This window comes from Podarcis pityusensis, assembly GCF_964106645.2.
Source record: "Podarcis pityusensis genome assembly, chromosome: 5".
Lineage (NCBI taxonomy): Eukaryota > Metazoa > Chordata > Lepidosauria > Squamata > Lacertidae > Podarcis > Podarcis pityusensis.
The window spans coordinates 29,878,853-30,130,987 of record NC_138032.1 but is presented as its reverse complement, the minus strand read 5'-3'; the positions used below and the strand labels follow the sequence as shown (position 1 = coordinate 30,130,987).

General features: G+C 43.7%; 4 protein-coding genes and 1 long non-coding RNA gene across 6 annotated transcripts; 1 reads left to right on the top strand and 4 right to left on the bottom strand.

Annotated features, from left to right (window-relative positions):
• Positions 1-31,763: 31,763 nt before the first annotated feature.
• On the bottom strand, positions 31,764-39,067 carry SCG2 (secretogranin II). Its single transcript, XM_081007243.1, has 2 exons — positions 38,939-39,067; positions 31,764-34,285 (listed from the first exon to the last, which is right to left on the bottom strand). Exon 2 carries the CDS (start codon positions 34,269-34,271, stop codon positions 32,421-32,423), a length of 1,851 nt encoding a protein of 616 aa, XP_080863369.1. The 5' UTR covers positions 34,272-34,285; positions 38,939-39,067; the 3' UTR covers positions 31,764-32,420.
• Positions 39,068-88,326: 49,259 nt separating this feature from the next.
• On the bottom strand, positions 88,327-116,425 carry AP1S3 (adaptor related protein complex 1 subunit sigma 3). Its single transcript, XM_081007018.1, has 5 exons — positions 116,312-116,425; positions 98,175-98,353; positions 95,377-95,485; positions 92,418-92,555; positions 88,327-88,738 (listed from the first exon to the last, which is right to left on the bottom strand). The coding sequence occupies exons 1-5, from the start codon at positions 116,312-116,314 to the stop codon at positions 88,703-88,705; spliced, it is 465 nt and encodes a 154-aa protein (XP_080863144.1). The 5' UTR covers positions 116,315-116,425; the 3' UTR covers positions 88,327-88,702.
• A 14,300-nt stretch (positions 116,426-130,725) lies between these two features.
• Positions 130,726-158,358, bottom strand: WDFY1 (WD repeat and FYVE domain containing 1). Of its 2 annotated transcripts, none has more exons than XM_081006962.1 (12): positions 158,135-158,358; positions 153,082-153,149; positions 151,545-151,618; positions 149,816-149,870; positions 148,007-148,157; positions 143,896-144,008; positions 141,826-141,952; positions 140,956-141,061; positions 138,990-139,091; positions 138,410-138,540; positions 136,473-136,581; positions 130,726-133,557 (listed from the first exon to the last, which is right to left on the bottom strand). In XM_081006962.1, the coding sequence occupies exons 1-12, from the start codon at positions 158,269-158,271 to the stop codon at positions 133,498-133,500; spliced, it is 1,233 nt and encodes a 410-aa protein (XP_080863088.1). In that variant the 5' UTR covers positions 158,272-158,358; the 3' UTR covers positions 130,726-133,497. The 2 variants fall into 2 exon arrangements, with proteins under 2 accessions (XP_080863088.1, XP_080863089.1); XM_081006963.1 differs by having other exon boundaries at positions 153,078-153,149; positions 158,135-158,152.
• Positions 158,359-162,688: 4,330 nt separating this feature from the next.
• SERPINE2 (serpin family E member 2) lies at positions 162,689-193,477 on the bottom strand. Its single transcript, XM_081006965.1, has 9 exons — positions 193,264-193,477; positions 180,499-180,774; positions 178,665-178,892; positions 176,596-176,793; positions 171,756-171,954; positions 171,536-171,636; positions 171,105-171,191; positions 169,931-170,014; positions 162,689-166,250 (listed from the first exon to the last, which is right to left on the bottom strand). Exons 2-9 carry the CDS (start codon positions 180,752-180,754, stop codon positions 166,213-166,215), a joined length of 1,191 nt encoding a protein of 396 aa, XP_080863091.1. The 5' UTR covers positions 180,755-180,774; positions 193,264-193,477; the 3' UTR covers positions 162,689-166,212.
• An 11,186-nt stretch (positions 193,478-204,663) lies between these two features.
• LOC308476718 lies at positions 204,664-207,275 on the top strand. The gene is made up of 2 exons (XR_013986070.1): positions 204,664-205,333; positions 206,653-207,275. It is a non-coding gene; the product is annotated as an uncharacterized lncRNA (long non-coding RNA).
• The last annotated feature ends 44,860 nt before the right edge of the window (positions 207,276-252,135 follow it).

Here is a 252,135-nt window from a genome sequence, read left to right as displayed (position 1 = left end):
CCACCAGCCAGTTTGTTTCTGAAGCATCCCTAGGCAAGAGCTCCTTAAGCTGTTGTCTTGTTACCACAGTCACAATCTGACTGCTAACATTTAATGTCTGGTCTATTCTCAGACATCCTGTTCCCAATTGGCATAGCAGTATATTTGATAATTGAACAGTGCGATCAAGGTGTTGTAATACTAACAGTCCTTGGTGCGATGAAAGATGTTTGGGACCAGGCTATCTCAGAGACTGCCTGCCCCTGTATAGAACTGCAGGATCACTTAGATCATTTGGGAAAATTTTACTCATAGCACTGTACCCCACAGTATATCGAAGGACAAAACCCCCAGAATGCTCTTCCCTTTGGCATATGTGAAATATTGTACACCAGTTGCTTCAGGTGCCTTCTAAAGACACATATTTTTGCTCAGATTTTCCCTGACTCATAAGAATGGACCCTGCTATCACAAAAGTCTTGTTTTCATAATATTATTTTTCTAGTTTTCATGTTGTGTCTCTGTTTTATGATACAGTTCTGTTATTTTTATATTGTATTTTTATATATAACTTAGGGATTTTAAGTTTTTAAGCAGTTTTGAAATGCTTTCAGATAGACAGAGGACTTTGGGTTCTTGTCAAGCTGAGTAAAATCATGTTAATAATATTACCTCAGGTGCAACTCCCTGTTCCAAGAGGTTGGGTCAGGGATGCATTCACTGTGAAGTCATTCACCAATATAGACATTTCATTGCTTTTCTCCTGCTGCAAAAACCTGGTCTAACATAGCAGTGACATGCTAATAAATGCTGATAACACATTTGAAAGACCCAGTGCCCCATGCAGAGATGACAGCATTGACTTTTAATACTCGCTTGTTCCTCTTCCTGCTGTGATTTTTTCTGTTGCTAAGGCAGGTTTCTAGGGCAAAACCATCAAAGTAAGTCAATTGTAAAGAGTAAATGTCCAAAACAAACAACCTTGACATATCAATGGCTTACTCCTTCAAGTAGAAGGATTGTGTGGTACAGAAAGCACTTTAAGATATAACCTTGGGAGGTGATTGGTCTGTCAATTGTGTTTGATTTTTCTGGTCAGCTTACAGTATCAAGAAGTATGTTCCAGGATAAGTGGACGTTGGTAACCACTGAGTTTTGCAAGGATCTGAAAAAGTAAGGTTGTTCTGAAATTTTATAAGCCTCTTCTAAAGGACATAAAATATAATTTGGATTTTCAGACTAGGAGCTCATACTTCTTACAAAAACCATTGGTAGGAGAACTCTTGAACTGCATTTTGATGCTTTGGTTTTCCAGGCAGGATAATCTTGATCTGAGTAGTAGGGCAGGGCTGGGGAAACATTTTCATGCCATGGGCCTGGTATGAAACATTTTGGGGGCCACATGCTGGTGTTTGTTGGGGCGAGATCCAAATGTGAGGAGACAAGTGAATGGTAGGATATGATCCAGCCACAGAAAAATCACACACATCTCTCTCCATCCAGTAAAGTTCAAGGACATGTTCTAGCCAATGCAACCAAGGAAAGTGTGGAGCACAACTGGTGTGAGGTCATGGGCAATGGAGAGTCCTGAGGGTTAGATAGAGGGGTCTAGTGGGATGTATAAGGACCCTGAGCCGAAAGCTCCCAACTTCTGCAATCGGAGATGCCACTAGCAGCTTTTTTTTCCAGGTCAACAGCTTGAGCAGATCAGTTTTCACTGAGATCATGGTGGGGAAGTTACAGTATAGTACTACCTTGCAATAAACTACCTTGCCATGGAGTCTGGAGTTTGACACAGGCAGCTGGGCACATGGACCAGAGTCAGAAGGAATGGCCATGAATGGGTTGGAGGCCAGATATCAGATCAGAAAGATCAGGGGGGAAATAGTCATGGACAAGCTATGACTATGTCCATGACTAGACTAAAGTCATGGACCTAGTTATATATTGGATTAGATAGATGGAGTGAAACCTGGCACCTCTCCATTGTGTTGCAAGGTCAACTGACCACCTTTGGGTTGCATGGCCAGCATTAGCACTCAGGTTGCCCTTTCTCTATGGAGCATTGGTGGCAGAGGAGATAGAGCCACCAAAGAGTGAAGGCCCCAATTCAATTCTCTCTCGATACCTTACCTAAACCTTCTGTCCCTGCATGTGGCAGTCCTGATGAGTCCCCCTTGCTTTGGCCTCAATGGGGCATACCTCTGAGCAGACATATAGAGGATGAATTGCACTGTAAAGAATCATGATCATGTGATTTATACTGTCTCCTAAATATTACTCTCAAACTCATTTTCCCAGACCACCAAAGCCAACGTCTGTTTGCTTTACTCTTCTATTTTTTTGTGATGAGCATTACGATTTACACGAATGACGAATCTTCTTGCTTGCAGCTGAAATAGACCCCATTTGCACATAAAAAGTCATTCTGTACACTGGATCATCTCCTCATCCAGCTGTAGTTTAGTTTATCCTATCTTACTCTGTCATAGACAATTTTGGCAGAAGCATCTGTTTAAGACTTTCCTTTGCTGTCTGATTTATCTTGTATTTTAGGCGGCCTATTGCAGCCTTCTGTCACAAAATATTTACATTGGTTGCACATTTTGCCCACAAGGACTAATGCTGCTCTCTGTGATACTGTGTTCTGCCAAACAATGAGAAGAACAACAATATGCATATACTGTATTGGTCTGAATATAAGCCTCACTTTCCCCCCCAATTCTGACCGTGAAAAGTTGAAGTGTGGCTTATATTTGTGACCTTACAATATGCAGTGCGTAGTCCCCCGTCCTCTGCCCCAAGGCTAGGAAGGGAGAGACACAAACACACTTGTGTAAAAGCTACTTCACTGTGGCATGAACATTCCAATTATGTCAGTAGGGCCAATCACATGTGACTGCTCTAGCTGATTGGTACCCACTCTTTGGCATTGTGCCAAGTGGCTGGAAAACACTGACATGATTAGAATGGATATACATAGAATCAAATCTGTATCATCCAGTCTATGACAAATGACACAGTCCAATAAAATCATACCGGGTTTACAGAGAGCACAGCAATGCCAGATGAAGACATAGAAACTATCCAGTAGGCCCACATTAACTAAAGTGTAGGACAGGCCAGTCTGTTCCTTGATTTGCCACTCCCAGAGTAAGGAACTTCTCAAGTACATATTCCGCTTACGGTGACTGCTTCTGCTTAGCATCACAGGTTTTTGTTTTTTTTTTAATTATATTTTTATTGGTTTACAAATACAAAAAAAGAAAACAAAGTTGTACATTCAAACTTCTTAATTACCTCTTAATTCCATTTTTTTGACTTCCCTCATTTTGTCTGAACTTCCTTCATTTTATAACTTTTAACACAATCCTACCTATTGTTATTTATTCTGGTAGCTTCAATTTCATTGTTTATACTTATTATTAGATTTTCACATCACAGAGCTTCCTTAAAACTTACAAACGTAATCTGGTTATCACTTAGTTTTTGCAAATATTGAATAAACTTCTCCCAATCTTCTGCAAATCTTTGATCTCGTCGATTCCGAATCCTTCCTGTCATTCTGTCCAATTCTGCATAGTCCATCATTTTGGCTCTCCAATCTTCTATCGTAGGCAGCTCCTCTTGTTTCCAATTCTGGGCCATCAATATTCTTGCTGCAGTCACTGCGTATAAAAATAACTTCTTCTCTTTCTTGTTTATCTCATTCCCTGTAATACCTAGTAAAAACGCTTCTGGTTTCTTAGTAAATGTATATTTCAACATTTTCTTCAATTCATTATAAATCATTTCCCAGAAGCATTTTACCTTCTTACACTCCCACCACATATGAAAGAAAGTGCCTTCCTTTTCTTTACATTTCCAACATTTGTTACTTATCTTATACATTTTTGCTAACTTTACGGGGGTTATATACCATCGATACATCATCTTCATAACATTTTCTTTTATAGCAGTACATGCAGTGAATCTTAAACCATCTTTCCAAAGTCTTTCCCATTCCTCCATTTGTATATTATGTAATATATCTTTGGCCCAATCAATCATCACAGATTTTACCTCCTCATCCTTCGTATACCATTCCAGCAATATCTTATACATTTTTGCTAAGATCTTACAATCATTATTTAATATGTCAGTCTGAAATTTGGATTCTTTATCAGCAAAGCCCCTTTCATTTAAATCTTTTCTGAACATCTCATTAATTTGAAAAAAATGCAGCCAGTCATTCACATGATTCTTGACTTCTTCAAATGGTCTCATTTTCCATTTTCCTTCACTTTTACATATTAATTTCTCATATGTTACCCAACCCCCTGTCATATTGACTTTCTTCACGCTCATCGCTTCCAGCGGTGATAACCAATAAGGTGTTTTTTGTTCCAACAGATTTTTGTATCTTTCCCATACTTCAATCAAGGAATTGGTTTCAGAACTCACAGGGTTAAGGAGTTCTGGTTATTGGTTTCAGAACTCACAGGGTTAAGGAGTTCTGGTGACGTCTCTTTCCTGAGGCGTGGTTAGAAACACTTAAGGGAGTGGTTTGACGCTAAGTGTTTCAGTCTGCCTCTGGGACGCTACGCGAGAGGGAGAATGTGTCAGTTCTCGCCAGGTCTGAATTTATGGTGTTATTCTACATGATTAAAGGCAAGAGAAGATAAGGAATGCCTTGTGTCTGCTCTGAATTATTACCCACACTGTTGCAATTGCTTCTCACCGCTGTGTTCGCTCTGCTACCGGCAAGAGAAAGAGGCAGAGGAGGACCTTTGCATCGGCACGGACAGTTTGCAAGCTGCGAATGGGAAGTGTGCCAGGCTCCATGTTTAGCCTCTGTTTACACTCTTGTCCGGCATAATCCAACAGGTTATGGATGCTTGCCAACGCTTTGAAGCATTGCAGGAACGTCCCACGTGTGGGGGAAGCCAGCAAGCTAGCTGAAAAGTTGCTGGGGCCAGCTGGAGCTCTGGAGCTGTGTCTCTGAAGCTGGAAGGAGCTCGCTGGGAGGAGGAGCCGATCTGCCGGAGGCCGGAGGAAGCTGATGCCAGTTGTGAGTAAGCTTACCCCGGGGAGGAGGAGATGGCTCAGTCCCAGGAACATGGCTTTGAGCTTAAGCTGCCATGTGCGAAGTTAACCATTCAAACGTGGTTGGAGTGGAGTTATTTAGCAGAGTTGTCCCTAGTCAGAGCTAAGCTCTGGGAAACAGTCACGCCGATGTCTACATCAGCTGGGGTGGTTGCAAGCCAACGTGAAGCTGAGGAGCGTGTTCTGGCGTTTTTGGCTGAGAACGTGAGTGCTGATTTGAGGCCTATTGTTCTGGATGCAAGGAAGCCTGAGGTCGCTTGGGTAGCTCTCCAGGAAGCGTGTAAAGCTGGGGGCGGAAGCAAGGGCCGGGAGATGGCTGCATCAGAACAGGAAAGGCAAGAGAGCACTGACCACCTTCGTGAAAGCCGGTACACAGCTGGGAAAGGCTGTGGGACCCCTGAGGGGGGCGAAGGGACTATTGCCACTGCTGCTGTTGCTGCCGGTTTAGCAGAGTCTAAAAGCTGCGTGGGTGATGCAACGTGTCTGCGTGAGGAGCTTGGAGAGAGGCAAGCTGCTGGGGGCCCTTTACCCATCACTGGGGGTGCAGGAAAGCGTCCTGGGAGCCCTGGGAGCAGTGGGGGGGCGGTGAGCAGTAAAAGCTCAGAGAAGCCTCTTTTTCCAAAGGCTGCCAAGAGTTGTTTGCGTCGTGAGTCGAAGCCTGGGAAACAGGACAGAGCTAAAGGCTTCAAGGCTAGCCATCTGCTGCAGAGGGAGATAACGGCTGCAGAGTTGTCTGGGAACTCTGAGATAAGTCCAGTCTTCAGAGCAACGCAAGATGTTGCGGTTACGGACGCTGCCAAGGACAGGTGCAGCCAGACGTTTGTTGGCATGGCAACGCTACAGAGCAATACCAGCAGGGACACAGATATAAAGTGGATTGTTGATTCGGGAGCGAGTCATCACCTGATAACGCCATCTGCTGGGGAGCTGCGGAATTGCAGGGCTGTTTCAGCTGGAATGACTGTTACATTAGCTGACGGGACAAAAAGGAATGTTTCTAAAGCTGCAAATGTCTATGTTTCTGTTTTGCAGGCGGAGCTGGAGTGCTTCATTGTACCAGGGATGAAGTGTTGCCTGTTATCGATACCTGCTCTTGCGAAGCAGGGGTACAAAATTTGTTTTGAAAATGATACCTGTTCCATTTTCAGAGGGGGGAGACAACTTGTCAACGTGGAAAGCAAGAACAATCTCTTTGTTCTGGAAACACCTCTGGAGGGTGGGGGGAATGCAGGGAAAGCACAGGCGCAGTGTGCTAGTGTTCCCAGCCATGATTCATGTGTTCATGTATGGCACAAGAGAATGTCTCATGCTTGTTTGAAAGATGTTAAGAGGTTACCCGGCTGCACCAAAGGTTGTAAAATCACGCCATGTGAGGGATCCCTAGTGTGCAGGGCATGCAGCAAGGTTCAAAGGTGCAGGTTTCCCGGGGTAAAGAGGGTAACCACAAAACCTTTTGAATTGGTTCACACAGACCTTACAGGGCCAATGAAGTGTGAGAGTCTGGGTGGGGCCAGGTATCTGCTGACAGTGGCAGATGATTTTTCTCAGAATTTATGGTGTTTCTCTCTCAGATCACAGAGGGAGGCGGCGCAACTCATCCAGGATTGGGTTGCGGAGGTGGAACTAAGGTTTTCCACCAAGGTGCAAGAGTTCAGGAGCGACCGTGGGTCACAGTTCACTGGGTCTGCTCTGAAGGAGTTCTTCAAGGAAAAGGGAATTCGTCACCAGGTGACGGGTGCAAAGTCTCCTCAAGAGAGAGGTGTGGCAGAGCACAGGAGTGAAGCACTGGCTGAAGCTGTCAGGGTTTTGCTGTGTGACTCTGGGCTGCCTCAGAGCTTTTGGAGTGAGGCTTGGAAGTTTGCCAGCTTTGTTTTTAACAGGTCCTACAATCACGATGTAGGTGACACACCGTATTTTCTGTTGCACAAGAGGAAGCCACAGGTGCATTTCTTCCGTTCGTTTGGTTCCAGGGCTTCAGTGCCAATACCAACAGCGCAACGGAAGGAGGGTGGTCCTAGGTACCAGGACATGATCTTCTGTGGGTATGATCCTGCAACAAATGGGTGGAAGTTTGCATACCCAGAGGGTGATCAGACCAAGCTGCTGGTCAGCAAGCATGCTGAGTTCTTTGAGCAAGGTGGTTGGTCACAGCCTAGGGTTGGTTCTGATTTTCTCTCAGAATGCTTGTCCGATTCTGAGGGGGAGGTAAGGGGGGAAGGAAGGGAGGAAGGAGAGGCAGAGGCGGAGCCTGTTGCTGAAGACCAGGTTGCTGATGATGGTCAAGCACAGGGGTGGGTTTCTCCACAGGTTAAGAGAGAACCCAAGAGCGAGCCTTCATCTCCTGTTAGCCAAGTGCAGGAGGCCCGAAGACGCAGCAAGTCAGAGGGGGAGTCCTCTGTGCTGGGAAACACACTTGCTGACCCCAGTGGGTCAGGAGGAGCGCCCGAGGTTGTGCTCCGGCGGTCAACTCGGACCACAAAGGGGATTCCACCGGAGAGGTTTCAGGTCACCAGTGCGTGGGTTGGTTTCGCACAGTGTGATTCTGGGAGTGTGGAAGGGATTCAACAATTGCCTGGGATAGATGCCAGTGGGAGGCAAAAGGCAATGGGAGGTGAGTTGAACTCAAAGAGGTCTGTAAATAGGGGTTCACAGTTTCCCTCAGGATTCGTGACGAGAGGGGGTGTTATTGGTTTCAGAACTCACAGGGTTAAGGAGTTCTGGTGACGTCTCTTTCCTGAGGCGTGGTTAGAAACACTTAAGGGAGTGGTTTGACGCTAAGTGTTTCAGTCTGCCTCTGGGACGCTACGCGAGAGGGAGAATGTGTCAGTTCTCGCCAGGTCTGAATTTATGGTGTTATTCTACATGATTAAAGGCAAGAGAAGATAAGGAATGCCTTGTGTCTGCTCTGAATTATTACCCACACTGTTGCAATTGCTTCTCACCGCTGTGTTCGCTCTGCTACCGGCAAGAGAAAGAGGCAGAGGAGGACCTTTGCATCGGCACGGACAGTTTGCAAGCTGCGAATGGGAAGTGTGCCAGGCTCCATGTTTAGCCTCTGTTTACACTCTTGTCCGGCATAATCCAACACTTCTTATAATATTATTTTCAAAACCTTTGTGGACCCGTTTCTTATGGTACCACAAGTACGCGTGCCACCCAAATCTATTATCAAAACCTTCTAAGTCTAACACATCCGTATCTTGTAATTTTATCCATTCCTTTAACCAACAGAGGCAAGATGCTTCATAATATAATTTCAGGTCTGGCAGGGCGAAGCCTCCTCTTTCTTTTGCATCTGTTAAATTCTTAAATTTTATCCTCGGCTTCTTACCCTGCCAGATATACCTTGAAATTTCTCTTTGCCAGTTTTTAAAAATTGCTGCCCCCTTGATTACTGGAACTGTTTGGAATAGAAATAACATCTTCGGTAGCACATTCATTTTTATCGTTGTAATTCTTCCCCAAAAGGAAAGTTTCATTCTTCCCCATACCTCAAGGTCCCTTTTAATCTTATTCCATGTTGGAACATAATTGTTCTGAAACAAGTCAATACTCCTGGGGGTTAACCAAACCCCTAAATATTTTACTTTCTTAACCACTTCTATCTCAGTTTGCTGCTGTAATCTATTAACTAACCCCTGATCAATATTTTTAGTAATTGCTTTAGTTTTTTTCTTATTCAACATAAATCCTGCCAATTGTCCAAACTTATCAATTTCTTTCAATACTTCCGATACTGTATTCATAGGATCTTCCAAGGTTAATACCAAATCATCTGCAAAAGCTTTAACCTTATATTCTTTTCTGCCCACCTTTACCCCTTTAATTTGCTCATTACTCCTGATTGCCCTTAAAAACACTTCTAAGACTGCGATGAATAACAATGGTGATAACGGACATCCCTGTCTTGTGCCCTTGGTTATCTTTATATTTTCCGTCGTCACATTATAAACTATCAATTTAGCTCTTTGGTCCATGTATATAGCCTTAATACCATTTAAAAACATTTGCCCTATTCCCATCATTTGAAATTTTTTTAACATTAATTCCCAAGAGATATTGTCAAAAGCCTTCTCAGCGTCAACAAATATTAACATAGCCTGTTTGTCATTTTTAACATTCAGATATTCCATCACGTTAATTATATTTCTAATGTTATCCTTCATTTGTCTGCCCGGCAGGAAACCCGCCTGGTCTTTATGTATTAACTCCTTCAAAACTTTCTTCAATCTGTTTGCTAATATGTTTGCAAATAACTTATAATCATAGTTCAAAAGCGAGATCGGTCTGAAATTTTTAACTTGACTTAAATCAGAGTCTTGCTTGGGAATTAAAGTAATGTACGCTTCTTTCCATGTCTCTGGTATTTCTCTATTTGCTAGAATGTTATTCATAACTTCTTTCAAAGGTACAAGTAGGATGTCCCTTAATTCTTTGTAATATCTTACACTCAGTCCATCTGGTCCCGGCGTCTTTCCAGTTTTTCTGAAAATCTTTTATTGCATTTCTTATCTCCTCAAATTCAATCTTCTCATTTAAATTATCTCTTTCATTTGTCGGAATTTTCTGCACCCCTTTCTCTTTTAAATATTCCTCTATTTTTTTTATATTGACCTTTTCTTTTCTCTTGTATAATTGTCGATAAAAGTCCACAAATCCTTTTCTTATACCTTTCGGATCATCAATCTCTTTATTTTCCACTATTATTCTATGTATAGTATTTTGCTCTTTCCGTTTTTTTATCTGCCAAGCAAGCAATTTTCCCGATTTGTTTGCAAATTCAAAATTCCTTTGTCTCATTCTTTTAATATTATATTCCACTTCTTTATTAATTATCATTGCAAATTGTGCTTGTAACGCTTTGATGTTGAGTTTAATTTTTTTGTCACCTGGGCTAGTAACCAATTTCTTCTCATTCTCCATTATCTGCTTTAAAATTTCTTTTTCCCCTTTTTCTCTTAGTTTGTTCTTAATTGAATTCTGTTGAATAAAGAATCCTCTCATTACTGCTTTACTAGCGTCCCAAACTGTAGTTATTTTTGTTCCCTGATTCATATTATTTAAAAAGTAATCCTTCAAGCAGTTTTGTGCTTCTTCTGCAACTTTTTGATCGTCAAAAAGATTTTCATTTAGTCTCCACCGGAAGGATTTTTCTTCATATCCTTTCAATATACATTTTATTGGGTTATGATCTGATAAAACCATTGGTTGAATTTTGATCTTTAAAATTCTTGATGTAAGCTCATTTGTTATCCAAATCTGATCGATTCTTGACATTGATTGGTTTGCCTCTGACTGGTAAGTAAATTGTTTTTCTAAAGGGTGTTTCAATCTCCAAATGTCTATTAAGTTGCAATTCTCTACCATAGAAAAAAAAGACTTTGGTAATTTCTCTTCTTTAGGTTTACCGGCAAATCTTAGTCTGTCCATTTCCATCGACACAACTGCATTCATATCACCCATTATGATAATCTTTTGGTCCATATATTCAAATAATTTTTCTTCTAAATCTTTAAAAAAGTCCATTCTATTTTCATTTGGTGCATATACTCCGACAATTATTAATTTTTCTCCTTGCCATTTAACTTCCACAGCCACAATTCTACCCTCCTCGTCTTTAAAGATTTGTTGAGTTTCTAATTTGTTTTTAATGTATAATACAACTCCTCTCTTTTTAGTTTTGTCTGATGAAATAAATTCATTTCCTAGTTTTTTATTTATTAAAATTTTTTGATGTTTTCTCATTACATGTGTTTTTTGTAAGCAAATAATGTCCAAGTTTTGTTTTTTTAAATAGTGTACATTTTTATTCCTCTTCTTTTTCTCGTTCAAACCTTTAACATTCCAAGACCATAATTTCAACACCATATTGATTTCTTATTAATTTTAAAATATAAGTCTTTAAATTTTATTTCTCCTCCCTTTCTTCTCCCTCCTCTCCCTCTTCCTCTGATTCTTGTGAAGCTCCTCCTCCAGCTCCTGCTTCTGCCACTGCTGCTCCTTCTTCTTCTCTTCCCAGCTCTTTATATCTTCTTAAAAATTTGTCCATGTCGCCCAATCTTGTTATCCTGTGTTTCTTTCCTTTATATGCAAATGAGACTCCTTCTGGGAATTCCCATCTGAACTCAGTTTTGTATTTCCTCAGAGCTTGCACCAGCTGTTGGTATTGGTTCCGTTTTTTTAACAGCCGAAGTGGGACGTCTTTAAAAATAATTATGTTGGATCCATCGATGTTCAATCTTTTCTCCCTATTCTTTTGTAAAATTAAATTTCTCATTTCTCGATCTTTAAATATAACCAAACAGTCTCCTGGAAATTTCTTAGCCTTCGTTGTTCTCACTTCAATTCTGAAAGCATTTTGTATTGTCATTGCAACGTCCTCTTCCTGCATCTCCAACCATATAGCAATTTCTCTTATCAATTTCTCCTTTATCTCTTCTCCTTGGGCTTCTGGCACCAGTCTAAGTCTCAAATTATTCTCCTTCTGTCTCAGTTCATTCATCGCAATAGCATCCCAAAGTTCTTCTTGTGTCTTATTGACTTCAGCTACTTCTGCTTTAATTTTCTCTTCTTGCTTTTTAATCTCCTTGACCTCCGTTTTAACTTTTTTGGCCCCTTCTTCCAGATTCTGCGTCCGTTTTATCATATCTTTCATCTGCCCCTTCATTTCCTTAACTGTTTCATCATTTTTTTCCACTGTAACATCTATCCTTTTGTCCACCAGCTCCAATTTAGTTTCTATATTTTTTTCACTTTTTGGTATCTCTGATTTAAGTTCTGTTTTAAGATCTGCAAACATCTTCATCAGATCTCCTTTAATATCAGGTTCTTGTCTAGAACTCCTCCTTTCTGCTGGTGTCCCTCCATCAGCCTTCTTCTGGGTATAAGACATTTTATAAATTTAATTAAATTAATTTTATGATTTTTAATGCAACGCCGAAGTTGACCACCAGGGAGCAGCGTCTGCTTTAAACCTAATGTCAATGCTGTTAGAACTGTCTTTTTATGTCTGCCCGATAGGGGGTGTTTCAAGCTTATCCAACAAACATTAGTCTAGAGAAATTCAAATAAAAACCAGACCCCAATAAAGTCTCAAAATTTTCCCGCCACTTGTTTGGCCAAATCCGAGGTAATAATTATAGTAATAAATAAAAGAGCATACAGGAAATCCAAGATATAGTCTTAAAATTCATTCAGATCCTTCCAATCCTTAAAATCACGATAGCAAAGAAAAACCAGGAGAAAATACGTCCACAAATCCAAACATCCAAAAAAAACCCCCCAAAAAGAATGAATCCAAAAAAGACCCCTTCCCAAAAATAGGGGGGGGGGGATCCAATCCAAATCTGCGAGGAAGAGAGAAACAGCTACAAATTCCTTCCAGTGTCTCAAAAATAAAATAAATTAAAATGGCATTGTTTTCTTCTGAGAGAGAGTTGAGTTACCGGGGGGGGGGGGTGAACATAAATCCTTTACGTAAACTTTCTCAAATCATTCAAATTATATCCAGTTCCAGACTCCAATCAAAAATTAAAGCTAAATAATATTTCTTCTCCTTATTTTAAACAGTACTACCCAGGTAAGGGTGTAAAAGTAGCTGAAAAAAGCCGCGTTTCAACTCATTGCGCAGTTCATTTAAAATCAAAAGTAAAATGATCAAACTCCAGATCCTTTCTCGGCATCTTAAACAATCACCAGTTCAAATAGAAAGGGAATTAATCCCCTATCCCCTCTATCTTCTTTATCCCTCAAAAATTGTTTTTTATGTAAGTCCCTTAAAAATATAACGCAAAAAAGAAAAATAATACAACAGGATAGTTCCAATCGCCAACAGTCTCCGCTTGTTTTTTACTCACGGTTACGATTCGCCCTGATAATAGTCCTTGTGTGCGCTTCGGAATTCAGACAAAGTTGACCTCCTTTTTACCCTTTGTCTGCTTCGAATTGGGTCCGAATACTCAAAATTTATTCTTTTCGCAGTCCCCAAACGATTTCTTTTGTTTTGGAAAGCCGATCGCTTCAGTGGGCAAGCTCGGAGCTGCGCTCCTAGAGGCTGGCAATGGCGTCCCGCTGCAAGCCCTTCTACCCCGCCGCTCTCGTCTCCTCTTTAAAGAAGATACCTGGCGGCCGAGGTAACCACTATCACGCAGCGTCGGGATCCTTACCCCCTGAATATCCTTTCAGGAGGGTTTGGGGGGGCTAAGGCGCCCTTTTAGCACCCCCTTTTGTCCTCTAGGAGCTGGCCTCCCTCTCCCGAGGAAAAGCCCGCTTGCTGCCACCTCGCGATCCGACCGGAAGTCCTGCTTAGCATCACAGGTTAGGGTTGCCATATTTCAAAAAGTGAAAATCCTGGCACAACTTTTTTGGCAAGTTTTTGAGCAATTTTTGCAGAATCTCCCTTAATAATGAAGTTTTGGAGCTATTTGGGAGGGGGGAATTGCCCCCAAATCAACACTTCTGACATGGGTTGCCATATGCCCAGGTTTTACCAGACAATTTTACTAAGTTTCGGAAATTCCTCCCAGACACTATTTCCGACATATGAATCTTGGATATGTCTGGGAAATCTGGGGTGTATAGCAGCCCTATCACAGGTGTCATATTTCCTTACAACGCAGCATGTTCCTACACCTGGTCAATGCTCAAGACCATTCTGTCAACTGAGTGTTCCAATTATCACTTTATTCAATTGCACATAAGGCAAGGGAGGAATCAAGATAATGAACTATGGGAGATAAACTTTTTTTAAACAGAATTAAATGAGCACATGTCTTTCGTTATGGAAGAGGCAGAATGGAAGGAAAATGCCTTTAGAAACAACTTTATTAACAAATGTGTAAAAGATCACAGCCCACAAACAAAACATAATTCTTAACAATACTTCAGGAACTACATTAACAGATACCTAATTTGGAAAGAGATATCTAGCCAGGATGCTCCCTCTCCCCATTAATTTTTTATTTGCTTTAAAAAATATTGGCAAGCAGAATTAAATACCATCCTGATATTCAGGGCGTTGAATTTGGGGTGGGGGAACAGCATAAAACAATTTTATATAGCTGCACTGATTGATTCGATTAATACATTTGAGAGTCTATTGCAATACTCAGCAAATTGGGCAAAGTCTGAATTAATGCCCTTAGGCAATATCATGCTGTTGAACCAATTTAAGGCCTGGCAGTTTTGTATATGCTCTGAAACGCTAACTAATCTGGGGGCTCTGATCCCGAAGGAAATTGGCAAAATGCTTAAATCAAATTTGATAAAGTAATTTCAGCGGTGTCCCTTGACTCGGATCAGTGGGAGGCCTTGTCCATGAAAATATGAGATTTATTCTTAAGATGAAAATTCTTCCCCAGTTGATCTACATTTAGAGGGGCATCTCTCTTTCTCTCTCAGTTATATATGTGAGATATAATTAATACACCATTCTGTAAATGCATTTGGTGAACATCTCCACTATGAGCAAATTTGTCTACACCCTGACAATTCTCAAGTCCAGTTATTTGGCCTCTCTCTTTTTTTGTTATTAAAGATTTCTTGGTTTACAAAAGTCTGTGCAATGTCTCTTTTTTCAAGTTGGTTTTTCTACAGATCAGTTTCATTTGTTGTGAGACATTAGTGTTACATTAGGAAGAAAAGGGGGAAAGAGGTGGAGGGGAAAATGGTGAGTGGGGTGGGTTGGCAATGCTTCTAGTCTACTTAGTGTAAGTGTGGGGTTTTGTGTCAGAGTCACTTGTGTGGGTTCTCTTCACTATTTGCTTGTATTTCCTTGGTGGTGAGAGAGGTTGGGGGTGGTTAGAGAGTGGTTGGTTGTCTTGGATTGGCTTTAGTGAAATTTGTTTTTGTGTGTGAGTGGCATGTGTGTGTGTGTGTGTGTGTTTTGGATCAGGTTAGCCAGATTGATTCGTATGCTGTTGGCAGGTTCTTGTCTTTGTCATGCTGGAAGGCATTAGGTTTTATGCACATTCAGATTGCACGTATCCATCCCACCAATATAACAGCAGTTCAGGAAACGTGGGGTGTTCTGGCACAGCAATTTTGCTTTCATCCATATACACATGCTGTAATTGGAGAGACTTGAAGGTAGAAGGGCAGATGTTTCTCTCATCGATGACAGGATAAGAATTCTGGATTAACTGGTAGATTCAAGCTGTGAGACAAAAAGATGAGAGATAGAAACACTCAACACTCTTCAGGAATCTAGTTCAGGGGTCGGCAAGGTTTACCTCGCCTGGGCCAGTTCACTCCAGAAGAGATCCCTCTGTGGGCCGGATTGCGTGCGTGTGTGAGCGCGCATGCATGCCCATGATTTCTGGCGTCTGCACCTGCGCAGACATGATTTCCAGTGTCTGCATTTGCGCAGACATGATTTCTGGTGCAGCGGAAGCAAGTTCCCACACTGCACTGTGTTGGTTTAGTGCAGTGTGCGGGGACTCGTTGAGCAGGCTGCTTAGTTTGGGGGTTGCTCGTGGGCCAGTTAAATGACCCCCATGGGCAGCTTGTGGCCCATGGGCCTTAGGTTGCCTACCCCTGATCTAGTTGCTATACACAGCAATGAGCATTAAGAAGCAACCTCATACAAAGCAAACACTGATCTGAACATCAGTTATCCAAATGTGTTGTCCCATAGTAATTTAAAGCCTGTGTACACACCAACCCTGTTTATTTAAATTTTTGGTTTAAGATCAATACAGTGATAATGCATGCACCAATCAAAGGCCACAGTGAGCAAATAGATTCTATTGCCAATGTCCACAGAATGGAAGGTGGCAGGATCCCCAAGGATGGGGAGAGCTGGATTCAGGCACCAGGCCTGTTGGAAGACCCAACTCTACAAAAGTGACATAAGGGCTGGGAACATTAACTCCACTGTGTGGGAACCCCTTGCAGACAACTGCAGTGCTTGGAGACAATCAATCAGGTCAGGTATCCATAGCAGTGGCCAAAGAAGGAAGGCTGCTGGGAGGAGCGAAGAAAGAAGAAACACCATGGTACACTTGCATCAGCACGACAAGACGCCTTCATCTGCCCAGCTGCAACAAAACGTGTCTCTCCCGTATCAGTCTCTACAGCCACAGGAAGTGCTTTAACTCTCCCAACAGTTTGACTTCACCCCTGAAAGTGCAGTCTTCCATTGGCTCCCAAGACAGATGGATACCAACCGGATACCAACCATGCTGATGAAAGGATTAATAGTATCACTATAATAAGGCAGCAATACTGCCTACAACTGCTAGTGTTTTGCTGTGATATTTTTTGATAAAATCATATGTGTGACATTCTATACTGGGATAAAGTAGTGAATACAAAGTGGATTTCCCTCTGTGCAGCTCAGAGTATAGACAACAGGTAGTTGGTGACTCTATAAAAAGAGGTACCTAACGGCAGAAGTTCTTTTTGAATTTGGAATCCAAAGAACACCCAAATGGGGTGAAGACTAAAATGTTGTTAAATATCTCCAATAAATGATGGTGGGATGTTGTTCTTCAGCCTTTCTGGCACATCAGAGTTGTCCTACATGCAATTTTTTATGTGTGTATCTGATATTTCGTAGTTCTTAAGCTGCTGTTAAGAACTGGATTGTAACTGCTGCATTTTGACCTTTACGACTACAGTTAACACCATTGTTTCACTGGTTCCAAAGGTTGTTATCCACTCTGGGCATATTGTGGAAAGGAGGAGTACACTTAAATAAAAGAAAAAGGGAAATATTAAAAAAGCATGCATGTGTGAACAAGGCCTGGGATGAAGAGGAGACATGGAGCAAGGAGAGTCCTTTTCAAAATCATGAACACAACCTATTTGGACTGGAGACTGGACTGGGAGTGGAAGAAGCAAAATGGATGGATGCTAAGGGGGGGCAACTCATGTTGCTATTTCCCAGTTGTTGGTTCCGTCTTTGTTTTCTTTTGTGAATGACTAATGCATCAGTAGCAGCAGCAGCTGCTGTTCCTGACAGGAACTGCAGTCTTGCTAGGACCAGTAAGTCTCCAAGACAACACACTGCACACATCTCTAAATGTCAAGAAATTTTCAAAATCTGGAAGGTGAACTACATGTCAAAGACTTAAGAGTCCTCTCATATTCCTACCAGTGTGCCAGGAAGCAAGGCCTTATATTGTTTTACAATAATTTATGGGATCTGTGTAAATTATAATCAAGCCTGTTCTTTGGAAACCACAGATTCAGTTGGGTCAAGAGTCCCTATAGTCTAACCCAGGGCAATTGCACATTGTGAGTGTTGGGGGGAAAGGGGAACAGTAGACCCACTAACCTACAATGGAGGCCCCTCACAGCAAGAGGGTGTTGCTTCTCTCATAGCCATAGTCTTTGATGCCAACAGAAATCAGGCATGGCTCTGACTCTCAGCTTCCCAGTCGGCAGCTTATCAGCTTCTAGCTCCTAGCTCAATTCTCCCCTCAGACTTTTGTCTTTCTAATTAACAGACAGGTGAGGGAAGGTGGCCCACTTATTTGCTCTCTGGCACAGAGCCACTTCCTTTGTTCCCTTAACAACCCATACTTGGGGGGCCATTACGAAGAAACTTGCCTGGCTATTCCAGCAATTGAATCCTTGCTGGATCCAGGAATTAGAAGGGACTTAGGCATCCAGCTTACCCACCCACCCTAACTCACAACAGAATTGATACTGGCAAAACTGTATATGTTTCTCCTGGGGTTTCCACTGTTTTTGTGTCCCTCCCCCTTTTTAAAAAAGTTTCCTTTTTGCAGATTATAGGCTAAATAACAAAATAACAATTGCAATTATATGAATTAATGATTGGTGTTATTAGTGTCAGCAGGGGAGGTTGTTTCTTCAGTTATCTGGAAGTCATTTATTAGGGAAAATAATATGCTTTTATAATGAAAAGCAAATCCTGTCATACAAACTAAACCTCGCTACGCATTAGCAGTCTGTGTGGGAGAGCAAATAGTGACAATGTGTCAGTGGAGTTTAGATCTTCATAGAGCTACTGACTTTTATTCCTAATTATGGACACACTCGTCATGCATATCAAGATGTGAAATCTGCAATTTAAATGTGAAACATACAAGTGCATTCAGACACCATGGGAAGATGGTTCAATCAAAAGAGAGAAGCATGAGCAATCATTGAAACCTGTGTTCATCTCCCACCTTGAATACACCATTTAGGAGCATTTAGACTGATTGACAGCTTAGGCAAAATGTGAAACTTGATTTCCTTGATCGTCAGAAAATCTGTCCCACCTTGCAAATTGGGATCACCAAAGCGGTTCTGGAGGAAGACAACATTCAGGTTTTCAGCTGCATGTGGCTTCAAGCCATTTAAAACATGAGCCTTTGCAAACCTGCTTAGAAGTCAGCCCAAAGGGAGCTGGCCCAAAGATAAGTCTGTATAGAATTGTAAACATGGACTGGAAATTGGTAGGTGTATAGTGGAGGCTGGTCCATTAAGACAAATGGCTCAGCTCAGTCTGCCCTCAGTGATCACCCACCTCCCTGTCTTCCTGCTTAAGTAGTCTAGGGGTGTAACTCTGTTTGCTTCCTCTTCCTTCGTCTCAGTTTTGCCCTTGCAGAATTCAGCAGGGAGGATGATGGGGTGGGGCATTAGCTAACTGTACCATCACCTTGCGAACAAAGGTCCGTATAGTTAAAGCTATGGTTTTCCCAGTAGTGATATATGGAAGTGAGAGCTGGTCCATAAAGAAGGCCGATCGCCAAAGAATTGATGCTTTTGAATTATGGTGCTGGAGAAGACTCTTGAGAGTCCCATGGGCTGCAAGAAGATCAAACCTATCCATTCTGAAGGAAATCAGCCCTGAGTGCTCACTGGAAGGACAGATCCTGAAGCTGAGGCTCCAATACTTTGGCCACCTCATGAGAAGAGAAGACTCCCTGGAAAAGACCCTGATGTTGGGAAAGATTGAGGGCACAAGGAGAAGGGGATGACAGAGGATGAGATGGTTGGACAGTGTTCTCGAAGCTACCAGCATGAGTCTGACCAAACTGCGGGAGGCAGTGGAAGACAGGAGTGCCTCACGTGCTCTGGTCCACGGGATCACAAAGAGTTGGACACGACTAAACAACTAAACAACAACAACAACAACCTATCAGTAGCTCTGTCTTTGCGAATTATCTGCTCTGGCTCTGCCTACCACTGACTCTTGCTCCACCTATCATGGGCTCTTGCTCCACCTACCACTGGCCTCCCCACCTTCTGCCCTTCCAGCGAAATTGGGCATCAGTCACCAATGAAGGGGCAGCTTTTAGTATCAATGTGGACTCTGTCCTGTGCCGAAAGAAGAGAAATAACTTGGGGAATAACACCTGCTTTGTGTTTAGAAGGTCAAGGGATCGAGCCCTGGCAACTCTGTGATAGTAGGACTGGGAAACAAGCCCTGGGAAACAAGACCCTAGAAAGTCACCGGCAAGCTGAATAGACAATACTACTATTTTGCATTGTCATAGACCAGTCATAGGCAAACTCGGCCCTCCAAGTGTTTTGGGACTACAACTCCCATCATCCCTAGCTAACAGGACCAGTGGTCAGGGATGATGGGAACTGTAGTCTCAAAACATCTGGAGGGCCGAGTTTGCCTATGCCTGTCCTAGACCAATGGTCTTACTTCATAGCTTAATGCAGCAGAATTAGTTTTCCACCCATTTGAATTTAGGGTTCGCTTTGAATATAGCTTAGATATTACACATGCAGATTAGCATGCACATGAAGAGAGGAAAACAAATTGCCAAGTTGGAATGAATTGTTAACTTTTGATCATATATGCAGGGCTATGAAAGCATCCAGGGACTGCCTAGATCAGTGTTTCCCAACCTTGGGCCTCCAGCTGTTTTCGAACTACAATTCCCATCATCCCTGACCACTGGTCTTGCTAGCTGAGGATTATGAGAGTTGTAGTCCAAAAACAGCTGGAGGCCCAAGGTTGGGAAATGCTGGTCTGCTGCATGCCCATGGAGACCTCAAATCACATGAGTTTATACGCACATGTTAGGAAGAATTTGAGAAGCTCCAGTAGCTTGTGGAATGGGCAGTTATGCCAACATATGTGCCTGGTTTTCATTTCCTGACTTTCATTTGTCTCTCTTGTTTTGACATTCACTGACGATGTGGCGCTTGATGGCGATATTTAGGCAGCAGATCAAATTAGAATCTATGAACAGGTGTGGATGCATTAGAGTGCAGCATTGGCCTCACATTTTTAAAAAGGAGCAGATGTGACCAGAGCAAGGTTATTAATACTCATATTAAAATTAAAAAAGGGAAAAGAAAAGAAAACTCTTTGCCCGTGCATCTCAGAAGCAGCATTACTGACAGTGAACAGTTGAGCAGCAGATGTTGCAAAGCCGGAAACACAAGAGAATCAATATTCCCTTTTCAGCTGTTGTTCTCCTAAATGCCAGACACATGGCTTGTTCAGAAATGTGGAGGCCAAGTTGGGAAGGGATTGCTATAAATCCAGAGTGAGGGCAGCGGATCCCAACAGAGATCTTCACTCCCTACTTCTGCCCTGGCAGGGAGGGAGGTGCTATTGGTGGTTTGCCTCAGGTGCCAAAATGTTTTGAGGTGTCCCTGTGAGAAGGGATAATTTTTTTGCTCTGTCCCGAATCTTCCTATATATATGTTCATGGGATGTCACCAGCAAAAGGAGCCTGTTGTTTCTTGACCTCTTTTTACATATTGAAAAAGACTCTCCTCCCTGAAAGAGAGGGGAGTGGTTGTGGGCGGGAGCCCGAACACCGCTCCTAGCAGGGGGCGTTGCCCCCTGCCTCCAGCTCACCTGGCTGGCACTCACGCCCCCCCCGGTGGCCGCCCAACCAGGTGCCATGGGGGGGCGTGTCCAGCAGCCTTTATGCTGCAGTGCCTGCCTCTCCCCGGCCTCATTTCTCTTTGTCGTCCTGAGCGAGTCAGGAGGACACTCTCTCTTCAGTGTTCCTGCCCACGTGGAGCTAACTTGGAAGAGGACTTCTGAGAAAGGGAAGCCTGTAATTCCTCCTTTGCTTTTACCTTACCTTTACTTTAATTCCACCTTTAATTCCCTCTTTACTTTTCTCCAAATACCTCCTAATTGTTCCTAATTTCATTTCTGATCCCGAAGCCTTTACTCTGTGTATGTGTGTGCTGTGCTTCTCCGACTTTAAATCAGTCACTCTGTGTGTGTGTGCTGCTCTTCAGGCCTCAAAACAGACACTCTCTGTGTCTTTGCGGGCAGCATCTCAGCGTGCTTGGAAGGGGGAAAATCTGAGAGCTGCTGGTGTGGGTTCTATGAGTGCTTACTATTTCTGTTTGATTTGCTGGTGCATTTTAAAACTGCCCTATTGCTGTGAATTCCTGTGAGGGCTTTTCCAGCAGTTTATTATTATTCCAAATCCCCCCTTCCCCCTTCGTTACCCCCCCTCCCTACTCTGGAATTTTGTCCCTCCAGAGCTGACATTGTCCTCCCTCCCCCTTTGCTAGCTGGCTTTGTGTCCTTCTCTAGCAGGCTCCGTGGTTTGGCTGGGAGCCCTTCCTCCCCCTCTCCCCACGTGTTGCCTTCTCCCTTTGGTGGTCCCTGTGAGAAGGGATAATTTTTTTGCTCTGTCCCGAATCTTCCTATATATATGTTCATGGGATGTCACCAGCAAAAGGAGCCTGTTGTTTCTTGACCTCTTTTTACATATTGAAAACATTGGTTTGGAAAGCCAAAATCCCATCCTACAGCACTTCTACAGTGTAGAGATACACAGTATTTATATTGTATAACAGGATCTCTCATGAGAAACATTAAGTGCATTTAATCAGACACATTCACAGCTCACGGACCATCTGCATATGAATTATTGAACGTCACTAAAGTTCTCGAGTCGACATCTAAAAGGCATGAGCAAAGCCAGGCTATAAAGCATCACCTTTACAGCATTACAAAGAACAAGACGATCAAATGGTGAGATATAAAAGAGCCTTTTGTCCACGTATGCATCCCTTTCATTCCTTCTTTCACATATACCAGCAAACAAACCCGTTTCCCATTTCCTCTGAGCTAGAATATTAAGCCCAATTCAAAGCATGGTTGAAAAAACCTGAAATTGGTGATATAGTTTCTTGGCTTCAGCTAAATGGGAAGTGTTGAATAATTAGTGGTTTCTGGGTTTAAAAAATAGCATCATTTAGACCTGCTACTACTGTCTTGAGTATTTAAAAACAGTAGATACCATTTACTGCCATGAAGTTTTATAGGTTGGAGTACCTCAGTCAAGCAGATAGGATGAAGTATATTCTCCTGGGCAATCACCACATTCTATAAACTCAATTACAAGCTACTCTGACCTAACTCAAACTCATTTACAAATGGCTGGTTTTACAGCGTTACTGCTAGCAAGCGATTACAGTGCCTTTTTTATTTTTTAAAGGATAAGAAATATGTGTTCCTCATCTTTGAATAACCACTAGACATGCACTTATTTGATGTAGCTATTAAAGACAAAATATTTACAGCACTTAATCACTTCAGTGGGTTTGGTTCTTAAAAACAAAAAGACTAAAAGAACATTAGTGAATCTTACCTCAATGTAACCATCAGAGCAGCTCAATTACACCATGTAGGCCCATTATTCCAGTCTCTACATTTGCTCTCTTGTTTGTGAAGATGCTGAAAGTCATGAAACACAAACAACAAATTCCCTGAAGGGATTTAGTTGTCTGTGGTAAGCAAACAGGTTTTTTGGATGCAAAGTAATCAAAGCTTATATCAGATTTTTTACTTCTAAACCTGTTGTGCTGCTATAACACTAGCTCAGTGGTCCTCTACCTTTTCAGACCCTGGATCCTCTTTTAATCCAAACATGCAACAGGGGGAAGCAGTTCTTAATATTTTACCATATATTTGCGAGGGGGTACTACAAAATTAGCATACTTTGGGAAGTACCCCTAAGTAAGTAACCTGCAAAATTCCAAAAGGATGACAGCAGAGGTACATAGCATTCAGACACCTTTTGAGGTTGCTTGTTTGCTTGATGCTCAGATGACACCAACTTATAAGTCCTTCTGACATCCCTCCCCAAAGCAGAATAATTAGAAGTCAAAAGGATAGTTCTGCTTCTCCTTCCCTGATATGCCTTGGTTGGAAGCTAGAGCTGTCAGACTCACAACCACATCCCTTCCTCTCTAACCCTCTCCTCTCTCTTAAAGTTCCCCTTTCACAGAGAGCTGGGTTGGGAGTTTTAACAATTTTTAACTGACAGACTAACATATTGCAGATATTAATTTTGCACAGTTTGAAGTGACTGGATGCATATAAACTGGCCCCCTTTGGAAATAAAGCATTGTCAAGACCCATAAGTTTAATTAAAACTTTACTTGCAGAACTTTCAAAACTTGTGAATTGGCACCTCCTTCTCCATGATTCCTGCTGGACAGGAGGGCACCTGTCTTTATAAATTCGGAAGAGGGAAAGCTCCTGAAATAACTACGTGTCTGCCTGTTTAGGGAAGTATGGCTGAGGTGCCATTGTAGAAAACTGAAATTCAGGAGTGACTTTTCATTGTGCTCTCAGAGTATCATCCAAAGGATGATGCAACACAGTATAGTGTAGGTTATCCTTATACTGAACGCTTACATGATGATTAATTTGATTATGCTCAATTAGAAAATTATATTAGTTTTTAGGAGTGATCATGGGCTGCACGATTCATGTCCAGCTAGATGCACTGGTGAGTATTAGTAGAAGATGCCTGTGGCTTCTTTGGTGATGAACAGCACATTTACTGGGATTAATGAGAAGCAGAGGTCATGATGCTACAGGAGTTGGTAACTCATTAAAAAAAGAGTATACAATTCTTGTGTGTTCTGCTTATTTGTTCCGCATAAAAGGCATGTTTCTGTCCAAAGATACTTTTCAGGTCAAAATGACCTTTGCAGAGTCTTAGCTGACCTCAAGATATGGAGGTTTCAAGGGCGAAGCATAGAGAAAGAAGGTGTGGAAATAGAAAATGAATAATTTGCTGCTACATGGAACCTTCAATCTCCACAGCTGAGTGAGATTCCAGGGAGCTCCAGGCACTGGGTCTGTGTTTCCTTTTGGACCATGAGACACAGCGAAGACTGGGATGCCATTATGAAATATGGTTTATTTACACATATATGCAACCTGAGCCTGCCATGGATGGGTTCAGTGCATCAGCATTCTGAGAGAGTCCTGCTTTCCGAAATTTAACACAGGCAGAGGCCACACTCCCATTGATCCTCTTGTTGTATGAACAATCCACTTGTTGTTGTTTAGTCGTTTAGTCGTGTCCGACTCTTTGTGACCCCATGGACCAGAGCACACCAGGCACTCCTGTCTTCCACTGCCTCCTGCAGTTTGATCAAGCTCATGTTAGTAGCTTCAAGAACACTGTCCAACCATCTCATCCTCTGTTGTCCCCTTCTCCTTGTGCCCGCCATCTTTCCCAACATCGGGGTCTTTTCCAGGGAGTCTTCTCTTCTCATGAGGTGGCCAAAGTATTGGAGCCTCAGCTTCAGGATCTGTCCTTCCAGTGAACACTCAGGGCTGATTTCCTTAAGAATGGAGAGGTTTGATCTTCTTGCAGTCCATGGGACTCTCAAGAGTCTCCTCCAGCACCATAATTCAAAAGCATCAATTCTTCTTTATGGTCCAGCTCTCACTTCCATACCCCAGCTCTCATGATCCATTACACCAGGCTAAAATCTCAAAGGGCAATTAGTCTGACTACATTACTTTCTAACACATGTTAATTTCAAGGGATTAGTGAGGTGCCTAATAAACAGGTTAGGAAGTGGACTTAATTACACAAAGTGGACTTCACACATACTAATTAAAGGATTAGGAACATCTAGTACACAACTCAAATACACACATGGATCTATCCTAAATACACATGAGTCTGGCTATTCCTGATTTTAATACTCCAAGCCTCAATTAAATTCTAGCATCTAGAAACCTATAGCAGTATCTTTCAGAGAATAGAGGCATGGCAGGAAGACTGGAACAATGGAAAATCTACGCATGGAGAAGTACTCCAATTGTCATTTGAGGCTCAGATGCTTCTTTGTAAACTGTGAAAAAATGTAGAAAGGTGGTAGCTAATCCTCCCCTACCTGGCCTGGTCTCCTTGGCAACGCTTCCCCCAGGTGGGATTGGACAACTGACTGAGGTAGGCGGAGACCTCCAGGTATCACACCTGAGGGAAGGCAAAGCCAAGCCTATGCTGTTGGGGCCACTCCAGATCTAGGGGCTGCACGCGTCCACGCAAAGGGCGCCCCCCGTTTTAAGCGGGGAGCGGTCATTATTACTATTTATTAAATTTGTTAGTCACTTTATCTTGCCCAAGGCAAACCAAAGTGAGTTGCAACCAACCAACCAACCAATCAGTTTCCAAGACAGCAATCAGTGAATGCAGCTATTGTGTATGCGCACACACACACACACACACAACTCATGTACATGTGCAGACGCGCACACGCACACACACACACGGCTTTGATTATAAGGATATTCCTCTATCTAGAACTTGCAGTTCTAGCTTCATTTGTCTGAAAGAGACATTGTAATTATGGGAGATGGCATCCATCAAGTTCCTAACAACAACGACAGCTTTCCTTTGCCTGGGGACTACAAAAACAGGTATATGGTTCCAATGAATACCAGAACAGCTCAGTTGCCTTGCCTGACCCAGCAATGACAGGCACGGGAGGTATAATTCTTCTTTGTCATATTTAAAGGTTTTTGCTGAGACTTTCCCTCTTGGTTCACTTATCTTGCAGTAAAAGAGCCAGTCAAAGCAAAAGAGGGATTCAGTGAAACTGGGGGCCAAGTGTGCTTCTTCAGATAAAGTCTGGCCCATTTAAAGCCCCACGGTAAATCAGGTTCCATTCTGATCTTATTTTTAAAATAGCTTCTGAATGCAATCAAGAAGTGCAGTGACAATAAATCCATATGTGCTATAGGGGTTTTCCCTTAATTTACGAGGTATTCCCAGTGCCAATATGCCAAACCATTACCCACACTAGACTACAGTGTACGTCCTTAAACAAAAACAAAAACAAATCAGAATTGATTCACTGTAACAGTAGCATTCTATTTTTTGTGAAATTTATAATCTAACTTTGTAACCCATTCTGTTCAAAGTTTCCCTTGTGCTTTTTCTTTTAGATGCAACTACAGGGAGTTACTGATTCAATAGCAGCAAAAGACAACGTTAAATTACTCCCCTCACTCCCCGCTTACCATTTTCAATTAGCAACATGGAAAGCAAATTTGCTCGGAAAAATACCATTCTCCCAAAATTGACATCTCCCCACAGCTATATTTCTGTAAAACCAACCAACCAAAAAAACAGCAGCAGTAGCAGCAGCAAACAGTTGAGACAACTAATCAGAAATTTGCCACATAACATGGAGTCCAAGGTACCATCAGGACAGGATTTGGGCACAGAAGTTCTAGGCCCCTGAGTATTTTGAAAGAAGCAAAGTAATTCTAAGTTTCAGATGAGTGCTCCAGCTTGGTGCTAGCAATGCTAGAATTGTTTCTGGATTTCTGAAACTTGATTCAGAGCAGAACACTGGAATATGGTGGCCATTTACACATTGCCAAAAAGGAGGAAGTGCATCACCCCCTCAAAAAACATAGGACTTGGGTTTGCATAAAATTTGCACATACTAATTTATATGCATAGCTGAAAATTTAGAAATAATTGCTATCGCTTAAATAGAAAAACAGTACATTTCATCATAGTGGGAAATACTGTGTGAACAGGTGATCTGTGTTCCTGCTCCCTTTGCTGGGCAAACCTGATGGCAGGTTTAAGGCCCCAGTTCTCCTTATGGTTCTTTATCTCTGAACTAGACTTCGAACCCACAGCCCATCAAATAGAGGACTGCCCTCTGTGAAGAAGGAATGTAAGACAGACAGTAGGACTGAAAGAAGTCCTGTTCAGTTGCAGAACTCCATGACCCAGGAAAATGTGCTGGATAATTTTTTTAGTAATTGGTTGAACTAAAAGATGCTGCACGTAGAGCTGGATTAAAAGTACATCTGCAAAATTAAAGGTGTTTTGTTTATAGCAGGGAACTAAGGTTGGAGTATTACCCAGCTGGTGTCCTTGCACAAGTGTAATGGCTCTTCCTGCAGTGGGAGGTGTCTGCTCATGGAAGAGGGGGGCAATTTTTGACGATTCCTCAGCCAACATTCTTGAACAGATTTTCAAGGGGGGCTGGATGGAAAATTTTGAGGGGTGGAAAGTGGCGGAAAGGTGTGTGTTGTGGTTTGCCCTGCGGCCCCAAAGCTTGCTTGCTTGTTACCCTAGCATGGCTGGTGCACCAATGAGGCAACTTGAGGCAACCTGTCTTGGGCAGCATGCTCCTATCACCCCACCAAGGCATCTATCAGGATCTGTGCTGCTGCTGGTGGAAGCATTGGTAGCATATTTGCCTCAGGCCAGGGGTGCCAACTTGAATAAAATATTGTGGGGTCCCAGGTAAGTCCAGCCCTGCATAATCAACACAATGCGCACACACCATTTGAATGGAAATACCCATCAACCTTCTGGGGGCCCAGCCCCCTCAAATATGTTTATTGTGGGGGGCCAAAAACCCCACAGCCCCTAGGAGTTGGCTCTTATGCCTCGGGCAACAAAAGGTCCTTGGACCAGCCCCGTGTTGGGGGCTACTGGGTGGAAGGGAAAACTCTTCCATGAGTTGATGCCTCTGCTGATACAGCAGCATCAAGAACCTTACTTAGATACCACCCATTTTCTCATATAAATCGATTTCAGAAACTGAAATAGTGTTTGCGTACTTATACTTTCTCAGTATGGCTGGGCTCTGGCTGTTTTCCACAAAATTAATAGGAAAGCCATGCCTGATAGGCGCATTTCAAAGAAGCACAGAATTGAGAGAGATACCACGCTGTTCTGTCCACTGTCCAATGTTAAAGGCAGAAATGAGGTTGAAAGGAAGACCCCATCTGAGAGACCGCCTGTACAGTTTTATCGGGAGTGGAAACAGGTTAACACATCAAAGCCAGTCTCACAGGTTATTCTGGCCCTTCTCGGAGACATCATGAGCAATTACATCATAGCACGGTGGCCAATGAATGATGTAGCCCTGGCTTTGGTGCTTTTCTCCTGCTGCCATGGCAACCTGTTGCTTCAAGGCAGAATCAAAGGATCACAGCAAACGGAGAGAATGCCATGCTAATGAGTTCTGCATTTAAAAAAACCCACACTAATCCTGTTTAAAATGATAGAAACAGAGCCAAACAATTGCACACCAAAGGAGAAATGTGTTTCATTCCCTTTATGTAGTACCAATGCTCTATCCCCAGTGTAAGGCATCATATCCCAGGACTGTACATTTGGGAGACCAGAAAATTCAAGTCAGGCATGCAGCAAGTGTTGCAGTGTGGGTGCTCCTGTTCAGGGTTTCAGCTAGCCAGTCATGCCTTCTTTCAGAATACTTACTTCCTCCCCTTACCCCTCTCCTTTGGTTTTCCAGTCCCACCTCCCAACAGACACTCAGCAGTCTTGGTCCTCACTTAGACATTTTGAGGGTGACATATAGGGTCGCTTTTCCAAATATTCAACCTTAGGGTTTGCTGATGCTCCCCTCTTGGATGTGGGTGGCCCCATTTTTGGTTGCATAAGGAGTGACTCTTGGAGAAAGGGTTCAATGTATAGGATGCAAGGTGCAAAACTCTGGTGTGTGGCTTGACTAACATAGAAGATTTAATGGGCTTATGCCAAGTCACTTTTTGAATACTATCAAGCTTGTAAGTGGTCCAGCTTGTGGTGACCAGCTTGTAAGAGAGACTTGAATGGTCACCACATCCTTGGCCTTTATTTAGAGAGATCCATTGATGAGGGCAAATGATAAGAAATCTGTTTAAACAAGGCTGCATTAAGAAATCGGGACATCTGGTTAGATTTCATTAGGGCAAATGCAGGATTCATTGTCCTTTTTGTTATTTCCTGTTAAATGTGCAGTACTTTATGTTTGACAAGTAAGTACGCAATGGATAAAAACAGAATCTGAGGGGAATTTGTCGTATCTCCCCCCCCCCAACCTGCTACCTCTGAATCCTCAGAGATAAAAGATTATCTTTGCTTCTAAATCAGCCAAGAGATAGCCAGGACATTAACTTCATCGTGTATGTTTAACCAGTTTTGATGACATTTTAATGACATGTTGAGGGCAAGCTAATAATCAACCCAACTCTTCTGCTAAAAGTTTTTTAGGAGTCTGAGCTGAAAAATTTCAAAAATGATGACCAATTGATATTGATTTAGGCAGCAGCACAAACTCTGTAGAAAACATTGTGAAACTGTGTTAGCCAATGAGCATTAAATGATTAATAGTTTAGGTGTGCTGATGTTCTTCTGAGTCAGAGCAGACCCACTGAAATCAATGTCTGAGTGTAACTTTGTGAGCTACAACCCTATGTGGTTACGAGCTATAAAGGGAGAATTGAAAACTTAGGCTGACGGTGCAGTTCTACTCAGAAGTATGCCCTTTAGCAGTGTTTCCCAAACTTGGGTCTCCAGCTGTTTTTGGACTACAACTCCCATCATCCCTAGCTAGCCGGACCAAAGGGATGATGGGATGGGAATTATAGTCCAAAAACAGCTGGAGACTCACATTTGGGAAGTCCTGCCCTATAGAATTCAATGAGCCTTACTCCCAGCATAGCTAGGCATGCTAACAGGAGTTGTATTTCAAAACATTTATTTGCTTGGTTCTTAAAATTACACCTATAGCCCACCTTTCTTCCATCACAAGCTGTCTACACACCATACTTCCCTTGATAGCTGAGGTCTCCTGATGGGGCACTTCTGGTGGTTCCACATGCCTCCCTGACGTTCTTCTGACCTTTATTAGGGGCTAAGCCTTTAATGTGGCAGGCCCTATCCTGTGGAACTCCTTGCAGATGGGTTTGGCACGAGGCATCCCTGCTCATTTTTAGATGTCTTCTAAAAACTGCATTATTCAGGCAGGCAGGCATTTCAAAATTGAGGCTCTCTGCCAACCAGCTTTTGTTTGTTTGGGTTTTTTATTTATTGTAATACTTTGTTTTCTGTCTGCATACCACCTTGTGATATTTTATATGAAAGCGCAGTCTGTAGATACTTAAATAAGTCAACCACATTGAAAGCACACACAAAGGGCAATGAATACCGGGAACTAAAGTTTGTTAAGGGTACTGGGAACTGTCGTTCTTTGAGGGATAAACTACAGTCACCATGATCCTTTAGGGTTGCTTCAAATGTGCTTCAAATGTATTGTGTGTGCATAGCCATGAAGCCCAAAGCACTGCACAAGAGCTTCTTAGTTTCAGCAAGGTGGTGATTTGTGTACTTTCAGACCATTTCCTGGAACCATATCTTGTGAACATCGGGGGGGGGGGCAACAGGTTGTACACTGTACACACTCCTTTCTATTGCATAACATGAAGAGGCATGATGCCTTTGGAAATGGTTGTGGAATGCCCTTCCTTGAGGACTCATGCCTTGAAGACTCATTTGTTCACTTTGCTTTTCTTTAGCAGTGCTCTTGTGCCGTTGATTCCTGAGACTTGGCAGTTCCTTACAAGTATGAATTCTCACACTTTTCCCACTCAGGTGTATTCGACAGGATCTCCCTTGGTTGATCTTCATCTTCTGGGGAGACTGTACCCCAAAAGGCATGCATTAAGAAATGCTTAAACAACAAATGAATACACTTGTGCCCTGATTTTGAAGAAGTCCCCATTGACTTCATTGAAACCTCCACTTTCTCAGCATCCTTGAAAAACTAGTTATTTCTCTTTAAAGAACCAGGACCTTCCCCGCTCCCCGCCCCCTTTCAGTAATGAAAATAACCTATTGAAAACAGAAAACATACTTGGGAGCAAACATGCTTCTTTTAGCATGACTCCATAGCCATCCATTCACAAAACTATAGTGCCTGAATTTAAGTCAAGGAATCAAATGGTCCTAAAGACCCTATTTATATGTTCCATTGATTTATTCCTCCTCCCTCCCCAGTCATACATTATGTGATTCTGATTCAGATATATGTGTGTGCCCAAATGGATAAATGTATCCTCACATCTATTAAAATGGAAAGAGGGCCCAGTGCAGTCATGGAGCCTTCTGAATCAAGGTCAGCGACTACAATCCCAAAGGCCATGTTGCCCAAAGGCTCAAAACTTCTTTAACACGTGAGTGAGCCAGCCAGGAAAGACTCTGCAGATGTTCTTAGATGGGCCCATAGTTCTCTCTTGCATTGATTTTGGGATACTGAACAGCGTATTTAGAGTCTGAGCATTACTCCCAAGGAAAGCAATGGGAAAACTGACTTTAAGTACACTGACCAGTAAAGGTTGTTAATCAATCACATCTCATAGAACTGGATCTTTTTCAATGACCCAACCTCTACTGGGAGAATTTCAAGCTACAGAAATTCCAAAATTTTTACCATCTTATCCAGAGACACTTATCAAACAAACAGTATGCCTTTACCAATTTTGTTTGCAATTGTGTGTACACACTTGGGACATACTTGCAAGCAAAAATGCACATGACTGGGCTACACATTTCTTTTTGGGACCAGCAGAGCACTCTATAGGTAACTCAAAGTAAAACACAGTCTATTGTCCAGAAATAATATTTATTCATCAACCATAAAACACAGAATAGAAAAAGCTTTATAAATAAAACTATATATATTATATATATAATATGCTTTATTTTATTCAGTACTCCACAAAAACATTACACACAATAACAAAATATTTCAATTCATTTAAAAAACCTCATAGAATGCAGTTGTCATTCTGCCATTGTCATGATCTGCCGTGGTCATTGTTTTACATAGTTTCACTTAATTTCATAAATCTGTTTCTTAAAAAAATTGAAGCAATTTGTTACATGACCAAGATTTAGAACATTGAAAGATACCCATAAACAACAGAACAGCTCAGAGGAGTTTACGCAGACTGTTCAATGTCAAATCATGTACCACTGGGACCAGTTGAGACACAGAACTGGGCCACTTTTTGCACCTGCAGGGATCCTCTGGGCATGTTCATTTGCATGAGCAAAACAATGTGTTTGCTGGGAACTCACAGATATCATCTCTAGGAATCTCTGTGACCATGTTCCAAAACTTTTATCAGAGATCACAGAGGTAGCTACAGCTGAGGTCCATGAGCTCCCATTTCAGATGTAACATTACTCACGAAAATGCAGGTGCCAGAATTCCTATGTGCATAAAGCAGCTGTGTGTAATGTCTGAACATGCCTCAAATTGTTAAAGAAAGGTAAATCACAACAGAACTGGGGTAGAAGTCAATACAATGAAGAGAAATAATAAGGAAATAACTACATATTTTCCATTGCCCTTTTAGTAATGTGCTCCCTCCCCCTTTCAGACTTTTCCTGGTTTAGATAGTCTAGAACCTTTGCTAGCATATCCTCATCCATATATGGTCTGTTTTGTGTGTCGTCATTCTCTTGGGCCATGGACAGCCTTTTGCTGAGAGATGTCAACTTGTCTGACTCTTGAGTTCCAAGCTGGTTTAGATGTTCTTTGATAGCCTGCTCAAACTGGTCATCTTCTTGCAAGTCATCCTCAGAGGAAAGTGCAAGTGGAATTTGTTTCATCTGACCTGTATTAACAACCTCGGGATATTTTGCCAGCACCTTGGCTAAGTAGTCTGCCAAGTCTTCTTCCTTTTCATTTAGTGATTCCTGTTCCATTTGTCGTCTTTCCAAATGGTTTAACCAAGCAGCTTTGGGAAACTGGTGCCCTTTAGATCTTCCAGGCATGTAGGAAACTCTTGGCAACTCTTGCTTGAGCTGATTTGCCAGATATGATGGTTTCTGACTCCCTACATTTTCAGTCCCCAAAAGATTGATGATATCTTCCACAGTGAGATCTTCTGGTAGATTATCCGGTATCAAATTAAGTCGCTGCTTTCTGTAACCATTCAAAGAGTTCATTTTATTTTTGAATACATCTGAATTGTCTACATTAATTTCAGGGATGTCATCAACATCTTCTGGGAGTTCAGGCTCTTGCTCTTTTTCACTCTGTTTATCACCAGCTCTCAGCATCTCAATTAAATCCTCAGGTGGGATTTGTAAATTCCTTGAAATTTCTATTAACTGATAAATAGCCTGAGGATCAAGTTGCTTTCCAGAATATCTGGTGGCCCTTTTGTCTTCATTTTGCTTGAATCTTGAGTTGTCATTTCCGGCACTGCTTATCATCTTTTTCAAATAATAATCCATCAGCTGTGAAACATCCTCTGACACTTGATCTTTGTCCTCTCTTTTCATCTCATCCTCCAGGATGCTGGACCTCTTTGCTTCGTCATCCATCTCCTCTTCATTTTTCTCAATTTGTTCCTTACTGTCTCTGATCTCTTCCTGGGTTTGACTTTCCACTTTTTCCTCTATTGGGTTCCAGTCTTCTCCTCCCACCACATCTTCATAGGCAAGGTTATTTCCTTTATAGGCATCATCTTCATCATCAGCATAGAGTTTCTGTTCCTCATCAAACCTCCCCTTTTTTAGGTTACTTGGCCCCATCATCTTCCCCAGCTCCTGAAACACTGATTCTAAGGTAGCTAGACTTTGAGGTGTGTACTGCTCTTCCACGATTTCATTTGTCCGCTTATAAGGGCTGTCTCTTGAATTTTCTTCTAAGTAGACATGTGGTATCTTAGAATGTTTGTGCCGTGTCTCAGGCCAGGTGCGGTCATCGTAATCATCAGTCATTCCATCTTGGAAGATGTTATCTGAACTCATGGGGTAGAATTTACCTTCTTTCAGGGTTCCCTTTGATTCTTTTTCTCCTTGCCTTAGTGCTTCCAACATGGCCTTAGCCCACTGTGACTCATCTTCTGATAAAGATTCTCTTAGATTGTCCGACAGGTAGTTCTGATCTTTGCTTTCCTTTGGCTGCAGAGCAAATGGGACACTTTGATAGGAGCTATCATCTGGGCTTGTTTCTCCATTGCTGGCTTGTTTTCTGAGGTTTTCTAGGTATTCCAGGGCTTTGATCATATCTGGGCTTGGAAGCCTTTGCAAGTTTTTCATCAGGTAGTCTGGATCTTTCTGGATGTTTTGGTAACGTTGAAATGAAGCAGCACTGGCAGAACAGATCAGGGCAGAAAGCAGAGCAAGAGGCAAGACTGTAGCAAGCCTTGAGGTTTTAGCATCGGCCATGTTTGAAATGTTCCCTTAAAATAAAATAAAAAAATGAAAATTAACACACAAAAGTTTGGACATTATCTAAGCTCATAGCAATGAAAAATTGACCTATAATCTCTAGAAAACATCAAGATTTTAGGGATGTATTAAACACAATAGGCCATATTCAATGCTAGCCTGTTCAAAGTAGACCCATTGAAATTAATGGACATAGCTAAGTTAGCTCTATTAATTTCAGTTGGGTATCCTCTGAGTATAACTTAGAATAGAACTTCTGTAGCTAAGCAGCTGTATCCAACACTCTGCGCATGGAGTTCCATTTGCACAATGGGACTTTTTATTCCTCTCCTATGCCCTGTGCCCACATCAAAGTATGTTCTGGGTGGTTCTCCAAGCCACTGGAGAAGATCTTAAGGGTGTGCAAGGGGCTGTGGGAGGAAGAAGGGGAAGTCCCATATGGAGTCTGTTGTGTGTTCAGATGCTGTGGACAAAATCCAGTGCTGACCACTTCTTGTGCAACAGAAATTGTCTTATGCAAGGGGACTTCTAGTTTCCCATCTCCAGCCTACAGCCCTTCATATGCCCCCCATAACCTGCTATGGAGGGTGCCACAAGTCCCTGGAGCAGATTCTGAGGAGTGCAGGAGGCTGCAGTGTGGAAGAGAATTCCTGGGGAATGAGCTATTGCCTTTGTGGATCTCACCCCATAAGTCAATATTCTCCAATCTGATCCCCTCCGGATACTTTGGACCACAACTCCCTTTAGTCCCATCCAGCATGGCCAATGGTCAGGGGTGAAGGGAGGTGTAGTTCAAAGCGTCTGCGGGGGAAAAGGTTGGGGAAAGATTCAGTAAACTAGAGGACACCAACCTTTTTGAGCCCATGGACACATTTGCAAACTGGGGAAACTGTTATAGGCCACTGTAATATACACTACAACCAAGAACACACCATAACTTATTTTCTGTCTACAACAGAATACTTCATTCATGCCAATTCCAGAGGTGGAAGAGATGGTAGAAGGAGACCATGGGCACTTCATAAGCATTTCCCTATAAAGTAGTTATAACTACATTCTAATCATAGATTCTAAGCCTTTGGCAGGGGCTCGGCTATTCTATTTATTGTGCAGCATTTCCAGTAAAGGTACATACAATAACTTTATAGGTTCGCAAGTACCTGACTATCTCAGGCCAGTTTGAAAACTGCCTAATGGTTTGAGGCAGCTTTTTGTTTAGTTGTTTAATCAAAATAGAAATTAGTTCATAAAGTATCTGTATATGAAAATCAGAATTGCATCCATTTGTAGAAATGAGAAGGTTCAGCTGAGGTCCTGACAACTGTTGGTCTTTTTCACCGCATACAGTTTAATAGAGCATTATGTTCTGCTGATTCACTCCATTAAAATGACACAACTTTGCAGAAGAGAACCGACTCAAAATGGACTACTATAGTGGAAGCAATAGAACCAGGATTTCAAAACTGCAGGGTGATTTTTGTTTGAAATATTGCAGTTTATTCCTATTAATGACTCTCTCTCTCTTTTTTTCTTATTTCTTAATGAATTCAAATGGAAGAATTACAGAGAGGAAGCAACGAGGCAGTTAAAATGGTTCTTCTGCAGCAATATCATCAGGGGGCTTGAGAGGCTAAAGCACAGATTGGCAACCTATAAACTAAATGCCATATGTGCCTCTCTAGCTTCTTGGGTATGCCCTTCCCCCTGAAAGCCAAGGGAGGGGGAGGGAGGGAGTGAATGGATGATAAATGAATGGAAGGGTGAGATGTGTGTGAAGCAATGAATGGATGGTGGATGAATGAAGGGGTGTGTGGGAGAGAGGGAGAAAGAGGGAGAAGGTAAGAAAGGAAGAGAGATAAGGTATGTCCCATTCACTTCTTATTTCAGCACCACCTCCTTCTTTCCTTTCCAACAGCCTGTGTGGCCCCCAACCTAGGGAAACCCCCCCCAAAAGGTTTTGTGTAAACCTGGAGGATTATTGCTTTTTGAAAATGTGCTTCCAAGCTAAATTGAACTTTGGAAAATGTTCTCCATAATATTGCACCAGGTACATGCTTTTATTGATGCTTAATTTTTTATATATATATAAAAAAATCTTTGATGGACTATCAGAACAGACCAAAATCCTTTACTGTGTCTTTATGTTTGCAGAATAATCTATACATGTCTGCTCAGAAATCAGTCCCAATGAGTTCAATGAGGCTGCCTTCTAGATAACTGGGTATTGGATAGCAGTCTATAGCTCACTGATTTCCAGTGTCTTGAATGAACATTTTTGCTGGGTTTTGTTGGTGTTCCCAATTTGTTCCCAATTTTGTTGGTGGTAAACAAGAATTTGTCAGTCTGTGCATAGTAAGGTGACACACACACCCATTTACATCATAAGGGCTATAATACAGCGCATATAAATATAACTCTAAGCCTATAACATTATTGATCATGTGTTTTTGCTTATTTGGCATTTTATTCTTCTGTCTATGAAAGTGGGTAGCAAGCAGTAGCGTCCATTGGATGTTGTATAGTAAGGCTGTGGCTGGAGTAGGGGCTGATTTCTAAAACAACAGATTTAGAGCACTCTGACCGCATGAAAATAATGCTGTCTGATCTAGAAGCCCTTCAGCCCAATCCCTGATTTGGGGGAATTCGGTGGTGAAGAGATGAACTGGCAAAGGACATGTTTATCTGTTCCTACTTAATACATTCTATGAAAACACATAAGCAAATTAAGCCCTGAGAATAGGCTTTGCCTATACTGTTCTCAAAGACTTGAAATAGATTTTTCATGCATGCATACTGTGCTGTGTTTAGATCATTTCTCCAGGCTACAAGGGCACTATTCAAGTTCCCTATGCAGTTAAAATCTGGCTGAAGGAAATATAGGATCTCTAATATATTATTTTCTCTCTCTTTCAGGTAACAAACCATCCAAGGTAAATCAAAACTATACCAGACATAAAGCCATAGCTCAGTGCTACAGCATCTGCTGGTGTGTCCAGGCAGGGATGGGATATACTTTTCCATGAAACCCTGGAGGGCAGCTGCCAGTCAGTGCAGACAGTACTGAGATAGATGGACCAATAGCCTGGCTCTGCACGAGGCAACTTCCTATGTCGTTGCTTAATTCATATTTTTCAGTTCATTCATTTCCCCCTTTCCTTTGTACTCTGTAAAATATCCTGTTGATATGCCTGTGATTCATGAGATGGAAAAATCCCTAATGCCTGTACACACCCACTGCTCTGAGTAGAAAATTACAGTGGATTTGTTATGCCAGTCAAAGCTTCTTTTTCCTTCTTCTTCTTTTGCAACACAGTATGAAATAATTTCACATACTGGGGTAATTGAAGTACCACCGTGTTCCACAGAATTGCCCTGTTTCCTCCCAGCTGCACCACAAATGAGAACTTTGAATAACCCCCAAATGCTACCTAATAATTTGTTAATTTTCAAGACTGGACGTAGAGGAAAACAGTGATTGGAAAGCAATTCACAGTGCCCTTAAGAGAATGGGAAATACTTTTATTCTGTTACAGCTGTTTTTCAGTGCAACAGCAGACATACACAGGTGGCTATTAGATAGCAATTTAACCAGAATTTTACCAAGTCATGAGAAGCATCTTAGAACTATTTCTTTTTTTGCTTTCTTTCCAAATATTGAATTCTTATCATTGACTCTGTCTTATCTTGCACTCTGGACCATAAAACTTTGTACTTTAACTGTAAATTACCTTTTTTTTCTAGTTCCCTGATAAAACTTAAACTTTTAAGCTCCAAATAAAAGAAAATCAGAGTATACTTAAAATTAATATTTTTAAGAATTGCATATTTTCTATGCTGCCTCAGGATATAATTTTGTTCCAAATAGAACACATTTTTTAATATAAATAGGAAATGATAGGAAAAGGGTGTTTCAGCTGTTTTTGCATGGCAGCTGTATTTTTTCCCAGTTAACTGCTTCCTGTGAATTGACATTACATTCAGGCACAATGGGATTATTCCCAATTACTGTTTATTTTGAAACCCTGCAGTTTGCTTGTAATTCACATTGCATTTATGGAGTACAAATCTACTGTCACTGAATCAAACCCCCACTTCATTGCTCATTATGAAGATGGTTCAACAGTAGCTTCCCTTAAAGCATTTGAAGAGATCCAGTGAGCCCATCTTAACCATGAACATTTTGCACTTTCACTTTAATCAGAAAGAACCGTGATCTTCGAGAGCAGAAGAGCAAAACCTTATTTGCTGGTGTTTGTAGTTCTCCTTAAATTCACTACTGCTCTTTAGAAGCATATAGCTTCATGCACATGTTGATAATGTACTAAAAGCACGTGAAATTGCCAAAATCACCTTTCTAGGATAGTATAATTGGTTTGCATAGTAATTGTGTAGAATCAACCTTTTCCAGGGCTTTTGGCTGTTATTTGGCTGTTTTAGTATCCATTATCAGGTGCAAAGTAAATGTTCTTAAATTGCCCAGTAAAACCGTGTTTTTGTGCTACTTAAGTGAAGTGCATCAGGTGGCAATTTCAGACGTTTCCTGGCTATGCTATCCCCCTCCCACCCCGCCTGATCCTTGCAGTGGAAACTGTATATGCATAGAGAGTGTGTGCATTTGGTCTCCCATTCTGTTTGTCAATTAAAGAGAAAGTAGGTCTGCTTACCTGTGTGCAGAGACAATTTAAAGCATGGTCTTCGTTATCTGTCCGCGGCAAGTTTATGGACTGTTTTCAGCACCCGGACAGCTCCCTTCGCTTATAGTGTGCATCACCTGACTCTCCACTGCCATACTGACGTCACCCCAGTCGGTCACGGGGGGGGGGAGCGCAGCTGAGCTGTTCAGAAAGAATGCTACAGAATTAGCTTCGTTTGGGGTGTTTTGCACAGGTTTCCATTGTACGTTTACGCCACCTGCCTTCCTCTAAGAAGAACTACATTCCTCTTTGCAGTTTAAGCAGCCAGTGAGATCCTCCTTAGACAAACGAATAATTACACCTGTCGGATAGGTGCCAGTTCATAGACTCCCCTGTAGACTCTTTCTTTGGGATTGAATCGGATTTTACTATTGCTGCTATTTTGAAATCTACGTTTGAGGAAGTGAACCGAAGGCCACGAAAGCTTATAGCACAATAAATTTACTAATCTTTATGGTGCCAGCAGACTCTTATTAGGGGGGGTGTGTGTGAAGGTTTTCAAATGCAGGGTGAACTTATGATGGAGGGATTCCCAGTTAAAAATCATAATGGCACCTTAAATGAGAGATGCAATGTCATCTATAAATTCTATATCCCTAAAGCAAGTGCTGTATTTTTGTCTCTTCTTAGTTTCTTAAAACTGCAGGTGAAAACACAAAGAATAAAAATCTGGTGGTGGTTGATTTAAAAGTGCCTGTGGGAGGAAGGGTGGAATAGAAATTTTAAAAACAAATACAAATCAGTGGGGGCCAGGATATGTGCACGAATAAAAACAAGCTTTCTTCCTTCTGCTTGGGGGCGGCGAGGGCATTCCTGCTCCTATTCTACTCCTGCCCAAGAAAAAAGGAAGGGAGACATTAATTTCAGGGAGGAAAGGGAAAGATCCCTCAGTGGTGTGCAGAGATGATTATGCATTGTCCCCTACCTTCCTCAGGGAGAATTCTGAGTCATTTATTTTTCAGAGAGAGAGATGCCTCAACTATAAAGGGGGAATGCTCAAATATGCCAGGTGTTCTTCAACAGGTACTATTTAACACTTTAGGCTGAAGCTCATACCAGATGAGGTGCCAGTCATACAGTTAGCAAATGGCTCTTGAAAAGTGCATAGCAGGGGTGAGGAAAGCAGTCCAAATTGGGACTGCAATGAAAAAACAAGCACACTCTAAAATAGTTGTACAGTACTAGCAGTGACCTCTGGTCTTGCTGTCTTCCTCATGGGCTAAGACAGGAGCACAGTGCAATATGTATCATCCTGTTTTTTCCTTTCCCAAGAGATTAGAATGCTCTTTATTCTTAATATCTCTTCCATCCGAGGTGGGTTTTATCCAGACCTGAAAATCCACATAGTGCTCCAGAGGGCAGGAGTAGAATTAGTGGGTGAAAATGGCAAGGAAGCAGATTTTGGCTAAGCATTAGGAAATACTTTCTTATGGCAAGAGCTGTTCAACACTGGAATGGGCTGCCCTAGGAACTGCTGGGGGCCTCTTCTCTTACAGTATTTAAGGAGAGGATGGCCAGCCATCTGCTAGGAATTCTGCGCTTGCATCCTGCATGGCAGATCCTGAATTGAGCAGAGCGTTGAAGTACTGTAGATGACCTCCAAAGTCCCTTCCAACTTTGTGGTTCCAAGAAAATCTCTTGCACCAAGTGAGGGAAAATGCCTTTTGTCATTAACAGATGTGCCCAGATTACAGCATTCCATGTACACTCTGACTGACGTGAAAATTATTAAAATGTGCCTGCAACCTGCCTGTTCCATAATGACTTCTTTATTCCCTTTCACTTGCAAAATACATTTTTCTTGACAATTTTGACCTTTTGCAAAATAAAATAAAAAATCAAAAACGTGGCTGAATCTTCCTTCCAATTCAATCAGTGTTAGGAAATTAAATTGATGCTAGACACAGTAAATGTGTACTGCGGACACATTAAACTTTTAAGCTTTTATATGCCAGTCTGTTCTTTACATTATGTGTGAGGTCTCTTCCATCTCAAGAAGGACAGAAGGAAATTGCGATATTCTTTTGCCTTTCCACAAATGGTGGCATGGAATATAGACAGAACCAAGTTCTCCAAGTGGGCTACAAATTAAATGCCTTTGGTGTCTGCCCTGCTCTGCAATTGTTCCAGACGCTGCCAAATGATCTCCAAGAACCTGAAACTGCAGTGAAGCGCAAAGAAACTTGTAGGAGAAAGTAGAATGTGATCCAGTGGAATGTTCTTGGAAAGACATCACATAATAAGGGGAGTTTCTCTTGGTTCAAAATGCTTGGAAAGCACCTCGCATCTCCCAGTTTTGATGGCTGAAAACAGCAGCTTGAATAGTTCCGCTCTAGCAGACTCCCACACAAGAGGGATTGATGGATGTGAGACTCGGGTTGCCTCTGTTGAAATCATCTTTCTTTCCCATCATTTATGGTCATTATGCCTATTTTCTTCTTAAGTCCCTGCCTTGCTGGCTCCTTCACATAAATCAGCTTTGAGTACATTCTGGTCCTCACAGCAGAGACTTCCCTCTCCCAACTCTTGTTTCCTCTTTCATTTCATCTGAGTCCCTTCCCTCTCCACTTGACCCAAGCTTCTCTGCTATCGTGCTGTTTCCTTTCTCTTTTCTGTTCCTGCCTTTGAGCCATCTGGCATTCCTATCGATGAATGAGGCTGCATAAACCATTTGTGGGCATGCCTGATTACTTGGAAATCTGTCTCTTTGTGTGTTCACTGAGATTTAACCCCAATAAAGTGTGCATAGGATTCCAGCTCCAAACTCCAAAGCCAGGGGATCCCCTAAATCCTGTATTAAATAGAAGGAACTGCACTTGCTGCCAGTATGCTACTGAGCCCTCTTCAAGTTGACATATAGGCTGATAAAGCCCTATACATTTCAGGTTTTGAATTATGGTGCTGGAGGAGAATCTATGGTGCTTGAGAGTCCCATGGACTGCAAGAAGATCAAACCTATCCATTCTGAAGGAAATCAGCCCTGTGTGCTCACTGGAAGGACAGATCCTGAAGCTGAGGCTCCAATACTTTGGCCACCTCATGAGAAGAGAAGACTCCCTGGAAAAGTCCCTGATGTTGGGAAAGATGGAGGGCACAAGGAGAAGGGGACGACAGAGGATGAGATGGTTGGACAGTGTTCTTGAAGCTACCAGCATAAGTTTGACCAAACTGCAGGAGGCAGTGGAACACAGGAGTGCCTGGCGTGCTCTGGTCCATGGGGTCACGAAGAGTCGGACACGACTCAACAACTGAACAACAACAACATACATTTCAGGACTCTCCTTCCTTGGAGGTTTTAGGTTGGACGGCCATCTGTCATGGATGCTTTAGCTGGGATTCCTGCATTGCAGGGGGTTGGACTAGATGACCCCGGGTTCCTTCCAGCTCTAAAATTCTATGATTCTATGAATACCTGCTCCCATATAGACCAGTCCAGTTTCATTAAGATGAAGCTCACCATGTGATGATGCAAGGGAGAGCCTTCTTGGTGGTGGCCCCCAAACTTTGGAGCTCTCTTCCCTCTAAGACGAGCATTGAAGGCTAACTAGGGAAAGTGTTCAGTCAGTGGCAGAGCATCTGGTTTGCATGCAGAAGTTACCAGCTTCAATCCTTAGTTCCTCCAGGTAGGACTGGGCAAAGACTCCTTATCTGAAACCCCAGAGAGCTGCTGTCGGGCAGTGTAGACAATACTGAGCTTCCTCTCTTCCTAAGACCTAGCTATTCTCACAGGTCTTTGTGGAGTTTAATGCCACGATGAGTGCTTATTTATTTATTATAATTTTATCTGCACGTGTGTGGGGTTCTTGCTTTGTTTTTAGCTGATTTTCCCATTTGTATTTATTTATTTGCTACATTTGCATCCCACTTTTCCTCCATGAAGCTCATGGTGATGTGCAGCCTTCTCTACCTGCCTCATTTTATGCTGAAGAGGCCAAAGTCCATCTCGGCTGTGAGTCCTGGAAGGCCTGCTCCTTGCCTTGCAAGCCTTTCTCCACCTGGCTGGGAGGGCGGGGCCCGGACTGACTCCAACTACAAAACCTGAGACTACTGAACAGACTCTTGCGCTGTTTAGGGTTTTTCATTGCTGTTATTGATATTATTATATATATATTTTTGTATCGCTTTTTGCTCTTATTATAATTTACATGGAAATGTTTCAGTTTGGTTGTGTACTTTTTGATGTGTTTTATTTATTTTTTATTACTACTTTTGTTATGTTTGTAATTGTGTAAATCTTGTCCTGCTGTAAGCTGCCTTGCGCATGGTTTTTACATACAAGTAAAATGATGATGATGATCTTCACAACAATCCTGTGAGGTAGGTGGGTTGAGGGATGGTGATGGACCCAAGGCCACACAGTGAGCTTCCCAGCTGAACGGCTGGTCTCCCAGTTCCCACACTCTAACCACTACACCACACTGTTTCTGGCTTGCAATTTTAATTGTAATTCTTTCTGCAGCTGAATTTGCAGTGAAGAGGGTGTAAGGAAGGTTTTTTTAAATGTTTATGAAATATTAAAGATAAAGGTAAAGGTACCCCTGACAATTAGGTCCAGTCGTGACCAACTCTGGGGTGGCGGCGCTCATCTCGCTTTATTGGCCAAGGGAGCCGGCATACAGCTTCCGAGTCATGTGGCCAGCATGACTAAGCCGCTTCTGGCGAACCAGAGCAGCGCACGGAAACGCCGTTTACCTTCCCGCTGGAGCAGTTCCTATTTATCTACTTGCACTTTGACGTGCTTTCGAACTGCTAGGTTGGCAGGAGCAGGGACTGAGCAACGGGAGCTCACCCTGTCGCGGGGATTCGAACCGCCGACTTTCTGATCAGCAAGTCCTAGGCTCTGTGGTTTAACCCACAGCGCCACCCGCGTCCCTTATGAAATATTACAGCCATTACAAATGAGTGCATGAGAAGGAAAGTGCTCATGCTAAACATACAAAAATCAATCAAGATACACACAGTGAAGAGTCAGACAGCTGGATAGATAGGGTCATTGTATACAGGTTCTATTAAAAAGGAATTTTCACTTCAGCAGAATCCTTCTGATGATAGAATAAGCTAGTGTCAGCTCACTGAAATTATGTAAATGTAATGGTCAAATTCAGAGGATCTGGCAGTTTGTGAATAGTTAATTTCCTGATTTATGTAACGGATGTTGCCCAAGGTTAGTGCTGCTTAAAAATAAACCAAAAGCTGTGGCTCTTATGAAAGAAAATGCATCTATGTCCCTTGAACGACAGTGAAAAAATAATCTGCAGTTTACTTCAGATACACAGTTTCTTGCAGTGTATATACCACCGCCATCCTTGAGAATGTTCTTTACCAAAAAAAAGAAAAGAAAAGAATAAATAGTCCCAGCTTTTTGATTGATTTAAAACACACACACCCCTCCATTATAACATGTCACTGCAGGCAAGGATGATCTGAAGGCAGTTGGGAAGGTTTTGTGCAATAAATCACTGCTATTTCATTCCATATTTTGCCACTTAATTTCAACACATTTTTTTCCTGCATGAAAGATCAAGCATATTTGGATGCAAATGTTATACCTCTGACCTTCACACACACACAATAAAAAGGCTTTGATATTAATTTATCTGATTCACAGCAGCGAACCAAACGTCCGTCCTTGCACGTTAGACTTGAGTAGCCAAGTGGGAGAGACAACCAGTGTGTAAGTTTAAGGGCAGAAATTCTGTATTACCCCACAAGGTTGGGGGGGTGGGGAATCCAACCAGAATTCAGTGTGGCTCAGTGATCAGATGATGTTCCATGAAACTGTAATTTTATAGGCTGTCAACTACCCTGATTGGTACATTTATAATATTATTATATGCTTTTTAAATAAATAAATAAATGCATTCCAATGTAAGTGTGGAGCACACTGGCAACATCAATAACAACATTTCAAATTCATATGGTACAGTGGAGAATTCACAGTATTTCGTAGAGTTATAGAGTAGTAAGTGATCTTAGATGTCATCTAGTCCAAAACTCCCTTGCAATGCAGAATATAGATACAGCATCCCTGGTAGGAAGCTAGACAGCCTATGCTTAAGTATCGCTAGTGAAAGAGAGCCCACCACTTCCCAATACAGTCTGCTCCACTGTCAAAACAAATCTTACCATTAGGAAATTCATTCCTACTCTTTAGCTGAAACCTGCTTCCTTGCAATTTCCACCCATCTGTCTTGCGCTCCAAAACGACAACAGAGAACAAGTCTGCTGCATTTTATGTGTGACAACCCTTCAGATGTTTGAGGACCACTGTTAAGTCTCCCCTTAACCTTGGTTAGAGCTTGGTGCCGATAACGCCAATATTGCCGATTCGATCCCCAAATGGGACTGCTGCATATTCCTGCATTGCAGGGGGTTGGACTAGATCAGGGGTCAGCAAACTTTTTCAGCAGGGGGCCGGTCCAATGTCCCTCAGACCTTGTGGGGGGCCGGACTATATTTTTTTTTGGTGGGGGGAATGAACAAATTCATATGCTCCACAAATAACCCAGAGATGCATTTTAAATAAAAGGACACATTCTACTCATATAAAAACATGCTGATTCCTGGACCGTCCGCAGGCCGGATTTAGAAGGCGATTGGGCCAGATCCGGCCCCTGGGCCTTAGGTTGCCTACCCATGGACTAGATGTTCCTCAGAGTCCCTTCCAACTCTACAATTCTATGATTCTCTTTTCCACCCTAAATATATCCAGCTCTATCAACCATCCCGCAAAGGATTTAGCTTCCAGACTATTCGTTCTCCTTTGGACAGCCTTTGGAGAGTCATTCGCCTTTGCCCAACAACATCTGGAGGGTCATGGGTTTTCCAGTATTGCTTTGCTAGCAAATACCCTATCACTGCTGTTGGCGTGAAATTACGCTTTTAAAGACTGATTTCCACACTTGCTAGGAAGACATTCTGCTGCAGCAGCAGCACCATGGGGTTGGTGGTTGATGGAAACCACAGGAGGGGAGATTGCTCTTGTGCTCAAATCCTGCTTGTGGGTTTCCCACATGCATCTGGTTGGCCACTGAGAGAGCAGGTTGCTGGAGTAGATGGGCCATTGGCCTGATTTTTTCTTATGTTCTTTAGTGAATGACATCATTTCACTTAAATTGGGGGAAAGGAAAGGTGTGTGGTCAGGAACATCTCTCTGATTTGCCATGGTACACTTCTTGAGCCAGTAGACAATACAGAGCTAGGTAGTAGTTTGCTTGCTTGCTTGGATGTTTATGCCTCCTTGCAGAGCTGGCTGTGGTTGTGTCAAAAGAGTGCCATCTCAGGGACCCTCTCCTATGTCAGTACGAAACCTTCATGCCCTCACCTGGCGGTAGCAGCAAAGGCCTGTGTAGCCACAAATTAAAACTTCTTAGAATAGCCAGGAGTGATGCTGTGCTGGCTGCTCCAAGGCATTGTGGGAAATTTTCATTGGCAGCTTGTGATTGTGAAACACCTGCCACAGGGAGTCTAGAGCAGGCCCCAGACCTCAATGTGGAGATGGCAGGGACTGCACTTGAGTCCTTTTGCATGCACAGCAAACGCACCAGCCTTCTCACCCTTCCAAAAACGGGGGTGGTAAACCTGTGGCCCTCCAGATGTTGTTGGACTTCCATTATTCCCCGACCATTGACCATGCTGGCTGGGGCTAGTGGGATTGGGCCAAAGGTTTAGAACCCCATTCTAAGACAAAACTAGAGGACATGGGTCGGGGGCAGCTCCGTTATTTGTGTAGGTGTTTGATTTGTCCTAAATCATATTTAAATCCACTTATCCTAAAGGACAGATCGTGAAGCTGAGGCTCCAATACTTTGGCCACCTCATGAGAAGAGAAGACTCCCTGGAAAAGACCCTGATGTTGGGAAAGATGGAGGGCACAAGGAGAAGGGGACGACAGAGGACGAGATGGTTGGATCGTGTTCTCGAAGCTACCAGCATGACTTTGACCAAACTGCGGGAGGCAGTGGAAGACAGGAGTGCCTCGCGTGCTCTGGTCCATGGGGTCACGAAGAGTCGGACACGACTAAACAACAACAACAATCCTAAAGCATCTACACTGACTCCCAGTACATTTTAGGGCCCAATTCCAAGTGTTGCTGCTGACCTTTAAAGCCCTAAACAGCTTTGGCCCTGTATACCAGAAGGAGCGTCTCCACCCCCGTCGTTCAGTCTGGACATTGAGGTCTAGTTCCAAGGGTTGGAAGCGTCTCAGAGTGGCTGGGGCAATCCCCCCCCCCATTGTTGTTGTTGTTGTTACCACATATGCTTGCACAGACATATATTAGTGTTAGCAGACCAATCCCTAGCATGAGCTACCGGCATGTTAACATTACCTACAACCAGGTGCCTGAGAAAAAGTTTCCATAGGACTTTCCCTGTCTCAAGCCTCAAGTTTCACTTCTGCATGTACAAACCAAAGTCAGCATGTGACAACATGGTGTTTGTTTTCAGTGTGTGTCATCTTTTATAATTAGGATGTATTTTTAAACCTTCCTTCTCTCCCACCTTCCTCCCTTTATCTAATTTCAGAGAGCTCCTTTGCAGGAACCGTGGCATGCCCTTCCTACCTCGAGGCAGGAAAAAATATACATATCAGTATCTACTTGGCATAGCTGCTATGAGCAAGCTTTAGCAAAGATCAAGAGTCCCCTGGGAACTTGACTGAATCAAGCTGTCATGGTTTCAGTGCAGCTTTGCGTCAGACATCTGAATTTAAAGTCAAAACAGCAGGGAAAGGGATAAGACAATGAGAAATCCTGAGTCATGCTGTACGGAAGATGCAGGGACTTAAGTAAAGCAGCAAACATGAATGAATGGAAATGGCTGGGTGCAATCATTTCTTCAGATCAAAATAGCATTTATATTTAGCTCTCCAGCACACAGACAGAATATTCCAGTATCCTGAATGGCTTGTTTAATTGCTTCTTAAATGTTTAGGGCTGAACTTTAGAAGGGTGCTGTCATGAACTGGTTGAATGCAGGAGAATGGTGGGAGGAGCCAGCTGGGGAACCATCAAGGGAAGAGTCTGGGAAGTGGTGGTGGGACAATGATGGGAGAAGAGGGAAAAGACTGGGAATAGGAAGTGTCAGAAGCTGAAGAGGTAACATGGCTTAGTGAGCAGGGAGAGTCTGTGGCAGATAGAAGTCCAGAATCAGATACAGAAGCTGAAGCAGGAGAGTGGGAGGAGGAAGACCAAGAGGCAGATATTTAGGCTGTGAAGATTCGCAGGTGTCTCCCCCTTCTGTTGCAACTAGGTCCCCTCCCCTCTTGTCTCCCAGAACCAGAAGACTCCTAGCAGACACAGCTTGATCCTTTATCATATCTGAGGTTTTTAAAAATAGGCCCACCTGTTTTTAACATCTGATTTTATTGATGATGTTAATGTATATTTTATCCTTTTTTTCATCACCTGCTTAAAGGTTTCGATGATTAAGAGGTATACAAATTTTGCTAAATAAACGCAATAAATAAAAAGCAAACAGATCTGCATTGCAAGGTATACAGGGAGGGGTGAGGGTGCTGTTCTCCCCTCGCCCCTTAGTCCTTCATGTGTTTTTCTGCTGCTTGAAGTGATATGAAGATGGATTGGAAAAGCCTGACCCTCCAGATGGATGGACAACCAAGCCGCAGATAGTGAACAGCAAAGCAAAAAAAAAAAAAAAAAAAAAAAAGGGAAGGAAAAGTAATTCAAGAAAACAACATAAATCTCAGTACACATGATGACTAAGGGAATGCTGTGTAGGAGTCAATAGTGAGAGAAATTAATGACTGAATCTGATATTGGGCCTTGAAGAAATGTAATATGCATTAGGTCATATTTGACAGTCTCGACTGCTAATTCCAGTGAGATAGATGTGCAGCGTAGAACACATGAGATCTGAAAAAGGCTGTTGACCTTTATCTTGAAAAGCAGAAATAGCTTTTCAGTGATGTTGACCTATCTGGTGGTCCCTTGTCATTTGGAAAGACTTCAGTGTTGCAGGTTTATTTACTGAATGCCACCTGCATTGTCACCTCTCTGCTTGAAAGAGTGGGGGGTGGGGAGCTGTTGGTGGAAATCTCCAAGCAACTTGGAGGTTCTGTTGAATGGAGATCTGATATGGGACAGCAGAAATGCTATGTTTCTAGCTTTCATTCATTGCAGGTTTTTAAGCAGAAGTAGGACGTGGGTGGCGCTATGGGTTAAACCACAGAGCCTAGGACTTGCTGATCAGAAGGTTGGCGGTTCGAATCCCCACGACGGGGTGAGCTCCCGTTGCTTGGTCCCTGCTCCTGCCAACCTAGCAGTTCGAAAGCACGTCAAAGTGCAAGCAGCTAAATAGGTACCGCTCCGGCGGGAAAGTAAACGGCGTTTCCGTGTGCTGCTCTGGTTCGCCAGAAACAGCTTGGTCATGCTGGCCACATGACCCGGAAGCTGTACGCTGGCTCCCTTGGTCAATAAAGCGAGATGAGCGCCGCAACCCCAGAGTCGGTCACAACTGGACCTAATGGTCAGGGGTCCCTTTACCTTTACCTTTACTTTAGGATAGCCATGTGTCATTGATGCTTTAGTTCTATGATTCTATTAATGAAATGTTAAGATTGCATGTGACAATCTAGAAATCTTTATAAGTGCATATTGCTTTTCCATGAAGATTGTTCATGAAACAAGATACTGATACTGTACATCTAAAACCAACCACATATCCAACAGTACAGACATCTATTGCCCAATATATCTTTATATCTCTTGACAAACCCAACCAGCTTGGACCTATTGCTCTTCATAGTGAGGCATTTACATTGAAACCTTGTTCAACAAACATACCAAACCTCCTTTTTGAGATAAGGACAATACCATCAGCATAAAATAATTATAATAACAGGGAGATTTAACAGTGGAAGAAATAAACATTAAAAACCCATTAACTTTATTGTTCACATAACAGATCCAACTAAAGTTTGCCAGAAGGCATTGCTGCCTGACATCTCTGGGTGCTGAAATTTTATTAGTCAATTGACCTCTCAAGCCCACCAAAGCTTTCAAATGTTTCTTGAAATGCAACATTTGACTAGAAACAGGAGTTTGACTAGAAACAGGAGAGCCAGTGTGGTGTAGTGGTTAAGAGCGGTAGTCTCGTAATCTGGGGAACCCGGTTCGCGTCTCCACTCCTCCACATGCAGCTGCTGGGTGTCCTTGGGCCAGTCACACTTCTCTGAAGTCTCTCAGCCCCACTCACCTCACAGAGTGTTTGTTGTGGGGGAGGAAGGGAAAGGAGAATGTTAGCCGCTTTGAGACTCCTTAAAGGGAGTGAAAGGCGGGATATCAAATCCAAACTGTTCTTCTTCTTCTTCTTTTGGTATCAATATCAGATATGATAATTCAAAGCATCTTGCTCTTGTGCAAATCAAATGCTTCAGTCAGGTCTACAAATACAACACATGAACACTCTGCTGATGCAAATGTTGTGCTGACACTATCTATTAGCTTGTGGTGCAAGGAGCCACTGGGTACTTTCCCCCTGTGCCCACCATCCTTATGGCCCCATAAGTTCCTTGCAAGGTATGTTTACACTGCACTGGAGTTTCCCCCAAACAGAAAGGTGCCCCACCAGACTGCAATGCGGGAGGGAATGCACAAAGGAACTCTTGCATTATATTATATTCTGCTGCCATAGGATCAGTGTTTTATCATGCAAATGTAGAAACATGGAAATGAGGCTCCATGGACACATGGGAAACTAGCTAACCTCATGGCCACTGTATACTTCACTCACAGGGCACATTGCTTATGCTTCTGGGACTGCCTCTCCACTGCCAACACCCTCCACTTCCCATCCAACATGCACACAATGCAACACAAGTTCACTCTACATGCATGCAGCATCTTGTATATCAGAGCCCAGCTTTGGTAGGGTATGAGCTCCTGCAAATTGCAGTCAAATCAGGAATGAAAGGAGCTCATCAAATACATTAGTTAAAATTCTCGACTGTTCGTCCTGACCATCATTATCTGGTGAAACACGAAACTAATGAATAGCTTTGCAGCTCTGGCCATGCATATGGATCTTGCAAATGTTTTGCAGCAACTATGCTTTGCAAAACCCTGGGGGAAATGTGATTTTTATATTGTCTTTTCATGGAAGCCTTATAAATTGGCACATTTGATTTACAGAACTTGAAATATTCCATTATTTTTAGATATGGCTCTTTTTGGCCTCCGTTCCAGGTGACAGTCATTTATTTTAATTGACTGGTTAAAGAATCACAAAGGCACAGAGTTACTTGTATCTATTAACTCTGCGTCATTTCAGGCTACCAGGGCTGGTCCACATTCTTCTCTAGATAAACACCTTTAATTCTGGAGTCATGCCATTCTTACTTCATTATTCTCCTCTCTGTCATATTGATCCTGGCCCATAATATTTATCAAGTGAAAATGGCCTGAAAACTAATGAATTGAAGCTATTATTAATGGGAAAGATATGAAACATGCAACCATAAGTTACAATCTCATGCCAGAGCATGGATGGATGGAAGGTTGGATTGGAAAGATTTAGGGGTGAGATCCAAAGAGTTTCTTAAATGAGCAGAAGGCACATATGCTTATATGCATTGGGGGTTATCCTTCAATACTGCTGATTCTCCTTGTAACTGCAACCCCAAGCCATTCTGTCTGGTTCTCTGACTATCCAGAGCAGCTCTTCAGGGGGTACAAGGGGTGGGAAAGCTCCAATCCACAAGCAGAACTCTGCTTCTGCTTCTCTGGATACAGGTTAGGGTTCCTTGGAGGCTGGTCCATTAGGGCACTGCTCCATCAACTCAGCCAACCCCCACCAGCCTGATTTCTTTCTTGCAACCAGGCCAGGGGGCAGCACTGCCTGTCAGTTTCATCCTCCTTAGCCTCAATGTGGTCCATGCAGAACTCAGCAGGAAGGAGGATGGGTGAAACTAGAATCCATTGGCTCTGCCTGCCATTGACTCTGACTCCACCTGCCATTGCTCTCCCCACCTTCCACCCTACCAATCCCAGTGGGTGCCAGCCAGCACTGCTAGAGTTAGTAACCACTCAGTCAGTGATCCAGTGTACCAAGACTTGGTCATTTACATGGGGTTTTGGTCACCAGAGAAGTTAGGCTGGTAAGAATACCAGTGGCTCCTAGCCATGATGGTTGTGGACTATCTTCAGGGCATAGTGCTGCTTATGATCAGTCGATGGGGAGCTGTCAGGCTTCAGGGGCTCTGCTTCCTGTTGGGAAAAAGCACCAAGGCAAAAGCCAGCTCCAGATGGCTGGAATGCAAAACAGGATGTTGTGGTTTTGCAGATGTACTGTTGGAGAAAAGGTGGAGCCTATTCTCTGTACTGAGCACCGGATGTTAGCTCAGTGTGTCATCTGACCTGTGCTGGAAGTACAGGGGAGGAGTGTGTGACTCTTCTGATGGAGTCTGAAGGGAACAGTCACATTTCTATGTACTGTTGAATGACAGGAATAAAACATGTAGAAAGGACTCCTGTCTGTCTCTTCTTCCCCTCCCTGGGAAGGAATGCAGGGAGGGAGGAAGGAGGAGGGTGTGTCCTGCTCACGTTTGAGGAGGATCGCCGGTTTGTTTACCTAGCCTGCCGGGGGTCGCAGACGGACGGTAAACACACAGTATCTCGCTCAATTGCCTCGGGGGAGCCCAGGTACCTCTGCCTGTGAGCTGATGAAGATACTGACATATGGCAGCCTTCGGATGGTTTCGATCCATTGGACATCTGCATGAGAGGCTGGTGGATTGTCCTCCTCTGCTCCAAGGAGGAAGAGAAGCGTCTGAAAGAAGCCAGAGGCTCCACAGACAGCTGGTGGAAAGAAGAGGTGTTTTCCAAGCAACGGAGCTCAAGGTATGCTGCATTTCGGGCTAAAAGTGTGAACGCAGGAAGATTAATTCCCTGGTTCACGGAGCTGCGTTTCAAAGAAAACAAAAGCTCCGGGAGAAGAGGCCTGCAGCTTGGAAGCTCAGCCTGCATGCCACAAATTCTTGTGGTTAAGATAAGAAGTCCTATTGAAATGCATTGTTGCTAAGTAACGGAAAGTTGGAAAGTTACTGGCAAAGGGGCTGGACTGTGAGTGTCAGCCTGGGAAAGCGAAACAAAACCAGAGAATGTTTTGGCTACAAGTTTGGAAGGGACTTTCCATAGCAGCCAGGGTTTAGCTGCCAGGTGCAAAAGTGCGTAAACAACTTGCAGTTTTGCCTGCGTGAGAAAGGAAAAAACAACTGTTGGATTTTACAGTTTGTTTGACAGTGTGAGCTGGAGGCTTGGATTCAAAATGGATGCCAAGAAAGGGGGGAGACTTGCCTAACTTATCTCCCCTGACCAGAGACAGTTATTCATCAGGGTCTGGATGGATAACTACCCCAGAAGGGGTGAGCCAAGATGATGCTGGCCAAGTTCCTAAGAGCTCAACGAAAGCTGAGGAGAGCTTTGACCCCAGAGGGGAGAGTGCAGGAACTGTGGCTGTTGGAACTGTTGGTGTTCCTGAACAAGGTGCAATGAGTGTTGCTGACAGGGGGAGGGAAGAACAGAGTTCAAATCTCCCCACTGATGATGCTACTGGGAAGCATGGAGTAGCATTGAGTGCTGTCCGATGCTACAATTGTGGACAGACTGGGCATCTACAGCGAAACTGTAAGAAGCCGCGCCAGTCAAGAGGAGCAAAGAGCAGCTCTACGAAGCCTGAGGCGTCAGGCAAAAGCCGTACCAAGTGCCAGGTGAAACCTGCAAAGGCTATGATGGCGAAAGGAACCACGCCAGATGTTGGGAACTCGTTCATAATTGACACGGGCGCAACGGTTCACATGTGCCCGCACAGAGGACTATTTTCGACGTTGAGGAAGCAAAGCTTCACTGTGAAACAGCCCAACGGTCAGGAGTTGGAAGCGACCGGAATTGGGACTGTGTATCTTGAGAGTCTGAACTTGACTATAAGTGATGTTTACCTGGTTCCAGAACTGAGATTTAATCTGCTGAGCGTGTCGCAGATTGCAAAGAAAGGACTGAAACTGTCCTATGATGCTAAAAGCTGCAAGATCTACAAAGATAGAGAGCTGTTTCTTACTGCGAAAGAGAAAGATGGACTGTATTTGTTGACTTTTGATCAAAGTGATTACATGAAATGTAATTCTTCTGTTTCTAACGAAATCTCTCTTGCAGGTGTGACCAGTGTGAGCACCAGGAAGGTGACGAAGAAGGTCGACAGAGCATTTCAGCGGGTATATGCTGATGTGATTGGTCCTCTAGAACCATCTAGGGGCAGTGCAAAGTATTACCTTGTGTGTGTGGATTGTTTCACTAATTATTCTTGGGTTTATATGATGGAGAAACCGCAAGAAACTTTAGAAAAGTTTCAGGAGTTTTGTGACAAGGTTAAAAATATGCATGATGCTAACATAGATTGTCTTTTCACAGATGAGAAGCAAATTTTTCTGTTACAGAAGTTTCAGAAGTTCCTGGATGGAAAAGGGATAGACCACAAAGTGGCAGTTTCGCAAGAAGCGTGGAACAGGGGGGTCTGTGTTAGAGTGAACAAAGAATTGCAAAAGGGGATGCATGCGCAATTGCTAAGTTCACATTTGCCACATGAATATTGGGCCGAATCGCTAGCGTCCTATCTTCATGTGTGGTTGAGAAAGGTCTCAACAGAGTTGGGATGTTCTCCTTTTGAGAAGCTGTTCAATAGAAAACCTTCTGTTGCCTATTTTAAGGTTTTCGGGTCTCATGTGAGAACAGAAGCTCCAGGTGGAGTAAAGAATGCCAGAGGCATTTTTGTGGGTTATGAAAAAGGTCTCTACAGAGTAATTTTGTCTGAATCTGGTCAGGTGATTCTCACAAAGTTTCTAGAGAGTGCTCCAGAGCAAGAGCGGGTAGTACAGACATTTCCCACAGGAAACGATTCAGATGATGATGATGATTTTTCTGATGTCACAGATTACAGTGGTACTGATGATGATGACAGTGAGAGCTCAGAGAGTTCAGTTGTAACAGTCATTGAGAGAAAATCTCAAACAATGGATAGACCTTCACAGGTGAAGGAAGAACCACTGATTGCTACTGGTTCTCAACAGAGTCCAGAGGTTGAACCAGTGAGCACAGAGGATCAGAACCTCAAACGCAGGTCTGGGAGAGTTACAAAGGGTGTACCATCAAAGAGGTACTCAAAAGAGTTTGCTAACTTAGCTGTTGCATGTGTTGCTATTGTTAACAACTCAAAGCAGGTTAAAGCAGTGTCTAAGTCAGAGACAAAGACACAACAGAGGGTAGCTAGCCAAGGTAATGCAGAAGCACTCATTCCTTGGAAGCCAGACAACCAGAGAGGTACACTGGTGAAACCAGTGGTGGGGAGTTCCAAGGGTGGAACTGAAACAACAGGGGACTGTTATATGTATAACAACTGTTTGTTCTCTTCTCTGGATCATGTTTTGCCAATTGATGCTTTTGGGGGAGGATGTTGGGAAAAAGCACCAAGGCAAAAGCCAGCTCCAGATGGCTGGAATGCAAAACAGGATGTTGTGGTTTTGCAGATGTACTGTTGGAGAAAAGGTGGAGCCTATTCTCTGTACTGAGCACCGGATGTTAGCTCAGTGTGTCATCTGACCTGTGCTGGAAGTACAGGGGAGGAGTGTGTGACTCTTCTGATGGAGTCTGAAGGGAACAGTCACATTTCTATGTACTGTTGAATGACAGGAATAAAACATGTAGAAAGGACTCCTGTCTGTCTCTTCTTCCCCTCCCTGGGAAGGAATGCAGGGAGGGAGGAAGGAGGAGGGTGTGTCCTGCTCACGTTTGAGGAGGATCGCCGGTTTGTTTACCTAGCCTGCCGGGGGTCGCAGACGGACGGTAAACACACAGTATCTCGCTCAATTGCCTCGGGGGAGCCCAGGTACCTCTGCCTGTGAGCTGATGAAGATACTGACACTTCCTCCCCCCTTGGCCGTAGATAAGCAGTACAAAGAAAAAGCAGTCTCTTACCAGTAACAGAAATGTTTAATGAATGCAGCAAAAGGACAAACGACCCTTCTCAGAGTGCAGGTGCTCCCAATTAAGATTCCTCCCACTTCCCTCTAGTCCCTTCTGTCATCTCATCTCCTAGCCACCTGATCTCTCAACCTTTGATCCTTTTGTGAAGCCACCTTATCTAATCTCCTAGCCTTGGGACTGAGAAGCTGCACAACTTCCAGTGAGAGAGAGTTGGCTAGCTCACTCTCTTCCCGTTGTTCTTCTTCTTCTTGCTGTTCACCTCCCAGTTCTGCCCAACTATTGTCTTCTGAACTGTGCCCCTCAGCAAACCATTGTTCCAAATCAACACTACTCCACTGCTCCTGTGGAGTTTCAGGATCCTGGCCATGAGGGGTAAGTTCCCACCATTCCTCATCAGAGTTGCACTCCTTAGCCTGATCTCTGACAGGAGTGGGGAGAATACTGTGGCACTCATGTCCTGCTTGCAGGTTTCCTAGAGACATCTGGTTGGACACTGTGAAACAAGGACGCTAGACTAGATGGACCTTTGGTGAGATCCAGTAGGGCTCTTTGAAGCTCTAAGTGAAGTTGTTCAGTTTCCCTCAGAAGCCCTCTCTTTTGGCCACCTGCCTCTTTGTGATTCAAAATGTTGCTTGTGTGTGTGTGTGCAAATTATTCCCTTGGAGATTTCTTTAATAAAAATCACCATTATTAAGGAGGAAATTCTCAATGGTAGCACATCATTCAGGCAATAAGACAAAATCCGATGACTGCTCTCTCGTTCAGTTATTGCTCAGCTGACAGGTGATACGTTGACCAGTGAAGATAGCAAGATCTTCACGTTGTGCCCAAAATCACTCTCTGAGGATAAGAAATACTGATAACAGTTCGGATCCACAGCTCTAAATTATATCTCTTTCTGGTGGAAGGTCTGAAATGGTAGGTGCAGCCGATACAATTAGAGAAAATACTGTGATTTCATTCTATATGGTAACGGAAAGTTCTCTGCTTGCCTCTTCCACTTGCCGTTGCAGCACATACCTCATGGTGCTAGTGATCAGTACATTATTATTTTCCATGTGCGCAAAGCTTCTGTGTTAAAAATACTACAGGAACAAATATCTCTACGGTGACTGGATGCAAAGGAAGCATAAGGACTCTTTATATATATGTATAGATGCAGAATAGGGAATTTTCATCAAGTGCTGCACCTTGTTTAATTCCCACTTCTATTAAGGACATGTTCTCCTTTGCGCTTAGTCATGTGAAAGCTCTCCCTTACTAATCTGTTTGGGGTAGGGTGGTGTGCATAGGATAGAGGAGGGCATAGCTTGAAAACACAGCTCAGTAAAAGCGAATCTAAGTGAGGCTGGCTGGAGACTTGAAAGGTAGTTGGCTCTAAAATGGACTGATTTTAGAAGGGGGGAACCAAGGAGAGCACTTAGAGGATTTGATCATTTGCAGGTCACATAGTGCAGGGGTAAGCAACCTAAGGCCCGGGGGCCAGATGCAGCCCAATCGCCTTCTCAATCTGGCCCATGGATGGTCCGGGAATCAGCATGTTTTTACATGAGTAGAATGTGTCCTTTTATTTAAAATGCATCTCAGGGTTATTTGTGGGGCTTGCCTGGTGTTTTTACACGTGTGGAATGTGTGCTTTTGTTTAAAATGAATCTCTGGGTTAGTTGTGGGGCATAGGAATTCGTTCATTTCCCCCCCAAAAAAATATATAGTCCGGCCCACCACATGGTCTGGGGGATCGTGGACCGGCCCACAGCTGAAGAAGGTTGCTGACATAGTGGTTATGTCCAGTGGCATCAATCCTTTAATTGGCATTTATCTGTGGATATGAACATACTATATATAAGAATAAATAGTCCCTATGTCATTTTTCCCCCCCAGGCAAGGCTAAGCCATGAAAGCTAGATTTATTTAAGAAGAGCATCAATATTGCATCTGCACCAGATGCTGTAAACTGCCACACATAGATAAGTAATTCACTTAGATCTTCAGATGAAGTCTCTGAGTAATAGATTTTATGTGTTACTTTCTGATTTAACTGTTAAGCTATACCCAAAGAATTCTGCAGCTACCTCCCAACAGGAAAATGCATAAAATGTATCCCAAGTAAAGATGGTAGTAATTCACATTTACTAACTTGTCAGAAAAATTAGGTTTCTACGCTTCAGCTGAAGAATTTGGTGGCTTTCTGCTTGTCTATCCTGTTTCCAGATTTGATAGGTTTTGTGTGGTTGTGATATCGATGCGCTTACAGGTGTATTAACTGTATCACAGACAGCTCTGAGCATAAATAAAAGCATACACTATGTAACCGCAGTTCCATGAACCAATATCATAAAAGTCAAATATTTTCCCCCAAAGGCAAATAGCCATCACAGTTCTGCTTTCATTTTCATCCAGGCATTGTTATTCAGGTCAGTACCTACTTAGCATCAATAATGGTACTGCATGTTATTCTCCTTAGCTTCTACCTCCGAAATCGTCCTCCTTACCCATCACAGCTCTGGGCAAGGAGGAAGGAATGTTCCTTCCTATTTACTGAGCCTCTAAGGACTTCTAGCAAATGCACTGCTCCATATGGAGAAGAGGTGCCTAGTTTTGGCAGAGGGCTGTTGCGTCAGTGGAAGTGGTTCACAGGTCAGTTCAGGCCATGTTTTCGCTAGTCTATTCACTGGCATCTGAGGAAAAGGCAGCTATAATTTTGGATATTCTCATGTTGGTTTGCTTTTCAAAAATAAAATTCTATTCCAAGCGAATCATTAGACAAACACTCAAGCAAAGTTCTTTTTTTTTTTTATAATGACAAACCTTCTGTTGTATTTGAGGATCTCCTGACACAAAAAATTTGTTTGACTATATTTTTTTCTGATGGAAAAATAGCATATGCCCCTTTTTTCTCTCCAAATGCTGCAATGATTTGCCACCTTTTACCATGCAAAATAAAAATAAAAGTGAAGTACTAAAAAAAATCCTCTTACAAATCTCTGCAGAATGAAAACGTTAAGGAATACTTTTTCAAAATGCAGGAGAAAAACCATATGCAGCTTGCTTTCTTCTCTCCGAATTCCCTCTGTTGCAAATCCTGAGATACTGAAGCATCTGGGATCTCTTACACTTCTGTAGTTAATCTTGAGCTGACAACTATTCATGGTATTGTTTCTGAATACATACCATCTAATGAAGTCTTTCTATACAACATGTCTGAAATGGTGAGGCCTTTTGTAATGCAAGTTCAGAGTTTCTAGGGAGTGGAAACTAGACTAGTAATTTTATGATTGGCAGAAATTCAGACAAGACACAAGTATTGTTACTCGACCACTAGTTCACTTGATCAGATTCTTCCAGATGGGCTGCACCCCTTAAAGGATGGGGGACCTGAGGACTTACAGATGTTGTTGTGTTACAACTCCTATCATCCCTGGCCATTGGCCATGCTGGCTGGAGTCAAAGGGAGTTGGAGACCAAGCCCATTCCCTATTCCTGGCTGAAGTGGAAGGCTGGGGATTGCTTTGAGGTCCAACTTTATCTGTGATGACCAAGTTGCCTGGGAGACCTGTGTTCGAAACCTCACTCAGCCTTGATACTCACTATATGACACTGGGGTAATTTCTACGGTTTTATTTTGGTGAATGAAGTTTGCTGCCTGCAATCCTCTGTCTATCTACCTGAGAGTCAGTTGCATCAGGCTCCTCCCTTAATAGAACAGGGAAAGAAGCCCTAGAATGGTTGACTTAGTACAATAAGCCTGCAACTTATGCAACTGTGTGCATTCAGTTTTAAGCGCATGGCAAAAGAGGCGGGGCAGAAAGCTGGAATTACTCATGAGGGAGGAAGATGGGAACCTAGGCACCATGCAAATGACCTCCTAGGTGCCCCGCAGGTTGAGGTTCCACCAACCTCCATCTCTGCTTTCATTCAGATAAAAATTTCTTTTCCTCAAGCCTATCCTTGATGGCAGTTTTTCCATTAGTTATTCTGGTTCTTGTGTTAATCATTGTTTAAGCATTTTATGTTATGATTTTACATGAGCCACCTTGAGCATTGAGAAATGGATGGTATGGGGCTATCTGGGAAGCACTATGTACCTAGGCTCATTCCATATAATGGCCACTGGAATAAACATGGTACGCCTGCTGTAGCCAATGGTCCATTCACTGGTTTTTATTATTCCCACTAGCAACCAGGCTCACCCAGGTGGTAGACAGAAGGCAATCTTTCTCCTTTTCATGACTAAACAGCAGGCCACAACAGTGTTCTTCCTCAGCTTTTGCCCAAGCAACACAAACAACTTTGCAAACTGACAGCACCTTCAGTGCAGCTATTGCCAAAGCTTGGCAGCTTGCATAGTAGGAAAGCTTTCTGGCAGAAAGCAGCTTTCTCATAAAGCAGAAACACAACACAGCTCATTCACCCTGTTTCTCACCGCAAACAGAATTTGGAAGCCTCGCCGGCTCAGCAAACATGCTTTGGCAATGAGATCCTTGAAAATTAGGTTCACCATTGTGCTCTTGAGCGGAGACCATGGGACCTTATCCAGGATGCCAGAAAAGGCATCATGGGATTTTTGAAATGACCAGCCTGATTCTCATGTAACTTCCTTGAACGATCAATATCCATACTTCAGCAGTGTTTACACCAGCACAATGTTTCCAAGAACAAAGCCTATGTGACACTGACTTTTAGTGAAATTTAGAAGCGGACAGAGTTAGTCTAGTTTCACTGATTATGCCAAGACAAATTATGAACTCATCCGGTTCAGAAGCCACCCTATTATGAACTGCCCCAAAGCCCTCTGAATTTTGCTGTGGCTTATAATGAGGTTTACTGACATTATCAGACCTCTGCTGTTGCTGCTCCCCATTTTCCAACAACAACAACAATCTTACATGTTAGAAGGAGGATAGGATGATTGGCATAGGAGGCAGTTTGCTTGGGAGTGAATAGGCTTGTCACTGCCTCCTTAATAGGAAATAATACTCCTGAGTGTCTGGGTGGTATCCTGCTGCCTTGTGGAATATCTTCAGGATAAGAAAGTGCTAAGGAGTCAGCCCTTCACAAATCTAGAGTGGAGTGCCTAAGACAGTTGGATGGGGCCTTGCACGCCTCCTTCCAGCAATTCCTGCAGCCAAGCTGGGGTCAAATGTATTGCTCTGCTTTCCTTTGGACCACATCAGTGAAGCCAAGAGGGGGTCTTGTCATCGGGGCAGCCCAGGACCTCCCTACACAGTGCCCAGGCTTCCACCCAAGGGAGGTCACATCAGTGATGCTAAAGCAGCCATTTGACTTCACCCCTGGAAGTGTTGCCAACAACACCACACCTCCTGAGTGTACTCCATAGCCCCATTTCCTGATGTTGGAGCATGGGATCTGCAGTGACCTCAGCCTCCAGAAAGACAATACAGTAATACCTTGGGTTACAGATGCTTCGGGTTGCATGATTTCGGACTGCGTACCACGCCGAACCCGGAAGTACCGGAACGGGTTACTTCTGGGTTTCGGCGCTTGTGCATGTGCAGAAATGCTAAATCGCGCTTTGCGCATGTGCAGAAACGCCAAATCATGACCCGTGCGTGCGCAGACGCAGTGCTGTGGGTTGCAAATGCTGTGGGTTGTGAATGTGCTTCCTGCATGGATCATGTTTGCAACCCAAGCGTCCACTGTATTTGAAAACTGTGCCCTCTGCAATGATCCCATATCAATGTGTATCATAAGAATAAGCTCAAAGTGGGCTACAAGACTGTTCTAGTGCAGAAGAGAAATCCTTCCCTTGTTATTATGCTAAAATATGTATTATGCTAAATGGACCATAGGGTGGGGCTACCTTGGAAATTATCTGAAAACTGAAATGAAATCATTAACATGTGGAGAATGATGCATTACCAAAAATGTAGGAATTGCAGGTTGCAACTTGCATATCACTCAGAATATAGCTGCCGCCTCAGTATTTACCAAACCTGGGTCTCCAGCTGTTGTTGAACTACAACTCCCATCATCCCTGACCACTGGTCCTGCTAGCTAGGGGTGATGGGAGTTGTAGTCCAGCCATAGCTGGAGACCCAAGTTTGAGAAACACAGGCTGATGCATGTCATATAATTCTTAAAGCTGCCCTTACACTGCTCTTGTTGCCAGTGCATGTTAGCAGCTGAACCTGCAGCTCATGGCCTAAATGGGGTGGCTGGGTGGCCTCAGGAGATATGTACCCTTAGTTGTGCATCCTCCAGACTAAGAGCATCTCTCCCTTGCTGTAAATGCTGCTTTCCTCACCTTATTCTTCACAGAGTCTGTCAGGAGCTTTCGTGAATATGGGAAAACTGCTCTCCGTCTCGCGCCTCCCTTCTTCCTCCTTCTGCAGAGACCGCTGACAGCATTACAAAACAGCTCAACCTGGAAGTGCACTTTAACTCATCTTGGAGAGCAATTTAGACTGGAGCTGTTCAGATTCCATGTTGGATGACATGCTGCAATCCTCACTAATTAAACGAAGTCAGTCGTTCATTACGGTTAATTTCATATTGCAAGTCAGCAACTGTCACTCTCCATTGCAATATTCATGGCTAATAGTCAGGAGGAAATGAAAAGCAATCCTTTTGCTTTCCCTCCATTAATAAAATTTGGGCTGAGCATGTTGATGCACTGGATGCACATTATGGGCCCAAGTAGGGTTTCCTGCATATATTGGGAGTGTCCTTAGGAGACGTCCCACCCACCTTCTCCTTTCCTAGGTCTTGCACTCCCTCTCCCAAGCCGGAATTAAGATTGCCGGAAGAAATATCAACAACCTCAGATATGCAGATGACACAACCTTGATGGCAGAAAGTGAGGAGGAATTAAAGAACCTTTTAATGAGGGTGAAAGTGGAGAGCGCAAAATATGGTCTGAAGCTCAACATCAAAAAAACTAAGATCGTGGCCACTGGGCCCATCACCTCCTGGCAAATAGAAGCGGAAGAAATGGAGGCAGTGAGAGATTTTACTTTCTTGGGCTCCATTATCACTGCAGATGGTGACAGCAGTCACGAAATTAAAAGACGCCTGCTTCTTGGGAGAAAAGCAATGACAAACCTAGACAGCATCTTAAAAAGCAGAGACAGCCCCTTGCCAACAAAGGTCCGTATAGTAAAAGCTATGGTTTTCCCAGAATGTATGGAAGTGAGAGCTGGACCATAAAGAAGGCTGATCACCGAAGAATTGATACTTTTGAATTATGGTGCTGGAGGAGACTCTTGAGAGTCCCATGGACTGCAAGAAGATCAAACCTATCCATTCTTAAGGAAATCAGCCCTGAGTGCTCACTGGAAGGACAGATCCTGAAGCTGAAACTCCAATACTTTGGCCACCTCATGAGAAGAGAAGACTCCCTGGAAAAGACCCTGATGTTGGGAAAGATGGAGGGCACAAGGAGAAGGGGACAGAGGACGAGATGGTTGGACAGTGTTCTCGAAGCTACCAGCATGAGTTTGACCAAACTGTGGGAGGCAGTGGAAGACAGGAGTGCCTGGCGTGCTCTGGTTCATGGGGTCACAAAGAGTCGGACACGACTAAATGACTAAACAACAACAGGCTCCTATGATGAAAGTAATGGGCCCCGCCTGCTATATAAAGGGCCCCATTACCTTCAGTAGCTTAGGGCCTCATCAAACATAAATCCAGCCCTGCCCTCTCCTACCCATCTGCTGTGGAGCAAAATTGACATTTGTCTGAAGGGAAACCTTGCAGGAGTTGTCCAGGTCAAATTCTCATTCCTGACAGATTAGGAACATGGGAAACTGCTTTATACTGAGTCAGCATATTAGTTCATCCAGCTCAATATTGCTGCCACTTCCTGGCAGCAGCTCAAAGGAGTTTCATGCAGAGGACATTCCCAGTCCCACCTGGAGATGTCAATGATTGAACATGGGACCTTCTGCATGCCAAGCAGATTCTCTACCACCGAGCCACATCCCTTGCTCATACTTTATCTTAAGCTGGTCCCCGAAAAGGACACGGGCAGGTGAGGGGAGTTTTGTTGCCTGAGGCTGTGAGCAGAACTGATTCCTCCTCTGGCCCAATGGCCCCACGGAAGACTACATCCACAGGCAAGAGGAAAATCCACAAGGAGGGAGCCACAGCACAGGTAGTGAGAGCAGATGGCGGGAGAGAGAGAAGGAGGGAAGGTGTTGGGGTGAGGGAAGGAAGGGAGGGAGGGAGGGAGGGAGGGAGGGAGGGAGGGAGGAAGGAAGGAAGGAAGGAAGGAAGGAAGGAAGGAAGGAAGGAAGGAAGGAAGGAAGGAAAGAAGGGAGGGAGGAAGGAAGGAAGGGAGGAAGAAAGGGAGGGAGGGAGGGAGGAAGGAAGGAGAGAACTTGGGGCATTCATTATTTTTTCAGTTGTGGGTTAAGAAAAGCACTGCTGGATCCTATAAATGGCATATCAGGTCCAGCAGCCAGTTCCTATAGGCCATCCACATGGCTACATTTTAATATTTTAATGTTTCAATATTTTAATGTATTTTAATTTTGTTTTTAAGTTGTAATCATTCAACTTGTTTTTATTATTGCTTGTTAGCTGCCCTGAGCCCGGCCTTGGCTGGGGAGGGCGGGGTATAAATAAAAAATATTATTATTATTATTATTATTATTATTATTATTATTATTATTGGAATCCTGCAAAGAAGGACCTGAGAAGAACAGACCCCTCTCCACTTGTGATTTCCAACCACTTCTATTCAGAGACATGCTGACTCCAACAGCCCAGGCAGAACATGGTCATTGTGGCTAGCAGGTACCGATGCTGGTCTTAACATCACAGAAAGGCGCACATCTATGGAATAAGAGCGAATCATCATCGCAAAATTATTCTTCTCATTTCGTGGCTGTTTCCTGCTTATGGCCTCTCTTGAGATGTGCCACTTGAGCTCTTATTCATCAAGAATGCAGTCAAGTATAGCACAATCCGGGCTGCGAGCAAGTTGTTTACTAAAGGAGCTGCTCCTCCTCGATACTCTCCACCAATCTGGGCGCCTTGAGAAATGCCACATTCCCTTACGTAAAAGATGATGCGCCGGAAACACAGCCAGTTGCTAATGAGGCACCTGACTTTGATTCCTCCGCTTTTCATTTCAGAAGGATGGGGTGAGAAATCAAGATCCTGCGTATAATGAGAAATGGCTATAATTTAAATATGAGACAGCAAAAAGTGGTGGATTCCAAAGAGGAATCGAGAGTGGTGGGTAGGAGACGAATGAACAAATTGGGAAATTTCCCCCTATTGTGAAATAGCCTAAGAACATAACCTTGGTGGGCTTTGTGCTCAGTGGTTCCCAATAAGTACTGTTTCTCAAAAGCCAAGCCATGGACACCCTGCAACTAGTGTCCAAATGTCTGAATTTGAACTCCCCCTTGAGCCTGATGTCCAGGCTAAAAGGCCTTCCTGCCCACTTGCCCCCCTCTTACTGCCTGCCAGTGTCAGGAACTGGACTGAAGGGGGAGAGATTGAGGAGGAATGGTGGAAGTCGCCCCCGCTCTTCTCCTGGAGCTTCCAGAGGAGAGGAAGGCAGTATTGAGTTAAAGCAGTGGTTGGAGGATGGTCACAGCTCAGAGACAGGTGAACAGAAGAGTTGGGAGGTGTTGGGAGAAGGGATGGGGGAGACAGAGCAGCCAGCTGGTATGTTATCCCTGGAGAGTATGTCTGACACACACACACGTGCTTACTTTATGATAGAATTGTTGTTTATTGGACCTGTTTCTAGGATTGTGTAATTTTCTGTATATTGTTTTTCTCTGTTTATTTTTATTGGTTTGTTTCCTGCACTAGGATTGAAAACATTAAATGAAGAGCGGGCTGGAAATACTGCAAATAAATAAATAAATCGTGAAAAGTCCAATCTTACGAGAAAGTGGGTTTGGTGTGCAAGGGCTCCAAATCAATATTAATTTCACAACACAAATTTACCACCTGAAAACAGCAACTTTGTAAGCACCCAGAGTCTGAAAAGCACAGGAAGGCACTGCTTGCCTAGGGACCATTCTTTGGCCTTTTCAGGATCAGATGGGAGACCTGTTGATTTACCCAGGTCTTTTAAAACTATTTTTTGTTTACTTTTTAATATTCTCTGGTTTTGTTTGTGAGTTTTGTTATACTACTTTAATTCTCTGCTGCTGAAGTTTTTATGTTGTCATATACTTTTCATGGCTTATAGTTCTTTAAGGCTTATGATATTTTGGTTTCTGTAAGCTGCAAATGGGTTGTGAAGGCGGGCAACAGCAACTCCGCCATGTGGGAATCCCTTGCAGATGACTGCAGTGCCTGGAGACAGGCTGTCAAGTTGTGCATCCATAGCAGTGACCAGAGGAGAAATGACCGCTGGGAGGAGCGCAGAGAAGAAACACCATGGTGCATCTGCAGCAGCACAACTGGGCACCTTCATCTGCCCCACCTGCAACAAAACATGTTTCTCCTGCATCAGTCTCTACAACCACAGCAACCATCCAACAGCTTGACCTCACTCCCAAAGGCACACTCTTCCATTGTCTTCCGAGACAGATGGATGCCCACCAACCTAGCCAATGAGGTGCCCTCTATGTGGCATTCCCCTACAACTCTCATCATCCCTGACCATTGGCCATGCCAGGTGGGGCTGATGGGAGCTGTAGTCCGGCAACATCTGGAAGGCTCCACATTGGCTACACTTCCCCTGCAGATGTTTTGCTTCCAGTGCGTAGCGGGCAGTGGAGCAAAGCAGTGGGAAAATGACTAAGGAGGCAGAGCAAGCTAGTGTAGCCCCTCCCTCATCATGTGATTCTAATTGCAATCCTAATTGTTTGAGGAGGCGAATTTCTGAACAAGACTTGCATGTTTTGAGAATGATGTCATTATTCTGGCACTGACCTGGTTCACATGTAATGGTAAACCATGGTTTGTTTAAGCCACGGTTTGTTTAAAAACTGTGCGTTAACTGGAAGCTGTTCTGCAGATGATCAAACAAACCATGGCTCATTTTTTCAAGGTCTGGTTTCTTCTTTAGCTGCCCTTCCTTCATGCCTTTATAGTTTGGTTTGGGGTGAGATGATTTTTTTAAAAACGGTAGTTAGGAAACCCAGGTGGGGTCCTGGATTTACACATAATATCAAGCCATAGTTAAAACAAACAAAGGTTTATAAGCCAATAACAAACCAGAGCTACAGATCATAGTTTGTTGGCAGTAAACAAACCATAGTTAAGCTACTAGTCAAGGTTCACACAATGCTAAGCCATGTTTTAATAAACCATAGTTGAAGAAACCATGGTTTAGTTTGATGTGAGAACAAGGCTATTAGCTGAAATGGAGGTGAGCATTGATTTAGCCTGCCTTCCATCCAAGTTTCTTCCTCCTAGTCTGGCAGGTTTATTAAGTGCTAGTGTCCAAACATGAAAAGGCATGTACAATTGTTTCAGCCATACTTCCTTCAAGTTGGGAAGGTGAAGGACAGCCTGTTTATCTGAATGCAGTTGAAGTATGTGTGGGGGGAGTATATTGAAGTTCATGCAGTGAAAGAACACCAGGCTCATTTCCTTGCACTTGTGAAGCACTGAGATGAGCTCTGACTCAATGACTAGCTGAAGGAAATGAGTCATTTAAGTTTGAGTGCCCCAAAATGCATTTAGCCACTTTGTTTAAAAGCCCAAGTAACTAGATTCCATTTTGATTAAATTTTCTAAAGAGAGTTAATGAAATAACTCCTGACGATGATAGCTGCAAAGTTCACCTTTAAGAGGGGAGTGACTGGAACTTACCAAAAAGCCATTATTGCTTTTATTTCATTTTGTGTGTGCCTTAAAAGATAACAGCACTCCAGTTTAGTCTATCTCAGATACAGCCATCACCAAATTTTGAAATGTGGCTGGCAATTGAGTAACAAAGTCCCCCAGCTTAGTGGGGAGGGGGAACAGCCAAAGAAGTTTCTAAACACTCCCAGAGGTTAGGCCTACCTCATAATGACTGATTTTGGCGCACCCCCCACCACCAGATCTCCCTCTTTGTTCCCAAAACTTATCTTGTTGAAGGATAGGCAGCCAAAACAAGACAGTTCCTACCCACAGGCTTACAATCTCCACCACACAAGGGGAAAGGGACAGGGTGGGGAGAGGAAAATTGAACTCCAAACTCAGGCACCAATTTCTAAGCATTATGTTCCTATAATGACCAGCCAGCTCAGTTCTGGACAGGAGGTACCTGATGGAGTTGGGCTTTCAGCAGAGCTGATAGAATGAGCCCTGCTTCCTATCTTTCCTGCTGAGGTGGTCTGATGCCCCTCCAGATGACAGTTGAAGGAAATGAAGCCTGATGGAGCCAGTCTGTCACAGCAGAGCTTTATACAGAACTGCCCCATGGCTCTAAGATGCATTCCCCCTCTACATTGGTGTTTGGGCTGCAAATGCATCTCTCTTTTTGTTTGAAGCTGGCCACCTGTTTGTTTTACTGGTGTTTTGTTTGGTTTGTTTTTGTTGTTGCTGTATGGCATTGTTGGCCATTGGCATTGCTTTGCTTCCATTTATTTCTCACTGAGTGCTGGAAAGGTGGCTAATCAATTATTTGCACACAGACAACCGAGAGTTCTAAATTGACTCACAATCTTGGCTGCGCTCTAGTAAATTGTTTTTTTTTTTAAAAAAAGATGGCATTTTAAGCTAAATGAATACCGTGCACACAATCAACACTATGTTTTCTCCCCTCAGCTTTGGAAACGAATCTTAGTTAAAACAGAGCTAAGCAAATAACCGAAGGTTTGCTTGTTTTTAAGGCTTGAGGCAGGAGTGGGGGACCTGTGGCCCTCCATATCTCGTTGGACTCCATCAGCCTCAGCCAACGTGATCAATGGTCAGAGTTGATGGGAGCTGGGATCCAGCAGGCTTGCCAAACCTTGGGAGAAAGCATCTGCACAACCACAGAACCTAACTGGCCAAGCTCTGGGAAGCTTCCTAGCTTTGACCAAAACACCCAAAGGCTTTTTACACCCAGCTATCCTCCAACTGCATCAGTCCCCAGCCAGCACGGCCAAAAGTCAGAGATGACTGGAGTTGTAGTCCAAAACATCTGGAGGGCACCAAGTTAGGGATGACTATGTGAGCTTATGTTTTTAACACCGCTTTGGCTTAGAGTTAGCCAAAACAAAATATTGCCTTATCCATTGTCCATACGATGGTCCATACGATCACTGCCTTCCCACACTTTCCCCTCTCTCATACCAGAGATACTCCAAAAAGGAGAGGGTATGAGGAAAATCTGGCTTGAGGGGAAAGTGTAGGGAGGCAATGATTTAGTGGAGAACATTATATGGACGACAGAGAAATAACAGAGCTACAATAAGCTTGCCATCAGCATTAAACTACTGTGCTGTGTGGATGAACCCATAATAGTTAACAAGAGCCAAGGCTTGGAGACAACATTTACTTTACAAAAGCAAACCTGAGAATCCTACAGAACTGCCACACACTTTTGCTACCCAACCTTGTGAGGTAGATTAGGTGGGTCAAAATGTCTCCCAGTGAGCTTCATGGCTGAGTGGAGGGTTTGAACCTGTGTCTCTCTGGTCCGGGTCTAACACTCTGACCATTACACCACTGTGGCTCTTTACAGATGCTGCAGTTATTTGCTGCATTTACAGAAAAAGGCAGTACTATTGTGGTCTCAAAATAAAAAACAAAGCAAAACAACGAACCAAATCCCATCTGATTCATTGCCGAATCAGATTTCACTACAGTGGTAGAATAGCCACAGTACAGTTGTACCTTGGAAGTTGAATGGAATCTGTTCCAGAAGTCCGTTCAACTTCCAAAGCGTTCAACTTCCAAATCACAGCTTCTGATTGGCTGCAGGAAGCTCCTGCAGCCAATCGGAAGCCATGGAAGCCCCGTCAGACATTTGGCTTCCAAAAGAACATTCGGAAACCGGAACATTCACTTCCGGGTTTAGATTGTTCGGGAGCCAAAACGTCCGAGTTCCCGGGCATTCAACAACCAAGGTGCAACTGTATGTCCTTTGTCATTTCAATCTATTGGACCAGAGATTCAAAATAATAGTGTTGGATGACACCCCAATCTCCAAGCGGTGCGAGATTCCTGGTGCTTACGCAGGGTTCATGTTTCCTTATGGAAATGAGGCACAGTGGAGACTGTAGTGTCTTTAGGAGATATATATATTGTTCATGGCTCATCATTCAAGGTGATCTCCTCATCAGGAAGCTAGCTTGGCTTATATCTGAACACTTGCTGGGTTCAGGAGTTAGAAAGGTGTGGCACCCACAAACTTATAACAATACTCTTCAAATGCCCAGAAGTGGGGAATTACTTGTTCTTTGCTACCCCGGAAGGCAGGACTAGATCTGCAGGGTTAAATGACAGGTAGGTAGATTTTGGTTGATCATAAAGAACAGACTCTTAACGGTACGGGCTCTCTCCAAGCTGAACTAGATGCTCTGATGATTCAGTTGTTGTCTTCTTATGTTCTTTACGTCTGATTTCAGCTAGATAATGCCCTCAGCAGGTTTGTAAAGTACCCCAAAGAAAAAAAATCAATCTTCTATCACATCCATCTTGAAGTATTATGTTTCATCCCGCAGTTGTCTGGCTTTGGTAGACGCCCCACTGAGAGCATAGCATGAGGTCCACAGAACAGGAGGTTAAGGATATAACTTTTTGCACTTGCAAGCTTGAATACATTTTCTTTAGAAATGAATAGATCACATGGAGTGTGGCGCACACCTCACAGATCCTATGGCACATTTTGCAGAACCGAACATTGTTCTTAATCTTTCTCAGAGAGGAATGATGGCTTACCATATATTTTGGTCATGACCAGACCCTTCCTAGTCATCTCAGCTGGGCTTCTTTTATTCCTTTTCAGCCCCAAAGGGCATCACCTGGCTCAGCTCAGAGCCAGTGTGGTGTAGTGGTTAAGAGTGATAGACTCGTAATCTGGGGAACCAGGTTCGCGTCTCCGCTCCTCCACATGCAGCTGCTGGGTGACCTTGGGCTAGTCACACTTCTTTGAAGTCTCTCAGCCCCACTCACCTCACAGAGTGTTTGTTGTGGGGCAGGAAGGGAAAGGAGAATGTTAGCCACTTTGAGACTCCTTTGGGTAGTGATAAAGCGGGATATCAAATCCAAACTCTTCTTCTTCTTCAGCTCTCTGTGGTGTGTTTTTTAAAAAACAAAAACAAAATATCACTTCATTTTAAAACTTTATTTTTTTATTTTTTTAAGGCAGAGAAAGCCTTTAGAATTTCAAATGGATGCATTTGGAAAGGTTGAAAATTGCAGAACCGACTAGAGTGACTGGCTAGAAAATAAGAAATGGTGAATCTTCATAACACTATTACAAAGCAGCAGCTTCTGTTCCACTAAAGCCAATGGCAACACTCCTGTTTACATCATTACAACTGTGCTAATTGGGCAAAGGTGTCTTCTGTCAAAGTCATTGTCAGGGAACTGACATCGGAGCTAGAGGCGGAGGGAAGGCTCTCAAATGATGCTGGAGAAGGGCCCAGCAGGGAGAGAGGCAGCTCCGCAGATGGGGAAGCAAATCAGCGCAACACCAGGGATAAAGGGGGGAAGATGGGGGAATCAGCGAGAGGGCTCCAGGACTCTTCACCGGACACCAGCGGGGAGAGCACGGGTCCTCCGCTACCCACGCCCTCCCTGCGCAGAAGACTTCCGCGCAGAGAGAGTAGGAGGAGACTGGGTGTCAAACAACTTTTATGTTGGAAAAGATTTAAGAAACGCCCACTGACGGATTCTGCTAGCGACTGAGGCAGCCACGAAGTGAAGGGCTGCCCAGACTGAAAGGTTTAACAAGGCAACAAAGCCAGGAGAGGCGGCAACTTACGCACGAGCAACCCATACTCATTACAGGCATGGACCTAGCATCTTTGATAGGACAAGAGCTTTTATAAAATCCAAATTGTGTAACCTGCTTTGCAGAGAGCTCTCATTTGTGTCCCTCTAGGAGCTGTTAATAATGGTGTGAAGAGAAGAGTCCTCTGAAAGATTTCTTCTCCATATTCAGCTTTGCACCTAAATCGAATGAGTTCTTATAATGAAAATAGAAATTTAATTACTTCTTCACACAAGCTTTTCCCCTTGAGCTTTCTCCAAGGCTTCCTTGAATGACTAACACAGCAGAAGCTGCAAACAGCGCTGGCAGTCACTGCTTGCTACCCTGTTAAGAGCGGTGACTCACTGGTACATGACGTCAAACTTCTGAAAAGAAAGGAGCAGAGCTTAAAACAAAACATCATAACCTAAGAACTTCCAACTTCCTGTAACATGTGCACAGAGCCTTGACTTCTTGTTTGGTTTGAAAATTGATTGACAATGGAACATTCCATGACCCGAAGCTCTGACTCACAACCGAGAGTGGCCTCAGGAGTTACGCAGCAGAGTAGATGAATGACTTGCACTTTTGCTTTTCATTCACTGTAATATCTGGAGGGGAGAACACAAGGGAGATACTGATTTAATTTGTATCACTTATCTCTCTCTCGTTTTTTTTTCTGGGGAGCCTAAACTGGATGGATTAAAATGGTTGGCAGTCCATTGGCTCTACTTAATCTAAGTCTCAAGCACTAGACAAGTCAAGTTCAACTTTATTCATTTATTTTGTCCATTTCTAGTCCACAAACATAAACCATGCAACACAATCAAAGCCCAAGATTGATAAAATTTAAAAGTGAAAGCATCATGTAAAAAGTATAAAACAGTCTCACTACAGGTGGGTCACCTCTTGGCTGTCTTGCATCGAACTTCCACAACAGCCTGAGCAAAGAGATTTGTCTTTATCTGTTGCCATAAAAAAAATTAAACATTTTCATTAGTCACTGCACAGAGGGGAGGACATTCTGTAATCATGGTGCCACCACAGAGAAGACCCTGTAGGTAATTATGCCACTGCCAGAAGAAAAATGATTAAGTTCCTTGTGCAATCTTTGAAAATTGTTAATAAACTTAAGCATGGGCTGAATTTTACATCGTGGTTCATAATTTTGCTTATGTGAATACCCTTTTCCCTAAATGGTTGCACTAATTCACATGTCCACCACATATGGTAAGTTGTGCCAGTTACTTTGAACCCTCTCCAGTATGCTGATGAGGATGCTTGGTCTATATAGCTGAGTCTTGTAGGTGTTAGATGCCATCTATGTATTAACTTACAGGCATTTTCTCTAATGCAGGTTGATGTTGATTTTAAAGGGGGGGGGCCTTCATAGATTGCTCCAATCTGCTTCTTTTATTTCTGTAGCTAGGTCCTTTTCCTGAGCATTGTCCAATGCCTAAGTCAATGAGTATTTTGTATAAAACTGATAGTATTTGGGGGTTGTTCAGTCATATTCAGAATCAGTTTTTCAGTGGTGTCAGCTGCTTGAGATTTAACTGTATCACCTGAAAGATTAATAGCCAATTCACATTACATCCCTCCATTCTTTCTGTGATTTGTCCTGCTGTGAGAGAAATGTCATTTTCATAAAAGTGAATCAATCCATACAAGCCTTTTTCTTTCCATTTCATATCCATCAGTTTTCTATCAAGTGTGTAGAAGGAGGAATCAATGGTGATTCAGGTGGTGTTAATTTTGATATCCAGGCTTGCCAGATCTTCAATTCTGCTTTTTGTAAATGGGTTTGTTATCATTTCCAAGATAGTTTTGTTATGAATCAGAAAAGGAATGCCTGGTATTCTGTGTTGCACAGGTCTATCAAATTCCAATTGTTACCATATCTTCTATTGTCCATGGTATATCATACTAATGACATTTTGTAAATGGGCTGCATCATGGTATCTTTGTTTTTTGTTTTTTTAAATGATATTTATTGAAAAAAGAGGTTTTTTAAAATTACAAGGAAAAAAGACAAAACAGAAAAATAAAAAGAAAAAAATAAAACCATCATTTTCAAATTCTCCACTTTCATTACCTTCTTTCTATGACCTCCTCCTCCTCCCTTTTCTTGTATCTTGATTAATAGTTGTCACAGCAAATCCTTTCCATAATTCATAGTATTCTGTCATTACATTACCTTACTCTATTTTCATCTTATCTTATAAAAAACCTTAAAGCTTAAGACTTAAATCTTATTTTTACCAACTTCTCATAACCATTACCTTTTTACCTAATTCTTTAAACATTTTTACAAGAGCCAAGTAATTTCATTTCAACATTTTTCTAACATTCATCAATTTTATAAAACATTCCTAATGATAGAAAAAAGAAATAAGAACAATCCAATCTTCTTCCAGCTTCCCTTCCTCCTGGTCCCGGGTTTGTCAGTCCTTTTTATCCCATTAGTCTGGCACATTAACCTGGTGATCTTATATCCGAGGCCTTCAAGTCTCTTCCATGTCCCTTCCGCAGCTCTTCTTCATATTTTCCTTTCACTCGTGAGAACTCCAGCTTGGTAGTGTTTTTGACCCTTTTCAACAAATCAGCCCCTTTCCCATAGTCCAGATTAGACTCCATGTGGTATTTTAAGACATGTTTCAAATTCCCTCCAAAATTAAGAGCCCCCACAGCTCCAAACATCTGACGGCCCATTGCCAGACTCGGAAAGTCCAAACATCTCTGCATAGGGGGGTCAGTCCAACCCCCCATTTCCAAATCAATCCAAACTTTATCTTTCCAAATCTGGTTTTTTCCAAGTTCATTTGTCAAATCCAAAGGCTCATTTACCTGCAGGGCCAAAAGTTCCTTCCTTTCTGGCGCCCAAGATTCAGCAACATCCTCTTCTCTCAACTGTTCTGTCATGGCACACTCCTGTTTTAGTTCCTAGGTGGGCTCCATATAGTTTCCCACTACCTGTTCAAATGTTCTGGCCGCATTAATCATCAAATCTGTCTTCTGGCTTAACTGATCCAATAGGGCATTTATTTTACAGAAAGCACCCAACAGTGCTTCTGAGAACATTGTCCTACAAGGTCACAAGTCCTTTCCCACGGTTGTAATCTGTGGCAGCTGCAAGCTCCCTAGAATTAGTTACAGTTTCACAGTCCCCCTCTAGGGGGAAAACTTCTGATTGTTCTTTCTTTTAAGGACAATAGCAACAAAGTTTCTTTTTTTAAGATATTTTGTCAATATTTGTTCCTTTAAAATGCGAAAGGAAACAGTGGAATCACAATATTACTCTTCTTTTAACTATCTGTCAAAAACATTTGTCTCTGGTCAATGAGCTTCAAACGTCAATTCTGACACCCCGCTCCAGGATCAGGATGGTGGAAAGTTACTTTACTTTAAACTCACTTCTGCAGGTTTAAACAGTCCAGAAAAGATCCCCCTTCTTCTCCTGCTACCGAAGGGGGGTTCAACGATTTTAAATGGTGAAAACCAATCCTTTGAAAGTGATTTTCTAAGCTCTAGTTTACGTTGTCTTTGCTTTCTTCTGACTACAAGGAAACGGAAGGCTGACTTCCTGTTTAGACCTTCCCGTTTCAGTACCAAATTAAGGTAAATTTTTAAGTCCAATTCCTTTCCAATCGCCAGTTCTTATTTGAAGTCCAATTGTTCAATGTTTAAGTACTCACGGGTGATTATTTTAGATGCCAAATTGTCCCAGGAAAAAGGCAGCGCTCTCCGGCAACGGCTATGCGGCTTCGCTCCACGGAAAAAGCAATTGACTCACAGCACCGCGCCACTTCCCCCTCTTCGCTTCGGAGCCCGTTAGTGGGTTCCTTTGCGGGTTGGGGGGGCGCTAAGGGTGCCCGCCGAGTCCCACGGTCACAGGCTTCATCCGCCTGTGATTTCTAAAAGGGTCCCCGCTTCGCCGCAGCGGAAAAGACCCGTTTCGCGCGGAGCTGGTCCCTCCAGTTCAGAGGGAGTCCGCCATTGCCGATGGCGCCACCCCGGAAGTCCGCATCATGGTATCTTTGCAAATGTGGTAGACCCAGACCCCCTCTCTGGGAATGTTGATACAATACAATTAGTCACAATCTAGGTCTCTTGCCCTGATGAATAATTTTTTGCTATTTCTTTCAGGTCTTTGCTGAAATACATTTAGGTAGAGTTTGAAGATTTCTCAAAGATTTCAAAATAAAACATTACAAAGAAGGGCAACTACAGAATGCACATTTAATGCAGCAAAATTAACCAAAATTTTTCAACTTAGACATCATGTGTGACCACCTTATTAGTGTCATGAGCACAAATCAGCATGAATGTGCAATAATAATAATAATAATAATAATACAACTTCTGTTGGGGCCCCTTTTCTTTGGAACTTTAGCCAAAGGAAGTAGTGAAAACTGGAAGTGAGACTCAAATATGCATTTGTCTGCTACATCTTCCAGCAACTTTTGATGTTGGCTCAGTACGTATTGATATCTCATGGGACTCTTCAGTCTTAAAATAAAACCTGATCAAAAAATCCACCTTCACCTCCCCAATCCTTCTTCTTCTTCTCCTTTTTTTAAAAAGTAATAATTCTAACAGTCCATAGAAAGTTAGGATTCTTTCCTAAGTTTTAGGCTGGTATGCATATATGTGGCCTCTTAAAATGGGGTGGGGCAGTTGGGTAGGAGAATAGCTAAAAATATGCTACGCTGTATGATGCAATGCAGCCTGATAATTAGGGCACTTGTAAGCTAATGCAAGTCCTTGTCAAAATTCCAAAATATATACATTGATGCTGCAGCATTTTATTAAGTTAATGCTGTGCTGCTAATTCTCCAACAATAATAATTCCATGCTAATGGCAGTGCTGTAAAGTAATGACAAGACTAGATGCCCCTCGTAGTGCTTTCCAGCTCTTCAATTTTATGATGCTATGAGTCCTGGTCATAGACTGCACAGTCCATGCAAATGTGTTCATTGGCTATATTGGGACAGATGCAGTGGCCCAAGTCTGTTTCATTTTAGCTTTCATATTTTCTAGGATAATTATTGGGAAAATTAAAAAGCACACACAGAGAGAAAGAGAGGGAGAGAGAGAGAGAGAGAACTGTAAGATGGTCTGGGAACTTTCTTTTCTTTTCCTTACAACTGATGAGGTGATCTGAGAGCTTTCCAATTGATGAGGATGAGTAGCTAGCACACAGGACTCCTGCCACCGTTTATACCTTGAAACAAATGGAACACGCACACACGGAAGTGATGGCATCAGAGGGTGAAATTTTATCCATTCTTCAAGGTGCAAATGGCAGGAGAAGCCCTCTGTGGTAGCCATATAGGGAATCTGGCAGAGCAGTCAATTCCCAAAACAACCACAAGTGAATTGGACCTGCTGAGTTCTATTCAGAACCTGAGTTCAGCAGATTTCATTTCCATTCCTACCTGAGCTGTGTGGTCAGAGCAGTAGGTCAGCAAAAGGATAAAGGCTTTCTAGGAGGAAGGGAAAGATTGCAGAGATCAGATGCCCAGTTGAATATACTTTGTCCAAGAATAATTCCTATGTGGACATAAAATAGATATGGACTGTGCTGGTACTTGGATTTGCAGAACAGCCTATTTTAGCTCAAACCAGCTACAGTCACATCTTTAAAATTAAATGCATGATCACAATAGAATTTATAACCACTAAACCAGGACCAAGGTGTGAATACATTTCATTTTGATTCCACTCCTCTGCAAGTCAATGAAAAAGCTGACAAAACAAAATACTATTGTGTGTGAGTGTGGAGAGACAACGAGAGGGAGGCCAGAGAGGAAAGCATATATTTAAAAAATCAGTACTTGCGAGAAATTCTATTGCTTTATATCTATGACATTCATACCACATCTGCAGTGATATGAAATCAAACGTGTATATGCTGTATTCATGCCTCATTCCTGTTCCTGGCGAAGCAATAAAACCTAGACGGCAGTTCCCTCAGGCAATGCTTCACAAATAGAAAGCTTTCTCCTTTTCTACTCTTAGATATACAGCATAATAGTGGGATGGGATAGAGTGAGCATTGCTTGTTGCCAGAGGTCACCCAAACTGCTTTGTAGAAGGGAGATTTGCTAGATCTTCACAGGAATATACCAAACAACCAATGATTGGCAATGATTGACTGGAAAAGGCACACACAAGTGTCTGTCTGCCCATTACTGCTCACCGTACATGCTTGTCAAACTGTAAACATCCAAATTCAAGACAAAACTGTTTAAATTTTGGGCAAATGGATCATGTCTGAGACAGACTGGAGCAAAGTTAGAGAGGTGGCAGAAAACCACAGGTATCTTCCTAATAAGCTTGTTGGCTTCTGCTTCAGGCAACTGAAAGCACTTTGCTGTGCTACCTTAGGAAGGCAAAAACTGAGGCACAACAATACAGTCACAGGCACCATGTGTCTTATACACTTAAAGTAGTGCATAGTCATATAACAGTCATGGTATCCCCATAGAATCATGGGAGCTGTAGTTTGTGAAGGGTGTGGAAGATCCGTAAAGGTAAAGGGACCCTTGACCATCAGGTCCAGTCGCAGAGGACTCTGGAGTTGCGGCCCTCATCTCATTTTACTGGCCAAGGGAGCCGGCATACAGCTTTCGGGTCATGTGGCCAGCATGACTAAGCCGCTTCTGGCGAACCAGAGCAGCGCACGGAAACACCATTTACCTTCCCGCCAGAGTGGTACCTATTTATCTACTTGCCCTGCGTGCTTTCGAACTGCTAGGTTGGCAGGAGCAGGGACTGAGCAACAGAAGCTCACCCCGTTGCGGGGATTCGAATTGCTGACCTTCTGATCGGCAAGCCCTAGGCTCTGTGGTTTAACCCACAGCGCCATTTGCGTCCCTTAGGAGACTTCTATTCTCCTCATAGAGCTGCAATCATCAGAGTGGTTTAACAATCTATCCCTTTCCCCAGGGAACTCTGGGAATTGTAGTTCTGTGAGAGGAATAGTGGTCTCTTAACAACTCTCAGCACCCTTCACAAACTACAACTCCCAGTATTTTGGGGGGGAAGCCATGGCTTTTTAAAGTGGTATGAAACTGTTTTAAAAGAATAGTGCAGATGGAACCTCAAAACAGTTGTTTTGAATACTGTTTATGGTTTTGAAAAGGAGCCAGAGGCAAAGAGTCAGGGTAGAACTAAGATATCAGAAACACCGGGCTGCCGATTAAAATGGCGGCCTTCTGGTGTCTTGCTCCGCTTGGGGTCTGGAGATTAGCTTTATGATAGGCTGTGGCTGGGATTCAATTCTGACATGGGTGGGTGAGGGTTGAATGGACCAGAAGCAGGCAATGTGGTCACAGGTGTCTGCCTGGAGGCCAGGCAAACAAGGGATTCTAGTCAGCCAACTTTTTGCTCAGAGTTAGACCCACTGAAATTTACGTTCATGACTTACTTAGGTCCATTAATTCCAGATACTCTGAGTGCAAGTTTTAACAGTAACTTTTAATATTTCTTGTAAACCTCGTAGAGGTTTTGTTGCAATCAAGTGGTGTACAAATTCCGTTAAATAAAATAAAATAATATATAAATGTTAGCTGAATACAGCACAAGTCCAGAAAAGCCAGAGGCAGCAAGATGACCTGATGGAAGATGAGCTGGTGGTCAGATATTAGAACAGGCAGGCAGGCAAGGCTAGATGGGGTGAGGACAGAATAATATTATTAATAATAATAATAATAATAATAAATTTTATTTATATCCCGCCCTCCCCAGCCGAAGCCGGGCTCAGGGCGGCTAACAACACTAAAATAGTGCAACATTATAAAAACATTATAAAAATTAATTAAAATCAAAATTAATGGCAACCATAAGCTAAAGTTTTGTAAAGATTGCCAAAGGAGGGAGTCAGGCTGGTGTTAGAAAGATGGTGTTAGGAATGTCAGAAACTCTTTTATACTGAATCAGACGGTTGGTTCATTTAGCCCAGACTGACAATGGTTCTCCAAGGTTTCCCTACCTGGAGATTGAACCTGAGATGTTCCTCATGTAAAGCAGATGTTCCAACTTTGATCCTTGGCCCTCCCCTGTGTTGCTTGCCACCCTGTATTCCAAGTTTCTCAGACTGAAGAAATGGCAGCAAAGATTTTTATATGATTGATGTGCCACCCTGACTTGTCAGGTCACTTGACTGGCTTCAGGCTTTGGGTCCAGAGCTGACAGTCTTACAAGACACCCTTGGCCCACAGAGCATAGCCTGGCTGGCTGGGAGATCTACTATTACTGGGCTCTTTTCCATCCTTTACCTTTTAAACATGCTTAAGCATTTCCTTAGTCAACGTCTCTCTTAATTTTTAAGTGGCAATTTAAAATTCCAATCAACGCCTCACATTACGGTATGTAACGAAAGACGGAAAGATGAAATGCCAATCTGCTTGCATTTAAAAACGTGCATTAATATATTAATAAAGTGTCTTCAAAGCGTTTTTATTCCCATAACAAATTCCACTTCGATCAGGAGATCCGTGCAGGCTCAAAGAAATAAAAAAACTTTTGGTCCCTCGCATTTAAGATGAGACAAACTCGGAGGATTTGTGGGGGTAGGATACTGACATTCATTTCATCAATTTCAACAGAAGGAACTGGTCCAGGTGGAAAGGCGGAGGGAAACTGTGGAGCGAGCGCTTTAGGCAGAAGCTGTTCCAGCAAGCATCAAGGAAGACCGGCAGACTCAAATTGAAGAACGTCTCCCTGATCCCAATAAATTATACATTCCCTCATTAGAAGAAAATACTGTCTAGATGAAAAGGAGCAGAAAACATGACCCCACTAGACATTTCAGCTGTTTGCAGTGAGAGGTGGTTCCTTTAAGGGGAACTGTTCACCCGCCCACATGGGGACTAATTGGCTGCCTTCTCAGCTTGTGAGGGGCTGCATCAGATGACCAGCTGAAATCTAGCAAGAAACCAAAGCCTTAGTTTCAAGAGAAAGCAGGAAATGATTCTTCCTGCCTGCTATCAACTGGATCAAGTTAAGCTTCTTCGGAAGAGATTTGGGGTGCTCCCACTTGCAGCTGATGATCAAGGCCCAGCCCCAAAACCTGCCCTTTAACCAATCATTCATCCTCATCAGGTGAAACCTAAATGGGTGTAAGGTGCAAGGGCCCACCCTCCACCCTCACTGTAGCCAAGTACATCTTCTCCATCACCACTCCCCTACTTTGTGTTGAAAGCCTAACCCCCATCATTTAAAGAGGGGAAATCGGGGCACCCCCACCATCCCTCTTGCTTACCCCCCGCTCCTACCTTTGCCCACTGGTGTCCACCTAGTCTTCCTTCGCCAGCCCTGCAGACCATGGCAGATAGAGGAAGAAGAGTGGCAGAGTCAAGGTAAGGGGTTTCCCCCATTTTTTGGTCTCATGCTCTGGTGTGAGCCAACTGATTTGCGGAGCCCAAAAAATCCCCATCTAGAGCACAGGAGCCGGGGCAGAAGCTGGGGGTCGGAAGCTGAGGCAGCTTCCATCAATCCTGAATGTCCCGCTTAAAACAGGACACTTGGAGAGTATGTGAAAGGGGCTTCTGCGCCCCTTTGACTGAGCATGCTCAGGAAACTCCTCTTCATTGGAAACTCAGATAGTGCAGGACTCCCTGTCACAGAGTACATTCTGCCAGATGGGAGCCTCCTGCAGACCTTTCCACCCAACCTTGCCATGTAGGGGGCAAGATGGGCGTGAACACTCCAATGTCTCCCCACACAATTATTCATTTATTTGAGTCCATTTATGAATCGCTTCCCCAAAAATATCTCAAAGTGATTTAGCCTTGCTGTGACCAGGCTTAGTTTGAATAGAGCCAAGGAGTGGCAAGTTTTTATTATAATATAAGTAAGTCTATCCAGTTATATTATGTGGTGTGGTTGGTCACTATGAGAACAGCAGGAAGGACGAGATGGGCTATTGGCCTGATCCAGCAGGCTCTTCTTATTTATTTAATTCAATTTCTTACCCACCCTTCACCATCAGGTCTCATAAGTTAGTTGTTTAGCATAATTTAATATCCCCCCTACATTTTGCTTATTTTATCTGGGCATGACTGATTATTATTTTATATTGTTTCAGGTATACCCTATAGAGATTTATTTTTATTAAGCGGTTTGTGAACTCCAGGCCATTCGAGGTATATTGCTGCAGCTGAGGAGAGACTTGTGAGAGGGGGCTTTTGATGGAGCAGACTTTCTAAATGTCAGGCACAAGCTTCCAAAGTTCACAAGCCTTCCTTCTGATCAAAAGACAAAGTTGAACCACAATTTACCCAAATTTCTCTCAGAACAAAGTCATGTCTCTTAATGCCCTGGAGAACCTGCCCAAAAATTTTTTTAAAGTGAAAAGGTTGCAGCTCAGTGCAAGAGGACAGTCATACCTCATGTTACGTCCGCTTCATGTTACGTTCTTTCAGGCTACATCTCACGGCGACCTGGAAGTACCAGAAAGGGTTACTTCCAGGTTTTGCCACTCACACATGTGCAGTCGTGCAAAATGACGTCACGCACATGCGCAGAAGCGGCAAATTGCAACCCACACGTGTGCAGACGTGCCGCTGTGGGTTGCGTTTTTTCATGTTGCGAACAGGCCTCCGGAACGGATCCTGTTTGCAACCAGAGGTACCACTGTATTTGCTTTGCGCACTGAAAGTCCCAGGTTCAATTCCTGTCATATATTTATAGAGTTTGAAGGGACGGTGAGGGTTATCTAGTCCAACCCCCTGCAAAGCAGGAATCTTCTGCCCAACATGGGGCTCGAACCCACAACCCTGAGATTAAGAATCTCGTGCTTTACCAATTGCACTAACCAGTCTGGTAGGGCTGGGAAAGTTGTCATGTCTGAAATCCTGGAGAGGTACTGACAGTCAAGGTAAACAATACTGAGCTGGATAGATTGTTGGCCTGACAAGGTAGAAGGTAGTTGTTTGTACGCTGAGAATTGACCATCTTCAGACCATCTTCAGTCATCTAATTTTAAGTCTATATCATTTATGATATTTATATCCAGTCAGTGCAAGACTAGGCAGAAAAACACAACCTGCCCTTAGGCCACTCCAAGTTGTTGTTGCTGTTTATTGAATTTGTATATCACCTTTCATCTAAAGATCCCAGGGCGGTTGTGCTGTGGGGAGAGAAATTCCTACCAGCTACCACTGGTGATTGGCTTTCTGGCTTAAATTTCCTGCTAATTCCCAATTCCCATTGTCTTTTGGAGCCTGTGGTCACATAGCTAACCTTCAGGGCTTTGTCTGACTTCTCCCTCTTACCCTCAAATGCATCCCCTCTGCCTGCCCTGGGGCTGAGAATCCTGCTGCTGCATGTGTAGTTCAATGCAAAACTGAAATGGAAGTTTATGACTGACACTATTTGGGTGGGGACTAGAAAATGTGGCTCCAGAGTTTTGCAGCAATGGCACACAGCTGTGTTCCATATCTCTGCAGCTGCCATTTGATTGTTTGAATGTGTGAAGCCCAATCACTTTCTCACTTAATTCAAACACAAGCGAAAGAAGGCTTGTGGCAACTTATAGCATCTAAAGACTAGCAGATTTACAGTGGCATAATACATCTTTTAGCTGTACAAAGGGGGGGGGGAATAATTCATTGGATTGTGCTCATGCAAATTGGTTGTGTCATAAGCTTTCCTAGTCTAAACTTCACTTCTTCAGATGCAAATAACAAGCAACTGCTGTGTATTTGCTATATATATCACTCCTTTGACTGCATTTACTGGTTTTTTAACCAGTGCCTGCTTCTCTGATAATAGGAGTGGTGCCTGCAACAAAAGTCAGTCTTCAAGGTGCTAGTAGAATCTTGCGTGCATGTGCATTTGTCTTTTCTGAGGCAAATCTCACTGAGTTCAATTCGACTTGCTCCCAGAGAAGCTTGTATGGGATTTCAGTCAGTTACCCCCAGGAAAATAGTTTTCTCTCCCAGGTTGTCTCCCCTTGTTAAGTAGCAGGTTGGTATGATTGGGCAACAAGATCCAAGGCAGGATACATCTCACCTTTTCAGTCATCAAGAAGAGCTTGCAAATTTCCCACAGGCACCTGGTCAGCCGCTATTGAGAAGAGGATCCTGAACCAGATGGGCAATTGGCCTGGTACTGCAAGCTGTCTACTCTTAGCGGCAGTGGCACTTAGGCAGAGGTCTCTGCCATTACCAGCTACCTGATCCTTCTAACTGGAAGCTCCAGGATTAACCTTGAAACATTTCTCATGCAAAGCATTTGGTCCGCCACTGGTCCCTCTTCTAATGGAAGAGATGCAAATTCACAGCTGGATTCTAAGGCAGATGCAAATTGCACTTCTCCAGCTACACCCACAGTGCAGATGAAAGCACATCAGATTGAGCCATCCCATTGTGCATTATCCAATATGGAACAACACCCATTTCTTTCTGTATTGTCTATCTCCATTTGTTTTCGCCAAGTAGACTATGGCAATTTTATGAACTCATGAACTCAAATCTAGGCCGTGCTCCTCTCTCCCTGCTCCTCCTCATTTACCAGGTCTGTATATTTATAATAGATGAAGGGACGAAAGAACCAAACAGATTCTGCCAAATGAATAAAGCATGTTCATATTTTATTCCTATCACAGAATTTTGAGGCACTTTCTAATGCAATTATGCTGCTCTAAGTGCTTGGAAGATTCTGGCATAAGTCGTTGTCTTCTTGTGGGCTGTTTTGCATCCTTCAGAAATGAACCAGGGAATGACTATACGTACTTCTGTCATTATCCGTACATTACCAGTCTCCTCTAAGCCCTGTTTGGTGGAGGCACTTTCTCCTCTTAGCCTGCACCTCATTAGTCATTCTCCATGCCCACAGGTTTCCATGACAGCAGGCAAAGGAACAAAGCAGAATCGAATATGTTCTGCCGTTAGAAAAATGCCAACCTTTATGTTGACTCTGAACTTCCGTCTTTCATTGATATTTCAGGGTGATCTTCTGGCTTGACAAAAATAGAGACCTGTATATTGTTTCTTCATAAGTTACAGGAAAAGCGAATGGACAATTGAACAAATGGACACATCAGACCATGTTTTTATTTTGCCTTTGCTGAGCAACGTTGTACTCTGACGGAAGCGTGAAATTACTGACGATCCCCATGGCTGGAGTCTCAGGAAGCAGCTTTACACCTTGTGAACTGTCTAGTAGGAAGTTATGTTTCAAAATAATACAAAGCACAGCCTTCCCATAGAAAGTGAGGGAACACTTTGTGGAACACAGACAATGGTATTTATTCGTTCTCTCTCTCTCGGAGCCATTGACGCAAAACGGAGGTTTCCATTAAATAAGAAGAGCTCTTTTGGTGTTGCTGACAAAATGATGAGAGGGATATCAAATCCCTCATGTGAACAGCCCCCCCCCCCCCAATGCTGCTGTAGCTAGCAGATACACATGATGGCCTGGTTCACCCACCACATTATTTTAACTATGGTTTATAAAACTATGGTTTAATGTGAAGAAACTGCAGGTGCTTTGTTCCTTCTCTTGCACTGCTGCTGGAAAACTAGACATAATCCGGCTGGTCATGTTGACTGAACCCAGGCTTGTGACCTCTCCCCTCCACGCCCAACTGTGAACCCCAATCCAAGAACAAACCTTCTTTGGAGAGAAGATGGGTCAGGTCATATGCCTGGGTTTGGACAATATGACAAGCTAAACCATGGCAGCACAGCAGCAGTAGAGGAGAAGCCAAGTGCTTGCAGTTTCAGCAGCGTGCACCCACTGCTTGCTCCCATTAAGCCAATTTACTTTAATTGTGGCTTAATGTGATGTCTGAACCAGGTGATGAGGAAATCGAGAACTGTGTGATGTGCTCCCTTCTCCCACCCCAAAGACTTGGTCATGCATTCTATCATAAGAACAACATTTTAGCATGCACATAGATTCAGACTCATGCTTTAAAATTAACAAGAAGCAAATTGAAAATGGGGGTTTGTGTGTGTTAAATTTCTCTTTTCCCCCCTCCCCTGAGTCACAGATAATTGGCATAGGCAATTTCCCCCCTCTTTCTTCTCTTTCTAGAATATGCAATTTTCTTGTCCGAGGAACTGCAATCTCACTCTTACTTTGATGGATCCATTTCAATTTGTTTTACTTTGAACGAGAGACTGGCAAAAGCATGCCACCATGCCAAAGGGAGATGTTGGGGACTTCCTAGATTTCTGGCTAGTTTTCATAGCTATTTGAGATTTGGGCAGTTGAAGGAGGCCAAATTCACAAACCAGTGAGAAGTCCAGGAAGCCCTAAACTCCTTTCTTTTGGCATAAGTCAAATGATGGCAGACCTGTGATCTCATATCTTAAGTGATATGTACTGAAGTTCTCACCCTGGGCCAGCAGGGGGATACTGTAGATAGTTATGCAAATAAGGGATCGAAAGTGACATTCAGTGATTGGATAGTTTTAGAAAACTGTTACAGTTACATTGTACTGGAGCTCTATATAAGCAGGCTGACTGAACCCTTCAGTTCAGTTCTGTTCTGGCCTGTGAATAAACAAGAGCTGTTTGAAGAATCGCTGTGTCGTCTGATATGTTCACCCACAACTTAACATTAAGCCTGTGGTTTTACATTCTCATATGAAGTCAGGGGAAATGTGCACCTGTAAAATTCACCCAAAGGGTAAGTTATGCTTATGGTGCTTATCTAACTAACATAGTTAAGAACGTACGATGCTGTCACTTTTGAAGCAGAGGGGAACGCTCTGACAGGGGCAACTGCAGACCTCTTTTGGAAATGCACCCAGAATATCAGGATGACAGATTCTGGACTTCTGCTCCCAACAACCCACAAAACAAGGGTGTTCCAGCCCACAGTTTTACAGTTCTGAAAAAGAGGAAAAGCTAAAAAGGCGTATTGACATAGTTCCACTAAAAATATCTGCTGCAGTCCTGCTTTTGCTTAATCATTCCTCTGCTGTCAGCGAGTTCAGGCTTCCATCATCCATTTTTACTTTAAACACATGGACTTTGTTTCCAAGTCATGAATAAGCATCTGCACATTTTAACACACCAAATGTTAATCTGTAGTTATTTATAGGGAACTATGCACAGCCCTTTAAAAAAACCACAACAACACAAGAAGTTGGAAGCTTTCCTTTGACATAATACGGAAGAAACAGATGGAAGGGTTTGGGGGTTTGTTTTTTTTCCAAGGGCAGCATTATGCTAAAACTGCAGAAGAGGCTCTCCCGAGAATTTAGATAATAGCGGCAAGAAAAGAAGTGATGCATGAAGTTATATGATGCTTCTGGAAGCTACAAGCAGCGCCCATCATTATTAACATTTGCATTCCATGCTTCCTCCGAGGAGCTCAAGGTGACCCATTAAGGGGTTGGCCCATTTTCCCTCTCACAACAAACCCACAGAGATAGGTTAAGCAGAGAAATAGTGACTGGATCAAAGTTACTCCACAAGCTTCATACTGAAAGCAGATTTGGACCCAGATCTCCCTGATCCAGGAGCCACTACCCACACTGCCTCTCTAGGAACGAGATCATAATTATTCCTCTTTTCCACATTTACGAACACAAGACTGAAAGTGATTTGCCCAAGGCATTGATTGAAATAATAACTGAGAAATAATAACTTGAGCTTTGCGTTCCATGATTTACATCCAACACTCTTTGCACTGAAGCATGCCAGCTTTCAAATCAATTTTGCTTCCCCGTCTCCACCAGGTTGTAAAAAGTTCTGTGGACTGGACCAAGAGGGAGAGAAAAGCAAATGGTAATGGCAACAGCGGTGAGGAAGAGGTGGGTGAACTAAGAGAAGGGGCCTCACTGAGAACATTTTGCCACCTCTGTTCCAGGCAATTAATTGATCATTATTCCACAGAGGGCTCTGACAATTACTATTCTACAACCTTTCCTTCCTCTCTGCTTCCAGAGATTGGGGGGGGGGGGCAGGGGAAAGGAAAAGTTCCATTATTCAAGTGCAAGTCCTCGTGCTAACAGCATGACTTTTTGGGATACAACCCATTATATAGCCCCACGTTAGTTCTATCTTAGTTGTGAAAAATGTTTTTTTGGGGGGGGGGAGGATGTGGCGTATTAACATTCTCATTATAACTCACTACACAGACAAATCAATTAAGCCTGCCAGGGCCGGATTTAGGTTTGATGAGGCCCTAAGCTACTGAATGTAATGGGGTCCTTTATATGTTCAGCTGTCCTTTGTCAACGACAAATTGTCACTGTTTTTTGTGTTGAATATATGGTAATTTATGGACCTAATAGGTATCTAAAGCCATTTGCACATAACAAGATATGTATTTTATCGAAGTAATTGTTGAACTGAAATACAATTAAGAAGAAGTATATTAATAGTGAAATTGGGGGGGGGGGGCTCCCAAGAGAGTGGGGCCCTAAGCTATAGCTTGTTTAGCTTATACGTAAATCCAGCACTGAAGCCTGCTTTCAGAGCAATCCGAAAATGAGATTCCATCAACACTTCAACATTTTTGCAAAATGGTTATTATTAATCCAAGAAAAATGACCACATTCAAAATAAATGTTTTTGGTTGGTTCATTATTATTATTATTTTACAAAATTACACTGAATTGGTCAAAAACTGACCCAAAGTCATATAAATATATCCTTCAAGTGTTCTAGTATCCGTTCCTTGGAAGTGAAAGGCAGGTAGCTAAAAATTGCCGTAAAAACAAACATTCAATCAGGACAGCCAAGAAAGTTTACTATCATGCTCATATAAAATAGAATACATGTTTGTGCTATTATGGCTGACCTTCATCTTGACTATTGCATAGACAGCCCCTTCAGGAGGGTTTGAGGTGGGAGGGTTCATTGTTAAATAAAATCCAGGAGCAGGCAGATTTTTGCATATACCATTGGTATGGAGCCTTGTTTTCTGTTTATGTAGGTTCTAGTTAGAAGGCAGGCTTGCTCATATATTCTTCCATTGTCTGCAACAAAGAACAATTAAGCTATTAACTCAGTTATTAAAATTACGCATAGACGATAATGTGACAGCAAGGAAATTGGTTCAGTATCAAGAGGCGCTTTGTAAATGATGAACATCTAGAGCACTGCAGCTAATTTGCGAAGCTAATTGGAGATCATTAACAGAATTTGTATGAATACTTGCATAAGTAGACTAATTCCCCTCTCCAGCTTAGTTTCCTAGCCAGGTGGGCTGTCCATCAAGCCAAGGGTTCAAAAATCACAGGGAGGTGTATTTGGCCCAGTTAAGTGTTGCTCGATCCATTTACAATAGTCTAACCTAGTTCCATTTTTTTTTCAGCTGCTTGTACTAAAGTCCTAAGTCATTTTTTCCTATATAATAAAAAACATCCAAAACTCCATGCATGTGTGAGATATCTATCTATTTGGGAGGAGTTATATATAAATAAATCCTAAAACCCTAAAGCAGGGGTCCCCAAACTAAGGCCCGCGGGCCAGATAAGACCCAAGGGACCCATTTATCCGGCCCGAGGCGACCCCCGCTGCCACCGCCCGCTTAGCGGCGTGGCGCGGCTTCCCACTTCCGGGTCAGAGGAGCACTGGAAATAGCTTGTGCGCATGTGCATTATTTTTGCATGTGCAAGCATTATTTCTGGTGCACATCTGGGTCAGAGGAGGCCCATGCGCACAAGCTATCTCCGGTGCTTCTCTGACCCGGAAGTGCGCTGGAAATAGCATGTGCGCACGGGTATGGGCACGCACTCCCCCGCCCTCCGCGTGATCGGCACTGGAGACACCAGCCCAAGGCACGGTAAGTTTGCTGACCCCTGCCCTGAAGTGTGTCTGAGACCCATTTTACTGTCCTATGTGCTACATTTACATTGATTCCCACCACACAGGGCTGAATCTCACAGAAGACATTTCCCCCATGAGGCATCCTGAGTTTCTTTGGATACATGCCCTCAGGGATAAATGTGACACACTATCCATAGAGTCATGGATACAGTTCCCACCAACTCCTGGTATCATGTTGGCTGAGGGTTCAAAGATATCCCAGTCCAAGAGACAGGCATTTTGCCCAACCAAAATGATCAAACAGATGCAGCAACCAACCTAAGGAAAGCTTACACAATTTGGGACTTTTGTATAAACATATCCATGGTTTTCCCCCTCCCTTTCTCGTAACACCAGAACTCATGGAGGTCCAATGAATATGACTGCCAGCAGAAAGTACAGTCAAACCTTGGTTGTCAAATGTAATCCATTCCGGAAGACTATTCAACTTCCGAAACGTCTGACAACAGAGGATCAAAGGGCGGTTGTCAAAGTCAATCAAGAAAAAAGAAGAAAACTCCCCGGAAGCCGTTCAGCTTCCAAAAATCATTCAAAAACCAGAACAGTTACTTCTGGGTTTTCGGCATTTGGGAGCTGAAACGTACGGTACGGTAACAGAGGCCTTCAGGAACCAAGGTTTGACTGCACTTCTTCACCCAGGTCATACCTATGCTATGGAATTTGCTCCCAACTAGAGGAAGTGATGAGGGACATGGGTGGCGCTGTGGGTTAAACCACAGAGCCTGGGACTTGCCGATCAGAAGGTCAGCGGTTCGAATCCCCGCCACGGGGTGAGCTCCCGTTGCTCGGTCCCTGCTCCTGCCAACCTAGCAGTTCAAAAGCAAGTCAAAGTGCAAGTAGATAAATAGGTACCGCTCCAGCAGGAAGGTAAACGGTGTTTCCATGTGGTGCTCTGGTTCACCAAAATCGGCTTAGTCATGCTGGCCACATGACCCAGAAGCTGTACGCCGGCTCCCTCGGCCATTAAAACGATGAGCGCCACAACTCCAGATCACGACTGGACCTAATGGTCAGGGGTCCCTTTACCAACTTGGATGGCTTTTTTTAGAAGCATTAGACAAACTCATGGTGGATAAGGGCTATCAGTGGCTACAAAGGTAGCTGGATATGCTCTACTGCTGCCAGAGGCAGTATGCTTCTGAATACCAGTTGCTGAAAACCACAGAAGGGGTGAGTGTTGTGGTACTCAGGATTCGCTTGCAGGCCTTCCACAGGCATCTGGCTGGCTACTGTGCAAACAGAATACTGGACTAGATGGCCCACTGGCCTGATCCCACAGGTGGTTCTTACGTTTTTATGTCCCAGGATTACACATTTAGATCCCTTTTTACTTCCATCCACACAAAATGCATTGCCTGGGAAGGCCAGCCGCACTGATGGGCAGGAACTTTAGTGTGTGAACAGGTCCTTAGGAATTTGTGATATGTTCTGGATTGTGCTCTCTCTGCCTATTTTGCACAGCCAGCAGTTGCAATTACCACAGCTAGCTTATTCCAGTGATATTCACTCTATGGCACATGAATACCGCTGGCTTATTGTCTATAACCAGCTTGAGCAGAGCAAAGGTGCCAAAAACATCTCCCTTAGCATTAATTTATTCATGGCACTTTCAGTTCATGTCCGCCATATTTGACTTTCAAAGAGGGAGCAACACTCCCACAAGGCTTTGAATAACAGGCCCTATTCCAGGCATAGGCAAACTCGGCCCTCCAGATGTTTTGGGACTACAACTCCCTAGCTAACAGGACCGGTGGTCAGGGATGATGGGAATTGTAGTCCCAAAACATCTGGAGGGCCGAGTTTGCCTATGCCTCCCCTACTGTCTTTCAAAGGGGGATTTACCGCAAGGTCTGTTTTTGGCCCAAAACTGGGGTTGCCGCAGACAGCTCTGCTGGTTTTGAAGCTAGCAGGCAGACCATTTATGCTTCCCCTTTGCTGCGCAAAATAAATCAATAAAAATAGCCAAGCACTTTTTAGACACTAAAAGGGCTGAAATGAACATTCCATCAAGGATTCAGCAAACGGTGTGAGTAACTGATGGTCACTTTTTCTATAAGAAAAACAACCAACACAAAGAGCTTCTGAATAGTTCGAGCCAGGGTTTATAGAATGCCAAATGTGAGTGGGAAATCACACAGCAACAGTCATCTATTTGCCCACCAGTCTGCTATTTATAATTTGCAAGAGTTAAGCTGCTACTTACACCAGAAAACCAAAGGACATTTACTTAAGAATAAGTCCACTGAACTCCATGAGATTTCTCAGTGAACATGGATAAAACAGGCTGTAAAACACACACCTCCTAATGCTCTTTGACTTTTGACTTAGACAACAGAACATTTATTAGCAAATAAAATCAAGCACATTATTGGAAGATTTGCGTCATTTGTACCTGCACCGGGGGGGGGGGGTCAAGTTTACACTGTATGAATGAATATTTACAGTGAAGGTTGTTTAAATCAGTTTTTACCAACCTAGTTTCTTCCAGGTGTTAGACTACATTGTGCATCATCCCTAACCATTGGTCACACTGGCTGGGACAGATGGGAATGGGGGAGTCCAACAACGTCTGGAGGAACCAGGTTAGGAAAGGCTGTTTTAAGGATATTTTATTTTAATGGGGGTTTTGTTTGTTTGTATCTTTGTACATTTTTGTGGTCTGCCTTGTTCCATTCACCTGGCATTTGTAGACTTCATTTGGTTGTGACCTACAGCCCAAGCAATAAAACTTGAGCCAAACTGGGCATCAAGAGTAAAAATAAAATAACAAGAGAGTGAGAGAAACCTGGATTTAGCTTCTCTCATACCTCTCTTACCTCTTCTTACCTCTTGTAACATATCAGCATCTTCTATAGCTTTCACTGCAGATTTTTTGGAAGTCTCTTGAATTTCCCCTCCCATCAGAAACTCATCAAGAATAAAGTACGCCTTTTCAAAATTGAAAATAATATCCAATTCACACACCTGGTAAGGATTGCAGAGAGAAATATTCAGGCACACTTATTATGGCATTGAGTGTGGTTATGTGCACAGCCTCATCAAAAACCTGTTCTGTGTGTGCACCCTGGTGGCAGGCAGAGAACAATGGAGACACAGGACTGAAAGCATTAAGGAGGTTTCAACATGATAATATTTCAAAGGTGAGGCAGCATCCCATGATGCTTGCATTATTCTTCAATCAGTTTTGTCCTAGGGTTAAATCAGGGTTTCCCAAACATGGGTCCCCAGCTGTTGTTGGACTACAACTCCCATCATCCCTAGCTGGCAGGACCAGTGGTCAGGGATGATGGGAACTGTAATCCAAAACAGCTGAAGACTCAAGTTTGGGAAACCCTGGGTTAGACGAAAACAATGCCATAACTATATATTAAACTGACTTCATCATACTCTGGCACCTCAGGCATTGCAATGTTCCAAAAATGCCTGGTGCATTTATTCAGTTAGATTTCACTGTTGGCCCAAACTGATTTTTAAACTCCTCTGCCACTCACTAAGTGACTTCTATCCCACATCCCCTCCATGGTACTCAAAGTGGCATCCAGTGGTACCTTGGTTGTCGAACTTAATCCGTTCCAGGATTCCCTTTGTCTCCCGGAACCATTTGAAAACCAAGGCTTGGCTTCCAATTGGCTGCAGGAGGCTTCCTGCACTCAATCAGAAGCCGCAGAACCCATGTCGGATGTTCGGCTTCGGAAAAATGTTTGCAAACTGGAAGACTCACTTCTGGTGTTGCAGCACTTGGGGGCCGATTTGTTCAGGAGCCAAGCTGTTCAACAACCAAGGTACCACTGTACATGGTTTGCCCTCGCTTTCCAACTCATATACCTGTGGGCTGAGAGACAGTGACTGGCTCAAAATCATCTCATGAGCTGAGTTGGGGTTTGAACCCTAGTTTCCCAGGTCCTGGTATTGCATTTTAACCACTACACCACAGAGGCTCTTTAAGTACTGGGTGAGGAGAAGCTATTGCAGGGGAAGACAGCCAAACTATTGTAGACGGGCATGGACGATACCATGCAAAAGCAGTTGTGGGGTGTCATAGTCATCATGTACTAAACATAGTGCACCCTGTGCACAGAAGCCAGAATTAATTTTTACTCCAAAACTCACTGTTGTGCATGTTTAAAAAGGTAAAGGTAAAGGTACCCCTGCCCGTACGGGCCAGTCTTGACAGACTCTAGGGTTGTGCGCTCATCTCACTCTAGAGGCCGGGAGCCAGCGCTGTCCGCAGACACTTCCGGGTAACGTGGCCAGCGTGACGAAGCTGCATCTGGCGAGCCAGCGCAGCACACGGAACGCCGTTTACCTTCCCGCTAGTAAGCGGTCCCTATTTATCTACTTGCACCTGGGGGTGCTTTCGAACTGCTAGGTTGGCAGGCGCTGGGACCAAGCGACGGGAGTGCACCCCGCCGCGGGGATTCGAACCGCCGACCTTTCGATCGGCAAGTCCTAGGCGCTGAGGCTTTTACCCACAGCGCCACCCGCGTCCCTTTTTGTTGTGCATGTGTACCTGATTTTTTTAAAAAAGTGTCGTATTTATTAGCGCTCACCATTTTTTCTGTGACACATTTGTCTTTCTTGGAGATTTCTAAGTTGTTTTAGCATTTCCAATAATCATGTCTTCCAATTAAAAACAGCTTCACCCAGCCCCAGATGTCACAGCATGAACTTTGCTCAGTTGACCATTTATCTCCATTTATGCTCCCCGCTGTTTTTGCTCTCTCCTTCTGCTCTGACTTTTATAAAGGCTTAGCCTTATTTGTACGTGGAGGACCAGAGAGGAAAATAATCAGCCTACAGACAGGCAATGGGGGGGGGAGGGGCAAACAGCCCTGGAGGTGGCTTTGCAGTACCAGAAAGCTGGAGTGGGACGTTTCTCAGCTGTTGGCAGATTTTATTACTGCAAAAGAGGCGGTCTGTGGAATGAAAGATCCTTCCTAATTAACAGGAGCCTCTCACTATTTATGCATTAAATTATTGTGTGGATTTCTCTCCCACCTTTCTCAATGAAACGGAAAAGTGAGTTCCAATATAAAGGCACAATGAAATTGTAGAAAGCTCCAATGCAGCCCTACATTAAAAGCCCTGCAGTAGTCAATGCTCTAGAGATTACCAGAGCACAGATAACTGTGACCAGGTTGTCTCTGTCCAAGAAAAACAGCAGGTTGAGAATCACTGGGCTTCCTATGCTTCAGACTTACCGTATTTTTCGCCCTATAGGACGCACTGTTTCCCCTCCAAAAATGAAGGGGAAATGTGTGTGCGTCCTATGGGGCGAATGCAGGCTTTCGCTGAAGCCTGGAGAGCGAGAGGGGTCGGTGCGCACCGAACCCTCTCGCTCTCCAGGCTTCAGGAGAGCCCCACCGCCAGCCCCACAAGCTCGGGGGATAGCGGGGAGGCGCAGCGCGCCATCCCGCTGTCTCCCGACGTGGTTTGGAGGCTGGCGGCGGGGAGACACGTGCTTCCTATGGGCCGGTGCGTCCTATAGGGCGAAAAATACGGTAATCTTTTAGGGAAGGCAAAGAGGACCTGTGGCCCTCCAGAGGTTGTGGTGGTTGTTTTCATAGCAAAGTTTCCCCCCCAAATAACTCTTTTCAGTTGAAACAGAGTATCTTTACAGAAAATGGCCCAAACCTGTTATTCTAAAAACAAAACACAAACAAACCTTGCAGGGAATTTAGAGTCATTTCTGTGGACAGAAGAAACAACAGACAACACTCAACAAATATCTGACAAGGAAAACAAGCGGAGCCAGGTGTTTCTGGGGGAAACCTAGTAAACTTACATTGCCAAAATATCTATCCAGTAGCTCTACATAACGATGGACAACTTCTAGGGTCAAGAGTTCGTTATCCTGCTCTTCAACTGCACAGCAGAAATATAAACTAGCGTACCTGAAATTTAAAAATATGAAAATATATTGAGACCTATCAGCATTAATATTCACGCTCTTTACACGGTCAGTTACCCTGAAATATTTTTTCCCCCGGTTGCTTTTTCACATAATGAGACAATTTATCTCAAAAACAAGGAGAATAGCCCTTAATTAATTAGGCCTTTTATATAAATCCATCTGACTTCCTTGCCAGCACTAATGAAAATGACAGGATGAACATCATTTCAGATATGCAAACGTGGGCAGTTTTTGGTGCAATAATCAGAAGTAATGATAATGGAATTGGAAATAAAAGCTTGGTTTTTATCACATAAATCTCTCACAGCTCTGCATCTGATGCTATTATAATTGTGTTCCTTTTTGTTACGCTTTCATACAGGCCAGGTATTATATCTTCTCCTTTTCTCAAAGGCACAGGTGGAAGGGAGTAATGGTCACTGTGCATATAGATGCTGGGGTGCAACTTGCCCACACAGCCTCATGACTGTTCTCACCAGTGCTTTTTTTTCCTGGGGGGGGGGGATCCAGGGGTACGCAAACCCCTAAACATTTTGTGAATCACAGTTTGGCCTCATTGCGGGGCAGTATTTCAATATGAGTAGGGAAATGAGAGTACCCCTAAACATTTTTTTGCGGGGGGGGTGGGGGTGGGAGCTCTGCTCCTCACACATCTTTTCTATGACCTTAAGCCTGGATACAGACAACAGCTGTTGAAAGAACTGAAGGCTGTGTCACAGAAAAACATTTCTCCCTTGTTACAAGCACTGACGTACGGATTTTCTATCCCGTTATAGGAGGGAAGGGGAACATTTTTTAATTCAAGGGCCACATTGCCTCATGGGGGTGGGCCTTCTGAGGGCCACATGTCAGTGGTGGGTGTGGCAAAAGTAGGAAAGGCCGGACAACACCACTCTCTATTTTCCATTCTGCAAGCAAGAGTGATCACGGTTCAAGGACACATTCCAGCCAGGCAGAATAGCTAGAGGAAGGTGCCCAGCAGGGTCAGTGAGGGATGCAGCCTGGGCCAGGTCCTGGCGGTAGGGCAGAGAGGCTAGAGAGCTGATTTGGCCCTGGGTCTATTGCCCACCCTGCTGCATTACACAATACGGACACAAAACTTTTATACGTTTTTGTAGTGCTCCATACTGAGGACCAAACTCCAAATTATATTAAATATGTCCTTTTCCTTGTGGGTCTGGTTTTCCCTTTCAAAATAGCATATAGAGGAGGGGTGTTCATGGATCAGATCCATTTAGGAGTGCGTTTAACTTGTCTTTTTCTGCACAATCACCCTGACAAATTCAACCACCCCCCATCTCACTGCTGGAGAATAAACACCAGAGAATAAACAACAGTTTCCTCAGTCTTCATCCCACCCCCAACCCCCGAATTAGAAAGGAAAACACAAGCAACACAGGGCAAAAAACTGTGTTTACCAAAAACCTGTTAATTTGGCCCAAACATATGAAGGGGATTGATCTGTTTTATAGCCACAAGCAACAATGGTCTTATATCGCCTTCAAGGTTTCGCCAAGCTATGATCTTCCAAACGTTCTTTCACACACAATGTTCAGAAAGGCAGCTTCAGAAAGTTTGAACATTTCTGTACTTTCCTTTAAAACTGGGACAGCCTCCAGCATTCAGAAATACCCAGTGGAACAATACAGAAGAAGATCAATGCACTGGCATCCCATGAAAATCATTGCGAGTCCAGCACTTAATGGCAACTCTTGATGTCCATTCATTTAAAAGGCACATCAGTAGATTTTATTATCTCAGGGAGGTGCTCTCCATGTTCACTCCTCATCTCAAATGCTGGCTCCAATTAAGTGATTTAAAGCGGGGGGGGGGGGACCCGAGGCCCGGGTGCAAAATGTGGCCTTTTTAAAAATCTGGCCCTTGGGACTCTCTCCATATCATGCCCCCTCCCTGGGTCATCCTGCCAGAGGATGTCAATGCACCTCCTCTAGCCAAATTAGTTGGCTCCAGCTTCAATTTCCTGTTTAATGCTTCATTCCCTTGATGCATCTGCCACCCCCACTATCTTGAATAATGCTCCTTAAAATTAGAACTATAACTGGGATGCAGCCCTCCAGACCTCTTTCTCTGGCCCTTGGGACTCTTCTCTCCCAAACCACATGCCTCCCCAGCCCTACTTTGCACCCTCAAGTGTTTCTGCATGGCTGGAATGTGTCCTTGAAATCCCGATTGTGCCTTTTGCTTGCCTGGGTGCAGGACAGAGGTGTGTGAGAGTTTGCATAGAAACTAGCCTAACATATTTACATTTATTGCTCCACTATCAACTTCTGCCTCTGGTCCCATCCATTGGCATGCAGCCCCCAGAAGGTTGCCCAGAATGGACAGTGGCTTCTGGGCTGAAAAATATCCCCAGCCCAGTGTAAAACCTTAATCCTTTGATATAAACAAGCATGTCATGTTTCTTATGACAGGAATTAGTGGAATTCACTGGGCACGGGCTTCCTTCAAGAGATCATGCCTGCTGCCTTTTTTCTCTTTCTTTCCTACTAGTGGTAAGTACTACAGACATTTTGAATGGTGTTCCTCTTGTTTGTCAGTTCACTCCGCCAACGCAAACTAGATTGATTTTGTTTTGTTGTTACTTTGTGCTGCTTCCATGTGAAGCGACATGCTTTGTGTAAAAAGCCAACTTGTAAAACTACTCACACCTTTTGTAAACAAGCTTGAGGTCTTTCCAGTCAACAAAACTGCTCATTTTCTGGTTGCGAGACAAAATAATCTGCACAATTTCTCGGGTGATCTTTTTCTTCTCTTTTTCAGGCAGTGTAATAAACCATTTCTGGAGTCTTAATTTCCCTTGCCGGCTGAAGAGCAGTATAAACTGCATCTAGAGTAAAGAAAACCATTTGGGGTAATATTGAGACAAAGACCAACACAACTTGCATTAACGAAACTGCATTTGAGTGAAAATATCTGCCCTGTTATCAAGGAAAACACTTAAAGTTCAGGAAATGATGAATAATAATGGTTTCAAGAGAACCTAGGGTTGCCCTGGGCTGGTTCAGGTGTAATGTTAAATCATAGCAGAGATTGCGTACTTTAACCAAACGCAACTAGCTGTCTTCCTGAACTTTTAAACAAGCAATTGTCATGTGTTGTGCAAGTTCAGCTACATTTGGTTGCTTCCAGTCAGGGCCATGTCAGTAGTCCTTCAAAAGATCTTCAGCTTATCGTTTTCCCATGTAACCAACTGTGCTGTTTTTTTATACAGGCTGTAGGCGAAGATCCTGCAATGGCCTTATTTATCAGGTTCATGCCTGCAGTAACCAAACACCACTATAAAAGAACAGAAAAACAGTGCATACCTGTGACTGCTGAACACACCTATCTGGGTAAACCCAAATATCCCCAATGCAAACACTGCAATTATCAAAAGATGACGCCAGATTTTGAACAGGATTGTTCAGAACACACCTCAGTCAGAGTGGGGTGGGCCACCTAAAGTTGCAGGATTTGAGATTTCATTGAATGAATTTTATTTAATATACATTTAGCACTATGGACGATGCCACTTTCTTCTCCAAGAGCAACATATCTTGCATGACTTCCCAAGTCATGACCCATCATAATTATGTACAAAAAAATAGCAAATATTTTGTATCTGTTAATCCCTTTTCTGCTTGCAAAAAGGTCTGTGTGTTATACATTGGGATTGTCCACTTACCAAAACACTTTGGAGTTAAGTTGATTGTGACTGGCTCAAGGTCATGCAATAGGTTTCATGGCTAAGCGAAGACACTGGCTGTTACATGACATTAACCAGGAATGGGAACCTGTGGCCCTCTGTCAGACTGCAACTTCCATTTGCTCGCCAACACGGTCAATGGCAATGATGGGAGTTGTTGTCCAACAACAACAACTGGAGGATCATAGGTTCCCCATCCCTAATGTAGATTTTATTCCAAGGATGGGAAACTCTTCCAACCTGGCAGGCTGGATCCTTATCTCCACAAGCTCCGTGGGCCACCCATCAATCACCAAATGTCCTTATGACGGCAGGTGACAACAAACCTTTTGAAATGTGTTTCCATGCGGTTTATATTGAAGTGAAGGCTGTAAGTTTACCTGTCTCTCACTCTGTATCACATACAACACCAGGGACAAGACAAGTGGGTGTGGTTTATGGAAATAACCAAGTGGGCCAAGTCTAATGATGACAAAGGTCACAATCTGCTCCAAGATGAACAAAGCGTGTTAAGTTGTGGGCGGACATAGCAGACGACACAGCGATTTCTCCAAAGCAGCTCTTTATTTTGTAAGCTGGAACAGAACTGAGCAGCAAACAGCTCAGCCGGCCTGCCTAAAATAACTGATGTGGACCTGAGTGAAAACTATCTACAGTATCCCCCTGCTGGCCCAGGGTGAGAACTTCAGTACATAACAAAGCACATGACTTGAGATTTTCTCAGCTTTTCAGAAAGACAGACAGAATTACTGTAGCTACATATAACAGGAAGCCCATCTGAAGAGGGTGTGCCCACTTCCTGCTTCCTGATCTACTGCAGATACCCATAAATCCCTGTCTATCTTCCGCTCAGTCCCGAGTTCAAAGACACCAGTAGCATAGGCCTCAAGAGTTCTTGGCAGTCTTCAGTTTGTATTGTGCTCTAGGCCACAGTCTTCCTGGGCCGCCAAGCAAAAGTTTCTGTTGATTTAAAGAACTGAGTCACTTTGGGTTTAGTGACATCTCGTTCGTTCAACAATATTTCTCAGCCTGAGGCGATCGATGCATGGTCCAAGAGGAAAGGTTCAAAGCAGCGAACAAGAGAACACAGTGTGCTTTCCTGTTCCCTCTCCTAGCGTGCATCACAGTGACATAATTAAAAGGGAGATACAAGTGGCTTAATTAAGTAACAGTCGTCAAAATTAATTTGGGCTCCTGGCTCTCAGTCAGATTGCTCATCCAGCTACACGGGATACTTCACCTTGCGTCTCTGAAACAGAAGTAACGCTATCTGCTTGCAATATGCTGTGTATATGGAAGGTGGGTGGTGAGAGGAGAAAGAGAGCATAAGAGACACTTGTTGCCATGGGAGACACACAGCAGCTACTTATAGTAAAGCCACCAGGGCAGCAAAAAATTCAAGGTTTTTGTTGTTGCTGTTAACACTATTTTTTTCTCCAGATCATTTCACATTATTAGTACAAGCAGCACATCAGCAAGCTCTAAAGGCAGGACTAGAATTTTGTTATCCCTGCTACGCGACAAGTTATTTTTATATTTTTCCAGCCCCACATTCAGCAGCGTAAGATTTTCAGAAGCATTCCATCTGCTGGGGGAAGTGGCCAGCCTTAGAATGATCGCCAACATTCTGACTTTGTAGGTTGAAGTGAAAGAGTCAATAGCTATGGAAACCCTCCTAGAGCATAGGGTCAAGATCAGCAGTCATGGCAAGAGAAGAAGAAGGAGGCCTGAATAGGTCAGTGGAACGGCGACAAGGGCAGCAAGAACCAGTGCACTTATCCTCAAAATCCCCCTTGCATATTAATTTAAGAAACTGTATTTTTTTTTTAAAATATTTTTTATTACATTTTTCCAGATAGAAATACAAAATCAGATATACAAAGAAATAACAGAAGAGAACAAAGAAAGAAAAAGAAAATCATCTTTTCAAAACATTTTTCCATAACCAACCGGACTTCCCCACGTCTCCCTCACCGTGCGTTCTTTACAATAAAATTTTTCAGCAAATTATAACCTTATTTCGTGTATTCTTTTGTTCTTTCAAATACTTGTAATTTACGTTTAAAATACTTATTGTCAATTTACACTAATAACATATATAATATTCTTTTAAACATTAGTCCTTTCATTAATATAACTTAATTTACCATACCTTAATCTTATTGCTGGAGCTGAATTTCCCTAATCATGCGAATTCTTAACATTCATATAACTTATAAAATTTTTGTAAATAATCTTTAAATTTTTTCCAATCCTCCTCCATTGCTTCTTCTCCCAAATCTCGGATCCTGGCATTCATTTCGGCCAGTTCCATGTAGTCCATCAATTGCGTCTGCCACTCTTCCAGTGTGGGTAAATCTTGAATCTTCCAGTATTTTGCGATGAGAATTCTTGCTGCTGTAGTTGCATACATAAAAAAAGTTCTATCCTTCTTTAACACCTTCTGGCCGACGATGCCCAGGAGGAAGGCCTCTGGTTTCTTGGGAAAGGTGTACTTAAACACCTTTTTTAACTCATTATAGATACTTTCCCAGAAGGCCTTCACTTTTGGGCAAGTCCACCAGAGGTGAAAGAATGTCTTAGCCAACTTGACTGGGGTCATGTACCACCTATATATCATTTTCATAATATTCTCTTTCAAGGCATTACATGCCGTGAATTTCACGCCAGTGGTCCATAACCTTTCCCAGTCTTCAAACATAATGTTGTACCCAATGTCCTGAGCCCATTTTATCATTGCTGATTTGACTGTCTCATCCTGAGTGTTCCATTTAAGCAGCAAGTTATACATTCTCGAAAGTACCTTGGTCTTTGGTTCCAACAATTCTGTCTCTAGTTTCGATTTTTCCACCTGGAAACCTGTTTTTTTGTCCAACTTAAAAACCTCTTGAATTTGAGCATAGTGAAGCCAATTTTGCACCTTATTCTTTAATTTTTCATAACTCTGCAGCTTCCAAGTTTCTCCTACTTTTTCTATAATTTCCCCATATTTCGGCCAACCAACCTCCATATTAGGTTTTTTCCGGGCCTTGGCCTCTGCTGGTGAAAGCCACCTCGGAGTCTTACCTTCTAATAAGTCCTTGTATTTTGTCCAGACCATAAATATTGATTTTCTAACAATATGATTTTTGAACATTTTATGAACCTTTACCTTGTCGTACCACAAATATGCATGCCAACCAAAAGCATTATCAAACCCTTCCAGATCTAGGACATCAGTGTTCTCAAGAAGTAACCAATCTTTCATCCAGCAGAAGGCCGCAGCTTCATAATATAATCTCAGGTCCGGCAGGGCAAACCCCCCTCTTTCTTTCGAATCAGTTAGTATTTTAAACTTTATCCGGGGCTTTTTGCCCTGCCAAACAAACTTAGATACATCCTTCTGCCACTTTCCAAAACATTCCACTCTGTCCACAATCTGTAGGGTTTGAAACAAAAATAACATTTTCGGCAATACATTCATTTTTATAGCTGCAATTCGACCCAACAAGGAAAGTTTCAATCTTGACCAAATTTCCAAATCTTTTTTGATTTCCAACCAACATTTTTCATAATTGTCTTTAAATAAATTCAAATTTTTAGCAGACAAGTGAACCCCTAGGTATTTCACTTTTTTCACCACACTTAGTTCTGTCTCCTTCTGAAACCCATCTATTTCTAAAGATGTCAAGTTTTTCCCCAAAACCTTGGTTTTTTGCTTATTCAACTTAAATCCCGCCACCCGACCAAACTCATAAATCAGTTCTAATACTCTTTTTGTACTAGATTCTGGCTCCTGTAATGTTAAAACCAAATCATCTGCAAAGGCTTTCAGTTTATATTGTTTCGCTCCGACCTGTATTCCTTGTATCGACCGGTCCTCCCTAATCATGTTCAATAGCACCTCCAGGACTGAAATAAATAAAAGAGGGGATAGGGAGCACCCTTGTCGTGTCCCTTTTTCAATTTTAAACTCATCTGTCACCACATTGTTCACTATCAGTTTAGCTTTTTGCTCAGAATAAATTGCTTCTATTCCATTTTCAAACCCCCGTCCCACTCCCATCCCTTCCAAGTTTCTCTTCATAAACATCCAAGAAATATTATCAAAGGCCTTCTCCGCGTCGATAAAAATTAACACAGCTTTCGTATTGATATTAGTTTGTAAAAGTTCCAAAATATCAATAATGTTCCTGGTATTATCAAACAGATGTCTCCCTGGAAGAAAGCCTGCCTGGTCCTTGTGAATTACTTCATTAAGTATTTTTTTAAGTCTACTTGCCAAAATATCAGCAAAAATTTTGTAATCCACATTTAGGAGTGAGATGGGACGGTAGTTCTTAAGCTGAGTCTTTTCAGATTCCAGTTTAGGTATCAATGTGATGAAGGCTTCTTTCCACGTTTCCGGTGCCCTCCTCCCCTCCATAATCTGGTTACAAACCTCCATTAGTGGTTGTATCAAATAATCTTTTAGTGTCTTATAGTACTTGGAGGTAAGTCCATCTGGGCCTGGAGATTTGCCTAGTTGCATATTCTGAATGGCACCCTCAATTTCCTGTTGTGTTATTCTATAATTCAAGATTGTCCTCTTCTCCTGAGATAGTTTTGGTAGACCATTAACCTTTAAAAATTGGTCTATCTCAGACACTTCCTGAGGCCCTTGTGTATAAAGTTTTTTGAAATATTTCTGGAAACACTTTCTAATTTCTTCTGGTTTCTGAATGTTTCTCCCTTCCACCTCTAGATTAGTAACAAAGTTCAGTTTTTGTCTCTTTTTCAACTGCCATGCTAGCAGTTTTCCACATTTGTTCGCCGATTCAAATGATCTTTGTTTCATTTGTTTAATTTTCCATTCCACTTCTTGATTTATCAATTTCGCATATTGAGCTTGGTGGAATTTGATTTCTCTTAAAACCTCTTTTGATTTTGGTTTTAGTCTCAATTTTTTCTCTCCTTCTCTTATCTTTTCTAATATCCTGTCCTTTTTTCCATTCCAAAGTTTTTTCTTGATTGTGTTCTGTTGTATCAGAAACCCTCTCATTACTGCTTTACTTGCGTCCCAGATTGTTCTCTTTTCCACCGAAGTGTTCAAATTAATTTCAAAATAATCCTTTAAAGTTTTTTGGGCCTTCTTCACAATCTCCTGATCTCTTAATAGGGTGTCATTCATTTTCCATCTGAAAGAACCGGTTGGAGTAAGTCTCAATTCCATTTTCAAAGCATTATGGTCGGAGCAAGTCTTTGGGCAGATTTCCACTTTTCTGATCTTGGGTGCCAGTCCTCTAGTTGTCCATCTTTGGTCGATTCATGTCCATGACTGGTGGGCCTCAGAAAAGAATGTCCCTTCTTTACCTAAGGGATTCCTTGTCCTCCAAATATCAATCAAGTCCATGTTGTCAGTTAGTTCAAAGAAAGTTTTAGGTAGTCTGCCGTCTTTGGTTAAATTTTGATTTTGTGACTTATCCATGTGAGTAGAAACCACCCCATTCATATCGCCCATCATTATGATGTTGGTATAGTCCAGATAGTCCAGCATTATCTCATGCAGCTTCTTGTAAAATTCCGATTTCCCCTCATTTGGTGCATAGATTCCTAAGATCAAAATTTTTTCTCCCTGTGTTTGTATTTCAATTGCCAAAATTCTTCCTTGCTCATCTTTAAATAAAAATTTCAGTGACAAGTTCTCCTTTACGTAGATTACCACGCCTCTTTTTTTAACTCTATCTGATGAAATAAATTCTTGGCCTAGTCTTTTGTTGATTAGCACTTTCCTGTGGAGTCTAGTCACATGCGTTTCCTGCAAGCAAATAATATCCAATTGTTCTTTTTTCAGAATATGGAAAATCCTTCGTCTTTTTTCCGGGGAATTCCCGCCATTTATGTTCCAACTGTACAGCTGCAGAGACATTCTGAATCAATCTGTTGTTCCTATAGTGGGGTGTCTTCCTTTTCTTCTGAACCCGAGGGTGTAGGTATCGGTGCTGTTCCAGGCAGTGGCGGTGGCCAAGAGGCTACTGCTCCCTTCTGAAGGTCTTCTCCGTGGTCGTGCAAGAACTTCTGGTTATCTTCTGTTGTTTTAATTTTAACTTTCTTTCCTTTAAAATTAAAAGATAAACCTTGGGGGAACTCCCACCTATACGGAATCGCGTTTCCTCTCAGTAATCTTGCTAGGTCTGTATATGTGGCTCTGAGATCCAAAAGTTGTTTAGGAATATCTCTATAAAATTCTGCTCTTTTGCCTTGGATATCAAGTGATTTCTTAAAATGGAGGCCTAGTATTTTATCTCTCTCCTGCTTGGATCTCAAAATAATCAAACAGTCTCTGGGCTTGTCCCTCCTCACGACTCTTCCCAATCTAAACGCAGTTGTAATCTTGAAGTCTTTGTCCTCTTCTATACCCCAGAACTTAGAGAATTCTGCTGTCAGATAACCGATTAAATCTTCCTGTTCAATCTCTGGGATAGCTCTTAATCTCAGATTATTTTCCCGGTTTCTCAATTCCACCATAGACAGGTAGGCCTGCTGGTCACTAATGTGCTTGTGTAGTGGCCTTACCTCCCCTTTTATAGCCTCAACTTTCTGATTTGCTTGTTCTGCTTTTTCATTGGCTGCTTCAGCCAGTCTCCGGTTTTCGACAGTTGCTTCCTTGAGATTCCCAATAACTTGTGTATGTTGTGCAACTTGGTCAGACAATTTAGTAATAGAGGATGTGGCTTGGTCTATTTTTGCCGATTGGTCATCCACCTTCTTGTTCAATATTGCAAATTGTTCTAACATTTGTTTTAAGAAGGTATCCGATCCTCCTTCCGCCATATCCTCTGATGCAAGCTGTGCAGTTTCCTTTTCTTGTACTTCCAAAACAGCTGGGACAGATGATCTACGTGACTGAGTAGTCAAAGTTGTTTGCACAAGTTGGGCTTGTCTTGCTTTCGTTTTAGCAGATCTTGTTTTCGGTTGGCCACTCATTCCACACCTGTCTATGAGTCAAGGTCAAATTATATATTGTCCCATGGGAAGGACAGTTCCAAAGTGTAAATAACAAAGCAGCAGATAGTCAAAATAAAATTTGTTCCCAGGCACTTGTAAGTCCAGAATTCCACTAGGGGGAGTATTACTGTAGTTCATAGAAAGGAAAGAAATTTATCCGCCATTAAAGTCCCTGCAGCCCCAAACAATTTAATTTACCAAAAGTCCTTCATAAACTTTTTTAACTTACAGAGCACTTCCCAAGCTGTCACAAAGTCTCAGAAAAAAGGTGCCAATAACAGTTTCTTTAGTTGTATCTTGCCAGTAACACTCAACTGCAACAGTTTCTATTTTAAATACAGTTTCCGCAATGACAGCTCTCTTTTTCTCCTGTCAGTCCGAGATTTGGTTCTTAATTCTTTATACTCCATAAAGGGGAGGAAAGTCCCATTTAGAATCCAATACACTTAGAAGTCAAAATCTTTTCTTTTTCCTTTTGTAAGCCAATTCTGTCAACACACGAAAGTCCCAAATTTATAATCTTTTAAAGCTGCTTCCCGCTTGTTAAACTCTTTGCCTTTGATCTTTAAAGCACTGCCGGAAGACGGACTTCCTGTTTATCGTCTCCCGCTTTCAGCCAAATTTAGAGTTTTTAGTCCCAAAATGATTAATCCTTACTCACGAGTAGGTAGTTTAGAGCCTGATGTTTCAAGAAGAAAGGTCGGCGCTCATCAGCAGCAGCCGCGCGGCTTCGCTCCCGCAGAAAGAGCGATGAACTCACAGCACCGCTCCCCCTTCCACGTTTCCGGAGCCCCTTACGGGGTTCCTTCTTCGTTTTTGGGGTCGCTCCTGGTGCCCGCCGAGTCCCACGGCCACAGGCTCACTCTGCCCGTGGTTTTTCTTGATGGGTCACCGCTGTGCCGCAGCGGACGACCCTTTCCTGCGGAGCCCCTCTTCAGAGACCGAAGAGGACCGCCATTGCTGTTTCGCGCCGCCTCCGGAAGTAATTTAAGAAACTGTATTAATGCCTGAAGAGGGCTTGGAAGCCATGTGTTGTAATGAGAATGCACTACAGTGAGCCTCTCCTGGGAGGGGAAGAGAACGAAAGCTTCCATCTGGGATTTGTAACAAGCATCAGTTTTCCATTATGTCCAAACAAAGAAAACTTCAATTTTCACAGGCAACAGTTATTAACAAGCCAGGATATCACTCCAGGAGCAAACTGTGGTTTCCTGGTTTCCTACTTAAACACAGGCTTTCCTACTTAGACACAGCAAAGAAGCATTTCAGTTAAACACATTTTAAACTTTGTATGAGAACTTGTGTTGGCCAAAACGGAACTCCACTGCGCCATCTGGTGTCACAGTGTTATAATGCATATAAAAAGCCTTTTCTTTACCAATCTAGCCGAGTCCATAGTTTGCGCAAACCACGGTTTCCTGCATTTGTTTGTAGTTTTTGTGCTTTTGTCCAAACTGCAAGTGGAAGTCTCAGCTCTTCTCCCCCTTGTATGTAAAAGGGGGGGGGGGACAGGAAAGTCTGAAGCTCACCACAGCATGTTCTTATAACAACAACATCAGAGTTGATCTTTATGTCTGAATGAAGCTTAAATCAGGACAACACACACCAAAGCAGGGGCTTAAGGAAATACCAAGAAGGGAGTGAAGAGGCAAAGGAAACTGGCATACCTATATCAGAGAGATATAGGTTTGCCAGGCTCACAGCTTTGAAGAACCCTGATCTACAGGAGTGTGCTCACATCAGCGCCTTAGAGCACAGTGGAGATGTGTGCGTTTTTAGTGTGTTTCACAGGTTCCCATTCCCAGCTGCTCAAATCAGTGCAACTTCGCTAGTGTCGGATTAGTTTTCGTTAGTGCTGACAGTGGGGATTGTCTGACCTTACACACAACTGTTCACACCTTAGCTAGAGATGCATTTGGAACAGCTTATAAGGACCCCAATCAGCATGAAGCCAGATTGAGAAGCAACGTATCAGATAGTAAGGTAAAGGGTAAAGGTACCCCTGCCCGTTCGGGCCAGTCTTGCCAGACTCTAGGGTTGTGCGCTCATCTCACTCTAGAGGCCGGGAGCCAGCGCTGTCCGCAGACACTTCCGGGTCACGTGGCCAGCGTGACAAGCTGCATCTGGCGAGCCAGCGCAGCACACGGAACGCCGTTTACCTTCCCGCTGGTAAGCGGTCCCTATTTATCTACTTGCACCCGGAGGTGCTTTCGAACTGCTAGGTTGACAGGCACTGGGACCGAACGACAGGAGCGCACCCCGCCGCGGGGATTTGAACCGCCGAACATGCGATCAGCAAGTCCTAGGCGCTGAGGTTTTACCCACAGCGCCACCCGCGTCCCCGTATCAGATAGTATTTTATATCAAAGTGCAAGAGACATATGCAGCATTGTCAACATGGATTTAAAACCCAGCGCTAGAAACACAGTGAGTACAAAATAGATGCTTCAAAACAACTGGTTCCTGAAATTCATTCTGATTGCGCAGATAAAATATAACAGATAGAGTTCTACAGGATGTGTTGTTAGTGTGTGGAAACAGTTAAGATCCAAGGATACCCAGGCATGCACCTCCAGACGGTAGAGGCATCAGGCACCATTTTAGCTCCTGGGTATTTTCACTTGTTAACAAGTGGCCGATAGCCAGGTGCAAAATGCTCCTGGCGCCTGGCAAATTTTGGGGTGTAATGTTCTGCACCCCCTCCATGAAAGGCTCTAGGTGTAAATGTATGTAAAATAAGCCATATTTCTTAAAGGCCTCCACTGTGCCTTCATTTCCCAACAGAGACACAACTTTGGGTGAGCACCTGGAACCCTCTGGATTCCTGCTACCGCTTCACATATATCATATTTTTTTTAAAAAAGCTCTTGCCTACCTGCAAAGTCTGACCTTCCTCTCCTACCCAACCCACCTTCACTGGCTGATCTGGTGCATAACTTGGGCCTCCTCAAAAAGGGCCAGGCTCAGTAACAGAATAATTTTTTTATTAGATAATGTTTCCATGACAGAGTGAAGGACAAGCAATGGAGAAGAGCACAACATTCCCGTGGAAACTGGGTACATGCAAGGGGAATCAACAGCTGGGATATAGCAAGGCATGTGGCTCCCTTCCAGGGAAGGTCGTACTAAATGCTGCAAAACCCTTGAGAAAAGCAAAGAAGCCATTTGGCTGGCAGCAAAACCTCACACAGGGCCCAGGGACGAGGGGGGACTGTATGTCGTCTGCAGCGACAGGAAGACAGAAGTTAGCAAAGCAAAATCAAGAACAACAGGCAAATGAACATATGCTTTGATATATTAGAGGGGTTTTAAAATAAAAGAGCCGTATTGATCCAAGGACACAGTAAATTCAGATAATAAATTGTTCCTGATAACAAAGGATCAGATCATTGCAACTACATTATATACAGACTGCCATTGCTGGATCGCACTACCTAGCAGGAACTGTTTTATTCAACAGGGTTAAGCTGTCCTTCCATCTCTCCTGCTGCCACACATACACCTTTCCCCCCCTATTACGGTATGTTCCTGTTCTGTAATCTCTCCTGCAGAGATTGCATGTACCCTGGAGCTAAAGGGCCATGTCTTCTTGTCAATCTAAATTTATTTGAATAATCAAAGGGCAGGCAGCTGGTATGTAAAAGAGCAAACAACTACCTAATATAAAGCTGTGAATTATCAAGCAGGCAGACCAAAAGGGTTTTCTCCAGCCTTTCCCTAAATGAAATTTATATTAAGACAAATCTCCATGTTCTGTACCACTGACTACCTGGTGCTGTAAGCAAACAGGACAAGGAGGAGGCCTGATTTTTCTCCTCTCCTTGGTTGACTAAGGTCTGAGGATGGAGCCTGATACAAAAAGACACTTCTACACAGTGTTGGTGGACTACAACTTCCATCATCCATAGCTGGCAAGACCAGTGGTCAGGTATGATGGGAGTTGTAGTCCAACAACAGCTGGGGATCCAAGTTTGAGAAACACTGGAAAAACAGAGATGGGCAACCAAAATGACCGTGAGGCTGGAACTGCTTGTGAGGAAAGGTTTGGAGTTTTTTTTGGGGGGGGGGAATATTAGTTTAGGGGTGGGGAAAAGAGAGTAAGGGCAACTATGAATGACATGTATACATTATGAACAGTTTGGAGAAAATTAAACTATGGACATTGCTCCCACATGATGCAGGGATGGCTCTATAGACAAAAGAATAAGGATACCTGTGGCTATCTGTGGCCACAATAACTATATTCTGTTTCCACTGTCATAGGCAGCATGCCTCTGAATATCAGAATTTCTCGTCACGGGACAATGCGGGAGTGCTTGTGAGCTTCCCACAGGTCAGCCACTGTGAGAACAGGATGCTGGACTAGATAGGTCATTGGTCTGATCCTGCAAGGTTCTTCTGATGTTCTTACAACCGTGAGGATATAAACATTGCTTAACCAACAACCTGATCCTATGCATGCTTCCTTGGCACCAAGTTCCCAATAAGTTCAATGGTTCTCACTCTCAAGTGGAAATACAGTGGTACCTCTGGTTGCAGATGGGGTCCATTCCGGAGGTCCGGTCAGATCCCAAGGTTGCCGCAACCTGAGGGTCTATCACTTCCGTGCATGCACACATGCCAAAACCCGGTAAAATACTTTCGGGTTTGCTGCGCGTGCATCCCGAAGTTTACGTAACCAGAGGGTTACGTAAAGGGAGGTTTGACTGTAAATCTCTTGCTACATCTCTCCAGAAAATTTCTGGGATTGCTTTAGTCTCCCCTGAGGCTTGCCTTTCCAAAAAGAGTCAATGCTCTATAAGGCAACATGCACATTTTGATTTATTTTACTTTAATAAAAGTTTACGTGTCTGTAAAATTTCAACGTCCACATTAGAACAAAACCTTTATTAGGATGAGCTAAGTGTCACAAAATAGCCTGCAAGCTTTGGGGTTTGCCAGAACTTTTCATCAGGCTAGATCAGGGGTGGGGAAGTTTTCTTTGACCTACCTCATATGCCAACCTTGACAGGAGGACAGGACAACCCACCTGTCAACCACTTGGCATTGTTATGAGGTCACCTGAGAGGGATTGCCCCACCCACCTGTCAAAATCCCTTGTGAGAGATTCCCAAGCATCTGTCAGCCAGCTGGCTGCCAGGCGCATGGGAACCACAGTGCAGGAGGCCCCATGCCTGGCACTTTGGGAAGTGCTGAGCATAGGGCTGGCAAAGTGCTTCATTCCCCCCTCCCTGTCACTCCCATCTTGTCACTCCTTCTTAAAATCTACCCAGATGCAGACATGGATAGCTTGACTAAAACTAACCACCTTTTCCTCACACCTTTGCATTCTGTCAACATCTAGCCAGATCAAGAGTTCTATTAAAAAACACACAAACCCACCCAAAACTTGAAAGCTTTCACACTATTTTGGTGACATTTTGGTTGCCCTAATATAGTAGTAATAATAATAATAATAATAATAATAATAATAATTTATTATTTACACCCCACCCATCTGGCTGGGTTTCCTCAGACACTCTGGGCGGCTTCCAACAAAAGATTAAAAATACATTAAAACATCAGTCATTAAAAACTTCCCTAAACAGGGCTGCCTTCAGATGTCTTCTAAACGTCAGATAGTTGTTTATTTCTTTGACATCTGATGGGAGGGTGTTCCACAGGGTAGGCGCCACTACCAAGAAGGCCCTCCCTGGTTCCCTGTAACTTCACTTCTCGCAGTGAGGGAACCGCCAGAAGGCCCTTGGTGCTGGACCTCAGTGTCCAGGTTGAACAATGGGGGTGGAAACGCTCCTTCAGGTATACTGAAGGTATACAGACTTTGTGAATCTTCCCTACAGACCAACATGAGCACCTTTCTTCTTCTATATGTTTGTAAAGTTTCGCACAGTTGTTCGGAAGCTTTCAGTCTGAGTTATCAATAGTTTCAAGTGGGTGGGGTTTTTTTCAAAAAGGTTTTGTTTTGATGTTTTATGCAACAACCAGTGATCAGCAAAGTCTTAGGAAACTTTCCTACAAGTTCACTTTCCTGAAAGCATTGTGCTACGTTGCCCAGAGATAAGCAGATGAAATGAGAAATCCATGTGTTTGAACTGGACCTGGAAGGCTTGGGTTCAAATATTAGCTTAGGTATGGAGTCGCTCAAGAAGTATGTGCTTCTCAGAGGAGAGTACACATTTACAACAGCAAAACACAAAGGCTGCTGTTTTTTACAAAAGCCCCATGCAGTGCTTTTTTTTCTTTTAAAAAGTGTTTAGGGGTACTCTCATTTTGACTCAAGGAAAATCACTATTTTATAGTTCAAATCGGGGGAAATAATGACAGTAAATGGACAAAAGTACAAAGATTCACAAAATGTTTAGGGGTATGCGTCCCCCTGTACCCCCCCAGAAAAAAAGCACTGGCCTCATACCATATGAGGCCCTCTCTATGACACTGATTGATTGCATTGCATTTATACCCCCTTGCCCACCCCTAATGAGCTGAAGGAGGCACATGGTTCACCCTTCTGCAGGTATTTCCCGCAACAACCCTGTGAGGTAAGCAAGGCAGAGAGGCTGTGACCGGCCCAAGGTCACCCAGTGAGCTTCATAATTAAGTGGGAATTTGAACCCTGGTCTCCCAGGTCCTAGGGACACCTGTGGGCTGTGGATTAAACCACAGAGCCTAGGACTTGCCGATCAGAAGGTCGGTGGTTCAAATCCCCGCGACGGGGTGAGCTCCCGTTGCTCGGTCCCTGCTCCTGCCCACCTAGCAGTTTGAAAGCACATCAAAGTGCAAGTAGATAAATAGGTACCGCTCCGGCGGGAAGGTAAACGGCGTTTTCGTGCGCTGCTCTGGTTCGCCAGAAGCGGCTTAGTCATGCTGGCCACATGACCCGAAAGCTGTATGCCGGCTCCCTCGGCCAATAAAGCGTGATGAGCGCCGCAACCCCAGAGTCGGTCACGACTGGACCTAATGGTCAGGGGTCCCTTTACCTTTACCTCCCAGGTCCTAGTCTGGCAGTCTAATCTCTGCCACACTAGCTCTCCATGCCATAAAACACATCATAAAATGTAGCCCATGTCCCGATTTCATCACACAATGCTTTGCCCCACATCTTTGGCAGCTGCTTAAGGACGGGGAACATTTAGAACACAACTAATGGGATAAGGAGTTGACGCAGGGTTGATGCATACAGAAAATAAATATATGGTTCTTTGTAAATCCTCCCCTCTAGCCTCAGCTAACCTGTCACAGATTCTGGAGTCACACTGGACTTCTGGAACACCCAGTGGCAAAGAGTTTAAACACAACCCTGGGTGATTCCCGGCAGTAGGAAAGGTAGAAGCAGCTTAGTGAGGCAGGATGGTGTCTTCCTCCCCACACAAATTGCATCAGCAACCACTGCTATCCGATTTACATCCAAGGTCTGCAGAGTTTTGGGCCATGGGGCACAGCTGGAAACCTAAGAAACTGTCATGGACACCAGAAAAATACCCATTTCACAGAAGAACAAATGGATGATGCTTAGACCGTCCCACACACACTTCAAAAAGCAACAAGAAACATACCTATACATGCCCCCCCCAAACAAAACCCCACAAGGACCAAACAACCAAGTGTCCCCCCAACCAAACCACACAAAAGCCAAAAACTGGGAGAGACACCACTTTGGGACTTCAGGCCTACATGTAACAGCAGAGAGGGCCCATTGTTCAGTGGTGAAACACACAGAAGGTCCTGAGTTCAATTGCTGACATCTCCAAGTAGAGAGAAACTGCTGCTTGAGGCCTTGTCGAGCTGCTGCCAATCAGTACCCACCAGGGATGGAGAAGCTGTGGCCCTCAAGAACTTGTTGGACTACTTCTCCACTCAGCCCCATCAACAGCAGAGTTGATGGTCAGGGATAAGGAGTCCAGCAACATCTGGAAGGACCAGATGTATAGGGCAGGCCTAGGCAAACTCAGGCCTCCAGATGTTTTGGGACTACAACTCCCATGATCCCTAGCTAGCAGGACCAGTGGTCAGGGATGATGGGAATTGTAGTCCCAAATGAACATCTGGAGGGCCGAGTTTGCCTAGGCCTGGTATAGAGGATTCCCAGCTGTTGTTGGACTACAACTCCCATCATCCCCAGCTAGCAGGACGAGTGGTCAGGGATGATGGGAGTTGTAGTCCAACAACAAGTTTGAGAAGCACTGAGCTAGATGAACAAATAATCTGGCTTGCTATCAGGCAGCTTCACAACCAGAGGAAAGTGATTGCCTTCTCTCCCATTCCTAACCATGAAAGAGGAGAAAGAAGGAAGCTGTCGTATACTGGCTGGCTGGTAGCATTCCATGATTTCAGACTGGGGGCATTCCCAGTCAGACCAGGAGATGGGACCTGGGGCCTTCTATACGCACAGCAGGTGTTCTACGACTGAAGAGAAGTGCATGGATTAAATCTCTTGGAAAGCCATCACCAGGCTGCTGATTTAGAAAAGCAAATAAGTTGGCTCCACCCAGCCTCCCATTGATTTGGTATTTTAGATAAAACTACTCACATTACCATTAATTGAAGGGCCTGTTTGAACTACACAAAGCAAAGTCAATATGAAAAGGGAGAGGGAGAGAGGCAAGTGAAACCACATGCAAATCGAGGGTCAAAATCCACCTGACAATAAGCCTACAAAGGAAATGTACTACACATACCAGTGAAGTAGATAGGCCACGGGGTCACCCATTAAGAATGGAACCAAGAGGAACCTGATTTCAGCTCAGGAATGTCGTCATGCACCCTAAACTCTTGGCCACCTCATTCGTTGCTCAACAGATTAGCTCTTTTACTTGTTCTTTTACTTGAGCAGTATTAATGCACTGGCCCAGTTCTGCCCGCCAACCTTCGCAGACAAAATGGATTTTAGTTTTAGCGGATAACTAAACCACATCTGCTCAGAAGTCAGACCCAGGTAAGTGGGGTTAGGGTTGCATCTGGAATCAGAGGATCGCCACAGAGGTCCATACTTTGAAGGATCCCCTCTGCGGGTTAAATGCAGGCCACAGCATACCACAAGCAGAAGCTCAGAGTGAATGAGGAGCCACCACACCAAGGTGCATGCAAATCAGACAGGTGTAGATGTCTCAAGCCAGTGAGACAAGGCACATGGCACCACTGTCAGAAAACTCTTCGAGGTTGTGAGGCATTTCTAGCTAGAAGAAGGTTCCTTTCTGACCTGTGATGATTTCCCAAACCCAGATAGTGAAATAAGACCTTCCCAATTAACCCCACTCCCAACCAGGGAAGTTTTATTGCAATAAATTCCTGTTTCTTTATATTGCAGTTTCTAGTGTCCCAAAGTACAAAGAGAATAAAATAACCCACCCAAACCTTAGCTGGAGAGGGGGAGAAAGCCTTTGCTAACTTTTTTTTCTAACATAGGTGTGGCATTCCCCTGCTCTTCATACCTGCATGATAGACAGAAACCTGTCAGGTACAGCTTTCACCATCCCTGTACAGTGATACCTCGGGTTACATACGTTTCAGGTTACAGACTCCACTAACCCAGAAATAGTACCTCGGGTTAAGAACTTTGCTTCAAGGATGAGAACAGAAATCGTGCTCTGGCGGCGCCAGTGGAAGGGAATGGGGGCTGGGCTTGAACACAGAAACTGGGTGCGGTGGTCCCGGTTCCTGCAGCACTTGGCTCTTATCTCCATGCCCCCTTGACCTTGACCCTGAACCAGCAACAGGTGGAGGAAGATATGCGCCAGCCAACTCCTGCCCTCTCCTCTCTTGCAATGTCAGAAAGGGAGAGAGAGCGCGTTCAAAACCCGCGCAAGGAAAAAAACGCGGAAAGGGGGGGGGGTCGCTTAACTCTATAATAGCCGGTTCAAGACCAGAAAGAGAGAAAAGCCCCCTGGGCAACCGACCGACCCATCAACCTCTGCAAACTTTGCGTCCTGTTGCCGTTTCCTTGCAAAAAAAAAGGAGCAGGAAAATCCCAGCAGATGTTCTGTGCGCTTTTCAAGGGCGAGCCTTGCCCGACCTGCCTCTCTGCTGCGCGGAGGCTGCTTCACCTGGCGCCAGCAGGTAGTTCCTCCTCCTGGCTCCCCGGAGCCCCGGAGCTGTGTCAGCCCAACCAACCCCGCGCTCCCCCTCGGGGGTACTCACCATGGCTGCCAGAGAGCCGCTCCCCACCCCGGGTGGCTCCAAGCCCCGTGCCCTGTGCGGGTCTTCCCCCCTCCCCCCCGCAGGCACAGGTGAACTCCCAGCCGCTCGCCCTGCTTTCCCATAATGCCCTAAACTGAAAGTTATTAACTCCTCCCCACCCCACTCCTCCTCCTCCTCCTCCCCCTCCCGGGTCACTCCGGCAACAGCCCCAGGGGCGGGTTGGAGAGGTCGCTTTGCACCGAGTGAGTTTCGCGGGGAGAGGATCTCTCCTCCCCTTACTTGGGGACTGGCGCTCTCTAAGCGGAAAGATAAGAGTCTCCGGAGAGTTTTCCTCCTACCTGAGCGATGCTGCTATTCTCGACCGCTTTGCAGGAGAACAGAAGGAGCAAAAGGTTGGGTCTCGGTCCCGAGGAGACTGCAGTCGTGCGTTCTACTTGTCTCCTTTGGGGAGAAAGTTATAGGAAAAGAAGCAGCCGTAACGAAGAGATGGAAAACATAAGTACAGCATCTCCCACTTGTTCCGAATCAGGATATTGGTCCACATAGCTCATTGTTGTCTACAGGGCTCTCCAGGATTTCAGATAGGGGCTTCTCCCAAACAGGGGTGCCAACTTGAATAAAAATATTGTGCATGTATCATTATGCCCCGCATAATCTTTTTTTTAAAAAAAGAAATTTATTTATTTGGTTTTTCAGATTGAAATTTTACAGTCACATATACAACATAAAAACTAGATTCCAAGGAATCTCTTGGACTTCCCTCCTCCCCTTTGTGGATCCTACTGTTACTTATTTCCTCCTGCATCTTTTATAATAATCCAGATCTTTTATCTCTCCATTGTATCCAAAATTCACCTTTAAACTACAGGTGATATTCCAATCCTACTAACGATTTTAACTGTTTACAATGGTCTTTAAGATAAGTTATAAATTTTCCCCATTCATTATTAAACTTTTGGTCTTCCTGATTTCTGATTCTATGGGTCATTTTAGCCATTTTGGCAGAATCCATCTACTTGATCTGCCATTCTTCTCTGATAGGGACTTTATCTGCTTTCCATCTCTGGACCAGTAACATCTGTGCATAATCGATCGCATGACGCAGTGCACACACACACAATGGGAATGGAAATGTCCATCAACTTTGTGGGGGCCAGTCCCTGCAAATATTTTATTGTGGGGGCCAAAGCGCCTACAGCCCCTAGGAGTTAGTTCCTATGCCCTCAAGCCTGAAGATGCTGTGTGTGTGTGTGTGTGTGTGTGTGTGTGTATTCCATTTAATATTATACATTCACATGATCATTATCCACTTTACTGCTTTGGCACTTTAGAGCCTATCAACTTCCTTCCCTCCTGCCTCATGGCTTTCAAAATTAACCTTTATAATTCATTGCATTTTGTACATTTTTCAATTCTAATTACACTCATTACAAAATGGCTCAACATTTAAATAAATATAGAAAGACAGAAAATTTCTTGTTACAAGTCTTCAGACAACCCTGCTAGCGATGTTAATTGCTTACAATAATCTTTCAGATATCGTATAAATTTACTCCAGTCCTTTTGGAATACTTGATCATGCTGGTTTTGGATTTTTCCTGTCAGCTTCGCCAGTTCTGCAAAGTCCATCATCTTCATCTGCCACTCTTCTTTCGTTGGTACTTCTTGTTTCCATTTTGGGGCTAAAAGAATTCTTGCCGCAGTTGTTGCATGCATAAACAGTCTTTTATCTTCCCTTGGTATCTCTTCATTCACTATACCCAGTAAAAAGGCTTCTGTTTTTTAACAAAAGTATTTTTAAACATTTTCTTTAGCTCATTATGTACCATTTCGAACCTGGGACTTTCAGCTTCCTGCTTTGCACGTTATGCTGAGGCACAACTGGGTTTGCTGCTGAGTGTTTATGTCAGTGCTAGTTTAGGCTGTTGTGGGGCTTTGGGACAAGATGTGCACAGTGGAGCCCCTTGTCTCACAGTCTTAGACTCATAGAATTGCCATGCAGGAATCTCAACATGCGGTTCCCCAATCCAATTTGAAACCACACTGGAACCTGCTTAGCTTTGCATATGTGCCAGCAGTTTCATTGCTACGCTAGTCAGAGGTGGGTGGGTGAGTCGCAAAGCCTGTGTGTTATTATGGGTCTTATAAGAATTCATTATTCTTTGCAATCTTACAAGTTTTGTTTTGTTGGCGTATGATAATGCTGTGTTCACACTTTGCAACCAAATGTTGCAAAGGCTCAAATCTTACATTTGAACTTGCTTGTTGTAAACTGACCTATGTTCCTCTGATGAAGAGTGGTCTAGACAATCAATCAATCAATCAATCAATCAACCAATCATCAACAACAATAAATACTTGGCAACTGGTGAAAAATCTTGTGACAGTTTGCCAAAAGGTGCTCATAGGTCTGAAGTAAATTTTTGCTTGGATGCCTCAAGAGTCATAGTTATAAAAGCAGCAAACCTCCTGTAGTAGTAGGAGGAGTAGGAGTAGGAGTAGTAATAATTTATTATTTATACTCCACCCGTCTGGCTGGGTTTCCCCAGACACTCTGGGCGCCTTCCAACAAAAGATTAAAAAGACATTAAAACATCAGTCATTAAAAACTTCCCTGAATGTCTTCTAAACATCAGCTAAACATCAGCTACCAGCTCCACCTGGTACACAGGCTGAGACCCTACCTGCCCGCAGACTGTCTTGCCAGAGTGGTGCATGCTCTAGTTATCTCCTGCTTGGACTACTGCAATGCGCTCTACGTGGGGCTACCTTTGAAGGTGACCCGGAAACTACAACTAATCCAGAATGCGGCAGCCAGACTGGTGACTGGGGGCTGCCGCTGAGACCACATAACACCGGTCTTGAAAGACCTACATTGGCTCCCAGTACGTTTCCGAGCACAATTCAAAGTGTTGGTGTTGACCTTTAAAGCCCTCAACGGCCTCGGCCCAGTATACCTGAAGGAGCGTCTCCACCCCCATCGTTCTACCCGGACACCGAGGGCCTTCTGGCGGTTCCTTCACTGCAAGAAACAAAGTTACAGGGAACCAGGCAGAGGGTGTTCTCGGTAGTGGCACCTGCCCTGTGGAACACCTTGCCATCAGATGTCAAAGAGATAAACCTGACGTTTAGAAGACATCTGAAGGCATCCCTGTTAAGGGAATTTTTTAATGTGTGACCTTTTAATGTATTTTTAATCTTTGTTGGAAGCCACCCAGAGTGACTGGGAAAACCCAGCCAGATGGGCAGGGTACAAATGTTGTTGTTGTTGTTGTTGTTGTTGTTGTTGTTGTTGTTGTTATCAGTTGTTTATTTATTTGACATCTAATGGGAGGGTATTTCACAGGGTGGTATAATGCAAAGCCATTAAAAGATATATGGCTGAGTTTATATCGTTTCCTGTTTAGGTTCCTTTCTGGTTGCCCAATATTATAATCTGTGTAAAGTAATTTGCGACACTCTGATTACATACTGTACTAGACAGACAGACATAACATTTGCTGGCTACTAGGACTCAGTAACACTTTGGCCTTTAACCAAAAGGCATAAAGTACCTGCCAACTTTTCTGTCATGTAATGAATTTTAAAGATGCGGAAATGTTCAAAATGAGAGATGTAAAAGTTGCTAACTGACAATAACTTCACTTTGGGGAAATGCATGTACATTTGGCACATTTTTAACATTTGACAACCTCTCATTTTTGATATTTATTACAGCAGACTCCCTACAATGGGCAGAGCAAGCCAACATTCTGAACACGTTAACATTTTCAAAATTCCATACGTGGCAATGGTGTTGTCAGATCCTCTTTCTAAGTCAGGTATGCCATCTGTCACAGATGCTATTGTTGAGATTCTAGCATTGCTGGGGGGGGGGGGACACACACCTCCAAGGTCCCTTCCAACTCTGCAATTCTACGATTCTATGGATGGTATGCAAGTCCTACTCAGAGTAGATGCATTGAAATTAATGAACCTAAGTTACTCATGTCAATCAATTTCACTGGGCCTTCTCTGAGTAGGACTAGCATTGAATACCACCCACTGAGTCTTCTCTGATTCAAAGTTGGCACAGGTACCAGGTAAAAACCAGTAATATGTTAATGTTGCAGTGTGTGTGTGTGTGTGTGTGTGTGTGTGTGTGAGAGAGAGAGAGAGAGAGAGAGAGAGAGATGTTGGGATGGGTAATGAGAACTGTATTACACACCCACTGTTCTGCCGGTAAGATCCCAAAGGTCAGCACAGCGCCTCTGATCTATGCAAATTATTATTATTATTATTATTATTATTATTATTATTATTATACCCCACCCATCTGGCTGGGCTTCCCCAGCCACTCTGAGCAGTTTCCAACAAAATATTAAAATACAGCAATGCATCAAACATTAAAAGCTTCCCTAAACAGAGCTGCCTTCAGATGTCTTGTAAAAGTCTGGTACTTGTTGTTCTCTTTGACATCTGGAGGGAGGGTGTTCCACAGGGCGGGTGCCACTACCGAGAAGGCCCTCTGCCTGGTTCCCTGTAACTTGGCTTCTCGCAGTGAGGGAACCACCAGAAGGCCCTTGGCACTGGACCTTAGTGTCAGGGTAGAACAATGCGGGTGGAGACACTCCTTCAGATATACTGGACCGAGGCCATTTAGGACTTTAAAGGTCAGCACCAACGCTTTGAAGTGTTCTCGGAAACGTACTGGGAGCCAATGTATTTCATTTAGACTTACTGCACAGTTGACAAGCCTGCTGAGGTGGAGGACCTGGTTTCAAACCAATGTTTATCCTGTCAAAGCCAAAGCTATTAAATGGCCACAAATCCAGATATTCTAGTTGAACTGGGTTGCAGATTTCCTCTTCCTTTGTGCTTTTCTTATTCATTCCTTTCAGCCTAACTGTAACATCGGCTGTCTGTCGTGCTCAGATTAATGCAATTTGCGACTCAACCACACCCTTCAGTTGCCCAACATTATGTTACAGGATTCAGAGCCCTATTGGATCTTGCATCCACAGTAGTAGGTCATAGGAGCCGGCTACAAAGTATGTTTTGCACAGCTTAGTCACCTAAGTAAACCAGATTCATGTGTGATTGTTTTATAATGGTTGCTGCTGCCTGTTAAACAGTCGTCTACAAAGAGATCCTCATCACTCTCTTTTCTCTTCCCTGCATTCCTGCACTGGTTTTTTTATTATTATTATTCTTTATATTTTAAGAGGGACATGTTGTTCCAAAAACAAAATAATATGAACTTTGACCTAGGGTTTCCTAGAAGGAAGAAAAAAGCATCTTCCTTGTTGGTTCCGCTTTAGGCTTTGGTATGCTTGGCCCTTCCATCTGGTCTGTGCTGCTTTTGGTTTCTTAAATACATTCACAACAGTCCAAATTACTGCCAGCGTTCTGGGTAAAGAGATGGCAAGTTGAAATCCCCGAGATCCTTCATTGTTGGACAAGAAGCTCTTCTGATTCAGAGAACAGCTGGTGCTGTGAGTTCATTTAGCTTAATTGCATTTAATATATCATGTTTCTGCCAAGGCAGTTTACAAAAATTAATAAAAACAAGTTTAAATCTCTAGTAAACACTTAAAATAAATGACATAGAATGAAATTAAAAAGGGAAAACATGAAAAAGAACACAAAATGTATACTATATCACTATAAGAATGAACAATTATAATTCCAGATATACATATCTCTTTGTCCTTGTAAGATGATTGGATGCCAGACAAGACAGAACTGAGAAGGTAATATTCTAGTCTGGGGATGGGGGTCAGTGTGTCATGCAAAAATGAGAAAATACATCTGTTTTAACACCCCCTCCCAAAAAAAATATTAAATACCTTTGTGACTAGCAAACCCTCCTTTCATTCTTTTGTTCATCTGCTTGGCCTAATTTTCAATTTATTTATCAGCAGAGCATATAGACTACCCATCATCATTACAAAACAGCCACAGAACAGTTTTCAACGTAACATCTAAAATTACAAAATACAAATAAGTCACGCAATTCTAATAAAGAAAAATCCAATATAAAACAATCATGGAAAAACAGCAGGATAGCAAATGGGCAAAGACCTTAGGTGCCAGTTAAAACCAAAATAATTTAACAAGTCCTTCTGTTCTAATTAATCTGGGTTTTCCCCTATGTCTGTTCTGCTTTCACAGGGTGGCCAAGTTCAAAGGAGAACAGTGAAGCTGGTTTTAGAGACACAGATTTCAGTAGCTACAGCTTTTCCTACCCCGCCCCCCAAATCAGAGATTGAGAACTTGTAAACCTCCAGATGATGTTGAGCTACAATTCCAATAAGTGTTGGAAATGTAAAGAAGTTGAAGTATGTTTTATCATATGTGGTGGCAATGTAAAGTTATATATATAAAAAGAGAAATGATATATAACGAATTGGGGGGGGGGGGGAATACCGGTAATCTTTGTTAAAAAAACCAAAAGCTTTTCTATTAGGAATTACAGGAACTGATTTACCTAAAGAGTACAAGAACTTGTATCCAGCAATGACTGCTTGAATATTGTTAGCCCAACACTGGAAAGAAGAAAAAGTCCCTGCTAAGGAAGATTGGCAAATTAAGTTAATGGAATATGTGGAAATAGCTAAAGCAGGTTGTGTGTGTCATGAGTATGACGGAAGTCTTTGCCTCTGGTCCATCATAATTTCAGCTAAACAGTATAAAGCAGGAATGGGAGACCTCTGAGGCCCAGGAGAATGTGGCCCTCCGAGCTTTTTAATCTGGCCCTTGGAACTCTCTCACCCTTCCTTAGGCCACACCCCTCACTGGCCCTGCCAGCTGATGTCAGGTGCACTAAGTGCTCCAGCTAAGTTAAAAAGGTAAAGGACCCCTGACAGTTAAGTCCAGTTGCAAACGACTCTGGGGTTGCGGCGCTCATCTCGTTTTACTGGCTGAGGGAGCCGATGTTTGTCCACAGACAGTTTTTCCGGGACATGTGGCCAGCATGACTAAGCCGCTTCTGGCGAAACCAGAACAGTGCACGGAAATGCTGTTTACCGGTGCCTTCCCACCAGAGCGGTACCTATTTATCTACCTGCACTTTGTCATGCTTTTGAACTGCTAGGTTGGCAGGAGCTGGGACCGAGCAACGGGAGCTCACCCCATCGCAGGGATTTGAACCGCCAACCTTCTGATCAGCAAGCCCTAGACTCTGTGGTTAAGTTAGCTAGCTCCAAATGTTTTGCCTGGCTCAAAAGGGTCCTTGAACCTTATGGGAGATGGCGCCCCCGGGTTTCTCCATCCTCCACCAGTCGCGGACTGTGGGCCGGGGGGGAGGGGTGGCATTATTAATCCGGGAAGATTGTCCTTTCAGGGCTCTACCATCGCCATCAATCCCCGGCATTGAATGTGTTGGCCTAGTGTGGGGCTCCGAGGAGAGCTTGGCTGTCTGGCTGGTGTACCGGCCACCTAGCGCACCAGCAGCCACCCTGTCAGGCCTATTGGAGGCAGTGGCCGGCTGGGCCTTGGAGTTCCCTAACCTATTGGTATTGGGGGACTTTAACATCCATGCTGATGCCACTCCCTCCTCACAGGCTCTGGACCTGGTGTCTTCCATGGCGACACTAGGGCTCTCCCAGTTTGTTTCGGGCCCCACACTTCAAGCAGGCCACACGCTGGATTTGATCTTTGGCGTAGGTATAGATGTGATCATGTCTCCTTCGATGAAGGTGCCATGGTCTGATCACTACGCTCTGAAAGCCAGGATTGACTTTCCACCCCCACCCTGCTTAGGTGGCGAGCCGATTTGGGCTCGCCCGCAGAGGCTGATGGACCCTGATAGATTCCGCCAAGCCTTGCGGGACCTTGCTCCCCCTGCCGACTCATTGACTGAGCTTGTTAAGGGCTGGAATACCCAGCTCCTGGCAGCCATCGATGAGATCACACCTAAGCGCCCTCTGCGACCCCGCAGAAACCGGGCTCCCTGGTTTACCGAGGAGCTCCGGAAAATGAAGCGGGACCTCAGACGGCTAGAGCGAGTATGGCGGGGTGCCCGTGACGGAGCCTCAAGAACATCATATAGGGCTTTTATGAAAACCTACGAGATGGCGGTGAAGGCTGCTAAGAAGTCATACTTCTCGGCCTCCATTGCATCCGCTAGCTCTCGCCCAGCGCAATTATTTAGTATAATCAGGTCTTTAACATCCCTTGAGGGACAGCCAAATTTAAATAACAATTTGACACACAGCTGTGAGGCATTTGCGAGCTTTTTTGCGGAGAAGGTCTTGTTGCTCCGCCATGACCTCCCTGCCAATTTGGATACAATAAAGGAACTGGAGGCCCCTCGACTGTCCTCGGGTCCAGTATTGGACCACTTCGACCGGATATCCCCAGCCAATGTGGACAGACTCCTCCGAGCTGGAAAGCCCACCACCTGCCCTCTCGACCCGTGCCCGTCTTGGCTGATTAGAGCGCGTCCAGACGAGGTGCGGGCCCTCCTGGGGGATATCATCAATTTGTCCCTTGGCACGGGGACATTCCTAGGGGAACTGAAGGAGGCAGTGGTGCGCCCGCTCTTAAAGAAAACATCATTAGATCCTTTAGATCTATCCAATTACCGCCCGGTTTCGAATCTTCCGTTCCTGGGTAAGGTGATTGAGAGAGCGGTTGCTGAACAGCTTGGTGGGTTTCTGGATGAAACATTGGCTCTGAATCCATTCCAGTCCGGCTTCTGCGCTGATGATCTTCGTAGACAGCTGGATCGAGGCGGGTCGGGGCTGCTGATTCTTTTAGATCTGTCAGCAGCTTTCAACATGGTCGATCACGAACTTCTGGACCACCGCCTTGCCGACGTGGGGATCCAGGGCACAGTCCTTCAATGGCTGCGCTCGTTTCTCTCTGGTCGGGGACAGAGGGTGGCGCTTGGGGGGGAATTGTCATCGCAGCACTCCTTGGTGTGTGGAGTACCTCAGGGTGCGATACTCTCCCCGATGCTTTTCAACATCTTTATGCGCCCCCTCGCCCAGCTTGTTCGGAGTTTTGGGCTGGGTTGCCATCAGTATGCCGATGACACCCAACTCTATCTGTTGATGGATGGCCATCCTGACTCGGCCCCAGACACACTGACCAGATGTTTGGAAGCTGTGGCTGGATGGTTACGTGGGAACCGGTTGAAGCTAAATCCTTCGAAGACAGAGGTCCTGTGGCTGGGACGGGGCGATATGGGATGGGGGGGGCAACTCCCATCTCTTGTGGGGGCGCAATTAGTGCCAGCACCATCCCTTAAGAGTTTGGGTGTAATCTTCGACACCTCCCTTTCCATGGAGGCGCAGATTGCAGCTATAACAAAGGCGGCATTTTTCCATCTCCGCCAAGCTAAGCAGTTGGCTCCTTACCTCTCTCGCCCTGACCTAACCACTGTGATCCACCTCCAGACTGGATTATTGTAACTCGCTCTATGTGGGGCTGCCCTTGAGAATGACCCAGAAACTCCAGCGGGTGCAGAATGCTGCAGCGAGACTCCTTACGGGGTCTTCGCTGTGAGACCACATTCACCCGGTGCTATACCAGCTGCACTGGCTCCCGGTGGAGTACAGGATCAGGTTTAAGGTGCTGGTTTTAACCTTTAAAGCCCTATACGGCCTAGGACCCTCGTACCTATGGGACCGCCTCTCCTGGTATGCCCCACAGAGAAACTTATGGTCTTCAAATAAAAACATCTTAAAGGTCCCAGGCCACAGAGAAGTTAGGCTGGCCTCAACTAGAGCCAGGGCTTTTTCGGCTGTGGCTCCGATCTGGTGGAACACTCTATCACAAGAGACCAGGGCCCTGCGGGACTTGACATCTTTCCGCGGGGCCTGCAAGACAGAGCTGTTCCACCAGGCCTTTGGCCAGGGCACAGCCTGACTCCCTCCCTCGGCAATCTTCGCGGAGCTCTGGCCCAATGGTTGCCAGTGGCTTGAATTAATTAATTTTATAATGAATGATTTTAGAAGGTTGTTTATGCTGTACTTTTGTACTGTTTTATTGTTGTTAGCCGCCCTGAGCCCGGCTTCGGCTGGGGAGGGCGGGATATAAATAAAATTTATTATTATTATTATTATTATTATTAATAATAATGCTACTTGCTTGCTTGGATGCAGGGCAGAGGGATGGGTGAGAGTGCAACCTACTGTACAAAGGCAAAACCCACATTTGTTTACTCCGCTCGCTTTTGTCTTTGGGCCCCAACTGCCACGAATGTGTGTGGCCATCGGGATCCCCATCCCCAGACTAGAATTTTACTTTTCATTTGCATCTTCATGCCAAGCTGGTTCACTTTTAGCTGGCGCCTTCAAGGCATCTCCAGGAATTCCATGGGGACCTGCTGATGAGCTTCATTTCTGTAAACAGCACCACAAAGCCGAATTCTCTTTCAACGCTGCTCATTAGGAAGGAGCCTCTCCTTCTGCTCTGTCCTCTAGCATTTAACTTCTTCCCTGCTTGCTGACAGCGCTCAGTCAGAGCTGGTGATTTGGAATAATTTGGAGGTGGAGGACCGGGCTACTCCTTCAGCTTTTCAACAGTTGCCTGTGATGAAGAAGTTGCACATTGTAAGCTTCTCTCACCCCTGCGGGGGGGGGGGGATTACTCCTCCCAAATTTCTGCCTTGCAGCTGTTCTCAACATGTGGGTCCCCAGATGTTTTTGGACTACAACTCCCATCATCCCTGAGCTCTGGCCTTACTAGGTAGGGGTGATGGGAGTTGTAGTTCAACAACTACAGTGATCCATGCGACTGTCACCTCCAGGCTTGACTACTGTAACTGACTCTATGCAGGGCTGCCCTTGAAGCTGTCCCTGAAACTCCAGCGGGTGCAGAATTCTGCAGCGAGGCTCCTCACGGGGTCTCTGCCATGGGAGCATATTCACACAGTGCTTTTCAAGCTGCACTGGCTCCCGGTGGAGTACAGGGTCAGATTTAAGGTGCTGCTTTTGACCTTTAAAGCCCTTCACGGCCTAGGACCCTCGTACCTACGGGACCGCCTCTCCTGGTATGCCCCACGGAGAGCCTCAAGGTCCATAAATAGCAACACCCTAGAGGTCCCGGTACCCTAAGGAAGTTAGATTAGCTTCAACCAGAGACAAGGCCTTTTCAACTCTGGCTCCAGCCTGGTGGAACGCTCTGCCTCATGAGACCAGGGCCCTGCAGGATCTGATTTCTTTCCGCAGGGCCTGTAAGACAGAGTTGTTCTGCCTGGCCTTTGGCTTGGAGCCAATTTGATTCCCTCCCCCTCTTTCTTTTTCCTTTCTCCTCCTGTGATGAGGCTGCATTTTAATATTTCAATATTTTAATGTTGTATTTTAATCTTGTTTTTAAGTTGCATTCATTCAACTTGTTTTTATTATTGCTTGTTAGCTGCCCTGAGCCCAGCCTTGGCTGGGGAGGGCGGGGTATAAATAAAAATTATTATTATTATTATTATTATTATTATTATTATTTAAATGATATTTATTGAAAATTTTTGAATTACAAAAGAAAACAAAGAAGAAAAAGAGAAAGAAACAACAAAGAAAAAACAAACCACAGTCAAACAATACAGATTAATAAAAGTCAAAATCAAAAAATAGCACAACACGCTCAAAAAATAAAAATATACCACAAACATTTAAAAGCAAATCCAATATTCTCAAATCCTTAACTGTCATTACCTTCTTTCTTTGACCTCCTCCTCCTCCCTTTTTTTGTATCCTGGTTATTAATTGTCGCAGCAAATCCTTTCCATACTTCATAATATTCTGTCATTACTTTACCTTACTCTATTCTAATCTTATCTTACTATAAAAACCTTAAAGCTTAAAACTTAAATCTTATTTTTACCAATTTCTCATAACCATAATATTCTTACATAATTCTTTAAACATTTTTGCTAAAGCCAAATAATTTCGTTCCAACATTTTTCTAACATTCATCAATTTTATAAAACAATCCTAATAAAAAAGTAACAAAAAAGAAACAATCCAATCTTCATCCAGCGTCTCTTCCTCCTGGTCCCGGGTTTTGTCAGTCCTTTCTATCTCATCAATCTAGCGCATTAACCTGGCAATCTTATGTCCGAGGCCCTTAAGTCCCTTCCATGTCCCTTCCGCAGCTCTTCTTCATATTTATAGCTGTATTTTCCTTTATCTCCTGCTCCTTTCACTCTTGGGAACTCCAGCTTGACAATGCTTTTGACCCATCTCAACAAATCAGCCCCCTTTCCATAGTCCAGACTAAGCTCCATGTGGTATTTAAGAACATGTTTCAAAGGCCCTCCAAAATTAAGAGCCCCCACAACCCCAAACATCTCACGGCCCATTGCCTAGCATCCCTCCCTCCTGATACAGCCTTTCTCAACCTGTGGGTCCCCAGATGTTGAGAAAGGCTGTATCGGGAGGGAGGGATGCTAGGAGGCACACTATGCCTTTGAACCATTACATTAAAAGGTTCTGAGTGTTCTTCCAGGATTGAACAGAGGAAGCTGCCTTATATAGAGACCAATGGTCCATCTAGCTCAGTATTGTCTACACAGACAGACAAGGGTCCTCCAGACAGACAAAGGTCTCTCTTCCAGCCCTACCTAAAGATGCCAGGGGTTGAACATGGACCTTCTGCATGCAAAGTAGAGCTCTATCACAGAATTACAGCTCTTCTCCAATGAATTTGCACATGCCATCCCCCTATCCGCATATATAGTATGGTAGTGAATGCAATCACCAGGTTCAGGGCCGAATCGTACATGTAGTCAGTCCATTATTTCACACTCACACTTGAACACATTAAATTGTTGCTACTGACAGTGCGGCTACATGTGCAAGCAAGTTAATGTAAACGGCTCCTGCAGGCAGAAGGAAACAAACCACCATCCTTCATGGGATCATGGTTTCTTCCATTCAAACAAACCGCAACTGGTAAGAAGAAAACTCGCCTTTCAGATCATGGTTTGTTTGAAGGGACACAAGCCACAATCACCAATGTAGACATCAAGCGAAACAAAGGATCGAAGATTGTTGCTAAAAGGAACATAGCATGCAAATTGTTACTTGATGGCACTGCTTTTGTGTAATGAATGTGGCTGTTTGATTTCGCCCACAGAACTTGGAAAACCACAATTCTAAGAAGGACTTAATTTGCGGATAGCTAAAAAGCGGGACTATTAGAGAAACACAAAAATACAATATGCGCACATCTTCATGTTCCCATCAATCTAACACAGCACTGCCATGCTTCAAACACACTTCAGAAGTCCCTGCTTTCAATATGAAACCTTGATTTGAGAAAGTCCTTCAGGCAAGAGTTTGCTGGGAAATAATACTGTGCATTTCTGACAGTACATGAACAAATTTCTGTAGCAGGGACATAAAGCATCGATTCAAGTGCAACAGACAGAGGGAACAATGAAACTGGAAACATGAAGTAATGCAGCATTCTAAAAAACAGGAAAGTCTGGCCTCCGCAATTAACCACAGGCAAATTTAAGACTAGCTTCATCATTTCTCTCACCTTTTCAGGACTGCCGGCCAATGGGAAGAAGAAATAAATCTCTTGCAGGGGAAAACAGACAGGTAAATTGGGCATTATTTCTCCCTGAGCAGCTAAAGCTTCTGGAGCTTTTCTACACTTCACCCTTTTCTTGGGTGGGTTGGCTTTGTAGATTAGTTCTTACATTTAAAAAATCCCAGAGCTTGCCATACCTATTCTTTTTCTTCTTTTTTTTCAAATTAAATATCTTCAGGGTTGTGCTGAGGTCCTACTGAGTGTTATGGCACTACTCCCAAAGGAAGCAATCCCAAATGCCCCTCAAGCCTTGTTGGGCTTTACAGAGTGATGGGGCAAACACACCCCTGCTGGACGTATTGGCTTGGGTGGGAGGCAATGCCTAGCTGCAGCTGGCACAGTGACTGAACTGATGCCACTGCATAATGTGTGCCTTTCCACTGACTGTCGTCGGGGATCTCACCAGGGGCACTTCATTGGGCAGGTGGGAGAGGAAGCTACGCACCAGGGAATGACACCAACAACAGCAGCCAAAGACATAGGCCAGCTGAGAAGCACCCCTCTCGGACCAACACAAAGTGGGTTTGGATTGCTCCGCTGGTGTTTAGGTTTGCAGCGTTAAATTATTTCCTAGACTCTTTTACAGCAGGCTCACCCCAGATTTCATCACCTATTACGACAATTCAAATAGGTACCCTTCTTCCCCTTTCTATTTGAAGACTGTGCGAGCATAGTTCACCAAGTTTCAGATGTTCAACATTCTCAATTCTCTCCTCACCCCCAAACCATTTCATTCGTACCTGGACCGCTCCTTCCACTGTAGTGTTTTAAGCAAGCAATTTCTCTCTGCTCATCCATTTGGACAATCTTTTATGTAAAGCACACACACAGCAAGTTATTTCTCCCCACAAACAAAAGATAGGTCATCAGAACAGAGAGGCGAAGGGGAATACTATCAGGAAATATTCTTTTTTTTTTAATTGTACAATATTCAAAGTTTTTTTTCTTCCAAAAGACAGGAGGGAGAACGAAGAACAGCCATAACAGAGTCTCAGATAACAAAGGATACAGTATTTCACAGAATACAGCTATCGGACAAAAGATACATTAGTACTTGTTGCTCCCACATAAAGAAAGGCTTTAATTGGGGGGGGGGGGACTAGGTAAGTGTGTCAAATCAAGTCAAAGTAATTGCACATTTAAAATTACTGGGACCGTTATTGTTACATTGCACAGCATTGTGTTTGTCCTTCTGCTCACCCCAAAACTGTTTTCTATAGAAACACACAATCTAAGTTTTCAGGGAAGGGTTTGACGACTTTGGAGAACTCCCGTGTTTTGAATTATGCAAACAAACTTGTGTTTTCCCAACAAAATCTCTCTCACAACACCTTAATGTCAAATTCTCCAAATTACCAAAATATAGAATAAAATAAAAATTATTCAGTCACGGAGCAAATTCAGCATCCTTTGGCAAAATACTCACAGAAGAGTCTAAGTGCAGTTGCCAAGAGGTGGAAATTCTTATTCTGTGGTCTATGCAGCTAGTAACCGAAAAAGTAGCCAATCAAGTTGGAGAATTTATTCTGTAGGGTCAACTATCAATGCTGAAACAATGGGTGCCCCCCTCCCTTGCTGCCAGTTATCCCAGGTTTCCAAGAGAGGAAAAGGGAACATATGCTCTAAGGCAATTTTTTGAGGGGAGGTGGGGTAGAGATATAACAAATGCTTTCAAGTCGGGTAGTTTTCAAAACACAAGATGTGCATTTCCAGATAAAGAAAACTTTTCCTCTGGGCACTGAGGTGAACTGACTCTGGTTTAATCCATACAAGTGCAGTTCCACTTTTCATGCATTCCAATAAGGCAATGAGTAGTACAAGTTTACTGGTTCAGTGAGGCCATCTTCTTCCCAGAACGCATCAACTCAAGAGAGAAAACTGTTCTCTATGAAGATTGTGCTACTCTTCAAACTTTATGTTAGGATGCAGGCAAAACTGCTGCCTTCATGTTTTTCCTCCCCGCGCCTTGACCCTAAAATGATCAACTGCATCTTTTTTTCCTGAGTTTTCATTCTAATGAAGTAACTCAAATCTTGCACATAACTGCAGCACATAGCATTGATCTAAGTCCTAGTGTGATCATCAGCAAACACAACATTTCACCTCAGAATATTATACTGCCCGTCCTCATATGCATCTCCCTAACACAAAACACTTAAAAGACTTGATTCTTTAGCGATTTACACACTTATAAAACAGTATACAATTAACACTGGCCTTATGAAAGTTTTTCATGGCAAACACCAAATAGCTCTCCCCACCCCCGCTTTAGTACAACATTTCCAGAAAATACCCCTAGAGATACTATACATTGAGACAAGAGATATTGCTACCTGATCGGAGGGAAAACGAGCAGTTCAGATCTATTAGCCTGCATGAACTAACCCTTGCCGTGGATCTTACACAGGCTTTTAGGCAATGATTTTATCCCATTAATGCTAGCGATCGCACCGGCCCGATTTCACAAAGCTACATTTACTCCAAAAATTTAAACTCAACAGTGCCAATGAAGCAAATGAACAGAGAGGTGACTTGAAATGGTGCTCAGGTTACAAAGGATCATTCCCTTCTCCTTATACTGCTGTAGCGCAACGTGACAAATCGGTTTCATTCTCAAAGTTTGCGGGCATCTTTAATCTCACAACTTTCCACTGCTACTCATCTCATCCATTTTTAAGTGCAGGAGCTCTTATCTATGCGCCCCCACCCCACTCCACAACAAAATTAGTTATTGCTGAAATGTTTTCAAAAGCATGCTCAGCACTGGCTGAAGAAAGTAAGATCAAAGTGACACACACTTCTCCATTATTATGACTTTTTAAGGGGGGGAATGCAGGAAGCGCCATCATCTGGGGAGCGGAAAGAACACAACAACTAGTTCACTCAAAGTGTGCAGGTTGTTGAGTTCACACAGCCTCTATTTACATGTAAGGCATACGACAAGACACATCAACTTGCTTTTAGTGTTACAGAAAAAAAGTCATGATTTTGGCCAGATACAAAAATTCTCAAGACAACTTGACGTAATTCTCAGTCTGAACAACTTTGAAAGAATAAACAGAATTCATAGAAAATTCTCCACCCAAAAAATCTTATCCATTTTCTCACCCTTATTGCAATGCTGCTTTGAGGTGAAGAGGTGCTTTCTTCTTTCCGTCAAAAGGTATATATTCTTATGTTTGTGAGGCAGCCTTCACAGCGGCTGTTCAGAAGATAAAACTAGCCTACAGGGATGGTTTACAAGGACGGAGAATAAGTTACAACTATTTGCACACTCTGTTGTCACTACACTCATTTTAACCCTTTGCCACTGTACAGTATTATTTCAGCAGAGAAAAAGCACACATTGAAGACTACAAGTAAATCGAATGAGGAGTGGTCTCTCTAGGCAAGGAGTTGTGGTTGGTTTTTTTTGCACTTAAAGCCTTTTCTGCGTTCATTCCATAGGCTGTGAACTTGTAGTTGGGCAGGCTCCGCTGTTCCTGGTAAGCATTACAGAAGAATTCTGCTCCACTCTCTCACACACAGACACACAAGAAGGCTGTCCATCTTGGGAAAAGCAGAGTTCACAGAGTCAAGCAGCCGGCATTTTGGTGGCAAGAATCACAGAAGGGAGTGTTATCCATTTGGTGCTTCGGGTACATTAACTCGGCAGGCCGAGGTCAGCGGGAAGCGAAGCCGGTCGCAAGGCCACAGCCCACTACTGGTGTCATGTCCCATATCTGAAGGAGGAGATGCAGAAGCAAAGTAAGACTCTGTGACATATGGCAGCAGACCCAACATGTTCAAACTCTAGAGTTGCCTGCAGTTCAAACACGTATTGACAGTTTTTCCGGGTCATGTGGCCAGCATGACTAAGCCGCTTCTGGCGCAACAGAACACCGAAACCAGAGCAGCGCACAGAAACACCGTTTACCTTCATAGCTGTCAAGTTTCCCTTTTTTATAGGGAAATTCCCTTATTCCAAATAGGATTCCTCGCAATAAAAGGGAAAAGTTGACAGCTATGTTTACCTTCCCGCCGGAGTGGTACCTATTTATCTATTTGCACTTTTTTTGGCGTGCTTTCAAACTGCTAGGTTGGCAGGAGCTGGGACCGAGCAACGGGAGGTCACCCCATGACAAGGATTTGAACCGCCAACCTTCTGATCAGCAAGCCCAAGAGGTTCAGTGGTTTCAGTCTTTCCAACGGTTTGACTTCACCCCCGAAAGCTCACTCCTTCATTGTCTCCTGAGACAGACGGATGCCAACAACATGATTGGTGGCAGGGCTGCTGTTGAGACCCTTCGTAAGACAGGTGGCGACCCAGCAGTTTCAGACCAGTGATTTATCCCACCTTTCTGTCAGATAAAGGTGACCAAAATGGGGGGGGGGGCGCAATTCAGCAGGCAACACATGAATAGAATCTAAGAACAATGACACTATTTTGCACTATTTTGCATAAGCTGGTTGGTTATTTAACTCTGCAGTCATACTTTGGTAGTCGAACACCTTAGTTGTCGAACAAATCGGTTCCCGAACGTCACAAACCTGGAAGTGACTGTTCCCGTTTGCGAACGTTTTTTGGAAGCTGAACGTCCGAAGCGGCTTCGGATTGGCTGTGGGACGCTCCTGCAGCCAGTAGGAAGCCACGCCTTGTTTTTCAAACCGTTTCAGGAGTCGAATGGACTCCTGGAATGGATTAAATTCGAGAACCAAGGTACAACTGTAGTATTTTATACCACAGATGAATTCTACGTTGCGTATTACAAGCTTTTTCCTTGACACTTGTACTATGCAAAGCATGAGATGTAAGGGGAAATGAGGGGCAGATGGGGCTCGTCAACATTGGAAGGTAGCCCATTTAGGAGAAGGAAAACTCTGATTCGATACCTCTGCTACCTTGCAGTTACACTCATTTGTGAGAAAGGCTTCAGGAGTAAACCCCAAGGAAAAAATCAGTACCCACTGCCTTGCGGGACATCTTCAGGAGAAGAAAAGGCTAAGGAGTAAACCCTACACAAATCCGGAGTAGAGACCCTAAGATGGTTGGATGGTGCCTTGTACACTTCCTTCTGGCAACTCCTGCAGCCAAGCTGCTGCCAAATGCAATGGTTTCCTTTCCTTTGGAGAACACCAGCAAGGCCAAGAGAGGCGTCCTGTCGTCTGGGCAGTCCAGGATCTCCATACACACTGCCCAGGCTTGCACCCTGGGGAGGTCACTTCAGTGCTGCAAACACACCATTACCTGACACACCAAATATTCTACACTGAATTCAGGTTATCAAGTAATAAGGATGGAACAGAAAAGGTTGTTTTGATTCTAATCTTTCCAAAGCTAAAGTAGCCTAAATTGGGAACTTAAGGGGCATTTTATCCTTCAAGGGCATAGATCTTCCTTCTGTGGGCATAACTTTTTTATATAAAAGGGGGGGGGAATGCTTCATAACTATTAATTCTTAAAATGCTGGAGGATTTCTAATACTTTGGGGGGGAAATGGGAAGTAAACAATAAACGTCTGGAGATTCAACAGTCCACTTGTTCAGAAAACAATTTGGCTTGTGAGATTATTAAGGAAATTCTTATAAAGATTAATCAAAACAGAGGACAAGTTGCCCAGTGTCTGGTGGTTGGCGACAGCTAAGAACTACAAAGGTAGCACGGTAACAGGATGCTAGCTACTTCCATCATGCCCTGCTTGTGAACTTATCAAAGGTTTTCTAGTTGGAAGTCACTGGAGACAGTGTTCATTATTTAGCCATGTGCAACAAGCCAATACTTAGGTGCTTAAAACACAGAGAAATGTTACATGATCCCCATTGATTAAACACAGTCACTCCCATTTTAATTTACTGCAGATTCCTAGCTAGAAATATTACTGCTTCCGCTTCAGTTCCAACAGATGATATCTGACACTGACTATTCAGAGTTGACCCATTTAAGTCCACTAACTTCAAAGGGTCTACACTGAGTAGGACTAATGTTGGATCCCACACAGTGATTTGATCCAGAAGCATCTGTACAGAGCTAAAGGGGAAGGATGGCACTTTCTCCACTTCAATGAATCCTACAAAAATGGTTCAAAGGCAGCCAGGGCAATAACAACCTCAGATCAAAGGTGTGGAGCTAAAGGAGGTACAGTTGTACCTTGGAAGTCGAATGGAATCTGTTCCATTCGACTTCCAAAACATTCGGAAACCAAAGCATGGCTTCTGATTGGCTGCAGGAAGCTCCTGCAGCCAATCGGAAGCCCCAGAAACCCCGTCGGACATCCGGCTTCCAAAAGAACGTTTGAAAACTGGAACAGTCACTTCCAGGTTTCGGTCATTCAGGAGCCAATTTGTTCAGGAGCCAAGGCGTTTGAGATCCAAGATACAACTATATTTCCTGAAAAGCAACTAGATAACTTTGTCCTACCCATCAAAGGCAGAATGGCTCAACAGTTTTAGTAGACCAAAACACCCTGCTTCCTGTATCTCTGCAGAACAACACTATTAAGTCTATCCAAAACATTTGGTTGACCTCAAGGTTCTGCTGTTTATTTGGGAATTCCCCTTAGCTCCTCTGAATATTTTCATATCTACTACCTTTTGGAAACTGTGTAAGCTACTTGCAGGTCTTGGCAAAGACAGATGGGGAGGGGGGAGAGAATCATACCTTCACTACACGATCGCTTCCACATGTCACCATAAGTCCCCTTGAGATGTCCATGGACATATGGGAAATGTTATGTTTTCCTTCATGAAAAGTTGCCAGAGAAGTGCGGCTTGAAGAGGGGAGAAAAATGAGTTTAAATAAGGGCCACTTGCTAGACGTTTCTCAAACCAGGCACAGGAAATTGCTTCAAGACAGAAAGACACTTCAGGGAAATGAGATTTCTGAAAAGTTAATGTGTCAAGTTCAGGATCAGCCTCAGCATAGGAATGACATTTGGAGAACTGACCAGTTCATTAAGGTCCTATTAAGCTCTAAATATTCAAGAGTGAAACCTTCAGACCTTTGAATCCACTGCTGATCTGTGAAAACCTCTGTACAATGAGAAGATCAGTAATTGTAACCCACACGTTTCTTCCTATTTTTTTTTTAATGACTGGTTTTATTCTCTATGCTGTTAGGCATGGACTGGTGCAAATGCTGTAGCACATCCGTCCTCAACCTGTAACCCTCCAAATATTTTGGACAACTCAACAGGTTGGGGAGGGCAACTGTGGTGCCATGAGCCCAGTGAGGTCAAAAAAGGTTATTTGATTGGCCTGATATCTTACAGAGGATACTTCCAGAACATCAGTAAGTGGTGGTCGATAGGAATTCGCATGAACTGATGAGGTATCAGCTCTCATTTGCTTTGTGATGGGAGAATGAGTTCCAATGTTTAACTAGACTCCACACAGCAGGATAATTATAGCAACAGGCCTTTCCTGCTCTAGCAAGTGACGCAGGTGATAATAAGATAAATGACTCACTCAGGGATGTTTTTAAGTTTTACTTTGATTAACAGCTCATATTCAAGAGGGGTGGGGAGACAGGAAGATGACCCTCTTGCCAATGCTAACAAACAGGAGCAAGCAGGGATTTCTGTTTACAGAACAAGGTTGGGATGGTGGAGGTTGGGGAGGAAAGTGTCTTCAGTTCCAGCATTTGAAACTGCTAGCCGAAGCTGGAAAGAACTAAATGCAGAAAAAAGGAAAACGGGGAGGAAGAATCAGGTAGGTGCTGGACTCCCTTGCTCTTTATTTTGATGAGGTTCCTACTTCAGGATAAAGGATAAAACAGCCTTGTAAGGTTCACTGAATTTCTAATTAAAAGCTGAAAGCTGCATTTTAACTAGCCATAGAGGATTTGTTTGCTAACCTGCAACGTTTGTGGAATATTTGGAAGCAAACTACAACTACTACAATGAAAGATCATTGGTGTTAGAAGTCATATATACATTTATAATATCTAACATTGGTTTGTTAATGAATAAATTGTGGAATATAGCTAAAAAGGTAAAGGACCCCTGGATGGTGAAGTCCAGTCAAAGGCGACTATGGGGTTGCAGCATTCATCTCGCTTTCAGGCTGAGGGAGCCGGCTTTTGTCCACAGACAGCTTTCCAGGGCATGTGGCCAGCATGACTAAACTGCTTCTGGCACAATGGAACACCATGACAGAAACCAGAGTGCATGGAAATGCCATTTATCTTCCAGTCGCCGTGGTACCTATTTACGTATCTATATTCACTGGTGTGCTTTCAAACTGCTAGGTTGGCAGGAGCTGGAAGAGAGCAACAGGAGCTCACCCTGTTGTGGGAGTTCAAACCACCAACCTTCTGATCGGCAAGCCCAAGAGTCTCAGTGGTTTAGACCACAGCGCCACCCGCTATATTGAAGCTCTCGCTCTCTATTTTTTTAAGCCTCAGCTGACAGCTAGGAAAGCAAAGCAATGAATATTTGAGTAGAGCTTTACATAATCTGGCTCATAATTAGTGTATACTTTTTTTCCCCTTTCCCTTTTGGGATTTTCTTTGGTTTGGTTTGTATTGTATACAATGTCCTTCGGTTAATTAAAAAAAAAATCACTGAAAACAAAGGCGTCTTTTCTAATCATACTCACTCTTCGTCTTTGATTGAATCAAAACAGGCGTCACAGACCCGGACCTGGAATTCAAAGCCCATCACTGGATAGCTGGAGCGTTTTGTGCTGCATTTTCCACAGACTGCCTTGCCACATTTCCTACAGTGATGCTGGGTGAGAGAATTGAAAAGCAGGAAAAAGAAAGATGGAAAACTATAAACCAAGCAAAATAAAAAAGCCAAATTACCACAGCGCTTCCAATTATTAGCTGCAGCCAACTGTGGTTTTGGGGAGGGGAGATTCACCACAGACTCCCTCTCTAGTTCTAGCCTCTCTAGCCTCCAAACAGTGAGCAACTCAAGAAAAAAACCCTCAGATTAAGAGCTTGATAGCCAAGTTGATATGGAAGAAAATGGTCCTTAAAACACTGGTCCAGACTATTTTGGACTTTGTAAGTCAAACATTGCATCCGTTCTCGTTTCAATTAGATCGAAGGGAGATGGGGCACTCCTAGTGCTTAAATTAGGCCTGATCCAAGTACGGCACTAAACATTAATCCTTCCTGCCAACGCCATACATGGCCGGCACCAAAATACTTTGCAGGTGGGAGGACACTCACCTGCCTCAGCCCCAGAGTCTTTGTGTCCCACATCTGCTTTATGTTCCAGAAGAAAGGCTGCTCGCATTTCTGACAGGAATCGCTTTCCAACCACTGAGGGGCCTGGGAGCAGAAGAGGCAACGGAAAACGTTTAAACATGTTGTTGCAAAAGGGGAGAAACCCGCTTCCCCCAAATCCCATAAATGTCACTGGAATTAAGGGTGTTTATTTATTAACCTTTGTTTATTTATTGCTTTGCGCTAGCAACAAAGCTAGAAATGCGATTAAGACCTTCAACTGAGAGGAGCTGTGAAAAGTCCCCAAAACGCAAGCCTGCCTCGTAAAAACCGCCACCCTCCAGATGTAATTAGTCCAATTTAGTGTCAAGCTGCGTCCATGAGGAATTAATGAAATGGGGCCTTGTCTCCCAGATCTTTGTGTGCCTCCCCCACTTTGCCCTTAGCTGTGGCATTTTCCGTTTCCACCACGCTAATGAGGAAGCCTCCCTTTGCCACATCTGAATTATTAGCCTGCTGCAGGCTTCGAAGCTCCCCAGTTTTCAGTGTCTGGATGATTAAGAAGAGATACCGCATAATTGGAAAAACTGAAGCATTCCACAGTCAAATAATCATGCCTTCCGTTTTTCACTCATAACCTGACGTTAAACATGTCCTGTCCTCGTTTCTGAGCACTATAGATGCCACTTAAAGCAATTAACTGAGCTGTTGCCTGGACCTCTCTTCTGTATATGAATCAGCTTCTATTCCTGTCCTCACTCCATATTGGGGCGGCTCAGAAACCCATGGAAGGACCAGATTTCCCCCCACCTGCTTCCCTATAGGCAGACACCGGAGGTCCAGCTAAATGCAAGTCTTCCATACACTAATAGAAGCAGAGCAATTCAAGTTGCACTTATTGCCTGAAAGCTACCTTGGCACACCCTGTGGGCTTGTCACTACCTGACCTTGAGTTTAAGAAGGTTTTAGCCTTTGTAGCTGCTGAAAAAAAACTTGAAAATGTGACAACAACAAAGCTCCCCCCCCCTTCCCCTATTTATTTGCTTTTTAAAAGAACTATCCGAAAACAAGCAGTCTGGTCATTCCTTAAGTATCAAAATCCCTTTAACCAAGATTCCTCAGTAGGTGACTGAGGCCTGTAAGAATGACTATAAATAAATGCAACATGCCCACAAGTAGAATCTGCTTATGGCTGGATTCAGCTAACACAGTATGATAGTGGAGGCCAGTATATACTCGTGCTAGAGCAAGAGAGCTTCTCCTCCCCCTAATCTGCTCCAGAGGGTTGGGAAAAACCCCACACCAGTGTGCAGAAGAAGAGGGGAGTTTGGTTCCATCTGGGAAGCAGAAATGCTTGTGCCCATCAAACGATCATATTACTGTGATGTTGAACGCGGCAGCTAGACTGGTGACTGGGAGTGGCAGCTGAGACCATATAACACCGGTCCTGGAAGAGCTACATTGGCTCCCAGTACATTTCTGAGCACAATTCAAAGTGTTGGTGCTGACCTTTAAAGCCCTAAACAGCCTTGGCCCAGTATATCTGATGGAGCGTCTCCACCCCCATCATTCAGCCCGGACACTAAGGTCCAGTTCTGAGGGCCTTCTGGCAGTTCCCTCACTGTGAGAAGGGAGTATTTAACTATCTGACTTTTAGAAGACATCTGAAGGCAGCCCTGTTTGGGGAAGTTTTTAATGTTTGATGTATTATCATGTTTTTAATATTCTGTTGGGAACCGCCCAGAGTGGCCGGGGAAACCCAGCCAGATGGGCGGGGTATGTATGTATGTATAAATAAATAAATATTATAATAATAATTTTCCCTAGCTAACTGCCTATAAGTGGGAGGCCTGTGAAGAGAACGCAGAAATCTGAGCAGAACTAGAGCATCATGGCTATGGGACCTTAGCTTCTTATCTGCACTCAAGGGAAATGAGATAAAGCCTTTGGGCCTGGTGGCAATTCCTACCTCTTCTCGGCTAATATCCATATTCCAGACTGTGATCCCTCCATCAGCTGAACAAGAAACCAGTTGTCGTGTGAGCTGGAGGTAGCAAAGGGCCTGAACTTTGTCACTGTACAGCAAATAAACAAAAAGCATTCTCCATTTCAGTATTTAAAACTGATACAGAACCTTAGCCATGTTTCTGCAGGCTGCAGTTGAAACGATTTCCGTCTCTTGAAATTTTGTTTCCATCTTAGGCTTCTTAAAGATTCATGCTGACAGGAAGCTTTCCCTGATGCCACACGAGTCACATGGCCTTAAGTTTTGTTGTTTTTGAAAGAAGGGGTGTGCACAATGCTACTAATGGAAGTTACAGTGAAACCCCCATTATCACCACAGACATTCTCATGCTCTCCTTCCTGTTTATATTACTGTTTCATTTGTAAACAAAGGGACAGCTGATTTGACCAGAGAAGTAAATTTTTACCCATTTTGTTAATTTCATTTATTAATTTCAAATACCAGATACTGCCCCCCAACCCTGCAAAATTTTGGTATGTAGTGCTTTTCAACAGTTTTGTATGTAGTCACAGAACTACAATTCCCAGAGTTCCCTGGGAAGGAGGACTGATTGATTAAACCACTCTGGGAACTATAGCTCTGTGAGGGGAGTAGGGGGTCTGCTAACAGTGCTTAGCATGCTGAACAAACTACAGCTCCCAGGATTCTTTGGGGGAAAGCCAGGACTGTTTAAAGTGGTCTCATGCTGCTTTAAAGGCATAGCACAGATGGTGCTCAAAGAAAGTACAATGTAGTATTCCTCATCCCTATGTTAACACAACCAAGGACTGAACCAGCAGCAGTAAGAGCTGGGAAAATAAAATGTTAGCATACTGATGGCCTTGAAGCAGAAGCGTCCGACCTCTCCTTCCTCCAATATCCCACATGATTATGCTGTTATCAGATGCTCCAGAGAAGAGTAGCCGCTGAATCGGATCCCACCACAGGGAGGCAATGCTTCCTAGGTTAGGGAGGAGAAGGAATAAGTGCATTAGCTTGAGAACCTTCAGACTTCTGGTAAATGGGAGTGGCAGGCTTGGAATATAATGCTGTACTTCCAAAGGGTAGGTATAAATCTTCCCTTTTACAAAGGGATACATTTGCCTAGTTTAGACAATCATTCCTGGCTTCATAAACCATGTAATAAATCACAAAGCAGCAGACTTGAACAGCACAGCAGACAAGCACACCTAAACTTAGGTTTAAAAGTTCAGCACAAGCCAGCCATGTGAGAAAGTCTTCATAACAAGCAATGAAGACGATGAGAGACTATAGAAATATTTCACGGGACCCCAAAATGTTTTCCAGAAATCACGTCCTCTGCAAGTCCACGCTTGGGTTACCAAATTATGCCTTCAAACAAAGTAGAGTTTTTCAAGCTTGCTTCATACAAACAACCTCTGAAATTGACTCTCAGTAGCCAGCATCTTTATCAGGCCTGTTTATCTGAGCCAGCTGTGATTAGAGTTTGCCCCGCTGTCCTTGTTTGTATAGCAGAGCCCCAGTATTGACCATTTCCACATAATTCTTATTGTCTGGCATTCACAGTCTACTATAAAGGTACATAGAAACGGGCAATTTTCACTGGAGCACAGCTGAATAAGTTAATCAGTGTTGGTCCTCATTTTTCTCAGTGTGTGTAGCTGTGCAACTAATTATCTGCTCTGGCAGGCCCATACATCACTGTTAGCACACAATAAGAGATAACCAACCACACACACAGACCTCTGCTTCAGATAATGGTCTGAAGGCACATGTGGTGGCTTAGGGTTGACGCTAAGATGTTTGGCAGTGTCTGGATGTAAATGTGAACTATAAATAAGCCACTCTGAACCCTGTAGTGCCAAAGCAGGGTGCAGGAATAGACCTTTGGGGAGGGTTGTCTCAACTTTTGAAACTAGGAACCAAAGTCCGAATTTGCATTCCAACCTGTCGGTTCCCACCCACTACCTTCACCCGCAGCAATAGGCTGAGGAGATGGATAGCAGCTTACCAGGGTGGGGAGAAATACTTGTCACAGCGAGCCATGTATCACTGCACATGGCCATGACAAAACTGGCCGGGGGGGGGGGGTTAATGAGAGGGACTAGGCTGGGTGGGGGAAACAATGTTCTTGATGGTCTCTATGATAGACAGTTCAAGTCCTCAATGAGTCCTCATGTGTCAGTCAGATCTGAAGGCATACAAGATTGCTGAAGCTGAGCAGGCCTGAGTCCGGTGAGAGCATGGATGAGAGGCCACCTGAGAACCATGTGTGCACCACCGTGGATTCCGCAACGGAAGAAGGGAGGAAAACTAACAAAAGGAGAAATAATCCCCAGTTCCCATTCTCACTTAATGCAAATGTGTGTCAGTCACACAGCAGGGACAGTACATTATATCTATTGCTTTCTATGAACTGCCAGAGGGTCAACCCTTGAAAGCCTGCCATCTGGTGCCTAAAACTCTTTACTACACCCTAAGTTTTTTTTTATTATTATTAAATATTTTCTTGATTTACAAAAGTGTGTGCAATGTCTCTCTCTCATTCCCCCCTCCCCATGTAACATTTTTACAAATCAGTTTCATTTGTTGAGACATTAGGAAGAAAGTTTTGAAGGTAAAGAGAAGTTGGTTTGGGTCTGCTTACAAATGTGACAGGTCATCCTCTCCGACACCCCTCTTGGCCATAGACTCAATACCGCCTAATGCCCAGTCATTTGAGAAAGCAGCACAATTGCTGGCAACCACATTCCTGTTCAGAACACTTCATAGGTTAGCAGGGAGGGCACTTAGTGCCACTCACCCTAAGAATTCAGGGAAGGTCTAGTTACATATATTTATAATTAATCTCATTTCAGGAGGAAAAACAATTAGAAAAAGATATACATACATACATACATACATACATACATATATATTTACCTTCATGACCCTTGAGAGTTGTGATAACCGAGCACGTGCTCTGTTCAAGTTTCAGGAGCGTGATCTGCCCAGAATAGTCTCCGACAAAGGCATGCTGGGTTTCAAAGTCGTATCTTAGCGCAGCCAAGTCAAGGAGTAGCTTTCATGCGTCAACTGCTCAAGCAGCACAGAGGCAGAGCGTAAAATGATGGTTGTAAAAAGGAGTCTAGTTTGTCCCAAAGTGCTATAAAAACCAAAGTTGAAGGTGTGCCTAAACTAGAAGAGGAGGAGTTTGGATTTGATATCCCGCTTTATCACTGCCCTAAGGAGTCTCAAAGCAGCTAACAATCTCCTTTCCCTTCCTCCCTCATAACAAACACTCTGTGAGGCTGAGAGACTTCAGAGAAGTGTGACTAGCCCAAGGTCACCCAGCAGCTGCATGTGGAGGAGCGGGGAATCGAACCCGGTTCACCAGATTACGAGTCTACCACTCTTAACCACTACACCACACTGGCTCTCACTAAACTAGAAGAGATCTTACTAGATGCTGCTTTTAGTTCAAGCAAACGAGGCTCTTGACCTCCGCAACCATTTTAAAAGCCATGTCGCTGTCACCCAAGGTTCTAAAACTTAAGAGGGGTAATTAGTCTGATCATTCTGGGGTATGAGTTAAACACGGGAAACGCTCTACTGCCAAGATGCAGCTAGACTAAAAGGTAAAGGTAAAGGTACCCCTGCCCGTACGGGCCAGTCTTGACAGACTCTAGGGTTGTGCGCTCATCTCACTCTAGAGGCCGGGAGCCAGCGCTGTCCGCAGACAATTCCGGGTCACGTGACCAGCGTGACAAAGCTGCTCTGGCAAGCCAGCACAGCACACACGGAAACGCCGTTTACCTTCCCGCTAGTAAGCGGTCCCTATTTATCTACTTGCACCCGGAGGTGCTTTCGAACTGCTAGGGTGGCAGGCACTGGGACCGAGCAGCGGGAGCGCACCCCGCCGCGGGGATTCGAACCGCCGACCATGCGATCGGCAGCTGCACTAGCTGGGTAAGAAAAACAAGCATGACACCATGAAGGTGTGAGGAGTGCTAGATCCGTCTCCCAGGTGACGGAACAGCAGGACGGTGTCAGTAAAAAGACTTAAGGGACTTCGTGATGCGAGCAAGTTGGTGGAGGAGGAGAGAGCAGGTGTGACCACAACAGGCATAGTAAGAGTCTAACCAGCACGAGGCTGAGGAGGAATCACTTACAGTTCTCTCCTGTGGAAAGGGAGAAGGGAGACCTTGCCACCTGGGGGGCTCTGAGTGGTGCCTGAGCCCATCATGTTTATTCCAAGATACAAGCAAGGATGTGCTGGACTGCTTAGAGCAGGAGTGGGTAAACCTGTCACCTGTAGGGTCACAATTCCTTCTGGGGGCCACCTGCCAGTGGCAGGTAAGGCCAGAGGGAAAAGCAAGCAGACAAACAATTAGACCTTTATGCAGCAGGCTAGAGCAACTTCCTGCAATCCAGGAATCTCAGGTCCCTCCTCCCCGACTTAAGAGCTTTATCGCAACCTTAAAGCAAGTCCGATTCCAAAACTGTCGTGCCCGGGCCTTTTTTCCTCCCAGCTGGAGCTCAGCTCTGGCACCTCTCAGGTAGGCACCACTGCCATTCTAAGAGAACAAGGGAGAAGTTCAAAGTGAGCTCTGGCACTACCCGCCCCCCTAGAAAAACAGCACTGGCTGTGCCTGGTCCAAATTTAATGGGAGTGGAGACATTTCTCCTCTTCCCTTCTGGTTCCCATTTATCTTTCTACAGTGGTACCTCGGGTTAAGTACTTAATTCGTTCTGGAGGTCCGTTCTTAACCTGGAACTGTTCTTAACCTGAAGCACCACTTTAGCTAATGGGGCCTCCTGCTGCCGCCGCGCCGCCAGAGCACGATTTCTGTTCTTATCCTGAAGCAAAGTTCTTAACCTGAAGCACTATTTCTGGCTTAGTGGAGTATGTAACCTGAAGCGTCTGTAACCTGAGGTACCACTGTACGTATAAAATTACTGCAAGGTCTACAAGCACGGAAATCCAAGCTGTGGCACGGGGGTCACTCCTGAGCAGGAACAGAAGAGCTGTGCTTCACTGCTGCCTCCTTCTGAATTGGGCAGATCCGAAACAAAACCAAGGCCAGCACACTGCACTGTGTGCTACTTCACACTTTGAAGACTTGGCTCGCAAACCACATATCGAAAAGGGGGTAGTTGGGTGAGGGGGAGCGGTTGCCACAAATGAAGACTGGCAATGTATGCACTGAGTCAGCCTGTTGGCCAGCCTCATTACCAGCATTATTCCATTACTTGTGTAATATTGTCAGTGTTTGCTTTTATGGAGTAGGCAATACTCTTGACTGCCCATGCTGCAACGTTTCATGTTTGCTTAACTGTCTCTAACTGGCTCATTAGCTGCTATATTTCAGAAGCTCTTGACAAGGGTAGTGAAATAATAATCTGTCCTGCTATTAATGACTCCAGCAAACAGTGTGTGACAATAAGGAGAAGGAAAACCCTGCTGAGGAAAAGGAAGTCTTTACTTTCTCTCTCCCCCAAAAGATAAAGATGATGCTTTCTGGGAAAACCATGCTAGATTCTCAGTAAAGTTCAGAGTCAGAATGATTTACTGGACAGAGTGAACCTATATGACCTGGGTTAAAATCACAGCTCTCTCATAAACTAACTCAACACCTAAAGGAAACTCCCAGGGGAGTAGCTGTCTTAGTCTCCCACAGTAAACAGAACTAAGAGTCTTGTAGCACCTTGAAGGCTAACATATCATGTCATCCAGTTTTCGTGGAGTAGACAGCTGACATTCAATGAAGTGAACTGTATTATTATTAAACTTATATCCCATCCTTCTTCCCAAGAGCCCAGGGCGGCAAACAACAAGCAATAAAACAATAAAAAAACATATTTAAAACAACTGTGATAAAGATGCAACCTGGGGAAGAATGCAGCCCAGGAAAGCTTATGCCACTAAAAACTTATAAAATCCAATCATTATTATTTTTAAAATGTAGTCTTTAAAGTGCCACAAGAGAGGGCTGCCGATTTTGGATTAGCAATGATCGCGGCATGTCTTTGATGTCCTTCCCAACATGCTATGCCTAGATGAATACATAGTTCTAAAATATACTAAATAGCAGAACTGTGTGCTATAACACTCTGTTCCACCAGAAAGGGTTGTGTCTTCAGCAATAGGCTGGAGGGGTGAGAAAGGTGACTGGACAGAATGATTGACAGATATTCCCTACTTGTCCACCCACCTAATACAATAAACTGGTGTGAAATAATTTTTTTAACCTCCCAGCCAATGCCTAAGTGTGCACACCCTGCTTTTTCATTCTATGGTCGGTGAGCATCAACACCAAAGTGACCCTTTGGATATAAAGAGAACACCTTACGGATTACAGATTGTCACTCCTAACACTGAATGAAGACAGCACCTAGCACTGCCAGCAGCTTGTAGCCTCCTTCAGGCATTACATATGAAAGCAAAGTGGTTCTGCAATCCTGTACTCATGGAGGCTCCCTGCACATTTTTAGAATCCTAGAAAATAAGGGTTCTAAAATGCACGGTGAGCCTCAATGAACTCAGGAATGCATTCGCCCTTCAACTAACAGATGACGATCAGAGCAGGGGTAGCATATTGTATTTTTAACATTTTGTTGGGAGTCACCCAGAGTTGCTGGGGAAACCCAGCCAGATGGGCGGGGTATAAATATATTATTATTATTATTATTATTATTACATGCTGGTCCTCAAGCACCCCCACCCATCATGTGTTTGCGGAACACTTGAAGAGGATTTCTGAAGCACATGTGGCACCTAACCTGAGACTGCTGAATTGCCAAACAAATATTACATACGGCAACAGTGACTAGTACTTCCTCAACCTGCTAGCTACAGTAGACTCTTTAAAAGCTCTTACACTAATGAAATCTAACAGCAGAAAGAGTCACTTAAAACACTTCCACTCTTTTGGCAGAGGCTATTCAAAATGAATATAGAATTGTGCAGTAGAGCGACTGAGCTTTGGGCACACTTTAAATAAACCTTCAGAAACTCCAACTTCTGCTATGATACAATTACTCTGAAAGATACTGTAGGCAAGAAGCCCAGGAGGTGAAATAATGTCGTCCCAGCATGTTTCCACTTCTGGTACACATCCAGCTGACACATTTATCGTGGCCGGTGCTGATAACCCACTCGGCTTCCAAGCAGAAGATGACCGCAGATACTCTGTTCTGATGAGCTGCAGAGACACAAAAGAAGAGAATATTTTTGCAGGATGCATTGCTCTACAGGTGACTCGTTCAATCCATACATTTAAGCCTTGTTTCCATCTTATACGATGGCTGTCAGGGAAAGGGGGCGAGAAGAGGAACGTAAGGTTTGTCTGCAGTCCCAGAACCAACTGTGGCACCCCATGCTTTTTCAGGAGGAAAAAAAAATGCTGACAGACATAATACCAGTGACTGCACCCACAGCAATGCAGCCAGTATTATCAACAAAAGATAGGGAGGAAAATAACTTGCAGCCAGGCTCCCATTTAATTTGTGGGCCTCCTGAGGCATTTATGGTGGAAGGAGAGAGAAGCAAAAGTCAAGGCACAAAACTGTTGAATGCAAACTTTGTTCTGAAGTACACATGGAAGACTCCAAAGATGGCTGGCCTTCCTGGAAAACAAATTTAAGTTTTTTGGGAAGGCATTGACTTTGCTATGATTGTTTGAACAACAGTGTGCATTTTCTGCCCCCCCCCCCAATTTGCCAGGAGTTCATTTATTTAAAGGCTTCTTGCGGTGAGTCACATCCTTCACATGAAGGTCAGTCTCCATTATGGCAAAACAACAGCTTAGGTGAAGCACATATGTGATTGCAAATGAGATTAAACAGTGAATCAGATCAGGTGATCGAAGGAGGGAGCATTGGGGGAGAACCACTATGAAATTAGTTGGAATAGAGAAAAGCATTATATTGGAATAGACAAGCGTCATCTGCCGTGACATAGAGACTCTTTTGTTGTCATTTTAACACAAGGTCTCTCTCAAAGCCAACATTCGCATTTGTAGAAAGAGTGACACATCATAAGATAGGTCTGTTTCAATGGGGATGGCCTTGCAATCCAAAAAGGCTGCTTTCAAATGGAGCCGTCAAATGTTCCCCCGTCCCTTCCCTGTGCACATGCTCCCCAGAATGGAGCATAATGTGCACCCAGGTGTCCTCCCTACACTGTTCCATGCAGACTTTCTTCCTGATCCGTTGATCCCCCATGACCCCTGGCAAAGCTGCAACTGATTTAGCTGGAACTGAAGAGAGGAGCTGGAAGATCAGATGAAGTCAGAAGCCTGGTCACTGTTTGTAACCAAACTGTATGGCCCCACCAGGTAAATGTTCTGTGATTAGGTGTCTGAGCTCAGAATCATCCACAGAGCAGCAGAGAACAGTTGCTTAAAGAATGTTAGGTCAAGCCCATCCCACAAGTGGCCTCAGAACCCATAAAATGGAAGGAAAAGCCAGCGATGGACAGAAGTTAAATTGGTAATTACCACTACTTAGCCCCACACCAAGTTAATCGTGCTTTCATGATTTTCTGTTCCACTGAAAATCAAAGGGCCTGAAATTAGTCACAACTAACCTGCCCTGATTATTGCATAGTCTGGATCCAACCTTTCTGAAACCTAATGGTTACCCATCATTAAAACATATTTTACCATTTTCTATTTTGTTTTCGATACTTAAGTTACGGAATGTATGATTTCGGCTCACATAGGTAGATAGTCAGTTGTGTCTCAAAACAGGGACAATAATAATCTGATGCAAGTTAAGACAGGTCATACATTACAAGCCATTGATCTAAAATTTCCCCCCTCTGGGGGAAAAGATAATGCACACTTTGCTGATTCATTACCTGGGTAAGTCTTGACAAAGTTCATCTTATTGAAGTCTTCCGAGATATGAAACTCCTGAAACCAAGCAACCAAGCTGTTATTAAGAGAAAGAGGCACAATCTTCTCTCAAGATCAGGCAGGCTCAGGTGACACAATAAGAAAAGCTGCAAGGGATTTCCATCTATTTAAGCTGTGCTTTCATATGGAGGAATGTTTAGGTGGTCTTCAACTGCCATCCATTCAGCTTCATTAGGATTTTGAAGAACGATCTCAGGGATAACGTAAGAAGTGCTGTACAGCACTAAGAAAACAGTAAATAATAATAAGGGATATGGTCCTATACAAACTGCTACATTATCCCTATTTTAAATAAGAGTCAATAATAATAATAATAATAATACACGCACACACCCACACCCTGCCCATCTGACTGGGTTTCCCCAGCCACTCTGGGCAGCTCCCAACAGAATATTAACAACTCAAATAGCCAACAAATGCAGAAAACATCCAAGAGGACATGCATCTGTACCCAAGTGAATGGAACACAGCAAAATGCCAATCTACAAATTACATCTTCTGGGCCTGTACAATTTCAGAATGTAAGCGAGGTAAGTGCTCATTGGAAGGCTCCACTGCATATTTTTTAAAAAGAATCTATACAGAAGATACCTACCCCTGAGGAACAGCAAGCTGGAAACTTTTCTCCTGCTCAGCGTGTTCCCTAGAAGGGTGTTTCTGACACAAGGCTGCTTGAGAATACAATTCTCCCACCTCTAGCCTGGTTATCTCAAGTCCTGGGCCTTCCAGGTGCTTTTCTAAAGATGTAGGTCAGCTCTACCTGGGAGGCCAGGAAGGATCTTAAGGAAATACAGAGACCCCTGTGTTCACAGCAGTCTGGCAGCCGTACCAATTGAACCAGCCTCTGCACCACCTAAATCAGTCACTGTTTGGTCCTGATGGCTTAACACTACCGCTTCCCCTCGCAGCTTTAGGTGGACTGAAAACAAGCACAACTGGAGGCCATGAAAATCAGCCTGAAACCTACCAGCGCATGAATTTCTATCCGTACAATTGGGAGCTCCATAATCTGCTCCTTTAGGAGTCTTGGGAAAGGAAAGGCCATGAGCAACTGTTCCCAGTGTATATATTTTTAATATATTTGGGGGGGGGGGTGAGAGCTCAGCAGGAACAGTATTCTGATGCATGCATTCAAGACTGCAAGGCTCATTTTTAGCATGAGTTTAATTAATAATAATAATAATAAATAATAAATAAATTAATATAATATAATATAATATAATATAATATAATATAATATAACAATAACTAACAACAACTTTATTACTTATACCCTGCTGGGTATAAATAATATCCAGTCATTCTGGGCAGCTTACAATACGTAAAAATACATTAAAAAATTGTAAAACATTAGACATAAAAAATTTCCCAATACAGAGTTGCCTTCAGATGTATTCTAAAAGTCATATATTTGTTTATTTCCTTGAAATCTGATGCGAGGGTTTTCCACAGGGTGGGTGCCACTACTGAGAAGGCCCTCTGCCTAGTTCCCTGTAACTTCGCTTCTCACGGTGAGGGAACCGCCAGAGGGCCCTCAGCGCTGAACCTGAGTGTCTGGGCTGTACGTTGACCCGGGTCATCCTCGGAGGTAACAGATTGGAATTGATCCCATGCAACTTGACTAGACAGGACTCTAGCACTCAGTACTTAAAAAGCGTATTGAATACTGACCATAATGGCTCCATTATCTTGACCCACAAATATCCGCCTGCTGTCATGATGATAAGCCATGGTGGAACAGGGAGCTGCCCAAAGAAATACACATTTACAAAATAATTTTTACATAGGAATGAATCTAAATCAAATATTTTTGCCAGTCGAAGCATTATCAACATTAGGCAATGTTTTGCAGTGAAATTCTTATCCATCCATGTTTCTTCCAAGGAAAACCAGAAGAATTTCCACAGAAAACCCTCTGTTTCAAAAGCACAGCCCTAGGCATGTCTACTCAGAAGGAAAGAGTATATAAGATTGCAGCCTTAGTATCTCGCCATAGGATTCTTAGAGAGCACTGCCTTAATGCTCTTATGCTTAAACAGCAGTTGAATCTGAAAACATTAGTGATTGTGCTTTTCTGCATATTATGAAAAGTATCTGCTGATTTTTTTAATGGATGAAACTGCTGTTAGAGGCAAAAGAGAAAGCCAAGCTGTTTTCCCTCTACAGTTGGCAATCATATTTAAAAGCAAAAGCCTTTGTTAGGTTTGACTTAATGTTAAGATGACCCAGCTAAAATGAGGTTCTGGTTTCAATTATCAGCTTGGTGGGGAAAAACAACAGCAGCATTCTTCTCTTTCCCTCTCTTCTCTTTTGGGTTGACTAGAAGTTCATTTAAGCAACAACAAAAATGGTTAAACAAAGCAAGTCATTCTATTAGCAAAGTTAAAACCGATTTGGAAAATATACTAGATAGGTAGAGCTAGATAAGTAACTGAACTTCCCAGAAGCAGAAAACTTAATCTCATGCAACTTCACAGAACATGAATGATGTTCTTGCATTTGTCAGTTTCCTCCAGCTGTAATGTTCCTACATGGGTCACAAGACGATCTCGTGGATCAACAGGCAGGCTGCTAAAACAAGCCTACTGAGGAAGCACCAGCAAAAGCCTTTAAAGGAGTCAGAAAGAGCACAGACAGGAGCCACAAAAGGATCAAGCAACAAGGAATTAAAACAAATGCCTTCATCCTGATTGACAATAACAGCCATCTACTGCTACTTTCATGCCTACTACTATACTGATAAATACTATTATTGTTCTACCCTTTTTCTCACAGAGCGGTCTGCAACATGACAAAATGCATTGTAGCAATAATAATTATAAAGAAAAAGATTTAACATCACACACTGAAACCACTATACAGTCATACCTCATGTTGCGTCTGCTTGGGGTTACGTGTTTTCGTGCTGCATCCCGCAGCAACCTGGAAGTACCGGAACGGGTTACTTCTGGGTTTTGCCGCTTACGCATGCGCAGAAGCGCTAAATCGCGCCAAGCGTGTGCACAGACATGGCGCTTTGGCTTGCGTCAGTTCCATGTTACGGACGGGTCTCCAGAACGGATCCCGTTCGTAACACAAGGTTCCACTGTACAAAACATTAACAGTAGTACCCAAAACAGCAGGACATAACATACATCAACTTCCTAGATTTGCACAAGAGACACACTCAACCAATGATATCAACAAAGCAGTGTCTGTACTTACTTACATGACATTGTGTGGTAAATGCTGGGCCAGTACTGACCACTGTCCCTCTTCAGCCATACTCTAATTGTCCTGTGAATTTAAGGAAAGAAAAAAGAAACATTTTGCACTGAAACATGGAAAGTAATATTTCAAGTGCTTTCAGGCAAGTATGTATCTTAATTTATGTCTACCAGACACACCAGTATTAAAAGGAGTCATTTATTTTAATCCTGGCTATTTCCTTGTGCTTCCTCTGCTGTACTATATCAGTGACCTATCAGCTGACTTTTTATGAGCCATAACACCACAGCTATATAATACTTTTATAATCTTTGGCTTTTCAGTATGACTTGCTCATTTTCATGCTGGTTCTAAGATATACAGTATAACTGGTACAGAGAATTAGGGCCACGAAAATACATGCAGTCCTTTTATTGTGGCCTACTTGTGGTCTCAAATGTATCCCTAGGCTCAGATTAGAGGGAAGACCAGAAACAGGGACGTTACCTCCATACCTTTGAAGTGTATCATATAGCAGAAAACTAACATGGTCCAGCACTTGGAGGAGGCGTAGGGGACATTTTTCATATTCCCACTTGGGCAACTGGAAGAGGGTATCACATGCCAGTGGTGGGCAGGCCACAGACAAAGTGGTCAAAGCAATGAAGTGTGAATTGTACCTTTGTACAGTGGGCTAGCTTCTTCACACTCACACATTCTTCTCCATTTTCCACCCAGGCAAGCAAAAGGCATTATCACAATTTAAGGGCACATTCTAGCCAGACAAGAACATTCAAAGGTGGTGGCAAAGCAGGGCTGGTGAAGAGTGTGGCTTAAGAGGGGGCACAACTGGGAGAAGTCCCACGGGCCAGACAGAGAGGACTGGAGAGCCACATTCAAGGCCCTATCCACCCCAGGCCTGAAGTTCCCCATCCCTGACCTTCAGGGTAGGGAATGGATATGGGGAACGTGTTCAAATCCTGACTCGGCTACAAAGCTCACCAAGCTTTTGTACTTGACTCGGAAGAATGATTGTTAAGTCAGAAAGCCCTAAACTTGCCATTCTCATAACTGGCAAGGGTGAATGCTGCAAAATAAATAAAAGCTCAAGAGAAAAGGTGTGTAGTGAGAAGTACATTGAAAGAAGATGGATGAAATATGGAGAGACTGATTTCAGGATGAAACACCGTATTTTTCGTCCTATAGGGCGCACTGGCCCATAGGACGCATCTAGTTTTTTTGGGTGGAATTTTTTAAAAAAAATTATCCCCCCCCCCGCCGCGGGGCTGGGGCGGGGGAAGCCTGGGCTTCCCCCGACCCCAGCCCCCAGAACAGGCTGCTGCTCACAAGGCTTGTGGACATCTGCCCGAAACATGGGGCGTGCTCTGGAGCACGCCCCATGCTTCAGGCTGCTGCCTGCTGCCTGCAAGCCTTGGGAGCCCGGCGGGCACTCCCGCCGGGCTCCCAAGGCTTGCGGATAGCTTCCTGAAGCCTGGAGAGCGAGAGGGGTCGGTGCGCACCGACCCCTCTTGTTCTCCAGGCTTCAGCGAAAGCCTGCATTCGCCCCATAGGATGCACACACATTTCCCCTTCATTTTTGGAGGGGAAAAACTGCGTCCTATAGGGCGAAAAATACAGTAATTGAAGGAAGTGGAATTGAACAGTTCTTTGGGTGCTTTGTGAATACACACTATGTTTTAACAATTCCGGTGATAACTGCGAAGGTAACAGACTTCTACCCCCATGACAACATTTTTTGAGAAATCCTAATCATGATATTTTTTAATGCATTGCAGCGTATGGGCATTGTTGTTGAATGAGCACAATAACACAATGCATCGAAACAGCATTAAAAAAAAGAATCTGAGCATTTGACAACAAAAATGGCAACGAATATACACAATCAGAGAATAGAGACTGAACAGGTTTGTGGCTGAGGTGCAACTGGAATGGTGGATTTGCCAGCTGACCACTCACACCTGGCCACTACCCCCATCCTAGTTCTCGGATGACATGAGATGGATGGCATGCGTGGCCAAGGCCCCAAGGTGCATGACACTGCTGGGTGCTGCTGAATTTCCTCCTGTGTGAGTAACAACAAGAGTGACCTCCCCTCTGCACACTTCAAGCACTGCTTGGAATAACAAGCCAAGAATCAAAATGCTTCATCTGGTATTGCCGAGCCACATTGTTCATCCACTTTGAGGAAACATGCATTCTTCTCTTAGCTTAAATGTAATCCTGTGCAACAGATGCTGTAATCCCCAAGGGCTTTCGGAACTAGCACCAATTAACCCTTTGGTCTGATGAAACCGATTATTATCTTGATTGCTTAAGCACAGCTTTGTGGGGCGGTTTTCTCTACGCACTCTCTTGTGCACCATCTGCTTAAAAGACTAACATGTATATTCCTCTATAAATTCTGCTCCATCACGATGAAGACAAAGGCAATTTGAACATCGATGTAACCTGCTGGTTGGCAGCTGGCAATACACAACTTGAAGAACATGTGCAAATTATGTTGTTAGCGCAAAGCAGGATGCAAAAGCAAAGCAGATAATCTAAACTTTGGCTATAAAGCACTTGACTCTGTAACTCAGCCATGCAAATCAAAGGTGCAAAATAAAGAGTGGTCAGAGAAGATTTCAAGGAACAAATTCACAGGCCAGAGTAGGGCAAAGAAGGACTGAAGGGGCTAAGGAGACACAAAAATGGGTTTTTTTAAAGCAACCAAACCAATGCGAAAAAGTATTTGTGCTGGATTATGAGTGCTCTTTGTCTTTGTGAGGGGAGAGCAGAAGGAAGAAAGTATTTCTGTACAGTCAGACGCTTCCCCAGACTGAGTAAATGGGATGGGCTATTTCTGCTTCAAGGCAGTGTGCCAGTATTCAACCATTTCTCTCTCCACACACACACACACCCAACACATGTGCATGCACACAGAGGGCAGGGGGTGTTTTGATGTAGGGATAATGTGAAATATGGGGAGGGTGGACAGAAAAGCCTTTATATTTTGTTCTCTGAATAACTCAGGAATATAATCCATCATCAGATAAGGTTATGCAAGCATTAAAGTTGCACAGAACTCAGCTTTGTCTCAGGGGAGCTCAAAGTTGCCCTTTCTACCCTAAGCTGAAGGTTTTCTGGCAGTTCTACAAATAGAATGAGCAAATTGGCCTGTCTGTTTCTCTATCTCCATTGGGGGAAGGTCACCAGTCTATCCAAACTGGTGCGCATCCCCTCCAATTCTCACTTGCTTCTCTCCAAACAATCCTGGGGTGACTGGTTAAGGGCTCTCCTTGGGTATCATTAGAGACTGGATTCACCAGGACTTCATCACACAACCTACATTTGAAGATGGGAGTCCTGGGCAGGTCAGTTGGTTAGAGCATGGTGCTGACAACGCCAAGGTTGCAGGTTTGATCCCCATAGGTGACAGCTGCATATTCCTGCATCGCAGGAGGTTGGACTAGATGATCCTCAGGGTCCCTTCCAATTCTATGATTCTATGAAAACATCAGAACTCACCCCTGAAATGTGTAATGTAGCCAACAACAAAAATGTGCCTTCATGCATATGCAGGACTCTTTTCATCCCCACTGTACAGTGTCGCCGCTGAGGTCACCCCTCACTTACATAGAGAAGTTGGGGTGCATGTATGAAAGCCTGCCACAACCCAAGGCCTGACACTACTCCTTTTATCCAGTTCGGCTGTGGCTTCTATGCAACAAAAAAGGAAGATTTTCTGGCTGAATAGATGTAGGATCGGAGACAGCTTTTGGTTATTAATACCTGACAAGCAACGATAATACCCGATCACCCCATTTGACTCCCACTCCCCCACGGATGAGTGTTATTGTGTGGATGTCCTGCAAGCTTCCCAGAGGGATCTGGCTGGCCACTGTGAGAACAGGATGCTGGACTAGATCACCTGATCCAGCAGGCTCCTCTTACATTCTTATGTCCCACACTCTCAACACCAGACATCTAAACTGGGTAAGTTGCGCCAAAACCACTCCCCAGTTTTGGAATCTTTGGAAGAGGGAGAACAGAGAGAGAGAGAGATAAAAGGGGGGTGCTCTTTCCTTTCCTGCAAGTTTGCATGTGTCCTGGGGGCTCTCTGCAGCATAGCAAGGTATAAAACGACCCCCCCCCAACACTTCCCCTTGCATTTCACAGCCTTGGAGGGGTTGTCCGTTGTTTAGCCATCTCCGGTGCCCATTTGCAAACCCACCTGTGCAGCCGCTGCCCAAGAATGCAGCTCTCCCTGCATCCGACAAAGCAAGTTCTGGTCTAGTCCACCAAGGAAACAAATCTGTTAAGTCTCACAAGGCTTCCCATCCCACCACAAACTCACATGTTTGCTGTGGCAGGCTAGCATGGCTACCTCCCCCGGGAATTTTTCTGGGGAGGAAGGAGGGAGCGCGGAAGCATTGTCATCCAGGGCCCTGCATGTGGATATTAGTGTTGAGATATATATTTATATTTGTGTGTGTGTGTGTGTGTGTGTGTCCCTTTTAAAAGGAAAAAGGCACCACCCTCCTTCGCGTAGGCATTTGCACAGGATCCTACTGTTTAAAAAACTTTTTCTTCCTTCTTTAAAGAAATGCTCTTACATTTTGTTGCAGATTTTATTCCAGTTTGGGGTGGGTGAGTGGTGGCGTGTGAACACCACCACCAGAGGCAGACCAGCCACCCCAAAAAAACCAAGCAAGAGGGCAGGGGGCGTGTCCCTCCGCCTTTCCTCTCCGCCCCACAATAGCAATTCTGTACCCAGAGATTTTAGAGCCAAAAAAAAGGGAGGCGACAAAATAAGAGCCAACCACTCCCAATTCTTGCTGCCCCTCCAAAAGAAAAAAAGACTCATGCTCAGGAGCTGCGCTTCCCCTCATAAAGGGGGAGGAAAGAGGCGGGTCTCTGCAAAGGAAAAAATAGGTTGCGGGGCCCGGGGGTGGGTGCGGAGGCAGCGGAGGGACCCTTCGTCCCGCGCCCGGGGCTCGGGCGACCCTCGCCCGGGGGAAGCGCCTCCCGCCGCCCGCAGCGGGGAAGGGGTCTCCGGGGCGTCCCCCTCTCACCTGTCCTCGCTGGCGGTGATGATGCCGTCCTCCTTGGGGATGATGAGCGCGGCGCTGACGGCGTCCTGGTGCCCCTCGATCTTGCTCAGCAGGGCGGGCCGGCTGCTCTGAGGCCGCGAGTGGATCTCGGCCGCCATCTCGCAAAGCCCGGACCGGCCAGGGGAGCGCGGCCCGTAGTGGCGGGTGTAGCGGCGACTCCGCGAAAAAGGCTTTTCAGCGCGCAGACATCTTCCGTAATGTCTGGAGTAGGCGCGCCGACGGACGACGACGTCACTCCTCCCCCCCCAACCCGCGGGAGAGGGTGGCGCCGTAATGGCAGCAGCAGCCGCGCCCAACCTCCCGTCGTGAGATTGCCATAAGACGTGGAGTAGAGGCGCCGCCAAAAGGGCTTGTTGTCCCAGGCGGGCGTAGTTCCCCCCTGTGTGATTCAGATACCGTCTCGCAACTTCGCAGGCCCAGAAGCAGCTGGTATATATAGTAAGCATACATAAGGCTCATAGAATTGTAGAATTGGAAAGGGACCCTGAGGGTCATCTAGTCCAACCCCCCCTGCGGATGAAGATGTAGATGATCAGCGGCTGATATTCGAAGTTAGTTAGCCAAAGCTCACAGCACGACCTCCCAAGATCAATGGATTTTAGCCAGAGAGCATAATTCTATGGGGTATATGGTATGACTCGCTTTCTGGATCAAAGCAGTGTTTGAAATTCTGCCACTGCTGACATTTGCTGGCAAATGTTAAGATTTCGGGAAGCCGGTGGCTGGTAAAGGACAGAAAACCCTGCCATTCACAGGCAAAACTGAAAATCACTAGCTGTGCAGTATCTGCTCAGAGGTAAATCCTATTGAATTCAATGGAGCTTAGTCCTGGTATGTATGTATGTACAGTGGGACCTCGGGTTAAGAACTTAATTCGTTCTGGAGGTCTGTTCTTAACCTTAAACTGTTCTTAACCTGAAGCACCACTTTAGCTAATGGGGCCTCCTGCTGCTGCTATGCCGCCGGAGCACAATTTCTGTTCTCATCCTGAAGCAAAGTTCTTAACCTGAGGTAATTTTTCTGGGTTAGCAGAGTCTGTAAACTGAAGCGTATGTAACCTGAGGTTTATGTAACCTGAGGTACCACTGTATAGGACTGCAGCAGCTTACCAGTGCTGTTATTTAACCGTAGCTAATAGGGACCTTTTTTCATGCAAAGCATGTGACAGTATTTTGGCACTTAGCTATTGTTTTTTTCCAAATTAAAGGGGTGGGGTAAGGAAAAGGATGCATCCCTATCCACTTGAGAAAGTGCCACTCACCTCTCTGTCCCACAAGGAATCAGAGAGTGTAGTGCATTTGTATTGGTCTTCCACCAGGATACACCATTCCCCCCCCCCATTACCACCTCCAAGGCTGCCTTTTAGATGTGCATGTTGCAGATTAAAGTGTCTCCCTTAAGGGTATCATCTAAGACTGCAGTCCTAATCCCATTTACCTGGGGATAACGCGGGTGGCGCTGTGGTCTAAACCACTGAGCTAGGGCTTGCCAATCAAAAGGTCGACAGTTCTGGCGGTTCGAATCCCCACGATGGGGTGAGCTCCCGTTTCTCGGTCCCAGCTCCTGCCAACCTAGCAGTTCGAAAGCACCCCAAAAAGTGCAAGTAGATAAATAGGTACCATTCCGGCGGGAAGGTAAATGGCATTTCCATGCGCTGCTCTGTTGGTGTTCCGTTGCCCCAGAAGCGGCTTAGTCATGCTGGCCACATGACCCAGAAAAACTGTCTGCGGAGTGGACAAATGCCAGCTTGCTCCGCCTGTAAAGCGAGATGAGCACTGCAATCCCAGAGTCCTTTACGACTGGACTTAACTGTCAGGGGTCCCTTTACCTTAACCTAACCCCCATTGAATTCTATAGGGCATACTTTCAAGTACACATTGTTACTATGCAAACCCCACCATTCAATTGAGCACTAGGAAGAGCTTTGCTGGGACAAACTGAAGGTTCCTCAAGTCCTGCTTTCAGCCATAAGCAACCAGAAACCTCAGTGAAACCTACAAGCAATTGTTTCCTAACTCCCAGCATTGTTTCCCAACTGCCTCTGAACTCAGGGACCCCACAGAGGCGTGGAGATGCTTTCTTCAGGTGAGAGCCGTTACCTTGGTGAAAAGTTGTCAAGACACTACACACCCTTGAGCTTAATAATAATAATAAATGTCTCCTAAAAGTTGGATAGTTGTGTTATTTCCTCGACATCTGACATCTGATGGGCATTCCACAGGGTAGGTGCCACTACTGAAAAGGCCCTCTGCCTGGTTCCCTGTAACCTCACATCTCACAGTGAGGGAACCGCCAAAAGGCCCTCGGAGCTGGCCCTCAGTGTCCGGGCTGAACGATGGGGGTGGAGACGCTCGTTTGGGTATACTGGGCAGAGGCCGTTTAGGGCTTTAAAGGTCAGCACCAACACTTTGAGTTTTGCTCTGAAATGTACTGGGAGCCAATGTAAGTCTTTCAGGACCGGTTTTATATTGTCTTGGTGGCCACTCCCAGTCACCAGTCTGGCTGCCGCATTCTGGATGAGTTGTAGTTTCCGGGTCACCTTCAAAGGTAGCCCCACATAGAGCGCATTGCAGTAGTCCAAGCAGGAGATAACTAGAACATGCACCACTCTAGTGAGACAATGTGGGTTCAACATGCTCATATTAGCTTGCATGTTTTTAAAAAGAGGGTTCTTGCCACAACAGACTCGAGCTGCTTCAGAGCAGTTGCCCCAATGTTCTTGGTTGGTCAGCAGCAACTTTAGCAGGGATGTGTGTTACTGGCTGCCGGCGGTTGCAAACCACTAAAAAGTGAGCTGTCCTGGTAGGAGGGCAGGGTAACCATTTCCCTTTACTCTGACCCCAGTTCACTTCCACCACTGCTGTTTGAAGCAGAGTACACAGGACATTAACCACAATCCATATGTATCCAGTAGTTTCATGGGAAACACACTTGTTTGATGCATTTTCCGCCACACCATTTGAAAACACAAGCTGCGGTTAGTAGAGTTCAGACAGCCATTGGACATGCACAGATGACAGTTCATTGGAGGTTAGGGGGCTGAAAGCGCAGGGAAGCAAATCAGGTAATGTGCTTCCGGCAAATGCATTCCTCCCCTCTCTGGTGTGTACCTCATGTGCCAGTGTGGTGTAGTGGTTAAGAGCGGTAGTCTCATAATCTGGTGAACCGGGTTCGCGTCCCCGTTCCTCCACATGCAGCTGCTGGGTGACCTTGGGCTAGTCACACTTCTCTGAAGTCTCTCAGCCCCACTCACCTCACAGAGTGTTTGTTGTGGGGGAGGAAGGGAAAGGAGAATGTTAGCCACTTTGAGACTCCTTAAAGGGAGTGAAAGGAGGGGTATCAAATCCAAACTCCTCCTCCTCTTCTTCTTCTTCTTCTTCTTCTTCTTCTTCTTCACAGATGGAAACCACGTTGTTGTGTTTTAAACCGCTGATGTGTCCACAGCCTAGGTCTTGGGGCATGTATTACATTACCAGGTGTCCCTCTTTTACAATTTTTTTAAAAAATAAAAAATGAACATGTCCCTGCCCCTCATGATTGTGGAGGTGAGAACAATACCCGATGACTCTGAAAATGAGAAATAAACTTTTCAAGCACCAACACAACACAGCTCCCCATCCTGCCAAATAGTGTTATGGGTTTGGGCCTCTGCCAATACTCATGGTAAGAGAACTGCCACTGCAAACCAGTCAAGAAGATCTAGCCATGCTCATTCTATTATTAGAAAAACTAAGGTGATAGGTCATTATAGGAACCGTTAGGGATAATTTTATTCCGAATAATAAGGAAATGGTCACAGACTGCTCTGGGAATGCAAAGCCTATTTCATAAAATGGGGCACGTCTTTCTTTTCTCCCCTGCCCCCTTCACCTTTCCTTTGACTGGGGGTGATGTCGTCAAGCTTATGGGTGAAGAAATGCTGGTTTCAGAAAGCCAGACTGAGTGTCAGAGAGTCAAATTAGTTCTGGAGCCATCTTGAGGTGCACGTACAACCCTCGTAGGAATGTTTAAAGGTGTACCTCCACCTCTTCTCAAGCTGTATGTTTATAAAGAAATACTACAAATGCCAGTAAGCCTACTGGGTTCCAAAGGAGACCAAGTTAAGTCCTGAATCCATGAGGCATATATAACAATAGGTTGCAGCATGGAGTTAGATGTTGTTGTTCTGTACCACTAAATTTCATTTTCATGAGTTTTGTAGCATGCATTGTTCCATTTGCGGATCATTGTAGCATTTTGAGTTTTGGTTTGAAATAAACCATAGCTTTTGCCTCTTTTTATAATTTTCTTCTTGGCCTGGCGCTTTTGATTTCCAATTCTAGATAGTAAACTCAGCTTTTAAAAAGTAACACTGGTCATCTGAGCCTCCTACTCTTATTGTTATTTTTAAAAAATGCTACTACACCTGTGACATTTTAGTTGGCCCAAAAAAAGGTCCTGGCAGACTCTGGATTTTCTTAGAATTACTTGTAGTGAAGCACTTTAATGAAACTAGATAAACAAGACACACTAATATAAATAGATAGGTGGTTTTATTCAATGTTATATCAGTGATCTGACCACAAGATGGTGCTATAACCTTTTTAATAAAAAACCCCCAAACCTCTACAATTCAATCTCTGAAAACAAGTTATTCAAAATATTCTGACAACAGACTGTGCCTTGCTAAAAAAAACAAAAACCTTTCAAAATAGAGCAAAATTTTGTAGGTTTAAATATTACGTAGTAGAGATAAGCTTGCATACTAACAATACATACACCAAACGAGACTGCAATTGAATGGGCCCTGATGCTCATAAACTACATTACCCCTCATGCAGACTCCTGCTGAACCAAATACTAAGATGGGAAATAGCAGGATCAGGCAGGTGCCTCCTTTGGGGTGACCGGTGTACAAAACCTCTTGCACTAATTGGTTTCCCACTTGCACATTTCTTACTTGAGCAGAATGCTTAATAATTGAGTTTATAGGAATAAGGAGCAGCTATATTAATCTTCCTGACCAAAGCTAGAACATTTTTCTTTTTAAAACTAGACCACTTAGTTGTCCAAAAGCTGAACAAGCTCTCAAACACACATGGCCTAGTAGTTTCAGAGACAAAGGCATGAATGTCTTAAGCAAAACCAGACAATACAAAATGATGTGATTAAAACACGTGATCAGCTGAGAAATATGGGTTCTAATATTCACATGACTATAGGCCATGCAAATATTGTCTGAACGCATCAGATGGTTTTTGACGAGTCATTTTCAGTCTCAGTTTCCTATCTACAAAGTGGAACCTTCACTCCTCTGGTGTCACTGATGTTCAAACTGAAGATTGTTAAGCAATTCTTGAAAATTTAGATGGCATATTTATGTTCCCTCTGCAATTCCTTCTGATAAAAGCAGGGGAACAATGTATTTGCTCTTAGAATAACCAAGCAAATGTTGGCTGTCTCCACACAGGCATCTTTTCACTTCAACTGCTAGAGTTTTCATCTGTGGTCCTCCAGGAAACAACCATTTCTCAAAGGCTCTTCCATTTTGGTTAGTATTTGGGAGCAGAGGCTTAAAGCAGGTGCTATTTTATGACCTTCTCCTCAGGGTGGGGTTGTATATTTGAAAAAAACTTTAGCTAAGGCCTAGTATAAACAGGAGTTTACATATAGACCAAGTTCAGCTGAAATAATGGTTTCTTGCTACGTGAATGAGCATCAGACTCCCGTACTCCTGCCTTCCTCCTCTTTAGCCCTCAATGAGATTGGAAACTTTTGGTTTTTTTTATTTTAGATAAAAGTCATAGCTCCATGGTGTCTGACCTCTGGGAACTGTGCCTTGTTTAAAAGTATGGTTAGTAAGAACAAGCCAGGATTAAACTGCGGTTTCAGTTTCTGGCTTGTTCTTGCTAGCCACAGGGACTGTTTCTTTAAACAACTGCTTGTCATTTCTCTGCTGAGAGGCAGAATAATCTGGGATGACTCCTATCTAACACAAATGGGACAGTGGTAAATCCAACACCAGCTTTTTAGGCACATTAGAGCATGTTAAAACACAATCCAGTTTATCCCTACCTTTTCCGTATTGGAAGAAAAAAAGCCTATATAGTATAGCAAACAATAATAATCAAGTGGTATCTTTTGTAAAATTACAGGATTCTGTTCTGCAAGTACTTTATTCCCCGCCCCCTCCACTGGAATGGATAATTCATTCTTCAGTTTCCCAGGTTAATATTCCTTTTTTAAGAAATAAGAATTTTTATTAAAGCTTTTTCATAATGCAGTAAGATAAAATAAACTAAATAAAAAAAAACACGAGAGAAAGAAAACAGAAAATGCAATCCTCTCTCAAAGGTAGCTCTTAATCCTTAAAGTTTTTAACCCTTCCAAGCTCTCTTTTAGGAGCTTTCTTTTCTTTTCCTGGTCTCTCACCCCGGGAGGTCTTCCCTTCCCTGCTTCTCACTCAGGGTCCTTCCGCAACCATCCACCACTAGGTTAATATCCCAAATGTAAGTTATACCCCTCTCTCAGCTGCACAAGTTCTCTTTATCACATGGCAAATTTGCTAATTAAAGCTGTACACCTACTGGCCCAATGTTCTAGGGAAAGTGGGAAGCAGTCCTAAGAAGTATAAATGAATAAGAACAGCAAAAGTGGTAACTGGGATAATTCCAAAACAAGCATGAAGATACATGTAGTAATAAGTTTTCAACCTGTGTTGAAAGTCAACAGGCGTCAAATATACCACAGGTTATTTTTTTCCAAAACAGGAAGGAACATTTATTGCTGACCGTATGGAGAATGTATGTAGAGTTTCTCTTTCCCCTTTACATACAAAATAAAAACCACTGACTTTTTCAGATACATTCTCACCACAGTAACTGATATCCGAAACAACTTCCATTTAACTGAACAGAGATTAAGCTTCATGAGTATAACATCACTGAGAGGTAAAGAGAAAATGCCTGGTCTCAGTTGGGGCAGCTGAAATTCATCAAGCTGGTGGGAAAATATGCGGACTTCTCTGCAGAGTATTCAAAACCCAACAGACTCAAGGGATGGCATAGTTCATCTCGTTCTTATTTGTACACACAACCAAAACACACATGGAAAAAGGTTTACCCAAAGGAGCTGGCTGTGTCCAGTTAACAATTTCTTCTGTATTTAATTATGGTGCTACACCAGTTGTAGACACTTTTTAATGAATTTCTCTTAACGTACAATTATCTTGTCCCTGCATTACCTCCAGGAATGATATTTTAGGATACCTGCATACATAGTACAGTCTGGAACATTTCAGAATATTGAGTAAATGGAGGTCAGTCTTTGCTGGAGCTGTTTACCGAAAACCAGAGCACAGCAAAATCCCATCAGTCCAGAGAATTCAAACTTGCGTTTCCTTCCACTTGGCAGCCGACCTTTTACATCCAACTCACGAATCATCTCTGCCAACATCACTCTGATACTACACTGCTTTCATCTGTTCATAATGACTTTATTTTTTTTTCCTTTGTACAAAAAAATATAAAATTTAAATCCATAGAAAGTGTATACTAGCAATGACAAGTTTAACATTACACCAATGCAAAGGCGTTAACTGGGACATTAGTTGTTTTAAGTCTCAGCAGTGCATGCACAATAGAAAATAAAAATGGCTAAAGCTTTGAAATTCTTACGGCAATGCCTCATCAAACCACTCGGTGGATGGCAATAGTAGCAGGAGGGCATTTATGTACAAACCAAACAGAAATCAAAGTTGCTCCTTTAGTTCCAACTCTGGTTAAGACTTAAAATCACAATACAATATACTCAAGACCCCCCCCTCCAAATTTCAAAAGTTATTAGCACAGGGAACTAATCAGTAGTTTTAAGAATCTTGTTTTGAAAAGGCATTCTGTTTTTCCACAACACTCCCCAGCTACTTAAAACTCCTTTTCAAAACCTAGTTGGACCAACCACACTTAAATGCTAGTTCATAGCCAAATAATAATGTACAAAAATATTCAACGGAAGAAGGGCATTCATTTTAAAATTTGCTTCAGAAGGAAAATCTCCCACATTCAAGGTTTGTTGACTTGTCCCATGAACAAAACTGCACCTGTGGAACAAGAAAAGGTTATTGCAGATATTGGATTGATTCACAATTCACCTGTTTTGTAACAAAACAAAATCCTCCAGAAGGTTCAGCATTCAATACAATCTAGGCAAGAATGCTTTCAATTAAGCAGCAAGCTTGAATGTATTAATGACTATTAAGTGGAACCCAATTTTAGTCTGTGATCCTAAAAGATAAAGGCTCAATTTTAAGGTCATTTTGATTCTGATGCATAGTTTTAATAGGGAATATCATCAAATATTGCACTTCCTTCTAAAAGGAAACAGTACTTCTGCTTTTAAACGGTGATTCTCACAAGTCCATGGATTCAACTTCTCAGAGGCGAGAGTTGGTATATGAAAATGTAATTTTAATACTTTAATTAATTGGTACTGTTAAACGCCAGACAATATGTAAGAATTCTTTAAAAATCAGTAGACATTCATACATGTGATACAGAGTTTCAAAAAAGATAAAACTTGTGTTTTAAAGAGCCAAGTTATCCTAGTAGATACCACTATTCTGCTTTTATTGTGTAAAGATACTTTGCTGCCTGTTTCTAAAACCTGACGAGGACTCCCTTTCAATTTAGTAATTTACACTAAGGAACAGGATCTGGTAAAACTGAAGAGCTTTAAATCCCCTAATTTCACTCAAGTATCAGAAAATCAATGGGAGTTAAAAAAATGTTCAACATTTTGGAGTACAGTGCAATTTTACTTCAGCAGACACTGTCAATGATTCCCAAGAACAGAGAGGAAGAAAGCAAGGCATGCACACTGGACTTGAGCTCCCAGCTAGCCAGTTCACAAAAGCCACTTTATATACTTGTGTATGTGGGTTATCAGAGAGTGGCTCTGTTCATCAGTTTGCATCTGCTGTCGGGGGGGGGGGGGGGAGACAGCAAGAAAAGCTCAAATGCACATAAAGATCCTTCTAGTGTGAATGTGTGCAGCCCTGGGGTCTGCGGCTGGTGTTGCTCAATGTCAGGTTGGCACTGAGTAAGACCTCCCAAACCCATGATCTGGACGAGGAGGCAGATCTGGTCTGTATCACAGAGACCTGGGAGGGTGGAGTGGGTGTGTTTTTGGCCTTGGGCAAGAGCTGGTTTTGCAAAGGCACTGGGCACCATGCTGCAGGGGGCACCTTCAACACTGCTGTAACACAAAGTGCTAGAGACCGGGGACACACTGAATTTTAGCGATGCACAGGGCACCGCTGAAATTTGAGAGCCTGAGGTCTGCCACTGTCGGGACAGACTGGGGATTAGGCCCTTCTTCATGTGCCTCTTCTACAAAGAGGTTCAGAGGGTTGGCAACATTAGAACAGGCTTTTTCTGCAGTGGCTCCCTGCTTGTGGAATGCTCTACTCAGGGAGGTTTGCCTGGCGCCTTCATTACATATCTTTAGGCCACAGGGGAAAACAATTCTCTAAAAATTCAATGGCCTTATAAATTGGCTTTATTATGTATTTTGTGTTCTCATTTTGTAGTTTTATGTTGTGAACCGCCCTGTGATCTTCAGATGAAGGGCGCTACACAAATCAATCACTCAATCAATCAATCAATCAATCAATCAGTATGTGTACTATTTGTTTTCCAGACTTCGGCCACCAGTCAAACTTAATCTTTTCATATTGAGAACTAACAAAAAATTATTGAATTAATTTAAATGTATATTGTAAGATGCTCGTTAATAAGTGGCTTTATACACTTCTGCTGATAAATATGTGATAAAGCATATCAGTTTATCTGCCTTTTTATTGTTTTAACTCAGTTTATTATACACACCACCTAGTTAAGATTCTCATGGCATATAAACATAGCTGTCAACTTTTCCCTTTTCTTGTGAGGAATCCTATTCGGAATAAGGGAATTCCCCTTAAAAAAGGGAAAACGTTGACAGCTATGCATATAAATGTATAAAATAAAACAAACTAAGGCAGGCAGGCCTACTTAATAACAGCTGCATTTGGCCCTTCCTTCAACTATCACCTAGTGGCAGCAATTACAATAGGCTACCTAAATTATTTATACCTTAGCTGTTTCTTATAAGAACTATAACTTTTAAGGCCTGGTCTCTGAGATTGCTTTTCTCTTTCTTCCTTGTAATTACTTTTTCCTTGTGTCCCGTGTCTGTAGAATCAAAGTCTGCAGTGCAGAGACTGAATTGTGGCTGATTTTTGTTAAGACGCCCTGGGACCCTTTTTGGCTAAAGAGTAGGATAAAAAAGTACTTAAAACAAATAAACCTGACTTTTTGAAACGTAGTGTCTGCAGCAGGAAGACTTCTCTGCTTGTGGGAAATTGGGGCTTTGCATCACGAGGGGAGCTTCCAGAAGATTTAAACAGCTCCCTGCTTTAAACAGCTGCCCTCGAACTCACAGAGGGTGACAGGGATCGGGCTCATCCCTACACCCACTCATGTGTGGTACTCTCCCCTGCCCCCAAAGCTAGTGCTAGAAAATGCAAGATTTTATTTATTTAAAGCACCATCAAGACTTCCAGAGCAACCTACAGAAATCAGAAGCAAGACAGTATTCCCTGAGGTCTTATTGCCTGAATAGGGCCTCTGAATTTTAACAAGGGAAACAAACAAACATGCCGAACCTCAATCCCAGAGTATTTCATTCCCAACTCCCTGTTTTAAAAAGCCCCTTCTTATGAAGTTATATACAGAGGGCTTGTCCTGAATTAATAACTGAATGTTCGCTAGGTATTGCTAAGCGTAGCTGCTTCCAGAGAATACAAAGGGCCTGCAATACACCTCCCTGCGTGAGAGAAGGTGGATGTACGAAGTGTGCTGGCTTTCAGTTCTGATCCATTACTCAAAAGATCTAACCTACTAGGTACAGCTTTAGTAAAAAAAAAAAAAAAATCACTTATGCATCTGATGTCTGCTACCAGGAGAAACACTTCCTAGAAGATTCCACTGAAATCAGCCTGCCACTTCTGTATGGCATCTTTAAAATATTCAGTGCATGCCAGCAGATTTTGTTCTTAGCCTGCTTTGATGCTGGGTGGTAGTGGAGGAGACAGCGAGATGACTAAAATGTTGCATATAGAGTGTGTGTGTGTGTGTGTGTGTGTGTGTGTGTCTTTGTGTTAAGATGTCCTGGTCCCTCAAGTCCCCTTGTGAGTCATTTTTGCTCGGAGATGGGGGTGAAGGAGGTGAGAAGGTGTTTTTCCTAAGCAGCTAGCTCATACTGAGCCTAGAATATCAATTAGAAGAAAAACAGGGTTTCGAAGTGGAGCAAAGAGAGGAGATGTGTGTTTTGACAACCGGCCAGTGCTCCTCTTCGGAATTGCATAATGTGCCTTTGATGTCCTGAGCTGCCTGTGTCTGGGAACTCATGCCAGAAGTCCTCTTCCTCCACAGCGTTGGCACTTTTTACCTCCAGCATGCACCATTTATGGAGATGAGCTAATAAATATGCCAGTGGAACAGAGGGGCCTGTTAGTCCCTGGCAACAACCCCTCGAGTGCTGAAATCCTGCACAGCTGCAGGCTGCTGCATTGTCTCCAAGAGAAGAAATCTCTTATGCACAGTATAAGGAGGGAGGAGGTTGAGGACCAAATTTTGTAAGGCAAGAAAGAATGTAAGAGATGTCTGTTTTCAGCTGCGGGCTTCTGTCTCCTGAGGAAGGCTGTTTGCATTTAATTCAGTGAAAGTCAATATTACTTACCTGTAGGATTGTGCCGGATGAAGAATACAAATGGCCTGTCTACCACAAACCAAGGTGGGGATGACCTGGCTATTAAAATTGCAGCTTAGACAAACAGAAACAGGGGAAAAATAGTCACTTGATGGTTCTAAACTTATTTTTACACTTTATTTAGCAAGATTTATAAACTGCTTAATCAACAAAAAAAAACCCTCTAAGTGGCTTATATAAATAATATCCATTAAAGTAAACATTAAAAGCAAGTTAACATCATTCCCCCCCCCCAAAAATATAAATAAAAACAGCAACTGCAAAACAACCTACCCAATCAAATAACCTCTTAAAATTACGTATCTGGGCAGGTGTGCCTAAACAGAAGCAAGGTTTAAAAACAGGTTCTGAAAAGCTCCTGCCTAGTATTATTGTATTTTAAATACTTTTGTAAGACAATTTGTATTTTTCATTTTTGCATCACCTTTAGACCTTTTTGTAGGAACCAGTGAACATTTTTCTAAACAGATAGCAATAGACCAGTACTTCCTAAATTGAATAATTTAATCTATTTACCTTTTAAGAAGTCCAAGGTGGGGGCAACAGAAAGGCATCAGTCTGAGACTTAAAATGTCATATTCTTAAACTATAATTAGATTTGGGCAAATTACTCTATAATTTGGAAATGCTGAAGTCCAGTAGCTACTGAGAGTCACATCGCGCTGGTGAGTGTATGAATGCCCCTGCTTTAAGCTATATTTATTTAGAAAAATTCTATACTACTTTCTGAAAAAAAGAAAAATCTCCTAGTGAAGAATTTTGCCGTGCAGAGTGACATAACTGGGGAAGGGGTTAGCTCAGGGGCAGAGGATCTGCTTTGCATGCAGAAGGTCTCAGGTTCAATATCCCACTTCTCCAGGGCTGGGAAAGGCATTCTGAACCCTGGAGAGCTGCTGCCAGTCAGTGTAGACAAAACTGACCTAGATGGACCATTGGTCTGCCTTCCTAAGTTCCTATTCGGCTTGGGGGGGGGGGGGGAGAATACGCACAAGTGCTTTCTGAAAGTCTGTTAAATGATTATTCTGGCTTGGCAATGCCATTTCAGCTATACTTTAAAATTAATGAAATTACGATTTTATTTTTAAAAAACCTAAAATTTCTATATGCATTAATGATGATTATGGGGAAGCAGTGAATTGCTTACTTGTTGCTGCAGATGCTTTGGTTCCATCTTCGCTCACTTCAATCTTTGCTTTTTGCAAGATCTGAGATACATGAATGTTTCCTGTTCCTGTTAAGGGTCAAACAGAGAACATATGTGCCGTAAATATTATGTATACACATCCTCATGCTACATTCCAGGGAGCAGCCAACCCTTTTTGTAATACATAAACATAAGGAGTAGTCAATCTGCTTCTGTATGCTGTTATTAAGATATGCCATTTCCCCCCACCTGCTAAAAAAATTGTACCAGGTAATCCCTTGGCATGAAAAAAATGACACTGACAGATCACAAAGCAGTGTTTTGATAATTTAATTTCAGTGAGAAATGGGATAAAATTCAAACCAACCAAATTATTTCCACAAATCCCTGGTCCTAAAACTCATGGACAAGAGAATGAGAGGGTAACTCACTTGTTATTTTCGCAAAATTTGCCTTTGACTGATCAAACATATCTCGAATGCCAAGCTCCTGTAAAGGTTCCTTTAAGTCTGTTTCTGCCTCCGCAGTAAACCTGGTGGGAGCAACAGAAAAGCATCAGCCCGAGACTGAAATTAAGTCCAACGGCGAAAAGATTTTTCAATAGGGGTGACATAAATATGTGTGAGATAAAGTGGGGGGAACAGAACCTACTTGGGTAAAATAACCTGCACTCTCTTCTGCACCATAGTTGTCATCCAACTCTGTATCGTTTTCGTGCTAATGTGAGGAATAATAGCAGACAAAGGAGTTGTGCTTTCCGTGGGCAGAGCAATCAGCATACTGATACTTTCACCATGGTATGGCAATTCAATGATATTGTACCACAAGTCATTAGGAGTACTTGTTGTGCCTGAAAGAAAGAGGGCAAGTAAAAGAAAAGGGATGGGGTGGGGGGGAATCCAAGACAAGAAAACCTTCAGTCTGTATTGCAAGACTGCCTCAGTAATAAGTAGCTGTTGAAACAAATTGGATCAGCTTGTCCTCATCCTGTTCCCTGAAGCAGGAGGAGAGTTAGGGATCTACAAGGAAGTTGCTGGCAAAGAAAGGCAGAAAAAAATGACATTTTTTTGCCCCAGAACTTCCTTGTGAATATCCCAACTTGCCCCTTTCATTTCACCTGCACCTGACCCTGCAGGTCACTTCTTCCCCTCCCTAATCACTCTGCAGGTGAAGAGACCATGATGAAGCCAGCACACCCACAAACATTGCAGGCTGGAGGGGGAGCCTCACTTGTTCCTTCTCCCTTTTGGCCCCATTGGCCATCAGAACTTCTCTTCCCATGCTCATGGGAGAAACACAAAAGCCATCTCCTGGTATGTCCCACGGAGGACCTTACGGTCTTCAAATAAAAACATTTTGGAGATCCCGGGGCCACAGGGAGGTTAGGCTGGCCTCAACCAGAGCAAGGGCTTTTTCAGCTGTGGCCCCGATCTGGTGGAACGCTCTGTCACAAGAGACTAGGGCCCTGCGGGACTTGACATATTTCCCCAGGGCCTGCAAGACCACCAGGCCTTTGGCCAAGGCACAATCTGACCCCCTCTCTCCTTCTGTAATCCTCATATAACTCTAGCCCAATGGTTGCCATTAATTTGATTCTGAACTGATTTTAGAATGTATTTCAATCAACTGACTGTGATTTTATGTAAACTGTGCTATTTTTACTGTTGTTAGCCACTCTGAGCCCAGCTTTGGCTGGGGAGGGTGGGATATAATAAAAATTTATTATTATGATGATGTTCATCCTGATGCCAAGGAGTTTCAGGCTAGGCTGAAGGAAAGCAAGTAGCAACAGGCAGCCGCCCAGACTTCCAGCTCTGACTGTCTGAAGACTCTGCCTGTGCAATGTTTTCTGCTGCTACAGATTTTCAGACAGCACACCTGCACAGGCTGGTTCATGGAAATTTCAGGGGTTTTGTGGGGTGACAGGGAGTCATTACGACATCCCCCAATGTTTTCAGCAAATGATCCTGATACAGGCCTGAATAAACAAAACTTATGATTAAGTTTGATTCTAATGCACACTGGTGAATACCAACTATTCCATGTCTAGACAAGGCATATAATTCCGATCCTGGCCTGACTACACTGACTGCCAATTAGTTTCTGGGTCTAATTCAAAGTGTTGACCTATAAAGCCTTACGTGGCTTGGTACCTCAGTACCTGAAGGACCGCCTCTCCCTATAAGAACTGACCCGGACCCTCCACTTGTCTTCTGAGGCCCTTCCCTATGTCTCCCCTCCCTGAGAGGTTGGGAGGGTGACAACACAAGAACAGGCCTTTTCTGTGGTGGCTCCCCATTTGTGCAATGCTCTCCCCAGAGAGGCTCGCCTGGCACCATCATTACATGTCTTTAGGCGCTGGATGAAAACATTCCTCTTTACTCAGGCCTCCAGCCATTAAATAATATATGGCCTGTTGAATGTGTGTGGGGAGAGGCCTATTCTTGTGATTATTTTATTATTATTCTGACTATTATTATGCTCCGTAAATTATGTTCTTAATGTTTATATAAACAACCTCACACACAAGTAAAAGGCCAATGAAATGCACAGGTAAGAATTACTATTTCTCTTTCCCTGCTCCACCATCATTGCCCTAAAACCATCTCCTTCCTCGGGCTGGTGAAGCCTCCTTTAAAGAATGTTACAGAAATTGTGGTGCCACAACTAAACTTTTTAAAATGCATAACCCACCCTTTTCACTACTGCATATACCAGGGTGGAATACCTGAATAATTGCATGTGAAGCATGTTACTGATAGCAATTGTTTCTCAATGTTCTGCAATAGATTAAAGCTGAAAGGAAAGAGACACACAGAAACAAAAAAAAGGGGCTTTCCCTATCTTCTCATGCCATGTTCGAAACTGGGGGAAAGACATCCCCAAACCGGCCAAGTGTCATACCAACTGTCTCTACATAACTTCTGAACACTAGCCATGAATCTGGTATTATGAGGACATCAAGAAAACAGTCAGGAAATACAGCAAACGCATTGCTTGCCCCAACTACTCAAGCATTTTGCAGCTCTAAGTATGTCTGTCTTTGAGCCTTTTTTGAGAGGAGAGTGTCCCCCCTTTTCTTTTGCTTTGTACTTCTGAAAGCCTTGGAGCTTCCCTGAAGATGCTGATACCTACTGTTTCAGCAGCCCTGTTTTCACTGTAAAGCTGCCACAACAACTTAAAGCATTTTTGTTCAAGCAAGCCTGCCCAGACCCACAGATATGGGTGTGTTTTAACCTTTTTACAGTTAACTTTAATTATCTTTAAATATTGTGATCTGTTTTATTGATAATTTTAATAATGCTGCAAGCAGCTTAGAGGTTTTACAACCATCAAGTGATATATAAATGTTGTTATCATTTCTACTTAATAAAAGTAACAGCACCTGAATTCACTATTAGTATAGGTGACACGAGCTAGCTCAGTGACAGCATAACAATAATGAACATGGCATTCTTTGGAAGAAAGAAGTTTGCTACCTAAAGGTACCAAAATCTAGCAATGTCTTCAGCAGATTCTTTATATACAAGCTGAATTTCCCTGCTATGTGAGGCTAGGGCAGACCAAACACAGAACAGATGGCCTTCCTTTTACCACCTCGCACCCCAAAAAATTACACTGGGCAAGAAAACAGTCCTAAAAATAGAACTGCTCTCTTTGGATAAGAATTAATGTTAAAACCGTAAGAAGGTTGCAACTGGCCAAATGATAACGTGTAAATATTAAGTTTTTAAAACTATCATCAAAGAGGTAAAGGATTCAAACAGAACATTGACTCTTGACGCTCCTGCAGGACATCCATATGAGAAATCAGGTGGCTTAGCTAAACAACAAAAATACAATGTTGGAAAAACTATAGCAAATTATTATTGCGTGCACAATGTTTTCCAGTTGGTATTATAGAGTTTCAGTAAAAAGCTTCTATTCTCAAATGCTGCGTATGCTAAGGAGAATGGGGTACCTTCAACAGAAATATGAAAAGGTTTTTAATTTTTAAGGACTCATGTTATCCCTTTTTTAGCTATTCTCATTGTTCTTTACATTCAGCATTTAAATAAGCATCCTGCTAGTAATAAAGTAAGGTTCAACTGGCAACTTCAAAAGATTACAGTAATAGTTTTATTAGCAATAAGGTGCCTCTTTCAGAAATCTTGACATATCAAACATCCCGTTATAGATTTGCAGTATTGCAAATAGCAATAGTCTGTTGTGAAATACAGAATCTTTGTAAGCTAGCATTTGTATTAGAGTTGCCAAGTTTAATTAATCAAAATGAACAAGCTAATGAAGACTTTCCAAAGTGGGCTGGAACCCTAATTCACTTACCATTGAACCCAGTAGGAGTTGCTTCCAAGCAAACATGCACAATATTGCACTCTATGTGCTTGGCCCCCAATTAACTGGTGCAATTTTTAAAAGCTGTTCTCACTTCCCACCCCCTCCATTTTTATTCAGAGTCTCAATTTGATGCATGTGTTGAGGTATGAACGTTTAATTATGAATTATGGAGCTAAAACCTGTTAATCCAGCTTGGGTTTCTTTAAGGGGATGAGAGTACTAATGCTTATTAGGAAGACCATATGCTATCTATCAACACAAAATGTTTCAACAGAAGATCGGAGCTGTTAGTGCTGGATTTCTGCCAAGAATGAAAGGACACCTGACCACATCTCATTGGAAGAGGGAATTCTGAAAGGGATAAAGTAGCACAGGATTGGGAACTCTGTGGCCTTCCAGTTGTTGTTGACTTACAACTCCCATCTTCCCAGACTATTGACCATGCTAGTTGGGGCTAACGGGAGCTGGAATCCAGCATCATCTGCAAGGACACTGGTTCCGCATTCTTCGAAAACACTTCCTTTTGTTCAAACACTCCCTATGATAGATTGGAACTGAGTTTGGAAATGTTACAAGATTTAAAATGCTCGTGCTGAATCACTTCTTTCTCAGCAGGCAGAGACTTCCATTAGCTGCCTCCTCCAAGACAACTGAAATCATCATGAAGTATTTTTCAAAGGAATCAGCAAGAATCTGAGCTAATCAAAGTGTTACTGGCCAAGCAATGGTAACTACATAGCCAAGCTTAGGATAAAAAGGGGGCCGTAGATAGCATCAATACTAGTGGGTGCACACACCAAAGAAACAATGACACTTCCACACACTCCAGTTCCCATCAACCCCAGGAAGAACTGCCCAAAGCCAGGGATGATGGAACTTGTAGTTCTACAACATCTGGAGGGACACAGGTTCCCTATCTGTCGTGCAGAGCCATACCAGCAAAACCATTGCTGTTCTCATGCTTGGTGCCTTCCAGAAACAACATCACCACAAAATTTAGCATGTACTCTTTGATGGTTTTATACATGTTGAGTTTCTCCAGTTTTTTTACCTTGCCTTCCTCAGAAACTGGGGGAAAGCAGGCAAGATGGGCACCTGCTGCTTTAAGGATGAAAAAAAAACAGTCCAGCAAAGAAAAAAAAATTGAACATACCACATCGGAACACTGACAACTGAGCCAGCATAGGCACTTGGTAAGTCTTTCCATCAGCTCCGTTGAATGTTCGCTTTTTTGTGTTTTCTGGCTGAAAACGTGATTTCCATAGTCCCTTAAAGTATACTGCATTTACCAGCACCAATCTGGTCAGCTCACTATCAAGAGAACCCGGAGATACGATGCCGTCTATCATACCTGAAAAGCACAAAAGAAAACCCTATACTTTACGAGCAGAAAAAGAAGCTTAATAATCAGAAAAGCTGAAAGGGAAAAGGGGCGGGGGGGGACCCAATTCAATACCAAGTTACATTAAATAAAAGCTACAAGAAGATTCAGACCAAGAGAATGCACAGAAGACCCATGCTGGAGTTCAGCTGTGATTTAGTAAAGCACAAGAAAGATTGATAGAGGGTCTAGAGCTCCCAACCCCTGGAACTAGCCTTGGGTCGCTGCCAAACTTTCTTCAAATATTCTCAATACACTTGGAGGTTTGCCTGGATCAAACCCATTGAAATCCATCTTGTACTAATGTAGCCTTCCCTAACCTGGTGCCCTCTCATATGTGGCTGGTGGGAGTTATGATCCAAAACATCTGGAGGGCACCAAGTTGGGGAAGGGTGTTCTAAGGGACACCCTCCCCCTCCGTTGTTCAAAGACGTTGCTGTCCTTCTGTACACATGTGTGCCAGTCTCATGATCAGCATGCATCTTGAGGCATCTTGAAGCCTCCACGCACCAAACCTCCCAAAATTCAAGATTTCTGCCATTTATGCAGAAATCTTCTTCTAAATTCCAGGGGCAAATCAGTCCATGGGCTTTTTTATTAGTGTTTTGGGTTTTTTAAAAAAGTAATATAAATCAGTAAGCAATTTACTAAACACTATGAGTTTACAAACAAGAAATCAATGGGCTTCAATAACGTTCAGCTTTCTCCCTGGCCCAAATACTACCCACTTTATTTGCCATTGGTGCTTTTTCTTTGAGATCTCATCATAAAAAAGAACAAAGAACAATCAAAGGAGTGGATATAAAGAAAAGCACAAGGAAGGAAAGGAACTTTCCATCAATACAGGGACAGAAGAGAATTTTTTTGAGGAGATTGTGTTCTTGGCAAAACAGTGAGATAAGCAAGTATCAAATAAATCGCCACTACCTGTGTGCTCACACAGAAGATAATGTAGTCAAGAGGATGTTACAAGTTTAGTGAAAAAGATTTGATATTAATCGCCATTTTGTAGTTTGATTTAGACTTTATATGTTTAAAAGAACAGCCTGTACTCGCAGGCAGGGTGTACAAAATCAGTCCAAATGCTTCAGATGTTTAAAGCTCAGTTTTTCAAAGAATTTGGAAAGAAATGTTAAGCTGAAGAGGAAGAGACCAGTTGCAGCAGAGACTAGAGGCTCCAGAAAGGGATACTGCCAAATCCAAGACACAGGTGATGGTTTTGGCACTGGGTTGGCTTGTTGGAGGGGAGGTTGTAAGCCTCTGCCTGCCTCTCTTAGGGAAAGGGGCATCCCATTAAAAGAATACTGGAACCGGAAATGCTTTTTCCAGACACCAAGTGGAAGCTAGAGCCACAGCACTCCTCAAGGTGGCAACCCCACAGGGGCAAACCTATTTGATTTAAGTCATAGGTCCTCCCTGCCTCTGGACTGACCCCGACCGTAATACTTCCAAGCAGGCGGGATGGATGTTTTATGGTTACACCCAATGTCTATGCCAAACCTCTTAACATGTGTAATCAAGAAAGTTGTGGCCTTATTTGACCCCAAACACTGTGTTCTACCTGCTTTGTTCTCTAAGTCAGGGGTGCTGGGGACCAGGGACGCAAAGGGATATTACTCAATCCAAGACTCTTTTATTACTATTCTACTCCATCAATGTGTTTTACATTATAACCAAATCAAAACAGAGCAGTTCCTTCTCCAAGTAGCTTACGGTCTACATGTTATCAGTAGTGGGAAGAGAGATAAATCTAACAACCAGAGCAGAAACAAGACAGACGGGATAACAAGGCGGGGGGGGGGGAGGGGGGAGACAAAAGTTAGCTGTTTGGCATCACATACCCTTGGTCTCATTTCTGACCCACTGGTTGATAGTATCAGATGCAGTGTTCTGGTCCTCAAAGTTCACACTCTTAACATTGCACTGAAAGACTTCGTTGTTTCTTGAAACAAAAGGCACTTCCAGCTTCAAGCCACTTTTTGCAAAGACAGCATTTGCAATTGACACAAGATCTTTATTCTTCTTTGAGACTATGGCTTTGTTTATCTTCTTCAGTACTTTGCCAACTCCTGATTGAAAAACAAGCAAGAATCTTTAGTAAAAAAATAATAAATGCTTAAAATACCCTCTTCAAAATAAGCAGTGGTAAGCACACAAACAGAGGTTGAGAAGCCACCTAAAACTGTGATCTGGGGCATGTTCACTCAGAAGCAAGTTCCAGTTATTCCAATGGAATCTACTTCCAAATGAGTTTGGATTCCAGAGCCAAGCAAACCTTAGGCATTATGGAACATGCCCAACACACAGCCCCATTTTCGAAGTTCAAGCAATGTACCAAGACAACAGATCGATCAAATGCACTTAACAGATAAACTGCAAGAGAGATAAAGAAGCCTTGAGAAAGGTACCCACTGTTGGTGGGCATGAATATAATCACAGAGGTACACTTGGATTGCAATATTGCTGTTTTACCCATTGTGCACCCTCAGAGCAAATTCTGGGCACTGCCACCAATTTATTTAAGCAGTTCACTGTGGGCAAATGATAGAAGTAGGCTGTGACTTGCTGCTAGCTCTCCTGTTTGCTAAACCATACTCTAGGGCCTATAGTTCCATGAGAGGAATTGCTTTGCCTACCATGAAGGTGTCATGCTGTTTGGCGTTCCAATGCAAAGTGGCTGGGGAAAAGTACTTAAACTTTTGTGTAGGGAGTTCCGTGACAAGAATGGGCTGAATATAATCAGGAAAAAAATATCAGCGGACCAAGATGCTTGCAGATGATTTAAATAGATCTATTATGTATAAAATTCTTGGTATTCAAGATTACTCCACAAAAGAGTTCTTATCTTCAGGGTTTGGAAAATGACTCAGCAATATGTGATTTCCATTTCCCAAAAGAAAAAATAAGTCATGGTGAAATAGTGAACTTGCTAGTACATTACAGTATTCTTGTTTCAGTAGGCATAGGGAAATGTTCCATTATAATTAATATTTTTGGGGAGGAAGGTATGAATAGAGTGAGTTATGTTTACGGTGGTACTACCATTCTGAAATGTGCTTGTAAATCATACTGGCACTTGCAAAACACCCAGGGAGGCAACAAGTTCTAGTGAGCTCCTGTCAAGGGAGGGTTACTGGCTAGGAATGCAACCCTGATGCCTGCCAGTGTCAGGAATGCAGCCTGACAAAAGCAAGATCCTGAGTAGAAAAGCAGAACTTTGGAAAGGCTGTACAGTTTGATACCACAATAGTACTGTGGATTTAATTTATCACTAAATGCAGGGATATTTTAGTCAACATCTGGAGGCAGGCATGAAAAGCTGCCAGTCCCACATAAAGGGGCATTTTATTCTTCCCCTACAAGCCTGTCAATGATACTCAACTCTGTTTTCTTTGGAACCACGAGGACAGTCCTTGTTGAACTTACTGTGTTTAGCATCAATGCTTCACACTGTGCCCAAAGATGCCTTCGGGTATTAGAGATACTGCTTCACTGTCACTTATTTAATACACACTAGACCATGATAACTGGCTAGTGTTCTCAAACACAGTATCTACTGTTTTTGCTATCAGACCCACTTTGTATCAGTGACTAAAATAATTCTCACCTATACCGCAATTTCCCATAAGAACACAAAGACCCCAAAGCCCACAACAACAGATCAAAACAACTGACCATTTACACTGTATCTCATCACGGTTGTTAGCTGTTTCTTTGTCTTGCCATCGGCTCCAAGTTGAAGCATTCCAAGTACTGATGCAATTCCATGCGGGGAAACCACAACATTCTCCTTCGGCCTGCTTTTGACCAGCTGATTGAAAACTTGGATCCCAATGTCTGAGCCCAGTTCCTCAAGAGACAGAGGACTCGGTGGGAAGCAAAGGCACGCAGAGATCAAGGCAGCAAAGAGGAGAGGAAGACGCCCGTTCATGATTCCTAACCCAAAACAATCTAAAAGGAGAGGGGGAAGCAGACAAAGTTAAGGACTGAGCAGAAGAGTCGGTTCTCTATAGCACTTATTTGCAGGTACTGTCCCCACTGGTTGAAAGTCATATGCCTTTATGTATCTCCACAAATTCAGACCTTAAATCCAGCACCCTTAGAGCTAGCCTTTCAAAAGAAAAAAAACTTTGACTACTGTTATATGATAAAGAGTCTAGAAGGAATAAAAAACAGGACTGATGACAAGCTTAAGTCATCAGTTCAGGATCTGAAGTCAGAAACGGTATTTAGGGTTGCATTTTAAAGCACATGAAGTGTTTTTATATCGGGAGTAACCACTACAGTGTTTTCCAATGTTAGACTTCAACTCCCAGTGTCCCTGATCATTGGTCATGCTGATTGAGACTACCCACGCTGGCTACAACTGTCGTATTGGTTATATGTGTGATTTTGCACTATGTACAGTAAATACTCCAGTCACTCTATAGTGACTGAAAATCATGCTCAGACTGCTAACCTAGACATGTATATTAAATCAAATCCTAACTATGGTTTATAAACTTGTTGTAAAGGTAACGGTAAAGGACCCCTGACAGTTAAGTCCAGTTGCGGACGACTCTGGGGTTGTGGCGCTCATCTCGCTTTACTGGCCAAGGGCCGACATTTGTCTGCAGACAGTTTTTCTGGGTCATGTGGCCAGCATGACTAAGCCGCTTCGGGCGAAACCAGAGCAGCGCACAGAAACGCCATTTACCTTCCCGCCGGAGCAGTACCTATTTATCTACTTGCACTTTGACGTGCTTTCGAACTGCTAGGTTGGCAGCAGCTGGGACCGAGCAAGAGGAACTCATCGTGGAGCTCAACCCATCGTGGGAATTCGAACCACCAACCTTCTGATCGGCAAGCCCTAGGCTCAGTAGCCCAAATATCAGAATCTTACTCTTATTTGGCTCTATAAAGAGTTGGTAAGCTACTGGGCTTTATACCCTGCTGATTTGATTCAATTAGAAACTTAAGTATTACCATTACTAAAAATTAAAAAATATTCCTTCTACATTCTGTGGCAGAATGTGGCAGACATCATTGTATTCTTGAATCCACTATGCTCCTCTCCTAAGCTTTTCTTAGGAGTTGGTTCTATGTCCTATAAGCAAGCGATAGAGATGTGCCCTGATCAGCTATAAAAGTCCATTATCTTCCATTCAATGCTTTCTTCTTGCTGCTACTTGAGCATAGAGAAGGTTTCTGTTCTCTTCTTAAAATCTCCCTAATCCCACCCCCTTCCATCTTGAAATGCTTGAAAAAAATGTGAGTTCCAATGAGTTAACTGCCTTGGATTCAAGAGAAAATGACCCCATGATCAGTGCAGTCTACGAATCCAGACTCCTACCTCTCCATATATGAAATGAAGCACAGATAGCCTTCAAAATTTGCACTCATCCAAATTTTGCAATGCAATTCCCCAACCAGTGTTTACAAAAATGCATAATGTATGGCAAAGTGTGCATCAAAAAGAAAATATTAATGAAAAAAACATAGAAAAATCAATTGTACTAAGGAAAACTGCTTGCAAAAATATGTATACCAATCAAGCCTGCATTTCGAAATGTGTTTATTCGGAGAAATTTGCACAAATCTGATGAATAATTTCCATGATGGTTTTTTTATATGTAAAAAAGCAAATTGTTGCACATTGTAGAGAAGTAGACTGAAGACTGGAAATTTTGAAACTGAGAGAACCAGAAGTGATATAACCTTCCATCCCTACTCTGTAAACTATAAAAAGCTGCCTTCTTCATTGAATATCCCAGAATATCCTAGACATGAAGTTGAGGGGCTGTTCTAGGATAATATGCAGCAACAGAAGAAGAAAGAACTGGGAGTGAGTAAGAATGAATGGATTTTTAAAAACCCAAAACAAACCCCAATTACTGGTAACAGAGTTAACACTGCTCAGATTTTCCGAAAGTAGTGGCTGAACTTGTGGCTTCACTGGCACAGTGTCATCAAAACAGACTATTTGCTGACAAGCTAGCAAGTCCCAGGTGTCCTTCACACCTAGCTGCAGTTGCGTGGGAGCTGCTTTTCTGTATTGCGAGATCATGCTGACTACATGGGAAAATACCACTCAATCTGTCCCTACCACATGGTTGCGTCATTCACACACAACATTCCGCTATGTGAGATCACATCACAGAAAAACAAATGAGTGTATGCATGTGTGTGTGTGTTGTGAGAGAACCTCAAAATTCAAGTAAAAATTCTCTCTCTGAACCATCTGAAAATGCTTCTACACCTCCGAAGTTGCTGCTGCCACAGAATGCAAGAAATCATGCCTGGGACCAGATTCTTCTTTCCTATTTTAATTTTAGGCACACTGCATTCTTCTGCAGGAGTGGGGAACCTGTGGCTCTCGAGATGCTGTTTGTCTCTTAGGTACCACCAGTCCCTGCTAGCATGACCTGAGGGGAGTTTGAGTCAAACAGCATCTGGAAGGCCATAGGGAGATCTCCGGTGAACTACAACTTTAATATTTCAAATTTTGGTGTTTTTTGTTTTTACTGAAGTCAATTTTTGCAACCTTTCACTGAACACTTAAAACTGCACAGCTTCCATCTATTTCAGGACACTTTAACATTGTTCATTCACGTGCCTATCCCCCTGTCCCCACCCCCAAAATCATGAGTTTCAGCTTGTTCTGAATTCAGATGGTATGGGTTAAAGGAATGGTACAGAGCCAAAAGGATTTCCACCCTCCAAAATCAGGCATGTAAGTTTGCCTCTACAATATGTAACTTGTTATACTATAAATGTCTTCTTCTTTGGTTATCACTTGTAGCCGAGTAAGATTGTCTTCCATAAACACAGTTTTAACAATGAGTCCGTAAGTAACTGTGGAGGCCAATTCTGGATCCACACATCCTTCCGCAGTGGGGACATTGGTTTCCGGGCAGGAGTTGACCACGGTGTGGATTTGCCAATGGGCCTTCCTCTTAGCACGTTTCTCCCTTGCGTCTTGAGTTCGAGTGTCTTCAAAGCCCATGACACCTTTGATAAAGGCTGTTCCAACTGGAGCGCTCGCAGGCAAGTGTTTCCCAATTGTTGGTGTTTATACTACATTTTTAAAAATTTGCCTTAAGACAGTCTTTAAATCTCTTTTGTTGACCACCAGCAGTACTTTGTAGAAAGATTAGGGTTGGGTGGGTGAGAGACAGTTTTACTTATAACTAGCAAATAAACATTTATTCCACTTTATGAGATGTGAGTTAAGCAAGTAACTGTGAAATGGGCTGACATGGAGACATAGCTGTCAACTGTACTCTGTTCTGTTTGAATAATGCCTCAATTTACTGCTAAACTACTGTTTACTGCACAGAGGAAACCTCCAGCTTCCTAATTATAGCTTAGGAAAGTTTTACAAGTACGCTTCTCACTTTTTAAATGTTCTATTAAGATGAGATCTGAAACTGCCCTCCACATGGAAAAGCCATTGGGAAAGGTGGGGGAGTGTTCTGGCCCCTCACCTTCTCAAGAGCCAAATAAATTGTAGCAATCAATGAAAATATTCACTTACACATCTGGTCACTAGAAGCAGAACAAAGAGCAAAAAAAGCAACATTTATCTTATCATTAAAGGAGTACCAAACACATTAAATATGATTGTAGTGTGCCCATTACAAAGAAAGCTAGTCTTATATTAGCCTTCCTGGAACAGACTTTATTGGCTAGATTAGATTCATGTGAAATTATTGAGGGCACATATTTCCAGAAATAAAGAGAAATGAACCATTCATAAGCTTTCAGCAGAGGGCTTAAGTAAGAGGCCACTACATTGGCGTGGATCCCATGTTGCTCCTCCATTCTTGGAGGGGGGTGATTTCTTCCAATTTCTCTTCGCTCTTCAGCTATCTATATCCCATACTGTTTCTAAAGGTCCCCCAAGCTCCAGGATCAAGTTTGGCCATTGTCCACGGAGGTTGGAGTTCATCAACATCTGGAGAGCCAAATATTCCACACACCTGCTCTAAATGTTGTGGACTACAACCTGACAATTGGCCATGCTAGCTGGAGCTGATGGAAGTTGTAATAAAAAACAAACAAACTGACTATCCCTACTCTAAAGAGCTGCTGTCATTCCAAGGTATTTCACAGCCCTGCTACCAGAGGTACTTTTAAATGGAATTGCATGATATTACATACAACACATTCCACATGCACTACCATATGCTTTATCACCAAACAACAGCTCGTCTATTGAAATAATCTGGTGTCATCTACAAGCCTGAGTACTTCACTGATCCAGTCAAAATGGCAAACAAATTAAATTGCAACATTCCCAATACAGACCATTTAGGGAACTCCCATGATAACCGTCCTCTCTTTTTTTATTAAAGAGTTAAAGCAGGCACCCCCAAACTCGGCCCTCCAGATGTTTTGGAACTACAACTCCCATCATCCCTAGCTAACAGGACCAGTGGTCAGGGATGGTGGGAATTGTAGTCCCAAAACATCTGGAGGGCCGAGTTTGGGGGTGCCTGTTAAAGCTACCTGTTACCCTCAAGTTTCCTCAAAATAGTTACAAACTGAAAAGAGGAACTGTGGCCTTTCCTCTAACCCCATGAAACAGGGTTAGCACCATGTTTGTGCTCTCTCTCTCTCTCCTACCAACACTGGAAGATATAACACCAGAATAATCCCAGACAGGAGAGATAGCGTTTGTGTAATTGAAGCAATATGCCTGAGAAACAGAAAGGCGAAACCACGGGTGGCCAACCATTCCCATAATAAATAATTGCAAGACTGAAAAATGATAGTGATAATATCCATTTTAGAGCTTTGTTGGGGCTAAAAAATAATGCACGCCGCAAAGATTTCAGACTTTACCCCTGAGAATTAAGCATGAATACAAGTGTCACATGACTATGTCAGTGCTGCTAAGACAATTTTGCAGCAAGAAAGTCAGTCTGCTCTCACTGCCTACAGAAAATTAAAAAGGCAGAAACATGTCAAATACAATCTTCTTCTCTTGAAAGATAAAAGTTTCAGTCTTAAGCACTAGACTTCATAAGCATAATTTGTGGCATCATCTGTGGGGCACAATCCTGTCACGAGGTGTAGTTAAACTGTAGACCAAGAACCCAGGAAAGAATTTCAATGAGAATCCTAGGATGCATTTGGAAATCTCACATTAAGCAGCTTTCCATAAGAGGGAGTCAAGGTCATGCTTGATGGCAAATGTAAAGGTTCCATCAGCTATAAATTAAGGAAGGAGGAAAGTTTTTGAAAGCCAGTGCAAACACCTTTCATAAAAACAAGAGGAAGAGCTAATCCCAAAAAGGCCATTTCCACCCTCACCCCTTTCAACAAGGAGCATGAACACACACACAGAATTCCCACAACCAGTAACAAGAGGGAGAACACTTTCCTCCACACTGTTCAGGTTGGAGCTGCACATATAGCTTCTCTGCCTCTATAGTACTACATGATTTATGGTTGGAGCTGGCAATATAGGTGAGGAGCGGATAGATAACCCTTCCCTGTGTTATAATGCTCAGGCTTGCACCATATTCCCAGAACCAGCACTTCCTTACCTACAGTGATTAATTTAGGGGAGAAAGGCAGCTTCAAAATAGTTGCATACAGTATGCTGAACTGGTCAACAGTTAAACCAAATGCAAAAACACCTCATTTTTTTCACTCCTTCTGTTCCTCCAAAGTCTCTCCAATTCAGAAATACCACACACATGCTAGATTCATCCTCCTCCTCGGTGTCAGATTAAAACTTCAATGGTCTACTTGTAGCATATTGCAATTCTTGAATAATGCCTAGTCGAGGGGTTGCAAACATGTTGCCCTCTAGATGTTGTGGACTCCATCAGCTCCAGCCAGAATGCCCAGGGATGATGGGAGTTGCAGTCCAAAGTATCTGGAGGGCTCCACATTGGCTAACCTATCAGGTTATTACAAGCATCATAGAAAGTCTTCATCTGACCATTTGTCCTCCTGCAGCATCTGTTAACCTGCAAAGCACCAAAATTTTTGTACAAGCTGCCCTGCGGCTCCTTGACTCAGAAAGTTATTTGGGCTCAGGAGAATCTACTCTGAGGCATACTGAGAAGTGAGGAAGACGAACTGGTAACTAATAAGAGCCTATCCCAAAATAGCTCAAGAACAAAATGGAAAAGTGGTCACAGCAGCTACACAGTGGCAGGAGCCATTGTGGCTAAGAGATCAAGCACTACTGGTGAAAACTGCTCTGCTGGTAGATGCAACTCTGTTTAATAAACATTATTATAGTGGATTTAATTTCAGATATATAGACTTTGCTTGACTAGAAATGCAAATCTAAAGCTTCAGCTAGATGAGTGGTTACTGAAAATTTCACAACAAAGTAGAGACACAATGCACACCACATTTTTAGTACTCTCTCATTATTGTAATTGAAAAAAGTTATACTAAAAATATACATAGCTCTTCCTGTGGTTTCTGAACTGTCCCTTTCATTACTACTTCCCCAAAACATCTTTTTTACTAGAGCCTTTTAGTTTTATATGCCTGTTTTGCACCACAAAACTTATTCATGACACATTATTTTTCCCAGAAATCCATTAGACAAAATGTTTCTTAACTGTTGTTCTAATTATTCATGTATCATATATTGTTTTTAAGGTTCTTTTTTTAAAAAAAATGTTCTAAACTTTGAGGGTTTTGCCCAGAAAATCTGACTAGGAATATAAATTAAATGCAGCTACTTGGTAGTCAAGTTTTCAGATTCCTATTCTACCCCCCGCCCCATTCCCACACACACACTGTATTAAAGTTACTGGATAGGTGAAATTCAGGATTATTTTAGAAAAAGGTGAAAAACCTCAAGCCTGCAAAAAGCTAGAAGGAAAAATTTATTACTGATATTTTATTTTAACTGAAACAGAAATTCAAGCAATAACCGCACAATTTACAAAAATACATGAAATTATAAATTAATTTTAAACAGCAATAATTACTATGATAATCCATAATATGTCAGCAAATAAAAAATAAAGAGAGAAAGAAGAAAATGAGCCAATATAAATTAGTGAATATCATATAATTGAAAGAAGGGAGATATTAAAGAACCCACTTTATTTATATATATATAGAAGAAGAAGAAGAAGAAGAAGAAGAAAAAAAATTTTATTTATACCCCGCTCTCCCCGGCGAGGGCCAAGCTCAGAACGGCTGACACCAAATATAAATTACAATAAAACGCAATGGGGAAAAAAAAACAGTTAATTAAAATACAGCTTAAAATACCGCTAAAAATGCAGCCTCATTTTAGTAGTAGCCCATAAATCAAGACCATAAAGGAAGGAAACATTGGATATTCACTCGAACCAGCTATCCATGCTAGTCCTACATGGGCCAGGAAAAAGCCAAGGGAAAATTTATATACCAAATCCCATATAAGGGGTCAGAGTGAGTCTAAGCCAAAGACCAGGCAGAACAGCTCTATCTTGCAGGCCCAGCGGAAAGATGTCAAATCCCGCATGGTCCTTCATAAAAGAATATTCACATATTCTCACAAAATTGCAAAAGGATTTTAACTAATTCTATGCCCCTTCTGTTTGCTATCCCAAAGTTCTTTAAACATTCTTGCTCAAATATATTTATTTTGTTTTCCCCTTGTTGAATGCAAAGCATCTAGATGTTTTTTCTTAAAGTTGCCCTTCACAATATTGTTTATATTTGATGCTACTTCAGACCAACAATTTTTAGCCTCGGGGCAGAATGAGACTCATACCATTTACCCTTAACTTTTTGGGAGTAGTAGTAGTCTGGACACAAAAACCATTCAAATTCTAAACAAAATATATTTTGCACGCAAATAACTATTTCAAGAGCTTTCATTCTATTGAAATTATTCTTATTCTATTTGCAATAAGAGAGTAAGTGACAGAAATATTTTGACATTTAAGACATTAACATAGATTTCAGTCTTTGCTCCACATGTATTGACAAATTATACATCAGGATACAGTATTGTTATTTTATCTAAACAACAATAGATACTCAAAACAGAGAACAAAGTAGATGCACTCCTTTAGCTAGCTTAGACAGCAGAGGGCGCTCTTACATGCAGATGAATTCACTAAACATTCAGAGCATGAACCTTTCTAAATACATAAATGTATTTTTCCTCCTTGATGGAGGACACAAAATAAGTAATATTTGCCTCCAACTAAAGTGAGTTTATTCAAAATATGTTTGGAGCCCTCATTTATTATGTATAACTAAGCTGTCAAAACTGACAGTTCTACTGTCAACTTAAAGATACAAGGTTGGGAAGGCTATGTGAAAACAAAACAATTTTTTTTTATCTCTTCCGCCAGTGTATGCAAACATTGACAGTAAGAAGGTGTAATTACTCAGTAAAGTACATTAGCAGTCATCAGAAGAAAGCTAAGGAATCTGTATTGAAGAGGCTTATGATTTAGCACCAGTCATCACCATGTCTACTATTACTATAGAAAAATAAGCTTTGAAGAAACACTTCTCCTTTGAAGTTGCACATTCCATTATTCCACCATTTGGAGATATAAAAATCTGCATTAATGCTGCTGCCATTAGTGGGAGTCTTACCTACTAATTTATATATAAAAAATATAGCTATGATCCATAAAATGCTCAATAATTACTCATCATTGAAGGACACAGTCAGGATGTCTAGAACACATGTGAAAGCTTGTTTAAGTATCTCTCTAGATAGGCCAAATGGTGTTATGACACCCTTCTTCAACTGGGTGCCCCTCCAGATGTTTTAATCAGAGGTAGCCAATACGGTACCCCCCAGATGTTTTGGAGTCAACTCCCATCTAGTCCAGCCACTACAACCATTGGTTGAGGAAGACTGATGAATGAGGAGGGAGACCACCCTTGTCCATGTCCAAAATGTTTGCTCCCAATTGAAAAACCAAAATTCCAGTGGTAAGAAGTAAGTTATTTGAAACACCAATCTAGAATGTTTCCTTCAGCACACTCATTTGACATACTGATGATCCTATCAAATGTTATGTAAAGAGAACTAAAGCCTTACAGTTGTGTTCTTGAGAAACATGCAGTGATGACAATATTTTGATGCATTGCGAAATATGTGTTGGTTACTAACTGCTACTAGGTCAAAAACAACCTTTAATTTCTTCAAATGTGTTTCTTCACCATGATGTTTTCTTTTATTATCCCTTATCTTGTGAAATACAGTGTTTTACAAGGCAACAATACACTAAAAGGACTGATGATGCAGAATTAACTGTTCCTAAAACACCCATATTAATTTATGTGATGCCATATTGTTTATCTGCTCACTACCTGTGAAAAGGCACTGAATGTTATCAAAGATGCAACGAACATAAACATCCCTCTTCAGAAAAAAGCAGCAAGCTATTAAAAGTATGCCAAAACTTAAGCATTAGAACACAACTGCTTACAACAATGAATTGTCGTGTAAATAAAGAGCTAATCCAGCCCATATCTTCAAGAGAAAATCCAGTAAAGTTATTGTTATTATTAAAATTTTAAGTAGGATACATTTTTAATCCTGAAAGTACACCACGGTTCCAATTTGCACAGGTCCCATCTCAAATTATTTCAGTTTCCAAAATGTTCACACAGACCTGTGAGGTTAGCAAGTAATTGCAAGACAAATTGTCAGCTATAGTTATACTTGGAACAAAATGCAAGAACTGTGTTAAAATAGCTTCTACCGAAATTCAGTGAATAAGGAAGCTCAAACCTCTCTCAGGACCAAAATATGCACACCCCCAGAAAACTATCTATAAACCACTACTGTTTATTTTGTGTCTATTATTTATTCCACTGCAAGTCTTGGATGCGCTCTTAATTGTTCAGGTGGACTCTAAAACTGTTTTGGAGAAAGAAATGTTGCCTTTCTAGATCATGTACTTTGTGGCTGACCTAATTCTTCACTTCAAGCAGTTACTCAAAGGATGTTGTCGGCAATTGCTCGTTAGAGAGCCAAACGCCTTGCCAAGCTTTAACTAGAAAAGACATTCCACTTCCATGAATGAATGGACAAAAGGTTCATCCCATTTCCGACTAACTGTTTAGATTCCCACCACCAGAAAAGCCCTTCCTTTCAATTCAGGTAGGATGGCTCAAGAAGATGATGACAAAAACACAGTTCCAGCCTTTATTAAAGAATGTTACACCCAACCAACAGTGACATGTTAGTTACACTCCGCCTCCATGGCCGGAGGTTAGTAATGATTCTGCATATTACTTGTTGGAAACCATAGGAGGGGAGAGTGCTTTTGGGCTCAGATCCTGCGTGCGAGTTTCCCAGAAGCATTTGGCTGACCACTGTGAGAACAGGATGCTGGCCTAGATGGGTCATTGGCCTGATCCAGCAGCTTCTTATGATGTTCTTAGGGCATGTGTAATGCTGCTGTGCCCTCAAAATGTCGTTTTAGAGCATTACATGCTAGATGATCTACAGTTCTTAGTTGCAGTGCAGTTAACTATTCTGATACTATACCCTACTCTCATAATCTACTGCTTGACTAATATCTTCCAGCAAGCTCTTTAAAAACCAATACAGTCAAGCGGACTACGCTGTACTTTAGACTTCAGATACCAGTACAGCAGCCATGTCCTCTGTCCTATTATAAATCTATTTGGGGGGAAAGCAAGTCCAGAACAGATGGGTCTTGGATAGAAACTGGCAATTTTGAAAAATGTATCTTTCTAACAAATCATGTGTTCCTCCCATCTTCTTAAAAAAAGTGTCCACACAAGTTATTACTGGGCATGTCAAGCACCTTCACACATAGGAGGGCTAGAAATGAGGCAAAATTGCCCTTTTGATTCTGTGGCGACATTCAACACCAAATGGAAATTCTTATACAAATAAATATTCTTTGGCTTCAAGCTCAAGATTCCACTTCCAAAAATAAAAGTATGCAAGAGCATCAAAAACTGTCTGTCTGCTATGTGAATAGCTTGTAAGCCATTTATAATTTGCTTTGGTACAAAAGGACACTACAGAGATTTAGGCAGAATCCACACACACACACGGACCAGTATTTCACAGAATATATTTTGAATTGGGCTCTTACCAACTGAGGCCATGAGATGCAGTGTACTGTCTAATTTTAAACAAATTCTTGTCTAATTTTAAGCAAATTAAGTTTCACAGTTATTTCACAAGTGTCCCCATAGTTCAAGAAAAGCGTCTCTCTCTCAAACCCAGACACACAGAGGGGGAGAAAACAAAAGATAAGAAAATTATCAACTCCAGTCTGAACATCTCTTTAATGTTCTCATTTTCCATTTCAATTCAGGGATATGCTCTACGCTAAATATTTCTTAGATATTCCCTATACAAGCGTAACTTCATTAAATTCAGTTGTGCTGTTACCACTTTTACACCCACCAGCAAGAGAAGAAAAGCTAGAGGTGCTTCAAAAGCCTCCCTGTGGTGACCATTACCTTACAGAGGCAGACAAGGACATCTGTCTGTGTTGCAGATCGTTTCTACCCTATGAGCAACATATCCAGCCCCAGACTAAGATGTAAGGACTGAGACGCCCACTTTTTATTATAGTCACCTGTTCTCTTTATGGCACTCCTTTGATGCCCTATGCCACATTTGTAAATTACCATTCAACCATAGCACATAAAAATCTCATCCCGCCCCAGGATAAGAATGAGCTCTTTTGAATAGCCTAGGGGAAAAAGAAGCAGCTCCTGCTACAAGTATTGGCGGGAATGTGAGCTAATGAAGTTTTCGTAGGGGCTAGTAACTTGACCGGACATGTTTCCAAGGGTGCCCTGACCGCACAAAATTCGGGGTAAAGGGTAAGCAGAAAAGTACCGAAGGGGGAATCTCAGATACACTCATTCCTTCTTCTGGAGATGGAAATCGGAGAACTAAATTGGGAAGCTCTTCTCCCCCCCCAAAAAAAATAACAACACCCCCCCCCATATACCGCATAGTTGTGGGCTTTGGGAATTTACAAGTATTCATTTACTACGCACATGACAGATTTGGAGGAAGAAGAGGGGCAAAAAGAGCCCTTGTGAATTCATCTCAATAAACCGCACAGGGGGGCTTTTGCAAACCCAGCCGTTATTTATTTCTGGCTTCCCAGCCGCCGCAGCCCGTCCCACAAACTCAACCCGAATTCAATCCGAAAAAGAGGAAAGAACAACCTTAATGGAAATGTTCATATCTATGTGTGTGTGTGTGTCCTTGAACTGCCGTAGGGTAATGAAGAGTTAGTCATGAAGTTGATAAGCAGCCGAGAAAGAAAGGGAAAGTACACAGGGCGGGGGGGGGGGAAGCAGGATGAGAGGGGTCGCCAAAATAAACCCTCCTTTTTGGAAGCTGGGGAGGGGGGCAAAGAAATCCCATTGAAAGGGAAGGGAAAGGGCGGGCCAGGCGGAGACCTCAGGGAGGAAAGCGCGACCCCCAGGGCGAAGTCACCCCCCAGGAGCTCTCACCTCTCTCGCCCTCGCTGGAGAAGCGCCTCTCCGGGGGAATAAGAGCGGCGGCGGCGGCGGCGGCTGAGCTTCCTCTCTGCTGCTCCTCCCGCTCAGCTCAGCGACTAAGCCGAGCGGCCGCCCCGAATCCCGCATTTATCCCGCCCGCCGGCGAGAGAGCGCAGAAGCGGCCGGGCGGCGCCCACTCGGCTTTCCCCCTCCCACTGGGGCCGCCGCTTGTCTCCTCAGCAGCGGCCGCCTCCTCCTCCGCCTCGCCCAGCTCCCGCCCTTCCTCGAAAGACCACGCCGCGAGGAGGCCTCGCCTCCCGGCCTGAGGCGCCACCTCCTTCCCTCCAGTCCAGAAGCGCCTCTCCGCCCTCGTCGAGAGTGTCCAAGGCGCTCAAAAGGGGGGAAAAGGGAGCGCTGAGGAGAACGATGGGACTCGATGTGTAAACACGGGTTCGGAGCGAGTCAAGCAGAACCTGGGTCCCGCCAGAACCCGCTTAGAAGTGTTGGTTGTTTGTTTGTTTGTTATGGCGTGTTGTTGTTTTTTGCATCACCAGCCTCATCATTAGAGTTTTATAACTAGGTTTGTTTTAGAAACTTGAGTTCCTTTCACAGTCGCTCATTAGTAAAGGGGATAAAAGTGAAGGGGCAAAAAGAACAAAGCAACTCATTTCTGTTATTACAATGGCATTTCATCACAAGTTTAAGTTTTCTAGCCCCCCTGTCTCTCAAGTGACGCCTGCAAGAAAATGTTGCAGCATGGAGTGTTTGCTGAGAAAGCCAAGCTGCCAAATTCTGGGATATGCTATTGTCCCTTCCCCAGTTTTCTGCTTTCCAGCAGCTCAGACAACACTCTGTGTCCAATTGGTGCTGAGGGGGAATCCTTCCTAAAGATCTATCGAACTTTGGAGAACCTTTGAGCCTTCTTTCTGCCTAAGTTGGATACTTCCTTTTTGAAGCCTAGATGGTGCCATTTTGGCTAAATAGGAATTCCCACTGGCCAAATACGTTCACTATTAGTATACAGTCATACTTCATGTTACGTTTTTTCAGGTTGCGTCCCGCGGCTACCTGGAAGTACCGGAAAGGGTTACGTCCGGGCTTCGCCGCTCGCGCATACGCAGTAGTGCTAAATCACACTTCGTGCATGCACACAAGCACCAAATCACGCCATGCACCTACGCAGATATGGTGCTTCAGGTTGCGGGCTTTTCACATTGCGAACGGGACTCCGGAACGGATCCCATTCGCAACCAGAGGCACCACTGTATAGGGCAGGGGTGAGGAATATCTGTCAGCAAGACAGCTGCATTGCTTTCTGAACAGCTTTTCAAGGGCCAAATGTGGGGGGGGGGGGTTGGAGGGGTGTTGCAGAAGCAAAAGCAACAGATGTGTAACTTTTACCTTTTCATGGTATGCTAATTACTACACACTCACAAACATGGGCATAGCCAAGTGGGGCCGGGGGGGCATCTGCCTCCGCCAAATCAAGTAAATCAATAAAAATACTTAACTAACTGAGATTCTGCCCTCCCTAACATGAAGCCTGCGCCCCAGCATAAATCCTGGCTACACCCATGCTCACAAACCCCTCTATCCTCCATCTAGACAGTGCACTCCGAGGAAGCCCTACTGAGACTCGTCAACCATTTTGCCCAAGCCTGCAGGGAATTTGGCCCACATCAGCCTGACAAAAAACAACATCCTGGATCAGGATGTCGGCAGCCCTCCACGCATCAGCTTTGGTGACCCCATGCTTGAGGTGGTAGATGATTTTGTCTATCTGAGTTCCACCAAAACCAGCAACCAGTGCATATTTATCTATGCACTGTACTTATATGCACTCCTTTCTGCCAATTCCCCATGATTTATAATCCAAAATGTAAAGCAAGCATAAAACATAAAACAGTAGAATTCAGTCAGTTGTGGCCTCTTCAGGAGCTTAGGCTCCTATCTTGCTTTCTTCTCAGGATGCAAAATTATGTGAGATACATTATACTGAAAGACAGTGACTGGTGTGAAGTAATTCAACAAGCATCATAACAGCAATATTTGAACCCAGATCATAGGATAAGTAGACAAGTTTGGTCAGTGAGTAGTTAAAAGTCGTTATTTCAAAGTGGAACAAAGTAAGCAGTGGGATTTCCTCAAGCTCCCTAGGGGCTGATGCCAGCTAGTCAGTAAAGTATAATCAGATAGCCAAAGTTTGGATTAGGCTGTAGAGCTGATATGGGGTTTAACACTGGCTTATTTTTGTCAGGTTTGTGCATTGCGTGCCAGAAATATTTTTCCTGTTATTACCACATGTATCCTTGGCAACACAAACAAATGAACACCTTTCACACTTGATGGAAAGCAACATTTTACAGTTTGAATGATCTTAAAGTGACAAATGGGATTTTGCAGAAATACGTATATGCTCTTTCCTTTTCTTACTATAGTCATAGGCTTTCTGTAGGAAACAATCAAGAGGGGTGTTTTTGCTTTTAACTCTACCGCCTCCACAAAAAAACACACTTAAGATGCTCATATGCCTACTCTCTTGTACCAAGCATTCAAGTTCACACCTTTTCAGTCTTTCTAGAATGTGGCTATAACCATGGGTACTGCCATAAGAGAAATCTAATTAGTGGTTTATTCACCAAGTCCTGATTCTTCTTCAAATACAGATTCAGTAAAGCAAGCTCTGGAGACTTCATGATATGATGGTGAGTAATTTTACTTATCACATTAAACACTAGTTTCCCAAAATTTGCCACCTTCGGTCATGTCCACCAGAAGTGTGTATAGGTACCCCTGTCTCCACACATTTGCCAGCACAAGGCAATTTCTCACATATGCTGTAGTCCCCCTGCTGGACCCGTAACCTGTTGCTGAAGTAATTTATATAGTATGACTTTGGAGAGGGGTTAGTCTGTAGACCTGAGTCCTGCAAGGGTTAAAATCTAATTGAGGATCCCATTGTAGAAGTGGTCCAACCCACTTCAATGTAGATCTTTATTCATAACCTCCAGTCACATTCTCAGCATTTTCCCCACCTGCCATTTTTCTCTAACTAAAGGGTTCTCAACCTTTTTAGACCAGTGGGCACATTTCAGGTTTTGAAAGAGTGTACACTGGAGGCACAAAATAGCTGCTATGGGGCAGGGTGGAGCTTAACACAAAAAATGGCTGCCATGGGAAGCATGCGGTAACACAAAACAAGAGAGAGTGCTGCCCCTGACAACTTTATAGTTAGCATAGGAAGTCAGTTATGTCCTGCTGGTCCTGCTTGGGGAAATCACACCTTACTGATTACACACACACACACACACACACACACACACACACACTTGCTGTTGCTGCCTAATGGCAACAGGGTTGCTATGTACTGAGTTGAATAGGATCCAAAAGGCAGCAGTCTGACTGGTCCTAGAACAATAGGGTCCAGAATGCAGCAGTCTGATTGGTCGTAGAACAACAGGGTCCAGAATACAGCAGTCTGATTGGTCCTAGAACAATGCAGCAGTATGATTGGGCTGCAGGAGCCACCCAATCCAGCTCCAGGTGGAAGTGAATCCGCAACCTGATTGGCCTACAGGAGAATCCCAGAATTAGCCAATCACGTGCGGCCCATTGTGTAAATAATGTATATAAAGCAGATATTTGGGGGGAACTTTCATTCCTCACTACTATGAGCTGAATAAAGAGCATGAAATCCACACTCGACTCCAAGTATATTTCAAGGGTGCACCATTCCTAAGTACCAAATAAAATGTGTGAAGTGGCCACACCACACTCATTCCACAGAAATCTCATAGAAGGTGCCTGTACATGTTGCCCCATAATTTACATTCTAGAAGGGCTAGAGACTTGCTTTAAAAAGAAGCGAAAGTTCAGACTCTGGGGCACCTACCCAGATGCACCAGTAGAAGCTTTCATGCGTACCATAGCACAAACAAGTGCCAGGTTGGCAGCTCCTGCTCTAACTCCTTTCACCTTAACTACTGGGGCACACTTCTTAAACGCAGACTTAAAAATAATGGAATACAACAGGTAGAGCCTAGGAGGATCAGATTGCCTGTTGCCATGTAGTCTTATGAGTTCAATTTCACTTAGCAAGAAGCAACCATCTATAGCCCTATTAAGCAATCACAGTTTCCCAGGTGAATGAGCATTTGAGCAGGATTGCATGTGTATCCTTTATAAGTTAATGATTACAAATTAAAGGAAAATACATTGGATCACTGCTTTTGTTCATTGTGCTGAGTAAAATGATTTCAGGAGAGTTTTGCCTGTGTAAAGGTGATATCTTATAGGCTGGGATTATAAATGCAAAGGCCAGCACAGTTCAGTTCACTTGCATAGAGTTCCCCATCTGTCACAAGATTGTACTCAATTAAATTCTGTTCTCTTTATTCAGGATTTACCGTATTTTCTTCATATTGTACTGAAAGTAATGGGCCTTGTTTACATATAGTAATATGCTAACAAATGTGATTGAAAAACTGAAACATAGCAGTTATTTACAAAAAATAATTTCAGTGGGTTTTCCCTGAGTAAAAGTTAGCTTCATGAGTTCAGCTTACCGGTTTGGTGCAGAATCCCCAAGAATGAGATGGAGAATTTTGTACTGGACAAAAAAAATAAAATTGGTCAAAGAGCATATGAGCTTTCAAGGCCTGCATTTCCAGTCACCAACAGAATTTTAGTAGACATTTTCAAGAGATAATTTAATACCCAGCAAGTTGTAAATAACTTCCTGCATGAAATTGCATTTTATTGAGTATAAATATGGATTGGATAGTAATTTACTGTGACGTACCAGAGAAATGTAGAGCTGATTCTTTTGTACTGGAAGTAGAGTCAATCAAACCCAATTGTACAGGAACAACTGAAAAATGAAAAACCACAGGGAGATTTGTCCTGATGTAGGAGTTGGGAACATGTTGAAAGAATTGTTTCAGAATGTTTAGTTACCTGCTGTTAGACAATGACTAATTGGCAGTGTGAAACTCTGCTGATTCTTTTGAGATGACATTATTATTTATCAGCTTACTTTGAGTGAAGCAATATTGCAACATTTAAGCCAGTAAATTGGTTGTATGTTCTTAATTGTGCGTTCACCTATAAGGGTTAGGAAGATAGTTGAGCCTGACACCTTTGCATGCACAGCATACCACTTAACTATCAAGGAGTCAGGAATTGGCATGGATAGCCAACCACCGATGCTCATGTCCTTCCAGGGGCTCTACTGCAGGAGCACCAAATTGACTTTAATGATACATTTGCACTAGGCCAACCTTTCCACTGGTTCGCCCTCCCCCTTTCTTTCCCGGGAAGTACTGTAGCAGAGACTAAGCTGTTGGTAGTTCAGGTGAGTATTCTGACCCATCGCACCATCTGACCATGAACTATTGATAACATAAAGGTAAAGGGACCCCTGACCATTAGGTCCAGTTGCGGACGACTCTCTCTCGCTTTATTGGCCGAGGGAGCCGGTGTACAGCTTCCGGGTCATGAGGCCAGCATGACTAAGCTGCTTCTGGTGAACCAGAGCAGTGCACGGAAACGCCGTTTACTTTCCTGCCAGAACAGTACCTATTTATCTACTTGCACTTTTTGTGCTTTCGAACCGCTAGGTTGTCAGGAGCTGGGACCCAGCAACGGGAGCTTAGCCTGTTGCGGGGATTCGAACCGCTGACCTTCTGATCGGCAAGCCCTAGGCTCTGTGTTTTAACCCACAGCACCACCTGTGTCCTATGATAACATACTTAATTGTATTATAATAACCACTCCACTTTTTAGATGCCTCTGTACTGAACCATTCTGTATGTTGATAGCATGATCAAAACTAGTTAAAGGTAGGAATGGTGAGAACCAAATTAAGGTAGGAGGACTCCTGGATGGTTAAGTCCAGTCAAAGGCAACTATGGGGTGCGGTGCTCGAACTTGCCGAGGGAGCTGGCATTTGTCCACAGACAGCATTCTGGGTCATGTGGCCAGCATGACTAAACTGCTACTGGCACACGGAGGACTGTGACAAGTGCCAGAGCACACGGAAACACTGTTTACCTTCCTGTCACAGTGGTACCTATTTATCTACTTGCACTGGTATGCTTTCGAATGCTAGGTTGGCAGAAGCTGAGACAGAGCAGTGGAAGCTCACCCCATCGTGTGGATTTGAGCCGCCAACCTTCTGATATGGAACATCCCTTAATAGATTCTCCCATGTTGTTGCTTTTAAAGTGTATCTAGAAGCCACAAGGGCTCCCTGGTTCCAACCAGGTACATTATGCTGCAGATGTGGGGGATTTAAGCCTTTCCCCAGCACTAGTTTCTCAGTTAAAATCTCACACACATAAACACACATCCCGTTTGACTCTCCATTTAACCTGCATCAGTTGATCTTGGGAACAGCCCTGGTACCACAAACAGATAAGATACTTTGCTCAAAGAAAATTAGAAGGCCGCTATTCCAAATCTCACCATTTCCACTGCAGAGACTGGAACAATGAACCATTCTTCTCAAAACAGGAATACAAAAGTAACAAAAGGAAAAGACAAAAAAGGAAGCAAAAGAAAAGAAAACAAGGGTTTGGAAGTACATGCGTTAAAATTAACAGCAGCCTTGGAAAACAGGAGCCATCAAGAAAACAACTGTGTTTTTATTCTTTCCAACAAGAACTGCAAATGTGTAACATCTTTTTCTTGCTTTCCCTTTTTTCTCTTCTTCAAAATTATTTTCTTAAATATTGAGCCAGCATTAGAATGATTCACTGGACGGAGGAAAAACAAGATAAAGGATCAATGTTACTAAATGTTGGAAGCTTAGGTGCACAAAGAGAAACAATACTATCCTGGGAAATGATGGAATCCCTGATATTTTTACAATGATGTACAGAAACTCAGGAGTTATGGCACATGCTGAGCAAAAAGCAATGAGATTTTTTATCTGAGTTGCATTGGAATATTAATAGTTTTGGAGAAAAGCAAGGCCTTTAAAGAATTGTGATGGTAACAATCATTTAGCTTAAGCAAGCAGAAATAAGAACATAATCAACATCAAAAAAATTAGGCATTGGTTTAAGAATATAAAAATTAAGTGATGATGAACCTCAGCTATATATGACTTCCCCACAAATGATGGATGTTTCTGAGCTTGAAAAGGAAAAAGAAAAGGTTTATGATTTGGAAATTCAGGGCAGCATCCAATGCTCTTGTTCTATTAGATTTATGCTTTTGCAATGGAAATTCTCACCCTTCCCCAAATCTGCTATGGAGGGCTGGGAAAAAACTCCTAACAGATTTAGCAGGTCCACGGGTTATAGGGAGGAGAAGTTCCATTGCACAGGTATAAATCCCTTCATTAACTAATTCACTTACTTAATTCACTACCAGACATCTGAAGGCAGCCCTGTTTAGGGAAGCTTTTAATGTTTGATGTATTACGGTATTTTAATATTTTGTTGGAAGCCGCCCAGAGTGTCTGGGGAAGCCCAGCCAGATGGGCGGGGTGTAAATAAATTTATTATTATTATTATTATTATTATTATTATTATTATTATTACTGCTTCATTGGATTCAACCCTCAGAATGCAATAACTAACAAAATAAATAACTGATAAATAATTGTCAAAGGGGGTATTAATGAGGCAATGAAGCAGAATATATAGCCTCTGTTGCCCAAACACCAACCTCATCTACTGTCCAGAATGGATTTGGTATACCCTGTTCATGCAGACGAGGCTCTGACAACCAAAGCACAGTGGGAGAACTGTTTCAACTAGGTCTAAGGAAATGTCATCCCATAGTAAAAGCTAGTGCCCTTTTATCCTTAAAGCTACATTTAACTTTCTCCATTAACTCAGAACACCACACCATTAAGTGCCTTGTCTAACCTCTTTTTTTTCTAAATGGGTCTGTTAAAATTCAGTGCTAGTTTTTTATGATGTGGATGACATCAACAATACTCTGGCCTTGTATCTCCTGGGAGCTATGATGGTACGCAAAGCTAGGAGAAAAGGGCAGACTGACCAACCAGAGGAGGAAGAAAGATGTGGCGGTGGTGAAGGTTGCAGGGGACCATCACTGCAGACTGAATAAGTGGAATTTGTTGTTGTTTAGTCCTTTAGTCGTGTCCGACTCTTCGTGACCCCATGGACCAGAGCACGCCAGGCACTCCTGTCTTCCACTGCCTCCCGCAGTTTGGTCAAACTCATGCTGGTAGCTTCGAGAACACTATCCAACCATCTCATCCTCTGTCGTCCCCTTCTCCTTGTGCCCTCCATCTTTCCCAATATCAGGGTCTTTTCCATGGAGTCTTCTCTTCTCATGAGGTGGCCAAAGTATTGGAGCCTCAGCTTCAGGATCTGTCCTTCCAGGGAGCACTCACGGCTGATTTCCTTAAGAATGGATAGGTTTGATCTTCTTGCAGTCCATGGGACTCTCAAGAGTCTCCTCAAGAAACCATAAAAACTCTGCATAAAACGTTTGTGGACAGTGGGTGGTTTTTATTTCTTTCCCAAATTTGCTTGCTCTCTTCTATATAAAATCAAGACCAAAGAAGGTCCCTCCCCCCCGAAGTGGTAAGACAGACATAATAATAATTTCCCATAGTTAGGGATGAACAGATCAGTCTGTTTCTGGTTCATGTCGATTTTGCATGTGACTAAAAGTCCCAATTCATTTCTGCATTAATCTGTACTACAAAAATATATCTAAATACTATTTTATTACATAATTTATCGTATTTCTAAACTTATAAGAACTCACTCCGTGGCCAACTGAGCACTGTTTAGAGAGCACAACTGTACCTACCATGTGACAATAAAGGCAGCAAAGGAATCCTACCTTACTGCTTCTATTACATTCTCAAGTGATCATCCAGCAGAGCTTTTCTAGCTTATCTGGGACCTGATACAAGTTACAAGAAAGGAGATTCTGACCAATCATCAGGAATAACTTTATAACAGTAAGAGCTGTATGACAGTGGAACCGACTCCCTCGGGAGGTTGTGGACTCTCCTTCACTGGAAATTTTTAAGCAGAGGTTGGATGGCCATATGTCATGGATGCTTTAGCTGAGATTCCTGCATTGCAAGGGGTTGACCCACCCAACTCTGCAATTCTATGTTTCTACGTATGACACTTGGGATTTTTTATCAACTATTTTTATTGACATGTAAGTCAATAAAAATTATTGACGGCCTCGGTCAATATACCTGAAGGAGCGTCTCCACCTCCATCGTTCTGCCCAGACACTGAGGTCCAGCGCCGAGGGCCTTCTGGTGGTTCCCTCGCTGCGAGAAGCCAAGCCACAGGGAATCAGGCAGAGGGTCTTCTTGGTAGTGGCACCCGCCCTGTGGAATGCCCTCCCACCAGATGTCAAAGAGAAAAATAACTACCAAACTTTTAGAAGACATCTGAAGGCAGCCTTGTTTAGGGAAGCTTTTAATGTTTAATAGGTTATTGTATTTTAGTGTTTTGTTGGAAGCCGCCCAGAGTTGCTGGGGAAACCCAGCCAGATGGGCGGGGTATAAATAATAAATTATTATTATTATTATTATTATTATTATTATTATTATTATTAGTTGGGTTTCCCCCCTATATTGTACACCACCTTATATCTTTTATGAAAGTGTAGTTTATAAACATTTAAAGAAAGAAAGAAAGAAAGAAAGAAAGAAAGAAAGAAAGAATAACTAATAGTAGATTACCTTGCTAAGTTTTTGTGTAATTTGAGGCAGCTTGACAATTATGACAACATCCCGTCTGTTGCGATGGTAGATAGATGGTTGATGAATAGATAGATAGATAGATAGATAGATAGACAGATAGATTTCCCCCAAAGTAAACTACAGGGATATATTTTTTTCCTAGAGGAGCATGCAAGGCATATAAATGACATCCCAAAGTGCAGCATCTGGAAGAAGCCAGGTATATTATTCATTCTGTAGGCAGCACAGTTCAAACATCACAGAAGGGTGCACAAAATGTTTGGCCAGCCTCCAAGTGATTGCAATTAAGCCCCCACTTCCTGTCCCCCTCTCCGAGCATTGCTCTAATTATACATTCCAAATGGCAATCTGCAGGTGATGTGTGAAGCAACCCAAACGACACATTAGAGTCATTATATTTTTATTCTTACACAAGGAACACTGTCCCGGAGCATCAAGAGGATGCTGTCGTTGGCTATCTGCCTGTTATTTGAGCAGCTGCAGAAATGCATCCTGAATGGCAATTAAGTCACATGGAGCATCACTCTCCTTTTTGTGAGTCGCTCCACCAGCCAGCAGCAAAATGCGAGCTCTTAGCATTTCTCAAAGTCAATATATGTCCACAGGATACGATTATCATGTTAAAAGTGAATACAGCCCATGTTACTAGAAATTCCAATATTTTGAGGTCAAGCATCATTCTGCAAGGCATGCAGGAGGCAAACTGGGGATTGGTCTGTAACAGTTTCTAGCAGAAAACCCAGAGATTTTCAGCATTTGTCATTCACATGTCAGCAGAGCAACCACATTACCCAGAAACAACAGGAATCTAATCAGTTTTGTGATGTCTCTTTTGGGCAACCGATTCCTCAGTCACTTTTATTTAATCTGTTCTGAAGACAAGGCTTTCATATTCTCCCCAGCACGTAAGCTCCCAGTTGTTCCATAGACACACGATTTCTCAGGTGTGGAATGGCAGGTTGGAAATAGTTTTAAGGCCCATTCCAATTTGGCTCTTGCCTCAGTGTGTTTTAATAACTTCTGCAGAGAAATGATGACAAATGAGTGAATGCGAAGGAACCACCTTGCCCCGCTCTACAAGCAGTATGGGAGTGTCTGTGCCCCAAGGTAATGTATAAACCAACCCTGCATTTTTTTTTACAAAAAAGTTACAGTTTTATGGGAGGGAGGGCCTTAAACCCTAGAAATTAATAAATGGTAGGATTTTAATTATTTGGAGTATAGAAGGGAAGACAAGCCGGGTGGTTGAGACAAACAGGAAAGGGGAACTGGAATGACATATACTCGTCGAGAGTGGATTTCATGCTCTTTATTCAGCTCATAGTGGTCAGGAGGAATAGAAGTTTCCCCAGAATGTCTGCTTTATATACATTATTTACACAATGGGCCCCACATGATTGGCTAATTCCAGGATTCTCCTGTAGGCCAATCACGTTGCGGATTCATTTCCACCTGGAGCTGGATTGGGTGGCTCCTGTGAACCAATCAGACTGTTGCATTCTGGATCCTATTGTTCTAGGACCAATCAGACTATTGCATTCTGAATCCTATTGTTCTAGGACCAATCAGACTGCTGCATTCTGAATCCTATTGTTCTAGGACCAATCAGACTGCTGCATTCTGAAGCCTATTGTTCTAGGACCAGACTGCTGCATTCTGAAGCCTATTCAACTCAGTACATAACATGGAACAATAGGTGTCAGAGGATCAAAAGCTGGGAGCATAAGAGAAGGTGAAGGAGCCATGTGAAGAGGCACAGCATATGTTTTCCTCACTCTGAATTCATTGCAGGGCTCCTATGATCCCTACAGCTTCTTCTCAAAGCCCCCATTCTTAGACAGTAGATCCAATCTCATCAAGGGCGTTGGCATGCGACATCAGGACGTTGTGCGACATCACGTTGGGCCCCCTCAATTGTCCGGAGAAGCTGGTGCCTCTGAATCTCACAATGAGCAGAAGGGAGCTTCTTCAGGGTGGTGTCTTCTGCAGGGAACAGCTTTCTAACTGTGGCACTGATGGCCAGAAGGTCCACCCTCTCTCCTCACATCAATATCACCATGAGTGTGGATGGACTTAGATCAGCTATCCTTATTGCCTTTCTTCATTTTGTCCCTCAAAAGCATCCCTGTGTGCTTTTCAAGAACTGCTGCATACATGCAAAAGTCATCAAACAGCAAGTGGCAGAGAGCTAGAGCAGGGCAATGAAGATAGCACTCTGTCTACGTTAAAATTTTGCTGACATCCCAGTGTTCATCTGCCAGCAAGCATTTGATGCCTTTAATGACATAAAAGGAGCTGTGCTGGATCATACCAAATATGTATTCTACTGCAGCATCTGATCCTACAGTGGCTGTTCAGCTGCCCAAGGTAAGCCCTGAAGCAGGATATGAGCACAACAGCTCCCAGCACAACGTTTTTATTAATTTTCCAATAAAAAAAATCCAATTAACATATCAAATCATAATCCAATAAAAATAAAAAAATAAAATAAAAAATACCAAATTGTCATCCAAATTATAATTATTAATATTTCAGGGCTTCCCATGGTCTGGATGTTGAAGCATATCTCCAAATCTCAGTCCTGCCGTCTTTTTCTTTTTAATTACTGATTTTCTTCAGATAACCAAAACATGCATTCATCAAGCAAACAAGGCACACATAACAAAACTTGACTGTAAGCTTAGTTCCGGCGCTGCTTGTAAATGCACAGAAAGAAGGTAAAACTAAAACAATCGTGGAGAAGATGTAGAAATAGTGATATGGAATGCCAACAAAGTTAATGTATAAATTTTAAGCTGAAGGCCAAAAATGTTTGGGTATGATACCAGTCTGTAATGGATGATGGAGATCTGGAGAAAGAACTGCTCCCTGTTACTGCAAAACATATTCGACAAATGAAAACCATATAACCAAGAATGGTATTTTAGATTAAACCCCCTCTAAGTTGTCAGCTACACTCTGTAACTTCTTCTGCAATCAGTAACTGCCACAACTTATTCCCTTTAGAGTACAATGGGAATGATATCTCCAGTGCTGGGCCATTTGTAGCCTAGCTGCTGTTACTAGGTGGATGATTAGATCCGTATATAACACATTGTGCATGGTTTCTGGAAAGAGTGATAGCAATGTCAAACCTGGGTCTGGAAGAATAATTTATTGCACTATTGGAAGACATAGTTTGAAAAAGCCTTTCCTCAAAAAAACATAGAATCACACAATCATAGAATTGTGGAGTTGGAAGGGACTCCAAGGCTAGCCCAGCCCCTTGCAAAGCAGGAATCTCAACTAGCCCCTGCTTTAAAACCTCAAATGAAGGAAAGCCCACAACCTCCTGAGGGATTCCATTTTCACTGTCAAACAGCTCTTACTGTTAGAAAGTTATTCCTGATCTTTAGTCGGAATCTCCTTTCTTGTAACTTAAAGCCATTGGTTCAAGTCTTAACCTCCAGAGCAGGAGAAAACAAGCTCGCTTGTACAACTGGGCACTGCCACCATGTAGTGTAATATCACCCTCATCCCTTGCATCCTCTCTGACAAGTAGCTGGTAAATTCTCATTAAAGCTTTACTCACCACCTTTCGTCTGTCAGTGTACCTCCTTCCTCACTCCCATGTCATGACTGTTAAGTTGTGGGTGAACATATCAGACGACACAGCGATTCTTCAGACAGCTCTTGTTTATTCACAGGCCCAGAACAGAACTGGACTGAAGGGTTCAGCCAACCTGCTTATATAGAGCTCAACTACAAAGCAACAATAACAACTTTCTGTAACTATCCAATCACTGAACGTCACTTTCAGTTCCTTATTTGCATATGTGGACCTGAGTGAAAACTATCTACAGTATCCCCCTGCTGGCCCAGGGTGAGAACTTCAGTACATAACAATGACCGCTGGTGTTGTGCAACCTGCCTTCTTGTTTGCTTCCTCACCCTGACTTCATGTCCTGTTACCTGCCATGTAGGCCTTTTTTCCACCTTGCCTGGCAGACGGGGCCCTGACTGACTCCAGCTACAGAAGCTGAGGCTGTTGAAGAGGCCAGAGACCATCTTGGCAATCTCTTAATGCAGATTCAGGTCATTGAGCCTGAGCTTCCACAGCTATCTCCTGCCATGAACCACCATTGGCAGAATTGGCTGCAACAACATCAGCAGATACGTTCTGTGCTGAATATAATATTTTATTCTCTTGCTCATTGTGCTGTTTTGAATGTGCATTTTATGTTTGACTTCCTTTAGCAATATTTTCTTCTGAAATCTTTAAGATGATTTTTTTGGTTAACTTTGCTCATTAAATATGCATTTTGTGGTTGCCCTCCTTTGAAATGTCTTATTTTGAAAACTTTTTAAGATAATATTTTTGCTTCTTGTTAATTACGCTGCTTTGAATGTATACTTATTATTTGATTTTTTTTCTGTATTGTTTTATTTTGGATGGTTTCATTTGGTGTTTTAATGTTTGTTGTAACCGCTTTGAGATTTTTTTCCCTCAAAAATAATAATATTATTAGAAATAATAATAATAATAATAATAATAATAGCATGACACTACAAATCCTCCAATCCGAGCTGCATGAAGACAGCCTTACATTTTTATGTATATACGAACACACTGTTCTTAAAACTTGAGAGATTTTTATTGGAAGCAATGTTCTAGTAAAATAAGATTTGCTGTAATTTCACTGCGGTTGTCAAAATGTGTCTGTATAATATATTTTTCTGCATTCTTTTATGAATAATTCCCTTAAAAAGAATCAGTCTCTTTCAAATTAAAAACACAGCATGCAGCAGACATATAGTATATAGAGAGAAACATTGTTCCTCTATCTTGGACCTTATTATATTACAGTGAAATGTTCTGAAAGGAAACATTTCAAGAATAGGGCTTAATATCTTTCTCCTTATTACAGTCTCAGAGAACAGGAAATCGTTTTTTTTTTCTTTGCTTCCAGCAAACCAAAGATATATTTTAAACTCTGTGAAAACTACGATATTTTCTGAAACTTATCACAATTATCCAGCATAGACGCAGCAGGCTTCCATTTTCCTCCTATAAGGTCTGTTCTCATTTGGTGAAGAAAAAATGACTTGCATGAACTTGCTGAATTTTACATGACCCAAGAGTCAGCTTTTGTTCAAAATACACAGCTAATGAACAGAGTTACTTGTCCAGTTTATATTGCATAATGCTTCTTCCACTTAAAATGTCTCAAAGATAGCTATGGCCTAGAACACTCCTCCCCAGTGAGGTCCACCTGGCGCCTTCACTGAGATCTTCTTGAGGTCAGGTAAACGCTTACCTTTCACCCCAGGTGTTTGATGGACTAGATTTTTTTGCTGTTAGTATGCTGACAAAGCTTCCTGCAGCTGGTGTGTGTGTGTGTTGTATCTTTTTATGAATTCCATGTGTTTTGTATGAATGTGTTGATATAATAATGCACTTATGTTTCCATTTTTAAATATGTTGTACATTGCTTGGAGATCTCTCTGTAACAAGTGACTCTGGCATAATACAGGTAACTCACAACTTACACACATTTAACTTGTGCACATTCAGCCTTACGCACTTGGCTATTAAAAATATATATATATTAAGAAGGTGGTGGCCATATGGGGGGGGGGGGAGAACTTTGACAATCTCACCCACTATTGCACCCAGTGTGTTGAGACAATGCGCCATTTTGGCTTTATGCACTATCCCTGGAACGTAACCCTTGGGTAAATTGAAAGTTGCCTGTAATAATATTAATAATATTAATAAAAATAATACTAGCCCCACTTCCTGCCATCTACCTGTGATTTTTCTCTGATTACATTAAAAGGTTTTAGTAGCCCATAGTCCCTGTCTAGGTTTGATCATCTTCCTATATACTAGCATTCTCAAGACTTTTGAAAGAATAGCCACTGCAGCCCCATTTGGGGATTTTACTAATAGTTAACATGTGAGAAAGGTACGCGGGTGGCGCTGTGGGTTAAACCACAGAGCCTAGGACTTGCCGATCAGAAGGTCAGCAGTTCGAATCCCCGTGATGGGGTGAGCTCCCGTAGCTCGGTCCCTGCTCCTGCCAACCTAGCAGTTTGAAAACACGTCAAAGTGGAGGTAGATAAATAGGTACCACTCCAGCGGGAAGGTAAACGGCGTTTCCGTGCGCTGCTCTGGTTCGCCAGAAGCGGCTTAGTCATGCTGGCCACATGACCCAGAAGCTGTACGCCAGCTCCCTCGGCCAATAAAGCGAGATGAACGCCGCAACTCCAGAGTCGGTCACGACTGGACCTAATGGTCAGGGGTCCCTTTACCTTTACCTTTAACGTGTGAGAAGGCAGTGGGACAACATCGAACAGCCCCTCCCCATTCCCATCTAGCTCAGTAATATCTGCACTGACTGGCAGTTGCTCCCCAAGGCTTCAGAAAGGAAATGTTTCCTAATTCTACCTGGAGATGCTGGGGTTTGAACCAGGAACCTTTTGCATACAATGCAGCTGTTCTGCTCCTGAGCTTCAGACCTTCATTTAAAAACACCTTAGCATTCAATGACTTGTTTATTTTGCATTGTTTCAATCTGAATAATTCCTTGTCAACTGCTAGCATTCAATTGGATAACCAATGAATCAGGCATTTGTTTGTTTCTTCCCGATCCCCATTCAGTTCCCCAAACTGCCTCCTTGCCTTGCCTTTGATACAACCTTTGTGATTTCAAAATTTCCCTAAAAGGCCATCAAAGACAATTGATACCAATTTCGTGGTAAATGCACCATGTAGTCCATTTATGATCTTCTGTTGCACATGAACAAAGTGGTGCTTGTTTAACTTTGTAGGTGAGAAAGATTCTGGATATCAGAACAACAATGTTGGTAAATATAGCTGAAATTAGAGGAAACAGTGGAGAGGAAGTTCACCCAGTCTTCCCCCAACCTGGTGTGGCTAGCACTGTTGGCAGTTGCCATCCAAAACAGCTGGAAGCAACCATGTTGGGGAAGGATGTGTCAGACAATTGCCAACAGGCAAAATCTCCCTTCTGGTGTGAAGCCAAATCTCTATGCACATCTTGAGCATTGGGGTGCCTAGCAACACCCAGTTATTATTGTGGGTTTGTTATCAGTTTGAAGCAATTCTGTTTTGAGGAAGAAATACTGGCTAATGTTCCATAATGGTCAATGATCTCCCTGCAATAGCAGTTAGTGGTTGAACTTGCACAACAATCGCCTGCAATGTCAGAGCCATTTTGAAGGAACAAACTGATGGAAATGCCTCTGGGTTTATGGGAGGTAACAACAGAAGTGGACTTTTTTCAGTGCTGCTTCCAGTCTGCAAAGGAAGAAAACCAAGGGGAAATGTGCCTGAAGGCTGCGTTGCAAGGGACTACAATGGTATGTATATATGTACAGTGGTACCTCGGGTTACAGACGCTTCAGGTTACAGATGCTTCAGGTTACAGACTCCGCTAACCCAGGAATAGTACCTTGGGTTAAGAACTTTGCTTCATGATGAGAACAGAAATCCTGCGGTGGCAGCAGCGGGAGGCCCTATTAGCTAAAGTGGTACCTCAGGTAAAGAACAGTTTCAGGTTAAGAACGGATCTCCAGAACGAATTAAGTTCTTAACCCAGGGTACCACTGTACAGTGGTACCTCGAGTTACATATGCTTCAAGTTACATACGCTTCAGGTTACAGACTCCGCTAACCCAGAAATAGTACCTCGGGTTAAGAACTTTGCTTCAGGATGAGAACAGAAATTGTGGTCCAGCGGTGCAGCAGCAGCAGGAGGCCCCATTAGCTAAAGTGGTGCTTCAGGTTAAGAACAGTTTCAGGTTAAGAACGGATCTCCAAAACGAATTAAGTTCTTAACCTGAGGTACCACTGTATTCATTTCATGCATTTCTAACCTGCACTTCACCATAAGATCTCAGGGCAGGGTGCAGTACAAATTACAATTCCCAAAACATGCAGGACACTAAATCAAGCCCAAAAGATTTTTTAAATACAGTATAAATTACAACCGTAAAAACCGCAGAATGGGCAGCTTACTTCCACATAAAAATGCTATTATTCTGCAAATGCCTGAGCAAGCAACTTTGTCTTTTCCTGGCACCCAAATGAAAACGTGACTCATGACATTGCAAAACGTGATGGGGCAAGGAATGTCATACTACTCATACCAGGTTCCCAAGATGCATTTCAGTGACATGTATGCATTTTTAAAAATCCAGTGATGTTGCAAATGATCACAAAAGAGGCATTTTGTCAGAGTTTATAATGCTGGATTTGTAATCTTTGTTGCGCAAATCATAAAAGTATCAGGGTGTCCATCACTAAAGTTAGAAATTTAAATCTTGCATTCATAAATCCATTCTACTCCAATTTTGCATTAAACTGAGCTTTTTTTAAGTCCAGAGAAAATAGGCATTACATCCCAATATATACATTTCTAAACACGTTTTATCCTAAAAATATTCATTTTGGACTTTTAATGAGCTAAAAAATGTATTGCAAAATTTAGGGAAGTGCAAAATTTATGACAGATATGATCCAATTTGTGTATTAGTCCAGGGGGTGTGAACTGGCTCATTTCGTGTAAAAATGCAGACCAAATGAAAATTTCCTTCCCCCCTACTCATCATTAAACAGGAATAATTTCTCCATTCTCAGTCAGGGCTGAGTAGAACAGGAACTGAAAAACATTACAGGTAACAATGGATTTTCAAAAAGCAAATGAAAGCACACTTGGGTGTTCCACTTTGGATATTTTCCAAAATAACTACAGATGACTTAAATCTATTCTGTCAATAAAAGATAAAAGTGAAATAACTTGTTGAAAGCATCCAGCAGGAAAATAACTCTTCTACCTATCCTTTAAAAACTACTGTAACAATTGTATTTTTCATCCAATTTCTCCTCAGGCACTTAGGCAATCACTCAAACACACCAAGGAGAGTCTCAAAACATTTCTTGGCTATGCTCTACAGTTAGCTTAAGTGTTGCTGTTGTTGTTAAATGCTGGCATCCATCTGTCTTGGGAGACAATGAAGGAGTGCGTCTTTGGGGGTCAAGTAAAACCTCTGGAGAGTTGTGGTGCTTGCTGCGGATGTAGAGACCGATACAGGACAGAAATGCTTCATTGCAGCTGGGGCACATGAAGGTGTCTGGTTGTGCTGCTACAAGTGCACAATGGTGTTTCTTCTCTCTGCACTCCTGCTAGCGATCATTTCTCCTCTGATCACTGCTGTGGATGCATAACCTGACTGTCTGTCTCCAGGCACTATGGTCATCTGCAGGGCATTCCCACAAGGGGGCCAACTTGAATAAAATATGGAGCGGCAGATAAGCCCTGCACCGCATAATCAATCACATGAATCATTTGAATGGCAATGCCCATTAATTGGGGTGGGGGGATGGGCTGGCCACCTCAAATATTTTACTGGGGGAGCAAAGCCACCTCGGCTCCTAGGAGTTGGCTCCTATAGATTCCCAGGACGGAGAAACTTGGCGGTTGAGGTCAAGGCAGCAGCAGTTCCTCTGCCGCTGCCATTGCTGCAGCATCAACGTCCCCCTTCTCCGCTTCTGGGTGATGCTGCCGTGGCCGGCACTGAGCGACAGAAGGCCATGCTGACAAAATGGAAATGTACCCCCGAACAGAGTACATTCGTATACCAAAAGAATACGCAACCCAGAACACTTATTTCCGGGTTTGACGTGTTTGTAATCCAAAATGTTCATTAACAAGGCTGTTCGTAACCTGAGCTACCACTGTATGTTAATTACTGGAGTCCAACAATGGGGGGGGGGCAGTGGAGGGGTTGAGCTCTTTGTTGGGGGGGGGCCTTGATGCCGAAGATTAGACCTTTTGCCCATGAAACATGCACTCTACCAATGACCTTTCCCCCAAGTTTGTAGTTTTGCATTTTTCCATCTGCCTCGCTGAGGTCGGGAATTAGTTTCTTAGGCTTAGCTTCCTGCTCTATTAAAAATCTTCCAGCCCCCCGTGCCTTGGTTTTGCACTTCGTCATGGCAGTTAAGATGTTAGCCTCTGAGGAAATCCAGGTTCAGTCGAGGCTGTTGCTTGCTTCCAGCTCACTTTGAGCAGCAATGGCAAATCTAAGCAGCAAAATGAATATACAAGAGACCTAATTATTCTGGGGTGGTGGTGGGGAGAGAGACTTTGAAATTACCTCCTCTCGCAGGGTTCTTTGATGACAAGATTGGGAACAAAGTTGTTATGCGCCCTTCGTTTCCATGTTCATCTGCTGGTGCATGATACGCCATTATCGCTCGTGTAAAGATCATTAGCTTCAATTCTTCTGGAGACAGCAGTGCTGAAGTACTTGTAGCTGACCTCTCCAAGATTCCGATCTGCCTTGGGGTCTTCCACATACACATGTACCGCAAAGCTTTAAAGTGCCTTTTGAATTAAGAAAACCGAGCTGTGCTTAAAAAAAAAAATTAACTACACTAGAAATAGAACTATAAAAAGAAAGGAAAAAACGAGGTCAGCACAAGAAAGAGAAGGAATAAGGAAGACTGTGAACAGCAGCTGAAGGAGGAGAAAGAGGCACATGAAGTGGTGGTGAGATCTTCGCACAGAGCCTTTCAGGATAATTTTTCGGGGCCAAATGCATAACATGAAGGCACATTCAGGAAGAGTGTGCTGGAACAGGAAGCATTTACAAGCCTCAGGTGCCTGCAGGGTTGATGAATATGGATAAAGAGCCTATTTCAGAGCACAAGGCCAGCTCTGATAAGCTGCATTTCTCAAGGACAGAATATAAAACAAGGCTTTGCCTACCAGCCTTCATGAGCTTTGGAGCAGGTGTTTTCTGAAGTGACCCCCCCCCAACTTAAATATCTTAAATAATGCTTGAAGCCCAACAGGAAGCCAGCAAAGTTGCCCCAAATAGGGCTGGATTCAACTAAATAGCTACGCTCTGACAGGAACCAATGCAGTGAGTTCTGCTAGCTCAATGGGGCTTTCTCTTCCTCCTCCTATGCATCCCCTGCACTCCTCAAATCAGCTCAGGTGGTTGGGGCGAGGTCAGGAGAACCCCCAGAGCAGCACACAGGGAAGGAGAGGAGAGATTGTTCCATCCAGCAAGCAGAAACCTTGGCTCGATGTTGAATCCCACCCTGAGACTGTACATTTATACCTCCTCATATCCATATGGAGGCTCAACAGAGCATCCCTTGTCAGCCGTAGCTTTCCGTCAAGGCAGCTGCACATAAGCTGCATTGCAGTAAGCGATGGTTCTCGTTACGTAAGGTTTGAATTATGGGAACCAGGAAAGAGTGAACTTTGCATTGGTGCAGAAGGACCCAAGAGTTCAGGAGCAGCATTCTGTCAAGGAGTGCTTCCAGACACAGGGCCAGCCAGTATTGTGTAGCACAGGGATGGGGAATCAGAGAATCAGAAAGCTGGAAGAGACCACAATGGCCATCTAGTCCAACCCCTGCAATGCATGGGTCTTTTGCCTGAACCCATGACCCTGAAATTAAGAGTCTCATACTCAACCAGCTGAACTATACATGGAATCTGTGGCCCTTCAGATGTTTGGCTGCCTAGGGCTGATAGGAGTTGGAGTCTAACAGCACCTGGAGTGCCACAGGTTTCCTACTCCTTGTATAATGAATGAAGCCTTGAGTGAAGAAGACCTGCTTTCAGATCCAAGACTTATAGCCTTATCTTATACACATTTTAAAGCATTGGTGACAGAGTAAGTACTCATCGTCTGCAACCTTTGCTTTCAAGTTGCTTCGCTGATACACATCCTCCTTACCTCTGTGGTCATGTTGTGCGGATGCCTGATGATCGTCTTCCAAAGCAACTACTCTATTCCGAACTTAAAAATGGAAAGTGTAATGCTGGTGGTCAACAAAAGAGGTTTATAGACTGTCTCAAGGCAAATCTAAAAAGATGTAGTATAAACACGGACAACTGGGAAACACTGGCCTGCGAACGCTACAGTTGGAGAACAGCCTTTACCAAAGGTGTCATGGGCTTTGAAGACACTCGAACTCAGGACACAAGGGAGAAACGTGCTAAGAGGACGGCACACTTGGCAAATCCACACCATGATCAACTCCCACCCGGAAACCAATGTCCCCACTGTGGAAGGACGTGTGGATCCAGAATTGGCCTCCACAGTCACTTACGGACGCATTGCTAAAACCGTGTTTATGGAAGACAATCTTACTCGGCTACTAGTGATCGCCAAAGAAGAAGAAGAAGACGACCACCTCTGTGGGGTAAAAGACTGTTGCTTTTAGCTTATTGAATACAGACTTGGAATAGGAATCCAATGGTTTCCATGGCAACCCTGAGGGAAAGCCAAATAAGTGGTTTATGCAGAGTGTTGACTTTCTAAGTGAGGTTCGGTATGTAAATGTTAACTGCTGTTTGTTAAACTGTTGTGATATGCTCCTGCGAAGGACTTCTTAATTAGATCTATCAGTCCTTGTTTCAAACACCTTGTATGAAATGCACTTATCGGAGCCTGATCCTGCACATATTTACTCAGAGATACATTTCAGAGTTTGGTGGGAGTTGCTTCCGAGGAAGCATGCACAGAATGCAGCCCCATAAGGGGAGCTCTGCTGGGTCAGACCAAGAGGTCACCTCTAGTCCCACCTTCCATTTCCCATAGCGGCCAGCCAGACTGCCCCAGGAAGCCCCCAAGCAAGATGTGAAGGCAGCACAGTATGCTCCTACCCTACTCCTACCCTACAACAACTGAAAATATACCTCTGAACTTGGGAGTGTGAGACCTCATGAAGATGAATGAGCAGTCTTAATGGTCACAGTCTGCTGAGTTCTGTTAAAGCAGGGTGGGTGGGATGGAAGAGAGTATCCTGGAAAGGACATGACTGGCTGGCCGGGATCCTGAGCAGTAGCACTTGGTGCTATGAACTTTTGTTCGAGGTTCCACTTGTTCCAACCCAAAGGGTGGGAGAAACTGCAAAACCTTCCCATGGAGGACTGAGCATGCTGACCAACTATTGGTAAAGGGAAAGAAATAAAACCTCTGGCAAAAAAAAATTAAAAAAAATTAAGGCAAAAAAGAAATCACTTTTGCTCATATACAAAACTCGCAAACTGTATTTTTTGGTTTGGGGATTTAAAAGTGAAAGCTTCTTCTTCTTCTTCTTCTTCTTCTTCTTCTTCTTCTTCTTCTTCTTCGGGTTGCCATATTTCAAAAAGTAAAAAACCAGGACCGCCCCCCCAAGTGATTTTTCAATTGACTTGCCTAAGATCAAGGACACTGAGCCCAGACGTCAAGAAATCCCGGTACATATGGCAGCCCTATTGTTATTTTTACATGATCCTTGGTTTGTTTACATCTCTGTGGTTCTCTTGGCTTGCAGTATGCAAAACATAGCCTCTTCCAAGAGAATGTCTAAAGCCTTAATCCCATCCTTAAGGCGAAAGTCATTAAAAGGAAAAAACTAACATGTTTGCAATTTGCAAAACAAGATAGTTATTATGCCAAAGTAGACTGCATCATCTTATTGCTATAACCTTTGCACTTCCTTCCTTCCTTCTGCCACCCCGATATGAGTCAGAGCGCTTTTAACAACTTCTCTGAATAACCCAATTCTGCAATTTGATCCCTGTAGGCAACTTAATACATCCGCATGGTGTATACACCCACACGCCCCGCAATTCAGTCTTCGTCCTTTTAACTAAGAGCTGGAGAAGGGGCCTCACCCATTTGCCATCTGGCACAGAGCCCCCTCTCCTTTGCTCTCTTAATTGCCCATCACCCAGGCGATTTCCTCCACACAGGAAGCTATCCTGTCTTATTTTGCTTTTAACACTTTGCTAGGATTATAGGTATCTGGCACCTACAAACTCATGAGAGATTTCAGGGAGAAGAGTAGCAAAACCTGCAGTTCAGTCCTAAAGTTAGCTGCACCAGAAAAATCAGTGAGATAAATGTTAACTAAGTCAGCTAGATACATACATTCATTCATACATGCATATATATCTGGTTAATGCCATCGCAACTATAGCCTGATTTCTGGGCAGTTCATGAGTCTTGCTGCCCTTGCAGTTGCCTTGTTAGCCCTGAAAGGACAAGTTGACAGGTGCCAACATTATTCACTCGGGCAAACAGCATGAAGGTGAGATGCTGTGAAACAAAACTGAAATTGCTCCAGGCGTGCAGATGCTTGTCAGCAACTTATAGGGTGAAAGAGAAGCACTGTCCCTTTTCTTTCTTGCCAAACCATTTTCTTGTCCTGAAAAGCCCATTAAACTCCAGATTACAAGATTTGCTTGCTGTTTGGCTGCCTAGTTCACTGTGCATAAGGGTTAACCAAAGAAAGCTTTTGGATAAAATATTAGAACTGGAACTGCTTGCCTGAGAACTGAATGCAGCCCTTCAGCCCTTTCTGAGAACCGTCCCTCAGCCACAGGCCACCCCCCTCACAGGAGGCCTAGTTTTCTACCTCAAGCCCCAGTGTTTTGCCTGACTGGAATGTGTATCCCTGCTCTGATAATGCCTTCTTCTTGCCCGGATGGAGGATAGAGAAGGGCATAGATAGAAACTAGCTTATCGTACAACGTTTGAATTCATGGTTTATCATTCTACCCATTTCAGCCTCTGGCACTATTCGCCACTGGCATGTGGTCGTCAGAACGTAGTCCCAAAAGTAACATGCTCCTCAAGCTGAAAACCTTTCTGCTCAGATAGCTGTCAGTCAGCAGAGCATGAGACTCTTAATCTCAGAGTTGGGGGTTCAAGCCCCACATTGAAAAAAGATTCCAGCATTGCGGGGTGGGGGGGTGGACCCTTCCAGCTTTACAATTCTATGATTCCATTATCTGTAGATTAGTATATCCTGATATCTTTCGCTGGTGCCATGTAGTGTAGGTTCTGCGGTTTGTTTATTATTTTTAGGCACCTTCAACTTTACTAAGCACTCTGCACAGATTAAAAATAACCCTGTCCTTGTATGTCCCTTCACAATTTAAAAGATGCAACACAAGAGGAAAAACGGTGGGGAACAAAGAGGAAAATAAGCAAACAGGCACCAGTTTAAAACTACATAGTTCTTATAACCAGCAGGTTGAATAGGAACAGATGAGAGAAGAGGAAACAAATGGTAGCTGGTCCTTCATGTGCGGTATGATGGACTCTGGTCCCTATAGCAGCAGCAGCAGCTGGAGTAAGTCAGTCCAGGCCAGGTGGATATTACCCAGCAATGCAGGGAGCAGGTCTTGCAGCATTTAGGATGGCCAACAGTAGGAATGAGTTTGGCTCTGCCTAGGAAGCAAAAGATTGGCTGCGAGATAGACAGATTGATAGTTCTGTCTCAGAGGAGTATAGGATTGTAACTCAGGGGAATTTGCCTCCCTTGATTCTCTCTTAGGTTACTCCTAGGCCACTTGTTTCCTGCACATTCATTCTGGTAGCATGGCATCAAGCATATGATCTTCTATACCATGGGTAGGCAAACTAAGGCCCGGGGGCTGAATCCGGCCCAATCGCCTTCTAAATCTGGCCTGCGGACGGTCCAGGAATCAGCATTTTTTTACATGAGTAGAATGTGTGCTTTTATTTAAAATGCATCTCTGGGTTATTTGTGGGGTGTAGCAATTCGTTCATTTTCCCCCTCAAAAAATATAGTCTGGCCCCCCACAAGGTCTGAGGGACAGTGGGCCAGCCCCCTGCTGAAAAAGTTTGCTGACCCCTGTTATACTTTCCAGTGTATTTCCTCCTGCCTTTCTTTACTGCGAAAAGTCCACTTTGGGGGGAGGGAGCAGGTTCACTGCCCAAGCCCTTCAAACCAACTTTAATTGCGCAACCTGAATTTGATGGCATGTGATTGAATCATACCCAGAAATAGCAACGGCTTTTCTTTCTCTTTCTTTCCCTGTGTTTGACATGCCCTCTATTGCGGGTGAGACACAGGTTCAGGCATCCTCTATTAGTTTTAACAAGTGGTTGGCGATCTCTTTGATGTCAAGATGATCCCAGAGGGAAGGGGAGTAAGATTCCATAAGTGCATTAATAGATTCACCAGCTTGGATGTTACTCAGAACCATATAGGGAAAAAGGTAAAGGACCCCTGGATGGTTAACTCCAAAGGCGACTATGGGGTTGTGGCGCTCATCTCGCTTTCAGGCCAAGGGAACCGGCGTTTGTCCACAGACAACTTTCCGGGTCATGTGGCCAGCATGACTAAACCACTTCTGGTGCAACGGGACACCGTGACGGAAGCCAGAGCACACAGAAAACCATTTACCTTCCTGTCACAGCGGTACCTATTTATCTATTACACTGGCATGCTTTCAAACTGCTATGTTGGCAGGAGCTGGGGCAGAGCAACAGGAGCTCACCCCGTGGTGTAGATTTGAACCACCGACCTTCTGATTGGCAAGCCCTAGGCTCAGTGGTTTAGACCACAGCGCCACACATTATATAGAGCAGGCCCTCAGAAGAGCATTCCATTTTTATCATCTAGAAACAGTCAGCATGTTTAAGCTGATGGCAGCTATTTTGCAGTAAGCTAATGAAAATATTAGCATCCAATTACAAAACTGAACCTACCATGGTGACAAAATTAAATTTAAACAATTAAACCAAGGGTGGCTAACTTGTTATCCCCCCTCCCCCATGTATGCTGGCTGGGTCTGATAGAGTCCAACAACATTTGGGTACCTGCCTTGATTTCGGCTATCCAACTTACAGGGAAGTAAGCACCACTGAATACAATGAGACTTAATTCTGAGTCAACATAAACAGGACTGCACAGTCAGTTTCTCACACACACCCATGCATAGCTTTGTTTTGTCTTTCCTGCTATCACTGACTGACATTATAAATCATTTCCCCTGTGTTATGTACTGAGTTGAATGGGAACCAAAATGCAGCAGTCTTATTGGCCCCAAAACAATAGGATCCATAATGCAGCAGTTTGATTGGCCCACAGGAACCACCCAGTCCAGCTCCAGGTGGGAGTGAATCCGCAACCTGATTGGCCTACAGGAGAATCCCGGAATTAGCCAATCACGTGCGGCCCATTGTGTAAATAATGTATATAAAGCAGACATTCTGGGGGAACATGTATTCCTCCTCACCACTATGAGCTGAATAAAGAGCATGAAATCCACTTCTGAGTATATTTCACCCTGCAATTAATATTTCTGTGTGAGACATTCTCTCTCGATGCACATTTGTTTTTCTCCTACAGTTCAGCAATATTATCAATATTGATTCTCAATGAAGCATTTTCTGGGGAGACACAGCTGAAGCTGTTTTTGACTTCAAATTAACTGAACTTTGCGAGAACATAATCACCCACATAGCAAACAAGTATCCATCTGCTCCTGTGGTAATTAGTTCAGTGTGTTTTGTACATCATGAACATAACAGTGAATAACTTTCCTGGATCTGGCATGAACATAACCATTCGCCCCCCCCCCCAAATATTTAGTAATACCAAGGGCTGCTGTCCCTGCTTGCATTGCTTGACAACTCGACCTACTCTTCCCTTAACCCAGGAGTTGCTTACCACTTCTTAAAGCGAGAGACCCTATATCTGCAACATGGCCCCCCTGTAAGGCCATTACATCCAGCGTCTAAACGTTTAACTGCATCACTTCTCATGCCCAAGTTAAGTATTGTCTGAATTCCTTCCTCTTTCATGTTCACATAAATGGCCAGTTTTGTGGGCTATATGAATTGGGCCTCATTTGACAGGTCCAGTAGCATCTGCTGGGCTTTTTTACACAGCACAAATTTTGGAGAATTCATGTGTTGGAGCAGCAACATTTTTTTATTTTTTTAAGTGGCACTTTCAAGGGTAGCATATTAATTGTATATCACACATTTTTATACAAAACCACAAGGAAAGTCAGTAGCATTTATAAATAGTATAAGGGGTCGTCAATGTAATTAATGGGTATAACAATGCAATATATTACAGCATTAGAACATTAGAACACACGTGAAATGGACTCATATTGTAGCACATGCAAAAGACACTCACGTCATAGTCACACACAGAAACCCACTAAAAAGAGCAAGAATATAAATGTCGTTGTGAAGGTGAACCTAAGAAGAATGTAGAGTTGTTGATAAGACCTCCAGATTATGTATTGTTTCCTTGCTTCATGTAAACTAATTTAGAAATAAGAAATTTCTCATGGCTGTCAGATGAAAATAACCCTCCAGCCACTTATGTTTGTCTTCCAGAAAAGGTGTTATCTGAAGAGAGTCACCCAAAGTAACATAGTTGGCTGGAAGTCCCTAAAAGGGGATTAAAAGGTGAAGGTAAAGGACCCCTGACAGTTAAGTCCAGTCGCAGATGACTCGGGTTGTTGTGCTCATCTCGCTTTACAGGCCGAGGTAGCTGGTGTTTGTCCGAAGACAGTTTTTCCTGGTCATGTGGCCAGCATGACTAAGCCGCTTCTGGAAACCAGAACAGCACACGGATATTCCGTCTACCTTCCCGCCAGAGCGGTACCTATTTATCTACTTGGACTGTCATGCTTTTGAACTGCTAGGTTGGCAGGAGCTGGGAGAGAGCAACGGGAGCTCACCCTGTCACGGGGATTCGAACCGCTGACCTTCTGATCGGCAAGCCCAAGAGGCTCAGTGGTTTAGACCACAGTGCTACCCCAAAAGCTTCAACACTGAAATCAGTTTCAAAATTTAGAAAGTTGCACTGTTTGTCTGTGGTTCTTGTGCTATTTGGGAATGCTCTCCTACATAACTTTTCATGCATGCATCAGGTGCATTCTCATCTAACTGAGAAGGTATATATTGTCATAGGGTTGAGGGGCTGGTCCAGACGATACCTGTGGGTTCCTTCCAGGCTTGTGATTCCATATCTGTGAGATTGGAATCTGTAAGAGAGATCCTGCTGAACCAGTCGAACCAGCTTTTCTGTTCTTTTTCCTCTTTGTTTACTGCCCTTAGCTGACCTCATCAGCATCTTAAAGAGTGAGCTTTGTTGCCATAGCGACAAATGGATGGGCCTTTTCACACTTCACCTGGCTAGATGCCACATCATCCTAAGAAGGAGAAGAATGGGCCAAGGTTGTGTGTGTGTGTTGTGGTAAGTGCCAGATTTACGTATAAGCTAAACAAGCTAAAGCTTAGGGCCCCACTCTCTTGCCCCCCCCCCAATTCACTATTAATATACTTCTTCTTAATTGTATTTCAGTTCAACAATTACTTTGATAAAATACATATTTTGTTATGAGCAAATGGCTTTAGATACCCATTAGGTCCATAAATTACCATATAGCATATATTCAACACAAATAACAGTGACTATTTGTTGTTGACAAAGGACAGCTGGACATATAAAGGGCCCCATTACCTTCAGCAGCTTAGGGCCTCATCAAACCTAAATCCGGCCCTGGTTGTGGTGGTGGCTGTGTGCGATGGTTTGGGCTGGACTGGAAGCTGGAGAGAGAAGTTGGACTCTTGGCTGCATGGAATTCCAAAGCTAAGGCTTTGGGGTCGATGCTACGAACCTAGTGGGGAGGCAAGATCTCTTGGAGTGGCAATGCTGTAAGTTGTCTGTATTTGTAAGTAAAACCATATATCTGAAAGGCGCCACAGTCTCCACTGACTTTCATTCCATGGAAACAAAAACCTGGGTATATCTCCTGAGTACAGAGGGAGCAAACAAGCAAACTGCCAAATCCATGTGCGCCATCTGAACTAGTTCTGCTCATCTTCTGCTCAGTTTATGTAGGGTTCCAAGGAATTCAGCCATATATTTTGAAATTTATCTTCCATTCCTTTCTGTGCTTACTCTTTGTTCCTGAGTTGCAAGATCTAAGAGGTCTTCCACCCACCGATCTACTAATCTTGCTGTTTCAGCTTCCAAGTTGATTGTCTGTATTGCTGCTTGGAAAAGGCTGTGGGTATGTGTTGGCAGCTTACGACAGCTCTTCTGTACAGTTCAGACCAAACACAAGTTGGCATTCAAGTGGTATACAATAACCTTGCAGTGTTATCCAACACACTAGACCCCATTAGACATTGGGCTTTAGCTTAGAGAGCACAACCCCACTGCAATGTTATCCATTGTTTCCCTCCCCCAACATCATAAGTTGAGCTGAGAGAGTAATAATAATAATAATAATAATAATAATAATAATAATAATTTATTATTTATACCCCGCCCATCTGGCTGAGTTTCCCCAGCCACTCTAGGCGGCTTCCTATCAAGTGTTAAATATTAAAAACTTCCCTGAACAGGGCTGCCTTCAGATGTCTTTTGAAGATAGGATAGCTGCTTATTTCCTTCACATCTGAAGGGAGGGTGTTCCACAGGTTGGGCACCACCACCGAGAAGGCCCTCTGTCTGGTTCCCTGTAACCTCACTTCTCGCAATGAGGGAACCGCCCTTGGCACTGGATCTCAGTGTCCGAGCTGAACAATGGGCGTGGAGACGCTCCTTCAGGTATACAGGACCAAGGCCGTTTAGGGCTTTAAAGGTCAGCACCAACACTTTGAATTGTGCTTGGAAATGTACTGGGAGCCAATGCAGATCTCTCAGGACCGGTGTTATGTGGTCCCGGCGGCCACTCCCAGTCACCAGTCTTGCTGCCACATTCTGGATTAATTGCAGTTTCCGGGACACCTTCAAAGGTAGCCCCACGTAGAGCGCGTTGCAGTAGTCCAAGCAGGAGATAACTAGAGCATGCACCACTCTGGCAAGACAGTCCACGGACAGGTAGGGTCTTAGCCTGCGTACCAGGTGGAGCTGATAGACAGTCTCCCTGGACACAGAATTAACCTGCGCCTCCATGGACAGCTGTGAGTCCAAAATGACTCCTAGGCTGCGCACCTGGTCCTTCAGGGGCACAGTTACCTCATTCAGGACCAGGGAACCCCCCACACCTGCCCGCCCCCTGTCCCCCAAAAACAGTACTTCTGTCTTGTCAGGATTCAACCTCAATCTGTTAGCCGCCATCCATCCTCCAACCACCTCCAGGCAATACGCTGTGTTGCAGGTTGAACGGCTGCGCCAAGAGAGTAGCTTCTTGTAGCAGTGCTGCAATATAGTCCAAAATAGTTAATATTGTTGGTCAGAAATAAAGCTGAATTCCCAGTCACGGTTCTAGCAAATATCCTGTAATGCAGCCTTGCCATCGCTGATCTGCTGGGTTTATTTTTCTCTTTTCTTGTTCAGGCTATCAAAAGCACCAGAGGAAGAAACTTGACTTTTCTCATTTTTATTTATTTTTAAAAAATCAGTGCTAATAGTTTTTCAACCAACTTTCAACAACATTTGCTATATCAAGTATTTGATTTTAAATGGTTTGGGAGCACATCAAAACCATTAGTAATTCAAAGGAAGGCACCCGTCTGAACCACAGCAGTCACAAGCATATCTGCAAAGGCTTATTTTCCATTGGACTCATGTTATCTTCATTCCACATGCTGAATTCTCATTTATATATGTAAATCAGAATGTGGTTTGTAAATACACTAAGCCATTTTTGTAGAAGCCGCCTGCCCACCCCTAAGAATAGGGAAACCACTCACAGAAACAAACCCTGTTAACTTTGACACTTAATATGAAAAAGAGTGACTAGTGTGCTTCTTGAGCCAAAACAGGGCTCCCCAAAAGGGGTCCATAGACCATCTGTGGTTCACAAGCATCCTTGCAGCATCCTTACAGTGTTTCCTCCATTCCAGAGCTAGTGTGCTGTCATGGCTAGAGTGTCTGGCTAGGACCTGGGAGACCCAGGGTCAAATCCCCACTCACACTTAGCACAGTGGATGGAGGGTTTGGCTTGCAGCCTAAAACACTGTAAATGCTTGGGCGGCCAGTTAAGGCTTTGCATGCATGATGTCCTTGGAAAAGTGTTGGCTCCAAGCACACCACCAAGGGGAAAGCATTCCAAAGACTGCCTGATTCTTCTGGAACCAACATGATCCATAGTAGCAATTAGTAAGGGGAAGGAAGGAAGGAAGGAAGGAAGGAAGGAAGGAAGGAAGGAAGGAAGGAAGGAAGGAAGGAAGGCTGCATGGAGAAATAAAGGGGTGAAGGACAGATAATGAACGTTTGAATAAAACATCTGGACTAGAAGTCTCCCATCAGAATACAAAGCAAAGTCTTTCAGGGAGGAAAAAGATAAATGTGTTTGTGAAAGTGGAGTGATGATTTTTGAAAGCTACTTACTCTACTTGTTTTCCTCTCTCAAACACATTTGTGTCTGGAGAAATGCCAGCATTTGATTTATCATAGTTTTAGACTGCTCCCCCCATGCAATGCAGCTGCCAAGAATGATAGTTGTTCAGATAGTAAAATGGGTATTCCAAACTTTACAATTTCAGATGGCTTGTTTTTTTGTGCGGGGTTTTTTAGTATTCATCAAGGCTCTTTGAGCACTACCATACTGCAGTTGCTACAGACTGAAAGATACAGTAAGAATGCAGAGCTATCAACCCTGAAGTGAGGGGTGGTGGTGGAAACCCTGCTTCGTTGACCAAATGGATACCTTCTGCATGCTAGGGATTGGACTGGAAGGCTACACCTTACAGAAGGGATGACAAAACTGTGCCCTGTTGAATTCCAACTCCTATCATCCCTGACCATTGACTATGTCCATGCTAGTGAGGGCTGATGTAGCTGGAGTCACAACTCCAGTCACAACTAGTGGGTTCCAGGTTTTCCATTCATGTCCTATACTGAGGATCAGAAAAAGCTGTCAGATGCTGAGTCAGTCCATTGGCCCATCCAACTCAATGTTGCCTACACTGGCTGGCAGTGGCTCTCTGGGATTTCAGATAGGGCCAATTCCCAGCCTAACTGCAGGGATTGAAAGAGAGCCCTTTGGCATGCAAAGCAGATTCTCTGCCTTGACCACTCACATGATCTCTCTCTCTCTCTCTCTCTCTCTCTCTCTCTCTCTCGTTTGGCCCTGGGAAAAGACACATTCTTGGTTCTTGTGAGAATCCAAGGGTGCCAATCTAAAGTACAACCAGTTTCAGGAGGAGGTTTAAGAGGACACAGCTAGTTCAGTTGACTAAAGCAACAGTGCTTGCAATATGTTGCCTGTGTTAGTCACACGTAAACTTGTACATACTGAAGAATAGCTTTGTTTCCCTGTAAAGGTAAAAGTAAAGGGACCCCTGACCATTAGGTCCAGTCGTGACTGACTCTGGGGTTGCGGCGCTCATCTTGCTTTATTGGCCGAGGGAGCTGGCGTACAGCTTCCGGGTCATGTGGCCAGCATGACTAAGCCACTTCTGGCGAAACAGAGCAGCGCACGGAAACGCCGTTTACCTTCCTGCTGGAGCGGTACCTATTTATCTACTTGCACTCTGACGTGCTTTTGAACTGCTAGGTTGGCAGGAGCAGGGACCGAGCAACGGGAGGTTACCCCGTTGCGGGGATTCGAACTGCTGACCTTCAGATCGGCAAGTCCTAGGCTCTGTGGTTTAACCCACAGCGCCACCCGCGTCCCTGTACGTACTAATAAACTTCAGGTTTTCCTTTTCTTTCAACCAGCAGTCTTAGCAGGCTTTGTATTTCTGCTCTCCACTGCAATATAGACCGGCAGGGAGAGAGAGCGCATGTATTGGATGGCTCTGTCTGCAAAATTCTGTAAAGTTGCAGCTATCCACTCAATACCCTCCTACAAACCAATCTGCTGATTCAAACTCCTATCCCTACACTGGAAGTTTGCAATTTACAAAGCTCCTTTAACTCAGGACAGAACTGGCCCACCAATGAGGCAGGGAAGTGCAAGGAGCAGCACCAATCTGAGTAGACCTACGTGGGCAAATAGTCCGGCCTGGCACAAGGCAGCTTCTCGTGCCCCTGTATTGATGGCTGCAACAGAGAAAATACAGTGTGATGGCAACAGGAGGATGCAGGGTTTTACCACACGCTGCAGGCGAGGAGGAGAGTTTGCCATTTGGCCACAGCCCTGTGCATCTTTTCATGTGCATTTCTGTGATAAGCGAGACTTCACACATGCCGTTTGGTGTTCTTATATTTTGTAAATACTTGTCCCACTAGTGCAGCAATTCAGATGATTTGTCATAGGCGGGGATGTAGCCTGAAATAATTTTATCTAGTTTTAGTTACTGATGAACACTTATTATCCATAATTTACATAATGAGATCCCCTGAGAGATGCAAAAGTCTGGCCCAGATTCCAACTGTCTTCTAATCGGCTTTTATTCACCCTCAAAATGGCCTCCCCCCCCCCCCCGCTCTCTAAATAGTGCTAATCTCAAAGAGTTCAGGACAGAGTCCTTTCAGATTTAAAGAGACCAAACTCTGCTTTGCTCTCTTGCTGAGCTTGCTTAAGGTAAAGGTAAAGGGGCCCCTGACCATTAGGTCCAGTCATGGCCGACTCTGGGGTTGGGGCGCTTATCTCGCTTTATTGGCCGAGGGAGCCGGCGTACAACTTCCGGGTCATGTGGCCAGCATGACTAAGCCGCTTCTGGCGAACCAGATCAGTGCACAGAAACGCCATTTACCTTTCTGGCGGAGTGGTACCTATTTATCTACTTGCACTTTGACGTGCTTTCGAACTGCTAGGTTGGCAGGAGCAGGGACCGAGCAACGTGAGCTCACCCTGTCGCGGGGATTTGAACCGCCGACCTTCTGATCAGCAAGTCTTAGGCTCTGTGGTTTAACCCACAGCGCCACCCGCGTCCCTTAGCTTGCTTAGCCGTAAGTTATTTTGGGGGCAGGAGCTAAAAATCTGTAAGGAGAGGTGAGGAGTTGCATTAACTCTTACCTTTTGTAATGGTACTCCAGCTGCGTTCCTAGTAGCATGCTTGTGGGTTATGTAAACCCATTGTGAGGTGTGCACATGTGCCACTGCAAAGACTTTACAGCACTGATGTTGGTAGCACAATTAAAGGTGCCGGGGCAGAATGACCTTGTTATATAAGGAAACAAGGAGAAATCTAAAGGCAGGAGAGACAACTGCCTAGCTGAAGCTAAGCAGAAATGGGTATGGATGCTGCCTGAGACAAAAGACAAAATGATGGCCCCTCCCCATTTAATGTACAGAAACCAGATTAGACCGAACACTGCTGCCAAGATAGCACTCTTGACATTTGTGCCAAGAGGGTGGGGGCACTGGAGAGGGTGGGGGCACTGGCGGAGGAAGGGGGTGCAGTGGGTGTGGTCTGCCCTGGGTGCTATCCCTGAAGGGGAGTGACATCGCCCCCCTGGGATGCTCGCTGCCCCCCACCCCCGCAGGCAGCTAGCTCCGCCTCTGGGTGGGGGCAGTAATGTTGTTTGGACCATGTGGTGGGAGCACCAAAGTGGCCCCACTGGTAAATCTGTATGGCCCCAAACCTGATGCCATCTTGCCCCAGTCCATCCCAGGTAAGTAACACTGGTATTGCAAAGGTGAATTCACAGTTCCTCGTCACTACATGTGCCACTGTTGTGGGACAAAATAAATACAGTCATACCTCAAGTTACGTTCGCTTCATGTTACATTTTTTCAGGTTGCTCCTGCAGCGACCCGGAAGTACTGGAAGGGGATACTTCCGGGTTTCGCCGTACGCGCATGCGCACAAGCGCCAAATTGCGCCGTGCACTTGCGCAGATACAGCGCTTCAGGTTGTGGGCTTTTCATGTTGTGAACGGGCCTCCGGAATGGATCCCGTTCACAGCCAGAGGTACCACTCTAAATAATTAAAAAATACTGTATTTTTCGCTCCATAAGGCGCACCTGACCATAAGGCACACCTACTTTTTGGGGGGGGGGGAATTCAAGAAAAAAAAATTATTTAAAGGGAGCGCTGAGCAGAGCCTGTATGCATCCCAGGCTCTGCTCAGCGCCCCCTTTCATGAGCTGCGAGAAGCGTATGTGCGGCTCTTGCAGGCTTTTCCCCGAGGAGGGCTGACAGGCTCACTGACGGGCTGCCCTTCTCCCTCCTCGGGGAAAAGCCCCCTAGAGCCACACACACAATCCGTGCAGCTCTTTAAAGGGAGCACAGCTCTGTCCCTTCCCCCACCTCCCGCAAAAGCCAGGGATAGCCGCGCAAAGCCTCCCCAGGGCTTGTGGGGCTGGCAGTGGGGGAAGCCCGGCTCCCCCCCAGCCCCCGGGACCACACATTTGCTCCATAAGACGCACAGACATTTCCCCTTAGATTTTAAGAGGGGGACCGTGCGTCTTATGGAGCGAAAAATGCGGTATTGTCCAGTAGCACCTTAGAGACCAACTAAGTTTGTTCTGGGTATATGCTGGGTATAAGGGCACTGCTGTGAGACAGTGTCCTTCACTGCACCTGAAGGTGCATACTAGGGGGACTAGGACAGGTTGTGTTGCAACAGAAGAATAGCTAAGGGGATCAGAGCAAACAGCTGGGGGGGGGGGCTTCTGCTCTGCTTCCAGCAGCACTGGATTTAGGGCAGTGCAAATGGGGTGGTCACACCAGGGATGCAGCCAAGGAGGGCGCCTTCTCTGACCAGAGCATCACACCTCTTTCCCCAAACCCAGCTTAAGCTGGCACTGCAAGGACTTGCAGGAGGCATCAAGGTCCGTCCTGGCTTTCAGTATTGGCTGTCTGAGATGGTTGCCCCTCTCTGCCTCATGGTACAGATAGTCCTGATGTCCTGGGAACCGCATATATGCCATCTTGGGTTCCGCATGTCAGAATTCCTGCTCCATGATTGCAGTCATGGGATTGGCAGGTGGGATATAAATGTAAGAGCATAAATAAATAAATGGATAAATAAATGTAAATAAATAAATTTTATTTACAGACACAAGCTTGGCACACATCAAGTTGTTTAACGGGGCTCACAGTCTTACCGTCACTCTCTCTCAATATTTCTTTCCCCCCCCCCCACAATAATGTTTATTAATTTTCATAGAAAAACATAACAAAAAAGAGAATAAACAACAATAAAAGAAAAAGTAAAGAACATAAAATACTTCCAACATCCCATATACCACCACATACACTAAAACTTAATCAGGTAATTAAAATCCATCCTCATAAACATATTACTTGACTTCCTCTAATCTCTTCCATCTGAATTTCCTTGTAATTAAATGTAGCAGTTTCCAATATCATTATTTCATATGACAATATTCTGGTCATAAACAAATTTCCTAACTTTTCTTATCGTACATTTTCTTTCTCTCTCAGCATTTCTGGCCAACAATGTTGCTGTAGTTCACAAAAATAACTAAAAAATAGCAGCAGCAACATATACACAGAATTTAGAGAAAGTATAACAACTGTGACACCTGATCAATTCTGCGAAGTTGTCTTTTCTAAATGTAGTGAAATGTAAATGTAGCAGAAAAATATTCAATCACGGTTCAAACAGAGGTGGGTACAAGTTACCGACACCTCTGACGACACGAAGAGAGCACAAATCTGCATAACTCTCCATCTCTGTTTTAAAGATAAGATACAAATCCAGGGCTGCAAATGCTCTGCTTTATAATCTTTACAACTATTTCTGCTCAGGTTGGGTGTGAATGTTTCAGACAGCTGGATCTAACTACAATTATCCTGCAGTTAATGGAAACCACTGACAGTTGTAATACTTTATTTGCTAAAAAATAAACATTACAACATCTGCGAGTGTAATGGAAAGTGGAGTGGCCATAGAGTTCTCCCACTCTTAAGGTTGCATCTAATTGGGCTTTTAGTTCATGCTACATGACCATTTCACATGCTAAACTGGGACCAGTCTTTTTCAGACCATGTTGGCTGGGTCTGATGGGAGTTGTAATCCAAAACAGGAGGTCACCAGGCTAGGGCAGGCTGTTCTAGGTGTTTCTCCTCATATGTGCAAGGATCAACACACTCCTTGTTCACATGGTGAAGTTCATACAGCATTCAAGTGAGCTCCTGACTGTTCCTTTGCAAGTGGGCCTCACTGCCATGGCTGATCAGCTGATAGACGCTGAAAGCAAACCCCACTGGGATCAGGTGCATTTGAGTGTCCTTCTCCAGGATCTCCCTAGCGCCACTGAAGAGGCACAGGGCTTTGCAGTTAGCAACAAGCAGCTGATCGTCAGTGCCTGCAAATTCCTACATTTTGTAAGCACCACCAATCAGCTGATTGTCACTGCTTGCACAATGCTGGCCTTCACAAACACCAACAATCATGGTAGTATTTGCAAGGATACCAGGCTTTGCAAGCACAGAAAATCAGCTGATCACTGGTGCTTGCAAAGTGCTATGCAGGGCCTGCAACAACAACTACAAATTTTATATGGAACCCAAGGGTGACAGGGAGGTTTGTTTTTAGGAGGTAATTTAATTATTGTTTGATTTTATACTAATGTTATATATCTGATGTTAGCTGCCCTGAGCTTGACTTTGGCCAGGGAGGGTGGGATATAAATAAAAGTTGTTGTGTTTATTATTATTATTATTAATATTATTATTATTATTATTATTATGACACAAAAATACATACCATAGTAACAAACAACAGCTCCCACCCAGCCACAAAGTTTAAAGGCCATATATTGCTTCATTAGCCAAAGGTGAATTTTAATCCATGTGAACAAAGAAAAATGTGTTGCCTGATGTCATTGTTATACAGTGGTACCTCGGGTTTAGAAATTAATTTGTTCTTAACCTGAAACTGTGCTTAACCTGAGGTACTACTTTAGCTAATGGGGCCTCCTGCTGCCGCCGCGCCACTGCCACACGATTTCTGTTCTCATCCTGAAGCAAAGTTCTTAACCTGAGGTACTCTTTCTGGGTTAGCGGAGTCTGTAACCTGAAGCGTCTGTAACCTGAAGCGTCTGTAACCCAAGGTACCACTGTATAAGGTGATTGATTAGCTAGACAGTACCATGTTAAAATTGGTCCTTTAGAGATGGGATAAGGATTTGGCCTGGTTGCCAGATCCACTTCCTCAGCCCTGATCTAGATGCTTCTAAGATTTTAGCGCAGGACTACTACTTAGGGAAGGCTATTCCATGCACACATATACCATATGTTTTTCAGTATATATGCAAGTATTCCTTAGCATTACATATATTTCTAGTTGTATTCTCAGAGCTGTTACAAACATTCCAGTGGTAAAAAAAGAACTGTTACAAACATTCCAGTGGTAAAAAAAAAAATCTGCTTGTTGGTGTTGATTACACCTGCTATAAAGAGTTTGAGATACATTTTTAATGCGAGAGAATAGCACATCTCTGAAAATATCCTACTTTTTAAAAAAATGCCAATATAACACAGTCTGAACAAACCAAAGCATGCTTACAGAGTTCAGTGGGGTCTTGCTCCCTTGTAGAACTGCAGCCAGAATGTATCAGAGATAGACTTTCAAGCTTCGGAACATAAGAAGAACCCTGCTGGATCAGATCAAAGGTCCATCGCGTCCTGCATCCTGTTTCCCACAGAAGTCACTAAGATGCTGGGAAGCCCACAAGCAGGAATTCCGTATCATTCTCCCCTGATAGTGGAGGTTATATACAACCATCATGCATGCATGATGTGCAGGGCTTTTTTCTTTTTCTTTTTTCTAGAAAATAATTCAGACTGAAATTCCCAGGTGTCAAATAAAGGTTATTTATGTATGCTACTACTGCGGTCCATGTTTTGTTAGCCCCAAAATGGAAAGCGAGCGAGGTCCCAACAAAAGAATAATGGCAACTGAAGTTGACAGAATATGCACAACTCGCAGACTTAGCATATAGAATAAGAGAACAAGAAGAACATACGTTCAAAGAAGATTGGAAAACGTTTACTGAATATATGGGAAATAATTGTGTACAGCTGAAAAAGCTGGCAGCCTTAAGATAAATTCAACAGTGTAAACAAGTTTTGATGGATGCAATAATGGAATAATGAATGGTATAGTTTTCGTAAAATATGCAGGAATTTATGATATGTAAAATGAACCATGGAAAGAGAAGAAGGGAAGTCATTGATATCTTAAGGATGTAAAATGAATATTTTAAATTGTAAAACAGAAAACTATATATATAGTTTTATATATAAATATATATAAATATATAAATAAGAAAAATAGGTGCCGGTACTCACCATGAAGTTGTTACATAGGTGCCGGTACTCACCATGAAGTTGTGCCACACTTTTTAACAAAAACAAAAAGAGGTGCCAGTACCACGTACCTTTAAGTGACCCCTGGGGGGGGAGCACTGATGATGTGTGTCACATTATGTGATGCGTCTGTCACAGCAGCCGTCAGCATCTAGGAAGATGGAGCAGGAGGAGAGGACAGAGTGTAGTCAGGATGCCACCATCACAGTCAGAATGCCTCTGTGACTTAACTCAAAAAATGTCATGAATCACCTGAACTAGAAAGCATCCTGCTAAGGAACTTGCCCTCACCTTTCTCCCATCATCATCTGTGTATCCTGAATGCTGGTTGATGAAAACTGTGGGGGAAAGATTATGACCATCACCACAGCAAACCTTTAAATTGCCCTACAGCTAGTAGTGTATCTTTTATGTTCCTCTAAATGAGATGCAAGCCATTCAGAAAGGGAAATCAGTAGAGCAGGACCTGTAGGCATAAATCTTTGTTTATGGGAATATAAAGGCTTGTTTTACAAGCAGTCACATTTACTATGGGCAGATGATTTTGCATATATGCACAGATCCTTAGTCCTTTAATCACTGACAGATTATTTCCTATCCATTAAGTTTATGGCAAACAGTAATTGTTTGACAAATAATGGTGTTCATGCAGCAGTATATCTGAGTAAACTGAAAGGAACCAACAGCTGCCCATGATGAGTGACTGTAATGTCTCATCTTCTAGTCAAACTTGCAGCCAACAGCTTCCAATGGAGCTACAAAATCCACACGTGGTTGAGTCTGTCACACAATTCAAGAAAGGAAGGATGGGAGGGTTAGACAAAATGGAGGATAAGACTATTAACTGCTGCTAGCTGTGATGGCTATGTTCTACTTCAGAGACAGTATGCTTCTGTATAGCCATTTCTGGAAATAGCAGGTGGGGAGAGTGCTTTGCTTGTGGTCTTCCCAGAGGCAGCTGGTTGGCCACTGTGAGAAAAGGATGCTGGACTAGATCAGAGGTCAGCAGCCTTTTTCAGCCATGGGCTGGTCCACCGTCCCTCAGACCATGTGGTGGGCCAGACCATATTTTGAAAAAAAGTATGAACGAATTCCTATGCACCACAAATAACCCAGAGATGCATTTTAAATAAAAGCACACATTCTACTCATGTAAAAGCATCAGGCAGGCCCCACAAATAACCCAGAGATGCATTTTAAATAAAAGGACACATTCTACTCATGTAAAAACATGCTGATTCCCAGACCGTCTGCAGGCCAGATTGAGAAGGCGATTGGGCCGCATCCAGCCTCCGGGCCTTAGGTTGCCTACCCCTAGGTTAGATGGACCACTGGCTTGATTCACCAGGCTTATGAGTTGAAGATAACTTCCTGCTCTGGGATTTTGGGGGACTTGGTCATTAATGTGGAATACACAGAAAGTGTCTCCTATCCCCAACTGCTGTCAGAGATGTCTATGGAAAACAGCTCACTTCCCAGAACCTACTTCTGCTTAATAACATAGCGGGTGTGTAAACTGATGTGGCACCTTGGATCAGTGACTTCACTTCCAAGTGAGCCAGTGGGCAGAAAATTTATGAAGGGAGTGACTGTAAGCTGAAAAGAACATTTTTGAGAAACATTATGTGGAGCAATTCTAGGGGTGGTGATGGTGGGGGAGACTTTCCAGTCCCACCGTTTTGACATTTCTGTGAGATCCTTTTTCTTCTTCTTCCTCTGCAGCACTCCCAGTTAACAAAACATTTTGACCGCAGTGAGAACACTTTCCTTTGCCGGGTTTTGTTTAGGAGATTACATCACCATGTTTATTCTGAAAAGGATGACTTCTGCGGGAGAACACACCAAAATTAAAAGGTCACTTTTGATGGGAAGTCTATGACGATGCTCAGAGCGTATCCTAGAATTAACACAGGCAGATTTCCATTTTTCACCTCAGCACAGGCGTTACTCCTCACTTTTATGGATTCTTCCCCCCCCCCCTTTGGCTGTAGTTCTTTTAAATAGGACATTCCCTCCCCACCTTCTTCTCTCTAATATGGAACTGCAGGAATTCCAGTTGCATGTCAATGCATAGCAGTCAAGGCTTTGCACACAGGAAGCCATGCTATTGTCTTCCTAACACTTCTCTGTTCTTCTCTCCCTATGTCTTATTGTAGTCTCTTTGCTCCTCTGGACTCTTTGCCCTCCATAATTCCCTCTTAAGTCTTTCTGGCTTCTCCCTTTGATTTATTTAAATACCTGATTTCATTTTTTTTAAAAAAAATCTTGTTTCTTTGAACTGCTCTCACACATCTACCTCTTCCTTCCACTCGCCTTCCCTTGGGTTTGCCTTGTCTCATTTAAGGCCACTTTGTGTTGCCAGGTCACAAAGCTCAAACTTCAGTAGAACTAGGGGCAGGTGGGGGGAACCTCAGAAGATTTCAGGAGTTTTAAAAAGACATTTATTGCATACTGAATTCCCGGGGCAGGTAGATTTATTATGCATCTTTACAGTGATGCGTTGGCCATCATTAAATGCAGTTTGTCTGGTTTCCATTTCTTTTGCCTGCTTCTTAACTGTAGGTAGGATGCACACTCAAGCAAGGTTAATTGATTGCTTATTTATCATATTTTTTGCTCTATAAGACTCACTTTTCCCCTCCTAAAAAGTAAGGGGAAATGTGTGTGCGTCTTATGGAGCAAATGCAGGCTGCGCAGCTATCCCAGAAGCCAGAACAGCAAGAGGGATTGCTGCTTTCACTGCACAGTGATCCCTCTTGCTGTTCTGGCTCCTGAGATTCAGAATATTTTTTTTCTTGTTTTCCTCCTCCAAAAACTAGGTGTGTCTTGTGGTCTGGTGCGTCTTATAGAGCGAAAATTACAGTAATTTCTATGCTGTTCAATATATTAGAAATATCTCAACTACCAGATCACAGCCTCAATGTGTCATAGCCATGGGCCCAGAGTTGCCCGGATGAAGGTTAAGCTATAGACAATATAGAGATCACCCACTTTGGATGGGGGAGGGGAGGAAGCCCTGTGGAACTTTTAAGGATTACAGGCAGCTCTTCCAGGTGAGTGGAGCCACTGAAAGGAATGACCTTGCCAACCTTCTGAAGCTTGCAGATGACTCCAGTCCTTTGCTGTGATGTTATCTTCCACACTTCAACCAACAGGACCTACAGGGAGCTACCCAGGGTCCTGATCTCCTTGGCTGAGATTCAACCTTGGCCGAGATTCAAACCCAAAAGTAATGGGTTTTGCAAATGGCAATTATACCCCCATTCTTACTTTTAAGCAGCCACCCATTAAAAGTTCTTTCTCCCATTTCTCACTTCTATTTCTGCATGTATTTAGCATTCTGCCTCACTTCCCTCTTTGTGCATTCATCAATCACCTGAAAGCTAGGTTTAGATTGTAAGCCTCCGGGCAAGTACTTCTTTTATATATAGAACCCAGTTTTGCAGACAAGCTGTTTTATTTACCTATTTATTTCTAAATAAAACAGAAGTCTAATGACAACCATGTAGTCTGGACAGCAAGGGAAGGGAAACAAAAAATTTAAAAGCCAAGAGCACTGTGTAAAATACATTAATTTTTTGGTCCCGATTGCTGGGTCAGTGTTAAGGTTACAAAGAAACGTGCCTTCTGGGCATTGGACTGGAGTGCCATTGAGATCCCTTCCCAATCTATGCATTTATGGGATTTTAGAAATCTGCAACATGACGAGTGACCTCAGACAGTTGTTCTCAGACTTATTTTTAACCATCAAAATTAAAACATGCTTGCGATTTCAAGAAGACGCTAAGGTCTCAGGCATGTAATTCACACTCCTTCAAATGCAAAGGAAGTAATTTTGTGCTTGCCACCCTAGATAGTTGCTTTTGGATGCTACTCTGTATTTTTCTTCTCTTGAACGAAACACATTTTCCCCAACACATAGCTGGCTGACCTTTTAGGAAGAGGAGGATTTAGTCATCGAAACATTCAGACAGTTCGTGATGAAGGGTTTATGCAGTTACAGAAAGGAGACAGTCACCAAGGTCCAGCTGTGAGGAGCAATGAAGCAAAAATGGAGGGGGGGGAGCAGTGGCAGGAGAAGCTGCAGCCGCAGGAGAGGATGAAATCTAATCAGACAGATTTTTAAAAATAATCTCCCAAACTCCTGAAATTCTTTATTTTCTAAACACATTTGAAGTGGCAGGAAGGAGATTTGTATAGGGTCCATTTGGGGGGGGGGATTCATTGTGGTATCTGAAAGTGGTTTTCCCCCTCTAGGTCACCTAAAATCGCTGCTAATAAACATGATCCAGAAAGTAGAATCATAGAACTGTAGAGTTCTATGACCCAAGGCTCATCCAAACCAGCCCCCTGCAATGCAGGAACTACAGCTAAGCAGCTGGCATTCAGGTTGTAGATACATTTGCCCACTTCATCCCATGTCACCCATGTTCCAACTTTCCCTTGCCTCCCATTTGTCATCTCTCTCACGATGGAAATTTAGATGCAGAAATCTGTAAGCACCTCAAGACAGAGACATGCGTATTTTGCCCTTCTATTCCTTTTTAAGGTACCATGTGCCAGCCATTTAAAAATAGGTGGGCCCACCGCTTACGTACGGGCTCAGTTCTGGGGGTCCACCCACAAATGCAAAATTGCATAAGGCTACAAAATCCTGGAACCGGCTCCACCACATGGCCACCCCCATCTGTTCAATGGCAGACCTTACCCTCTGCTTCACTTACCAGTCTCGGGGATGGTTGTATGAGAGCCCTGGAGCACTCCCAAAGCCCTTGTACCTCCTTCCCAGAGCCTGGTAAGCAAGACGGAGGGCTTAACAAGCTCTTTCCGTGGTGGATTTTCACTGTTCTTCATTCATTCATTCATTCATTGGCCATGTGGCTAAGGTTATGATCACGTAAGTAGATTATACATGAGCTGCAGGCCCGCTGCACTCAAAGATTAACTACGTCAGTCTGTTGCAGCAATGTGGCACCTTAAAGACTAGCAGGTGGCATCCATTTGCATGGGCGATAACTTGACTCATCACATGTATTTTATAGGGCTGTGCACCAGATATGGCCAAATTCTAGATCACACAACAAATTGAGCTGATTTATGACTGTATTTTAATATCTTGTTGAAAGCCGCCCAGAGTGGCTGGAGAAGCCCAGCCAGACGGGTGGGATATAAATAATAAATTATTATTATTATATTATTATAACCTGGGATTGAGTTGGATTGGGTTGCAGCAGCTATGGCTTGCCCCAGGTCAGATGGTGTCCACCTGGAGCAATCTGGGGTTGTCAGAAGGAGGGTGGCCTAGCAGTGGCAGGTGGGTGGGTGGGTGAAGGAGATGCACAGCCTGTTTGCATCTCTCCACCACCACCACTTCTTTATTTAGGATTTAAAAGCCAGGAGCAGGGACAGAAAAAGAGGCATATCTCTTTCTCTCCCCACCCCGTCCCAACCATATGACTGTGCAAGGCCTGAATCAGTTGGGGGCTGGACCCAGGTTGGGTCAGCCCCAGATCCCCCAATCCCAGTTTGATTGGGTCCTGAATTGAATCAGGGGCTCATGCACAGCCCTAACACTTTATTTGTTGGTATATTAATGTGTGGTTTCTGCCCCATAATTCTTGCACCTTCTGTAGCTTTTAATAGGTAAGCTTATTAGATGCATTGAAAAGGACTCTCCTATAAAAGATCCTAAGGGTTTATTTCTTGACCACTCTTTTATTCTAGCTGTTTAAGGAAGCTGAGGGGGGGAAAGGGTGACAGAGAACACAGAGGAGATGAATGTTATACATATGACTTTTTAATGGCCAAAGTGTCAGGGATTTCAAAGCTTTACACATTGAAACCATGGTGATGCCTTTTTCAAAATGCCATATTAACATAAGCTGAAGATTCTGGGGTGGTTTTCTTAGGGTGCTCTATGCTTTATGCCTTTGAAAAGCAATTTGTCAAAATCCTCATCTTAAAAGGTTGCTCTGAGAAATGTTGGTGCAAGTGAGTTCATTTGGAGCAATCTAATATTTTCAAAAGAGCACGATGTGCCATCTTTGGCTCAGCCTGGGTGTTGGACATTAGATGCACTTGAGGATTTTGGAAATAGATCTGTGTCAGAGCTGCTTCCAGATCCTAGCTCACAGAGGATCACGCTAGCCAGCGATCATTAAATAAAAGTCTTTATTGAGTTACAGTTTCCACTCTCAAGCTGCTGCGTGCAACTCTACGTCTCATGGTTAGATCGGCGAAGCTCCGTCTGAGTCTCCGCCCCTTGTACACCAACTTAATATCCTAGCCCTGCTCCACCTTTTCCGCCTGACTGTTCTTCTCTGGGTCCCTCTGCCCCCCTGGGTCTCTTCCTTCCGGGATTCTTCTGACGCCGACCCCCCGGACCCTCCTGTCTCCTTGCGCCGGGCTTTAGGACCTGGCTCCCTTTCCGGGCTGCCTACTGCGCCACCTTCCTGTGCATTTGAACTTGGCACGCGCGCCCAACCTTCCACCTTCCGTCTGACCGTTTCTTCGCTCCCCGATGGAGGTGTGGCCACTCCTGACTCGTGCCCTCCCCCCTGTTGTGAGCTGCCAGCGCTTGATCCCTGGCGCCCTTCCTCTTCCCTGCTCTCTGGCGGTGACGCTGGTCCCGATTTCCAACTGCTCCCCTCTGAGTCCCCTCTGGCTCTATCTTCCTGGGGTGTCCCCCTAGGCTCCCCCCTTGCCCTGGCCACTGGTGCTCCTTTCTGTGAATCTTCTGATTCACTGGAAAGACTCGGAGATCTCGGGTCGTCGTCATCACTCATCTTTTCTTCTGCCTCCTCCCCCTCACTCTCTGTTTCCTCCCTTGCCCTTGCCTCTGCTCCTGAACCCCTGACATCCATCCCCCCCTCGAAGCCCCCTCTTCCCCCCTCCCCTCCTTCCGGTGCGGGAGCTGGGTGCTGCCGTGTCAGGGGGACGAATGTCGGATACAGTTCGCTTCCCGTGGCGTGCCTCCCTCTGAAGTCTTCCGGTTCTTCCTCCCTGCTCTCGTCGACGACGGTCACCTCCGCTTCCATCTCTGTGCCGCCGTGCTCGAAACCCGGGTCGTCCCCGAAAACGTCCATGTCCGTCTCTCCCTCGCTTCCTTCTGGAGACGTTGCTCGTCCTGGACCCTCCAGCCACTTTCTGCGGAACTGCTCCTCTGGTCGATCATCCCACCAATACGAGGGTTCTGAAGCAGATCCCGAGGGTGACCCCTCCGGGGAACGGGCGTCTCGTGTCGGTTCCTCGTCCGAGTCGAACCCCCGGAACGTGCTGGCTGAAAGCGTGGGCGTGAAAAGCCAGTCGTCGAAAAAGTCTGCTGGCATGGGCCTATGTGGGAAGAGGGCATGAAACTCTTCTTTGAGCAGAGGTTCGTCTAAAGCGTAGCCCGGCACCCAGCTGTTGGCACTGGCCGGGGTGCCCTCCTTGGCGAGAAAGTATTCTACCCCCTCTTCCCCCCATCTGGAGTCCAAAATCTCCGTGACTTCGTTGATGCGCTCCTCCTGTGCCACTCCCCCTTGCCCGGTTCTCTCTCGGAGCGGACTCGGTGCCGTTCCTGGTTCCTGAAACCTGTGAGGTGCCTTGTAGGGAGTGAGCACCGATCTGTGGAACACCGGATGCATCCTGGAACCCTCCGGAAGCGCCAGCCTGAAAGCCACCGTGTTGACCTGCTCTTCGACTTGGTAGGGCCCCAGTTGTTTATGCCCTAGTTTCTTCTTCGCCAACGACCTGGCCGGCACTGCGTGGGCTGCTAACCAGACCCAGTCTCCCACATGGATCTCTTCGCCAACCCTTCTGTGTTTGTCCACTTGTACCTTGTATGCGTGTTTAGCCAGCTCCAGGTGCCGCCGCAGCTGATCGTGGACCTCCTGCAACTCCGACGCGAACGCATCTGCTGTCTGCGGCTCCCCCTCCCCCATTCTTTCCAGTCCCGGGAAGGTTCTGGGGTGCCTCCCATTGTTGGCGAAGAACGGCGTGACCCCCGTGGACACGTGCTTCGTGTTGTTGTAGGCGAACTCGGCGAGAGGCAGGTAATCCACCCACGTCGCAGGCTGTTGATTCGCATAACATCTCAGGTACTGCTGCATGATGGCATTGACTCGCTCCGCTTGCCCGTTGGTCTGCGGGTGTCTAGCCGACGCCAGGTTGATCTTGATGTTCAGGAAGCCCATCAGCTTCTGCCAGAAGTTCGAGATGAACTGTCGCCCTCGGTCGGACAGAATAGACCGCGGCAGACCGTGAACCTTGAACACGTGGTCTATGAACAGTTTGGCGGTTTGTTCCGCCGTGGCCACCTTCGCACACGGAATGAAATGTGCCATCTTGGAGAACAAGTCCACCACCACCAGCACAGCCGTCTTGCCCCTCGAGCTGGGCAGATCCGTGACAAAGTCCAGGGCCACTCTCTCCCATGGTTCGAACGGAGTTTGCAGCGGTTCCAGCAGTCCGGCCGGCGGTCTGTGCACTGGTTTGGCCCTCTGGCAGGTGTCACACCTCGCCACGTAGTCCGCGACTTCCCCTCTCATTCCGGGCCACCAGAAGTCTCTGGCGACTAAGTCCACCGTCTTCTCCTTGCCAAAGTGCCCGGCAGTGGGCGCGTCGTGCAGCTGCTGCAGTACCTTGGCGCGAAGTTCGTCTCCCGGCACGTAGATGGCCCCTTTACGGATGAGCAATCCATCTCGCAGCTGGAACTCGTCGGTCGCTGCCGTGCCCCTGCGCACCTCTGCCATCTTTGCTTGCGCGAAGGAGTCATCCTGCAACGCTCGTCGCACCGCCTCCAGGTCAACTGTTGCCGCAGCGCACGCCCACACTGTCGGTGCGAAGATGTGCATGGCGGCCGCTGGCGTTGCCTCCTCCAGATACTGTGGCTTACGGGAGAGAGCATCCGCCATGATGTTGGTGTCCCCCGGGACATACTCTATTCGGAAGTCGAAGTTCGCAAAGAACTCAGCCCAACGTATCTGCCTCTGGTTCAGGAACTGTGCCTTGCGCCAGTGCTCCAGATTCTTGTGGTCCGTGCAGACCTGCACCGTGTGCTTGGCGCCGATCAGGAAGTGCCTCCACGCTTTGAATGCTGCATGAATGGCCAGCAACTCCCTGTCCCAGATGGTGTAGTTCTGTTCAGACTTGCTGAGCTTCCTGGAGTAAAACGCTCCCGGCCTCCAAGCCCCCTGCTGGTCTTTCTGCAGCAGGACTGCTCCCACGGCTCTGTCCGAAGCGTCTGTCTCCACCCTCATCGGCCTGCTGGGGTTGACATGAAGCAGCTGCTCTTCCGACGCGAAGAGACGCTTGAGTGCCTGAAAGGACTGCTCCGCCTGCTCTGTCCAGATGAACTTCTTTTTCTTGGAGCTGAGCGTGTCCGTGATGGCCGCTGTCTGCATGGCGAAGCCTTTGATAAACTTGCGATAGAAGTTCGCGAAGCCGACAAACCGTTGGACCTCCTTCCGGTTGCGTGGGCTTTTCCAATCCAACACTGCTCGAACCTTGGCGCTGTCCATGGCGAGCCCCTTGTCAGACAACTTGTAGCCCAGGAAATCCACCTCCGTCACGTCGAATTGGCACTTCTCCAGCTTGGCGTAAAGCCTATGCTGCTGTAGCCTGCTCAGCACTTCCTTGACGTGTCTGTCATGCTCCTGCTGCGATTCCGAAAAGATCAGGATGTCATCCAAGAAACAGACGCACGTCTTGTAGAGGAGCCCCGCCAACACGTGATGCATGAAAGCTTGAAAAACGTGGGAGCCATTTTGCAATCCAAAAGGCATAACTCTATATTCGTAGGTGCCCAGGGGCGTGAACATGGCTGTCTTCCACTCATCTCCTTCCCGCATGCGAATGAGGTTGTACGCCCCTCGCAGGTCCAACTTGGTGAACACGCTGCCCTTCCGTACCTTTGCGAGGAGGTCGTCGATTCGGGGCATGGGGAAGTCCGATGGCTTGGTCACACTGTTCAAAATGCGATAGTCCACTACAAGTCTTTTTTGGGGCGTGTCCCGCTTCTTAACAAAGAATACCGGACTGCCCCCCGCTGCCTTGGACTCTCGGATGAAACCGCGCTCCAAATTATGATCTATGAACTCTTTGAGTTCCTGCAGTTCGTCCTCAGACATGGAATACAGCTTCCCTTTGGGCAGCGCCGCCCCCGGCAGCAGGTCAATTTTGCAGTCATATGGTCTGTGGGGGGGTAGCCTGTCTGCCTCCTTCTCGCAGAAAACCTCCAAAAATTCTGCGTACTTGTGGGGAACCGCTTGCAGCGTGCCTAGTTGCAGCTGTGACTCCTCTTCCTCTCCTTCCTGCCGGGGCACGATGCAATGTTCAGCGCAAAAGGAAGAGCCGAAGGTCAGCTGTCTCTGGTACCAAGCCAGCGTCGGGCTGTGCTTGTCCAGCCAACTCATGCCCAATACAATGGGCGTGTCCGATAGTTGAGTGACATTGAAGCTGATGATTTCCCTGTGATTCCCAAGTCGCATCACCATTGGTGGCGTCTGCTTCACCACTTGCCCCCCTAGCAGCTCCCTGCCATCCACCGTGACAACCTGCAGGGGCAGCGTGGCAGGCAGCAACTGTATAGCGTGCCGGTCGACAAAGTCCTGCCCTATAAAGTCCGCATTGCTTCCTGAGTCAATGGTGATTGGCACGTCCATGGTGATTCCATTGGGCAGCTGGAGCGATGCGGTGAGCCTGACTACTGGTTTGGGCGGGAGGGGGTCCATGGGCTGTAAAATCTCTGGGGACTGCTTCACTGACACGTCTGGCTGGGCCCCAGTGCCTCTTTCTCCAGCCAGACTCCGTCGTTTCCCTGCTGTGGTTCTCCTTGCTGCGTTGCTGCAGTTACCATTGCTGAGGCTGCAGTGTGCTTGTGGAGCCTCTGGGGACACTCTTTCGCCATATGCTGTGGATCATCGCAGATGTAACACTTCCTGTTCCCTCTAGGAGGCTTCGCTTTCACTGCTGCCGGTGCTAGGGCTCTGGCTGCTGACTGAGCCCTTGCACCTCCAACCTCCATAGGTTCCGCTCCTCCTCCTGGCGGAGGCGTGGATTGCGCACGCGCTGCTTCTCTGGGAAGGAAGGAGGAGCCCCTGGCTGGTTCGCGCCCTCCACGCCCTTCGTCCCTGCTCCACGGACGTTCTTCCAGCCGCACCCCCACCGCCAGCGCCCTCTGAACGATCTCCTGCGTGGTCCGGGGTCTCTCCCCCCTCGCAATTTCATCTTTAACCGAGCCGTGCAATCCCTCCCAAAACAGGTCTCTTACAGGAGCCGAATCTCTGTCCCATTCCAGGGCACTGACCAAAGCGAAAAAGCGGGCATGGTACTGCCTTACGCTGGCCCTCCCTTGCTTCAGTCCATGTATCTGCTGCCGAGCAAGATCCACGTCAATGCTTGATAAAAAGCACCCATCCATAGCTTTAATAAAGGCATCCGCATTTTGGAGCGCCGGATCCTTATCTCTCCACAAATTGCGCAGCCATGCTTTAGCATCTCCATGCAAATGGGACATGATGAATCCCACCTTCTCTTGCTCATCTCTAAAGTCTTTGTTCAGCAGTTGCAGTGCACACATTACATCTGCTCTAAAATTGGGGTACTGTTGCAAATTCCCATCGAAGTGAGAGACCAGACCGCCTGTTCGTCTCCCCAACCCAATCCCCTCCGGTTTGGGTGTCAGTTGCCCTTGCTTCGTAAGCACTTCCAACCTGACCTGGAGATCCCTGTAGGCGGCAGCTGCGTCCTCCTCTCTCTTCCTGGATGCAAGAGCCTCGGCATTCAGTCGTGTCACTGCTTCTCTGAGTTCCGCTATCTGCTGTTCGGCCGTCATGTTGTCTGCCGTTCGTGAGCTCGCTAGTAGGCACCCGCTTTCTCTCCTCTCCGCGAGGCCGTAGATGCCCACAATTTAGAGGACGGAGCTTACTGTCAGAGCTGCTTCCAGATCCTAGCTCACAGAGGATCACGCTAGCCAGCGATCATTAAATAAAAGTCTTTATTGAGTTACAGTTTCCACTCTCAAGCTGCTGCGTGCAACTCTACGTCTCATGGTTAGATCGGCGAAGCTCCGTCTGAGTCTCCGCCCCTTGTACACCAACTTAATATCCTAGCCCTGCTCCACCTTTTCCGCCTGACTGTTCTTCTCTGGGTCCCTCTGCCCCCCTGGGTCTCTTCCTTCCGGGATTCTTCTGACGCCGACCCCCCGGACCCTCCTGTCTCCTTGCGCCGGGCTTTAGGACCTGGCTCCCTTTCCGGGCTGCCTACTGCGCCACCTTCCTGTGCATTTGAACTTGGCACGCGCGCCCAACCTTCCACCTTCCGTCTGACCGTTTCTTCGCTCCCCGATGGAGGTGTGGCCACTCCTGACTCGTGCACTCCCCCCTGTTGTGAGCTGCCAGCGCTTGATCCCTGGCGCCCTTCCTCTTCCCTGCTCTCTGGCGGTGACACTGGTCCCGATTTCCAACTGCTCCCCTCTGAGTCCCCTCTGGCTCTATCTTCCTGGGGTGTCCCCCTAGGCTCCCCCCTTGCCCTGGCCACTGGTGCTCCTTTCTGTGAATCTTCTGATTCACTGGAAAGACTCGGAGATCTCGGGTCGTCGTCATCACTCATCTTTTCTTCTGCCTCCTCCCCCTCACTCTCTGTTTCCTCCCTTGCCCTTGCCTCTGCTCCTGAACCCCTGACATCCGTATCATGCAGGCCTCATGCAGGACACACAAAGCAGACACTGGTCCCTTTCAATCACCAGACAGTTCAGTGTAGAAAATGAGGTGGACATCTTTCATCTTCACAAACGTGACTTTGAATTTCTAAGGAGAGGGGTTGGGAGGTGACCTTGCACTCAAGGATGACATTTGGACATGCCTCCCGGTATTAGCACACTTATACAAGTGTAACGTACTAATTTTCTGGCTGACCTATTTTCTAGCAGCCTTGACATTACAGAATTTTTTCCCAAAGGACTAAATGTTCCCAACACGAGATGCCTACGCACCTAAAAGCACAAAAACATAGATGGGGGCCCCTACAAAATAGAAAAATGATATATAACAGCCAGAAGACAAAACACTTCAGTACCACAAAGCAGTCCCATTGGCCTAAAAAGACTATGTTGCTCTGGAAATAGTTTACAGAGTCACTCGATCAACCAGGAAACTTGGTAATAAAAGAACCTCTCCCAAATGATTGGTGCTCAGTCATTTTATTGACACCACTAACTGTTTGATCATAGCTCGCTGTTTGGGGATAACCCAACATTTTCAGGAGCTGAAAACAAGTTAAAGCTGAGATGATCAAGAAGAAAACTACTTCCAGAAAGGTAGTCATTATGTTATTGCAACAAAAAACTATGAGGAAGAGTCTTGTGGCATTTTATAGAATGGTTGTAAGCAGTGTAAGATTTCTGACTAGAGCAGGCTTAATGAGAGAGAAAATTCACTCCATGAATTTTAAGAACTCTTTTCAGGTTACATAATATCCTCTACTATTTTATAAAGGGAGGAGGCATTTTGTTACAGGGAAGAAAATAGGCAAATCATTCATGTTTCTAGAAAGATTTGTGGAAGAACCATAACTCAGCGATAGAGCACTTGCCTCACGTATTGAAAGTCCCACTTTCAATCCCCGACATTTCTAAGTAGGGATAAGAAAGACCTCTGAAACCCAGGAGAGCCACTGCTAATCAGTAGACTATGCTTAGCTAGAAGGACCACTGGTCTGGCTAAGCATAAGGCAGATTCCTATGTTCTGTGTTAAGAAGACCACAGGTGTCCCATCTGAAAAGCTGAGGCCTTGTATACATTTCTTTACCACTAGAAATGGGCAGGTAATATGCCATTACAGAAGTGAATTCTTTTCCAAATGACACTTCCACACACACTAATCAACATGGCGCACAATCCATCAAGAAGGCCCCATGCAGTTGAACTGAAGCTGTATGGTCCTGGGGCAGCTCCTGTTAATTTTGCAATATAACTTTTACAGGAGAACTTCCACGTCTGTCTCCCACTCTGCTGCCTCAAACCTGCCACTGCTTGGTTATTTCCCAACAGAAACATTCCATCCAATTACCAGTAGGTGTAAAACTTTGGTGTTGCGAAAGTGTTTGTATCCCTGACTGTAGTGAAGATTGGGAGTTTGGACAGGTGAGATTTAATGGAGCTTTGTGGTCAGTGGCAAAGTTGGTAGGTGCAGCTTGGAAGGAAATTACAGCTAAATGGCCTGAGAAGGCTAGGAGATGGTTGGAGAAGATGACTCACCTCTCCCTCTAGTCAGAGGGTTTGGGTTAGCTAGGTGTGGATGGGAAAAACAACCGGAGCGTTTTGAAAAACAGACTGCAGTTGTTTTTGTTTTGGGGAGAGGAAAGGAGAGAGAAAGTTCTGGAAATGCCTTTGGGGAGTTAAAGGTTGATGGGGGGGCAGTGGATTTGGATGTCTATTGGCGAGTTAAGCTCTGCCTCCATCTGTGTTCAACCTGTGTATTCATGAATGAACTCAGATATTGCAAAATGGCTTCCGTACCCACCTTACAAAGGGAACCAAACCCGGGTAAGCATTGCAGCCCTGAGAGTTCTCATCACACATAGAAGGGAGGTGAATAGAATCATATACCAAATTGATGGTAATATGTGTTATTCCTCCAGTGTTATTCCTGTTATGATCACATCCTGTGATTCTGGGCGCTTCAGGCAGGTGTTTGTATTGTGGGATTGGTGCTCCTCATATATGCATGTTTTGTTTTGTTTTTGCATCATGCACACAGCATTGTTGCTATCAAAAAGCCAGCCTGCACCCCTCCCAATTTACTCTGGATTTACCCTGTGGCTAGGGAAAATCATTCTAATTAATCATCTTTGTTTCCTCCTCCACGTTCTGCTGGCTACAGAAGTGCATGTTTGCTGGGAACAATGGGAAGAAGTCAATTGCAACATGTCCAGTCTCTATCTGTTCCTGCTGCAGGCTTCATTTATCTGTTACCGCTTTGCTATTTTATTGTCAAAGAAGTAGCCATGAGGTTCTAATTACAGGCAATAAGCTATCCCTGTTGGAACAAAGTAGTAAATCAGCACATCCGACAGCCTTGGCTAGAGTTTGAGCCGACAGTGATCCTTAATGTTCTGCAGAGACAACCCCAAGCCGTCCAGTTAACCGGATTCTGTTCAGCTCTCCTTACATTCCCCACCCTCCTCTTCCTAACCTCCAGCTCCAGCAAAAAGAGAGCAACACGTGCTGTTTTTAAAAAATATATCAAGTCTGCAGTTAGCCTTGGCATTCCCTGAAAAAAAGCCCAACAACTAGATTTGAGAATAGTGAAAGCATTCAGCGTAGCATGAAGGAATTCCTTGTCTTTCAGTTCACAGCAGCTCACAGAATGACCCTTTCAGAACACTCAGAAAGTCCCTCATTATAGAGCTTGGGTAGCAGTTCTATAGTGAAACCACGAGGCTTTCTCTATTAACACCCACGAATCTCCGTCCCTTATAAAATTGGGCAAATTTGTCTGAGCAATAGGAGATTTGATACACAGCATCTTCTCCGCCACTCCGATAAGGCCTCTTGCTCATCTTGCATGGATGTGTGTAGAAACTAGCTTACTGTACATAGGTGCCTCAGTTACTTCTCCCATTTTTGCCTTTGGCTCCGCCCACCACAGGAACGTGGACTTCAGAAGGTTGCCAAGAAATAAATACATTCCTGAGTCTGACAATGGTTCCCCCTTCGCTGTGTCAGGTCAAGCAACTTTATTGCCTTAGGGGGGAGAGAGCATTTTGCATCCCCCCATTGTGGTGCAGTGGGAAACCAGGGTTTGAATCTTCAGTCGAACACAAACCATGCTGGGTGACCTTGAGCCACTCACTGCCTCTTAGCCTAACCAACTTCACAGGGTTGTGGGAATGAATTGGGGTGTTTTTTTTGGGGGGGACACAAAAATATACGGCACCTTGAGCTTCTTGTAGGAGAAGCTGGGATATAAAAGTAATAAATAAATAAGCTGAAGCTGTCAGAGTGCAGTCAAGTAATTCTTGGTTTGTGGCTGATAGGAAAGAGTTTGTGTAAGTGGGCAGGGGTGTAATGACTGTGTGTGTGAGAGAGAGAGAGAGAGAGAGAGAGAGAGAATATACCCTCCAACATTCCTCTGATGAAATTCGGGACACGTGTCTTTTGGTGGCAGCACTGCAAACGGTGGCTCAGTGGCGGTGCTAGAGGGCAAAAAAGGGGGCATTCTGGAATTAAATCAGAAGCCAAAATGGCTTCTGTAATTCTGGGGAAGTCCTAGGAAAACTGGAACACTTGAAGTGCGTAGACACACACAGCTGGGCTGCATGGATGTGACTAGGAAGTTCTGGGTGGGGGATATCTGCCAGTGTCCTAATGGTTACTGCAAATATTTGAAGATAACACACCCTGGGAGCTTGCGGTGGGTTTTCAAGGCCCTAAGGCTATGCAGATCTAGAATATGACCTCCCAATAGTAATGGTTTTTGTTCTTTTGTCAGTGGGATTTCAGGTGCATAGTTCATTAATTCTCTCTAGTGCAAGACATCGGCTGAATTGATTTTGCTGTGGTTAAAAGTCAGTGAAAAACTTTTGTCTCTTAATAAGGATGAGATGATTCTGAGCACACATCCTCTTGAATGCAGAACATATTCACTTGAGTACTAAGTCCTATTGATTTCCATAGAACTAACTTTAAAATAAGTATATTTAGGATCACAGGGATGCTCAGTGGAAGAAGACATGCGTTACATGGCAAAAGTCCCAGATTTAGGTCCTGGCATCTTCAGGGAAGACCTCTTGTCTGAAATGCAGTTGAATGTCAGTGTAGCTAATACTAAACTAAATGGTTCATTAGCTGCCTGATTCAGAATACACTGGTACCTTGGGTTACAGATGCTTCAGGTTACAGATGCTTCAGGTTACAGACTCCGCTAACCCAGAAATAGTACCTCAGGTTAAGAACTTTGCTTCAGGATGAGAACAGAAATTGTGTGGCAGCAGCGGAAGGCCCCATTAGCTAAAATGGTACCTCAGGTTAAGAACAGTTTCAGGTTAAGAATGGACCTCTAGAACGAATTAAGTACTTAACCCGAGGTACCACTGTATCTGGTTACCCAAAATTGCTTCCATTCCTGTATTTTGCTGTGCAAAAGGAAAAGGCTTCGCTTGATACCATTATGACATCAGGTGACTGACAGGTGGGCAGTTCCACCCACCTGGTGGCCAAGGAGGTGAGGGATGTGGAAACGTGTCCCTCAGGCCATATCCAGTTCTTGACCCCTGCTATAGTATGTCCTTTTCTGCTTACATGGTGTGTAAGTTAAAGTGACAGCTCAGTTAACAGTTTAGTAAACAGTTTCCATGCTTTCTGAAGCATGAGTAGATTTCTAAGAGCCTTCTCTTAAACGGAAAGGGTTTTGATCATAGAATTACAAGTACAGTCCTTAAGACTAGAGGATTAGCATTGGCTAACCTGGTTTACATTTTGCAAACAAGACAAAACTTAAAATCTGACTGTGACACAACGCTTGCCTTTTGCTCGGTGTCTAGCCAAGAAAACCTTTAGGCTTAACTTGGAGATCTTGCTGAGAACTATTGCACAGTAGCGCATTGTGGGTGGCGGGTGGCTCATGGTATAATCACAGGAAAGAAAAGAGAAGATAAACAAACAGGGGCAGGGGTGAGAGAAAATACATGAGAAAAGTGATTGCGCAACTCTAGCCAAACTGACACACAAACAGCTTTATGGCTAAAGGACCGGAAAGCAAAAAGGTCAGGAGTGCCTTTCTAAATTCATAATGGGATTCTCTTGTGAAATTGAGGGCAATTCTCTGTTTCTTAGGCCATACCTCCTCTAAAGCGGAGCTCATTTCTGTATGGTATATTGCCGACTAAGTATGGGCAGAAGGTAGGCCTGGGTCTACGGGAAGATCTGTGGTGGGGAGGGAGGGAGACAACAATTCAAAATATATTATATATTATTGCATGCCACCCCAATCTCTGAGCGGTGTGAGATTCCAGGGTTTCCAGGCGCATACCTATGATCCGTGTTTCCTTTTGGGACTCAGGGACAGCAGAGACTGTGTGTCTTTATGATGTATTTATTTACACATATATACAACCTGGGCTTGTGATAGGGGTGTGTGTGTGTGTGGCAGCATCAGCACCCTAAAAGGGTCTTGTATCTGCCATAGATGCAGCCTTGGATTCAAACAGACATCAAACATCATGCTCGGCTTCTTTCATTTTTCAGCTTGTTGCCTTTACCAGCCTGTAATCTTTTCCCATATAGATCACATCACAGCCAACTCTCTGCTATAAACTCTAGATTTTGTTCTACTAACTATCTCAGGGTTGGAGGAGGGGCCCCACCCATTTGCTGTTTAGCACAGAGCCCCCTCTCTTTGGCTTTCTCAATGGCTTGTTACCTTTCCTTTCTTCTCTTAATGGGCCATCTCCCAGGCGATCGGAACACGGGAAGCTGGGTCCAGGGATTAGGTGTCTGGCATCCGATTCAACTCCCCAAGCCTTTTTTTTTATATATAATTTTTTTATTAGTTTTTTTTAACATATCATTTTCAACAGTAATTAAACATACTTTTACATCTTATTCAAATTTTTGACTTCCATCAATCCTGTCTGAAAATTCTCCAATCTAATCTCTCAGTATGCATTTCTTATCTTCCCTATTGCATTTCAAACTCATAACCAATATCTTTATCTTTTTCTACTTTGTAACACTTTGTATATTTCTCCTTACAAAACTTATTGTAGTCCTACTAGCGTAATTTGTTGATTACAGTTGCTCTTCAAATAATTCATATACTTCTTCCAATCTTCTGTAAATCTCTGGTCCCGCAGGTTTCGAATTCTTCCTGTCATTTTGTCCAATTCTGCAACTCCCCAAGCCTTGATTAAATTCTACCACCTAACAGACCCAGGAATTTAGTTAGTGGCACCCACAAACTCATGTATATACTATTCTTTACTTCACTTCCTGTATAAATAATCCATATTATCCTGGAACCAAACCAATGTTCAGAAAAGAAATTGAGATAAATTACCACACTCGTCCACAGTTATCCTCCCTCCTCTACCTTTTTATATTTATTCTGAAATAGTCTAAGACAGCCTTCCCCAACCTGGTGCCCTCTAGATATTGTGGACTGCTACTCTCGCCAGCACATTAGGGCCTGATGAAACCGGGGAA

Coding starts and splice junctions, on each gene's coding strand:
- SCG2 (XM_081007243.1), bottom strand. CDS start 34,271: ATGGCCGATGCTAAAACCTCAAGGCTTGCTACAGTCTTGCCTCTTGCT.
- WDFY1 (XM_081006962.1), bottom strand. CDS start 158,271: ATGGCGGCCGAGATCCACTCGCGGCCTCAGAGCAGCCGGCCCGCCCTG. Junction 148,158..149,815: donor CTTTGTCAAGACTTACCCAG/GTAATGAATCAG, acceptor GTGTCTCTGCAG/CTCATCAGAACAGAGTATCT. Junction 136,582..138,409: donor GATTCAATCAAAGACGAAGA/GTGAGTATGATT, acceptor CCCCTCTTCAAG/CCGCACTTCTCTGGCAACTT.
- SERPINE2 (XM_081006965.1), bottom strand. CDS start 180,754: ATGAACGGGCGTCTTCCTCTCCTCTTTGCTGCCTTGATCTCTGCGTGC. Junction 176,794..178,664: donor GGTCAGAAATGAGACCAAGG/GTATGTGATGCC, acceptor TGTGCTTTTCAG/GTATGATAGACGGCATCGTA. Junction 171,192..171,535: donor AAATTTTGCGAAAATAACAA/GTGAGTTACCCT, acceptor GACCCTTAACAG/GAACAGGAAACATTCATGTA.
- AP1S3 (XM_081007018.1), bottom strand. Junction 95,486..98,174: donor CTCAAGCTTGTTTACAAAAG/GTGTGAGTAGTT, acceptor TTTAAATTTCAG/GTACGCTAGTTTATATTTCT. Junction 88,739..92,417: donor ATGCTGATATGTTACAAGAG/GTAAGAAGAGGT, acceptor TCTTTGTTGCAG/ACAATGGAAGAATATATGAG.